The sequence below is a fragment of the Lycorma delicatula genome, chromosome 3 (genome assembly GCF_047948215.1).
Source record: "Lycorma delicatula isolate Av1 chromosome 3, ASM4794821v1, whole genome shotgun sequence".
NCBI classification, from domain to species: Eukaryota; Metazoa; Arthropoda; class Insecta; order Hemiptera; family Fulgoridae; genus Lycorma; species Lycorma delicatula.
This window is the reverse complement of record NC_134457.1, coordinates 204,793,364-205,081,721: the sequence shown is the minus strand read 5'-3', so window position 1 is coordinate 205,081,721 and position 288,358 is coordinate 204,793,364. Positions and strand designations below refer to the sequence as shown.

General features: G+C 30.8%; 1 protein-coding gene across 1 annotated transcript; it reads left to right on the top strand.

The window, feature by feature from the left end:
• The first annotated feature begins 56,613 nt into the window (after nt 1-56,613).
• Nucleotides 56,614-267,775, top strand: LOC142321293 (lachesin-like). The gene is made up of 8 exons (XM_075359290.1): nt 56,614-56,620; nt 57,353-57,486; nt 161,759-161,944; nt 166,875-167,067; nt 187,715-187,843; nt 234,859-234,978; nt 258,837-259,007; nt 267,387-267,775. The coding sequence occupies exons 1-8, from the start codon at nt 56,614-56,616 to the stop codon at nt 267,632-267,634; spliced, it is 1,188 nt and encodes a 395-aa protein (XP_075215405.1). The 3' UTR covers nt 267,635-267,775.
• Nucleotides 267,776-288,358: the final 20,583 nt, after the last annotated feature.

Below are 288,358 nucleotides of genomic sequence, written 5' to 3'. Positions count from 1 at the left end.
TACATTAATTATATAAGCAAGAGGAGCAGCTGCCTTGTGGCAACAAATCGAGAAAGCTGAACTCGATATCTGGAACATCCAAACATCTCATTAATAATTTTATAAAAAAAAATCTACATTATCATTTCAGAAGTTTCAATAATCGTAGTTTCAATAATCAGGAAATCTTTTTATACCAAATTTTTAAATTTTCCTCATTCATTTACAATATTTCGATGAAAATGATTATTAGGACCTATAAATATTCAACAACAGTTTTTTTTTTTTTTTTTATAAAATTTGAACGAAGTTATTTGGGAAATAATGAAATTCCTTTGTCGTAGGAGTTTAATTTTGTTGAAAATATTTTTAAATCATTAAGAAAATACGGTAATACTACTTCACATTCTTATGTATACATTTAATATCATTTATAATTTTCTAAGTACAAGACAATTTGTGAAATAAAATGAATTTTTAAATAACCAGAGCATGTTTCTTTAATGATAAAAACTGAATTCACTCAAACCAAATAAAAAACGAGTCATTTTCCTTAAACGAACAATTATAATACAAACAGTTAGAACTAATTATTTATATTTTTCTTTTGAATTGATATATCGAACAAATAAAATAAGAATGACGGTCAGCACTATTATGCAGTATGGGTAATTATAAACATTATGACCCGTTTTATGGGAAAAAAATCTGTAAAGATAAATGTACAAATAACATGATTTAAGAACTTCGGCAATAGTGTGATGCCATGCGTAAATTTTAACCTATAAAAGATAAGTTACATGTGTACTTATCATTCCACATTTATAGACTAATATAAGATTTAAAGTTTATTGATTTGTTTTTCCGGATAATTTCAAGAACTAGATAGTGAACAGATTTAAAAAATTTTTTCATGACTTTAAAAACTACAGTTACTCCTCCTTCCTTACCTCTTACAACCAGATTCTATTTCCTTGACTTCATTTTTAATCATTTAATAATATATAAATGAATATTGATAGTCTACCTGAAAAAAATTTGAAATAAATAAGGTAACTACGCATAAATTTTCAAAGTTGATACGTATTGTCTAAAAAAAATGTTAACTACTTTGTTTAATCGCAACAAAAAGTATTCTGATAGCCAATTCATACAGTGATAACTTTAAACACTGAAATAACCAAACTGTTTTTTTTTTTTTTTTTTTTTTTAAACGAACTCACCTTTTTAGGAAATTAATACTTTTGAATGTGCCACAGATTTCTATCTACTAAGGCCCTGTTCCTAAGTGTTAAATTAGACGTTCTTTTTTTAAATATATTTATTCTTTTTCCGGTATCGTACATTTCTCAGTAATGTCTAAACGATCAAGTTCACATAGAATCTTCCAGGTTTGTTAAATTAGACCCACCGGGTTGGTCTAGTGGTGAACGCGTCTTCCCAAATCAGCTGATTTGGAAGTCGAGAGTTCCAGCGTTCAAGTCCTAGTAAAGCCAGCTATTTTTACACGGACTTGAATACTAGATCGTGGGTACCGGTGTTCTTTGGTGGTTGGGTTTTTCAATTAACCACACATCTCAGGTATGGTCGAAGTGAGATTGTACAAGACTACACTTCATTTACACTCATACATATCATTCTCATTCATCCTCTGAAGTATTATCTAAACGGTAGTTACCGGAGACTAAACAGGAAAAAAGAAAGAAAGAAAGAAAGAAGGTTTGTTAAATTAATGAAAATTAAATTTGTTACAATTAACGTAACAAAAATACTAAAAATTTACTACAAGATAATAACCAACATTTATTAATATATATAAATAATAAATTACAACTGTACATTTACTATTCAATACCTTGATTATTTATTATTTCATACAAAACTAAAAATATCTTCAGTTGCGTCCGTCTAAAATTGTTTCAATCTCAAGGGAAAATAATTGTGAAACTGATATAAAGACATTTATTTCTCGGGTAGAAAGTGTTGTAAAATTTTCATATAAAACTTCATTTGGTAGTTTGGTTATATACATAAATTTTAAATCATGATAAATAAAAATAATATATATATTTTTTTTATCACATTTATTTTGTTGCGATTAATTATTTTTAAATATTTTTGTCAAAGTCCCTAAAATGCACTAAAATGATGTTTATAACTTCATTTTGAATATACTTTTTCAAATGAACATTTTTTGAAGTAGGAATAATAAGCAACATTTGCATAAGATGAAGGTTACAAAATAACTATATTAATATTCGAAGTATCTTATCCAGAATCCTGTTCTTCAAAGTTAATTGGAGAAAAAGAACAATCACCCAAACATTAACCCAGAAATGCTTTAATCTCATAATACGACTAGCAAAAATATTTCCCTGTTTTTGCTCCACAGTAAAATCATACTATACAAATATTCCGGCGGCAAAACTGCATGTTACTTCAAGTGTAAAATTAAGTAAATCGGTTACAGTATTCCTTTCAATAGTTTACGGGAAAGTAAATTAAAAAAAAAAGAATTGGGTAGAAAATAATTTTTCCAATAAAGAAATAAAAATGTTGTAAAACAATTTAGGCAAATTTCTTCGAAATTCAACTGAAAATAAACAAATATTTAAGAAATTTGACAGACGAAACATAGCAGAAAATCTTAATGATCAAATTTTTTTACATCAACCTTGGTTTTTAACAGATTAAAAATTTCATGATTGATAAACAGCGAAGAAAGTATTACATAAACGCTGACAATACATATTCAACATCAAATAAAAATTTTGTTGCGTAAAATAATAATAATGATAGTTTAGTCATTACATATAAATAAACATTAATAATGAAAGGTTTTGTTTGGTCACATACCAGATGAATGTTATCATTTATGTTATGATTTAATTTAAATCATTAAGTAATAATGATTTTATAATAACCATTTTTGTAAATTTATAATTTTTTATTATCTATTCCTTCCTTCTAACTGGTTTTAAATCTGACAAAATCAGATTTTAATATGGTTGGTAAGCTAAGATTTTAATAGTTTTTCACTTTATTTTTTTAATATGCTTCATTTCTTTTTGGAATTAATTAAGCATATTTTATGAAATTCTGAGTTCAAAGGGTTCAATGGAGTAACAATAAAATTTACAATTTTTTTTTAATTTCTCTGTAAAAAATAAATATATCTGCTTGATTTTTGGCGTGTTAATCTTCATGTAATATCTAAAAATTGATTTCCATATTTTTTGAAATTCCGAGTTTAAAGTGGTAAAATGGATTTTTAATTTTTTTTTTGAAACTCGGCTATTTTTTTAACTTTTCTTAACAAATGAAGATATCAACTTGATTTTTGGTATGTGTCATTTTCATGTAAATATCTAAAAAACAATTTCTAGACTTTTGAAATTCGACCTTGAAAGGGATTAAGAAAGGTAAAACGATTTAAACAATAACTGAAAATTTTCCTCATTACCGATTATACTAAACGAGATATTCAGTAGACTGGGGCTTATAAACACTCTTCAGATAAAATAAAAAAACATTTTCATTTTTTTGAATTTCAATTTTTTAGGGGTGCGACGGTGTACGGCACGCCGTCTCAACCAACACAGTCACTGTCACTGTATATGTGACATGACTGGCTGCACCTACCTCCGGTTGTATGACTAAAAAACATAAAATGAAGTAATTACAATTTTTTTTACAAGTAAGAAACGAAGTACCTTCTAGTGGTGTTTGTCGGGTGACGCTGTGGACCGGGTAAAATTACACTTACAATATTAGTTATAACTGATTACCAGTAAGAACTTAGGGTAATTTTAAGTACATATTTATGATGAAGGGCGACTGTATTGAAACCCACACTCTTAGACCATTTAAAGTTTTGGTTCTTGTACTGACCAAACTGTTACACTGAAGAAATCACATACACTGATACTTATTATAAAATGAACATGTTTTAAGCGTCTCGGCCTTTCATCCACAGGTCTCAGGTACGAATCCCGGTCAGGCATGGTATTTTCACACACGTTACAAATCATTCACCTCAACCCCTGAAACAATACCTAACGGTGGACTCCGAGGTAAAACAAAAAAAAGTAATATTCAAATCTGTTATTTTTAGATGGATTTGAATATTAGATCGTGGATACCGGTGTTCTTTGCCGGTTGGGTTTCAGTTACCTACACATCTCAAAAATGGTCGACCTGAGACTGAACAAGACTATACTTCATTTACACTCATACGTATCATCCTCATTCATCCTCTGAAGTAATACTTGAACGGTAATTCCCGGAGGCTAAACAGGAAAAAAGTAGACAGTTGGAAACCCACCGGGTTAGTCTAGTGGTGAACTCTTCATCGAAAATCAGCTGACTTTAAAGTCGAGAGTTCTAAAGTTTAAATCCTACTAACGGCTAGGGTTTTGAATAGTACATCGTGAATACTGTGTTCTTTGGTAGTTGGATTTCTTTTAACCACACATCTCAGGAATGGTTGACCTAAGAGACTATACTTCATTTACATTCATACATATCATCCTCATTCATCCTCTGAAGTAATAGCTTACGATGGTTCCGGAGGCTAAACAGAAAAAGAAAGTTAAACAGTTGGAGGTTCCAGGTCAACTAATTATATTTTAACGTTAGCCTCGCCACAATAATAGTGTTATATTCAATTCTGGTCTTGAATTTCAATTAAATTCACTACTTGAACAAGGGAAGCAGTTGCCTAAATACCTGAATAAAATGTTTTGCGAAAGAATGTATTTCAAAAATCAAATTTTTAATGAATTCAGGAGGATATTAAAATGTTTTATGAACTACTTTGCCCTCGGCCAAGAAAAGTCCAGAAGTTTCATCATTCCATTTTTTGGGGTTTGCAGTGGTTGTATATTTTAATCACGTTACCTATTTGAATATAATTTAAATTCAGATATGCAATTTCAGGATGATAATCAAAAACCGATTTGAGACCTAACGTATTTATCGATGTTGAAGTCTATTTTGAGCCAAGGTCAACATTTTTATCTCGTTTTAGAAGTGTTGTACTTCAATTCTTCAAAGACGCTCTGGCGTAAAGTCACGTTATATACGATCACAAATACTATTAGCCTTAGAAGTTCTTGCTATCTCTAATCTAAAATATATATAGCAAACTGAAAGTCGAATCTATGCCAATTATGTGCTTGGCTTAATCTGATACAATTTTTTAGTTCAGGTTATAAAAATCTACAGAGTGCTACCTTACTCTCATGAGGATGAGTTCTTGCGGGTTGCTGTCATATTAAAAAATAAAAAAAAATAATAATAACAACGAAACACATAATAACTTTCTGAAGAAATCGATGTCAGTATCGAATTCAATATTCCTCAAACCAACAAAACTTTGTTAGATGGGTAAAATTCCCTTTAAGTTTATTGTCAAAATAACTTTCTTTTACGTACGTTATGATAATGCAAATTGAAATTTTATAGGCAATGACATTAAATTTAATAAATCACATAACAACTGCCTAAATTACACACAAACCGATGTGGACAACGAAAATCAATGTAAATAATATCTATCGATATAGACAACAAATTTAGATAAAGAGGTTCTTGGTTACATTTATATCTATTTTTAATTTATGATTTACGTAGTAGCGAGGTTAGTGAGGTGTGAATTACGGTAAACATTCCAGCGGTATAAGAAATCTACTGTTATAATTTCGTAACGATTGGTTCAGCAGTTTCCACGCTTACTGGAAACAAACGAAAAAGACGTCTACGTAGTAGCGAGATTAAAAGAAAAATCCAAAACGTAATAAAGATTTTTTTAAGCGATTTATTTTTTAAAGTAAAATAAAATTTGTTAGTTATAATCCAAATCTGCGTTATATCCCCATAGATAAAACAAGTTACTGTAGAAAATGCCAAAGATATTTTTAAGAATATCAAAGTTTATATGACAGGTTTATTAAAAAATAAATGTAAAATGAATCTTCATTGTCTTTCTTACTGGTTTTGTAATAACTTTTACATATTATAACATCAACCCAACGATAATAAAATATTTTTCAGCATTACAAGTGACATCTTCAATCTGTTCATCACAAGAAATGGCTGATAGAAAACATCGTTAATTTCAGACGAATTAACTCTAGTAAGAGTTGATTTCTACCTCAAGTGCTTTACACGGGTCACAGCTTTTGAGAAACATAGTGGCAGATAGTGTAAAACAACAAATTCTTTTCTATTTAGAAAGAAACCAGTACTCAGAATAATTATTAAAGTTACAATGTAACTAATGCTAAGTCAAAAGGTAGTTAAAAAGACATGATAAAAAAAAATAATAATAAATATTTCAATTATAGCTGTAAAATTAGAATTTATTTTACTTCAGGCATTATACGTAAATTAAAAAAAAAAAAAAAAAAAAAAAAAAAAAAAACAGTTAGAAATCGAGTAATTAGGCTTGTAGATTATTATTTAAAAGCTTTAACTGATTATGACTATAAATATTTAAAAGGTGACCTTCGGGGAAATAATTTTTTAAAGAACAAAAAAGCGTTAAAAACTAAGCGATTATTTTCTGAATAATTAGCTGTAATTAATTGGGTTTAATTTTATAATAAATGACGTGCATTCTATTCAAATCGTAGTAAATGAAATATAAACTGCGTTCACGCTCATGCTTTATTTGTTGGAACCGTGCCGTATTTATTAAAATGGAGTGTAAGTGGAAGTTTAAACAGCGTTATTGGGTGTAAAACAGAAGCATATGAGACCCTAAGTCAGAGGGGGAGTTTTGAAAGGGAGTTATTCTAGGCATTCGGCTTTCCTGGACTCATTACGTCAGAAGGTCCTTAATTCCAGGCGCGTTACCTCGACTACTAATTTCGTGCCGTCACAATAGCAAGACAGGCTACCTCTTTCTATATCCTAAAGTAATTAAATTTCCTTCCCAACTGATTCATTAACCGTATGAAACTTGCGGCTGATTGGAATTTTGTTGTCGCAACATGTTGAGACATGCTTCGAAGATTCTAACATCCACTGACAAACTTTTTAGAAAGAAACTTCCGGGATAAGACAACGCCTCTTCCCCGTCTTCCTTCTGACTTGTTGTTTTCTTCTGCCTACAATCCCTATAAAGCTCTCGCTCATACTTTACATCTCACTCCCTCTCACTCTCTCTCCCTCTCGGAATTTCTATTCTGCTCATTCAAACATAGCGATGTTTACGTGACCATTGTCATCGGTGCAGTTTCTTACAACGGAAAAGCTTTTCAATAAAATCTGTTCACCTCTAAACACATTTAACAATGCCGATAAAAGGAAAGTTATTTTAACACATCTATTTCTATTTGTACTCTTTCTCTAGTTTAAAAAAAAATATTAACTACTTGAAGATTTTATTCAGAAATAATTCAATAAGAAGACGGCATTAAAATAATAATGAAAAAAGATTCATTCGTAAAATAAAAAATATTAAAATAAGTACATCTATATCTTTTTTTAGTAAATATATGGTTATGTGTTTCATTTACGTCCCCGACTATAAGAGCACGTACAAAATAAAATATCGTAACATCGGATTTAAGACGATACCCAGAATTTTATAATTTCTCGATTGTTGGAGATTTGAACAATATTTTGTAGTCTTTATTAAAATAAATGCTACAAAAGTCTGCTTCCATTTACATGCATGTTTATGTTTACATACGTAATGATCCCTAATTCGTTTTGTATCTCATGAACGCTAAATGTTAGATTAAAATTCTCAAGTTCAGATTAAAATCTGAAATTCTCCCAAACTGATGCATTGCACATTAAGAAGATTAATTTTGTAATTATTATTATTAGTATTATAATTATTATTACGTTAATTGGATTAAAATACGGGACATAGTGAATTTTTAATTTGTAAAATATAATTTTAATTTTTAATTTATACTCACCCTTACAAAAATTTGAATTTCATGAACTTCGCTAGTCTTACATTTTCAATAAATCGATAAGAATTCTCAAAATTATTTTTCTCCAAATAAAATGTTATTAAGCAGAAAAGAGTTTTACAATCCATATAACAGGGTTAGGTTGCAATACCCTCACCCATAAAAACAAAAGTATTGTTAAATTTTCATACTCTAAATGACGATAAAAAATTAGAAGAAAGTATGACATCATATATTATGAAAATGAAAGTAACGAAAATAAAGATAATATGGTACAAAGAAGAGATCAAAAAGAGTAAAAATGATACAAGATCTAAAAGATAACTGAAATTTTCAGGAACTCAAAAAACTAACCACTGGACGAATTATGATAACCTCAGAAAAATCTTCTCCTGTTTCAAGATAAATTAAAATACTGAATTTGTTTTTTCTCTATAAAAACTGTTATTGAATGTTGAAACAATTTTAAAAATTCATTTAGGAGTGATTTACTTAACTCTACCCCTCAAACAAGAGACTTTTTTTAATCTATTGTTTTCTACATAAAGTACTTCTACAGTATTTATCACATGGGTAACTAGTACATTTTTAAAGATTTTAATAACATTTTTCGTTTTGCATGAAACAGGCCTTTCTCTTTTCTATCTTTTTAATTTACTTAGTTGTTTTTTTACTCAACTGGGTTTACAAAATATTGCTTTTGATTAATTTTTTTAATTATATTTCCCTTTTAACTCTAACAAGAAGAAATAATTTTCTAGAAAAATTATAAATACGAATTAGATTTTTTTCTGTAATATACGATAGAATAGCATTTAAAAAGCTTCTATTAGATAAAACGTAAGTACAGCATTATATATTTTATTATGGCTGGTCGGCAGGAAGCTCTATATTTGGCCCGTTGCCACTGAGCTTTACAATGTAGGGTTATATTTGATTGATCATTTCAACAGCCTCTTCATTTAACTTACTATGCACTCAAAGATGTACATAATAGCTTTTAAAGCAAGACGAATTTAACTAGTTGTTATTACAAAGTACTACTTGTTACTTATTGTGAAAATTATATTACATAATATGAATATATTTTATATCAATTAATTTTTTTTTAATTTCAGTTTTTTATTTCTTGTACAATTAGCCTAATTAATTGAAATAATTATTTGTACTAAATTGGAGCTTTCAACGCAGTAATTTTGGTTTAATTAATGATCTTTTTCGCTCAAGCTATCATCAAATTTAGGAAAACTCGTCGGAAACTGAATTTTTACCCAACCTAATATTGGAATTCGTTTTTTTCCCTCTATAAAATGCATGAAGGATAATTGCACTTATTACTCATTTAGGCTAAATTAAACAACTCGGGCAGATGGTTTTAGCATTCAAATTTTTATTTATTTATATTATTCAAATGTGAAGGTAAATCTTGACGTACCTTCATACCAATGCAACATAAGTGTACACGCCTACCTCTCTTCTTGGTGCGGGGCTTATCGGAATACTTTCTCATTCCACACAATTCCAACGATAGATAAGGTTGTATTTTAGGAAATTTTTGTCTGTTATTGAATGTTTGTTAATTTTAGAGTGAAAAAATTTTCATTTGTGCGTGAATTTATAATAATCATTGCAAATTCGTGCTGCTCCCATCTTGATAAAAATGTTTCGTCTCCATTTTCAAAGGGACTATGGATAGTCTAGAAGCCCGATATCCAGAGGGCTTTGTGCTTACTCTGGGATAGGATTTTTTTTCTTCTGCTTCGGCATCTGCATCTGTCTTCTGTGCATCTATTTTTGCCTTCCGCATCAAAGATAAATCATTTCTTTTCCTTATTCTTGATCCCTTCTTTCAAATTATCGGTAATATAGATGTAGGTATGAATTTGAAGCCGGCCTCCCTGGCGCAAGTGGTAGCGTCTCGTCCTTTCATCTGGAGGTCCCGGATTGGAATCCCAGTCAGGCATGGCATTTTCACACACGCTGCAAATCATTCATCTCATTCTCCGAAGTAATACCTAACGGTGGTCCCCGGAGGTTAATCAAAAAAAAAGAAAGAAAAAAGTATGAATTTGAATGATCCTCTACTAAGATACTAGGACGCTGATCCCTGCATATCCTTTTTTTTGCTGTTTTTATTGACTTCTACCTGCTGGCTGCATAAAAGAACACCAGTTGAATTAAACACCAGTCTAATAAAGTTGCTGCTTCTAATCCATTTAAAAAAAAAAATATCTCTATTTTTTCATTTACTTATTTAAAGATAATTCTTGGAACCCTATGGTCCGCCACTCGGTTCAGATATCTGAACCATTTATGCTTGCATATTTTGAACGGTTCTTTTGATACTATTTGTGATTTAATGACGTCATTCCTCAGTCTAACTACAATCATGAGCTTATATGTTTCCAGTAATTACATCATATTTATGCATTATCGTATTGTTTATTATAACCCCATCCTCTGTCCAATAAAGGAAATATTACTGTAGCACTGTAAAACTAAACCAACGTTTAGTTGGTCGTGTAGTTGGGTCATCTTCGTTATACGGAACGCAACATAAGAATAACGGCAGATACATAACCCTTTTTATTCACTGCAGAATCTGGACAACAGGCCCCTGCTCCTGGTTCTTTCTTATTATCGGAAGGGTATTTATTTATTTAATGTTCGTTATACACTTTTTTTATGGATGGAATTGTGGATTGTTTCCGATTTTTACAAACCAATTTGAAATATCATTAGGAAACTAGCGATGTATTTGCGTCATTCTCCGCGGTTCCCCCTTCAGTTTGCCAACTGAAGGTCTGTCGGTGTTTTTGCTGTTTGGTCCAGCAGGAATGCGCTTGATGGAACTCTAGTTATTGAAGGGTGCCCGCCAGGCTGCTCTAGTGGTTTACTCGTCATCGCAAATCATCTCATTTGGAAGTCGAGAGTTCCAAGGTTCAAATCCTAGTAAAGACTGTTACTTTTATACGGATTTGAATACTAGATCTTGGATACCGGTGTTCTTTGGTGTTTGGGTTTCAATTAACCGCATGGTCGATCTGAGTGTAAAAATGGAATGCAAATGGAAGTGTAGTCACACTTCCATTTGCATTCATACATATCATCGTCATTCATCCTCTGAAGTAACACCTTACGGTGGTTCCGGACAGAAAAAGAGAGGGTTATTGGAGGGTGCAATGAAATCCCTTTACTGAAGGCCTAACGACAGGCCAATTTTATGTTGGAGGAAAGAAATAGTTGGTGAATTTGGGTTTTGTAAACTCTTCTTCATTCTGGCCATCTTCTTCGTCGAGAATCGGCCGAGTCAGAGCCGGGTCGGGTTTGATAACGTGGGATCTTTGTAATAACATCATTCCACATGAAATTCCTTAAATATTCTTCCTTTTTTTTATAGTTACTTTTCTGAAAAGTCGGAAAGTAAAAGCCTATCAAAAGTGAAATTCACTCACAACAAACATTCCTCTCCTATCAGAATATGTACAGCAGTATTCATTTTAGCTATCGTACCTACATTACCTACAACCAAGATTTAGGACTTTTTTACGTTCATTTCTAAATCCCATTTTCATATATTTTTAACGGATTGTTAGTCAAGCAGATCGAAAATTACATTAAAATATAAACTACTGCCTAGAGGTAAAATTACAAATACGATTACAATTTATTTAAAAAAATATATTTTATTTGATAATTAGATTCTTAAATCTTTTTTATCCTGTTTAGCCTTCGAGAATTACCGTTGAGGTATTACTTCGGAGGATGAATGAGGATGATATATATATGAGTGTAGTCTTGTACAGTCTCAGTTTGACCATTCCTGAGATGTGTGGTTAGTTGAAACCCAACCACCAAAGAACACCGGTATCCATTATTTAGTATTCAAATCCGTATAAAAGTAACTGCCTTTACTAGGACTTGAACGCTGGAACTCTCGACTTCAAAATCAGCTGATTTGGAAAGAGGCGTTCACGACTAGACCAACCCGGTGGGTTAGATTCTTAAATCTACCTTTACTTAAGCGTAGAAGGATCTACATTCTAGTAATTTTCATTTAAATGATGAAAGATTCGGTCAAATTAACATTCATAATACTTTAATTCTCGTAATTATCATAATTATCATTTTCAAAATACAAAGTGTAAATTTTCTTCAAATTTAAAATTCTTTAATTAACTAACCATTGTTTATTATATAACATTTTTTATGATTCAGTTTAAATATTTAAACTCTGCGTGAAGACATATTATACTCGTAGTATTCGCTAATATGTTCAAATACAGTTTACTAAACGAAAAAATAAAACTCTCGTAAAATTCGTATTAAAGATTATTAGCAGTAATTAAATAATGAATAATTACTCGCTAATAAATATTATCATAAAAATAAATTTAAGGCTTTCAAATTCCGAAAGTAATAAAATTAATTTTAGTATGTTTATTTGATAAATAATTAATATTCCAATTAAAGTAATTGCTGCTCAATATTTTTATGATTTAAATGATTAATTGTGTAAATAAATAGTTTTAATGTACATAAATTAGTTCCTTCATTACTTTCTCTTGAGATTATTGAACCTTACAAAAATATATTTTTATATAAAATTTTTCTACGTAAATGCAATAATAACTTAATTACAAATAAAAAAAGTTGTGGAATAACTTTACGATTATTATTCATTTATTTTAGTTTTATTAATAATTATATTTTATAATAATATGCTTGCCATTGATAAGCGATGTGTACTGATATTTGAAATACTTTATTTTCACATGGATCCAGCAACTTTTTTTTAATATATTGAAAATATATTAAACATTAGAATTACCTCGCTAATCTCATATTTATATTTGGTAAAACAATGCGATGACAAAAATAATACGTTATATTATGTTATTATAATGGTGATAACTTAAAAATAGAAAAGTATCTTCAAACCATCTGTGTAAATATATGTAATGTTGTTATAAAATATTTTTCACATTTTTATATCTGGGGAAAACTTATGAAGGGAAACTTACTTTATAAAATAAAAAAAATATAATTACAAAAATTATTAATGTTATAGATGAGCAAGGCTTAAAAAATATGCTCAAATTGGACATATTCAGATACTGAATATGTACATATTCAGATGCATTAATATACGTATATATACATATTCAGATATTTTGATATCAGATTGAATTGAAAACGTTTTGATGATATCGATTAAAAATAAAAATTAAACGAAAGAACGGTAAAAATTGTTGTTTTTAAAGCAAAGCAACCAGTACATTTTTGAAAAACATAATAAGTTTAAATCATGATAAAGATCAAATGAATACGTGAGTTAAATAAATATATCAGATAAAGTCGTTATTGAGTGATCCCTGAATTTAACTCCCAGTCTGAGAGACTGAAATATATATGTCGCAAGGAAATGATGAAAATGGAGATTTGATAAAATCGCTAACGTACATAATCAATTCACGGAGGATGTTAAAATTACAACTCTGTGGAGTGATTTCCCTAAAGAAAGTAAGTGATTTGATCAAATCCCTTAACTGTTTTAGTAAAATGATGAAATAATATTGTTTAGATATTAAAAGTATTTTAGTAAACTACGCATTATTAAATGTAGAGTAGGTAATACAACAATAGTCACTGAAACACAAATTATTTATTCAAAACTAATTAGCAAAAGAAATAGGTAGTTAAGCTGATACTTTTAAAAAGAAATGGATATTTTTAGTGAATGTAATTAATAAATAATAATGTTCATTCATTTTTATTAAAACACGTTGTAGATTTGTGGCATCTCGAGTTACAAAGTACGTTACTTTTTTTACAGGGAGATCTTTTTGCTTTACCCACCGAGTTGGTCTAGTGGTGAACGCGTCTTCCCAAATCAGTTGATTTGGAAGTCGAGAGATCCAGCGTTCAAGTCCTAGTAAAGCCAGTTATTTTTACACGGATTTGAATACTAGATCGTGGATACCGGTGTTCTTTGGTGGGGTTGGGTTTCAATTAACCACACATCTCAGGAATGGTCGAACTGAGAATGTACAAGACTACACATCATTTACACTCATACATATCATCCTCTGAACTAATATCTGAACGGTAGTTACCGGAGGCTAAACAGTAAAGAAAGAAGAAAAAGATCTTTTTGGTTTACATTGTATTTTGGATTGTTCACAGGAACATTTCCGAAATCCTTGACCTCCAAATAAGGATAATTTTCCTGCAGTCTCATGCAGACTTAGGTTAGTTCGTGGAACTGAAAATGTAAAATCTAATGACTTGACCTTAACTTAATTAACCTAAAACGTAAATCTACCAAAACTTAACTTAAACCTAATAACTTAAATGTAAAATCTAATGTGTTCCTGTTGAGATGAGGGGAGAGGTAAAGGGGAGTGGTAACAAGAGAAACATAGAGCTGTGCGAGTCCTGACTTGTTTATTTCATCTTTTTACTAGAACAGTTAAGAGATTTGATCAAATCACTTACTTTCTTAAGGGAAATCACCCCACAGAGATGTAATTTTAACATCTTCCGTGAATTGATCATCTTTCCTTTCTTTTTCCTGTTTAGCCTCCGGTAACTACCGTTTAGATAATTCTTCGGAGGATGAATGAGGATGATATATATGACTGTAAATGAAGTGTAGTCTTGTACATTATCAGTTCGACCATTCCTGAGATACGTTAATTGAAACCCAACCACCAAAGAACACCCGTTACCACGATCTAGTATTCAGATCCATGTAAAAATAACTGGCTTTACTAGGACTTGAACGCTGTAACTCTCAGCTTCCAAATCAGCGGATTTAGAAAGACGCGTTCACCACTAGACCAACCCGGTGGTTGTGAATTGATCATCTACCTTAGGGATTTGGTCAAATCTCCGTTTTTATCATCACTCTGCGATATATATATATATATATATATATATATATATATATATATAAATATATATATGAATAATAAAATGAAATAAATGTGAGATACCCTAAGCAATAACTAAATATATATTTTGTACAACAAGGCGTTAAGACAATTAAAAAATTGTTTTTCTTCAGTATCGAAACTACTGCATGTAATGAAAAAAAAATCATCATCAAAATAATACAAACGTAAATAAAACTGACCGTACTGAAACTGGCATAAATGTCAAGTTAAAAAAAAAATTGTACATGTGAGCTCAAATAATACACCATTAAATACAAATCGGAAATATAAATGAGAGATAAATTTAAAAAAACTAATCAGCTTATTGAAACTGTTCGTGAGTTTGTTTTTTTCAATATAACAAAGTCCGATTTATCAATATGCGTCAAACAGAAAAATAAATAGTTTTTTTAATGTATTATTAAAGGGTAAAGATACCATTAATAGGTTGTTGATTTTATTATCAATTTTAAAAAGAAAACAATACTAATATAAAAGGTTTATATAGTGATAATACATGATGTGTGTGTGTGTGTGTGTGTGTATGTGTATATATATATATATATATATATATATATATATTTACGTACATGATGTATTGTAAAGGATATGAGATGTGCTGATAGGTCCTTGTCTTTCAATCCAGGTTTCTTCTCCTTCGGGTGCAATATCCCGTGTTTCCTCGTAAAACAAAATGGTTTGAAGTCCTTTGAGGGTCCTAACGTGCATTCACAAAAACAAGAGTGATTGCCACCGACTTATGAGGGATGGTGCGGGGTGTTCCCTATACCTTAGGGAACATCCATGACTGTCCTCAAAACCGATTTATCTAAAAAAATTTATTTCAATGCTTATCTAAAAAGATAAGTAAAATCTTACACACACGTGAATTTATCGATAATCTTTAATAAAATGTTTTAAAATATAAATTACGTTTAAAATGAAATACTAAAAAATTAAAATATAAGTTGAAGAATAACCGACAAAAATATGTATTTAAATATAGTTATTTTATACTTTTCAAGTAAAAAATTTATGATTTATAAAGAAAGAATAATTCTTTTTTTATTTCGTTATCCGGTCTATAAGATTAATTTTTCTCTATGAATTACAATCAATTAAAAAAATTTTTTTTCAGTATTTTAACTATCAGTCATTTTTTTAATATTTGTAAAAGTTTATCAATTATTATTATTAACAAGTGAAAAATTTTTAAATGAAAAATTAATTATTCAGATTTATTTTAGGATTTGTCAGTAATTAATAAATGGGAAATACTAAATGAACAGTTTTTCTTTTATTGAAACGGATTTACGTTTCTTTTACAATTATGGAAATGAGAATATATTATTAATTTAACTATTCAGCTTATAAGCACTTAGGTCTCTAAAATGTGATAAGTTTAAAGGTTGATTTCATCATTATCTATACAATAACGATTCAAACAGAAAGCAAATGTGGAAACTGTAACAGATCTACAGCTATAGGTAGGACAGTCGTCTTCTTCAAAAAAACAAATAATCTTGGATAATATTTGATTTTTTAATCGGACAAGAGTATACGCGACAAAAAAAGTATAATCCATCGATTTTGAACAAAATTAATCAACTTGGTAGGTGTCCGCAGATAGAAAGTCGCAGTGACAGAATGATTATATCTGAATACAAAAGATCTGTAGAATGATTCCACACTCCATTCAGTTACCAGCTACCACAGATCTTGTTGAATTCTAATTAACAATGCATCTTGATTTACTTAGCAAAAACTACCAATTACAACCTAGTAAACCTAGTCGGTTACATCATACCGTAATCAGTTTACCAGCGAAGGATTCAAGTACCGAGTAAGCTAAAATTATTCTATAAATTTTAAGATAATCATATCAGCTACTTATTAATCATTCAGAGGAAGGTTCCATGAAATTTCTCATTATATTGTGGATTAATAAACATTTATACCTAATATATACCTGCATAATCTAATTTATATTAAGAAATTTAGTTAATTGAAAACAAGTTAAAACAAAAAGATTACAACGAATGAAATAACAATATTAATTACTTATTAACTCAAGTAAATAATAAAAAGATATTTATTTTTTTATGTTAATTTTTTTTTGTTTAATTTATTTATTTCATAAATTATTTCGTTACAGAAGAAATTAGATTCTACTAACGTTTTGACGAATGCGATGATTGAAATATCAGCAAAAACGAATCAGAAGTAAAATTTATTGTTTCAAGAATGATATAATTTAATATTTTAAGAATAAAATTCATAGAATTTTAGATGAAAACTAAAAGTTTATCGCTAATAAAAATAAATTATTACTAAGAAATTTAATTTTATTATTAATATTTAAATTACTAAAAGCAAAAATTAAAAATAATAAAATTGAATCTTTAAAAACTACTATTCCATTATAAATAAAAAAAAAGCATTAAGTAAACGATTAAAAAAAAACAAAAAAACAGAAAAACACAGTAATAAAAATAAATTATTTTTCATAATCAGTTGTTTGATTTGATGATGTTTATTTGTTTTCATTTATGTAAGAGGAATATAAAATTAAATTTAGCTAATGAAAATATAAGTGGGAGTATATTCTAAAAATAATTCATTATTAATATTTAGTAACTCAAATAATAAATTAATTCAAATAAATTATTTAGATTGGCACAGTATTCAAATATCAACATCCTGCCATACGTTACATTCTGAATAATTTGTTTTAATATTCTAATATTTTCCTCGTTTTATTGTTTTTACAATCTATAATTATTTTTTTCAGTACTTCATTCGCTGATAATCTAATCTAACTTAATAATCGGCTCAGTAAGCTGGTTCTTTCTTTTCACAACACTGCCTATAATCGCTCGGTTCCGAGATCAGTCTTCAAACCTCTTCAACTTCCACTCTATCATCGCCCTGATTTTCATCATTCTCCAATATAATATTACATTTTAAATGGCTCTATTTTTTCTAATCATTTTCGTTGCCATTCAGCCTAAAAATCAATATTTTTTTTTAATATCTCCCTAATTTCTAAAACTTTTCTTTTCTCCGTAAAATCTCCCTTGTTTCGGATTATTCATATTTTATTATTTTCTTTACACGTACAACGTTTATAATTTTGCTACCTAAATAACAAAATTCTGCAACTTCTAATAAGCTAAATAGTATTTAACTTATCTTTAAAAAGAATTATCGTGGGGACTACTCAAAAAGAATTAATTAAAAATATTTATTTTCTGTCGAAACTGTTAATTTCTATAAAATTTAAGATATATAAGAATCTTCTAATCGTGAATTTATTTGATTTGTCATTAAAAAGTCAGCTTCTTTAATTCACTTGATAAGAATATTTTGTTTAGGATAAGCTTGCATTAACGATATCCGTATTGGGAATGATAGCATCTCTTTATTTCATCTACTAGTTTGTGGGCTTGAATTTACATATTTGCCATTTTTCATACAATAAAATATTCATCCTTCACTTTAAGGAGAAGAAAATTATAATAATAATAATAATTATTATTATTTTAATGAATAAGTAACTAAATTAACATTATGAACAATAATTTGCTTTAAAAAAATGTTCATTATTAATTAATCAGTATTCATTACCAAAGTGTACTATTTATTTAAGAAAGAAAGTAGTCTTGAAAAAATGTTATATATAAAATGTACAAGAAAAAAATAATAAATAGGTACAAGAGTTAAATTTATCAGTTTCTTATTTTATGAATGGATAGAGTTAAATTTCCCACTTCTACTTGGAAATAAACTAAGGAAAGCAATTCAACCTACGGAACTGCAGTTAATTGAAGTTTCTTAGAACAAGTTCTTATCATATGTTCTCTTCTTCTTTTTTACTTAATTTATTCTGAATTTTTATAGAGTTTAACAATTCTAAGAATCAATTTAATTACCTCTAATTTATATTAAACGGTTTTTTTTTGCTTCCTAATTGTTGTACATGTCTATATCAATTTATACTAAATTTTCTTAATCAGTAAACGAATAACTAAAAGTCTATTCATTTTTTTTAAATTGATTTTATTAATATTCTGAATGCCGTTTCATTAAATACAAAACAATAAACTCATTCCATTAAGTAATAATGAGAAATACATTTGGTATTTTGCTGTCTGTGAGTTGAATCAAGTAAATGGAAAAGCAACTGAAAATACATTCGTTGAACTGCATAATATTTTGTATTAACGATTGAGTGGTTCATAAGTACTACATATAGAAATCAATTAGGGTCAGGGCTTGAACCCTTATCTTTTCAAATTAAAATCAAATTCATTAACCCGTATAATATATTTTATATGATTACAAACATTACATTAATCCATCATTTCGTCAATTCCTAGAAAATATTATACAATAAAATTTATAAAATAAATGTATACGATACACTTATATTTCAATAAATGGTTCTAGATGAAAAAATTTAGATTGAAAGATATTTATACTGTAATTTTTTTTTTTGAAGTACTTATAGATAAAAGACTAGGAGAAAAATATTAATAAGTTTATTTAAATATTTATTAGCGGAAAAACTAGTATAACGGATAGTTCGGCCAATTTAGTAATATTCTCTTTCCTTTTACAAAAATGAAGCATAATTTTGAATCTTCAGAGATATAATTGACACATGTAATAACTATTGAGATAACACTTGAACATCTCATTCGTTAAAAATACATACTGGAATAGTTTAGAGGAAAATAAAACGTGTGGTAAAAGTTGTAAAATATGAAGAAATTTTTAGTTACAAAAAAAAACATGGGTACAAAACTTACTAGATTATTATAAGGCCTTTCAGATTAGGCAACATAAGAATAATAAATCTATCGAAATGGCATTAGTAGATCTCTTGTAATGAAAAATGAAAAAAAAATTAAAGAAAATTTCATTAAAATACAAGGAAAGATAACTTGTATTCAGTTTGTATAAGAATCAGGTAGTAGAGTAGATGAAAAATGCAAAGAAAAAGGATTGACAAGAATTTATTCTGTATTTAACTTGAATATAGAAGCAAGACACACAGAAACATAAAGAAAAATTTGAGTCCGGAAGAATTATTCAAGGATAAAAAATAAAAACGTTTCGATTCGCCGATGACATTGTTGTTTCCATAGCTACCAAGCCTGAATTGGAAGAAATACCGAAGAGCGTTGTTGATTTAATGTTAGGAGAGAAATTTTACTTGAAAATAAATGAGACTGAAACAAAGATAATAAAGCATTAAGGCTGAAAGGAAGATAAATATGAATTAACTTCCGGCCATCTTGGTGGAGTAATACAGTTTATTGTTTTCATCCAAAAATTCTGGTTCCAATATCGGGCATAATTGTTCTTTTTCTTACATTTCAAAATTCATCACTTGTTATTATCTACAATAGGAAAATTAGTCTGTTGTAGATGCTAAAATAAACATTAAGTTAAAGAAACAAAATATACTAGAAATGGGACAATTTTGTTATATAAAAAATAAAATAAAAATAAAAAATAAAAAAGCAATGGGCAAATTAAGGTAAAAATCAATTGCAAACTGAAATAACCAAAGAAATTTCATGAATATAAATCTGATAATATCAAGTATAAATAAAAGAATTAGCAATAAATTCTTGAAAATATTTGTATATTAGCTTTATGACTGCGGAACATGGAGAACAGGAAAAATAGAAAGGAAAAGATTAGAAGCCTTAGAAATGTTACAAGATGTTGCTAAAACTTAGGTAAGCAATAAAATTCAAAATTTTTAATTTTAATAAATCAGAAGAAAAATACGGAAGGAGTGTTTTTTGTTACATAATCGTGTAAACGAATTAATAAGTTAATTAGTCATGTACTAAAACATGCAAAGTTGATTAATTTTGTAACAGAGGGCTAAAAAGCAAGTACAAACTAAACACAGACGGATAAAATTTAGAAAATGTAAAACAAATAATTGCGGGTATGATATCTACTAAATAAGTTCGGTTGTTAAATGGTTAGCACAGAGCTGAAAGGAATTATAATACAGTATAAAATATGTATGTAATATAAATGATAACAAACAGAAAGAATACGCAATAACAATCTATATTTATAAATTGGTTTACTATTTAATTTTTTTTTCAAAAAAAAAATTTTAGAAAAAATTTACAAAATATCCATACTCTTTGGAAAAGGGGGTTTGCATACTAGGATCAAATCCCATCAGAGTTAGTATTTTATTTTTTATTTTTTATTTTTTTTTTTAAGAATAAAAAAAGTATAATTTCATTATTACATTATTTTAATTAATTATTATACCATTTATGATTCTGTATTGATTTGAATAAAATGTTTTTCTAAGAGAAGAAATATTAAAAATTTGGTTTTTTTACCCGTTAGTCAAGTTAACCTTTTGCTATGTTAGGCTTTTCATACGAAACAAGGGTCTCTGAATAGGTTGAACCCCCCCCCACCCCTGTAAATTTTTCATTGAAAAATAAATACCAAGAATACAACAATTAAAAATATCTCATTCTCGTTCTTATGCAGATCAACTGTAAAAAGAATTTCATCGAGATCAAAAGACAATTTTTGTAAATCAGAAAAAATTTCTTGTTAGGAATACACACACACCAACACACGCACACACACACACACACACGCACACATACATAACGAATTAAAGTCGAACTATTTAGATTATTTTTTTCTATTAAATGTCAAAAATTAATTTCTTATTTCATTTTTAATTTTAAGTCAGAAATTTTTATTTAAACGTAACTTACTTAATTAAATTTTTATTTAAACGTACTTAATTAATTACTTTTGCAGAATTCTTATTATTTATCATTTTAAATTATATTATTCATTTATTATTATTCTTATTATCACTATATAAAATTTAATTTTTAGTTAATAATGTCCATCAAAAAAATTTTACAAGAACAGTTAATAAATAAAAAATTAGAATTTATAATATTTAATATCACAAGTACATAAACACAAAATTCTGAATTTGATCAGGTACAAACTATAATATTAGTAAAGAAACAAAAAGATACTAAAGAACAAATTCGAGTTTACCTCTTTAGCATTCAATAAAGGTATAGAAGGGAAAAAAATAAGAGGAAGTTTTGTTTGAATCGTGGAAATTTGTCGGTCCACTGGGCATGGCAGAGCGATTGGGTGACTGCCCGTATCGGTCCCTGAAGGGACAAAGGAGGATATCTCTTGGCTTGTAAACCGGCCACTACCTCGTCGGTGATCATTGCCGCCTCAACAAGAAATTTTCTCACCCTTTTCCTTAACATTCTTTTATACTATTATTATACAAATATTCTGTACATTTGACGGTGCTTAGAATAAATAACGATTTAAAGAAAAACAATAAACTTTTACTGTATACATTTAGTTAAAAATTAAATAAATACTATGCCGGTTATCTAACTGTTCGTAAGATAACATATTACCTTATAATTTAATTCTAATCATGAACATAGGGGAAAAAGAACGGCACTGCCTTTTATAAAGTAGATCCTGGGTTCGAATCCCGGTAAACCATAAAACATTTCGTTAACATTTTCGTTACAATTAAATTTGGAAAATTTAATTGTAAAGAAAAGGAGTTTATATATACTTAATTCAGCTTACAATTAAACGATAACATTACAAACAAGCAATCAATTACGAAATTTGTTAATTAATCTGGTTATTAGGTCTGAACAACTTTATTACCTAACCGAACAAAGAAAGAAGAAATTCATTTATATAATTCCATACCTACGAATGAGAGAGCTAAATTGATACTACTGTATCAAAGTAACTAACAATAGGCTACAGTATGACAATGCATCTTTATTTATATTGCGTTCTAATACCTTTTATTTATATTATTATTATTAACATCTCCACATTTAATTCTTTGGTCAAATACGGTCGGGATAGGCATTTTTTAAACACTACTAAAAGTAGCCAGAGAAAGTGAATGAAATGTAAGTTATCTTTAGAGGTACATACTTAATTCAAGTACGTTCATTCTGACTTAAACCTCAGTTAAAAACTATTTCTAATTATTTTAAAAAAATAAAAAATTACCTACCCGCTCTTTGATGGGTAAGGCATGACCTTAGCCGTGCCCGGTTAAGAGCTATTTTAAAATACTTAAATTTTAAATAATCGAAGAATGAAATTGATGTTTCATGAAAATCCATCAAAACAAAAATAAAATATTTAAAAGTTTGAATTTGGGGCTAATTTCACTTTATTGGTTAGGGAAAACGTGTAAAATACCACTTTTGTATGATTAGTTGATGTTAGCTTACTCGTATGTTTTTTTAACGGTCTTTAATTTTTTTTTTATATAAGATTAATATAATATTAAAAGGTAGAGTTGGGCTAATTTAATTTTTTTTCTTGTTACTTAAATATTTTGTAATTCTAATAAGAATTTATATTTTAAGACCCATTAAAAAAAATAAAAATAAACTATTATTCATGTAAAATAATAACTGCTTTGGTCTTTGGCTTTGGTCTTCCACCTTCAATGATCGGGTGGGGACTACTTTGAGATGCCATTGGGGGGAATTTAAGACCGTAGTCCCGGTGGGCCATTCCTTTGGGGTTCCCACTAGAAGCGAGGCGTCAGACCGGAGTCCCGGTGGGGAGTTCACTTTGGGGAACTTCTCATTTGAGGAATGGTATGCTAAAAGACCTAGTCCCGGCTGCCTGGGCAGAGCCTTGTGACCTTCCGAGTCATTTATAATAGTACTGATTATTGATTAATTACTTTTTTATTATTTATTACTTTTTTTATTTATTTTATTATTTTTATTTATCTAATTATTTGTTTGTATATAGATGTAATTTTTCCTCAGCATCCACTTACGCCGATGGTTTAACAAGTGACTTGGTAATCTAGTTTTAAAATCTTTTTCCACGAACAGTTTTTGAGAATTTCCTAGTTTCCCAGTTTACTAAAGTACTGACTGTAAGATACGTGAGAAGTTTTAGCCAACAAACTTCTCAGGACTAGGTTGGATATTTTGTGTAAACAGTGGTTAGGAAATAATCCACTTTCATACACAGAGCTGTTCTCACTAAATCATAGAAATTCATGTAACAGCAGATCCAAACGTCTTTACATCATAGCAAACTATTCAGCGAGTAGGTATTTAAAATTCATATAACACATCTAAAGAGAAAGGGATAAGAATGGATAACTCTCTCTTCTCTCTCTTTTCCCTGTTTAGCCTCCGGTAACTACCGTTCAGATAATACTTCAGAGGATGAATGAGGACGATATGTATGATTGTAAATGAAGTGTAGTCTTGTACATTCTCAGTTCGACCATTGCTGAGATGTATGGTTAATTGAAACCCAACCACCAAAGAACACCGGTATCCACGATCTAGTATTCAAATCCGTGTAAAAATAACTGGCTTTACTAGGACTTGAACGCTGGAACACTCGACTTTCAAAATCAAAGAATGGATAACTGCAACGGGTAATATACCTCCTAGCAGAAGGCAAAACAATACATCAAACTACACCACTAAAAGAGTATTTCAAGCTAGTGGGCAACATTTCCTCCGACATTGTTGTTTTATAATTTTTTTTTTATTTACTTAGAATAAAATTTCATTAACTCTGTTCTAACAGATCGTTTTAACTTCAAATGTTTTAAATTCAAAGGGAAAAGCGTTAATAGGGATAAGAATCAAGGGTAAGGGAAAAGAGTGAGAAATGATGATTAGCCTAAAAAAAGTTAAAGTACCCAACAACCACACCCAGAATATAGCAAAAAAGTTACTTGAGGTAAAGGATCATGGCTAAAATTCCCTTTGAGAATGAGCAGACATCCAACCCTATCATAACTTCTTTGGATGTCGGGGCACGTTTATTGAGGATAAGGCAGCACACTACTGTTCAACAATTTTTAGTTGAACAAAATAAATTTATGTTTCAACAAATTATTTTTTTCCGAAAACAAGAAAATTAAAAAACATCTGCAGCCCTCTATTAGATAATAAATAAGGAAGCCAAGATTTTAATCCAGATTAGTATAAATTACTTTAGACCATTACATTAAAATTACTTCTACCATTTTTGTTTGATGTTTACAAACTTAATAGGAGCTAATGTGATTATTTGTTCTTTTTTTTTCTTTGTATTGAGCTCAAAGGTTTCATGAAATAAAAACGTATTCTGACAAATAAAAAACAAAATAGATATTCATTAGTTAAAATACTTTTTTGTAAATCATAGTATATAAAAAAAAAGTCGGTAAATTCAATTACTATTCGCTAAATATTCCTTTCACATATTTACATCATAGTACCACTCGAAGATATTCCATCACACATTTATCATTTTTTGTGATACTTTATTATATGAGAAGAAATTGTAATATTTTTTTTTTTTATTTGGCTTTTTTTCTGGGCGAAAAACCCTTCGGCGTTATCATCGCCCGAACAGAAAGTATTTGTTTCAAAAAACTAAATTTTAAAAATTAAATAAAAACGCTCGGAAAACAAACATGAAATATAAATACAAAACCTAATAGAATAACAAATATTAAAACAAAATAAAAACTTAAAGTAGAAATTTAAAAACAAACTGAATATTAAAAACAAAAACAAAAGAAAAAACTTAAATTAAAATGTTAAAACACAAAACATACAACTACTGTAAAAAAATCTAAAAACACTATTAAAAAGTATGTAAAATATTAGCAATTCCGGAGAAACAAAACACCTGCTGCAAAACTACTTTATTACTACCCAGGATTTGACGAAAATTCCTGGGTAATTTAAATTTACGACGCGAGGCCGTATAACGTATGCATTCCACCAGTATGTGGCGCAGAGTCAAGCTGCAGTTTTATCGCATGCATACTGGTGCGTTTACTACTATCAGATACCCGTGAGTAGCTCTCGTATATCCGCAATCGGCAGAGGACCACTTCTTCACGACTAATTTTCCTGTATGAGGAATCCCTTGGCAACACAGAACTTTTAATCTGCCGGAGTTTGTTATCTACTGTAGCCGTCCAGTCATGTTGCCACTTGCGCGAAGATTGAGTTATAGGCAGTAAATAAAGTCGGATGTAGTAACACGCGTAGTGAAGAACGGTTGACTATGTAGCAGCGGAATATGTACATTCTTTACCCGGAATCCCCACGTGGCTAGGGATCCAGCAGAAACTCACTTGTTTGTTGCGATGGTACGACTCGCCGAATGCATTGTAGATTTCGGTAACGATAGGATGCTTGGAATAAAACTTTTCTAAGACTTGGAGAGCAATACACGAATCGCTACAAATAAGGATATGTCGGTACTTAGGGTTAATGATATTCAAAGCCTTATTTATAGCGTACAGTTCAGTAGTAAAGACACTCATAATGACCAGATAGACCAAACATATAGGTACGGTCGGTCATTAACAATAAATGCGCAAATAACGCTATAGTTTTTACTTTCTTAAGTATAGTTGGCTTTATTCAATGAAATTATCAAAATTAATAAACATTTAAGTAGTATTTATTATTTTACAAAATATAATTAAGAAATTTATCGGATAAAAAATAAAATAAATAAATTTGAACTTAAAGAGCAATTAATCCATTATAAGAAAAACTAAAAAAAATATTACAAACCTATCAAATGTTAACGAAGATAATATTTCTTATCTGAAATAATTTATTGTGTTATTTATTATCGGTAATTTATTATACAGACAAGTGTAAATAACACGTTTTTCTTTTTATAACCTACTGATAATTTTTATAATAAATTTACCACCATTTCAACATAATTAATAAATTATTATTTAATCGACATCAGAATCTTATAATGCATTAAAGTGATACTTTAACGTAAACGGTTTTGCTGAGAATCGGTACATAAGAATTAATAAAAAATTAATGAATACCTGAGCATCAAAATACTTTCTTTTTAGGTTGTTTATTCTTACACTACATTTGATGTTAATTTTTTTTTAACATAACAAAACAAAAATTAAATGAAGAAAATGTGTCCATAAACACTAGAAATAATTAAGTCCGTATTGCATATGTATTTTAGATCAAATTAGGTATTTTGCACAGACACCGGTAATAATCAGGCACTGGAGAGATCGGTTGGCCTTAAGCAAATTCAGTTATTTTATAATCCACCAGGAACACTCACCAGAGAGGAAGGGATCAAAAGTAAAAGAAAATATTTTGAAAAATGGGCGCTCTACCCGTAAAAAACTTGAAAAAAGAAAATAAACATTTACGTCATCCAGAGGAAGAATACCTTCTTCGCCAATGGCAGCTACTCCGCTCAAATCCCTTACGATACTGGGTATTTTAACCCAAAATTGATACAAAAAAAAAAATGACTGATCAATACTTTTGTGTTTACCAGATTAAAAATATATGTTGAAACAAATTATTATTTCTATAAATGTAAATGAGCTAAGAAAGTAAAGGCTCAGGATTTCTTATCTTACGTCACACACTTACCTTATTAAAACTTTATTTATTTTTCCTATAAATATATTAGGATTGTTGGAAAATTGGAATAGTTATCAGGCAGTGTCATTCCTGATCACACTGTTAAAGCAGTTTACAGGTTTTTTGTCACAAAAACTTATTATAACTTTGTTCTCAAATAAGCTTATCTTTTTTTTTTTGGCGGTTACTCAACAATTAATAACATTATTACCTTACATAATATAATAAATCTCAAGACTGAGTACAAGTGGTAGACAAGTATTTAGTTTTTTCCTAGAGAACTTTCGACGGTGTATGCATGCACAAGCTTCTTCACAAACTTTGTTGATAAGATGTCTAATATAAATGGATAGAAAATCGGAATACTTTTGTAATGACAGCGAGTTTTATGTTTCATTCTGGCGAGGGATGGGTTGACTGACTTCTTTCCAGTATCCTCAGGCCAAGGTCTCTCCATTTTTTTGTCCGATTAATAAATAATTAGTATGACAAATTTTTGTGGAGACTTTAGATTGAGATTTATATAATCGTCTGTTACTTTATGCCTGATTTGTTCTATTCTTCTTTAAACGTAAAACTTTGCAAATTATGATGAAACAGATTGAAAGAGACTGTTAGCAGTAAAAATTACCAGTAGATAAATCAAAATTACTACTGTTAATATGCGAGGCTTTAAAAGCAAAAGATAAATGTAGGATATTGATACGACTGAAGGAGCATAAGTACAACTAATTTTCTTGTCCATTTTAACTCTCGTTTGTCTTTAATTAGTCACTTTAAAGAAAATACTGAAGCAATAACAGTACATATTCATGAAAAAATTTCTTAAAAAAAAGTATCTGGATTTTAAAGAAATATCCTTAATTAAATTTTCTAAGAGCAGAGTTAAGATAGCCTTATCTTCCATCAACCAGCGCAGAAGCGACTGTAATGACTGCGGTGTCAGCCATAATTAGAAACAAGGCATCAGAGGAGAGGGGCAGACAGACTGGAAGACTGCAGTTGACCTGTGACGGAGAGACCGATGCCGGACGGCTATTGGCGGCGGGGGCTCCTCGGAGTTCTCGTTCGCCGATGATCCCCTGGGGACGTCGCTCTGGCTATTCTAATTCGCTGACAAGAGCGCCAGGGTGGTTGCGGAGGGGCTGTGTACATACCATGTGGATTTGGTCTGTCCCCTACGTGACTGGAGTGGGAGAATTTTTTAGCGGGCGAGAGCTTTGCACTTGCCGTCAGAGCGGGCCTGGCAGAGCTTTTTCCTCCTCATATGCAAAACAAAAAGCAGAGCAGAAAACACTCTTATTATATATTAAAATTATTGAATGTACTGTACATCAGACTGCCTAAAATATTGGAAAATTAAGCATTAACATGTCTTGGTCGGTAAAGGATGTGAAACAATTTAGTAGAAGTCTGGAATTAGACGCAAGGTATAATCTAAATAATACTGACGTTTTGAGTTTCTGTAGTAAAGTAAATACTAAAATGAATGAAAGAAATAAAACACTGTGGATTGAAAGAGTTAATCAGGCTCAGTTTCACACTTCCTAGTCTAAATTGAACCTGGATTATATTGTACACAGAACTGGTCTTAGTTGCATTAATACTATTTTAGGATTATATAACGTGATGCCTTTGAATTCCACACCACCCTTTTTAAAGATAAACAAAGGTATGTGTTCTTTATATTAATAGCAGACAAGAAGAAATCATCGTATATTTTTTTGGACAACGTTACTTTTTGGAAATCTTTAGGTGTTTCTGGTATGGGAAACGGCTAAATGGATGAATATAATATTTTAAATGGATAAGTGGGTTAAACTTGTTAATTTTTCTGGAATGCCCTGAATTTCCGGAAGCAATGTACAGATTTAACTATTAATGTACAGGGTTAACTATTAATACATTTATTTTATTTATTCACTTTTTATTTACTTTTTTAGTGATGGAGAATAGTGTGTTTTTTTAATTATTTATTTCATTTTTTGGTTTGTATGAACATGAGCGTGGCAGACGAAATTTCGGTAATGATAATGGTGTAAGGGTTTAATTTAAATTACTTTCCTGTATTTTTTTGTACTGAAAAGTGGTTTTTCATTTTTTTTAATTCACTGCTTTATATATATATATATATATATATATATATATATATTAAATAAAGGCATTTTATTATTATTGTTATTTTTTGGTCAAGGATGCTTTTTACTAAGATAAATAAAAGTAATGTATCAAATTACTCGAGTGAAGAAAGATCTTTATAAATATTAATTTGAGTGCAGATGTAAGTTGTACTAAGAAAATGTTACAAGATCTTTATTGATGCAGAGATGTAAAAATTTAACATGCAAATATATTCACCTCACTTTTTGCCTTATATTAACCAAAACATAAAGTATCATTTCTTGTTTTGTATATTAAGTTGCACAATTTTCTGATTCAAATATATACGTCTAATAAGTGTGGTATTATTATTTGTATTATATGTTATATGTTTTTATTGCGTATTTAAATAATAGAAAATAAAATCTTTTTTTTGCTTCAAAGTTTTATTTTCAGTCGGTTTAATATACAAAAAAACTGTAAGTAAATTGAATGAGAAATCAATATCGTGAAATAGAAGGTTTCTCTGTAACCCCTCAATGGAATGGAATGCAAAGTTGGCAGGAGTCTATTACTCCCTACTTTATCGCAGAACCTGGACAGAGTCCCTTGCTGCTGGATCTTTCTAATCGGGCTTGTTTTTTAAAAGGGTTATTTTTTTAATCTCGGATCTAATTTTTCAAGTTTTGTCTATTATTATTTTAGTGAATTTAAGACGGATTTAATTGCATTCCAATCCGTTGTTAAACCAGCGTTATCGAACCCATTTCATGGGCCGACCGCGGAAGGCTAGGCTTATAAAGCCTGTCCTCCCGACGTAATTCCCCTTCAGACCGTCCACTGAAGTCCTTTCGGTGCTAACTCTTTAATAGGCTAGCAGGAATACGCCACAACGGGGCACTAGCTATAAGGAGGGAGCAATGTGTCCCCTTTTCCGGAGGAGTCGCAATTGCTGGGTTATTTTATCTTACTGTAAGTTTAACTTACAGATGGTGATACCTATTCGCGATCGCGGTTTTGGGGCGGCGATTTTCTGGAAAGAAGTAAACAGTAATTATTCTTTCCACGTAATTATTAACCTTCAGACACGCGTGTGTCTGAGAAGGGGTTGGGGGGACCGCGTGGCCGCAGTGAAGAAACCATTTGTTTTTGTGGTGGCTGTTGGCATCTGCAACAAAAGAAGCAGAACACACACGAGAAAAAAAAAAAATTTTAATTTTTACTTTCCTTTCGACTGGCAGGATGAGACGGCACGACGCGTCGTTCCACATCCACGTTTCTCCCGTTTCTGAAACAAGAGAAACAGAACAAAACACACGCGAGAAAAAGAAAAAAAAAAAAACCGCGTTTTTTCTTTTTTTTTTTTTTTTTTTTAGACCGCGTTTTTGTTTTGTGCGCGACTTACCGTATTTCAAGTCTTCAAACTATATAACTCGCGAAAAAAAACTATTCACTCGCGACCCCGGAAACGCGTCTGACGCACTATTCCGTTTATGGCTCATGCGATATGGAGGCCCCTAAGCCTGGTTTGTCGATTTTCGGCTACCGCACCGCACCATCACGGTGGTTCGTCCAGTACGGCGTGAGGCCGCTTCCTTACAACTGTCGGAGTTGGGTCCTCTCTGCAGATGTCCCGAAGATGACTGTGTTCGGACACAGCCGCTCTCCCGAACAGTCTGCGCGCCTGCGCCACCCCCACCTCGGACACGGATTGAAATCTCGCATCAGATCGGAGAGTGGCGTTCCTGACGAACCACGGAGCTCCAAAGATCGTCCGCAACGCGATGTTTTGGACGGCCTCGATCTTCTTTTGAAGCGAGGAGCTCAACATTGCCCCCCATGCCGGGTAAGCATATGTTAGAATCGGCAGTACGTACAGCCGAAAAATGAGAAGCTTAGTTGCCAGTGGGTATGGGCTGGCACTGTTCAGCACTGGGTATAGTGAGGCTCTGGCGGCCTTAGCCCTCCGGGTCGCATAATTTACATGTTCGCCGAAGGTAAGCCGCCTGTCCAACACCACCCCCAGGTACTTAACTGTTTTCTCAAAAGGGATTTTCTCCCCTGAGATTTCCAGCTCTCTGGTCGGTTTTCGTGTCTTGCATGTGAACATCACGGCCACCGATTTTTCACCGTTGACCCTGATTCTCCACATGTCGAGCCACGGTTCCACTAAGTCCAGCTGCCTTTGGAGCCTCCGGACCGCGTAATCCACATTTGCGGATTCGTAGAAATATGCCGTGTCGTCTGCGTAAAGGGCCGTTTTGACCCCTTCCGACAGCGGCATATCGTTCACGTACAAAGTGTACAAGAACGGGGAAAGTACTGCTCCTTGGGGAACCCCAGCGGCTATTTCTCTGGTGGAGGAAATCGTTTCCCCTACGCGCACGACAAAATGTCGGTCTAGCAGATATGACCGCATCAGTCTGACATAGCGGTAGGGGATCGCCGATCGCGCTAGCTTATAAAGCAGCCCGCTATGCCAAACTTTGTCAAAGGCCTTGGCCACATCCAGAAAAACGGCTGCAGTCACCCGTTTCCTGTTCAGGCCTCCGACAAGGTCGTCTATTATTTTTACCAGTTGGAGGGTGGTTGAGTGACCCTCCCTGAACCCAAATTGCTCGGGCCGCACTTCTCCCTCCATGTATCGCCTCAGTTTTTCAAGAAAAATCCTCTCGAACAACTTAGACAATACCGGTAACAGGGAGATTGGCCTATAATTCCGTGGGAAAAGTAAACTTTTCCCCGGTTTGGGTAAACATACGACTTTGGCCGTTTTCCAACAATTCGGGAAATATCCAACGTACAAAATGGACGTGAATATCACCGAAATTGCTGTAATCACGGAGGCCGGTATGTTCCGGAATGCACGGGCGCTGATCCCGTCGACACCCGGGGCCTTGTCGGGGCTTGTGGCCTTAATGGCTGCGGAAACTTCCGCTTCAGTGACTTGGTCAATCTCTAGAGGTGCATCCTCCACCTGTGAGAAATAATCTACAAGAAAGGATTCCACCTCGGTTGTGTGCTCGTCGTTCGTGGAGGGAGGGGGGTTTGGAGTGAACTGCTCCTCCAAGGTATCGGCGAATACCTCGGCCCTCTCCGCCTCCGAGTATGCAAGAAAACCTCGCTGCCCCACAACCGGATGGCGAGGCTTCTTCCCTTCTCGCAGTCTCCTGTTCAACCTGAACACCGAGGAGATGTCGTCAGAGACCGAGGCGAGGTATTCGTTCCACGAATCCTCTCGATGGCTTGTCAGCAGTTGTTTTACCCTGTCCGTTTGATTATAAAAGGCCCGCTTATCAGCGGGGGACAGGGTGATTCGATATCTCCTCCTCAGTCGTCGTTTCTCCGTTATGGCTTCGGAGATATGAGGAGGGAGGTCGTTTCGAACAACTGCTCGAGTTTTGGCCGATGAGCTGCCTGCCAGGGCCTCGGTCATTGACGACGTGACGCGCCCGACAGTGTCGTCGATTTCCTCCGGGGTGTTCAGGAGCTCAGGATTTACCGGCCTGTACTCCCGCTGGAGGGTCTCGTAGAACCTTTTCCAGTTGACTGACCTTCGGGGTATAGGCGGGGGATCTCGGCCACCCCCTGCCTGACCTAGTTCCAACAGGACAGGGGAATGGTCCGAGCTGAGGTCTTCTATCGTTTCAATCATGAATGGGAGGGTACCCCCCTTCATGACTGCGATATCCAGCACGTCAGGCCTAGATCTGCCTGAGCGATGCACGAACGTGGGCACCTCAGGGCCTACGACGACCAAGCGGCGGGCTCTCACCCTTTCGTACAGCAATCTGCCATTCGGATTTGTCAGAATGCTGTTCCATGACACGTGTTTGGCATTGAGGTCGCCCATGAGTATCATGGGCCCATCCCAATTTTCCAGCACGGCATCCAGATCTGCGCCGGTTACCGCGTCGTTCGGCTTGCTATAAGCCGAAACCAGCCGATACACCGTAACCAGATGCTCCACATGCACACACGTTTGCTCCATCACGTTTGTATGAAGAACAACGCGCGTATGCATGTGGCGTCTGTGGACTAAAACCGCAGTTCCACCAGAGGTGCGAGATCCGGGTCGAACTGGCCTATCCGTCCTATATGTAAAATAGTTCCGAAGGGTCAGTTGCTTGGTTGGGTTCAAGCACGTCTCAGACAACAGTATCACGTCTATCAGTAGATCCTCGGCCAGACGGCATAGTTCCTCCGTCCGGCCTACTACTGAGTTGGCGTTCCACTGCAAGAGTCTGAGGGTGGGCCTAACCATACCTGGACAGTACAGCCATGAGGCACTCTATTAAGGACTGAATACAGTCCTTGAGAGATTTTGCCTGGAGCAGGCGTGGCAAAACCATCATGATATGTGGCAGGATATCCTTCACTGTCATCTGCGACAGGAAGTCCATGCCAGTGGTCTCCAACGGGGTAGCCGGTTTCGGATTGCCGCTGGAGGTGCCTTTTAGCGCGGCCGCCCTTTTGGTGGGGCGCGGGGCCACAGGGGCCGCGGTGTTTTTAACAGCCTGCTTGGCCTTCCCAGCCGGAGCAGGCTTTGCCTTTCCCGTCGAGGAAGGCTTGGCCTTCTTCGTCGGGGCCGGCTTTGTCGCCGCCTTTTGTTTCACCACCTTCTTGGTGGTCGCCGCCGGTTTTGGCTTGGCGGGTGTTGGGGAGGGTACCTCCCCTTTTTTCACTACCGCCTTGGCCACAGGTGCCGGCACCTCCGGTTTGGGGGCTGATTTTCCCCCACCGGCAACACGGGCCCAGCTGCGGCCGTCAACAGTCGCGGGCTTTTTAATGCCCTTGACCTTATTGACTTGCTCCTTATAATAGGGGCAACCCCGGTAATTAGCCGGATGAGGCCCCTTGCAGTTAACGCATGAGGCTGGTTCCTCACGCGGCTTAACGCATGTGGCAGTGTCGTGGTCCCCACCACACTTGACACATTGCTGGGCCCTCTGGCAGTAATTGGACGAGTGTCCAAATTTCTGGCATCTGTGGCACTGGGGTGGCCCCCCTCGTGACACAAACGCAGTCACTGCGACCTTGCAGTAAAAAATACTGCCAAGGTCATAAATGGTCCGGGCCGAAGGGGTCCTCTTAAGGGCCACTAGGCAGGTCGGGGTTTCCCGACCGTCCCTTGTGAGGAGCTTCTTAACCGAAACCACCTCATAGCCAAGGGAGGTCAGTTCCTCCCTTACTTCCTCCGGGGCAGCCCCATAGGGGATTCCCCGTATAACCACCTTCAGCTCCCTGTCCTTCGGGAGCTGAAAGGAGTGAAAGGCGATTCCCTTCGAGTGCAGAAAACTCTGCACCGCCCGGTAATCCGCCTCGCTGCCCAGCTGCAGCCTTATCGAGAGCCCGGTGCTTTTAGCCACCAGGCGCCCCCCGATCCGCGACTTAATGTCGCGCGCTAATGCTGGCCACTCCTTCGGGCAGTCCAGCATTATTGGCGGGATTTTCTCCCGCCTGACGGTAGCAGGCTGTGATGGGGCCCCATCATCAGCCTGCGGGTTGGCGGCTGCTGCAGCCTTGCTGCAGCCCGCTACGGGCTCCGTCTCCATAGGAGGCGCGGAGTCCCGGCGTTTCTGGCGCTTCCTAGCGCCAGACCCGCTTTCCTCTCCACCGACGGACAGTTCCGGGGTGGGAGAACGGGGCGGGGCAGGCCTTACTTTTCCTTCCATTGAGGAAAAATAAAGAATAAAATTAAAAAATTAAAATTAAACTTAATTAAACACTTCTTAATGTACACTTGCTGCAAAATAAAATCACTGACAAGAAAAATCAAAACAAGATATAACCTGTAGACCTAAATAGGTACAGATTATATCAAACAATTTAAAATAAAATTATTTTAAAATCAGCACAATAGTCCTATAATAATAGGCTATTAACTTAATGTGTTCGTAATGACTACAAGAGTTCACTTTACATTATTATAGAAATTTGAATAGAATAGAAATAAAATTAAGAAAAGGATTATCCTTTTCTTAATGTAACTGGCCTGTAATCCAGGTAGCTGGCCGCCCGGCTGATGTCCTAGCAGACCCTTCTCACATTGTCTGGCGACGCAGGTAGAAGAACTGTTGAACACCTGGCTGGACTGGTTACAACTCACAATCACAGAGCACAATAAGACACAACCTTTCACTACAAGAGCCAAGGATGGAATTAACCCCTCAAAAGAACACATATAAGCAATTGTTTACGTTACTTGCATAAAAAACAGCAGACAGTGAAAAAAGTTAAACTATGAATAGCATAACAAAAAATAATAAAATAGAACAGTATGACATAACACAACAAAACATAATCAACGTACTTTACAGTAAAATGATAAGAGCAAAGACATTAATACTTCAGGGTCGAATTTGTACACTAAATATTACACTTTATCTTCCAGATCCATGACGTGGAGTAGTTTCAAACGTCTAATATCCTCGCTAGTGTTCCGTAAGTTCGCAACCAGATAATTTCATACGCGTAATTTATATTTCAAACTGGATCTCCCTGATTCAGATACACTAAATATTCATAGATCTCGCTGTTCCTTACAAACCATAGCGCCTATGTTACGTTCCTAATTGATTTATTCTGGAACGGCTGGATAATTTCAATGTTACTAAATACAAAAAGGGAGAAATAAAACTCTACAATGATCTAAAAAAAATTGTGCTTACAATCATCCTCCTCCCCAACAACGATTTGATGTGGACAAAAAAACTCATGTAGACACCACATGATTTGCTTGTACGCCTATTAAATTACAGATACACATTTTCTGCTGCACTTCACTTAAGCTAATTTCATTTGAAAGTGAGATACGATCCTCCAATTCTTTAATAAAGTGAACAGTTACACATTTGCTGAAATATTAGTTTTTACTTACATTAAATATACAATTATTATTTCAAAAGTCTGACCTGAAATACTAACTAAGGTAGAGTAAAAGTCCCTTTATTACTTAAAATGTAAATCTTATATTTATCTAATAATAAGTTTTTTAAAATTATTATGATGTAACCATCAACAAAATGAAAACAAAAATGACTAATCAGATGTTTCACCAAATCTGATGTGGACACCACATGACGACATACTTATACGCCTATTAAATTACATATACACATTATTTTTAAAATTAAAAGTATATAAAATTTTATTTCATTAATAACTTATGATATTTAATTTTTTTTATTATTATTGAATTATTATTTATTGTAATTTTTTTTTTTACAATCTGAGGTTAATAATTATTAATAAATTAATATATTTAAATTAAAAAAAATAAAAGTTAAAAAAAAGGGAGATGAAGTCTGATTCGAACCGATGTGCCTTACTCTTATAAGATCCATATATTTCATTAATTAAAATTTCATTTGTCTATAACTGGAACCAATGAATGAATATAAGTATAACTTATGATACATCGTTGAAAAGCTCTCAATTATTGCAGTTAAGAAAAAGTCCAAAATCCAAACTGTTTTGGATGTTGGGCTTTTTTGGACACCCTTGGTTCAGTCGATTGCAATCAAAAGGAGAGGAGTACACAACTAGATGTTACAACAGTCCTACATCCAAAATTTCAACATACTACGGCTAATCGTTTGTGAGTTATGCGAGATACATGCATACGTACGTACGTACATACATACATACATAAGTACGTACGTACAGACGTCATGCCGAAACTAGTCAAAATGGATTTACGAATGTTCAAAATGAATATTTCCGTTGAATTCTGAAAACCGACATTTTTCGCGACCACAATACTTTCTTTACTTCGTACAAGGAAGTAAAAAATATAAATAATAATTATTGAACCATATAGATGTTGAAGTAGGTTTAGAAAGTTAAGAACATTTATTCATTTATTTACAAAGAAACAACAGGCTTACGCTCTCTTAGAGTTACTAGAGGATAAATGAATTTTGTAGCGTGTGGAAAATACTATGCCTGACCGGGATTCAAGCTCAAGCCCTCCTGATAAAAGGTTGAGACGCTACCATTCTGCTACGAAGATCGGCATTATTGTTGTAATAATTATTATTAAGCATTCATTTATCATATAATTTGGATTTTGGAGTCTGTTCTCTTAATACATGTGGTTATATATAAATAAAATTATTACATAAGATCTCTTCTGTTATGATGAAGCAGTGAATTTATAACGCATTTCTTTACAGCAGAAAGTGTGGTACATTAATCTATGATCTTACACTACCCATTCTAGATTTTCTTAATTGATGTAGGTACAAAAAGTACTAGCCGAAGTGAAAAGTACTTTCACTTTGAATAATGATGTTCATTATACAGGATTCACCTGCTGTAGTTAACAGTGAACACAATGAACCTGTGGTTTGAAGGACAGAACATTAACCGCAATTTGGTGAACTTAACTTTGTGAAACTATACATTCAAAATAGTAAAGAAAGCAATGGGAAACCGCGTCACTCTTCATTTCTCTAGTGTGGCATGGATGGTTTGTTTTTCTTGAAGTTGGATTTTTTAATTTTTTGGAAAGACTTTTAACTCATATAAGGTCACATACAAGCATTATGGTTATGGCACTTAAAAATTCGTAAAACGTTTACTGGTATAAATGTTAACAAAAACCTTTTTAAGGAATTTATAAATAGAGTCCATTATAGAGCTTTATTAATGTCATTAATACAATTGTGATTCTAATAGAAATTGGTACGTCATTTTTAATTATCAAACAGGAAAACAGGTTTATCAGAACTCATTAAAATTTCTTTGAAACTGTTTAATATTGTATGTTAAATCTAAGATAAAGAATTCTAATAATAATTTCAACCGGTTAAAATTGTAATTATTTCTGAGAAAATCTTACTGGAGTCGATGACCTATAAAGAAATAATATCCTATTCTATTTAAAAATATTTCTTTTGTACACATACGTAATTAAATCTTGCTTAATAATGATTAAATTAGTCATTCCGTAAGCTATAAAGGTAGTTGAATTTCTAAAAATCCTTTTCTAAATGGTCATAAAAAACTGACGGTGATCCAATAAAATTATTAAAATAGACAAATGAAATACCATTAAACTATCATAAAGATGTTTCATGGTTTTATCTTCTCTTTAGTGTATGAAATTAAGAATAAAATGAAAACGTAAACCGTCAACGGTTGTTAATGTTTACGTGCCTACAAGTGCCAATGATGATAAGATAGAGTGTGTATACAAAGAAATTGACGAAGCAATTAAACACATAAAAGGAAACGAAAATTTAATAACAGTTGGAGATTGCAATGCAAGCATCGGAAAAGGCAAGATACTGTGGGTAAATACGGGCTGGGCAAAAGGAATGAAAGAGGTAACCGAGTTATGCACAAAGTATTATTCAGTAAATGCCTACACCCAGTTTAAAAATTGTAATAGAACATGCAGATGAATAAAACCGGGCGATACTGCAAGGTATCCGATAGATTATACCACGGTTAAGCAAAGATTTAGAAATCATACTGATAGACTGCAAATCATACTCAGGAGCAGACATTGATAGCGACTATAATTAAGTGATAATGAAATGTAGATTGGGGTAAAAAAAACCTGAAGAAAAGGTGATAGATGAACCGGTGGAATTTAGAGAAGCTTGAGGAAGAGAAGGTAAAGAAGATTTTTGAGAAGGATATCGGAAGAGGTCTGAGTAAAAACGATAAGGTAGGAAATATAGAACAAGAATGGTAAAATGTTAAAAAGGAAATTCCTAAGTCAGCGGAAGTGAACTTAGGTGGAACAAAGAGAACTGGTAGAAAACCTTGGATATCAGAGGATGATTGCAGCTGATGGATGAACACAGAAAATATAAGAATGCTAGTGATGAAAAAGGTAAAGGGAACTATCGACGATTAAAAAATACTATAAACAGGAAGTGCAAATTAGCGAAAGAAAAGAGTTCAGAAGTGGAAAGAGAAATGATCATTGGTAAAATAAACGGAACATACAGGAAAGTTAAGGAGAATTTTGTGGTGAATAAGTTAAGATCTAATAATGTGTAAAATAATATGGAACACTGGTTTACAATACGAAAGAAAAGGTTGATAGGTGGGTGGAATATATTGAAGCGTTAAACGGAGGAGATGAATTAGAAACTGGTGTTATAGAGGAAGTCGAATAGAATGAAAAGGGAGATATAATACTGAGATCTGAATTTAATAAAACATTAAAGGATTTAAATGGCAGAAAGGCTCCTGGGATAGACGGGATACCTGAAGAATTACTGCGCAGTGCAGGTGAGGAAGCGATAGACAGATTATACAAACTGGTATGTAATATTTTTGAAAAATCGGAAGTTCCGTCAGACTTCAAAGAGAGTGTTTTGTTATGATCTCAAAGAAAGCAGGAGCAGATAAATGTTTAGAATACAGAACAATTAGTTTAACTATTCACGCATCAAAAATCTTAACTAAAATTCTATACAGAAGAACGGAGAGGAGAGAGAAAGAAGTGTTAGGAGAAGACTAATTTGGTTTCAGGAACAATATAGGGTCAACGGAAGCAATTTTAGCGATCAGATTAATAGCAGAAGGAAAATTAAAGAAAAACAAACCAACATACATGAAATTTATAGACGTGGAAAAGGCATGTAACAACGTAGACGTTTATGTAAAATAAATTGTTAGGGATGTAGGATGTAGTGGGTATATCAAAATGAAAGACTGGTACTAGATAGGGATTCTTTCAGAGCTGTATCAAACCAATCAAAAGACTGCAGACAACCAAAAAGTGTATAAACTTTTAACAACGAAGAATTGTAAGATTTTATTAATTACTAGATGACTTATACATAAAAACTACACCGACATATATACATAAATAAAAGAAATTATAAAAATGGAATAGATAAGATAGGATTTTTTTTAAATGAAGTACTTACAATGGATTTTTTATGTTGTATTGGAAGTTCGTAGGTGTTCGGTAATATAAGTTTTCCAGGTAATTTAATTTAATGAATTGAAAATACGTTCTGAATAGATGAGTTTAATTACATTTTATTATTTTTTTTATCAATATTGCTTAGTTTTGAACTGATGTAGCGTATAGGTTTTTTAAATTTTGTAATTTAAAACATTTTTAAACAAAAATTAAAAAAAATCCCGAAAAATTTAAGAGGAACAAGTAATACTACGATCCAGACATCCTTAACTCGTGCAAAGAAGTACTCACTTTATGACCTTCCTATACATTTTTTCTTTCATATTTTTATCAAGACTCGGTTCCTTGATTTGCGTTACTTGTATACGGATTCTTTTCAAACGCGAATTATTTTCTGAACCTAGCTACATGTTAATAAAATTTATAATAAAATAAACATAAAACAATTAAAAAATTAATTCTTTAAATTTCCACTTCGTAAAGTACATTCTCTAAAATTGCGTATTATTTATTTTTGCCCAAGTATCTTTATCACTAGATGGACAAATTTCATCTATTAATTTTTATTTTTTTGAGAAGTTTCTCTGGTGGTCCCGCAAGCGTTTATTCAGTGATGGAAAATTTTTATATTTTTTTTATAAAATCTTAATTTTGGATGTTTAAATGCAATTATATACAATTTTGTATATTTTAATTTTTAAAGTGTTCCTATTTTCAAAAATTTAACTGAATTAGTCGATAATATTAAATAAAACAATAACATGTACTAGAATTCTAGACAGGTAATATTTGAGTTGTCTTTTTGCGGTATTTAAATTTTTTTTTTTTCATTTTTATTGAGATCCAAGTTTTTCACATTTTATGTTACTTGCATGTCTTACAGTATTTAAATAAAAATAAAACTAAAATTAAAATAAAACTTGGTAGATATTTTTTTTTTATTTGATCCCGATTTCTAATAGTTAAACTGAAAGAAGAATTAAAAAGTATACATTTTTACTTTATACGCGGTATTTTTTAAGTTGGTTTTACATTATTTTTTTTTATAAAGAAATAATTAAAATTAAAAACCTAATTTTCAACTTTTATCAAGACTAATAAAAGTTAAGTATTAAATACTGTTCAATTTTTTAAGTTTAACTTATAATAAAGGTAATCTAAGTTTAATGGAAATTCATTAAATAATAATGTTTTGAGTGGGAGTGATATTATAATCTTTTACAATAACACAAGTGGAAAAAAATACTATAACTGTTTAAACGGTTCTTCAGTAGCTATAATATGATTATTACTAAATATTTTTCATATACAGAAGAGGTGCAACGCATATATTCACTGTTACACCAATTAAAGTACATTTCTTAATTCTATTGTATATCCTGTGTCCCAATCTTTATTATGGTTGTGACTCGTGTAATTATTCCGAGGACTAGGATCATTCCTTCTCTGAAAGCAATGATCTTCATTATAGAGCCAGCCTCGATGGTGAACAGAGTGAAGGTATTACTTCTACAGCTGGTTTGAACAGCTGTCATGATCATGTGCAACATCATATTTTATTCGACGAAAAAGATAATGGGCAAACACTTTTATCCTCATTTTCTTTAATAAACGAGGAATTAGATGCTTGTTTTCTTGAAAATAGGTATGCCACTTTCGCAACTAGCGACTAGAATTTCACCTAATATCTTCAGCAATCTTTCTGTAATAAAGTTTATCTCTAAAACATGGTAAAAGATCCCTGTTTTCCTTTGCGTTTTTCTTTTATTATGAAATTTTTGTCTAGTACTCTTGTTCACCCGTAAATAGATCCTCTCTTCATACCAAGTATCCAATTTTCTTTTTATATCACTTCTTTCTCATTTTGGATTCATTCAGTTAGAACTCGGGGACTTTAGTTCTTTTAGTTAATTCCAATGCAAAACTTACAGTTTTCTTGGGACAGGGAAGTAAGTGTTCAGGTTGAATTCAAATTCAAGTGTTTATGGTTAAATTATCCTTCCTAATGCCTTACCACCTCCTAAAATAACAGCATTAATTTCACGGGATGTATTTTCTACAAGTAAGAGAAGTAAAGGGAAGTCGTGTTTTTACCAGTAACCTCCAATGGTAAAAATAAGACTTCCCCTTACATTCTCACATTTACAAATATGTTCAGAGCCCGAGTTGAAAAATTCTGAAACTTGGTCATTAATTTTATTGTATATGCATGTACGTGTGTACGAGTTTCATTTAATTCTAAGAGTGTTTCGCCTATTTTCGGCTTTATATCTCAAGTACGTCCTAGCTTAACATCACCAAATTTAGTTAAGACATTTATGTATTTGGGATTAATCGATTAATTTTTTTTAACCAATCAGATTTGAAGCTGGAAGATATTGGTGGGATTTTAAAGAGATTACACTTCATAAAAACTGTACTGGTGGTTCTTTCTTCTGTATTCTTTTTAAGCTGTTTTTATTATTTTAACATAAATAATATCAATGAAAATAGTTGCATTAATAATATTGATTCAAAGATAAATAATATTTTATCCTACAAGAAAATTTTCTAATTGTTACTCATTTTAATCAATGGATTAAAAATTTATTTATCTATCAGTCGAATTTTGTAAACGTTAAGTCAATTGGTATTATATATCTCACGATTAAAAATACAAGATTATATTTCTTCTTTCTACATTCGTTATATTAATTATTTTTTCAAAGTGAACCGTTATCAGCGTGAAAACAATTTCAGAATTTTACAGAATGATAAGATGATAACCCTTTGTACTCATACTATTTGACATTCTATAAATTTACTAATTTTTATTGCAACAATGTATCAGTTCTTTTTGAGCTGTTTGTTTTTGTCTTCAGTCATTTGACTGGTTTGATGCAGCTCTCCAAGATTCCCTATTTAGTGCTAGCCGTTTCATTTCAGAATACCCTCTACATCCTACATCCCTAACAATTTGTTTTACATATTCCAAACGTGGCCTGCCTACACAATTTTTCCCTTCTACCTGTCCTTCCAAAATTAAAGCGACTATTCCAGGGTGCCTTAGTATGTGGCCTATAAGTCTGTCTCTTCTTTTAACTATATTTTTCCAAATGCTTCTTTCTTCATCTATTTGCCGCAATACCTCCTCATTTGTCACTTTATCCACCCATCTGATTTTTAACATTCTCCTATAGCACCACATTTCAAAAGCTTCTAACCTTTTCTTCTCAGATACTCCGATTGTCCAAGTTTCACTTCCATATAAAGCGACACTCCAAACATACACTTTCAAAAATCTTTTCCTGACATTTAAATTAATTTTTGATGTAAACAACTTATATTTCTTACTGAAGGCTCGTTTAGCTTGTGCTATTCGGCATTTTATATCGCTCGTGCTTCGTCCATCTTTAGTAATTCTACTTCCCAAATAACAAAATTCTTCTACCTCCATAATCTTTTCTCCTCCTATTTTCACATTCAGTGGTCCATCTTTGTTATTTCTACTACATTTCATTACTTTTGTTTTGTTCTTGTTTATTTTCATGCGATAGTTCTTGTGTAGGACTTCATCTATGCCGTTCATTGTTTCTTCTAAATCCTTTTTATTCTCGGCTAGAATTACTATATCATCAGCAAATCGTAGCATCTTTATCTTTTCACCTTGTACTGTTACTCCGAATCTAAATTGTTCTTTAACATCATTAACTGCTAGTTCCATGTAAAGATTAAAAAGTAACGGAGATAGAGAACATCCTTGTCGGACTCCCTTTCTTATTATGGCTTCTTTCTTATGTTCTTCAATTGCTACTGTTGCTGTTTGGTACCTGTACATGTTAGCAATTGTTCTTCTATCTCTGTATTTGAACCCTAATTTTTTTAAAATGCTGAACATTTTATTCCAGTCTACGTTATCGAATGCCTTTTCTAGGTCTATAAACGCCAAGTATGTTGGTTTGTTTTTCTTTAATCTTCCTTCTACTATTAATCTGAGGCCTAAAATTGCTTCCCTTGTCCCTATACTTTTCCTGAAACCAAATTGGTCTTCTCCTAACACTTCCTCCACTCTCCTCTCAATTCTTCTGTATAGAATTCTAGTTAAGATTTTTGATGCATGACTAGTTAAACTAATTGTTCTGTATTCTTCACATTTATCTGCCCCTGATTTCTTTGGTATCATTACTATAACACTTTTTTTGAAGTCTGACGGAAATTCCCCTTTTTCATAAATATTACACACCAGTTTGTATAATCTATCAATCGCCTCCTCCCCTGCACTGCGCAGTAATTCTACAGGTATTCCGTCTATTCCAGGAGCCTTTCTGCCATTTAAATCTTTTAATGCTCTCTTAAATTCAGATCTCAGTATTGTTTCTCCCATTTCATCCTCCTCAACTTCCTCTTCTTCCTCTATAAAACCATTTTCTAATTCATTTCCTCCGTATAACTCTTCAATATATTCCACCCATCTATCGACTTTACCTTTCGTATTATATATAGGTGTACCATCTTTGTTTAACACATTATTAGATTTTAATTTATGTACCCCAAAATTTTCCTTAACTTTCCTGTATGCTCCGTCTATTTTACCAATGTTCATTTCTCTTTCCACTTCTGAACACTTTTCTTTAATCCACTCTTCTTTCGCCAGTTTGCACTTCCTGTTTATAGCATTTCTTAATTGCCGATAGTTCCTTTTACTTTCTTCATCACTAGCATTCTTATATTTTCTACGTTCATCCATCAGCTGCAATATATCGTCTGAAACCCAAGGTTTTCTACCAGTTCTCTTTATTCCGCCTAAGTTTGCTTCTGCTGATTTAAGAATTTCCTTTTTAACATTCTCCCATTCTTCTTCTACATTTTCTATCTTATCTTTTTTACTCAGACCTCTTGCGATGTCCTCCTCAAAAATCTTCTTTACCTCCTCTTCCTCAAGCTTCTCTAAATTCCACCGATTCATCTGACACCTTTTCTTCAGGTTTTTAAACCTCAATCTACATTTCATTATCACCAAATTATGGTCGCTATCAATGTCTGCTCCAGGGTAAGTTTTGCAGTCAATGAGTTGATTTCTAAATCTTTGCTTAACCATGATATAATCTATCTGATACCTTGCAGTATCGCCTGGCTTTTTCCAAGTGTATATTCTTCTATTATGATTTTTAAATTGGGTGTTGGCAATTACTAAATTATACTTCGTGCAAAACTCTATAAGTCGGTCCCCTCTTTCATTCCTTTTGCCCAGCCCGTATTCACCCACTATATTTCCTTCCTTGCCTTTTCCAATGCTTGCATTCCAATCTCCAACTATTATTAAATTTTCATCTCCTTTTACGTGTTTAATTGCTTCATCAATCTCTTCGTATACACATTCTACCTCATCATCATCATGGGCGCTTGTAGGCATATAGACGTTAACAATCGTTGTCGGTTTAGGTTTTGAATTTATCCTTATTACAATGACTCTATCGCTATGCGGCTTGAAATACTCCACTCTCCTCCCTATTTTCTTGTTCATCACGAAACCTACTCCTGCCTGCCCATTATTTGACGCTGAGTTAATTACTCTAAAGTCACCTGACCAAAAGTCGCCTTCTTCTTCCCACCGAACCTCACTAATTCCTACTATATCCACGTTTACCCTATCCATTTCCCTTTTTAAATTCTCTAGCCTACCAACCTTTTTTAAGCTTCTAACATTCCACGCTCCGACTCGTAGAATGTTATTTTTTACTTTTCTGGTGACCCCTTCCTTAGTAGTCCCCACCCGGAGATCCGAACGGGGGACTATTTTACCTCCGGAATATTTTACCAAGGAAGGCGCCTCCATTATTGCTTTTGAAAATGCAGAGCCACATTTTCTTGGAAAAAAAAAAACAGCTGTAGTTTTCCATTGCTTTCAGCTGCGCAGTACTCAGAGGACTGAGTGATGTTGATATGGCCGTTTAAGTCATTGTGACTTACGCCCCTAATTGCTTTTTGAGCAATTTATTTTTACAGTCTGCTGCCAAACGGATTGCGACCATAAGTAAATTTTTTGGTTAAGATTAACGTGTCAAGAGACTATCCAAAAACAGCCCGTCTAAGATACAATATTAATATTACGCATCATATCTCATGACACAAACGAAACAATTGGTTAACGATAACAAAGATAACGGATTATAAAGGCAACAGTTAATAAATAAGTCAGATAAGGACAAATAAATAATAAAACGACAAAATTCCAGTACAGATTTTAAAAATTTAAACTATCTTTAATATAATAACCACTGTATAATCATGAGTCACGCACTCCAATGATTATCCATGCCATCAAAGATCAGCGAGGTTCAGTACATATAGCCTCAATCGTCTTACTTCCTCACCACTGCAAGTATATTCAGCGACACACAATTCACATACTTATCAAGGTTAGATATGTAATACCAACAGGTATTCTGCATCTTCTTACGAACACGTGACATCCCAAGACGGGGAAGCTAAAGTTTATCCAATGCTTTTTGAACTTCTAGGAAGGCTACAGAATAATAGTCCTTTCTTTCTAGTCACCCATTAATGCTGTGGGTCTGCTCAATCTACGAACAAGTTAAACTGCACCTCTTAAATGTACCTCTTACGTTAAACTGGTGACCAGAGATAATGTTATCCTTCTTTAAGACTGACCATAATCTTTGAAGGAGGAGCTTTTCAAAGACCTTTGAAAAGATAGGAAGAAAGCTTATCGGTCTATATGAAGGTACAAGATTTGCGAATTTATTTGGCTTCAAAACCATAATAACCTGCTATACTTTCCATTCCGGGGGGAATTATGTAGTCCGAAGTATCGCATTGAATAGGTATTTCCAATACCTATTCTATTTCCAAGATGGTAACATACACAATATTTTACCACTCATCTACCAACCTCTCGCGATACATCAGCAGCCGTAACATATCTTAACGGTAAGGATAGAGGAAGCAGCCTATCCACGAACTCAAGAATCTCTTCATCAAAATCTTTCAAACCGTTTAGCTTGAAGACGTGGCATAGGTGAGCGGAAAACAGTTTTACCTTTTAGCTGTCGCTGCAGGTCTGACATGAGGCGACCTTGTAGGCCGGACAGCACCAGCGGCCTTTTAAAACTCCTCGTAGCCCTCCTCAACGAATGTTCACCTCCACCCAACGGCAATAACCCTTCGACTCATTCAGTCAATTTGTAAATATCTTTTAAATTACTTGTTATAAATTATAAATAACATTTCATTTTAATCTTTATTACGGAGGTTAAAACTTAAAACGTTTCTAAAGATTCAATATTTTACATTTATAATTATATCGAAATACTGTCATTTGAGGTGTTTTTAATTAAGGTTAATGATATATCGTATGGTTAGGACCTTGGGGCAATATAGTTTTTATGTTTTATATAAATATTTCCTTTTTAAAAATTCAGTCAAGAGATTTTTTACTTTTCAAAAGAATAAATTAAAAATATCATAGTATTAAATCTTAAAAAAAGAGAAAAAAACGAACTCAATAAAGACATAAGGGTATAATATTGATTTTATAATCTATTATTGAGGGAAGGATAATTTCAAGCTCTACAGAAATTCCGGGAGAATTAGAAAAACTGTTAACTTTTATTGTATTTTCTTAAGAGAAAAAATTAATAGTAAAATAAACAATCAAATTCAATCACGTATCATATTAAATTTCATCACAATAACTGTTTTAAGGTAAGTTGAACATACTCGTATTTTGTTAAATTAAATTTTTGTAACCAAAATAATCTTCATTTTTCTTAACTTATTTATTTTATTTGAACTGAATAATATACATGTACACTCTGAGCATATAAATATAATTTTATACTAGATCAACATTTTATACCACGATGACTATACATTTGAATTATAAAAATACTAGGAATAATATATTTGTTATTTGAATTCAATAATCGTGATAAAGCATAAATATGTATAGTGGTATGACGCGAGGTAGTGAGTGCAGAGTAGGGTTTTTTCAGTAGTGAATTGCATTCGCGGTAGTGAGAGCAGAAATTGATAGTATAAAGGTAGGTAGGTGCTAAGGGTTGGAGTGGCCTTCCCCCATTTCCCCATTCCTCACGCGCCGCGCTCTACTCTCTGCTCCCGTTGAGTGGATATGGCAAGGCAGGAGTTTTTATAAGAGGGAGCTGACGAGAAGAGAAGATATTGGTTTTCGGCCATGCCATATCTTGTTCTCCGATCAGATCAACAGTAAATCGAGATGGCTCCTGAGAAAGATTTCCAAGCTCTTTCATGAAATCAATTTTTCAATTTACATTATCTATTGTTGCCGCCTTCCGGGCCATAAAACTCACTAGAAATAACTCTATTCTCTATACAAGGGAAACGACTGACACATGTAATATAAAAACGAATAACACAGTCCTTTAACAAATAAAAATAACTTCAACCTAAACTAATTGTTTTTGTATATTGCATACGCTTACCCAGTAAAGAAGAAAAATTTCAATTAGCTTTTTATTTAACGGTATAAGAAAGGTTTTAATATAAATCTATCTTGCCATTTTATTTTATATAATGAATTATAAAAATATTTAAAATAATCGATTGTACGATTGAAAAAAACAATAAATAAATAAAATACATATAACATTTATTTAAGATAATTCTAAAATGGTACAAATAACGTCGCCCAAATTATAAAATTTATCTTTATCCTTTACCATCTAACTTTTTCATTAATTAATGTTTAGTATTGAGTAATATAAAATATTGCGAATTTATTTGTTAAAGTAATGAATTCTTTAAAACATTTTTAAATAAAAATTTGCAAGATAAGGTTATCTTCACAACACTGGGGTCTAAAAGCTGTCCATGGACCACGATTATTTTTCAAATTTAATCCACTGTACCGGATTGGGCACAGCGATGGACCAGTTAATTAACATGAATTCAAGACTTTTTAGCATAATGCGATTGTATAGTCACTAAATTTGCAACCAAATTCAAATAAGTTATAAAATTTGGAAGTATAACTGATAACTAATATTATAGTGATCAGTAAAACTTTCATATTGAAAATTAGAAGACACATCCAATCATTTAGATTTCTTCAGGATTTAAGTGCGTCTCAAAAACGTAGTCACTGGCTAAACGTTACCAGAAAGAGAGAGGAAAAGTAAAAAAAAAAAAGAATTGATTTAAGAATATGCTAATGATGACATAACTAAACGTAATGAGCATAAACTTACGTCTAAATAAGCAACGAAAAAACTTGATTTTGTAGACGAGAAAAATAACGGATAAACTCCGTTATTTTCCTCGTAAAAAATAAAAAAGATAGAAGAAACTAAAGTATTCAAAGAAATAAACAAATAAAGAATTTTAAATAGACATTACTGTGATTAAGAAATAATTCTTTATCAAGCAGCTGAAGAAGGAAACTAGTTAAAAAGGAGATTAAGCTGTAAGCCTATTTCAATCAAGGATAACCGAATCTTTCTTTATGAATTCAGCATCAAGTCAAGTACTTTTTTTATACTGTTATTTGCAAAAATTCTAGTTAATTTCTAGTTCCACAAGTTATCAAATTGCGTTTTATCGAATCTATTTTTTTTTAATATTTAAACAAAGCTGATATAAGTATAACATTTATTATACCAAATTAAAAGTGATAGCACATATTTTTACTGATGTTACGGATCATTTATGAAACGAAATTTGAAAAGTTTTTTATTATTGTAAAAGTTCTAGGTAATAATTAGTTTTAGTTATTTTATTATCCTTCTTAATGGTACCGGTTGGGTGCATTTATTCATTTCATTTTATTCTGCATTAATTCCTTACCTAATTATTGATTCACATCTTAAATTAACTATTTTATTTATTATAACTTTACCTGTTCCTTACCGTTATTACTCTACATTAAATGACGTTTGTTTTTATTTTATACTATCTTCTAATACCATGAATAAATTCAATAACGATTGGTACTTAAATTTATGACCAAACAATCTTATCCAATAACAATCTTATTGTAAACTTGGCATCTGTCCACGCCTAGGAGGGTGGCCGTCGATGCTGAAACACGGAGACTCTGGTGCCCGGAACCGATAAGACCGAGTGCCGGCAGGTGCGACCTATGGGTCGCGCTTGTTAGAGACAAGCGCGTGAAAGACAGAGTCCTGGAGGAGATGAGCTTCGGGTTGCCTCCGTTTGAGGCAGGCAATACAAGACCGAGTCCCGGCTCCCAGGGTGGGGTTGCTGGGCACGAATTTGTCGGACCTGGTGGCTTCGCACTGGGGGTTAGAGGCTGGGCAAGGAAATTAAGATCCTAGCGGCGGACCTGCCTGTCATGCCGGACTTACAGCCGGTAGGCGGGTAGGCTCGTTAGAGTATTGTACACTCCCCCGGGCTGTTTTTATGCTTTACGTGGATCCGGCTCGGGGAGGAGGTGAAAGAAAAAAAACAAAAAAAAACAATCTTATCCATATTTTTATAGCATTCAATTACATACATATCTAACATGTTAACTCTTCCGCAAGCCATTCTAAAACCTCTTCATTTCGTCTTTTATTAACCCTCACGTTCTAATTTTCCACATTTTCCAATGGCATCACATTCAAATGTTTTCTTTTTTTGAACATTTTTATTTCTTTATTATAAAATGTTAAACTGCAAATAAATATTATTAATTCTTTCTTATACAGATAGTACAAATACTATTAAAATTCATTCTCTTGTCTCAGTATCTAATTTCTCACCAAACCTCTGTTCTATCAACACTAGAATGGTTTTAATATTGTCTACTTTTAAGTAATTTTTCCCTTTAGAAAAATAAAATTTTTGTATCATCAGTTAATAACACAAACTATCTTAATTTATCTCAAATTAGTTTCATTCTTTTCCCTTTATCTCTTTGTTCTCTGCTAATCATTTAACTTCAACATCCTGTCTATACCATTACATAAAGAGGAAGAGTGTTTTTTTTTTGTTCGGGTTAAACAAAAAACTACGAGAACTACTGTTAAAATTTTTACCCTGCTTCTTGGCAAAACTGAGAAGATTTTTGGGATATATTGCATCTCGAAAAATGTCTAATATATATATATATATATATATATATATATATTAATTATATAATGTAGTAATGGTGATTTGCCGGTTGAAGAACAAATTTTAATGAACTGAGTTACTGAATTGTGAACTGTTAGTGTTTATCACTGTGTGATCTCGATTTGAACTGATTGATTATGAACATTAAAAAAATCAATATCTAGATTTTTTGAATTTCATTCCGAGTTTCAAGGGTTAAAATTCATTACTGACTTTTTTTAAACCCTGTTATTTTTTTTAATTTCTAGGTGACAAATGAAGAAATCAATTTGATTTTAGAGTGAAGAGTGTAATCTTCATGTTAGTAAACCAATTTCTAATTTTTTTTAAAATTCAACCTTGAAAGGTGAAAAAAAGGTTAAACAATGATTTTCCCAATCCCGACTACAGTAAACGAGATATTCAGTAGATCTGTGCTTGCAAATTCTCTTCACATAAATATTTAAAAAAACATTTCGAGTTTTATTTATTTCGGTTTTTTTTAAGGGGTGCGAAGGTATGTGGCTCAACCACCACAGCCGCTACCGTTACTGTGTGTACCATTGGTTGCACCTGCCTCCGGTTACTTGACTAATAAAACTATGAAGAGGAGGGAGGTCGAGGTATTTGGGTACGTGGGCCTGCACCGGAGCGGAAAGGTGATTACAATGCACCGGTTCTAAATTTCGAACAGTTGCCCATCTCCCTCCTTTGGAGGAGGCTTCATAGCCTCGCTACGGAAGCATGACAGCAAGAATGGCACGTCATGACTAAGGGAAGGTCCTTGTTTAGATTTATACATCACTTTAGGGTGATGATACGTTTCTTCTTCGTTTTTAAGGGCAACGTGGGCCCAAGTGCTCTCCAACCACATAAATTTGAACCAATAAAATATTGTTCGGTTCCGCCTGGCAGCTGATGAGCTGTGCGTCTGTGGGGAGGTCCAGTCAAACGAACACATGATGTTTGACTGCCCAGCTCTTGGGGGGAACTCAGGAACTTAGATGTCAAGGGGTCACCCTGGAACTTAGAGGTCAAGAAGAAAATCGGGCACTCACAAGCGGCGAGTCAATGTGGTGAGATCCGCATTGTTGTACCGCGTGGGAGTTCCTTGAAGCGGTCGCTTTGTTCAACTGGCACCAGTAGTTTACCTAAGGGAAACGACTCCTACCGCGCCGCTGTAGGAAGCTATCCGAGAAATATGGCTGGCCACCAACCAATTAAGCCCCCAAACGCTTAATGTGGTGAACAGGTACTTGCTGGTATTTAGCGACCTAGGCGTCATATATATTTTTAGTAGTCCACGGGGTGAGCCTACTCATTTTATTAATATATGACAAGTAAGCGGTGGGACATGCAAATGAGTGGTATTCTGTACCACGCTTGTTCCACTCACGCTGTTAGGTTACCTTTAGGAGCTAGTTAGGATACTGGTCGCTAAATGGGACCGAATGGGATGGTGGAGGGAAAAATGCCAGACAAACCAATTGATTAACAAATATAAAATGAAAAGATTGACTTCTAGGGGAAACGCAAGTAACCGAAGGGGAAGTAGTATTATATATTCTATATCGTCAGTTATCTGTTACATTTATTCTAGTTGGTTTTCGTGTTCAGTTTTCATTTTCCAAGGGTCAGTATAACACCAAATTGACTAAATTGAATGTTTTAGTATATGGCTTATCATTCTAATTCGTTTCTTAATAAGAATTTTCCTAGGTGTTTATCTATCATACTCGTCTTAAGTTGTCTTCATTTTCAATTTTATTGACTGAGATTACAATATTTTTTTAACACCAAATTTCAATGCCTTTATTACATTCATAATATTTTTTTTGTAGTTCATGATCATAACCACAAGTATTATGCTCTTAGATAATTTTTTTTAAAAATTATTTCCCAGTTCGTAGATCATTACCTAACACTTGAGACTTTCATTTCATATTCCTTGTGGAGTTTTCTATTGATGTTTCCGTTATTCCGTCTATTTATTACAACCTTTAATTAATATATTTTTCATATCGAATATTTATCGTCCAATTTAATTTTATTCCTTAAAATTCAAAATTCATCCTTTCTGGTGCGTTATGATTACATATAATTGAATATTTAATTCCACATTAGTCTTAGTCTGTCTCAATTCATTACGTTTGTATTACCCTATTTATCTTTAAAAACATATTTCTCTTCTAACCATAAATCTATTAATTCAGAATTTCTTCTACCTAATTTTTAGTTTCTACAATAACTAATCTCAATATTTAAAATTTTTCTCCTTGGATAGGTACTCTATTCCCAATTTGCTTATTTTATATAAAACTGAAAAGAAGTGAGGATAGGCAACAACATCATTGTCTCAATCCTTTCAGAATATAGAACTTTTTTCTCCTCATCTACTACTCTTATTACTGCTATCTGATTCTATTAAAGGTTGTATATAACTTTTTTCACTGTATTTCAGTCTAGTTTGCTTAAACAATTTTAATTAATTGTTATCTTTTATTAGTTCTCTTACACTGTTATTATTCTTCAGATGTTGTTCCCCTGTTCAATCAGAATAGCAATATCATAATCAAATTAGACGTATAAATTTAAATTCCATCTGTACTACCTATATTGTGTCCTCTCTCTCTCTCTCTCTCACTCTATCTTTCTCTCTCTCTTCCTCTTTCTTTGTTATGTTTTTTCTTAAAAGGTTGTTTGTACATTCTTACTGCACGTTATAAGTTTAAAATTTTAAAGTGCAATAAAATTTTAATATAACCTATTCAGTTTTAATGTTTTTTTTAAATTTTGGAAAAGTACTGTTTTTATAAAACAAAAAATCTTATTATTAACTTCTTCAGTTGTTTCTCAAGAGTTATAATACCTTCTTCCAGGAAAAATTGAAAGAAATAAATTAATGTTAAGTATAAGAAATTCCCCAAACGCAATTTATTAAAAAAAAAGTTCTTAAAATTTATTTATCACGTTTATTACGAAAATAAATTTTTAAGCTGATTCCTGATAAATGTAACAAAGAAAATGATTATTATAAAACTGTAAAATTAGTCTATTGCAAATATCATTGTAATCCTATTACAACTAATTAGGACTTACAAAAAATAAATTATTAAAGCCAATATCATTTTCTTCAGTAAATACTATTATTTTTCCTCTTACATTTTCTTTCTCTTTTAATACGGAATATCATACTGTCCAATCAAATAAAATAAAAGGAAAAAATCATCAAAAAGTTCGCATTCAATAATAATATTAGGTTACGAACGAAAAATACATTTTTTTTTTTTTTTTTAAATTAATACAATATTTCCAACAAGTAAAATAATAGAGGAATTAAATTTAAAGATGATCTCCTCAGTAAAATGAAATTGAGCAGAAGGTAAAGACGTGATTTTTCGATAGCATCATTCACTCAGTCACTACTAATATTTCTCAGTACCGTAAAATAAATATCTTCTTTCTCTCCTTACTTGATTTTGCTTTCCAATCCAGTCTAATAATCTTCATTTACTGATTTCAACCATTTTAACGAATTGACAATTTAGAGAGCAATATTCCAAATTAGCGGTTGACATTAGATTCATATTATATTTTTCAGTGTTAATATATCATTATGCAATATAATTTTATTTAAGTAGAAAAAATTATAATTTTGTAAATTTGTATTCTTCTACCTATTACTTCGACTATGAAGGATCCTAGATTTACTCGATAGGCCTTAGTAGGCCTAGCTTTACTCGATAACCTGGAGCCGTACATGGGGCTCAGTCCCAGGCCTTTAGAATAACGGATAGGATTCGGATTTCCCGGAGAAGTCAGTAACAGAGCTTCCTTGTCAAACCATAAATATACCTAAAACCTAATAAATAGAACAAAGATCCACAGTGATCCAATGGATGTATCACAAAGATCTTAAGAAAACCACAATGAAAGACAGGATGAAGAATAAAGGAAAGGGGTAGATAATGAGAGTCTACTCATTGTGACTGTGAAACGAAACAAAATATCCATCCAAAAAATTACTCAGGAAAAGGAAATTAATCTCACTTCTATCCCTTCGGAGTATCTTTATGGGTGGGAAATCACATTATTTCTCAAAGTAGACAGCTTACATATATCCTAAAATAATATGTTTTCTCTCATGATACTAAACATCCAGACTTATGATTTCTTAATCAACACCCGACGTTACCCAGAAGTGTGTGCCATGTGAAAATATTTAACCGAATTATATAAACAGTTTCGCGAAATCCCCATTGAACAAGATCCTTTCTGTTGTTCAATATAATAGGTAAATGTATTATCCAAAAAAAAAAAAAAAAAAAAAATCAATGAAATTATAAACCGTACGGAAAGTCTCGATATCATTTCTTACGCTCAAAAAACCAAAATTTTTGTAATATAAATGAAATTGTTTTTACAGAACGATACTGATATCAAAAAAGGTATGACATTACATTTTTATTATCAAAATCTGTTATTAATTTAAAATTTTCTTTAAAAAAAGATACAAGCTGAATATATGTAATAGACAATAAATATACAATAATAGATAATAAACAATGTTTAAGAGTTCCGTATAATAAGAAAAAAAAAGAAAAATTAGTTACAAAACCCTTACCGGCCCGATTTCATTTATTAAACGAATAATCATAAGAATTGTATTATTTTTGTAAATGTGACATGTATTACATATAAATAAAATCGGGCCGGTAAAACGCTGAATATTTGAAATTGTTCAATCGATTTAATTCTTCCAATAATTTTATGAAGGCATTAGATAAATAATTACTTAAATTTTATATCTGTGAAGTCGATCAGTTATTATTATATCCGAAGTCATTTAAATTTATTTTTTAAAAATTCTGCCAAACCAGGGAATTTTTCATTCCTTTAACAATAAAAAACAAAGGAACAACATAACATGTTAGTTTATTCTTTCAAACAGAAAATAATGATGGTTTTAACAGTATTCACAGTAATTAAAGTTTTATGATTTGTTTTGACGGCGAAGTAAGACGCCAAACTAAATTAACTTAATTTAGAGTAACTAAATTAAGTTTTACTATACATGCTGTAGACCGAGAGATAGTGGTAATACATTATTAAAAAATTATGTATAGTAATTTCCCTCCCGGAAGTACTGAATTAAAGAGTTATTTGTCTGCGTGCCTACGCAATGCATTACCATGGGCCAATGTTTTTAAAATATGTATAGTTTGTTACAGATGTATCTTATTCCCACTCGTATGAAACTTTTCTTGGGAAGACCAACGTTAATCATATGCTGAAATAAATAAGTTTTTGATCACGAAGATACAACGTGTTATAACAGATTTTTTTCTTTTTATTATTAATGACTTACATGAGTTAATTTAATTTAATTTTATTGGAAAAAACAAAAATATTTTTTTTTTAAATTAATAATAAATTTAAAAAGATAAAAGTCTTTAAAAAAAATTGTCTAAAAATGTATAAAAGATAAGTTTTTAAAAAATAAAAAATTAAAACTTATTAACAGGCTATTATATTAGCGGTTTCACTTACGTTTAGAACTGATATAGAGAAAATTATTCCATCATATATTGATTACGCAATACCATTCGTAGCATGATCGTCAGAGTCCTTCTACACGTATCGGTTTTCTCCATATATAAATAGACTTCAGCAGCAAGGAAAAGTAAGGTCAACCAATCTAAAAATGAATTATTATGTTTATGTTATAAACAATGTGTATAATTTATATAAATTTAAATTATAATGGAATGTACAGCTTTAAAAATTATCAAAAACTTCAAGGACATACACCGCCAACATCCAAGTAGAACAATAGTTCACATCAATTCCAAACGTAATTGAAGTTTAGAATTGAATCGTTTCAATTATATAATATTTTTACTCTGCAGCTGCAGCCTTAATTATATAGTTGTATCTATTTTTTTGTTTCAGCGAACGGGTTCGAACCCGATTTCCTTTATCCATTAGAGAACGTAACAATCGCTCAAGGAAGAGACGCTATATTCACCTGTGTGGTCAACAACCTGGGGGGATACCGGGTGAGTGCGGACCTGGCGCCAGCAAGGGTGTGTACCATTCCTATTACACTTCGCTTCCTTTCTTTTACTTTTCTTCTGTCTACTATCACAATCTCTTCTTGCACCTTGCACCTTCTTCTTTCAGCACAGCACGCTAATTTTAATGAGGGTATATAGCACAGCACAACTTTTATTCACACACGCTAATGAATATTATATAATATATTTTGTATTAGATTGTCTATGATCACTTTGCCTTTTGCACATAGTTTTATTTTATTTTTTGTATTTCTATACACACGGCTTTTAGTTTATTTGTAATCTTTTACACACCTTATAAAAATCCTACGAATAATCCTTAAAATAATATATCGTATTTAAAATAGAAAAACAAAACATTAAGGTGAACATCAATGTTTATAGGATATAACGTTTTTGTTGAAAATAGTTTTTTTTAAATATTCGAAGTACATCCGATAAATTTTGTTTTCACAATTAATAAAACTTACGTAACTTACGCAACTAATTTCTTAAGCATTTTTGTCGGCTAACTCGCAAAGAAAATCCAATAATTTGTTACGTCAGGTTAGGGACGGGAAGGGCAGCTCTCCAGCTGAGGGATGGGCTGGCCGTCCAGAAGAGGAAGTCGGCGTGTCCTGATGGGAGACCCCGATGGGATGCCTCTACAGGAGACTAGACAGGGAGGGCAGGCTGCTGCCACGACACCCTGAGGTGACCGAGTTATGCTTGATTGCCGGACTGGTTGCATTAGCGGTGTTTAAATCACAGAAAAAAAAAATCCAATAGTTACGCTATAAAATTAATATTAATTTATTTTTTAATTTAATATTTATATGAAATTGATACATAATTTATAAGAAACAAAGAGCGCTATAAATTTGTGAAGGCCAGTGTTGTTAACTGAAATATTTAATTTGCAACTATCCGATTAATCCATTAAATACTATGTAAATTTGAATTTAAATATAAATAAATATCTCGAGAATAGATTTAAAGATTTTAATAAGTATAAAAAAAAATTTTAAATGTTCTTTTTCATGATTTTCGTTGCCATTAACATTACGGCATGCAGTTTATTTGAGATGATTTTTATTTTTCTAGATATATCCTAAAAATAAAGCTGCCGTTCTGAAGGTCTTACTTTAACTGATACTTTAGCTCGCGATATGTAAAATCAGATTTTTTTTTTCAAATATTGAAGCATTATTCATCATAATTTTTTAAAAGCATCTTTGAGATCTCAATTTATAAACTTTTCAAATTTTTATGAACTTGCATTTTTATTATAATACTTACAAATATTGGGGATACACTATATAACGAATTCTTTGTATAAATTAATTACTCATGTTACATTACGATGAGTAATTATTTTTTAACTATTACGAAAATTTTATTTGTTTAATTTAAATTGAATGGTAAGGAAGGAAGGAACTGAATGTAAGTTACAATATTCCTTCCGGATAAAAGGATAAAAACAACTATATTCCTGGGAGATAAATATGTGACGCTATTTTCAGAAACTATTGGCGCTAAGAAGACAACACACAGAAAATTCAGACTGTAGACTTAAAGAATTAAAACAAAGAAGAATGAAGACGAAAACCATAAGACATGATCCCAACCACTTTTTTTTTTCAAAATTTAAAATTTCAATTCTGACTAATTCAAGCAAATCTGATACACCTTCCAGCGGAGAATGTATGTACTAAAAGAACTCATATCGAAACACGCTGTCATGATTGATTTTAGTCTAAATTAGCATCGAAATAAAATGAAGTACGCCAAGGAAACTGCGCTAATGTACAACAATCTCCACGGGAATCAGCCAGAATTAATTTGGAAAAGATCTACGATTTATAAAGAGCATTAAATAGAAAGATAAACAAAAGACAAACGTCATGGCTCTGCGGTACACAGGAGTCTAATACACTTCCCGAAATTCCTACGTTGCGTTGATCATCACAAGTTCCATGTTTCTGAAAGTTATACAGAAATCCAAAAGTCGCGCACATCAAAATTAAAGTGTTTATAAACAGAAACGTAGTTGAAAAAGTTCTATCGGCTACCGCAAGATAGCACCATATGTATTAACAACAACTTAGACGCCATTATGATGAGTATTGATAACACGACGCTTGCAGTAGTGCTTTGTTTATTGGTTAGTAAACACGTCGTTTTCCCAAGAGCAACGAGTTTTCATCGTTGAACATTATTTTTCTATCTGTTCTTATGTACGTGTTGTAGACGAATTTCGTAGAAATATCCGGATGTGGTAGTGCCTAACAATTCGACCATAACGAGATTAGTCGCTCGTTTTAGAGAATGATCGGTTGTGGACAAGAAGAGAACCAGGAATGTGGTGTGCCGTATCATGTCATCTATTAGTGGGCCCCATTTTCTTTGAAACTACAGTGAACAATGTTGTGTACTAAAACATCATTTCACAGTTTACTGCGCTTCTTGAAGATTATGAATGAGATTGTTGGTTCCAGCAGAACAGTGCCATATGACACACATCTAATGAAACCGTTATATAGCGCATGTTTTTTTTGACAAACGTAACATCTGTAAAGGATTACGGCCTCCACTTTCAACCGATTTGACGTCTCAAGCTTTCTTCCTGTGCAGTTATCTTAAAGGAAAGGTCCATAAATCAGGCCCCACATACACTGGAGGAACTAGAGATGAACATAATAACGGAGATTGAAATCAATTTGCACGTGATCCACAAAACGGTCTCAAGCACGGTAAAGAGAATTCGTACATGAATTACTTGAAAAGCATTAAGTGTGAAAATAAATAAATCTTTAAATATTATTAATTAAGTTTTATTTTTTTTTATTACTTTGATGTGCGCGACTTTTTGGATCTCCACTTTATTACGTCTTCATAACAAGTAGTTCAAAAAATATATATCATTTTTTTTTTTTAATTTAGCGGTTTCATTTAAAACACTATAACAAATAACAGTTGAAATTCGAAAACAATACAGTTATAGACTCAAAGTGATCATAATCACACAAAAAAAAATCTTTAAAATTACACCTTTTTAAAAAAGAACACGAATTTTTCAGATTTACCTAAAACAAAACAAAAAAAATTGTTCCGAATAATTTTTAAACGCAATCAACAAAGCTGAAAATGAAAAGGATAGATTTTTACGTTTACTAACGAAAACTTGACAGTCCATTTCTAAAGTTATTATCCTTAAATTCGATGGTGCGAATCCTTTATCAAATAGCTGTAATATCATCTCTTTCACTGGCAAAACTGCAATATAAGCTTTATTCTATACACTTAATATTTGCTATATTTTTATAAGTTATAAATGTAACTAATATTTATAACTTATATGAATCTTTTTCTTCCTTTCTTTAAATCTGTAATTTGTTAAGCCAAACAAAATAATGTTACTTTAAAGAAAAATGTTACAAAATGAAAGTTTGCATCTATGAATGTTTATTTTTACCGACAAAGAAATACGAAGAATATCTTATTTATTCATATAGTAATTCAATTTTAATACTTTTATCAAATTCTTTTCAGATGAATGAATTTTCAAGGAAGAGTTAATATAACTTTTATTAGAAATTTTTTAACGTGTAACATTAAATATTAATAAGTCACTTTCAATTTTATAGGTAGTTCTAGATTTGAAACTTGGGAAAATATATAAAGGATGATAATTTAAATGGTAGGTATATAAATAAAACATGATTTTATGCCTATAATATACATGTTAGTTAGAACAAAATGGCAGTTACTGAAAATAAATATGCTTCTAATATAATATTAAAATAAGTAAAATATTAATAAATAAATGATAGGCGTAACGAATTTTGGTTTTAAACGTTATCTAATATAACCGATATGTTAATAAAACCATTTAACTTTAACTTAATTTGTTTAAAAACAATTTAAACAATTTGTAACTTGAATAAGATTTTCATAGAATTTTTCTAAGTATTTATAATTAGTATTTAAATATTTAACAGTATTATATAACACGTATATGAATATAATTAGTTAAAAATGAAAACAGCATTTCAGCAATAAATAATTTATCTTTATAGATAATTGTGTAAAACAAAAATTATATTAACTGTGTAGATAAAGAAAAAATCATAATTTAAAAATAAATGAACCATCACAAAATATGTTTAAAAGTTTTTGAAGCGAAATAGATTTTTAAAATGTTGAAATTATTCGTAAACAGAAATGATTTGTAAAAAAAAAGATTCTTTTTTCTATAAACTGTACAAATCATGTTTATTTTTAACTTATTTTTTTAATTCTCTTAAATATTAACTGTACAATTCTTATCAAAATTATTTTTGTTACAGCTAAAAGCACTATTATCCGAATTAGTTTTTCTTTATATACAATATATAAACTCATGTGTGTGTATATATATATATATATATATATATATATATATATATATTAACCTTCAATCAATTTAATATTAATAAAAATCTAGTAAATTTCATACTAGTACCAGAATATAATTAATTATTTATAAAGATTTATGTTTTAACTTACCGTTTTGCTTTTTCTGGCACATTTGGTACTTTTGCAAAGATATATATTTTATCAGAACGATTTATGTGGAATTAAATAAAGAGTAAATCAGTTTAGAACAACTTACACTACTTTTATTTTATTTTTTTTTAACTTTTCTTATAGTTAGTTCATTGTTGAGAAAAGCTGTTATTCAAACATTTAAGTTTGAATAATTTTAATGCCTTAAGTTTTTATACTAATTTGAGTTAAACAAATTATAAAAGCTAACATCTTGTTAACATTTTATATTTTTAATATCTATTAAACATGGTTCCTTAAGGATAAACCGTAAGTGTTGGTTCTTAACTCTTTATCAATTATTACATTGTTTTTAAGAGATAATGTATTCGCAGTTTTACTTACGTTCAGTCTCTATCCTTTGTGAACGTGTCTTATACTAAGTTAAACACTGCTTCACAATGTACCTTAACATAGGAGTAACACTTAAAAAACTCGTTCTTTCTGGAAAATATTCAATAATAAAGGAGAAAAAGAGTAAATAAATTATTTTTTAGTATTGTTTAAGGTATAATTTAGAGAATTTAATTTAAAAATTTGATAATCAGCAGTTTGGATACAATATATATAAGTCTACATATACGGCTTTATATGTATACGAACATATGCTATATATTTTATAGATTTTCTTTCTTTACTTAAAATCAGCTTTTACAATGAAACTATAAGTTGTATGACTGACCATCAGCTGAAAGAGGACCACCCAATGATAATTCTCAAGTAGTACAAAACATTAGTATAACATAAATAACATTTGGGAGTGCCCCAACATTGTTCGAATGTCCTGTCAACATTAACCTTAAAACAACAAAATAAATAACTTTAAATAGAACAGTAATTTTGAAACAGCTAAGAAACAATAAACCAACCCGCTAAGCCGGCAGCTTGTCGGGTTGGCGGTCACCAACAAGTCCAACAATCATAACGGGCCACCAACAAGTTCAAGCACGTGCAGCCTTCTTAGCCTCCTAACGTCCTCGCTGTTGTCTAGCAGAATCAAAGTGAGATGATTAATATTCTTATCCAACCTGGACACATACCTCGAAACAAGACGTCCAACATCCTCTCGAACATATGGAATGCCTACGTAATCGTGGACCTCAGTATTCCTCGCGAACCACGACGCGTGAGTTAAGTTTCGTACAAGTTTGTTCTGAAACCGTTGAATGATCTCCACGTTGCTGTTACTGGCCGTTCCCCAGAGTTCAACCCGTATGTCCATATCGATTTCAAGAAAGCCTTGTAAAGCAGAGCCTTGTTGAACAAAGAAATTTGTGATCTCTTACCCAACACCAGTACATCTTCTTAAGCTTAATGTCAAGCAACTTCCTCTTCTCCCTAACATGATACCTCCATGTCAAACGGCGATCAAAGTATAATTCAAGGTACCGTACCATACTGACTTGAGGATCCTGACACCACTTAACAAAATTGCAGGGCAGTTTACCCTGCTCATCGTGAAAGTCATGTGGGTGGACTTTGCCGGATTGACCTTTATCCTCCATGTACGCAACCAAACGCTGATGGCATCCATTGCAGAATGCAATTTCTCGCCGTGTCATCCGCGTACGACGCAACCGTGATATTGGCTGGAGTAGGCAGGTCCAGAATTGTAGATCAGGAACAGAAGCGGTCCCAGAACTGAACCCTGCGGAACTCCCAAGTTGTTATCGAAAACGTAGACATTTCTTGATTGTAATTAACGCGCAAGACATGACCATCTAGGCAGCTGCGTAGAATTAAGAAGTACGGCTGTGAAAGGCACGATTTCAATTTGAAAAGAAGACCTGGTATCCGATCATTGTCAAATGCTTGATCTATGTCCAAAGAGGCCAACAAAAAATACTGTTTCTCTTCCAGACACCTGATGATAACACAAGTAATTCTATGGGACTGTTCCGCAGTTGAGTGATCAAATCTAAAGCCGAATCGATGGTCCGGTATCACTCCTTCACTTTACAACACTGGCCACTGTCTGTGCAAGAACAGTTTTTCAAAGATCTTGGATAAAACCGCAGGTTTATAGGCCTACACGAAGGCACCTTTTGGGAAGGCATCCCAGGTTTTAAGATCATCGTTATTTGTCATTCCGAAGGGTAGTGAATCATCCTAAGGATAGCAGTAAACAAGTCCTATATGTAAGAAACAGCCCGAGACGGTAGTGAAGATACCATCTTATTCGTAATCCAGTCAAACATTGAAGCCTTCCGTACCCCATCCTCTTCATTTCTTGTGCTAAAAGAAGAGCCTCAAATGGAGACACAAAGAAATCGGATTATATATATATATTGATTAAATATGTGATCTCAACGTTAAGAGTTACAAAACGTGAGCAACAGTATATATGTAACTAATTTTCCTGAAATCTTGAAAATATTTCTCCCTCATGAGAATATAGGTGTAATTTTCCTATTTTTACAAGATTATAATTTCCCGCGAATTTTTATGAAAACTTATCTATCATAACTGTGATAACTTATAAATTATATTTAACTGTATCACAACAAAACGTTTTAAAAATTACTTTGGAAGGTATCAAAAAGTTTATTTTAATGTGAAATCCCAGATTAAATTTAAGCACCATATCAATAAGAAAACTCTTTCAATTTTGGTATTATAATTAATTTATCAAGTTTTTGTCAATGTTTTGCTTATAAACTTATAGACAGGATTAATGTTGATAAAGTTTAGAAGAAAAAATACAAAAAAAATGATTTACGTAGTAAAAAAACACACTAGCAATATATTACTTTAAGAGAAATTGATGCTTAATAAAATAATAGACGGTTCATTTATTATACTGAATACAATATCAACTTTTTAATATCCTTTGGTTATATTAAAAAAAAAAAAATATATATATATATATATATATATATATATATACTTATTTAAAAAACAAAAAATCTCATTTAATTTTTAATTTCGTTTTAATAAAAGTGTTGTTGCTTCCTTGCCCTTTAAAAATACCAATATAATTGTCCAATTTTATATCCTACCTTAAAGCGAAGTAAATTGCACTTATGTAATGCACCACACTCTTACTGCACTTTTCTTTCTTACTCTATCTAGCTATAAAACTTAGTTTGTAGAGCATTATTGAATTTTTTTTTCATTTTAGAGCCTATTGCTTAATTTAATATCTATATAGAGCCTATTTATTTATAATATAAATGTAAATAACGTTATTATTATTATTATTGTTATTGTTATTTTATAGTAATATGCATGAATCATTCTTATACTAAAAAATTATTTATATTAATAATTTAATTTATTTTGTTGTTGTTTTTGTTTTATATCAATACGAATTTTTATATGTTAAGAAATTGTTGTGTTCATAAATCTACGATACTGCATTACGAATATTTTACTTGAAAAATAGAAATTATTTCCTACCTCATACAACTCGAATTACGTTTTTACCGACGAGTATAAATCTAAAAAACAGTTTCATAAATTTCAGTAAAATTTAATATGTTAGATAAATGTTCCCTTTTCGAATACTTTGTAATCTGATAAAAAATTTTGTAACAACTTAAAATGGTAATGCAACTCTTTCATTGAAAGGTTAATGTAATCCTTTCAGTGAACTGAATTAATATAAATTTTTTCACTACGTATATTTTGAATGCAATAAACAATTTTTTCCGTTGAGATCTATTAGTGAATTATGTAAATTGATTGAAATAGATTCACTAAATATTAGAAAGAATGTAAAGTCTCATACTCTTAATGTATCTTTAACAATGAAGTTGTTAAACTGTGACGTCCTGAGGAGTTGGAAGTTTCGTCGTGAATATCGAAAATAAAATAAATCCTAAAACCAACTCTTGAGGAACACCGTACTCGGTATCAAAGAAGATTTTACCTCACTTGTGAGAAACATCCGTCCAGGTAGCTTTGATTGATCAAATAATACGGCTGAGGAAGGCTCCTTTTCAACGTTTATAGTAGACGAGGAAGCTAGACCTTATCAAAGGCCTGCTGACGTTAAGAAAACTAGCCGTAATCTTCTCTTCTAGGCTCTTCCTTATAACGTTTTCAATCCAGTATTTGTTTGATCATCGAAAGACCACCCCTGATATCGAATTGATAATCCGGAATAACACGTCCCACCTCCAGACTCAGTCATATTCTCTCCGAAGTAGTAGTCTTTCGAATTGGTAAAAGGCTTATCGGCTGTACGAGGCTAGATAGTTCTCTGGTTTACCCGGATTCCGGACCAGTACCATTTCTGACACCTTCCATCGAAAAATACGTAGTTCGAAGAATGTCATTATAGAGATGTGTTATATATAGAATAGCCTTGAATGGAAGGTTGAACAGCATTTTGTTAGTTACCACGTCATACCCAGGAGCTTTCTTTGAATTTCATCCTCTCCTGATCACTTAAGAGTACCTCTGCCGATGAAAATTGTTTTACTGGAAGATTCACGAATAGGGCTCCTCAGGAATTCATGTATTTCTTTTTCACTAGCTCCCCATACAACAAAAGTCGGAAAGATCTTGCCAAGATGCAGAGCGAATACTTTAGCTTTTTCATTGTCTCTCCGAATCCACGACTTATCCAGTGTTTATAGAGGAGGTTCCATCGGTTATAAACCGGCAAAAATGCTACAACTTTATTGTGTTTCCTTTTATTAAAGAATGTAAGAATTTAATTTAATTGCTGTTTTTTTTTTCTTTTTGATATTCTTTCTTCAAATCTAGTCTTGAATATATATCAATTGACAACCTTTACAAACATTTCATAAAACGGTTAACTAAAAGTGTTTTAGAAAACGATTTTACGATGTTTTTGAACATTATTTCTATATATTTATTTTTCAATCATTTTGTAAATTAAATATAGATTTCGTTATATTATCGCACATTAGTGAGAACAGCATAATCCTATTTTCTGAGTTGGTTAGAGGATAGATTGATATCTCCGCATTAAAAACATCATTGTTGTTATAAATCCCAACGTTGTTTTGCTTTAACCTTAAGTATTACAATGATGTCTTAGAAAAAAATCAATACTTTCCTCCGGGGGAAACAGTATTAGAAACTGCATTCATTAATTCGTTGACAATTCAACTAACACTATCACAATCGTTAGAAGAGAAAAAAAAATGATTCAGAATACTAGAAAAAATAAAATATTTTTATTTTTACAGAATGGATTTTGTATATCATAATCCTAATTTATATTTTCAGTTTTTTTAAAAATTATTTTTAATAATATTTTTCATTATGAATCGTGTAAATTAATTTTTTACTATGGTTTTCGTATATACCTATTTGGCTCAATGAAAATAAATAGAAAATTTATGTACTGTCTTATGAAGAAGTGAACTCTCTAATTCACCTTAAGCTGCTGAAGTAATCTTTGCGCATAACGTTTGTAATATATGTATAACTGATATCAATAAAACCTAGTTTTGATATATTTAGATCTTCATTCGAGATTTATTACTAGAGATCGGATTATATGCAAGCTTGAAATATGCATGCAAATATGCATGAAAAGTGACAAAATATGCAACTTTAAATAATAAAAAAATTATTTTTAGTTTTTTTATTTCAAAATCAGTATACAATTAGTAAGTAGTTGAATAACATATCGATAAATCCGATAATTAACAATTATTTAACATTTTGTTACTTTTGTAAACTTAAACGATCAGGTACTGTTCCAAATGTTCGGTAGTAAGAGTGTGTCTTCGATCACTCAAAATATTTTTATACGTGGAAAAGGATCGCTCCACATCCGCTGAGGTAACTATGCAATAATTGAATTTGGGTGCTATGTTAACACTTATTGTTTCTGGCAAAAGTTCACCCGTCCCATTAATAAAACTATCAATTTTACACAAAGGTTCAAAGCCTGAGTTATTGTTCAAAATGTTTTCAAATATTTCTTTAAGATTACACGGGAATACCTCTGGCCATGCGGAGTTCATCTGGCGGATTTTATTCATTAACTGAATAGATTCAGTCGACGCCAAACCTTGAGTTTCAAGCTATTTAATACTCGCAGATATGTGGGAAAAATGAGTGCTAATCACAGCTACGTTATTTTTATACTAGAATCATAAAATGCTTCCTTGGACTGACAAACTGCCATAGCCTCTGCACTATCGAAGTAGTTTACTACACCTTTGATTCCTCGAAATGTTTATTGTAAAAAAGCACAGCTTTAATCCACGTTCCCCATCGAGTTACCACTGACTGGTTCGAGAGGTTTGGGAGCCGCCAAAACCTCCGTTTGGCCGGTTACAACGTAATACTTCATTTATTAACTGGGTACCCTACCGAAAAATATTGTAAATATAGCGAAAATATGCAATAGCCGGTGAGAATGGGCTTAATATGCAAATGCATATAATCCGGTCTCACTTTTATTACACTTCAGGTGTTCAAGAAAATAATAAAGCACGGTTTTGTGCAGCTAATAAATAAGTAGGCATTACAAATTTTATTCGCGTTCTTGTGCGTATTTGCCCTATTAATTAAATGTTAGTCTGGTTCTAAATTGTGTTAGAATAATAATTAAATTCCATTATTTGTTCAGCTGAATTTTAAACCCACACACTTGCACGCGCGCTCGTTTATATCTGTTATAATATAATAAAATTTTAATTTCTGATATGTAGAAGTTAAATTAAGAATATCTGAGAAAAAAATAATTTGTGAAATTATAGTTTTAGTTATTTGAAAACTATGCACGTATCAAACATGTAGTTAGGCATTTTTATTTTTTAAATAACAAAACAACAAGGAAGTTGACTAAAAACGTTTAAATAACATGAATTATTCTTAAGTGTTAAATTATATAACTCCCACTGTTTTATTATCGGCAATACAGTAATTCATTCATACATTATTAGATGTCACTCTTTACATTATTATGCCAATATTAAGAATAATTTATCTAGGCTACGAGTGGAATCCTATTACCTTTTTTTATACAACAAAGTTTAATATGAATAATAAATATATTAGTAACAAAAAAAGAACACAATTTTATAAACCAATAAATGTGTAAGAACTAGAAACGATCAAGAACTATTTTAAAATATGTATGTCCATAACCGCTAGCGCATTTCTTCAGTTAACTAGACTAACTCATTCGGGTTAATCTAGTGGTTAAACTCGTCATCTCAAAACAAGTTGGTTTTCGAAGTCAAGAGTTTTAAGGTTTGAGTCCTTTAGAGGCAGCTGGTTTTATATGGATTTGAATACTGGGACGTGGATACCGCCGGTATTCCATGGTGGTTTGATTTCAATTAACCACACGTCTCAGGAGTAAAAAAAACCTGAGTCTGCTCAGGACTGCATGTTTACCGGTACATATACACTTATCATTTATGTAAAGTGTATATCAGCACGCGCGCACACACATACAACACACACACACACACACACACACAGAGAGAGAGAGAGAGAGCGAGCGAGAGAGATCTAACAGCAGTTGGAAAACTAGTTGAAATAAATAATCATTTACACCGCAGATAGTGCAACAAGTATAAGTAACAAAACCATAACGAATGAATAAAATAAAAAATAGTTTGTAAACAAAATGAGTGATATATATATAATTTCCAACGAAATTTTAGGAAAAAACAAGGTTAACCCACAACGTAGTCTAAAATGATTTTTTTTCTACTTCGGGTGGGATTGTGTGTTTTTTACAGTTTTATTCTTTATTATTTTTGTGGTTTCTCTTTTTTTAACTATTTAGACGACGGTTTAATAAAAAACAAAAAAAAAATGTACACTATATGTGTATATTTTTTAATAACATTCTAGAACATTTCTATTAGCTATTGTTTCTGTTAAGCGTTTAATATAATCCTTTAATTTACGAATACGATAAACTTAGATGGTTTTATTTTCACTTTGTATTTATTCTTTAATAATAATTATTCTGAAACCGATTTGAAATTAATTTAAAATAATTAATACTATTAAAAAAATACCCTAAATTATTTTACAATGAAAAATAAACAAAATATTCTCAGATAATAAATATATATTCTAATTATTTTTATTTATTATAAACTTTTTAAAAACGACCGCAAATAGATGATCATTAGAAATATAAAAAGAAACGCACAGGGAATTTTTATGTCATGTCACAGAAAAATATTCTAAAATTATTCTTAATTTTCGAAATTGGAAAAAGTTTGAAATGAACAGATGTGAGATGAATATCAAATATAACATTTTTTATACTATCATACAATACGCAAGGTTGTTTGAGTTAGTTATACATAGTAGGAACATATCGAAAGTTTTTTTAAAGATATTATAATTATAAGAAAAGCAGTCTTTAGAATTTATGAAACTGATTGATTATCCATGGTGTAGAATTCGTAAAATATTTTGCAATTAAAATATTAACAAAGTAAAGGGATCAACATAAAAACTGAATCAAACCAGTTAAATGATTGATGAGATAAAAGATATCGTATAATCGATAAGTACAATTATCGATTATACGATAAGAATTTGATACAATTTGATTTCTGTTAGAAATCAAATTGCTTTTTTTTGCGTTTTACTTGTTGTAGTCTAGTCTAAATTTGCATCATTTATCTGGTAGTTTATTATATACGATATGAATTTAGAAGCCTAAGATAATAATTATACATAACCTTTGTACGCAACTCGACACGATAAAACTTATACGTACAACTTATTGCACATAATTTTTATTTTTAACGTTAATCAGACGAGGTTAGAGAGCGTATTTTATGATTAGATTATGTTGATTCCGTGTAATGAAGAATCGCGCACGTATATCAACATAACCAAACCAAATATAACCTAAGTTCGCTTCGCTCGCTAACCCCGTCTAAAAAACGTTAAATATGAAAATTATATATATTTTATCTATTTAGGTGGCCAGTAGACACGACTTTTGTGTAAAAATGCGTCAGAAGTATCAGTGCCAGTTATATCAGTATGTTGCCTCCATAAAAATTCCACTAGATACGTCTCCAAATGGTGTCTTGCCGTACCCTTATGTATCATATTTCGCCACTTCGCTGAGCCCCACAATCTCTTGATATTTTGAGTAAGGGTTCCGTCCGTGGGATTAACAAAGTTGTGTGGATGATTGACGATTTAGTGGCCGAAACCTACGCTGTTCCGTGTTTTAAGCTCGCGCCAACAATCCGAATAAATTGTAGATCCAGGTTTACTACAGTCTTTGATCGCCTTAATCAGTGTTTCAGTATCTCGATTCTGCACTGAGCTATGAATGCTAAAGGAAGCATTTCTCTATACATTCCCCGGAATACTTTCTTCCCTTTTTTCCTCCGGGAATCACCGTCAGGTATTACTTCAGAGGATGAATGAGGATGATATATATGAGTGTAACTGAAGTGTAATCTTGCACAGTCTCAGATCAACCATTTCTGAGATGTGTGGTTAATTGAAATCCAACCATCAAATAACACCGGTATCCACGATCTAGTATTCAAATTCGTATAAAAGGATAGGATTAGGAAAAAGGTCTAGGATTTGAATGTTGGAACTCTCGACTTCGAAGGAAAGAGCTGGTTGCAAAGACGCGTTCGTTACTAAACCAACCCGGTGGGGTCCCCTGAATACTTTTTTTTTTTATCTCCGGGTCCACCGTTGGATATTGCTTCAGAGGATGAGATAAATGATTTGTAGCGTGTGTGAAAATGCCATGCCTGACCGGGATTCGAACTCGGAACCTCCGGATGAAAGGCCGAAACGCTATCGCTCGTGCCACAGAGGCCTGCTTCCCCCGAATAACTTTCTTTCTTTTTCCTGTTTAGCCTCCGGTAACTACCGTTTAGATGATACTTCAGAGGATGAATGAGGATGATATGTATGAGTGTAAATGAAGTGTAGTCTTGTACATTCTCAGTTCGACCGTTCCTGAAATGTGTGGTTAATTGAAACCCAACCGCCAAAGAACACCGGTATCCACGATCTAGTATTCAAATCCGTGTAAAAATAGCTGGCTTTACTAGGACTTGAACGCTGAAACTCTCGACTTCCAAATCAGCTGATTTGGGAAGACGCGTTCACCACTAGACCAACCCGGTGGGGGTCCCCCGAATAACTGTTGGTGGGAAAGCATACGGCCAACATTGTTCTTATGTTTAGTGAATACTGTCTCTTCTACCTGTACTATTTTACCTCGATCGCCAATTATTTTACATGAAATTCCTTCCATGACTGATATACATATTTCTTGACAACCACTAGTCAACCGTAGTTTCGTAACTCATATCAAGATGTCGTTGGCACCATTTCAAACCGGTCATCTGTTCCGACCAACAATAAAAGAAATGGAATGCTGTTAGGAATGGAATGGGACTACCCTCGAATCATGTTCTGACTCGTACGGATATTTTTTTTACAACAATTTTTAGTAGTGCACCTCCAGTAATCGTACAGTTCAAAATAAAACTTATACTTTTTTTTCTTTCACATAATTTCCCTCCCGGTAATAGACCTTGACTTTGGAAAAATTGCGTTGCTTGCTGCTCAGAATTCGGTAATTAATTTAATTAAATTCCCAAATCTTCATTTTTATCTTTATACAGTACATGTAGAGATAAATAGAATCCGCAGCACGCTACAAAATGTTAAATAAAATCTATTAGTCTAGAAACAAATGTATATTGAGTGATATCGTTATTAGGATAGTTTTATCGTGTAGAGTTGCTGCAAAAGTTATGCATAATTATTATCTTGTACTTCTAGATTTATATCATAAATAATAAACTAATAGATAAATGACGCAAATATACTAGAACAAGTAGAACACACAAAACAACTGGATTTCAATAGGGGTCCCGTATAACCGATAAGTAGCAGTAAAATTGATAATAGTTTGTCTTAATTTTTCGGAACCTTAGGAAAATTTAAATCGAGGTAAATTTAAGTTGAAAATAAAAAAAATAATAAACATACTAAATGAGATTTGGAACAGAGAAAGAAGTGAAGTTAAATATTATGATCGGAAACTAATAGAAATAAGTAGAGGAATTTTATTGTGTAGATAATGAAATGCAAAATGAAGAACACGTAAGGGAAAATGTAAAATAACGGATAGCTGAAAATGACAGTACTCATAAAACAATAAAATTTTACCGGCATCCAAAACAGATCTCGGAATTAAAAACGAAATACTTTTATATTATATCCAGGAAAAGTTTGAAATAATGACAGATAATTATTTGAAATAATTAAGACAGATTGGAAAAACCTACAGAATATTAATACTAGAAGGAAACCGTTAATATTAGTCATATATTAAGATACTAATGGTTGGTTAATTTATTAATGAAAGAAATCGTAAACAGTGAAAACTGTAAAGAAAACGGTTGGAATAAAAATGTAGGATGTAAGGAATATATTGAAATTAAAACAAGATTGTAAAATAGAAAGGAATTGGAATTTCACGAAACCAGTCAAATTATTATGAAGAAGAGAAAATTATAGAAATGTCGTGCAAGTATTAAACTTGTAAGAGTTTTATGTATTCAGTTCTCTTAGGTTAATCAACTTCAATATATATATATAAAAAAATATTTAATATAAGACCTAAACGATGAGCTAGAATTAGGTACATATTCTTCCACACAAATCGACAAAACATACAAACGAGGTGTTACCGAAAATAAATTTAAACCACCCACAATGATAAAAAACAAATGCAAATTTAATGATGAAATGAGTAGAACAAACCATTAATCAAAAAAAAATTAATTCCTCTAATTTTTATGCAAATATTTTTTTCTCATAAACAGATGATAGAATTGAATATTTTATTTTTAACGTTTCATTTCAATTGTCGTAGGATATTTTTATTTCAAGCAAATAACACTTTTAACTATGTCATTAGAGAAAAACAAATATCTAAATCTTAAAAATACCTATACCTTAAGGATAAATAACTATTTTTAAGAGTATTTTGAGTTTTTATATATCAGTTTTTTTTGTAATATCAGATTATTATAAATCTAACAATGTAAGGTTGATAATTATCTCTTCATTCAACTAAAGTAAATTGTAATCGTTTTAAGTCCTCTTCTAATGAGTTGAGGCAGAGTATACAATGTATTGTTTTAGAATGGATGAATTAAAATTATTTTTTATTTTATCTTGTTGCAAATGTTTTTATAGCGGTGACAGATGTACACACTTTCAATTACATCTGTAATGGTGTTCACCAAACAGCCATTTAGTAGTGAACATAAAGAAAATTTTATGTAGTAAATAAACCGACTTGTGGGAATAAATAATATTATAACTACATTTTGGTGGGCGACCAAACGATTTAAGCAATAGCAAATCGAATCTCATTCTACCTGGTATGCCTAGAGAACAATATTTACTACTAGTAACAATGAATTTACCATTTTTGAGAGTGAATTTTATGTATGTAAGGTTATCTACATCTGGAATTAAGTGTATTAGCAAATCAAAAAAACTTCTACAATTTCGTTATTTAGTAAAATGAAAGCCGATTAAAAATTATTTATTTTTTGGTTGATGAAATTTCACAGAAACTTTGAAAGACTGTAAGTAGACGAATATGGAAATAGAATTTTGTAGCGCATGAAAAATTTCATGCTTGACGAGGATCCGAACCCGGGACCTCCAGAAGAAGGGATGAGACACCCCTCCGCTACGGAGATCGGATACTATGAGGCAAAAATATCATGCTACTCATTTTAAATAAACAATATAATAGTTTTGAAGAGAATTTTTGAAATCATTTTGTCATAAATTCAGAAAATCAATTGGCCTTATACACCGATTTCAGTGACAGGAGAAGGCTTTTATTTTCACCCTCATGTTTTTTTTTTTTGTTTTTATGTATTTTCAGGTTTTACTCTTCAATAAATATTTCTAATTTGTAATAGATAGAGTAATAAAAATAGAAATTAATGACTTTTAATTAAGTTCAAGTGATAAAAAGTAATTAAAATAAAACCAAAATCGAATTTTTATTAAAAGAATAAAATAAATATTAAATCAAACTGATTTTCAAACATTATTAATCGGATAAAATTGAAGTAAAATGTATAGACATTTCAATTACTGTAATAGTAACAAACTAAAGCAAATGTATATTAACGCATATTCATCCTACCCCCCAGGCCGAATCCACAACAAACCAAAGCACAGCCCAGGAGGTTGTCTACTCAAAAGGGCCTCCCCATCCGCCAACCATAATTCTAGTCCGACAGGTCAGCCCGCCGGATAGATCTATAGCGGGGTATCCAAGCCCGACTATGTCGTTCCCGGACCCCACCCCAGAAGCCGGGAATCGGTCTTGACGACAATGCCTCTAGTGAGAGCACCCTCTTTAGAGCACTAACACCGGGTCTCGGTCATTTTTCGCGAAGGGATCAGGGAGTCCCAGTGCCTATCACTGCCACCCATCCGTGCAAGCACAGACATACAGCAGCTCCTCAGGGAGCTATCCCTCAACCCCTCGCCTTTCCCATCATCTCTGGCTCTGTGCTGAAGTATCCGTGTCACAGTCGTTACTGCACGAAACTTTTCTACGTCTAATAACATACTGTCTATGAATGTGTCAACAGTAACGGGCCCAGTAACCAACTCACAGCAGCCCACGTTCGGCAGTCGAACACGACGTGTCCCGATGTATCGAGCTCTCCGCAAGAACGTCAAAAGGGGTCGTCATCTCTCCTCCTTGCATGTAAGTATACCCGAAACACGCCGTGGCCAGATAAAAATTCAACTCTATTTAACGCTTTATTAATCAACCCTTAATCAGTTGTTTAACAGACTCTTTTTTGTAATCTAATTGTTACAGGGATTTTCTTTGATTACTTCATGAATTATTTGAAATTTCTCTTTAGTGTTATTTATCATTGCAAAGAATAATTAATGATTAATATTTTTTAATAAATTTTTATTTGCAAAATTTTTAATCATTCTATTATTTATTTTTTTTATTTTTAATATAATTGTTTTAAATATGACAGTTAGTAAACTTGAACATGATTTATATTTTAGTAACGAAAGGCTTTACTGACAACATGATCTTACAATTAAATTTTTGAGTTGTTAAACACTATTTCCTAATCTACTTCTATTTAAGGATTCTTATAATAAGGGTTCGTTGTAGTGAATAAAGTGGCAGCTTTAAGGATAAACAAAAAAATTGTAAAAAACATGGAAACCTGAAATCGCAACTTCTGTTGATAGATCGTTAGAATTACTTCAACAATAATTCCCTTTCTTCAATTTAAAAAACTACGCAAGAAACTAACACCACCCAAAGTTCTGGCGCAAAAAATTGAAATTCTGGCGCATACAAATTCAAACTCATTAAATTATTTATACTGCAATGAGAGCGATTCGATCGAAGAAAAGTTCTGAGAAATTATAAGGACAACTATTGTTACATATTCTAATTTATTAAAAACTTAATTTTAAGCGATCGCTACAACTTCATATTAAATTGTGAAATAAACAGAAAACTGTAGATATTATTGATTCAGTGTCAATCCACTAATACACACTGGCATCATTAAACATATAATTACTATCCAGTCAAAGTTAATGGTTAGGCAAGTATTTTCATCGACGGAACTTTAAATTCAGTATGTAGCTATATTTCACAGACAAAAAATCGTATAAATCAAAATCATTTTGGCTTGGATTTCGATAATGTCTGATTCCATCAATCTGGTCAACGGCTCATTTTTTCTGCCATATGTTAATTAATTTTTTCCAGGTAGGTAAATTGGCCGAAGACAAAAATCAAATGCCTGGTAAGCTCTCACAGACATTTCAAATTTTGATTATCTATTATGAGATGCACAAAAAATATTGTTTACCATTTTTTTTTTTGTCTTCAGTCATTTGACTGGTTTGATGCAGCTCTCCAAGATTCCCTATCTAGTGCTAGTCGTTTCATTTCAGTATACCCTCTACATCCTACATCCCTAACAATTTGTTTTACATATTCCAAACGTGGCCTGCCTACACAATGTTTTCCTTCTACCTGTCCTTCCAATATTAAAGCGACTATTCCAGGCTGCCTTAGTATGTGGCCTATAAGTCTGTCTCTTCTTTTAACTATATTTTTCCAAATGCTTCTTTCTTCATCTATTTGCCGCAATACCTCTTCATTTGTCACTTTATCCACCCATCTGATTTTTAACATTCTCCTATAGTACCACAATTCAAAAGCTTCTAATCTTACTCCGATCGTCCAAGTTTCACTTCTATATAAAGCGACACTCCAAACAAAAAAAAAAAAAAAAAAAAAAAAAAAAAAAAAAAAAAAAATATGTTACAATTTCAAAAAAAATTTATGTTACAATGTTACACTTTCAAAAATCTTTTCCTGACATTTAAATTAATTTTTGATGTAAACAAATTATATTTCTTACTGAAGGCTCGTTTAGCTTGTGCTATTCGGCATTTTATATCGCTCCTGCTTCGTCCATCTTTAGTAATTCTACTTCCCAAATAACAAAATTCTTCTACCTCCATAATCTTTTCTCTTCCTATTTTCACATTCAGTGGTCCATCTTTGTTATTTCTACTACATTTCATTACTTTTGTTTTGTACTTGTTTATTTTCATGCGATAGTTTTTGCGTAGGACTTCATCTATCCCATTCATTGTTTCTTCTATACGATAAAACTCCAAAATATTATTGATTTTTAAAATAAAATACGGGAAAAAAGCACAAAAAATTGATAAAAAAAGCACGGAACATGATAGTGTTCCATGAATAAATTCCTGGGACTACACAGAGTGTTCTCACTAGAGACATGGCGTCAAGACCGACTCCCGGCTTCTGAGGTGGGGTCCAGGAACGAAATAGTCGGGTTTGGATACCCCGCCCTAGGGAATAGAGGAAGGCAATGAAAAGATCTATCCGGCGGGCTTACCTGTCGGATTAGACTTATGGGCGGCGGACGGGGAGGCCCGTTTGAGTAGACAACCTCCTAGACTGTGCTTTGCTTTGTTGTGGATCCGAGGGGATAGGATGAAACAAGAATAGTTAAGTTAATGTACATTGGCTTCAGTTTGGTGCTATTACATGAACACTACAAGCACGCAAAACATAGTTCCATGCTTTTATAAATGACCAATGAATAAACCACTTAAGGAGGCCAGTCAGAATATTAATTACATTCAAGTCTGTATATATTCCTCCAATCAGTTTTCCATCTACTGCCGCGTCTGGATGTGTGTAAATAGCTAAATGAAATTACTCCTACCGGCTTAACAGGTCTGATGTAGCTGCAGATGTAGTGTATTGTAAATGAATATGACCACTCTTCCTGAGACGTATAGTTAATTGAAACCCAACCACCTAAGAACATCGGCATCCAAAGTCTTGCATTCAAATCCATGTAAAAGTAATTCCCTTTACAAGAACTCGAACCCTAGAATTTGACTTCAAAAATCAGGTGATCTTGCGAAGACAACCAACCCGGCGGGTTTGTATTAAAGTCCATAATTATCTTAAATCAAATAACCTTTTTAGATTAATAATACTCTGAAAATTATTTTTAATGTCATTTATTATTCTTTAAATAAATAATTTGATTTTATGTTTATTTTTTTATCACTTGATGTTAATTAAACCAATGTTACTAGATGATTTTTCTTGTCTCGAGGAACGCTTCAAAATGAAGTACCTCCTGATTGGTGTAGATGTTTAAAAATTATGAGTTTAACCCTCGAATTCCTTCCTACAAAACGGGCAGAATTTTATTATTATCGCCGAAAGACAGAATAACTGAACTATAAACTTTTTTTAAACGTTACAGTAAAGCTCCCTTCCTTCTTGCCGATTTAAAAACAGCACCACTATAATACTTTCCTATCTATTATTGGTGTCAATATTATTAATATTTACGTATTATGAAAATAGTAATAAAAATAGCGACATCAACGGCTTGTCCACTTCTTTCATCAAACAATGATTGTACGCTTTCTCTAGGAGAAAAATATATATACATATACAATATATATATATATATATATATATAAGGGGGAAATTTGAATGAATCGTGACTTGTTCAGGACCGGTAGGTAGCTCTCATACTTAGGCTTTTCTGGCTCGCCTGCTTGCAAGTGTAAGCGAGTCCGGGGCGGCGGATGACGGTGTGGAGGACCCTCAGGGTTGGGGGCGGAAGGTGCACCTGGAGCTGATAGGTTAGGGCTGGAGCGAGTAGCCTCCCCGGCGATGAGCTTTACGGCTGTCCTCAACAGGAGGTCGGACGGCATTATTGACGCGGGGGGGACTTCGGGGAATAATGCTAGTGTTGGCATTCTTTAGGGGGCAATCTACTGCTACAGCACCTTGGGGCAACCGATGTTGGGCCTAACGGAGGGTACGGTTGCCCCGAGGGTGGTTAAAAAAGGAAAAAAAGATAAAAGGAGTAGATTACGTTAATACAACATATATATCTTTGTTGAACCATTAAGTATTTTTTAAATTTAGGTTTTTAAATAAATTGTTATGTTCAATGATTTCAGTATTTCTTTACAATTAATTTTAAAATTTATATATTTTGACATTTTTGAATCTTTGTTTTGAAAGTGTTTACAACTAATAAAAAGAATTGCAATTCGGCAACTGGAAATGGACACGACTTTTTTAATAGATTCACTTAAGAAGTATGAACGAACAGAATGATCTAAGTTTTCAATGTAATACATTTTAAGGTTCATATTTATTGATATATACAAGACTTATTTAATAAAAAACAAAAACATTGTACTGCGGTTGTAGAACATGGTAAGAGAATATAAATATATATAAAACTCTAATTTTTATCTTTATATATATATATCTTGTGTGCATGTGTATGAAAGTAAACTCCTCCTAAACGGCTGGACTGATTTTGAACTTTTTTGTGTGTGTTCAAGGGTATTCGAGAATGAATTAGATTCACAATTTGGTCCACTGGAAAATGTTTTTTTAATTAATTTTTTTATTTATAAGTAGTTCTTGATTTTGGAATGTTTTACATTGGATCCGGCAGATGGCGTTACCATCGCAGTATCGAATATTCAATAATATTCTATTTTAATTTTAGTTTGTCCCGACAGTTGGTGCTGCGATTAAATTGAGAAAAATATTTCGTAATTTTGTGTAATTATTGTGTAACAAAAAATCGCGAGAAAACAGTTTTTTAATAAATAAGAGGCTAATAAATCAGATGGAAATGTAAACAAAGGAAAACCAATCAGATAAATGCAAGATGGCCGCTGTCAAACACAACGACCAATCACAAAGAACCCGTATGGCCGTTGCTAATGTAAACAAAATCACAACTGATTAAGTAACAAGTAGGCAGCACTGCGATCGCGTTTAGAATTGTGCGCGTATTGAGAAATATTATATTATTATTTATTGAAATAACGTTTTAAAGTGTAATTAAAAAATATAAATTGTGCAAATTTGTAAGGTACAGTATTGAAGTGAAAATGTTTTTTAAATTTATTTATGTGTTGTTGATCTTGTAGACAGCGTGTGGGTCCGGTAGGCAGAGCTGCGATTGCGTTTTCGAAGTTTTTTTTTAAATTTTGGTTTATCAGTCAAACCCGGTAGTTGGTGCTGCGATCGAATTCTAGGATTTTTTTTTATTTTGTTGCTTTTTCGCATATCAGTTACTTGCTACGTAGCTTAGTGTTGTTCTTACATTAAAATTCGTATTTTTAACGGACTACTGTGTTTAGAGAATAGTTTGAATTAAATCCGATAGGTAGTGCTGTTCTGACAATTGGATTTATTTACATTCTGAATTTTATAAAGTGAAAGGTTAAATTTTGTTTAATTGCTAATGTTCAGTTTTTTAAGGTTTTATGAAACTTTCAATTGTTGTCATTTAATCTGTATGTATACTCAGATCTAGCAATAGCGAAGCATTGCCCAGTCTGCTAGAATTGCGCGCTTATTGAGAATATTATATTATATTATTATTTATTGAAATAACGTTTTAAAGTTTAATTAAAAAATAGTACATTGTGCAAATTTGTAAGGTGCAGTATTGAAGTGAGTATTTTACATGATTTTTAATTATGTATACACGTGCATTCAATAACAATCAACTTAACCTACAAATTTAAATTGTCAGTTCTCATTTGATTCTATGCAACTTATGAAGTATTGAACGGCTCTTTGAAAATAAAAATTTAAGTTTGTAAAATAAATTATAACATTTATAAAATTAAAACATAAGTTACTTATAATATAGTTTAAAGTATATTTAAAAAATTGAATTTATAATGTTTTAGCTGATAAATTTTATAAAAATTTTTCTAAAATTATTTTTAATTTACAATTATCTCAAATTTGGTAAAATAGATGTTAAAATAAAGAATGAGAAAAATGATAAAAATTTCTACTAAAATTTTAACTACGTTGCTTTTTTAGAGTGCTTTAATTTTTTTATTAATTGATTAATTAAGCTGTTACATGGTTGTGAAACATTAACATTATTAAATAAATTTAAAAAATATGTAGGAGGTACTTTTTTGAATGATGTTAAGTGAAAATTAGTAGTAATGTGGATGAAAATTTATTAATTACACTAATTATTAATTTTACGACGTTTCGATTTTTTAATTCAATTTTCATCGGACATCTCAATATTTAGTGAAAATAATATTAACCATCCTACACATAATTAATCAATAAACCCATTACAATAATACAACAATCACAAACTGATAATATCATACTAACAGTCATTTTAATGAAATTTAGAACACATTCCTGCAAATTTTAACTTAATTAAGTTACTTATATTTATGTGTGTGCATTTATTACAGAATAATGCCGCGTCAGGACAACGTCTGTCGGGTCCGCCAGTATATACATAATTTTTTCTTTCTATTTATACCAGTTCTAGCTTAAATTACGTTAAATAGACATTAATATTACAACAGTTGAAAATTCAGGTGCCTCCTTCGTTAATCCGATTTTAATGAAATGTATTAATGATGAGACTATCTTCCAAAGAAATAAACATTTTTTTTATCTTTATATATCGCTTATATTAATTATAATTTTTTTTTAATTTCAAGATTGATATTTTTCTTGTAATATATTCATACTTACGGTTTTGTAAGCAATCTTGACATTAGAAATATATTTGTAAATACATACTTACAAATAAGTAAATACATACTAAGAAAATAAGAATATTAAATTTTGAGTAAGGAAGTAATTTACAACTGTGATTATAAGTTAATAAGTAATGCTGTAATTTAAACGCTAATTAAAATAACCTAATTCATCTTATCAGTTGAGAATAAGTACACACGACATAATAATTTTTACTTCTATAAAATGTTTATGAGGCATTATGATACAGGTCATAAAATATGTTACTTTTTATATTTTTTATGACTTCATAAATTATGAGTCAATCTGTGTTTCCATTGTATATGGGTAATCAAAATGATATGAATCATAATCTACATATAATATTTATATGTTAAAAATAAAAAGTTTTAGTTTAGAATTCTTATGAATATTCTAAACATTTTACTTAGGTTTTACTTTAGCCAAGAATACACTTGTGAAAGTGTATGGAAATAAATATTTATAGAAGCATAGGATTTTAAGTGGATATGGTATATGAGCTGATGGAAGGGGGCTGTTCATACTGTAGATACGTATATAGTATACCAGTAGCTTCTATAAAGGTAGACGGTGAAAGAGTAGCAGGGAAAAACTGTCCCTCCCTGCATACAAATTATTCTATGAACACTTAAAATCAAATTCAAAAGAAACAGTACAAATATAAAGCCTTTTAAAATAATTAAAATTTATATACAACATCTATAAACGTGAAAAAATGATGAAATATATATTTGTAAAACATGTTGTGACTCATTCACAATCAACACCCAGCAAAAACTATTGAAGATAAGTTGATGAAAATTTGTATGCACGTTTTGCTTACGGTATGTAACCCCAAAAATCACTTACACCGTAAAAATCATCGTCAATATACGATGATTCTTACAATTGAAATGCTCATCTTTAAATTTTAAATAAAAACTATTTGAAAACGGTTTTTGAGCGTAATCTTGCTTCCGAATTGGAAAATACTTAATTAATATGTTTAGCTAAAATTTATTGTATTTTTTAAAAATATATTTCTTTCTAAATTATTTTCTTTTATAATAATTAAAAATAATATCAAAAGATAGATGGAATCCTCTTTTAAAGCTTAAAAAAGTAATGTATAAGTTAAGCTGTATTTTATTTAATTTTACTTCCTTAGTATGTTGATTATAATGGATTCTCAATGAGTAAATCACGATAAGTGTTTCCCCCCTAACACATAAATATATCAAGTTAAGACTCAGTAAGATTTTAAGCAGGGTTTACTTAGTAACTGTCGTAAAATTTCGTCTCGTTGCTGTTACGAGATGTTCAGTCGAAAATAAAAATAAACATCTTAACTGACATCTTAGAAAAAGAAAAAGAATTTGATATTCAAAATAAATAAATTACATTTTTTAGCGCATACTTTTTATTATGCTTATTTACCTGAGTGTTGTAAAGTAATTAATCCTTTTCTAAATGCGCAAGTGCATAATAAATTATATATATTGTACAATCTTCAAAATGATAATCAATTTTCGTGAATGACACTCATTTAAAATTCTGTGAGTCCTGCTGAATATTCAATCTCAAACATCTGAAACAATAAAAAACAGTTTACAGTTTAATTCATAAATATTGCTTATCAAAATTGATTAATCTTTTTTTTATAGTTTCAAAGTTTATTTTGAATTTATTATATTTATATTAACCTTAAGTAAATTGTATCACACGCGCAATCATATGATAAGGAGTTCCCAACGAAACCCCTAAAAAATTTCACACTAGTATTATTACAAAGAACTTTTGTGGCAACCAGCATATACACTAATTAATTATGAACATTTAACACCCAACAGTAAAACAAAAAAAAAAAATAAGTAAAAGAAGTCGTAAACAGTAAGAAAAACGATGAGATAATGAGAAAAATATGCAATAAATTTGAAAATAACAATCGAAGAGATAATTCACAGCTCTGAGCTAAAGTTACATTATAGACACTGTAGAGTCACTAAGGTCCAGTAAGTAGCCGTTTTCTTCTAACGTCATCCCCGTTGTCTAGGAGGTTCACGGCTGAGTGATTCACGTTGGTTTAAGTTGCAGTTCGTAATTTGAAGTGAAACGTTGTATTTCCTCCCAGACGTATCTTAAACCTAAATGATTCGTGTATTTCACTGTTTTCTGAAAACCAAGGTGTCTGTTAAACACCTCGCTAATTTATTTTGAAAACACTGTAAGATGGTCAATGGAGATTGGACTTGGTCGCGGTACCGCAAAGTTTGATCCTATATGTTCAGATCTGTTTTAGAATTGTTTAGGATACCAGCAGGTTGTTAGATAAAAATAATTGAGAACCTCCGTTGAACAACCAGAGAGAGCATTTCCTTGTACTTTATCTCAAGTTGCCTTCTCTTCTCTCTTAATGTATTCTTAAATATGTAATATTAGAAATTAAATGAAGAGATTTTCGTCTACTCTACCGTAATAAATATTTAATTACTAGTGTTAACAAATGTTATTTTAGATTTTTCTTTATGTTTTCCTTATGAAAATCTACACCCACGAATTCTTTTCAGTTGAATCACTGTTTTAGAGATACGATACAGTTTTGGAAGCGGAAAAGGATTTAACACCAATATACTGTTACTCTTGATCGATACTATTCTTACAAAATTAATTTTACTAAGTTTTATTTACGGTGATAATTGAAAATTTTTGAGCCACTTTTTTATACTAGCCTACATATATGTACAGTAAATCACATTTTAAGTGAATAGTATGTTCATACTCCTCACATCACAAAACGTAATGAAAATTCAATTTCATTCCCACTTTCACTGTGTGATCGGAAATAATATCGTACTTCTCTTCGAAAAGTCGGAAAAAAAAAATAATAAGTAAATTTCGATTTATTAAAATGAAATTATTTATATTAAAATTTATTACATATTGAAAATAAAATAAATTAATTAAGGCAATTTCTATAAGGCCATAATAAGCGCTAAACTTTTACGTGGATGTCCCAGACGAGTGATAAATGTTGATACGCTTATCTTTCAAAAAATATATGTATTAAAATAAGTAATATAATTATTAATTTTCACGAAATACGTCACTGATTGTACAATTTGTTAGACATCTTGCTCTCACAGAAATTTTACAAATTTTGTTACTTTAGAATATCATAGCTTTTTATTAATAACTTCTGTTTAACATTTGATATGCATACTCCCTTTTAACTCGCTGTGGTGGGAACCGATATTCCAGGGCTTGAAGGACAGAGGTATAAGAGGCTCCCTGAGGCGTCTCGTCCAGGATTATTTGTAGGTGAGCTGAGCGGTTGGTTCACGCAATTCCTGACCGGCCACGGGGCTTTTAAGACATACCTGTTTGGAAGGAAGAGGGCAGACGATAAGGAATGCCCATACTGCGGAGGCAGGGACATCCCTGAGCACGTGGTCTTCGAGTGCGGCAGGTGGAATCATGACCGTCAAGAATATGAACGGCTGGTGGGGCCGCTGAGTGTGAAGAATATCATAGGCAAGATGCTGACGAGCGATCGTTGGCAGACGCTGATCTCGCAATAAGTAGCAGTGGTGATTCACCAGAAAGTTGGGGGTGCGAGGGGGTGAGGGACAGCCCTCTGTGGAGTCGTCGTTCATCTGAGTTTACTCGGAACACCTGAATCCCCAAGCTGAAAAGATCGAGTCCCGGCGGGGGTTCCCCCAACGTTAGAAGCCAGACATCAAAGGACCGAGTCCCGGCTACTGGGTTGGGGCGCCTTGGAACCGCACAGACGGGCCTGGCGCTGTTCCTTCCCTGTAGTTAGAGGCGATGGCACCTCTCAGGGCGTGTTTATACTTAAATGCAGGTCCAGCAGGGGGAATAGTATAAAATATAAATAAGTTCGAGATTAACCGACCTCATACTAATATTAATTCTTTTTTTTTTTTTTTTTGGTTATTGATATATTTTAAGAGAGAAATTATTTTCATTTAACAATAGGTAGAATAGGAGACACCTAAAATATTTTTTTAACTCAAGCCCAAAATTTTAATCAATAAAGATTGTTCCTGTATTTAAATTACAAAAACTTACGATAATTAAATCATCATATGTTTAAAATCAGTAGCAAAGTACAGGTACTTAGCTAATTAGATACGGAGAATGTGGATAATACAGACGATAAGGAGGGGATTAATATCGTAATGAGATTTTGAAAAAGTACGTTTAAGTAGTAAGATTTTATCATTTGTATCTGCTTTAATAAGAAAAAAATATGATTATTTTTGATAAAATAAAATTTAATACTATAAGTGAAATATAAATATTTATTCATGAATATATAAATGCTGCAGACAAGTGGAAGCACGAGATGGTGTACCCCAATTACCCATTCCGTAACCAGCCTACTAACAGAAAAATTGAACATCTTCCTTCCTTAAAACATCTTTCATTATGTCTAAATTGTAATGTTGTCACTTATTTCAAAGCATACACATTCCAATTTACTGCTACTCTAATGTGTGGTTAGAGAATTTCTATTATTCATACAACATTAAACATAAATATAGATATATTTTTACAAGGATGACTGTTATTTTGAAAACAAGTAGTTTATAAAAAAAAAAAAAAACTAAAGAAAGTTAGGAGAGCTAAAGAAAAAGGCCTTTTGTCGGATGAAACAAACAAAAATACAGTTTTACACGGCTTGTTTTTCTTCCTCAAAGATTAATCACATCTTCATTTGATTTTTCCGTAACTTTCTTATAAGATTTATTTCATTAGATGCACTATCAAACTTCTTAAACACATCAGTAAGATTTTATAAAGGGCTTCCCGTAATAATATTTGAAAAAAGTTAGTGATTTAACCAAACACCGCTAATATTTAAACATTTGGTTCTCTAAAATACTTTTCTCTAAGGTTTAATTTAAAAAACATATGACTACACTTGAACTGCATTACATATTATATCCTTTATAACGGAGTAGCGCAGATATTTATCGCTTGACATTCTATGTGGGAGATAGTTATGGCCCAATCAAAACGGTTAAATTTTATCCCTAACAACTTTTAAATGTTATCTCCCTGTCACTATTCTGTTGTTGAATTCTAATTAATTTGGAGTCTAAGTGATAATCTCTAGATATAACAAACTACAACTACACAAAGAAGAGACGAAGCTGCCTACAGGGTACGTATCAACAAACCTAAATTCATTGTATGTACTCGTACTTTTCCGTAAGATTTAATTACATTGTGCTGTACTAGATAACCGTACATTAATAATTCGTTATTCTTAAAAATGATATAGCTTTTCTAAATAATAAAAAACACTCTATATCAGGCTTACTGAGTGAGGAGAGATACAGTTTTCCGTGTATTTCTTCTTGTTCTTTCAATGATTTATACGCTTTTAAAACATTAAAAAAAAAAGTGACAGATGTATAAAGCAATAGTCTAATTTATCCTTTTTGGTTATAAAAAGAATGCTTTTATATATTTCTTCAGTTTACTAGAGAAAGCCGTCCTTTTAGTTTAAATGCCGAAGGTTGCACTTAATATCAAGAGATTTCCAAAACAGCATAAGAAAGACACAAACAAACGTTTTCTATCTTACAGCTACACAGGTCCGTGATACAATGATAAGTTCAACAATTCAAACAAAATTATTAGGTTTTATATTACTATAAGAGTTTGAATTCTGGTTAGGCTAGGAATTTTCTCACAGACTACAAAATTTATTTCTTGTTATATAAAAGAGTTGGATAACTGTAATTAGATGTTAACCTGTAGTTGTTAGAAAGAGAATAATTAAATAGATAACTTTAACTATAAAAACTACCACATGAAAATAAACATGGAAAAAATGAAAGTAATGAAATGTAGTAGAAATAATGTAGATGAATCACTGAATATAAAAATAGGAGGAGAAAAGATTATGGAGGTAGAAGAATTTTGTTATTTGGGAAGTAAAATTACTAAAGATGGACGAAGCAGGAGCGATATAAAATGCCGAATAGCACAAGCGAAACGAGCCTTCAGTAAGAAATATAATTTGTTTACGTCAAAAATTAATTTAAATGTCAGGAAAAGATTTTTGAAAGTGTATGTTTGGAGTATCGCTTTATATGGAAGTGAAACTTGGACAATCGGAGTATCTGAGAAGAAAAGATTAGAAGTTTTTGAAATGCGGTGCTATAGGAGAATGTTAAAAATCAGATGGGTGGATAAAGTGAGAAATGAAGAGGTGTTGCGGCAAATCGATGAAGAAAAAGGCATTTGGAAAAATATAGCTAAAAGAAGAGACAGCCTTATAGGCCACATATTAAGGCATCCTGGTATAGTCGCTTTAATATTGGATGGACAGGTAAAAGGGAAAAATTGTGTAGGCAGGCAACGTTTTGAATATGTAAAATAAATTGTTAGGAATTAAGGTGTAGGAGGTATACCGAAATCAAACGACTGGCATTGGGTAGGGAATTTTGGAGAGCTGCATCAAACCAGTCATATGACTGACAAAAAATTCTGTTCTAAATAATATTAAATCTTTATCAGTATTTCTTATATTAATTATCAATACTGAAATATTCACTAACGGTACATAAGTTCTACGTGAATTTAAATCTAATATAGTGCTCACTCACTGGAAGCTTATGACACACGTACACACCCAACATTCAAATTATATTTATATTATAATAAAATTATATATTCTTAATAAAAAGGACATATATGTATAAATATTTAGGTCTTTGAAACGTTGTATTCTTGTTTATTTTTTAATTTTGTTAAAATCTTTGAAGTTGTAATTTAATATTTGCATATAGATTGTTAGTTAAATCACCATCACACTCTATGTGATACGATATTACGTAAAAGATAAAAGAAAATGGGTATGAGCTGAATAAAAGGGATGGCTGTTTGATACGAAGGGGGGCTATGGGTGTGTGTAGGGGATATATGAAAATACTTGGGATACATGTTGTTTATTGGGAACTTCAAAGCGGGATTCCAAAAGCACGCGGCTATCGTTCATCGTTAAATGAACTACTGAAATTAAAATATCTGCTTTCATAATATAAAATATTTTTAGGTTAACAACATATGATGTCAAGTTATCTAAGTTAGTTTCATAATATATATTTCTAACTTTTTGTATTATTAATCAACAATTTAATAAATTAAAGTAGCGAATTTTTGCACATAGAAGAATTTCTAAAATCTAAAAAAATTCTTTCACAGAATTTGGTCAACATCAATGAAATTCTGTAGTAATAAGTTTTCTTGCGTAAATATTTCAGGAATGCAAAAATAACGTATGAAAAACTTTTATTAGTTTTAAAATTGCTTGGTTTTCATTCTCGGTGAATTTAAATTTTTTTGTTAATGAAAACTTGATTATGACATCAATGTTAGATCCTATTGTTACGTAAAGAAAACAAAGAAATAAAAATATTATTCTACAAGAACTACCCAAACCATCAATGATGTTTTAAACTTTTCCCCGTCCATTTTCCATCACTAAAATTTCTAATTTATTTTATTTGTTTTATATAATTACAATTTGAACAATTAATTATTAAGTAATTTGTGAGTTTAATATTTTTATTCATAATAAACTTCTTCAACTTTTTTTGCAATTAGTAGCAATTTTCTTTTCAGTAAGTGTAGGATAAATAATCACACTCTGACAAATAATACTGTAGCAAAAGGATGCAAAAAAAAGTCAATATAACTCCTATAAATCACTCTAAATAATAACACATTTAACACGTTTACATAAATTCATAACGGGAATAACAACAATATTGAATTTATTTGGTCATCAGTTCTGTTGAAAGTTAAATTTATGTTTTTTTTTTAACCTCCGGATCCACCGTTAAGTATTCTTCAGAGGATGAGATGAATAATTCGTAGTGCGTGTAAAAATGCCATACCTGACCGGGATTCGAACCCGGGACCTCCGGATGAAAGACCGAGACGCTACCACTCGTGCCACGGAGACCGGCGTTGAAAGTTGAATTAATATGTAATTTCAACACTCCAGTAACTAACTAAGGAACTAAGTAACCATAGCACATCGTAATATTACCAAATAAAATAAACTGGGAATTTGGCTTACGAATGTAATATTACGTTAGGAGTATTAATTGACAACCCGGTATTACATGAGAGGCCTACATTTAAAAAATAAACTGTTAAATATATTCAATATATATATAGTAGTTACTACATATAAAAGCTGGACAAGCATGTGAATCATCTGATGCTGAATTTAATTGACAATGAAGAGAGACGATTCAGAAGGTTGCATGTAGTGGACCTCGCTGATCTTTGACGGCATGAATGAACATTTTAGTGTATGAACCATGGATGATTCAGTGATTATTATGTTGAAAATAATTTAAACTTTATCAAACTATACTGGAATTTGATATATTATGAAGCTGGTGATTGACTCTGAGTCGGCGGTCTGATTCTCGGCTGAGGTTCGTTGACTTTATTGTTTTGTGACTATTGATTTTGTCTGACTTTAATAATTGTCGCTTTACTTTGATGAATTTTTTTATGACTTTATTATTTATCTGCCATTATGTGATTTTTTATTTTTTTATCTTCATCATTGTTTTTATAAATTAAATACTTCGTTTGTGTCATGAGAGGTGATGCATGTTATTAATATTGTATTTGCAGTGGAGAATCTTTCAATGGTCTCCTGACACGTTATTCTTAACCAAAAATTTTACTTATGATCGCAATCTTTTTGACGACTAATTGTGAAAATAAACTGCTCGAAAAAAAATTCTATTTCTATTAATTTTTTTTAAAATTATGACTCTCCGTGAATAAATTACTATTATTCAACAGATCTTAACACAGATCCTCAGTTTATTATAGACAAATAAAATATTGCAATAAACCCAGTTGTGGTTCAATAACAGTTATAAAACAGTTAATTTTTGCACAAGTTAGAACTTGATAACAATATTCTAATTGTAACAATTTTCTGCTTAGTTTGTGAATTTGTTATCTTAACATCAGATTACATAATATATTTAAAACTATTAAACTACGTAACTTTTTTTTTAATTCAATTTTAGTTTATGGATTATTTTCAAGAATACTTAATTTTAACTTATCTTCAATGTGGATTCGTCAGATAACCTAAGTTAAAATTTCATCGTTTTGTATTTAGATATGTATTTTGACTGCTTAAAAATGTAATCTCTTATCCCTACTTGAACAACGGGATATACTTCCTACTTCCCCTTAAGTAACTTATACTTTTTTTTTTGACTCTGCTCCCCTGGGCCGGTCCGACTGGTTGGTATTACGCCACCCAGGGGAGTGCCTATTATCCTCTAATGGGCCTCCCCACCTACCGGCTGTATGTCCGGCAAGGCAGGTCGGCCCACCGGTCAGGTCTTTTGAGTCTCATTTGCCCTTCTTATTGCTACGCCATACCTTGGAAAGTCGTGACGCATCGATGGGTCTTTTACACTTGTATAGACCTATTCTCCCTCGGAGTCCCCAGTGGATCCTTGGAACTGACACACCTAAGCATGCCAGCCCTCACCACTAGGGCTATCCACCCTACCCTAATCTATTCACTCAGAAGCCCAGTTTCCTCTCGTCTTCGTTTTTTACTGTTAAGATATTCCTGATAGTTCCTTCAATTCTTTTCCAATTGTCCTCACTATGTAGCATGTTACTCGTAATCTCCTCAGGTCTCATCGTTGATAAATTTGTGTCCCGTCTATTTTGTATCCATCTGATGCATTCCTTGAAGGTATGGTCTGCATCGTCCTCAATGCCGCAGTACATACAGGCCGGCGTTTGTCTTCTCCCAACTCTGTGAAGGTAATAATTAAAATTACCGTGGCCCGTAAAGTACTGCGACAAAAAGAAGTCCACCTCCCCGTGTTTCCTATTGATCCAACTCTCAAGGTCAGGGATTAGCTGTTTTGTCCTGCTAGCAGGTCCTACCTCTCTCCACCTTTCTTTCCACCTAGTTATCAGCCTACGCTTAGCCTCCTGAGTTTCCAGTCCTTGCGATATCTCTACCCTGTAATGGGCCATTTAGTCGATTGGAGGTACTGCTACCAAAACGCAAAGTGCCTCATGGGAGACTGTTCTGTAAGCGGAAACCACTCCCAGCAAGAGCCTCCTATGCGTTCTCACAAGTCTATTTTTGTTTTTCTTGATTCGTAATGAAGTCCACCATACAGGCACTGCATACAATAAAGATGATACAACTGCCGATGCTGTCACCTTTCTTTTGGACGCTCTAGGAGCCTTCTTTGTTGACATGATCATATTTAACTTATACTTAAGATATATTTAAATATACTATAATTTATAAAGTTCTCACATTTAAAAATTGTTTTTTCTATATTAATAAGTTACTGACTGAATCGATACGGGTACTTTCCCATTAAACGCCACTCACCCAATTCTAGTTACTTTTTTAACCATAAACAAAATTTTTACTGTAAAATTTTCCATTTATTCAATTGTTATTGCTACAGTGATTAGAAGAAATTAACATGACGCAGGATTTTTTTGAAGATAGTATTTCTTCTGTACTTCTCCCAGAACATGAACTTTGCCAAAAAAAATTCCCCTCTAAGAGGTGCCGTATCGTTTTCCGATGTTTTTTGTTTTTACATTCGACCAAACTCCACATCCTCTAGAGGTGTGAGTACTGATATGTATGTGAATGAAGATCTAAGGGAGGTTGACCGTCATATGTGTTCATCTGGAAGCTTAAATTGCTACACTCGGCAACAATCGCTGACAATTATGTGATCCCAGGAAGAATTCTATCTTGAATACTGTTTAAGTACAAGACACTACTGAAAATATTTTGTTTCATTGTTTACAAAGGCATCCGAAAATCCATTATTACAGAAGAAATCTCTTAGTGTTTATCCCCGGCGAGTGAACGAATTTACTCTCATCCATTTCCACCGCAATGCCATCCCCTATGTTACATGACAATTGTTCATCAATCGCACACACGCATCGTATACACACGTTTCAATCATTCAATCAAAGCGATGTTTTTTTTTCTATTTAACTATCATTATTTGTTAATCTTTCACAAAAGCAATCAATAAAATGCACTACGGTTACAATTGTAAGGTTACCCTCAAGCCTTACCTTATAAGTTAACTCGTAAATATGCGACACTAAAAGTTGATTTCCACACATTAACGATGCATTTTATCGTACATAATTATCTTTAAAAATAAATGTAATCGAAATCCTCAACAAATAACTATTGAACTATACCCATCAGAGACATTTATCGACCACGTGCAAAATTAATAAAACGACACTAGATGTATTTTGAATAATAATACTATAAGAAAGTGTTGTAAATAGACTATTACTTATCATCACTTTCGTTAGAGTATTGGTGTTGAGTAGCAGTATCGTTAACGCATTTTTAAACTAATTTTAATTGCTTGTCAGTTATACTCAACACCAATACTATAACGTAAATTAGTGATAAGAAAGAGTCTATTTACAGCACTTTCTTAAAGTACTTTTTTTTTAATTTTCTACATTAAAATTGTAAATGAAGTTTAATAGTTTTAAAAAAAACTAACGCCTTTAAAATATTTTTTTAATAATCTGTAACGGTGTTATCTTCACTTTAAAAAAAGAGAAAGCATTAGAAGAGAGAAATTTTTCGAAAATTACTAAAGCAAACAACAACGTATTCCAGTTCACTTAATTAGGTAATAAAAATTTGTAAGTTTGGTTACATAAGGAAATATAAAGAAATTTTTTTTTTTTTTGTTTATGCTGGGTCAAAGAGATTAGAACAGACAAAGAGGAACGACGAAATGCATCAAATTTAAATGACAGAAAATAGATTCTTTTCACATATTTCATAATATATATATATAATATCTAAATTAACAATTAATATAATCCACCTTAGCAGCACGTTGATACGTTCTCTACATCTTTCGGCTTACTTGGAAGCCATTATCAGGAGTTAAAATTAATGCATTAAAGTCAAAGTTTAAAAAAGTTTTAAAAATGATAAAAAAGAAAAAAGAATACATAAAAAATGAATATATGCCTTTTATTCCAAAAGTTGAAAAAATATATATATAAAAAATGACTTAACACCTGCACATGCACTTAAAAACAAATTAATTAAATATATTATTAATAATTTTAATAAAAAGTCGTATAGTAGTGATTCCAAATTTGATAAAGAGTATACAGTTTGCGAGTTACACGTGGGTATGACCAATCGCAAATTTTCCACAGTATACGTGGGTATGACTAATAGCATATTTTCCAAACGTGCTAAAGAGCACATAAATAGGATTAAAAATAATAAACCAGAAAACTCTAACTTTGCCAAACATATAATAGAATACGGTCATACATGAAAATCTTAGATATTTCTTATCAATATTATAATACTTCTAGTTTGGGAAAACATCATATATACTATAATAATAAAAATTTAATTAACGAAAAAAAATTTATTTAAGAGGATATATTATTAAAAAACATACTAAATATAAATATAAAGAAGTAATAGTTTAATCTAATAATTATCTCTGATAACATGGTTCCGTTTGATTTCATTTTAATCCATCAGAGGAAATGTATATTCCTTCAGTATACTAGTAAGATCGGACAGTCATGATTCTTTTTAAATTTTAACTGAGATCTTTTAAACTTTGACTTTAATGCATTAATTTTAACTCTTGATGATGGCTTCCAAGTAAGCTGAAAAATCTAGAGAACATATCAACGTGCTGGTAAGGTGGATTATATTAATTGCTAATTTATTTATTTAACACATCAACGGTGCCATGTTTGAGAAATTAACATATAATATAATTTTAATTTTAATTATTTATTATGTTCATTATTAAATTAATTGTAATTATTCGTTATTAAAATTTTTAAATTCAACTGTTAATTGAAAAGTTTAATATTAATGTAGTAGGCGATCTACCTCTACCCAGCCGGTTTGTCTAGCAGTAAACTCGTCATCGCAAATCAGCTGATTTCGATCTCGGAAGTTCTAAAGTCAAATCCTAGTACAGACAGGTACTTTTATACGGATTTGAATACTAGATCGTGGAAACCGGTGTTCTTTTGTAGTTAAGTTTCAATTACTCACACATCTAAGAAATGGTCGACCTGAGACTGTACAACACTACACTTCATTTACGTTCATACATATCATCCTCTGAAGTAATACCTTACGATGATACCGAAGGCTAAACAGAAAATGAGGTAGGCGATATATCTCTGTAGTTACTTAGTTCTTAGATAGCGCCACTGAAATACTATTTTGAAATAAGAAAATAAATATCAATATAATCTAACCAAACTTAACCTTTCTTTCTTTTTCCTGTTTAGCCTCCGTTAACTACCGTTCAGATATTACTTCGGAGGATGATATGTATGAGTGTGAATGAAGTGTAGTCTTGTACATTCTCAGTTCGACCATACCTGAGATGTGTGGTTAATTGAAACCCAACCACCAAAGAACACCGGTATCCACGATCTAGTATTCAAGTCCGTGTAAAAATAGCTGGCTTTACTAGGACTTGAACGCTGGAACTCTCGACTTACAAATCAACTGATTTGGGAAGACGCGTTCACCACTAGACCAACCCGGTGGGTCAAACCAAACTTAACCTTTTTTTTCCCACTCTACTCCCCTGGGCCGGTCCGACTGGTTGGTATTGCGCCACCCAGGGGAGTATCTGGTAAACTCTAACGAGCCACCCCGCCTACCGGCTGAACGTCCGGCATGGCAGGTCGGCTCGCCGGTGTCAGCTCTTTTGAGTGATTCTCTGTTTGCCCATTTGGTAACCACGCCATAACTCGAATAGCCGTAACGTGGCACCGGGTCTTTTCTTACTCTTCTTTTTCATCAGAACCTATCTAAACCCTTGGAGTCCTCAGTGGATCATTGAGAACGACACACCTCAGCGTGCCGTCTCTCACCACTGAGGCTGTCCACCCTACCCTATTCTACACTAGTAACCTAGTCGCCTTTCATCTATATCCTTCTCTGTTAATACTGCTACTATAAATTCCGTAACCTTCTTCCAGTTTATTTCGCTCCTCAAAATGTGCTCTAGAACCTCTGCTGGGCTCATACCTATTATGCCACAGTTCCTCCTTTTAATTGTCCACCTCTCGCAGCAGAAAAATGTGTGTTCTGCATTGTCAATTCTCTCACAGTACATACATTCTGGACCTGGCCTTCTTCCAACACGATGGAGATACTCATTGAAATTGCCATGACCTGTAAAAAACTGCGTGATATGATAATTTAACTCACCATGTTTCCTGTCTAACCATAGTGTCAGATCTGGAATAAGCTCCTTCGTGCGTCTGGCTGGTCCATCCTCCTGCCATCTATTTTGCCATCTATGTCTAAGTCTATCTTTTGCTTCATTTGCTTCGAGGCCTTGCGCCCTCTCGACTCTATTTAGGGCCATTAAGTCTATTGGTGGCATCCCAGACAACACGCACAACGCCTCATAGGAGACCGTCCTGTAAGCTGAAACAACCCCCAGCAACAGCCTCCTATGAGTACTAACCAGTCTGTTCAAATTTCTTTTAACCCTGACTGAGTGCCACCACACTGGTACTGCATATAACATCATGGATGTCACTGTGGACGCTATCGCCCTTCGCTTAGAGGGTCTAGGAGCTCTCTGCGAAGACATTATTATATTCAAATTCTTAGTCATCTGTTCACCTTTGGCACATATGTCTATTATATGCTGGGTGAACCGGCAATTCCTCTCATAAGTCACACCCAGGTATTTAATCTTTTCGACCTGTTATTTGTTGGTTTCCAATTTGGATGGCCGGACGGTCTAAAATTCTCTTCCCTGTGAACATAATATATTTACATTTCTCTATTGCCAGCTGGAGTCCCCTCTCTTTCAACCAATTATCTATCGTCCGTAACGTGTTGTTAGCACTCTCTTGTACATCGACAGTTGTTTTACCGTTGATGAGTATCGCCAGGTCATCGGCATAGGCAATTACTTGTACCCCATCCTGATAGTCTAGTCTTAATATCCCATCGAAGGCCAGTAACCAGAGTAAGGGTCACAGTACAGAGCCCTGTGGGACACCGCCATAAATATTGAAACGTAGGCACTCACTCTGCGTGTCCACCAAGCATTCTTATTTGAGAGGTATTCCCCTATCTGCCTTCTTAAATAAGGACTGCTACTTTTTTCCACTAATGCCCTATTTATTGATTCCCAGTTGATAGAACCGAATGCATTTTTTACATCTAAAGCTATGAATAGGGGAATACGCCTCGTTCTCCATGTGCCGCTCCTAGTATCCTTAGCCCAGTCGATCACCTTTGTCGCCGCCTGTATTGTCGAACGACCCTTCATGAATCCAAACTGATTTACACTAATGCGTAAATCAGTGCGTACCAAACTTAACCTACGCTCGCTAACCTTTACTAGCGAGTGAAGGTTAGCGAGCGAAGCGATCGTAGGTTAGGTTTGGTTAGATTGTATGGTTTGGCTCTTAAATTAGTCCGTTTATTGATTCTTTTTAGTATTTATTTTATTATTTTAGTATAGAGTTTTAGTGGCGCCATCTAAGAACTAAGTAACTACAGAGATTACTACTACTACTCACTACATTAATACCAAAGGTTTGTTTACAAATTACTTTTTCCTGTTTCTTAAAAGAATTAAACATTTTTTTACCGACTTTTCGAAGAAAAGTACGGTATTACTTTCGGCCGCATTGTGGAAGTATGTGTGAAAATGAATTTTCTTTAGGCTTTGAAATTTGAGGAGTACGAAAATACTATTTAACTAACCACTTAAAATAAAAATAACTATTTAATTAAAATCAATAAAAATAACTATTTAATTAAAATCGCGTTTCTTTATATATAGAGCCTCTATGTATAAAAGTTTGTGGCTCGAAAATCTCCAAAACCGCTGGATCGATTTCATTAAAATTTAGACATACTGTAATAGTGTATCTGAAGTTGTGCATGTGAAAATTTGATGAACATCGAATTATATTTGAGTTACACTTAATTTAAGTTCGAAAAAAATTTGAGGGTATGTTGACGGTGTAATGGAATATTTTTCATGCACGCATATGGAGCGAGTCAAACGTGGTTAGTGAGTTGAAACTTCTATTATAATGTTTTTTTTTATGTGTAACTACTTTTATGGATCAAAGATTTTTTTTTGTAAATTTTTTTTTAGAATAACTAATTATTTTTTAAAAGGAAACAAAATAAAGAAAGCCTTCTTGCACAGAATATTTTTTTTAAAGAAGTACAATAACAAAATATTTAAACAATATTCATAACAAATATCCACTATAAATAAAATGATAACCTTAAACTACTAAAGTAATAATAATAACGATAAACATAATTATGTTATGATAACGTAATGCGTACACATCATCCAAAATACAATAATGAAATGCATCATAAATTCCTTAATTATACTGTACGTATTTTCCTAATCCTACCTATTGTAGTCGACACAGAAAACATATAACTAATAAAATCAGATTTATAGGAAGAGGATGACTGCCCCGAATCAAACAAAAGGTCCCGGATTAGAGACTCCTTTTGTTTTCAAATTCTACAAGTTCTGAAAAGACTAACATCGTGTCACCGGTAATAATTAGAAACTCTTGCGGGCTGTTCTTCACTCATCTTTCTACACTAATCCTGACTACATTATAAATGTACCAGAGGGATGAACAATAACGCTTTACTTTATATATATATGTATAGGCCTTACATATAGCGAGCGCATTTGAATATTCGTGCAGTTAAATTATGAGATATTCTACAGAAACATGTTGGACTTTGATATATTGCAATATATCTTTCTGCGTTGTTTCTAAAGATTATTATAAAACACAAAGATATATCTGTTACATTTCTTTAAGAAATGTAAATCAAGATTTAATAAATTACATAAAAAAGAAATAACTTATGTAAGAATAAATAAATAAATATTCTAATCTGATTTAAATTCTTTTTTTACGTTATTCAACGATGATTTAAAATAATTATTAGTTTATTAAAATAATAATTAGGAACAACTCCGTATGAAAAAAAAGGAACGGTTCAACAATTTATATATAACTGTCTGAACATATTTTTACACAAAATTAAAGTAGAGCTAGCAGTAACGAATAATAAAAAATAAATTCACTCAAGAAATGTTGAATTTTCTTTAATAAATTATATGAAAAATTAAAAAAAAATAAAAATTATATACAAATTTCTGACACATGACTGACAACGGGATCATTTCCATTTTTATAATTATAGATAAAACATTTATTCCACAATACTTTTAGAAAATCAGATAATATAATAACGTTCAATCGTACGTTAGAATATAAAGAAATTGTCATCCCTGGTTGTGCCGAAGTATGAGATTACAAAGCAATTTAACAGGAGTTTGGTATTGAGAGAATTGGAATTTATTCGGAAGTCAGATCGACGTAAAAAGATTAATTTGAGAAGGAAAAATAATAATGCAAGAAAAAAAGAAAGTTTTTTATCATTAAATGGAAAATATAAATTAAATATTTTACGATTTAAAAAATTGTGATCGATCTATTTTTTATACTGTTGTTTTTCAAAAAGTTTGCAAAAAATAAAAATATTTATTTCACAAAATAAAAACGATAATAAAATTTAACAGGCCACCGGTTTAAAAAAGAAATTTTCGATCACAAATATTATATAGTATGAGAAACAGTAATTAACTAAATACACATTCGGAAGGGATAGGATTACACATTATTTTCGATTTATTACTTTTTCTATTTAAATATTTATTCCTTATGAAATCATATTTCTAATGAGGATGGTAAAAGAATGCAACAAATTAAAAGAGTTTTGTAATTTTTTTCTGTAACTTAGGAAAAATACAAAAAAAGAAACGATACCATATATTCCATACATATATTGGATACCATATATGGTATTAATACCATATATTCCGCATGAGTTGTATCTCTTAATTCTGTTGCAAAAACCTTTTTACTGTTTTTCCTGGTATCATAGCTCTAGAACTATGCTGCAAGAAAGGCCAGGTGGTAGAAAAGAGGAAACAGTTTAACATCATTCATAGGGAACTAAACTGGTTGTAGGGTAGAAAACTTACAGTTATCGTCGTCTAATGAAATATTGATCTATAGATTTATTCTTAAAATTATCTGAACGTGAGATCTACTTATCGGGTATGACGAGTAACAGCAATATTGAGATAATTCAAAGATTCCAAAATATATTGGACGACTATCATAAAAGAGGCGCCGTAATTTATTACCGAAACAGAAATTCATGACTAGTAAATGTTCACTATCTATAACCTGCTTACGAAGAAATCAGAAAAAAAATCTCGCGGTACAACAGAGGTTAGACAAATATGTAAATTATCTGGAAATAAATAATCTATTAGATAACAGCGATGACATCAAGTGTATCCACGTTTCCATGTGCTGGACCTGGGGGATGTAACCAGAGTATACGGGAGAAGAAACCTAGGAATGAGAACACAGGATGACTCTATCATTCTGTTTATTGTGTTTAGTGAACATCACTTTGGTAGTCCACGAATTACACCTATTTCTATTTACCGACGAATATTTGTTTTACCTATAATGCTGTTTTCATATATTGGTATTGATGTCATTATTCTTATCTTTTTCTTCCTGTGATTCATTTCTACTGTTATGTTAAGTAATGAAATTTACTCGGACCACTTATTCAAGTATTTTTTCGTATATTTGAGATGTAGAACCTTTGTATGCTTTAATGAGTGGTTTCGTCGGGAACCTCTCTTCACGTAGTTATCATAATCAAATTTACTTACGGTGGGCCTATGAGGTACCAATTGTAAATATTAACAGCTACACAAAAAATAAATTCTCAACATTTTACGACCCAGAAACCCCAAAAACATTTTTAAAAAATGGGGGTAATGTTCGTATGTACTCGTATGTTGGCGTCTGAAGATTAATAACTTTTTACTGGATAAACCGATTTTGATGAAATTTTGTACCTAGAGTCATATGTATGGGACAATTTGTTGTTAACATTTTGGGGTTAATATCTCTAGGGAGTGGAGTGGGCTTTTGGGAATAATTTTTCTCAAAATTTTGCAAATGTAACATCACCTGTTATTAAGTTTAGTACACGCATGCAAACTATTGCTATCACTTTTAAGAGAAACTACCCAAGATTCCCCCTACCCCTAAAATCGAAAAAAGGTATCTTTTATTTATTGCATGTATTTTTTAACCCATATTTTTTTTAATTCACCCCTCACTCCCAAAATCGAACGTTGAAAAACCAAAAAAATTCTTGAGGGGTAATTTTGAAGGTGTGGGAACATAAAGAAATACCGATTCTTTGAATTATTTAAATTAATTTTGGTTTATTTAAACATATAATAATAATTTTACGATAAAACTTCATCATAAATTACACAGTACTCCAAAAAAAAAAATCTTTGTTAACTTTTTCCATGTACAATTATTCCACTATATTAGAATGAGTAGTCAATGCCAGGAAATTATTAAAACGTTGTCAGCTTTTTTACTTGTGTAATGTACAAGTAAGTAAAAATTTAACCATATATGATAGGCAAATGTAAAACGCTTCTTGACTACAATATTGAAATAGTGAATCAATTTCAGATAGGTCATCAATTTTAAAGAAATAATTATTTTTTTTATACGTAAAAATGATTCGTAAATAAATAATACTTTTCTTATTCTCGCGTTCAAAATAATAAATTTTATTTTTTTATATTGATATTTGAGATAAGTTATTACTACAGTATTTTTATGCAGTAAGAACAACTGAGTCAACAGGCATCATTTTATTCCAACATGAAATTTTCTACGCCTTCTTTACATACTTAATTACATTGTATTTATTTATTGATTCCATCAAATAAAATATTAATTGGATAAAGGATTAATGTTAAAAGAGGTACAATTAAACATACTTGCGCGAACAAATACGTATAATCAAACGATGTTCGATTGCTTTTATGAATGCTTTTCTGTTGGGCGCTTATCTTTTAATTTAAATATATTTGTTACATGTTTATCATTTTCTACTACTATTTTCTAGCTTCTAAAATTAAATTAACACCTTGGATCGCTTAATTTATGACTTATTAAACTGGTTCTTCTAATAATTCATTATTTCGGCGTCATTTTTAACGATTTTTATTCTAACCTAATTAGAATTTACTGTTTTAATGAGTCCTCAATCAGTATTTGGTATGTAAGTAGATTTTAGTTTTAACATAATGACTTCATTTCTTTTCATTAAGCTGTTTTTTTATATTTCCTCTCTATACACTCCATTTTTGGTTACGTTACCGTTTAATTAAACAAAAATCTTCTACTTTTGATATATTTTTCACAATTAACTTAAGAAATCACATTTCATTACCTTCATTTGGCGTTTTTTTTTGTTTTTTTTTTTTTTTTTTTAAATTAAATTTGCCTCCTCTTTATTTACCAGTAGCTCGTTTTAAATGCGTAGGTACATAAGAACGCGAGGATCAGACAAGAAAGAAAAAATTAGAAGACTGAGAAAAAAACCGAAATAAACATAACTAGATTAACGATTAGAGAAAGCGTGTACTAGACGCTTTAAATGAATTTGACATTTTAAATTTGTATATGCCTTCAGATATTATCAGTATGTGCGTATAAAAGATAGCGTATCTTATTTTGAAATAATTTATAACAAAAATAACAGTAATAGTAGTAGCAATAATAATAATAATAATAATAATAATAATAATAATAGTAATAATAATAATTAGAGAAAGATTTTCAGAAAATATTCTGATGGGCGTGAGTTTGTGCTAGGAAAAATTCAATTGGAAAACAAGTAAAAATAAAATAGTATTAATAAAGTGTGACAATTAAGAATTAAACGTTAAGGTATTAGAACACAATATATTAGAAGTTATAGAATTTAGAAATTTAGGAAGTTAAATTACAAAAGATGGATAAAATATGATAGAGATGAAAATCTGATGGATGCAAATAAATAAAATTTCATGCAGAAAAGAAATGAGGGCATCAAAGTTTTTCAAATGTGGTGAAAAATATGAAATAAAGAAGTCTTAATTAGAAGATGGAGAAATTTGTAAAAAAAATCTTGTAATGAGAAAAAACTAGGTTGATAACACGTACGGTTACAATCCAGATTTAATTATTTTAGTAAAAGAGGAATGCGTATAAATTGTAGATAAAAATATAGGCCGAATTTACAAAATAGATAATGAAGAATATTACAATTAAAAGATTAGTACAGAACAAAGAAGGATGGTGAATAATAACAAATCAATTAAATGATTGACTACTATAAAAACAGTATAAGCTACGAATGAATTTATTTGAAGCCTGTTTGTGAATATCTGATTAGAAGAAAAAATCTAATAATGTATTATAAAAAATACGTAAATTATGTTTAAAGTTATAACTTATAAATTGTTATTATATTACGGATTACAAAACGTAATTCAAAAGTTAAATATAGTTGGTAACTAGATCTGCAGTGTAAAGGTATAATAAGAGGAAGTACTTCATACGATTATTAATAACTATAAAGTAGTCATTAGCAGGTTGGTTTAATCATAAAGGGGTTGAGGGTTTAGAAGTCCGGAAGATGTGTACTTGGCGCGAAGTGGATAGAGCTCTAGACAGTAGTGGTGTCTTTCATATGCAAATATAGTAGGCGTACGGACCACGAGTAACCGTCGGTCCGATACAAAGGAAGTAAGAAACGACCGAACTGCAAAGTGATAAGAACAAATAATAAAAAGTCTGAAAGAAATAAAAAGAAAAGTAAAAATTTTCACGAGTTACTTTGTTTGATAACGAATAAAACGGATTACAATATTTGAATTGTTAGATTTCTTTTGAGAAATCTACTACTTGTAAACCTCTTTCCCCTGACATCTCAAACCAACGTTTTCCTTCTTTGAAATTTTTACACTTCACCAACTTCTTTTATATTACGCTACTTCATTAAATAATCTTAAATTAAACTTGAATAGTTGGTAAAATTTTAATTACAATTATATCGCATAAGTCTGTTAAATTTATATTTTTAGTTCTTTTACAAAAACTAAATCCAATCGTTTTTTGTAAGGAATTACACATACACATATTTCTGTTATACAAACAAAAACAAATTAAATTCCACGTTAATTAATAAAACTGCAATTCAAGTGAAAACAGAGATTATATTAAATGCAATCGGTTTTTAGTTTGTAAATTACGCTTTAAACAGCAATCAAATAACTATTCTACACATGTTGACTATATTTCTCGATGTAAGAAGTATCAAAATTCTTTTCTTTGCATCTATAATGCGCAAAAGGTGTACACACATTTTTTCTAAATAGTAGGATGATTTAGAAAATGTTAATGCTATGAATGAAAAACGTTATTCTTTATCGGTGACGTGTAAAATTTATTACTATTATAAAACGCTTGTAAAAAAAAAGTTAAATTTTAGTATTCTAAAAGATTTGAAGTGTATTTATCTATTCTAGTGAGGGCTGATGTCCACTTACAATTACATCTGTTTTTTTAACATTAAAAAAATTTTTTTCACATATTACCCGCTTATTTAATAAAACTATTATAAAAATCCTGCTTGCTTAGGTTAAATATTTTTTTATTTATCATATATATATATATTTCACACACACACACGCGCGCGAGCACACATACACACACACAAAGTATATATTTTTAGTTTAAAATATCTAGAGCAAAAAAGTTATATATATATATATATATATATATATATATTTATACTTAAACTTGTATATGATAAACTAATCGAAGATTTTGAATTAATCATTTTATATGTTATACAAGTATACAGTGATGACTGGCCATGCGTGGCTAGTGAAATTTAGTGTTGGCTTTCATTAACGTATACTCACATATATTTACACTCATGAAATTCATTTTGATGAATATATTATACTCGTCTATGTTTATTCTTGATTTCGAAACTACAACCCTGCATCCAATTACAGATAGATTATTTTACAGTTATTTATTTTTTTTATGGATAAGAAATGAATTTTCTGGATAAAACGCAACCACTTCCCCACGGTCACCGTGGATCTATATGAATTTATATATAAATACTATTTTCCACAACATAAGCTGAATTTACTGCCAATATTGATAGTAATTTAAGGAGTTAACTCTGATATAAGGGAATCTGAATTAATCGAAATATCTTAAACGAAATATCTTAGACCACGGAAAAACAAAGAAGGAGAGTGGCGACGTCGGAGCAACAAAGAACTCTATAAAAAAACCGAAACTTTCTCAACGACGGCAAGAAATCGATAGCTAGATTTTATGGACACCTAAAGAGGATGGACAGAAGCAGGCTAACGAAACTGAATTTTGATCATCCTACGAAACTCAGAAACACAAAAAATTGGGTTAAGGAAATCAGAAGTGATATTGTGGAAATCGGCATTCTAGAAGAAGAGATAGCTGACAGGGATGTTTTCAGGAAAAATATAGAGAACTGAAAGAAATTTAAAGAACTAAACAGGTATGCGGGACGGGTTTAAAGTAGACTGACGAACAGAAAAAGGTTAGTAATAAGGGAATGAAGAAAATCTGGGAAGCAGAAGATGACTCATCATCAATCAAAGGTTCATCGCGGTCAAAAAAAAAAAAAATATATATATATATAATTGTGCGCACGCGTGTTTGTAGTGTGTAAATTTACCAGTATTATCTCTGAATTCCAGTTGTATTATTTGTCAATAATAGTTGAGTATTATTAAACGGAAAATTAATTTGACCAGAATTAAATTTTCTAAATATTTTGACTTCATCTTTGACATTTTTTAACGATTATTGTTGTTCAGAATTACACCTTACAGAAAATGACCCTTAAGAAACCTAACATATATAGAATTTTCTTAAAAGAAAAAGTTCTTGTAAACCTAGGTAATATTGAATTCATATTTCACTTTCAACTTAAGCGAATAAATGAACCAATTATTTCGATAATATCTCTCTCTAATATTTCAGTCAATATGTTTGTAATAGTGGAATTCTTGAAAATAATTTAATGAAAATAAACGACAGCAGTTGTTACAGTTTCTAATGTTGTCACAACATTCCTGGATAATAATCTATAATAGTGATGGGTAAATATATTGGTGGATGAGAGGGGAAATCAGAAACATCTCACCAAAATCTAACATTAGTGGAAAATATAGAAAATGTTATTAAATTTATTTTAAAAAGGAATTATCCCCACAGATGCGCTTAATGACGAACAGCTAAATATTATGACTAAAATATTTGTGAACCTTTTCCAGAGCGCAAGCTTGATATTGACTTACATCTCAAATCTGAACTGATAATGATTAGTTTGAACTGCTTACAGTTCAAACAGCACAGAGGTACAGATCTTAATCTGTACCGGATGGTGAGAAAAATACTAAATTTATCATCGGTGAACAAATTACCAATGTAGCGGGCTATAATAATACCTTTTTTGGGCTTATTATATTTAACTTTGGGATCAGGGAGGGAATAAAAGAAATGTTATCCAATTATCTCAATCAAATCTTTATGAATCCTTAAGAATGTTTATGATCACCCAATACTACGTTACGAAAGGAATATTTTTAAAAAACTTGCATGTAAGTAGGTCAAAAAAATTTCAATTTTGAAGCGTTAAATAAAATGAAATACTGCTTTAATTTTTAACACGCATTCTTCTAGATAATAGTAAAAACAGGTTGAAAAGAATAACATAACTTGACCCCGTTCTGATTCAACGAATAATCCATATGCTTGACTTTATTTTATTTCAAATACCACTTCCTGCATTCTTTATATTCCATTGTATTTATATATTACAATTTTATTTCATACTGTTATCAGTATGTTTTATTTTTGTTATCATGTTTTTATTTCTTAATTCGTTAAGTTATTCATAAATAGGATTTTTATTCATTCACTCGTTTAATATCAATTCGTAATTGGTTTAACTTCAGTTAATTTTTAATTTACTGTTTATTTAAAATAATATCTTATTCATTGTCTTAGTATATTTTGTTCTTTTCCCACATTAAATATAAATAATTTTTAGATAAAATTAGTTGTTAAATATCTTTGAAAGATTTCGAATTCCCCTTTTTTTGGAAGATAAGACGTGACCAAATTAGTGAAGGACGGAATAGTGCTTCCTTTAATTGTTTTTTTTTAATTTTAATAATAAATAAATAAGGCAAATAATTTTTTTAAATTTACTATTAATAAACTTATAAGTTTTAATTAAAATTTTTTTACTGCAGGCCTATGGTTTATCTAGGCAAATTTTTAGAATTTATAAGTTTTCACCTCATGCTAAAAAAATTGAACTTACATTGATTTCTTTTTTCAAAAGACATTGCATTGAGATTGGATAAATATCAACACAGGAACATGGATAAATCTCGTTGCAAACCACAATAAGTTTGCCTTTGATACGTTTCCATAGATACAACACATTTTCAACGATGGGGTATCCAATCGTTCAGTTGCTTCTCGGCTGTCGTAGTGTGTTTATTATTACGTGTATATGAGTGTGTGTCTATGTGACTCTATTATATTAATTTTGCGAATTTATCGTGTTGTGTTTTGTTTACGTAGTTACAAATTTATTAATTTTTACATTTTCTATTGTTAACGGTTTCTATTTCTTTACAATGTAATAAGTTTAACGCAGGATAGAATTATAATTCAATTTTTTTTATCATGGAAGGTGGAAGTGGTGGGGTATACAAGAAAAAAATTTGGGGGCATAAACTTATGCTTGCGAGGCGAGGGTTATACACAAGACTACACTTAATTTACATTCATACATACCATCCTCATTCATCTGAAACAATACCTTACGGTGGTTCCGGAAGCTATACACACACACACACACACACACAAACACACACACACACACACACAGAGAGAGAGAGAGAGAGAGAGAGAGAGAGAGAGAGAGTGATTGAGGTAGAGAGTGAGGGAGAGAGAGAGGGAGAGAGAGAGGGAGAGAGAGAGACAGTGAGTGAGTGAGAGGGGGGGTGAGAGAGAGAGAGAGTGTGAGAGAGAGAAGAAATTTTATAATAATTTATGTGATGAACTATTAAACAATAGCAGAAGAATCCGGTTATATCAGAGAATTAAAATTATTATAGACAAGACAATGAAAAATTTTATTTGACAGTACTTTTTAATTTGATAATTATCTTTATGGTGCAATAAAAATCATCTGACTCTGCCTAATTTAATTTTTAAAAATGGTTAAGGATGCATTTTTGTTTCTTCAAACAATTTTAAAACTGATTGACAAGTTTAAAGTCAATAACAATAAAAGGAGTATAAGGTAACTTAACTAGTATTTTAACTCCGATTAAAGCGCATGAATAATTAATATTAATTTATTATATGTTTAATATAATTTATTATATTCTCTATGTTGTTAAAAAAATATCACTTTTATGGCAATTTTAGAATGTTTTATTTTTTTTAAATTCTATTGCTAGTTTTAAATAAATTTTCTTTAAAATTACAACTTATATTTACAATGTTTTTTTTTTTTAAATTCCTTACAGTAATTTTTTTTTTTTGTAAAAGATCGATTCATCGAATATTTCAGGCAAAAGAATAAAATATAAAAGTATAAGCTATTCGGATACTATAATAATATATAATATATATGTAGTAATATATTCGGATACTATAATATTAGGTAAACGATTGAATTAACTAATGGCATAAACAAATGGATTTTACTCTTATTTTCTCCATTTAAATGTGCTGTTGTATCCTAAATAAGCTTAATGAATATTTACTATCTTAAATAATTTTCTAAATGTGGGTTTAGAGAAAAGAGTCAGGAAAAATTTATTTCCACAGCTATCATTTTAGAATAAGTATCGAATGACTATATATAATTACGCTCAAATTGATAGCAATTCACCAGCAGTTGGAGAAATTTGTGAAATTCTGTAAAACTTACAGCGCGGACTAAAGAAAATGAATACTATCAAAAAGGAATCAAGGAAGTGATCAAGTCTTTGTAAAGTGATAAGGTGTTTTTCGACGGTCAATAAAATCTAAATTTTAGAAATTATTATATGCTTCGGAATTAATTAAACAACTTCATTGTTCAAAAAACAAAAATACTGAACTTTTATAAAGAAGATAACTTATTATTATTAAATACGTATCCATAAAGTAATTTAGTAAAACTTTAATAATAAAAAAACGTGATAGTAAATTTTCAATTAAATTTAATTTCTATCAGTTTTTTATTTTAATTTTTCATGAAATGTCTAGAAAACAATTAAAGCGAACATTCAGAAAATGTTAACAATGTTTATTACCACGGCTTATTTATATTTATTGCATTATCTAAGTTTTAAAAAGATAAACTGTGTAATCAAGCTAAGAATTTTTTTTACGGTAACTCTTTTTTATACTGCACAAGGGATTTACATCGTAGCAACTTTAAAAATAAACTTTTGGGCAATTACATGCACACATGTTAGAATAAAACTTAAGTTCACAACTAATGTGTTACAATCAAATCTATTATAATAATTTTGTTACTATTTAATTCAGTGTAACTTATTTAGCGTGATGCTAATGAATTGTAATTTGCCCTGACTCGCCATCGTTTAAGACTAATGTAGAAAGACGCGTCCAGTTATTGAAATATTTCTCTTAATAGAATAATTTTCTTATCTAAGAATACTATTATATTAAACAGGTTTTATTGAAGATAAAAAAAATTCTTTCCTTTTGGAAAAGTATCTAAAATTTATTAAAAATAAAAAAAATAGTTTCAACACACTCATCACCGTGTCTTACTGCACAAGCGCGTATGAAAAATACAGCACTACACAGTCAACACAACCTCATCTTTTTTCGATCTTAAATTAATCCTAATTCAAAATCAACTTAACCAAACTTGCATAAATTTTCATACGCGCAACTTTAAATACACTATTATAGCATATCTAAATTTCAAGGAAATTAATCAAGTACTTTTGGAAATTTTCAACCATAAAATTTTATACATAGACATATATATATATATATATATATATATATATATATATGTATTAAACAAATTATATTATTATCCGTTTTAAATAGTATTTTCATACTCCTCATACATCAAAACGTAAAGGAAATTCATTTTCATCCCCCATCCGACCATGTGTCCCAAAGTAATACCATACTTTTCTTCGAAAAGTCGGTAAAATATCAGTGAACATCGTCTAAATGATGTTTAAACAGTTTTACTTTTGATATTCTAATAAATTAATTTTAATTTTTTAAGGGTAAAAGTTATTTTTAAATATTAAGAATTTCAGCAACATTTTTGCCGACGTATTTATTTGCTTAACTAAGTAATGTATTACTTAACTAAGTAATACTGAGTAATTTTTCCACAACAATAAATAACAGTTATAAAACACTTGGTCCTCATTCTACAAAATGGATATCATCGGATTTTTTTTTTAGTATAAGCATAAAAAAACGTATAATATAAAACAATCTATGATAATATTTATCTTTAAAAAATAATCAAGATTATAAATTAAAAACTAATTTGTATTCATCATTTAGTAAACGAAAAAGTTACTTTTAACAAGTTTTTACTTGATTGGTCATTTAATACTTAAGTTACGTCGGATGATAACCTTGAAGTTAAACAAAGGAAAAGTTTTGATCGTGAAACGAGGAGAAGATGAGAATAGATGGCAGCAGGTAGCTAGTAAATAAACTGGCTGTGTCAGCCAAAGCTCTCGTCTTTCATCACAAGTTGTTAATATTTTATCAGTAAGGAGCGCCTTAAAGGCATGAGGTTAGCTAGTATTCATGCAGTACTGTTTGAAAGGTTGCAGATTCACCACTGTCCTAAACACGACAAAACGCATATAAAGTAAATAAAAATTTAACAAGTAAAAAGGTTAAAATTTTTAATTACTTTCGGCCGTCGACAAAAATACTCCGTAATTTATTTTTTTTAATTTCAATGGGACAACTAAAAAATTATCTTCTGAACAACAAACAGACAAATCTATATATACTATATAAGCAGAATAAAACAAACTTAGATTTTATAATAATAATATATCCCAAATTTAATTCTTAAAAAGGTATTAGAAAATATAAAACCGATTCATTTTTCTTAATAAGTACAACTTATAACTTTTTATTTTTTATTTATTTTTTCTCTACAATTTTAATAATGATTTAGTAACATATATTTGAAATAAAATATTTTTTCCATTTATTATTATAACTATCAAAAAATTTCAAAACAATTATTTAATTCTTAAATATTAAAAAATTATTTCAGAATCGGTTCAAGCATTATTTATTACTATTGTAATACTTTTTTTTATTAATTTCCTACTGAGCAGAGAAATGAATTGTTTTCTTACAGAAAATACATATAAATTAAAAATAAATAAATATATTGAAAATAGTCGTAAAACTAATTAAGAAAGATTACGAATTAACATTGTTCAACTATATTAAGTTTAATAAGAAGGATTTCAAGAATACAAGTATTTAATTTATTAAATTAACTTTAATATACACGTTATCAATATATTCCAAACTATCTGTAAGCAAGAGAGAGAAAATTTAAATTTATTTTGTTACAATTACGTTCGTTGTTACTGAATAATTTCAAAGTTTATCACTGCACGCATATTCAGTAATAAAGTCGTTGTAATCTCATTAACACTGATTAATAAGTAATTGTTTAATTCTATAATTAACTTATGTCAGTAATGTAGCAAAAACGATGAATTTATTCGTTGAATATTGTTTAAAATTTACAAATTTTACTAGTATCCTTAAATCTCTATTTATAAATTATATATCTGACACTCGCTTCAAAATAAAGGTATATAATAATGTGCTGTTTTATTTTGTCTTCTGTACGTTTTTCTTTTAACGTATGCAGCTTTTATTTAATTATTTTTTAAACTTTGATTTAAAATAAATAACTACTGAATAAAAACTAAACAAAAGTGGATTTCAATATTTTCTTTTTAATTTTAAATTTAACTCGAATCCTAACCCAAAAAAAATCGCAACTAATTTTTTTTTTCTGCAGCATTTAATTTATAATAGGTTCCAATTTATATGAACCATAAGTAAATTTGTATACAAAAAAAATGGCATGCAGAGAAGAATTTCCATTGAATTATACATATTTTATACAATATACATAAATATGTAATAAATATAAATAAGTTCAAACAAAATTATGAGTAATAGAAACACTGATAAAGTCCAGAACATAAAAAGCAACGAAAAAACGAGAATAGTTTTGTCAATCGCACAAAGAAAAACCAGTAAAACAAAGAAAGAGTGAAACAAATCAAAGAATCAACAAAGAGAGTGATGAAACGATACACAACACCCAAGGGTAGCTGATTCTTCTCAAATCAAGTAGAACGTAAGATCTAATATACGCAGACTCTCTTTAGGAGCCTTACGTTCTCGCTGTTATTCAGGAGGTTATTCGCGCTTGTTTAGTTTCATTTTGTATCTTGTACCAAATCGCCGTTCTCCTCTAGAACGGCTGGAAACTCGAGATAATTGTGTATTTTAGTGTATTTTTACAAACCACGGTGCTTCAATTATATTTCTCAATAGTTTGTTATGAAATCGCTGTACGACTTCAATGTTACTCTTACTTTTCGTGCCCTTTAGAGTTAGATTCCGAAGGTCCAAATCGGGTTTAGGATCGAGTACAGCAACTGCTTGATAAGTGATGATAGTTACGAACCCCGGCCTAATAACCAGTACATGTCGCTGAACTTAATATTAAACTGCGTTTTTTTGTCCCTAACATGAATCCTTCACGTCAGACGGCAATCCAGATGCAGTCCTAGGTGTCGCGCGCTGTTAGAATATGGGATAAAGACGTTATTAAGTTAAACTCGAGGACAGTTACCTTCTCATCGCAAACGTAACATCTGTAGACATAGCCGGATTAATCTTCTATTTAGATAGCTATTCATTATTAGATCCAATACAGTTTGCAATTTAGCAGAAGCTACTATAGGGTCAGTATCCACAGCCAGGACGCTGTGTCATCCACAAACGATGCATTTGTGATGTCCTCTGGAGTTGGGAGGTCTGCAGTGAAGACCGACTTAGAACTGGCCCCAGAACTGAGGCCTGAGGAACATATGACCCAGTATCAAAGAATTCAGACAAGTCTTGATTGTCTTTCATCAGGGAAAAACGTCCTTCCAGGTAGCTGTGCAGTAGGATCACGAAATATCTTGATTCCCCCTTCCCCCTAGAGGGGAGAAATCCCGCCTCGTAGCGTGTCTGGTCGCTACATCATCCCCTCCGTTCCTAATGATCAAGTAATGTGGCTGATGAAGGCTTTTTTTCAATTTATACAGTAGACCTGGAAGCCAGAGCTTATAAAAGGTCTGCTGGATATAAAAAAAAACAGCCGAGTAATACATCTTCTCTGCTGGGCATTAACTGATAACGTTGACAATCATGTGTGACGTTCACAATCACGTTCGATTGTTTAATGACCACGTCTGAAGCCGAAATGATGATCTCAGAATAATACGCCCTTCCCCAAAAATTCGTCATAGCGTCAGAAGGAGTACTCTTTTAAATATTTACGGAAACAGGCTTATCGGACTGTATGAAGCTACGTCGTGGTTCGACTATCCCGGTATCGGGACCATTTCAGGCTTATCTACTTGTATAAAGCTACATCACGTGTTGTTTTTCCCGGTTTCGGGACTATTACCAACTTTGACACCTTCCATTCCGTCGGGTAGGTCATTGTAGCATAAAAAAATAATTTTATAAGTCATCAAATTTTACCTAAGGGCCTTTGTTGAATTTCCTCCTCTTCTGATTACTCCTCACCTGCCCCTCATATGTTAAAAGACTGAAAGGTCTTCTCAAACTGCCTTGAGACTCAAATGCCTTGAGCTGTTTTACTGTCGATTCGAGCCCACTATCCGTCCAACATTTTCAAAGATGGGAACGATAGTAGTAGTTTATTGAAGACTTTTGTAGGCTTCTGTAGTGAGAAATCATCCTTTTTCAAAGAGGAGAGTTTCTCAAGTAAGTTTCTATAAATCTGACTTTTTAATAGACCTCAGTAGCTGTTTCTTCCTCAAGTAGGTTATGCTTTCCTCTCCTACATGTTTATCCTGATGTGTCAACTGCCAAGCTGCCTCCTGCAGGATTTCATCAAATAATTCATCGCATTATCGATATAACCCCTACTTTTCAACCAACAAGGCACACTTGACTAGTGCTCAATTTAATGCTGATAAGAGCCCCAATATGTTCTGTTACTGTGTAGGATAAGCAGTTTGTTTTTTTTTTATCACTGCTAATGGTAAGAAGTACGGCTGAATGATCAGATGTCGAATCAAAGATATTCCTAACATCAGTGTACATCGGCAAAATACCTGAGGTAACAAAACGTCTGGTCACTTCATCGGATCTGATGGCCAATACCGAGTTGCAACCCAGAGATGATTTCAAGCCCATGTTGGTAATGCAATTTCATTAAGCTCTCCCGAGTAGTGATAAGCCGGGAGCCCCCGAAAGGCTGCTTTACATTCCAATAATTTCCTGATATAAAACGGATATCCAGCGTCGAAAGGAATTCAGATAACAAATCATTTTAATTCGTTATATTTATTCAGATAACAAATCATATTCTCTTGTCAGCAAATATCGTTGCTAGGCGTGTAGAAATTATTTCTGATAACTTAAAGAAACAATTATTAAAAAAAATTACTCAGTATGGAAAATTTGCTTTACAACTAAGTGAAAGCATAGATATCGCCAACTTTGCACAGGTAATGGTATTTATTAGATATTTTTTTAATAATTAATTGCGTGAAGAACTACTTTTTTGTAAGCCGCTTAAAAAAAAGTAGGTACATGGGAAAATATGTACATATCTTTTCAACAGTAAATAATTTCTTTGATACAAATAACATTTTATGAGAAAACTATGAAAGTGTAACGAGTCAAGTAGCAGCTGCTTTGTTTGGAAGAAAAAAAGGATTCAAGGCAAAGGTAAATGCAATACCACCTCCCCGCATGAAATTCCTATACTGAATTATCCATCGGCAAGCTATTGCACCAATGAAACTGGATGAAGAAATAGGAGGTATGCGCCAGGATGTTATCGTCATAGTTAATTTTATAAAAACAAGACGCTTTAATAGTAGAATATCTTCAATAATATGCCACGAAATGGGCAGTAGCCACGAAAATCTCTGTACCACACAGAAGTTCGTTGTTCATCTTGTGGAAAAGTGCTAAAAGGAGTTGTTGAACTAAAAGATGAATTACGCGTTTTTCTTTTCTAAGTTTGCCTACTATTTTTAGCGACGATAAGTGTCTGTTGATATTATGTTACTCGATATTCTTGAAAAAGTGAACATGCTCAATTTGTCTCTTCGAGGAAAAGTTGACATTTTAACAATGACTGAGAAAGTAAACTGTATTTCAAAAAAAATCTCGATTTGGAGGAAGAATTTAGAAAAGGAATCTTTAGAAATGTTTCCATCATTGTGTGATTTTGCTTCTGAAAATAAATTAAATGTGGAACAAATTAAAAGTTTTATATCTTCAGATTTAAAAAATTTGGAGTCATAATTCAGTAACCTATTTACAGATCTTCTTAGTATTAAAAACAGAGTTTCAGTGGTTATGAACCCTTTTGATGAAAATGTAAAAATAGGTCATCGTTCGATTCCAGCTCAAGAACAGTTAATTAATATAAGAGAAAGAACAACGTTACAGTCCGAATTTAAAGGGAAATTTCTTCATAATCGGTAGATGGAATTGAAAATCGAATATACAGATTTAGTAAGCGCAGCAACGAATACAATCTTGTCATTTGGTTCTACATACCTGTGTGAAGTAGCGTTTCCTGCAATAACAACAATTACAATCAAATACAGAATTAAAATAGGATTAGATCTTTGAAGTGCATTAACAGAGGGCATCAAAACAGATTTTTCCGATATTACTAAACAAATACAACCACTTTGCTCACATTACATACTAATTCAAAATGTAAACTTGTAATTTAATTTAAATGTATGTGTATATTGTTTAAAATAAATAAATAATATATGATTTTATTTTTGTCTACACACACGCACATAATTTATTTATATATATATTATATGACGTACAACTTATAATTATGTTCGTTATAGTGGTACACGATCAAAAGGTTTGGAAATCGCTTATGACGTTCCCGGTGACTAAGGATTCCAACGCGGGGTCATACATTTAAATCGGTTCAATCGTTAAGCTGCTACGGCGGAACAAATAAACATACTCCCTATATATATAAAAAAAACTCCTTTTTGTGTAATAAAAAAAAATAAATTATTTATTTAGTGTGGGATTCCAGTATAACTTTAATTCGTTTTTACTTTTTTATATGGATATATCAAGTAATTTTTAAAAGTAGTAAAAAAACAGTTTTATATTCTAACCATTTTTTAAGAAAAATGTCCCTAATAAAATGAAATTGCTTAATAGAGATTGTAATTATTTAGAAAATAACAACACTCTCAAATTTTAATTTTATTATGAAGCAAGTTATTAAGATTCAAGATCATAACAAAAATATAATGTATTCTGATAGCAATTTTTTGTTATAATTACTTCATTATGTTGTATCTTATATGTAATTTTAGTAATGATAGAAAATCGGTAGACTATAAACCGGAGTGTAAGGAGTTAAGGAGTTCTATTTAATAAGACATATTTTTAGAATTATTATTGCTCCTTTCACAAGTTATAAAGTCGAGTTAGGTTGATAAGTTCCCAGTAGATTTTTTTTTTTGTTTGTGTAAATATTTATAAACTTTTCTGAAAGTGAAAACAAAAAAAAGTGAATAATAATTTAGTTTCAAAACGATTGACAAAAATATAGTACAAGTAGAAATACTTATACTTAATACTTATTTAATTGCAAACAAATGCGATTAAATCCTGTTAAAAATTATAATTATTTCTACCTATCAATGCAACAGAAAAAAGATAAATAGAGGAAAATTATGCTTTAGGTCGTTTTTATTATTTAAATGTAAATTAAAGAATATTACACATGAAATGAGAAAAAAACAATTATAGCAAAGGGAAACTACGTCATAAATAGATATAGATATAATTAAAAGGAAAAAAATATCCTTTTATACTAACGAATAGATTAAAAATTAATTTATAAATTACAAACACGTGCTCATACATACACACACCCAATATATATATATATATATATCTTATTAAATTAATTAAATAAAGATGCCGTCTTCCAATTTTCCTTTAGTCTTTAAAATAATAAAATTGTAAGGATAACCGAGAATTTAATGGAAGCATTCATTTTGCCTGAAAAAATGAATATAAAAGTGTGTATATATCTATATCACTGAAATTTAAAGTCAACTTATCCCTGGGTTTTTATTAATATTTTTAAATATTCTACAACTTCAACAAATATACAACGAGCATTTAGAATTGTATTAGGACAAGTTTATTTATACAAATTCATTTTATACAGTTTTCATTAAGAGATGTAGTAATAGTAACTGATAATCGCATTGATTATCTCTGATATCCGATTGTACGGGATAATATATAACTATATATGAGATGAAAAAATAAGTTTTATTTTTTCACATCTGAAAATTTTTTCAATTACAATTTAACTCATCTAATCTTGAAATTTTTTGTGTTAACAAAACCTTTTAAAATCCTTTATAATTTTCTTTCCTAGTTTTCCATGAAATTTATTCAACGAATTACGTAAAAAAAAAAAAAAAAAACATTTCACTCCTGCATTTAAGTTTAATACTTGTAGACTCTTATAAATCTGTTTACGCTGACCTATATTTTATATCTTTACGTAATCAATTTTCTACTTTGCTTAAATAGCATTTACAGATGTACTACGGCAGAATATTATTTTATTTTACCTTAAAATATTTATTACTTTCTATATGATTTAATATTACTAACTTTTATTAATTTAACTAAATGTGCAGGTGATTTCGTTTATACGAATTTTTAAAGAGGAGATTTTCCAGAAACAGCCAGATTTTATTCACAAAAGTTAACATTCCAAAGTCAGATGATACTGTGTTCCCAGATAATTTTAAAAATAAAATTCTAACCACAAAAATACAACAAGCATTAAAATAAATATATAATATTAGATGTAAGTTATCTATAATGTTATATAATTTAAATGTACAAAAAAAACATTATTTTTTTATAATAGTACAGAAATAAGATACGGTCTCGTTATAAATCAAATTTGTTTACAATCATTTTAAACTAATCTTTTTGTAAATTTAAAAAAATCTCTTTCGGAACGCCGGAAGGCGGAGGCAGATTTCACCGGTGCTAAGTAGGTCATAGAAAGACTTCCGTCTTAAAGTTAAGAAAAATTTCAATTTTATTCAATACGACAATGGTTGCATGTGAAAAAAATTTTAAATGTTTAGCATACAAGCAGCATCTTCTTAATCCCAGCAACATTATGGTCATCCCTTGCCGTAAGGGTTTGCCATATCAAAAATTGTTACAGACAAAGGTTTTAGGTAATTTTAGAGGACTAACCAGCACTTTAAACCGATTTGATATTGTGCCTATTAAGGAAGTTATGATATTTTTTTTGTCTTCAAAACCTCATTTTTTGCACCCCCTGGGCCGATGGTTGGTGATATCAAAAATCTTTATTTAGATACTTTTTAGGCCCTTATCCAAAGAATAGAACTTTAAATGAATTCGATATTTTACTTAATAATAAAGTTATAACAACATTCTTTTTTTTCCGAAAAAAACCCTCCATTTCCACTCCCCGTGGTCCGATTTTGACCGTTAACGAACTCGACCGAGACTTTGTACGAGCTATTTTTAAGGAACAATTTGAAAGTGATTGGCGCAAAATTATATATATATATATATATATATATATATATATATAATTTTGCATATTTTATATATAATATATATATATAAATAATATAAACATTATATATATATATATATATATATTATATTTTATATATAATATATATATATAAATAATATAAATATTATATATATATATATATATAAACTTTTGAACTGACGGTAGTTTTGGGATCTGGGGGAAAGTGAAAAGCGAAGATATGTTGAAATTTTTCGGAATTCGAACATGGTACCCATTACATTAGGTAGCTTTCTTATGAAATCTACCTAATATACGGAACCCTAACATATTGTTAAATTGAATTATTCTTATATAATGAAATATATTTATATTTCACAATATAAAATTTTATTTTTTCTGACAAAAAGTAAGTAAATATTTTACATGTAAAACAGTAACGAGTTTGAAAAATTCAAGTCATGTAACAATTTTTTCTGTGCGCTATTTCTCACTTAAAAAACGAGAAATTATTAGACCAGAAGGAGGATTATATGTAGCTGGAAAAATACTCTGATCAAATCAGAACTAAAAATTAAGAAATTAATGAGTACAAATAAATTGGGTATAGTCAAAATTAATACATAATAATATGAATTAGTAATGATGTAACTTCTTGAAAATATAAAATAAAATCTGTACGAAGTAAAATAATGATTTTGAAGACTTTTTTTAAAGAATAAATATTTGAATACGTATTTAATTTCTATTTTAGGAATGTGGAGAAAATTCGTGTTTATCTAAATATCATTTAAAAACTCATTAATACAGTAACAATTTTACTATAAAATGAGGCATTTTTAATTTAATTTCAAATAAATTGGACGATCTGAAGTATAATTAGAAAATTAATTACCTGGTACTAATGAAAACAGGAATATTATTAACATTCATGAAAATACTATTCACGTAATTAGCAATGATACGTCAAGTTGAGAAATAAAATTCAATGGTTTTACTCAATTTAAATTTAAATAGTTTCAGTGTATCAATTGAATTATTTTTTAACTGCTAACACAAAATGAATTCTTTTCACTATAATAAAAAATAGATTATTTCATTAAAAGAAAGAGAGAAACTGTCGAAGATTGAATGTTAAAGCCATAATTTGGAAAAATAACAACTGTCTAGAAAATGTGAAATCTTAAAAATAAAATCGGTTTAAAAATTGCCTTTATGTGTATATTTTAGAAAAAAAACCGCATAAATATGTAAATGTCAACGAATAATTTCCAATTACTAAAGGAAGAAAGCTCTCTCTCTCTCCCCCGAAATTAAAAAAGTATTTATATTTCAGATGGATAAACCGATCCATATGATATTCCAGATCTCTCGGAGTACCTTGATTTGGGACTCATAGATAGCTTTGTTCCTCGTTTTTATTTTTCATCGCTGTAGACCATGACGCAAGAATGTGTTTTTAATTAGAAGCCACTAACAGTATACAATACAAAGAAAAGCTATTCAATAGTTAGTTTCTAATTAGTAAGACACTCTAATCTCGCGATTAAGTAGTGTAACATCAGGTATATTTCCACACGAACAAGAAATAACTAGTCAATAAAGTTGCAGTATATAACTAGGGGCTTCTGTAATAATATATGAATCAATAAATCATTGTTTTAGATGATAAGTACAAAGAGAAGAAGGAACTAGAGTATCTTTTACCTTTTTTTTTTTTTTTTTTTAGTTCTTAAAAGAAAACAATTGGAAAATTATGCCGGTTTTTATACGTATATTTTTTGACAGAAAAGAGAGATCCTTTTATTTTACTAATAGGATTGAAAACCTTGCCCCGAAATAAAAAATAAAAAAATGTTAAAATATGTTGCTTTAGGTCTAAAAATTAATTAAAGAAATTAAAGGGAATCAAATGTAGCAAATGAGCTTAAAATATATATCATACAGTTCTACTTAATCTTAAATAGAAATAATATTAATGTACGGAACAAAACAAAAATGACAAAAAAATCTTACACTGATTATGACTGTATAAAACAATAATATTAGTCAAAGTTTTTTAGTGCAATTTATTCCCTCTTTTACTGTTCAGCCTCCAGAACCACCGTAAAGTATTACTTCAGAGGAAGAATGAGGATGATATGTATGAAGTGTATGTAGTCTTGTACAGTTTCAGGTCCTGAAACTGAGTAGTGTGGTTAATTGACCACCAAAGAACAGCGGTATCCACGATCTAGTATTCAAATCCGTACAAAAGTAACTAACTGCCTTTATTAGGATTTTAACCTCAGAACTCTTGACTAAAAAATCAACTAATTTGCGATAACGAGTTAACCACTAGACCAGCCCGGTGAGCTAGTAGAATATTACTGTTATTTATTAAGTTTCCAGTTTTATTTCCTTTAGCTTTTAGAAATTCTTTTCTTTATTTTGGTAGTTTTTGTGTACAAAACAACTTTGACAATTATTAATTTAAAATTAATAAAAAAAATAATTTTAAATTATAATATATACAAATACTAAAAGTAATTTTAATAATTTATTTTAATTATATTATTAATAAATTAATTATTAAAATTCATTAACTAATTTTAAATTCATTTTAATATGTAATATTACTATTCAAAAACTCATTTTTGTAGGTTTATTCCATTAAAACATTTTTTGAACCATCAAAATAAACAGTAAAAAATAAAATTATTTTTTTTTTTATACAAGAAACATTATTCATTAAATTCCAGCGGTTAATTAGATTTTATTTTTTACGGTCCATACGTTATTTATCGTTGCAACGTACATAATTTAAATTATTAACCTATTTTGTGTTACTAGGCTAATGAATTCATTTTAGCTTAAAATTAATAATTTTATGAAGTAAGCTATGTTTTAATAATAACTTTAATAGTTATTAATAAACATTATAAAATCTAATTTTCTTCGTTAAATTTTGAATAAGAAAACCTTTATAGCTAAGAAGAGTAGCAAAGCAAGAATGTGTAAATAATCAGAACTTTCAGCAGAAAATAATTTTAACGTGAAATTCATAGCGGTTTCTTAGGGGGATTCTGTATTGCACCGATATTACTATGTAATATGCACAGTTTTGGAAGCGCATTATTAATATCATTGGAGCGTGCTTACAAAGAGGATCATGCCAGTAATTCCATATGGAACTCTAACCGAGCTCGTTACTAGGGAAAGACATTAACGGTAGAAATTATGCGCCAGTTTTACGAACCAGAAACCAGAATTAAGTCCTGATGGAACCTTATGCAAGGAATAAGAATAAGTATAAGACTCAAGTTGACGGTAAGATAATTATGCTGAATTGTGGGCATTAATGTTCATTTAGTATTATTACACCTATACTTTACCTTTCTGTATACTTAGCAATTAGTTATTTACAACGTAAATATTTTTAATCGTGTTAAAAACTTTGCACTTAAATCTTGTAGTTATATTTTCACTAATTAAGTATCTATAAATAAACAGTATAAATATTATTAAGCTGTTAAATTAGGAAAATATTTAAATTATCAATTTAATCTGCGTCGTACTTATTCGTTAAATTGTTTGGTTAACATAAAAAGTTTATTCATATTCTCGTATTTATTAAGAAACGAAATTCCTTTCTAGTACAATATCTCTAGTACAGAATTTCTAGTAAATATCTCTAGTACAATTTTCCTAAGTCTTTTTTAAAAATAAATTAAGTGTAAGATCTTTTAAACCAAATATTTCAATGTCTACGTAATCAGTTTGAAGTTTTTTTTTATGCCTTATTATATAGTATTGGGTTATTAAACGAGTATAATAATAACGATAAACATCGCACGCCGTCATTTTGATATTTAAAATATTTTTGAATATTTAGTACGTTAAGATTCAAGAATGCTAGTTGAAAAACTAGAGTAAAAACGTAATATATATTCTCACATTCCATGTAGCCGTTGCCCAGACTCAGTTCGTTCTCTTTATGTAATTTCTCTTTATTCCATATTTTAAAATTTTTTATCAAAATAAAATTGTTAATATCAACATTTTTTAGAAATCTTTAATTCACCTTCAAAGAATGTATTTTTACGTATTATCTTTCTATTCCTTTATATTTTGTTCCGTATGAACCATGGCGCCACCATAATACTTAACGAGTAAGTAAACTGTTAACGTCAACTGTCAACATAAGCTGTCAATCTCTTAGACAATATGGAAAAAAGGCAATTAAAGTGGGTTCATGTACTGGTCATAGGAAAAAATAGTGATACTTATGATCTTTTTTCTTAAGTTGTGCATCATCGAAGTATTTATGATTATGATATTTATATTTCTAGCGTTATTTATTCTTACTTTACAATTTTTCTCTTTGGATCGTGGTTTTGTTCGTAGTATTGGACATTATTACGATTTCTAGTTCACTACTGGCTGGACTTTATTAGTGCTACCATTGATTTACTACTGACATTTTAATTAAGGTTATTCGAGGTATTTTAAATAACTTTCAAAACTAAGGAATTTTAATTAAGGTGATACCTTAATTAAATAAGTAGAAATTTAACTTAAGTTAATAAAAAGCTACTTGATTATTTTGATGAAATTACTTATGTTCTAAGCTACTAAACAAATTGCGAATTTAATCTGAGATATAAAAAAAAAAAAAAATAAAATTAATTGCTTACATGCACTTAACAAATTATGATCAAAATAAAATAATTATTAATTATAAATGCATATTTTCCGTTTTTTAATCTGTTTTTACCGTGGAATTATACTTTTTTACCACAACTCTCTTTTATGCCAAAAGCACTGACATTTGGTATCTGATCATGGAAGTTAGTAAATGGAATCCAAAAATTTTAAATAATTAAATTTGCTACATAATGTCTAAATAAAAAAAAATTAATAGCTACTTTAAATAAATAAAAAAATTAAATTAGAGCAATTTAAATAAAAAAAAGTCTTTTATTTGAAAATCATTAAAATGCTAAAATAATGGCATAATGATAGCCTAATGAAACTAAAATATTTACAGAAAATAATAATAATACTAATATTAATACAGAAGGAGGTTCTCATGACAACTAGTCTTGATTATTTACCAAAAATCATTCTAAATAAACATTTAAATATGCTTATATATTGACTAAAGTTTCAATTGGTAGGACCTTAAGCTTTAAACCAAAAAATTTTGGGTTTGAATCCCAGTCAAATTTCACATTTTTCATACCCTAGCGGGAGAAATAAATTTCTCCCGTTTTATTGATTTTAAATAAATAAATAATTAATTAAATATATATATTTAAAAATTAATTAAATTAATTATTTCATTATAAAGTTGTCATATACGAGTTTAAGTATTTAGATCTATATCAAACCATAAAAAAATATTTAAGAATATTGAGTTGAACTACCAAATCTGATTGTTTTTTTTAAAAAATGTTAATCTATGAAAGAAAATTAAAATTTACCCCAACTACGAATGGAATGAAAGTGTTAACTGGATTTAAACAAACGTCTACCGTAATGTAGGTTAAAAATTTAATACAAAAGTACAAATTTCAGTGATATCACCCGATCAATATATTACGCAAATGGAAGGATATGTTATTGAAATGTTCGAAATATTATGTACCGATCAACTTGTATATTTCAAGCCGAACTATTTGACATTCCTGAAGGTCTCATGAAGTAAAAAAAAAAGTCTGTTACAAAAATTATATGAAACATTATTCCGTTTAATTTCTATCTTACATCTGATATTTGTTTTAAAAGTTTTCCGAAAATAAATCACAAAAAAAAATTTCATCTAAAAGAGGAAATTCCATTCAAAATTTTTAAAAATTATTTTAAAAATAGTAAGATATTTTTAACAAAAAAATCTTTTTATTAAAATGCTTTCTCAGATTCAAATTGCCAAAAATATATTTTTTTGTTAAGGATCTTCTATAAATATTAAATTGAAAATTAAAATAAATTCATTCAGAAAAATGAAACCGGTTTAAAAGAATCCTAAAAAATAAAAATTATCAATTTTTTGAAATATACAAGTTAATGGAGGACTTTTAAATTATAAAATAAAAATTTTCACTTTTTTTCTTACTCTATAAATTCTCAATTTTTTTGTTAATCTTTATAAATTCTCACTTTTTTCCATTAAATACAAAGAGAATGAATCTGAGCATCTTGGTAAAATATAAAATGATGAGAAAAAACATCGTCAAAACATCATCAAAATTTTTAAACGGTAAAATTTTGTATTAAACTGCTACCCCTGAAATGAATCGGCTGATTCTGATAAAATAATGAATAAAAAATTTCTGACAATTAATAATTTTCTTCCGGAAACTACGCAAATTATGGCAAAAAACTCATATATCACGTAAAAGAAAATAAACTTGTAAATACGTGGTCTTGAGTACAAGCACAATATGCAATATGACAATGGAGATTTCTTGAAAAATTATTACCAATATTTTTTCTAAAAATTTAAAAATTTGCTTTATTTAACAAAAAAAAAAAAAAATTGAAAATAGTTTTGCAAATAGTGCAACTGCACAAAAAGTGTGCAAACAGTTTGATGTTATAGGTTATAATAAATTTGTTACGAAAAATGATATCCTTAAATAGGCTCAAATCAGCGTCATCCAAGAAGAATTTATCAATAACAGTTATTTAAGTAATAACAGATAGAGTGATAATCCATCTATTTATGGACAGATCAGAATACAATGATTTGGGATCTACAATTAAAAGCATTCCTTTCAGTGAACAATGAAGTTTATCACGTGCAACGAGCGCTCTGCTGATCCAAAGTTATTCATTTCCCGGCTATAGCGATATATGTTGCTCAATAGTTATAACGACAAAGTATATAGATCGGTAAAAAAATTAGCCTTTTTTTTTAAAAGTTTTGTGCCTTAATATACATTTAAAAAAAAAAAACAGAGTTAAATAAATTACAAATAATCTGCGAAAAATTTATTCCAATGCTCCCAAATTAAAAATATCTATTTTTATTAGACCGAAGTTTGTACGTATGTATGTTGGCCTGCATTTGATCTTATAATTCTTGATCCCGTTCACAGATTTTATTCAAAATTAGTCGACAGGTATTACCTTCGGGAGAAAAAAACATATTAAATTTTTGCAAAAGCTGGAAGAAGAAATTGAGTTTTTTTTATCAAGATCAGAAATTACCAAAAAAAAAAAATGATTTTATATTCATCAATCTCTTCAAACAAATGGCTATATACTTTTCTTTTTTTAACTACAATATACTTTACTTCAAAAAAGGAGTTAATGGAAGCTATTCATAATTTTTTTTTTTATCAATATGCTTTCAAACCAAAGTAAATTTTTTTGCCCATCCGATCTAATCGTCTGTAGTAACAAAAAGTATTATTTTTAATTTACAAAATATGTATTTTTAACTTAAATACATCTCGCAAAGTTACCCAATGCAATTAAAATATAAAAATGTTAATTTTTTTATAGTTGATACTTTTTAAAATTTCTTAAAAAAATTACAACTTTCTTTAGAATTACAGCGGTATCATTGCATTTTTTAAATTTATTAAACAATTTTTCCAAAAATGAATTGCATAACTTGACCGACCGTAGCCGGGAAAGTTATTAATTCATTTCCGGTTTTTTTTTGTTTTTTTTTTTTTTTAAAGAGCAAAGATGATAAAAGAAAGGATTGGAGAAGTAAATCAAGTGAAAAATGAAGGGATACCGTAGGGAATACAATATGTATTGATCAAATACATCTATATTGTATGCTGATCTAATACTCATCTTTTTACGATGATTTAGAGCGTAGGCAACATGGTTGCCTATCTATCTAACAAGAAAATGCTTCTTATAGATATTCAAGAAATGTATAATGTAGATAAACAGATGATAAAATATTTTAATACTTTAGTTGTAATTATTATCGGTGTAAATCAATTTACTGCTCTAGTTTTCTTCCTTACAAAATTTGAAACGAAAACGTTTTTAAAGTAATCGAATCTAATTTAAACTAATCAAATAAAAAGGATTTTCTAATTTCGACAATTAGAATTTTGTTTATATCTTCATACTTTATTATTCACCAATTAGACAGATTTTCAATGATGACTTTTAAAGAGGAAATTCCTCTACTGGCGTTATTATAAGGTTTTTACAACTCTTAAATGAAATATTTTTCCAAAACCACATTATCTACATAAAAGGATTAATCATTTTTATAATTGATTCTATTAATTGAATATTTAATAAAATAGTTATTAATAGATTTATACCATTTTAATATTTAAAAGTAGTTTTATGCAAAAATTAAAAACGTTTTACAAAACAAGGTTAAAAAAATAATCAATTCAATGAGCCTTAGCTAACGCTTGGTAGTCTTTATTCTTTGCATTTTTTACTTATTTTTATAAAGAAGCAGGTTTTTTTACATTCTGTGGGGCTTTCAAACAGCATCTCACTCATAAGGACGAAATTCTATTGTATTCATATCCATAAATAAAAAGTAAAAAAAACAAAAATTTTAAAAAGCTTTTCAAAAAACTTGGACTAGAGATTTAAAAGATTATTTTCAATACTTTTTAAATTAAAATTGTTTTAAGTTCACATCAAGTAATTAAGATTCGGGTAGTTGTTTTAATTTTCTAGGGATTTCAAGAAATCGAAATTTAGAGTTGAAAAACATTTATTTAAATTTAATTTTACGTGTAAGTTTTAAAAAGTTTTTATTATTTTATTTTGATTTCATTTTAATTCAGATATGTTTTATATCGACCTCCATGGCCAATAAGTAGCATTTCGGCATTTCGTACGAAAGTCCCGGATTCGAAACCCGGTCAGGCATGGAATCTTTTCATACGCTACCAATTTCCATCGAGCTAATGACCGTAGCTGCTGATTCTCGCTCTTTCATAGAAACAAAAGCTCATTGTGTTATATTAAATTTATTATTTAAAATATACTACGTTGTTATTTTTTTTTTAAGAATACATTTAAGAATAAATGAATAAAAATCATCTATTATTTTTAATAACATTTTCTATTTAAATTTAATATTCTTGAGAAGGGCTGTTAAATAAAATATAAAGAAATAGCTACCCAGTTTTGGAAAAATATTGAGATTCTATTCATAAGCAATAACTATAAATACAGTAGAATGCAATAAGCCATAAAATTTGACGGAAAGTGTTTTTGGTTAAGAAGATAAAGCACGGTGTATTATATGATGTAGCCTAAGTTAGACCCGATGCACTACACAGCAAACACACACATATATCGACACTGTACTAGCAAGAAGCCCAGAATTCACACACAGCAGATGCAAAAGCGTTATATTATTCCTTGTTAATCAATTCTTAATGGAACCAAACAAATGGAATTTCATTTTATCATATACTCTATACATGACAAAGACGAATTGTGCACCTTAGGTGACTTTAGATTCATTAACTGTGCATTATATCCGATTCGAATTTAATTTAAAGCGTATTCTATAGAAATTTACATTAAATAATTATTTATAACCTTTTAAAGTTTTATTTTTGTTTATTATTTTTATGATTAATTCATAACCAATTTTTTTAACAATTACGTAAAAGGTTTCATGTTATTATCTATTTCCTCTTATTTCACCCTAATTCTTAATCCCAGATTAACTTACACATTCTTATTTATTCAATTCTTTTTATTAGGTTGATCTAGTTTCGGATACTATCCTTACCACATTTTCTTCATCTTTTTATCAAAATATTTCGTCGTAAATAATTTTTTCTTCATTTGGTCTTAAAAATGTTTTATTCTGAATTGTATCAACTTATCTAATTTTAAATTCATTGTAATTCTGCATCTTTTCTCCAAGGCGTTTATTCTTTATTTTCCTAATTCAATTACTGCTTACATTTAGTTGTTATAAGTGAGAATAAAACTCGATTTAGTTATTTTAACTGATTTAAATGTAAGGAGGAGATTTTCAAGCTTACCTATATATATATATTTTTTTCATATATTTAAATCTTATTGTTCAATGAAATAGAACGATAATTTTTTTTTATAGACGTTACCTTGGTGAACCCATTCAATTTTTTTCAAAATATTTAAGGAAAAGATTTGTTAAACGAAAGAATAGATTGTCTAAATAAACGATATGAACAAAATAATTTTTATTCCTGTTGGTTGTAATCATGGCTGAGTACTGGACTGCTGTGAAATAATGTTATATCACCTGATGTTAATCTAATATTCGAATTTTTATATCAAATACTAGGTAATTAATAGGTAAACCTAGGTTAATTAGTAAAAAAAAAAAAATAAGTATAAAAATTCCCGAATTAAAGTCAGCCATTTTTACGTAAGATTCTAAAACTTTTTATCAAGATGTATGTTCCTTCGGAACGGTTTTATTTATTATATGAGCAGGTGATTTTTTAATACGGTAATCCTATCCGTATTTTTAAATAAGACTAGAACTAATTTATTTCAAATAATCTTTCTGCTGTTATATTTTAAAATAAAAAACATTTTAAAAAGCCGCCCTTAAAAGTGAAAAGTAGTTTGTTTAGTTTCTACTCGTTTCAAAATTTCAATTATTTAAGTCAAAGCTTTATTAATTAGTTTGTAGTGGTTTTAATTTAGTACTAACTTCGAAAAGTCTAACTATAAAGAAATATTGAAAAGTTTTCTATTTTTTAGAGAAATTTCTGTTTAAAGGCGATATCTTTTTAATTCATTTTATAAAATTTCTTGCTAATTCCTGACTGTATATTTTACACCAGTAGATTCATTTTATGTATAAAACCTTTTTTTTCCTCTGCTCTCCTGGGCTGGATCTTCAATCAAGTTTAACTCAACCCAGGAGAGTGTCCTTCAACTCAAACGAGCCTTCCCCCCTGCCGGCACGGCAAGTCGGCTCGCCGGTCTGGATCTTTTGATTCTTCGATTCGCCTGCCTCAAACCACCGGATCGGGCTCGACTCTGTCGTTCCCGGGTCCCTTCCCAGCGGCCGGGACTCGGTCTGTACACTTTATGTTATTTACCTCTATGCCTGCCTCAAACCGCCTGCCGGGGCGGGGGGGGGGTACCGTGCCCGACTATGTCGTTTCCGGACGGGTCTCAGCCTATTTATCTCTCTCCTTCTTTTATTTATTTATTCTATCTCGACATTAAAGACATTCCTTACAATCTGTATCTTTAGTTTTTAGAATCTCGGTGACTAGTTTCTCAACTATGCTCCATTCTTGTTGACCTATAAGCATAATTGCTACTAGTCTTGGATGTCGCTCCAGATACGAGTTTCATCCAAGACTCGAGCTCTCTTTATCACTCTCTCTCTCTCTCTCTCTCTCTCTCTCTCTCTCTCTCTCTCTCTCTCTGTGTGTGTGTGTGTGTGTGTGTTCTTCCTATTTGGTACATTCAAATATCGTGTGTTGTGGGGAGCCTCCACTTCCGCAATAGACACAGTTAGCGAATTCTCTCTTTCTAAACCTATTCAGGTAGTCACCGAATTCCCCATGACCGGAGTGGAACTGAGAGATGTAATATCTCAACTTCCCATGTTTCCTCACCAGCCATGGTCTCAATCTGAGGATTAACCTTCGCGTCCAGGAACTTGTACGGGTCGTGTTCCACTCTTCCTGCCATTCTTGATATAACAATCCGGTAGCGTCTTCCTTGTTCACGCCTTCGTAGACTCGCTTTCTTCTCCGGGCTTGGAGGTGATGTGTGGTATCCTCGTCAGTACCCCTGCAGTGGCTGTAGAAACCTATCCTTACTTAAATTTACCTTTGATACCTTCTTTACCCGAGCAATCTTTATATTTATATAACGTAAATGTGTAACAAAATTTCTGTAATTTCAGATAAATATGTTCTTATATCTAATTTCATAATTATCCTTCTTTCTGTCAATTTCATTATTTAACCATATTAACTTTCAAATTCAATTACCTTACAACAATGAAACTAAGCCAACCACTAATTCTTTATTCTCACTGTTAATTTTCTACCTAAAGTAGTTCACTGATTCCTCACAATAATAATTACATAAAGGATTTTCAGTTTTACTTGATTGTCATAGTGCAGTAAAAACAACTTAGAGTGCAACCCTTTTAACCTAATGATATCCCGTTAGAATACTAAGCATTCCGTATAGTATATAAAGCATTCATATATAATAAATGTAAAAATAATTATATATATAATATACTATTATATTAAAGATGTACTAAAATAGTATATAACATATATTTTACACTGTAGGTGACTCTTCTTCTTGCATTTAATATAAGTTAAATTTAAAAAAATTATAATACTTTAGGTTCAGCCTCTTTTAACAAAAAAATCATCTCCACTTTCATAAAAACAGAAGAAATCCGGAATGACACTTAATAATAGGGCGGTAAATAAATATAAAAATCATTGATTTTAATATTAAAACATCGTGCTGTATAATAGTGTAAAATTTATTATATTATCGTAATAAATAATCTATTTACACACATATATTACTAAAATAATAATAAAAAATATATACATATATATATATATATATAAGGGATAGTAGATAAAAATAAAATTCTAATGACATATGTTATGTTTAATAAACCTTTTCCCATAGATTAAAAAAACTATTGCTGGCTTCTTTGAATATATAAAATTATTATAATCAACAACTTTACAAAACTTCGGCCAGGATAAAGTATAGGTAATTAAATTTAATTTATATCACAAATCTAGATTTACAGTAATGAAGCTGTGTTTTTAAGCAACGAATAATAAAATAAATCCATTTTTATTTTTAATTCGATATTTTTGTATTTTAAATTATGTCATAAAACTTCTTAAAAAATGAAATAAAAATAAAAATTCCTTTTTTAACTGAAATTAATTTCTAGAGAAACAATAAAACGCATCTCAGTAATTTCTAGATATAACTTCCATTATTTTATCATTTATAGTAGTTAAGAAAAATTACTCCACTCGCTTACGAATTAAAATTTTTAATTAACAAAATCTTCTAATACAAATGAATGGTAATTATTTTGAACAATAAAATCTATTGCATTTTTCTAATTTAATTCTGGGAGCATTTATATTTTTACAAAACATGATTTAATCAGTAATAGTAAATATTACTAAAAAATAAAAATGATTAGTGTTTATGAGATTTCTCAGTTAAAGCCTTAATTCTGGAATAAAATGAATGATATTATCTACATGTACCTACGCCTAGTTTTATTTACATTAGTAAATATATTCTTATATCTATAATGTAAATTAAAAATATTGATTATAATTAACGGTTAATTAATTTATTTACACAGATGTATAATTTAATCAACAAAAAAAATTGAAAAACACATTAATTTTATTTTTGAGCATGAAATTTAGTGTCAGATGGGAATAAAAAAATGAGTACAGCGTTAAACGCTTTTAATGGAAGTGGTGACTCGTCTTCTTGCACTTAATATTGCTTAAATTTAGAAAATGGTTATATTTTATCTTTTAGCCTCTTCTAACAAAAAATCTTCTCCACATCCTTGTAAAAAATAAAATAATTCGAATTTGAACTTGAAGAGTAGGGTGGTAAATAAATACTAATACCACTTAAAAACCTAACAGCAATACCAAATTATATTAATAAAATATTACCGCTTTAATCTCTTGATTTTTTAATCTGTTTTAAAGTGTGTAGAAACACTTTTAAATAGATTATATTACAGTGTTAAAGTAATGATGTGTATATATATATATATATATACACACACACACAAAGTGAAATAAGGCATATTAAAATGCAAGCGAGCTATTTATTATAAAGAAAATATAAAATTTGATTGCTATATTCACAATGATTCAGTACACAACGCTGACTTTGATTTTCCCTATGAAACCTGAAGTGTAATCTTTCAAATTGATGTAATATTTTAGATTCAAACAGAGAAGCTTGTTGTATATTCTCTACTCACAATTTTATTAAAAGCCCAGTTATAAAAAAAAAAAAAAAAAAGTAGTAGGCCTAGTATGCAATGAGACGGAAAAGTATAAAAGTGTACTGCACAAGTAAGAAGGATATGAGGTCCCTTTGTAACCAAACCCATTATACTGATGAGTTGATAATCTCTCTAACATTCTAAGAGTAAACCTGCTCACTCATTCTCCCACCTACCTTCTTTACCAACCAACCTTCCTACAAGGTGTCAGTATTTTAACCAATCTCGGCAAAAGCCTTCGTTCAGGTTCTTCGAAACGGATAATCAGTTTTAATATTAATGCGACATCTTTTATTCATGTTTGTGGAATAACTTATATCAAACGTATTTCATTATATAATGATAATAATAATAATAACAGTCTAATAATGATAATAATAATATAATAATAATTTCAATACATTTAACTTTTTTCATATTATATTTATATTTGATTTGATACGAGTATTCTATTTTCACGAAGAAAAAACGCAAATATTTGTTGGTATTCATGGGTGAACTATATAATACCAAAGTTCAATACAATTTATTCGGAAAGTAATCATGAAATTAATAAAAATAATCATGTTTTATTCTTACATCATATAATTTTTGTTATTCAGTTTTTTTTAATAATCTTTTACATTGTTGTTTGAATTACAAACATTTGATAAAATTATATTTCTTTTCTTTTTAATATTTTATTGAATTTTTGAAGCCGAAACAATGTTTAGTAATTTAGAACGAAGTAAAAAACTTTAAAGCTTTTAAAGAAAATAGAATTGAAATATAGAGAAAAAAGTTCTAAAGCGATAAGATTTATTAGTTATTTAATAAATGATAATTTTCATTTCAAATTTTATTGTTTTTATGTTTGAATGTATTGGGTTCAATGCACTTATGAACAATTTTGTTTAAAAGCGTTTATGAAAAAATTACCTTGAATATAAAACATTTAATTCGTTAAAAATGTATTTACTCGTAATATATTTATAATAAATATTACGAGGATAAGTCAATTATTATCCGCAATGTAGTTATAAATTTTATTGCAATACAATTAGGAAACTTACATGTACATCATTTTACAACATACTTCCCTTGCATTTCAACGCACTTGGTCCATCGTTTCACAAGCTTCCTGATGCCCTCATAAAAGAAGGTTTTCGGTTGAGCTGCGAGCCAGGAATGCGCTTCTTTCACTGTTTCATGCGAGGTAGATGGACGGCCCCTTAATGCCTCTTTGAGTGGATCAAACAAGTGATAGTCAGAAGGGGCAAAATCAGGACTATACGGAGGATGAGCCAGTACTTCAAAGTTGAGTTTCTGGAGCGTTTCAGCAGTGTGGGCAGCAGTATGTGGACGGGCATTGTCGTGCAACAACACAACACCCTTCGACAGCAGTCCTCGGCCTCTGCTTAGAATTGCAGGCTTCAGCTTGGCAGTAAGCATCTCACCGTAATATGCACTGTTTATTGTCGTGCCCCTTTCCTCATAATGTTCTAGTATTGGGTCTTATGAGTCCCAAAAAACCGTAAGCATCAGTTTTGCTGCGGATGTTTGGGTCTTGAACTTTTTTTTGCGGGGCGAACTTTGATGTTTCAATTCCACACTCTGCCGTTTACTCTTCAGCTCGTAATGATGGACCCGTGTTTCGTCACCAGCGATGATTCTGTCTAAGAAGATGTCCCGTTCGTTACCATAGCGATCCAAATGTTTTTGGCAGATGTCCAAGCGTGTTTGTTTATGCAACTGTGCGAGTTGTTTTGAGGCCAATATTGTACAGACTTTATGAAATCCAAGTCTGTTGTAGATGAATTCTTAGACAGAACCGTGATTAATTTGCAGACGATGTGCCACTTTATCGATAGTTACTCGTCTGTCTAATAAACCATGTCACGTGCACGCTCAATGTTTCCTCATTTGTGGCGATAAACAGTCATCCGGCTCCTTCGTTGTGAGTAACACTTGTGCGACCATTTTTGAATTTTTCAATCCATTGGTAGACACTCCGTTGCGGTAACACACTGTTCCCGTACTGTACCGAAAGTCTTCGATGAATTTCGGACTCCTGATACACCTTCCGACCACAAAAAAAGGATCACTGAACGTCGCTCATCTTTGGTGCAAACAGAAAGCGGAGCAGCCATGTTTAACGGCAGGGCAGCGATAATGGAACTAACCTAGCAGTATCAAAACTGCACAGATATAACAACAATTAAACCACGCATGCGTCATCTACGCAACACGACAGTACTACCAACATAAATAAAAATATAACTAAATTGTGGATAATAATTGACTTACCCTCGTATAACTGCTTGTACCTTATACTAGAATAAATTAATTTTTTTTTTTTTTTTGTATTAGGAAAATCACACAGGAATACCACTGTGTGATTTTCCTTTAAGATGACACTGATCACATTAAATTTTCGAATTAAGTATCACATAATATATTTTCTGTAATGATTTACCTCAACTTAGTTGAAGACAGAAATTACCGGACCAGTCTAAAAAGAATAAACACTACTTCTTTCTTTTTTTTTACCTCCAGGATCACCGTTAGGTATTTGCTTCAGAGGATGAGATGAATGATTTGTAGTTTGTGAAAATGCCATGCCAGACCGGGATTCGAAACCGGGACCTCCGGATGAAAGGCCGAGACCCTACCGGCAAAAAAACAGAATTTAAAAAAATAATAAACAGCAATGTTTAAAAATCAATGGTGAAAGTGTGAAACAGCAGGGATTACATAAATTCACGAGTAGTATAACGGAAATTCATGATTTTATAGTAGATGGGTTCTTAAATGCAAAGTACAATAATTTATAAAATAATAATCTAAACAAATGCAGGGTAAACGCCAAGAAACCCACCGGGTTGGTCTAGTGGTGAACGCGTTTTCCCAAATCAGCTGATTTGGAAGTCCAGAGTTCCAGCGTTCAAGTCCTAGTAAAGACAGTTATTTTATACAGATTTGAATACTAGATCCTAGATACCGGTGTTTTTTGATGATTAGGTTTTTCAATTAACCACACATCTCAGGAATGGTCGAACTGAGACTATACAAGGCTCCACTTCATTTACACTCATACATATCATCCTCTGAAGTAATACCTGAACGGTAATTCCCGAAGGCTAAACAGAAAAAGAAAAGGGTAAACGCCAAGAAAATGTAAAAATGGACTCAAATAAAAGTATACAGTGGGCCTAGCATGAATGCTCCTGTATTTTGCAACTATGCAACTAGGAGAAAGCTATAAATATTTAGGTTCATCTCAATATATGGAAATTAACTACAAAGATGTAAAAGTGACTTGAAATCTAGCTTCCAAGAATGTCCAAATTGTCATGAACTTAAAAACGTTCGGATACATAAAATTAATACCTTTGCTGTTCCATTCGTAAGGTACAAATTTGAAATTACAATCATATAATTTTTTGGAATCAATTTTTTTTAAAAATCTTTTACATTGTTGTCTGAATTACAAACATTTGATAAAATGAATTTTTTTTTTAATTATAAATATTATTTATTATAATTAATATTACAATAATAGGAAATCCAGACCAACTTTTACTAGTCATCGTGCTCATCACCATCGGGATGCAAAGAGTACTTCCATTTACTAAGAATCAAAGGTACACGTGTGGTTGGGGACGTTTTACAGGTTCATGTAAAACAGTTGGTAAACATCAGAGCCTATTTTCTAGGCTAAAACGGAAACCAATGAGTTTCACAGGGAGGTGGTGAAAGTCAATGCTAGGCAAGGTACACCTTTCCTTACTGACAGAACTCCACCCTCTAGATAATGTTCCTTCTAATGGAAACAGATTAATAAGTAGCACGAATAGGCACTCCATGATAGATACATTCATTCAATTATGGACGATAATAAATAGAAGCTGATGTTTCTTTTGCATGATTAAGATATGCCAAGTTAAATATAAAACAAAAATATCCTCATCAAAGCAAGAAATAAGTCAATCGCTATCTTTTGTTTTGTTATTTTCAAGTAAGAAAATTTTATTCTGTTTTTGCTAAACCCAACTCAAATCTGAGTTTTATAGGTGCTGCTATTTTCTGTTTTATTTAAATACTAGTCTATATATATAATTGACAATAAATAATCTGTAACATAATTATTATTTATTTTTTACAACTCAAATACTTGCAAAAGACCCTAACCATTGAAGGCATGAAAACTGGACTCTTGTTTTTTTTATTGGGAGCTATTGATGCTATAAACACAGTATACTGGATCAAATTTGCTGTTTCAGCAAATGCCTGGAGCTTCTACTCTTTAGTTCTTTCAGTGGCTCAGTTCAGAAATGATGTATTTTCTTCTCAATGTGCACGTATTAAAAATTACTGGCTTCTGCATGGTGAGGTAGATATTAGTAGGAATATCCAGAATTTTCAGTGATCCTTGCAGATTGTTTGGTATTTCCCCTAGTGTACTCGGTAGTAATGGGCACTACTTTAAATTTACTTTGACCCCAGATCACCCCGATCTCATTTCCCAAGTCCTGGTACTTAGAAATATTTTCAGTATACGAGTATTTCCTCCTCATGTTGGAGACAATTGATATGGAAACGTCTACAGTAAAAGTGAGCTTAATTTCTCAAACATGGTTATCGCTGATATGTAAATAAACCATGTGATATTAAAAAATGTAAATCCACCTTACCAGCAAACTAAATATGTTTTCCCTAGATCTTTCAGTCCTTAGACTATAGTCAGGAGAATAAAGTAATACATAAAATAAAGTTAAAAAATTGAAATGATTAAGCAGTATAATGAATTGAATTTTTTAGTGTAATCTGGTGAAATAAAATGAAATTAACGGGAACCAAATTGTAAGAATGATATTTTATTTATTTAAATTACTATCTCTTTATATCTATATTCAGAGAATGTTTAAACAATTTATTATCTTTAAAAACATTTTTCTCATTAATTAGCTTTTTATGATTATTGCAAATGTGATATTTTTCTATATTAGATATACTATAAAATTATAAGAAATTTATAAAATTTTCATAAATGTATTTGGATTGAATGTAAGACCATTATCTAATATATGTTTAGCAAAGTTAGAATTTTCTATTGTTTTAAATACTGTCTATGTGTCCTTTTGCACGCAATCAGAATTTACAATTGGTCACACCGACCAATCAACCAATTGTTTGGGGTGTGAAGATTGTGACATGATAAATCGTATGTGACGGAGCATATCGTATTATCGATATGCTCTGATATTATAGATATACATCATGTAACAATATTCACACCCCAATCGATAATATCGGAGCATATCGATAATACGTAACAGTTTTGTCAAAGAGCCCTAGGTTCAGCGCGATCTTTTAATGGAAAATTGTCTGCTACATTGTTGTTGCGGGACGTGTACTCTTTGGAGCTGATACGTAACAACCAAGTCTTAAAGTCTGCGATCTTTGAACATCAGTTGCAAATTCCTTCAACTGATATCTCAAAGCCATTCTTCTAATAATGGAATCAAGAAGTTTCACAGTGAATGGGCTGATAACCCATACATCGGTTTGGATCGGGACACCCTGGAGTCGCCACGCTCTTAATAATTCAGAGAATTTCCCCCAGATAATTGCCTGTGGGTTATTATTATTATAATAATTATAAGTAATGATTTTTCATATCCCTAACCTGTTGACAATATCTTTATTTTATATAATAATAAGATCCTTTCATAATGCTTAACACAATACAATACTATTATCACTTCTTTTACGAAAACTTAGTTTTGAACAACTGTGCAGAATAATCCTTTAAATGTTTCCAGTTAATTAATCATTTAATAGGATTTTACAAGTTTACAGTTTACTTATTATAAATCAATTGAACACAGATACTAGGTAGTATAAACAATTATATATAATATTTTGGTTTCCTTTCACCCTTTAAAAACTCTAATTTTTAATAAATGTATTACTGATTTTAAAATAACCCCATTTTTTTTTATCTATTCTTTTCAGAAAAATTTTTATTTTCAAAAAATTTTGAAGCCTTATATATTTAAAATATATTGAAAATTAATTGGTTTTTGATCCAAAATTAACCGTTAAATCCATATATTTCTTAATTGTCTGAAATTAATGTTATTATTCTCTAAAAGCCGGCATGGACTCTTCGACAAGGCTTCTGGTACTTCTATTACTGTAATTTTTTGTAGATAAATTATTAAATAAATAAATATTTACATAATTGAATATATATATATATATATATTTCGTATAGACAAATGACAGAACAAAAGTGTTATCATATCACATTTCTTCCAACAGAGAGAATTGCCTTCTCACTGTGTGGCAATTGTCCAAGCAGTACAGCTTTCTGCATTTGGTGATCGTATTGTTTCCAGCGATTTCAGAATCGTACATGTAATCTCTCCTGTGTCATCCAGAGTCACCTGGACTATCCTCATCATTTTCTGTCACCAGATCCTCCTGATTCGGTCCATTAACTCCCTGTATTTTTCCATCTTTATCTAATTTTAATATTTATTTTTATGTTGGTGACTAATGGAATGTCTACATCGATGATGAACATCATCTTCTCCTGTTTGTTCAGCAGGATTGTCTGCAGATTATTATCCGAAACAATATCTGACCTATTTTGTACCACTGGTCAATCTGTCTGGATAGATCAATAATACAAGACCCTGACATCGAATGATCGATCATTTTCTACAACGAAATATGGAGTATAACGATAGTAGGAGATGGAAGCATCAAAGAGATCCCCGATTCAGCACAGTCTTCCGATGGAGAAACCTTCTGTTTGAATTATAATATTATTCTTCTATTCTATTGTTATTATTATAGTTATTACTGATAATATTCTCTTCAGCGTTCTGATAATAATAAATATCTTCCCAGTCCTTAATGTTTGTGAATTACAAAAGAAACAATAATTAGGTAGTTATAATGGAAGCAAAAAAATTAAAAAAAACATAGTTGTAGGTTGGAAAAAATTAAACAATGTTGTCTAGACGTTGAAAGATATATATATATATATATATATATATATATATTAGGTCTACTAGGATCTATTCTACTGATTTTTTTCGTATAAATAAAAAATAATAATAAATAAACTAAAAAAACATTTTAGTTAAGAGACAATAAATAAAAGACGAAGAAATTACTGATATTTCAACTGAAAATGGAATAGCTTGAGAAATTGATGAATAATAGGTAGAATATAAGTTTAGACAACCTGACATGTTACTTGTGTCATTCAGAAATTGCACAAACTTTCTTGACATTTATAACAAATCTGCCATGTATACAAGAATAAAAGTACACCATTTCCATCTTCATTGAGTCGAATATACTGTTGTAGATTAAGATATACTAAACGTTGCCTTCACCATAAGAAATGGCTGTATCCTGCAGATCATAACTTGCAATTCAAAGGAAAAACTCTAAATAGTACTACAAGAAAGGTAGAAATAGATTATGTAAAATAACGTGACAATTTTCACTTTTTTTTAACAGAATAATACTTACATTGCCTCTCAAATTTAATTTTAATGTAAACAAACTTAAAAAAAAAAAAAATAATAAGATCGGCGATAAGAGGATACAAATAAACCACAAATTTCACATATTGTTATATATAGAAAAAGTGAGAAGGATAAATTGAAGTTACAAGATATCGAAAGCAAATGAAGATGAAAAAAAATAGATATACTAATGTCAAACATAAATTAAGGTAGAATTCAGTAGAATTGTATTAGCAAAGCAAAGGGAAATATTGATAAACCATATAGCCTATTAGGCACTGAAAGGTTACAAAACTTTTACTGAAATGTAAATGTAATAAATAACAAAAAACAACAAAGATTACAACAAAAGGAACAAATAAATACTATCGTAGGATGTATGCTGAGACGCTGAGAAACTGGAACTGAGTAGCAGACAATGAACAACGAGTTCATTTTGAAATAAAAGAATGACTTCAAGAGATTCTTGGAATAAAAAGTCTGTAGATAACACAATAATGGAGGACCTACCATTAAAATTACCCGGGATACTATTGCTATTAATAAGTAAGTTTCTGGTGAAATAAGACACTTAATTGTCCCAAAGCTTAATCTATAATCTTTATTTTTCAGTTTAGCTTCCGGAATCACCGTAAGGTATTACTTCAAAGGATGAATGAAAATATTATGTATGAATGTAAATGAAGTGTAGTTTTGTAGTAGTCTCAAGTTGACCGTTCCTGTAATCTGTGGTTAACTGAAACTTAATCACCAAAGAACACTAGTTTTCACAATGTAGTATTAAAATCCGTATAAAAGTAACTGCCTTTACCAGGATTTCAACCTTAGAAATCTCCACTTCGAAACCAGCTGATTTGTAATCTATAATCACAAAACATATCTTTCGCTTCAAAAATTTAAAAATCATGTAAAAAGTTTGTCGTATTAAATAAAATAACAAGTGTTGCAAGTCGAATTTAGTGATTCGAAGAAATGATGAAAGATTGGTTTAGACAAAGTAGATAAAAATATAATTAAAGAATTGAGATCAAATAACTTTTAAGTAAAACTGGAAACGTTATAAAAAAAATTCAGGAACTTATCGAAAATCTATGTATTACATTGTCTAAATTCTATATATTCTGTACAACTGATAAATTCTGATATGTTAATGTTCTAATACGAGCACAGCTATATATTTTTTAACCGTTATGGAAGGTTTTATATAAAAGAACTGGTTAAAAAAATATCTGAATAAAAATGGAATAGATATGGAAAGATAGTTATAAATTATCTTTTATCCATATAAATAATCTAACTGCACACAGATATATTAAAAACGTTAAACAATTACTTACCATCCGACATCCCTTAAGGACATTAATAGGAAAAAAAGATATAGGGCATTAATGCCTTATACCTATATTATATTACCTATATACATATATATATATATATATAGGACATTAAAGGGATTAATGTCCAACATTAAATCCCTTGATGTAGTACATTAATAGGTTATTATTAATTTATACTTTAATGCAACTGAGAAAAAACGTTTTTAAAATTAATGTTTATTAAATTATGAAAAACGTTACTATCTTCATAAAACAGAATTAATAGCCAAATGCTATTAATTACCTTAATGAAGTTAACTGCAGCAGTAACCACGGGAGATACATAACAAAACATAATATATTAAAATGTTAATGGGTGGCTAGTGTAACAATTAGTGGGTGATGGATGTGTATATACAGCAAATACGTGTGGCATATTTATGTGCTCATGCCGGGGTCCAGTGCGTTTCCCTGATATACGTCTCTCATCTAGTGCGCTCTTTCACCGTGTTCAAATGTATCTTTGAATATTTAATATACTGTATGTACCTAACTATTTGATGTCATAACTGTTTTGTAAAATTTATTTCATTATATTACTGTAGTTCAAGATAAATTATTTAAACAAAGATTTACTTATATAATTTAATGTAAGCCTCTGTAGCTGTAAAAAATAAAATAAAGCAATAAATCTTAATAGAAAAAAAAACATTCTTACGTTAATAATAAAATAAAACCTTTTAGTAATTTGTTAAAATGGACAGCGTTATAAAAATTTGTGTATACTCATTACTAATGTCGAAAATTAATGTATGAATATTACAAGATACTATAAACACGTACACATAAATTAAAATATTGGGCAAAAAATTACTTAATACTTTTTAAAATTAATTCCATACTCCTGGAATAATATTCTAATCTTATTAGGTAAATTAGATATCCAATTTTTGAGCAAATAAACTGGAATTTTAATGCAGTCCTTATAGCAATCAGACCACTTTCCAGATAGGTTGATAGAGAGAGCTGCTCCCACAAAATCCACTGATTTGGTGGATCCACTGAGTATCTTGCCAATATCTACTAAATACCAACGAAGAAGGAGATAAGTGAACGATAAAATGGACAAATAATGATGCGAAAGGAGAACGATTTACTCAAATAAAGATATGCAAACAAAATAAGAGAACCTTATTAAAGGAGTATTTTAAGCCTATTTTAGCCAGTCTGCATAATCCTCACAAGATAGTGGAAATTTATGCAGGATGGATAAGTAGAAACATGTTACTAAACAATTTTAAATTGGCTTTACTCAAATTTACGTTATAATAAATTTCTTTTCTTTTAGATATCAATGATTCATTTGAGAAGATATTCAGATTTTCTTAAAGAAAACCCGTTTTCAGGTCGATGGGCATACATCAAATTCCTTTAAGAAATACAAACCGTTCACCCAAACCTCCTTATCGCTTTTCATTTATTAAATAAATCCCTTTTCTCATACGGTTGTGTGATATGTCACTCCTGAAAACGGCGTTAACCATTAACCCAAGAATAATCACCACTTTATGTCAAACTTACAACTGACAATGAAAGTGAACTGGATTGATTTACCGTCACCTTTTTAGTTAAGTAAAATATAGTATTCCTAAATAAAATACCAAATCCTCTTCTCTCTAGTAACAGCTGATATTTAGTCCTTGACGCTATCCATCTCTGTAATTGTGAAAATAGGTAAAACTTCTGCAACAAAGTTTACAGCTACTATTTTGACAATCTTTTCTTACAAAAAAAAAATCATTTAAAATCTTACGATCTACAACTAGGGGAAAAAGTTGTGTCACTAATATTAAGGTGATCTATCGATTATAAAATAAAGTACTGAGGACTGTAACAAAGGAACCATGTTTAACAATAAACAACGATATTCGAGACTATCTACACATCTCTCACGTATAGGAGGAAATATGGAGATTAAGCAGTTGTATGTATGTGTATATATATATGTGTATATTATATATATATATATATATATATCACTGCTAAATACACATGGTAACCATTAGCTATAAATCTGTAAAAAAAATAATGAAACAATTCTCAAATGAAATAAGCACAATAAAGAACAAAATTATAATAAATAAACTGAAATAACCAAAATATAAAAAATTATAAATCTTACTTTGTAAAAATTAGGATGATATCAGTTATTTCTTTTTTTTTCAATGTAGTGTTGGCTGTGGCGAAGATAAAATAAAGAAAAACAATGACAACATATCTTGAAATTACTTCCTTTCTTAATTTTTTCTCATTTTCCTTCTTATGCCTATCCGTTATTGGAAATAAGAACTTCACAAGGCGACCTTAATCTAATTCTTGAAACAGATCTTCAGCTGCTGCCAGAGGCGTAAATTTTTAAACCGTTCATAAAGATTACTTATAGATGATAAATACGATGGTACAAATGTATATTTTATTATCAATGTTTGGCTACATAATTATTTTTCATCCAAACAAAAATTAACCCACATATGACCATTTTAATATTGAGTTTACCATCCTCAAAATATAATTTTTTTAGCAGAAAATATACCTTTTTTCTAAGTTTTATTTACAATCAGTTTCAATATGAGGAAATGAGGAATATAAAGAGTTCAATAATCGGTTTTATTTACTATAAGGAGATATGACAACAATTAAGCCCATCCAATGACAGCTTTCATTGAGTACAGACACACCACAGGATGTATCAAACCTCATAGACTGCATTACATAAAATTATAACAATAGAACATTCGATAGCAGTTACAATAAAATTAATTACAAACGATAAAAAAGAATAAGAAACAACTAAAATTTAGGAGATATTAAGGGAATAAAACGGTAATAATAAATGATTCAACAAATAAGATAATAGTAACAGTAATAAGTCCTAACAACCAATAATAGAATTTATAATGTCAGAATTGTACTTGTAGCATTGAGTTATAGATAATAAGATTCTTAGAATCTATAATAGTAACGATTTCAATAGATACATGGCTGAACACTGCATAAGTAACGAGTTATTATGATGCATAAATTGTATTGGCAAAGATAATTTATGTCGTGAGTCTCGTCAATTATCACTCAGGTCCAGCACAAGAAGCCTCTTTGCCGGCTAACATCTCCATTGTTATCCAACAATAAATGGTTACCATGTGTATTTAGCAGTAATATATATACAACTCCTGCTTAATCTCCGTATTTCCTCCTACACGTGAGAGATGTGTAGATAGTCGCGAATATTTATTGTAAAATCCGGTTCCTTTGTTACAATCCTCAGTATCTTGTTTTGAAATCGATACATCACCTTAATATTAGTGATACAACGTTTTCCCCTAGTTGCATACCGTTAAGACCCAGTTGGTTTTAGGAATATCTTGTACATCAATAATTTATTTAACAGAAAGATAGAATTCCTAACCAACAGCCAGTGCAACCGCATAAACCTTACGTTTAGTTGTTTCTTTTTCTCTTTTATATGATCTTTCCCGGTTAAACGACGATCAAATTGTACGGCTAGCTACTGCACCGTTTTCAAGGCGGGGATATTGGCATTGTCTAGATGGACTCGAGGGCAATCGTCTCTCTTCATGATGAATGTCACGCGATTCGACTTAGCAGGGTTCACCCTTTTCTTTCACCTGCTCAGCCATTCGTCGATAAGGTACACAGGAAATTGTAGCTCCCGAAGGCCAAGGCTTCTTCGTTTTCAACCAACCTGATTGCTCTATTTTCTGCAAAGGTCGCAACTCTTACGTAGTTTAGGCTGGGAAAGTCCGCAATAAAATTCAAATACAATATTGGACTCACGTCTGAACCTTGAGAGACTCCTGACTAATGTCGAAAAAAGAGGGTAGTTCCTGCTTACTTTTCCTCGATTGAGCAAAACGATCATCTAGATAGTTTTGCGGTAAAGATAAGATGTTTGAAGTAGGTTCAACTTTAATTTGGTGAGGAGGCCAGGTTGACAAATTTTTCCAAAGACTTCCCTAACTTGTTGAACGTCTAAGATAGCCGGTGAACAGTATTTCTTTCTATCCAAACAATCATAGATGATATTAACAGCTTTATGGGTTTGCTCAAAGCCTGAATGGGCGCGTCTAAAGCCAGGTGGGTGATTCGGGATAATGCTGTTCCCTAATAAGATTGGCAATAGCCTCTGAACGAAGTCTCGCAAAAATTTCGGATACCGAGTTGTCTGAAGAATTGCACTGAAGAGACTAGTCATGTAGACTAGCGCTGAAGGTTTTAGTATGAATATAATCCTTCCAGTGATAGAATCAAACACTGGAGCCTTATTTTTATCCTTTTATCCTTTTAAATTCATAAACTTCAACACATATTATCGGTTTCACTGGGAAACATAGTGGAAACTGACTATAAAGGAATTAAAAAATTTCTAGTTCCCCAGCCTCTCTTTGTGAGATTTGAATGTTGTGCTTAAATTAGATGCAAGTAAATCAACATCTGACTGTCGCCGTAACCTCGGCAGCTCGAAACTCTCAAGGAGGAGATGATTGTGGAGGTCTCTTGAACTCCCTCGTTGCTTTTCATAAGAAATAGTTATCCCTACCAAGGAGGAAAGACGTTCAGTGTCGTTTTTGATTGATTTTAGTAATTTCCAAAGTCAGCAGACATCTCTGTCGAGAGCCGTTTTTCACTCTGGGATCCTGTAGTACTGCCACCTTCTTCGGATTCTCCTTTTAGTCACAATAAGTTGCATTATTTCCCGTTGATAATCTTTGCCTTCAAGAAAATATATAATTAAAATATTTTTTATTTGTCAAGTCTCAAATCTATTTTTCTGATGATTTAGAAAAACAAACAAAAACAAAAAGATATTTGAAACACAACAGGAACATGTTCATTGCGCATGTCATATCTGCTCTCATATGCTTTAAAAACTGGAAGCAAAGGAAATTTAAGGAAGCATACACTGGATAAGAGAAAAGAAAATAGAAATAAATGGTAATGAAAACTTAAATAGAAAAACGTAGGAATTGAAGGTATCGCATCGACTCATAACTAAGAAATAATGTTAAAATATTAATAAACGGGAAATTTAAATTCCAATAACTAATTAACAATATAAACGATGGTTAAGCAACCACTGCGCACGTAACAGGTTTAAGCATATGTACATAAAACGCAAATTTGCCGTTTCTTTAAAATAAAAATGTACTTTAATAGAATAAAAAAATATTTAATTATTTTATAAATAATGTAAAGATATTTAGACAAAAAAGTTTGTAAAATTAAAAAAAAATATTTACTCTGTAAATACTACATCACTTGGTGGACATACTCGTATTGGTGGACTGTTTATGTATGGTACGCAAAATTATCACGATACTATTAATATTGCATCCGTAGACATAATTGTTATAATTGAGTTACATTTGTAACTTATAAATGTTTGATAAACATGGACGATTCCATTATCTAGTTTGTGATTTCGTTGATCTATAATAAATGTACATTAAAAAATCAGTTACGTACCAGTAGTCAACGGCAAAGCATGATCCAATTTTTTAGTATTTATATTAATTTTGTAAACATCTATTTACTGTACCTTAAATTTGTTTACTCCAATTGCAAATCTGACACTTTTTTCTGTTAGGATTTGTAACTCGTAGAACTAAATATTCTAATAAAAATATTTTAATTATTTTGCATTATCTAATTTAATTTATTTTTGACTAAAATCTATTAGTATTTAATTTTCATTAAGTTTCACCTGCTCAGCCAATCGTCGATAAGGTACACAGCAGATTGTAGCTCCCGAAGTCCAAGGCTTCATCGTTTTCAACCAACCTGACTGCTCTATTTTCTGCAAAGGACGCAACTCTTACGTAGTTTGGGCTGGGAAAATCCGCAATAAAAATAAAAAATCCTGTTAAAAAAAACAAATGGGATCGAGTTAATTATAAATTAAATGAATACGAAAAAGAACTGAAATCAAAAAAAATACAAAACAAATAAATAAACCCGAGGTTATCAATCTAAACAGTTTATTTGTATTTTCCATAATTAATTTATAAAAACTCTGAACTGAATGATAAAAATATTTGTGATATTAGCATGCTTCTTCAGAAATGGTCATGGCGCAATTATATTTCGTGATTTTGTTTTTAAATAACCGATTTAACTACACGCATAATTTTTTAAATAAACAAAATATTAAATATTAATATTCCCACCATTATTACCGTAAAATAAGCAATTGAAAATTTGAACAACGTGTCAGATTATTTACTAGTACAGTAATTAGATGTGTTCTATCTTCAGATAATAAATTTAAAAAAATTAAATATCTTATCCATAAATACGATTAAAAAATTTATAAATAAAAAGAAATTTTAAAAAAATGGAAAAATACGAAATCAAATTGAACAAGTGTGTGAAGTAAAGTTTGACGATTAGGCCGAGATAAAAATGTTTAAGTATTCACATAAGTATTATATTTTTGTAAGATTTTTAAAAAAAATTATTATTAATCTATTCTTGTAAAAAATAAAAATCAATAATAAATTTTTTATAAATGAAATAAATATATATATTTGAAAACAATTTTAAACAACGTATTTTTGTCCCTAGATAAAAACGGAAATGAAAGAAAGAAAAATAATAGAATTGACCGGAAAAAAACCAGTATCTCTTTAGATTTCAATTTTCTGAAGTTGGAGCTAATTTTAAAACAATTACGAACAATTTACTAACACAATTTTAAGCGGAAATCAAGAAGAGAAAAAAGTTAAATGATTAAAAAGTAATATACGAGGTCTGTAAATAAAGTAATGAGACTGATTCAGAAAAACTTTTTTTTACAATAAAATTATATATGGACTCTATCACCAACAAAATATGGGAATCTACGCAACGCTTCAAACGGTTTTCCCACTTCATAAGAGTTTTTGAACTCAGAAACCGAAATATCCTTCAGATGATCGGTTACACTTTTTTTTAATTTTTTCTACTGTTCCAAAACGGTATCCTTTGAGGTGTTTTTTGAAAGTCTGGAACAGGAAAATGTCGCAGGGACTCAAGTTAGGTGAATAAGGTGATTGAGGAAATACAGGAATTTTTTTTTTCCAAAAACTCATTAATTGAGTGCAGTGTGACAAGGTGCATTGTCATGATGCAGCATCCAGTTGTCTTTGATGGCTGGGGACTCACGTGGGCAACTCTTTTCCGCAGTCTTTCAAGAATATCTCAATAAAAATATTGATTTACAGTCTGTACTGTAGGAAAAACTCCTTATGAACAATGTCATTACTATTGAAGAAACAAATTAGCATGGTTTTGATTTACTCATTTTTACTTTTTTGAGACGTAGTGAGTTTGAAGTGTGTTATTCCTTGTTCTGCCATTTTGTTTCTGGGTCGTACTCAAAAATCCAAGATTCATCACCAGTAACAACATTTTTTTTTAGAAAATAACAATCAATTTCAATTCGCCCTAGAAGATCGCGGCACACTTCCACCCTTTGTTTTTCTGTTCAACATTGAGGTTTTTTGGGACCAATTTTGCACAAACCTTTTTCATGTCCAATTCATTTGTCAAAATTTGATGGACTATTGTACGGTTCAAATTCAATTATTCTGCAGTCATTCTGACAGTTAATCGCAGGTCGTACTGTATCAAGTCTCTGATTCACTAAATATTGTTGTCACTTTTTGACATTAACGGTGTTCCAGAGCGTGGATCGTCCGCAACTGATTCCTGGCCTTTTGAAAAATGCTTTAAACCACCTAAAAACTTGGACTCGTGACAAAGCGTCATCTCCATACGCCCTTTTCAATTCTGAAAAAGTTTCAGTTGCATTCTCACCGAGTTTAACACAAAAGTTGATTGCACAACGCTGTTCATAATTAGTTTCACTCATTTTTGTAACACACAACAAAAACTCATTTCAGGAAAAGTTTGTTTAAGTCTCAGGTGGCAAAAATGTACTAAAAATATTAATACCAAATATAAATCAACCGCTCACATAACCATATGTTCACTAGTAACTTTACAGTGTTGCCACTTTCGCTTCCAAAAAATCTATCTCATTAATTTAATTACAGACCTCGTATAGTTAAAAGAAGTGAGAGACGTATAGGGCACATATTAAGGCATCCTGGAATAGTCGCTTTGATATTGGAGGGACAGGTAGATGGGGAAAATTTTGCACGCTGGCAACTTTTGGAATATATAAAACTAACTGTTAAGGACGTAGGATGTAGGAGGTATACCGAAATGAAACGATTGGCACTAGAGAGGAAATCTTGGAGCTGCACAACCAGTCAAATAATTGAAGGCAAAAAAAAAAAATATACTTTTTTCTATTTATAAAACTTTGTTCTAAATAATCTTAAAGCTGTACGAGTATTTCTTAAATTAATGAAACATTCACTAACAGTACATAAGTCCTATATGAATTTAAATCATGTATAGTGCTCACTCATTGGAAGCTTATGCACGCATTTACACACCCAACATTCAAATTATATTTTTATAATAATAAAATTATATATTCTAACTAAAAAAGAACAAATGTATACATATTTAAGTTTCTGAAACGTTTTATTCTTTTTTATTTTTTTTAAATTTTGTTAAAGTTTTTGCAGTTGTAATTTAATATTTAATTATTTAATTAGTATCACTCATTTTTGTAACGCACAAAAAAACTCGTTTCACGAAAAGTTTGTTTACGTCTCACGTGGCACAATAGACCAAAAATATTAATACCTAATATAAATCAGCTGTTCATACAGAGTCCGGTATATAAATCTTACGATTTTGTAGTAATTGTTATGTTGGCACCACTGTCAATGAGAAGGCGGGAGTGTTGTACATCGATAGGTCTATTCATGCTATTTCAGTAGCCATTATGTCGTGGTCGGGTGAACAACGAGCGTTTATGATTGAAGCTATTTTAAAAATAATGACTCGGTTATTGTAACACAGCGTTTATTTCGCAGACATTTCAATTTAAATCGACACGCGTCTGTTCCTAGCAGGAATACGATATTGTTGCGGGTGAAGAATTTTAGGAACACATCGTCTGCTTTAAAAATGAAACCAACAGGGTGAAAACGGACTGTGAGAACGCCTGAAAACATTAACGCTGTAAGGTTAGCTGTTACGCGGTCTCCACGACGTTTACCAGCGAGACATCCTACGCTAGCCATTTCTGATCGAAGTGTACGACGAATTCTTCATGCCGACATGAAATTCCATCCGTATAAGATGATGTTAGTGCAGCAACTTAATGCAAATGATTGGGCGTCTCGTAAAGCAGCTTGCGAGGTCATCCTCGAAAATGTCTACCAGGATGCCATTATTCGTCTGGCAGGATTTGTGAAAAACAAAATTACCGTTATTGGGCTTTGCATAATCAACGGAAAATTCTTGAAAAACCACTTCACAGTCAATATGTTACAGTGTGGTGTGCGGTTTCAAAGTTCGGCATAATTGGCCCATATTTTTTTGAGGAGTTAAATCGCAGAGTAAGAGTAACATCTCATCGATACGTAAACATGTTGAATGAATTTCTGCGACCAAAACCGAATGACTTTCAAGGACATGAAATTTGGTTTCAACAGGATGGTGCCACCGCCCATACGGCGAGAATCTCAATGGATGTTCTGCGAGAAACCTTTCCTGGACGTTTGATTTCCCGATTTGGCGACATTCCTTGGCCAGCGCGTTCATCTGATCTGGCTGTTTGTGATTTTTTTCTGTGGCGGTATCTCAAACATAAAGCCTTCAACAGTCGACCACAGTCAATTGCAGAACTCAAGGAGGCCATTCAACGAGAAATTGAAGCAATTCTACAAGTGATGATTGAGCGAGCAATGTCAAATTTTAGAATGAGGTTAAGTGAGTGTGTGAGGAGTAATGGAAAATATTTCTACGACATAATATTCAAATAAAAACAAAATCTATGTAATTCACTATAAATTGCCAAAATTGATCTTTAATTTGATATATTAAATGTTTTAATAGTACGAAACACAGTTTATTATCCCTCAAAAATCGTCAGGTTTATATGCTGGACTCTGTATAACCATACGATTACTAGTAACTTTTCAGTGTTGCCACTTTGGTTGCCAAAAAAAAAACTAGTCTGATTACTTTATAGACCTATATATATATATATATAAATATTTTTAGCTCGGATTACTTTTTTCATCAGTTTTATTAATTTTTTTAGGATTATTTCCTTTTTACCGTTTTAGTTTTATTTTTATTTAAAATATGGATATGATTATATAATATAGCGCTCGTATTAAAGCGTATAGTATAGTAAGCGTCAGTATCTCCGATAAAAATTAAGTCTTTGTAAAAATAAGAATAATTGTAAAAGGAAACAATGTGCGTTCTCATTTTATTACTTAAGTTTTCTATTAATTTACTTATAAAGTTTTTCATGATAACTTTTTGAATATCAGAAAGTCATTGAATTTATTTATTATTATAAAAATCTTAACACGAAATAACAATGGCGACAAAGAAATGTAAAATATCTTCAAATTGTTTACATACATATTCATCTAAAAAATTTTCATTTAAGCTATCTTGTAAATCCCTAAGGATACCTGAGAACATTTCTCTCGGAAAATAAAAAACAGAATCATCGAAATAATTCTATTGGTGAAGAGTAAAATTTGATTTTTGAAACAAATACAAAAAAAAACTCATTCCATTGAAATTGGAAATCTTCTCCATCTATTGGCTCGGTTGAAAAATAAGATCTTGTTTTATCAAAACAACAGTTTCACTTAAGTTTAAAACCAATTTTTTTTTCATTTACCATAAAATCTTTCTTGAATTGAATAATCTCACTATATTTTTCTTCTTGTACTCATTTAGACAGTAGTTGATTTTTATTTGCCAGATTTTTTTCTTTTATATGAATCTATATAAGAAAATCTCTTACTTGAGTGAACATAGCCAAGAAACAGAAATAAGAATGTAAAGGTCGGAGAAACCGGGAAATATATCAAGATTAAAAACAAATTCAATTAGTAAAAAACACTCAAAAACTGTAATAAAAAAACAGTGCGCGCATCTACACTTGACTAAATAAATTATTTGTTCATATTAATGAAGTAACATAAATATGAAATATGATACACAAATATTTAAATATTTATGTAACATAAATATACATGATACACAAAGTTACGATTACAAGACTATAAATTTTCACAAAAAAATCTTACGTATGTCTTTAGCGATATTTTTTAATAATATCTACCTAAGCAATAAAATATACAGTAAATAAAGGAGTGTATTAAAATGCATTTAAACATAAAAATTAAAAAATCATTATTCATAATTATGAGCTAGCATTACAAAATACCTTCTAGCAATCCGACGGACAGGACGTAAAAAACTGAATTTGAATTTATTCCTCAGCTAAATATACGTTAAAATACTACTTTACACAGAAAACGATACAACCTAACCAATTACAAACTCATTTATAATTTTTTTTTTTTTTTTTTGTATTTTCTGCATCATTAGAAACGTTTCCTTGATCTAATGTGAATTGAATGATAATGTTCTAACATTATATCTGATATTTTATAAACTGTAATAGTTATGAAATAAGATGTACAGAAAATGACAAACCCTAACAAATTAAGGCAAATATTTTTTAATATTATTTATCATGAAGAAAAAATTAGATAATCTATTTAGTAAATCGGTAGGCGAGATCAAATGATCAAATTCTTTAATCTAGCCTTCTCTCCTTTATTAATGCAAAACTTTTTCAAAAATCAACCCCCACCTCTTAAAATTGAAATGCATGTTTTTTGTCCTTTTGTTCTACCTGTCCTCAATTAAAATATTTTTCAAAATGTTTGAATCATTATTTTATATTCATTTCTTTATTATAGCCTACACTGAAGGGGTGTAAGATCTATAGAAAATCTTATTTGAGAAAATTTGTTAAGTTTAACCCATATATGAATATTTTTAGAAAAGTTTTCTTAAAGTTTATTCCCCACCTCTAAAAGATATATTCTGTTGTTTGGTTTTTGGCTCTAATTCTTTTAATTTTTATTAAAAAGGTTTTTTTTGCATTTTTCTCCATCACTTAAAGAGCTATTAAAATTAAAGTATGTTTGGAATCTATATTATATACCAGACCCAAAATGAGAAGCAATCTTTTTCATTACTTTCAAAATAATCATACTTTATTTTTTCTTATATATGTAACTCTTTTAAATTTTTTTTTTTTTATTAGGGATCACTTCTTTATATTTTTTTTTCGATCTAGATGTAAATAAAACTAATTCTGGTGAATATTAACCTTATTACAGTTGTTATTTAATACAGCTAAAGAGTGAAAAGAACATCAACGACATTTTAAAATTCTAATTTACTGTAAAATGTTTTAATTGTTAAAAAAATGCCTAGTAACATTTAGTTAAAAAATATATGAAAAACAACTCATTTATCTTTTATTGTTAATGCAGTACCTTGGTAACGTATATTTTGTTTAAAAATTCAGTCTGCGATGGAGCGGGATTGTGTGAGGTAGGGAAGGCGGGAGGGCCCTACCTCAAAAAAATAAAAGGATATATGAATATTCTTTTAAGCTTTACAAAGTTTCTTGCAAAGAAGCCCTTTAAAACTTATTTGGATTTGTATATATGGAATTTTTTCAAGGGTACGGTGTTATTCATGATACGTTGTAGAAATTAACAGTGAAGGTTTGCTACATTACTGTCGCCATCAAAGCGAATTTTTTTGACACCGATATAATATTGATAATTGTATTCTATTATATGTTTAATTCTTAGCCAAAGAAAATAGTCATTGTTAATTCCTAGCAAGTCTTGATTAATTTGCCACGGTCCATAAAAATCTTCATTGCCATCCACATTTATTACGGTTTATCAATAAAACTGTGTTCACTATTTATCTCTATTAGTGAGAAATATTTTCCCATCATTTTAACTAGTTCACATATCAATTTCCAATTTTAAAGGAATCATGCTTTCAAACTTCTCTCAAAAGTTACACTCTACCATGGTATTTCATTAGTCACCAGATCCTCAATCAGATTCAGTACGACATGGTAGGTGGTAGTCTTAAAACTGAATGACTCTTAAGGTGCAATAAATCGTGAGTTCTTTTTGTCTTCAGTCATTTAACTGGTTTGATGCAGCTCTGCAAGATTCCCTATCTAGTGATAGTCGTTTCATTTCGGTATACCCCGTACATCCTACATACCTAACAATTTGTTTTACATATTCCAAAAGTGTAACAATTTTTTCTTTCTATCTGTCCCTCCAATATTAAAGCGACTATTCCAGGATGCCTCAATATGTGGCCTATAAGTCTGTCTCTTCTTTTAGCTATATTTTTCCAAATGCTTCTTTCTTCATCGATTTGCCGCAACACCTCTTCATTTGTCACTTTATCCACCCATATTTTAACATTTTTAACATTCTCCTATAGCACCGCATTTCAAAAGCTTCTAATCTTTTCTTCTCAGATACTCCGATTGTCCAAGTTTCACTTCCATATAAAGCGACACTCCAAACATACATTATCAAAAATCTTTTCCTGACATTTAAATTAATTTTTGATGTAAACAAATTATATTTCTTACTGAAGACTCGTTTCGCCTGTGCTATTCGGCATTTTATATCGCTCCTGCTTCGTCCATCTTTAGTAATTCTACTTCCCAAATAAAAATATTCTTCTACCTCCATAATCTTTTTTCGAGAGACATAGTCGTTCAAAATTAAAGAGATAAGGGATAGAAAAAATATTATTTATTCAATGACAATGTAACTAACTCTACTGTTCAACATAATCCAAGGCTTCATTTACTTGTCCAGTCTTTCTTTTAGCGTTGTTATTCTAGGATTAAAGAAGTGTTCACCTAGATGTTTGAGTCATCCTTCACTCGCTCATTGATATCGCGTAAAAACAAATTAAAAAAAAATATTACGAGATCCGGAGTGTAAAGTGGATTGGGGTATCACCTTCCGACCAGACTTCTGAATAGCTTCCCTTGTCTTTTGAACGAAAATTTTATGCGGGTGGCCGTTATACAGAAGAATTACATTTGAAAGGTAATCAGGACATTTCTCCTTACTGCATGTTTTATCTTTATTTCCTAGCAATAGTTACAACGTACGTTATTCTTCCAAACAGCAAAAAATTGGGCTCTTATACTCCCAAAATATCGTTAGGATCGTCTTACCGGTTGACGAGTAGGTTTTGAATTTTTTCCAGCAAGCAAACTGAATGATTTCATTCCATACTCTGACATTTGGATTACGGCTCAAAATTATTATTAGATATGCAAACAAAAAAGTATGAGTATTACATTCCATTAAATACCGTTGTTTAAGTTCCGTAAAAATGTGAATTCGGATTTCTATGATTTTGAGTCGACTCTCTCGAAATCCCCTTGAATATGATTTGCAGTAATTAGCTTATCATGGATAATTAAATGTTAAGTTCCGATACTCGCACTATAGATTTCATAAATTTGAAGAACGTCAGCCGAAACTTGCAATTTTCGTAATACACTTTTACCATACTATTTTAACAAAAAAGATTAAATTTAGGTGGGTTTTACATCTTCAGAAAATAGAAATCTTATCATAGCATGCTGTTCTTCCGCGGTAAATGCCACAAGCGGAGACGAATTTTAAAAAACTGAGGTTATAATAATGAAAATTTTTTTCGAAATGCTGATACTTTCAGGGATGCCAACTTGAAAATCAGTCACTACAATTTATTCTATTAAATAGTTTTTCCGCTACGACCCTCGTAGAGTAACATATTGCTGTAGGTTATGCTACGATTAACAATGCATGTTATAATAACTAAAATCAACTCATGTTATTAGAAAATGTTAGTATATTTGTCTTGTTTATAGCAAATATCTTGTTATTCACAAGTTGACGGTTAAGATCAAAAATTTTGCTAACATTTGCTAATAGCAAAGTTTGAGTATATCTCAAAACATTTCTATTTTCACTATCATCGCTCGTCACACTTATTTATCCTCTAGCTGTTATTACATACCGTCGTTTTCGTGAAAAATATTTACCCGTATTCTTTATACAGATACAGTTTTTAGTTACATTTTGATGAAATCTGTGAATGTTAAAAATAATGAATCTAATGAAAGAAAATGACATGGTAAAATTAATACAATTGTTTAGAAAAAAAGCCTGTATCTGTTCGGAAAGAAGAGGAATAAAAAATCTGGAATAAAAACTAAAAATCTGTTCGGAAAGTAAGGAATAAAAAAATAAAACGCATGGAGAGAAATGGGAGCAAATAACGGTAAAGTTGAAAACGGTACGGAATTTCAAAATTTCTCCCTACAGATCGTAGAGCCTGGACAATGTCCCTTGCTGCTGTATCTTTCTATTACCGGGCGAGTTTAACGGGTTATTTACTGGCGGTTATAAATTTTAAGTTTTATTTACGGACGGATTTGGTGATTTGGGTTCCTATCCGTATGGACCAGCGTGAAAATTATTTACTGGGTCTGACCGTGGGAGACTAAGTTTTTGAGCCTCGTGTTCCCGGCGTTATTTCCCTTCAGTCCGTCCGCTGAAGTCGGTACTACCACCTTATAGGCCAGTAGCAATACGCTTACCGGAGCCATGGTTATTTGGAGGAAGCAATACGCCTCCTTCTCCGGAGGGACTCGCATGTGCTGACTGAAATACTAAATATAAGTTGAAAAGAAGACGCGATATCTTACACTCAAATTTCAAAGAAAGGTTAACAAACTTATGAATGGACCGGGTATAGAAAATTTTAAATAAAAATGGTTTGATATAAAATGCTATTCATCAAAGATAAAAATATTCAATGTTATTCTTCGTTAACTAGTGTGAACGGATGAAAATTAACAAGAAATTAATCAAATAAGAAATTAGAAAATAAATTCCCACTGCACTAATTACTTGTAGTTTTTTTATATTATTTCGTTATTTTTATTAACAATTCAAAATCAGAACTACCGATTCTTAAAAAGTTTTTAGAACTACCTACACAGCGAATTTCCATTGTTAACGATTCAATATCATATTTTTTCAAGTCAACCATCAAATCTTGTAGCGAAGGCCGCGCTCAGTATTTTCGTTTTGTCTCCGTAGAGCCAGAATAGACTATTACATGACAATAGACATTATTACATGCAATAGATAGCAAATTTTAAAAAGGAAAAATTTAATTTATATTATGTCACTCTTTTCAGCTGTTGAATTTAATTGTTTCACAAAGCTACGATCTCAATATGGATTTAATGAATGATAATTACTGTTTTGATAACTAATTGTGCGTTTAAATTTTTATTGAACTGGAATTTCGAACTGGAATACGAAATGAATTAATAACTAAATGGAGCGTTTTCAGGGCTCTCAATAAAACTGTGAAATATATGGTAATTACTTATAAAGAATAAAGAACATTTGTTTATAATCAAGAACGAACATACAGAAATGATAGAATTTTTAATGAGTCGTACAAGATAATTACAAAAAATACGATAAATAATAATAATAATTCTTGAGCAAAATTATTTATCAAATATTATTCAAATAAAACTGCAGCTGAGCAAATTACCTGAATCAGATTGTTTATATTATGAAAGTTAATAATTTTCATTATAACAATAAACACAGGGCGTTTCATAATGTTCTTAGGAGTTACAAAAATTCAGTACAAAAAAGTATTTCACTACCTAAATGAAAGTTGTACGAGGTGATGCAGCGACTCAAACAGTTTTTGTTAAAATCTATAAATGTTCAATATGTGCTCCTATGGTGACTCGGCACACATCAACACGAAAGTCTAGCTCTTGCCAAACTTGTTCTAACATGTCATTTTCGATAGAGTTGATCGCATTAATTATGCGATCCTTTAGCTCAGCGATATCATGCGGCATTGGTGGAATAAACACCTTATCTTTCACGTAACCCCAGAGAAAGAAATCACATGGCGTGAGGTCTGGTGATCTTGATGGCCACAGCATAATGTGTTGGTCTTCTTCAGACGCATGTCCTATCCGGCGCTGACGAGGTAATGTTGTGTTAAGGTATTGTCGAACAAAAGAAGCAGGATAACCAATCTTGCTGGAAAATGAAGTCGTTGAGTAGCTGAGGCATAAACCATAATTGTAACATATCCAGGTATATGATGCCGGTTACTGTCGTTTCCACAATAAAGAACGGCCCATACACTGCCTCACGAGAGATCGCACAAAAAACGTTTACTTTCGGAGAATCCCGAATGTGTACCACATAAGCGTGTGGGTTTTCAGTTCCTTAAACACACTTTATGACGGTTTACTTTGCCGCTAATATGGAAAGTAGCTTCACCGCTGAAAATTATCTTGTTTAGAAAACCATCATCTAACAACATCTTTTCCTGTAACTGTAAACAAAAACCGAGCCTATGTGTTTTATCTCCATCAGAAAGACGCTGGATTAATCGAAGACGGTACGGTTTGAATAATAAACGTTTACGGAGAACTCTCTACACTGTTGTTTTCGGAATTCCTAATTCTCTGCCTGCAGCCGCAGTCGATTCTGACGGGCTGCGAATGAAACTTGCACGCACACGTTCGACATTGACTTCTGAGGTCGATGGACGACCAATTGATTTTCGTTTGCACAAGCAACCGGTTTCACTGAATTGTTTATACCGTGCACGAATTGAATTGTCACTTGGTGGCTCATTATGAAATTTCAACCGAAACGCACATTGCACAGACTTTGACTTTGACAAGTGAAATTCTAACACACAAAACGACTTCTCGCTTCCCGTGGCAGCCATTCTCTTTACTGTCGACGCCTAGCGAGCAAATAGTTTACTAACTGCCTAGTATATGTAGAAAAAAACTATTTGAAGTACTCTTTCGTACAGTACTTGTTTTATTCTAATGAGTGAAATAGTTTTTTGTTAATGAATTTTCGAAAGTCTGAAGAACATTATGAAACGCCCTGTACTATAGATAAAAATAAAGTCATATCAAAATAAAAGGAGCTGCTGGATTAATCACAAAACCTAACTTATTGAACACACAAATTTTATTATTCTAATTTTCGCATTGCATTAAAAAAATGTTATATATATAATATTTTTTTAAACAATTCATTGTAAATCTTAATAAATTTTTCTTTACTGAGATTTTATTGATTTTATTCAGAACTGAAAAAATGTAAATAATAAAAATAAAATAATATCCTATTATTAATAGGTAATTACCTATTACTAATAAGAAATATGCTGAAGCAAAGAGAATCATTACATGATAACCAACTCTTTGTCTAATGTATCTGTATTTTTATTTACACTTCAATTAAATTTGATCTGATGATGACAATCTAGCAAAAATAAAAATGTAAATTTTCTCTCTCTCTCTCTTGCGCTCTCTCTCTCAGCCCCCCCCTCTCTCTCTCTCTCTGTGTGTGTGTATGTGTGTGTGTGTGTGTGTGTGTATACGAAATTTTTATCTGACAATCTAAATATATACCTAATGGTAGCTTTTCACTTTTCTATCCTGGTATTATAGTTCTAGAATTGTGCTGCAACAAGAAAGTATGGTATCAGCCAAAAAATGGTGAGTTATTTCTCAACGTTTCACGATCTAGGGACACCAAAAAACAATTTGAGGGTAATATACGTACTTATGGATGTGTTTCGGCTTGTTTGAAACTTAATAACATTCAACTGGCTAAACCGATTTTGATGAAACTTTGTACAGAGACTCGTGTATATGGGGCAATTTTTTGTTAAAGTTTTGGGGTCAATTTTTCTCAAACTTTTGCTAACATAACCTCTCTTTATATTAAACTCAGTTCATGCGCGCATGCTACTTACCATTTAAAAAAAAAACGTTTGCCCAAATCCCCCGTTCACCAAAAATCAAAAAAAGCTATCTTTTTATTTACCGCATACTTTTAAACCTAATTTTGTTTATCTCCGTAGGTACAAAAGTGGTGCAAGTGACCAAAAAAAGATACTTTTGGGGCATTATTGAGGGTCGAGAAATTAGTAAAAATTTAAAAATATAGATTTTTGGTTTAGTTTCAAGGATCATTATTTTTCCACAATATAAGAATAAATAACTAATCCAGGAAACTATTACAACTTTGTTGTCAGCCTTTTTAACGGTTCTTTAGGGACCGTTCGCTTGTTTTACATTAATAACTGTTTAGAATTCTTTTATGGCATTTCATGCATAGTTTGCGGTAATAAAACACAGTTTTATGAAGTAAATTATTATTTTATTTTATACCTTTAATAAAAACTAAATTACTTCATTTTAACTGAAAGCAATAACTTATTTTCAAAAAAAATATAGTAATGCAGTATCATTTGACAGTGAACATGAAACATTTGATATAAAACTTGATTTACTTTTTTTATTTAGTTTTAAATTAATAAGGAGTTAATGGTATGGTTAATAATGTATGATCGCTGTATTGGTGTAGTATATATCATGCTATATTGGATAATATTAATCTTGTGTAAGATAATAATATCAATAATAAATATATATATATATACACAATTTTATAATATTATACTATTGTAAATCTAATTTATTACTACTAACAATCTTTATGGATTATGGAGCAGGTAGCTTGGATAAAAGCCGATACAAAGGCTATACTCGCAATTCATGAACATGTCATCACAAACAACGCTCGGCTGTCGGTGACGCACAATGATTTCAATACGTGGACTCTGAATATTAGAGGTGTAAGAAGAGAAGACAGAGGCACTTATATGTGCCAAGTCAATACAGATCCTATGAAAAGCCAGGTAAGTTTCATTCACAGCAAATACAATTCTATTTTTAAATAAGATAAGTAATTTTAAATTTAAATTAAAATAGTTGTAAATAAATCTTGTTTTATTCTGTTCAGTATGGATTGAACTGGTTTACTGCTTTGTCCCATTAATTTCTATTCTTTCCTAATTATTTAACCTTATAATATTTATTACATCTTATACACTTAATATACGTTGCCATTTTTATACGTAACTTTTAATATCCCAAAAATAGATAATAAAATTTATAAAAAGCACGAAACTCTTACGAAATAATTACATTTATTTACCAAAGAAAAGGGTAAGTATTTCTACTGCATTACACTACCTTTCCTAGCACTTCTTAAGGGTATGGCACAAATGTTTAAGAACACAAGAAGCCACTGAGGATTTTTCTGAAATACAGCCAGTCTGAATGACATACAGACTAAAAACGTCATTTGTAGGACTAATAGATTTGTTATGGTGATTTGCAAGAGTATATATTTTGCTCGGTGTAAAAGATGGAAAACTACTTTACTGCTTACTTTTTCAAGTATCTTGGATGCTTGATATTCTTGAATATAACTATGTAAAAAGCAACTTTTAACGTATTTATGTAAGGAATATGTTACATATTCCATAAAAACGTTAGGTTATGACATTTAATAGCCAAGAATGAATGTATACCACAAATTCAAATATAAGTAAATTAAAAATTATTTGAATCGATTCATTAAGTAAGTAACAGCAATTAAGTACTAAAATTACGTGTAAAATATTCAAAAAATAAAAACCTCGGACGTCAGAGTTGTAATACTTTCCTGATATTGATTTTTGATTCATATGTAGTGGAAAAATCATATATGAAAAAGTTATCTAAAATTTCTTTTTTGGAGTGGGGGATAATTTATGATAAGTTTTTATTGTGAAATAATCATTATATGTTTAAATAAACTAAAAAAAAGTTTTAAAAATTAAAAAGATCGGTATTTTTTATGCCCTCTCACCTCCAAAATTACTTTCCAAGAGAATTTCTTGATTTTTCTACGTTTACTATGCTAAATGGAAGAATTAAAAAATTCCACTAAATACTCGTATGTACAACCAATTAAATATTACCTAAAATTTCTTTTTTACGGGTTTAGGTGAATTACGATGAATATTTATTGTAAAATGATTACTAAAAGTTTATTATTTAAATCTTTTAACGTACTAAAAGATAAAATAAACCCAAAAACGTTTGAAAAACTCGAAATAATCGATATCATTAAACTTTGATCTGCTCCCCATCACCAATATTGCCAACAAAGTATTTCTTTTTTGGGGTCGCTTACACTACTACTATGCCTACAAAGATATTTTTAAAAAATCGGTTAAAATAAATGCAATAAATAAAAAGACATTTTTTTAATTTTTGGGAAAGGAGAATATAGGGAAAAATTAAAAAATTTAAATTTATTTAAATTTACAAAATTTATGATGTTTGCAAAATTTTCATAAAATTGACCCCACAAAACCCTCACCAACCTCCAGGCGTGTTGTCCCCACGTCTATGGATCAATATACCTAAAATTTTATTAAACAATTGTCTCTTATACATGTACCAGATTTCTTCAGAATCGATTTTGCTTTCTCTGAGAGTGATATTTATCAGCTTATTGTGATACGGTGAATCGAATGAAGGTGTCACTCGTACAGTTGAATATTTTCCGGAATCCAAAGGGCTAGAATTATTGACGTAGCGTATTCGGATCAATGAAACGGTCAACTGGAAACTACTTCATTTTTCAATATCATTAGTAAGCCTAATAAGGGAAGTATTGTTGGGAGTAGCTTTTGTCTTTTATCACGTCAGATACAACCATTAGGTTGTGAATTCAATGAAATATAATTTAACTTATAAATAATTTTTTTATTTTAATTTACTTAGGCATAAATTTCTGCCAATTTTAAATAAAATAGTTTAAAATACACGTAATTAAGAAAGGAAAGAATTACGGTTTTTGTTAACGAAGAAAGTAAGATAACAAATTTAGAAAAATGTGATAAAAAGGTACTTTCGAGCGTAAGTAAGATCTTGTGGAATAATGAAATATGCATTCATCCCTCAATTCCCAGTGAAAGGTTTTTTGAATGTTTTTAAATCACCTTTTTTACTTTTAAGTCGCATTAAAGAAAATTCTCCGACCAAATTTCTTAAACTTTTTCGTGAAAATAGTTTGAATATCAAAATCACTTCATAACTATCATAGAGATGTAAAAATCAAAAATAATTATTTAAAAATATTTTCAAATTTTCTATCTTGTTTCTTTTTCCTCTTTAGCCTCCGGTAATTACCTTTCAGATAATACTTCAGAGGATGACCATTCCTGAAATGTACGGTTAATACCGTACCCAACCACCAAAGACACTGATATCCATCCACGATCTAGTATTCAAATCCGTGTAAAAATAACTTACTTTGCTAGTAAGTGGGAAGACGCATTCACCACTAGACCAACCCGGGTCTCAGATTTTCTATCTGGAGACCACACTTACTTTACAAAATAATAAATGATAGAAATGAATGCATTTGTTAAAATGTACACTTACAACGCGCGCGCATAAACATCAAATTTGTTCTCGGCTAAGAACGTTCTCATTTTTTTTTTTTGAAATCTGTTAAAAAGTCATTTATTATTTATCGTTAGGTTTATATGTGTCAATAAAAAAAAGAAGAAAAAAAGTAATTATTTTTCTTTGGGTCAAATATTTAATGTTACACGATGAGTTATTTTATTTATACTCAGTCAGATAAATGAAGTGATTACTATAAACAAATGACAACGATACTAATTTTAATCTATTGCGTTTTTAACGTACATCATATTTTATAAAGATTTTACAATCCCTACACATTGTGTGATTTCAACAAATCTATTCATGAAATAAGTGAAAAGAAAAATTTATATCTGCTAAAAACAGAAACAGCAACATTAATTAACGCTTTTAACTTATTACGTCCAATATTTTACAGTATTAATTTTTCTTTTTTTTTCTTTTTTGAATGCCTATCAATTATCTACGCTATTAGAGATTAACAAAAGAATGAAAACGAAGTATTCATTTATAAAAATTTATCTTCGTCAAATAATTCCAGTATGACTGTTAAGTACAGTTATTTATTTGGTTATTTACAAATCCGTATTGCCATGTTTACCTGAATCTCCCTTAAACAACCGATGTATTACATCGGATTTTAATAATTTTTATTTTCGTCTGTTAATGCGGTCGTGTCGAACTAGTTTGATTATAGAATAAATTTTTTAACAGCAGAAACAGGCAGCATGCGTTAAATTTTTTTCTTATGGCTATGACACCCAAAAACAGAAATTCAAAGGATACTACTCAGAATTACTTTCTCTGTAATTACTGATGTTAACAGTACCTACAACGTGTTGTGTAGGGTTGAGTATCAATTTACTGTAAAAATGAGTGTACTGATAAAAAATATATATCAGCTAAAAAGACAGGCTATTAAAAATTAGAAGCATTTTCGAGAAAATTCAAGTAAATATACAGTTCAGTTGTACGACTATTATAATCATATTTTTCGTTGTTAATGAATCAAAAATTTCTAAAAATAAATAAATTTAGTTAGTCGTTTATAATTTTAAAATGGCAACTATTTCATATATATATATATATTTTAATTATATGAATATCTTATCTTTTAAACAAATTGATTTAGTTTATGAATAATTTAAAAGTAATTTTAAATTGGTGAGAACACGCATTATATTTTGCTAAAAACATATCCAATAAAATTACACATTTTTTTTTTTAAGTATTTCTTTACCATTATACCAAAATATTATTTTATACACATTCTTTTAGTCCGGTTTGTACAAATAAATAATTTGCTTGGTGTGGAGTTACACACCTAGAAAACTCCTTTTTTGTGCCCGCATATAGAAAAAAGGAGTGTGGGCATAAAACAATGTTTATGTTTGAAAAAGTAGTAACTTTTTCAAAAGAAAAATAAATTAGAAAAGATATAGTAATATCTTTTAAGAATGAAAATGGCAGTTTTTTAAAAGCAGATGCTAGGAATTGCAAAAAAAGAAAAGGAAAACAGTAAAAAAAACTTATGATAATATGCAATACTACTTAAAAAATATAACTAATAACTAATCAACCAAATTATCTAATAGTAACCTAACAAGAAAAAAAAAACGCTATCTATGAATCTCAATAACTTTATTTTTTCTCCTACGATAGTTATTGCATTTTACAAAAATCGTCAATTCCTACATTGCTTCTTCTCCATGAAAAACTATAGTGGAAAGACTTTACATTCGTAAATAAATTTTACAACAGTATTTAATATATATCCAATGTAAAGTTGTTACCAAGTAATTGAAAAGCCTGTAGAAATGATTATATTTTGTCATTTTTAGCACAATCGGCTAATGACAATTCTTTAGAGTTAAAAGATTTGTGTTTTTGTAATTAGATTAACCATATGAACGATTAATTATAGAATTAAGGTGAAAAAAGTTGTTGTTGTTGTTGTAGAAAATCATTGAATAATTTTTAAATACGATTAAAATTTTCTGTGCTTTTACGAATTATTCTTTTTCAGAACAAATATTAGGAGCAATAGATATTAATTTTAGTCTCTGTATTGCGGTTAAATATAAACTTGGAAGATAAATTTAAAAAAAAAAAATTATAATTTAATTTAAATGTTCAAATTTATTTTCAAACTTATTAATTTTTGTTTTAATGAAAACAACATAACTAGAAATTTACGGGTCGTCACTAAATTTAAATTCAGAGCACTAAACATTTACAGACCTCTCTATATATAGATAGCAAATTGTCTACTTATTATAATAATTTAAATAAAAGTACGATCTTTCTCGTAATTACATAATTATTTTTATTTTTATACAGATGGCATTCCTTGAAGTAGTCATTCCTCCTGATATTATTTATGAAGAGACATCAGGAGATATGATGGTACCAGAAGGAGGTTCTGCAAAATTAGTTTGCAAAGCACGTGGGTACCCTAAGCCAAAAGTAGTTTGGCGCCGGGAAGATGGAGGCGATATCATGGTTCGATCTGGAGGTATCACGAAAGCGAAATGTAAATATATTAACAGAAATATTTTAACTTTATATGTAAAATAGGTATTATTAAAAATAACAGTTACTGGTTTTATTAAAACAATGTATCTTATTACAAAATACTATATAAATTTTATAAAGAAATGGTTTTACGAGATTTAAATACCTGTATTACTGGGATACATTATTCATTATACTTTCAATAACAGCTAGATCTCTTAACTTGTCTCAAGAATATGTGGTTGGTTGTTTTAGATGTTACAAAAAAAAAGGGGAAAAAAGCAGTAAATTAAGAAGTATTTTTTTAATTTAAATAATAAATTTATCAGTATAAATATTTCATAATTTGCCTTGTAAAAAATAGTACACGACAGTGTTGTATTCTGTTTTAATAAAAAAAGTAGCGAAAAATCAATTTTAAAATCTACAACTGAAATTACAGTTATGTCGGGAATAAAATTTACTTTACACAAATTTTACATCAATAGTTTTTATTAACCACAATCATATTTAAAAGTAAATAAAAAAATGAAAGCATAATAATAATCATCCCAACTTTTGAACATACCATCTACGTTCCAAATCCAGGTCGGTAACAGTTGTAAATTGGTACAATACATACAGCTGGGTAAAGGGCTCCGTCCGAGTGTATCCTTCGAAAAAATGTAAACTTTCTTTCCATCCACAGGTCACTATAAGGATAGAGCTTTTCGGCCACCTTCAGATCATCCAGGATTGGAAAGTATTTTGGAAATGGACTTACACCACCTTTAGAGCTGACGATGTGGCGGACAGAGTCGATATGATAGTAAGTGTAACAGTGAACCTTCCGTTGTCGCCTCAGTAACCTTGGTTTGATTACTATTATTGACAGAATAATGGAAAATAAAATTGAAATTGATCCTGGGCCATCAAACCAACTAGTTGTTTCAAGAGCGATACGAAAAGAGAGCTTGCCTTCATGAAATAAGAATCTCCTCTCGTAATTACCAGGTAGGTCTTGGGTCTGTTATTGACAAGAGTTCTCTGCAGACTCTTCCTTATGTCAAATTCTTCCTGATTCAAGACTCTTCTTCCGTTTCGCTTTCGACGATACGGCTGATTCTAAATAGGGTGTTTACTTGCTGTTTGTGTCATTATAGATTATTGAAACTGCATGATGAGTTAATGTACACTTGGATCGACGTCCAATATACAACAAATGACTAAAAACAAAAGCGCATCCGAGAAGAACAAAGAAGACAAACTTAATGTTCAGGATCAGCTACGTAATCTGTCAGATGAAGCTGCTAAGAAGGTGATTGCTTAGGAATCCCCCAAAGGAGGCTTTGTAACCATGTTCCTCTCAGTCGGTCACACAACCTAAACCACAGAGATCACCTAAAATCACACAAGGGGTGACTGTTTCACTTCTTTCCGAGGCTGGTGCAAACCCTTCGTAGATGTTGGTCCTGTTCCCGCCCCTGAATCGGCGCCAACACAGAGCTGCCGATGGTCGAACTAAATCCAATTAAAATTACTACATATGAATAGAAGAGCGACGCAAAAATGACTAGCCGACAACAAATGGCGGTGACCAAAGACTCAGAATTGGTCACACTCGAATAACAAATTCATATTTGTTAACCGGTTAAGAACGGTCAATGTGCAGTGTACGTGACAAGTCTCTAACTGTTAACCATATACTGGAAGAGTTTATAATATATGAAAACCTCAGAAAGAGGTAAGGACTAAGAAATATTAGTGCTGATTTCGAAATTGGCAAAGAAGAAAAAACAGTTACCTTTCTACATGCTAATGAATTACTAACGCGTTAACAGTAAGCCTAGTAAGCCTTTGTCAAAGTCAGTATGTTTTCGTGCATTTAACTGAAAATCCTTTATGTTAAGGCACTTTACATGTAAATTTGAGTTCTCAAATTTACATGGTATTTGTCCAACATTTTTGTGCATTCTATTTTACTGTATGTAATGTGTATTAGTTTTTTTTTTTTTTTTTGTTTAATATAAATGTCAGGGCGCTTTCATATTGTATGTGTTACGTGTCTGTCATTTAAATATATCAATAGTAAGTATATTATTTCGCGTTTTTTTATTAAAATGTTCCTATGCACCCTTATATCTGACGACCCTACAGGTGATTTTATTCTATTTTTAAAGAAGGTGAGAGGACTAATGACCTTAGTCGTCGATGCCTATTTACCTAAATTAAAAAAAAAAAAAAAAAATACAATAAAAGTAAAAATAATAATAGTAAAACAGCTCAAACAACAATAGGAGTAATAATAATAAAAACATTCTAATAACAAAAGATATAAATTGGTATGTGTTTATGCGGGTGAATATAACTTAGGGGCTTATATATAAATTGCAAAGGAGAATCAGTGACGAGATCAAAGAATAGGCTTGGTAAAAAAGAAATCTTTAACTTTTGTCTAAAACATCAATGCCTGAAATTAGTAGTGCAGAATTCAGTCAAACCAGAGTACTCATCCCCTAACACTTGGTATTCAATGCTGCTTTTAAAGTAATTGTCTTTTCTAAAGTTCACGTTCAACGTTACAGTTTCGTCCAACAACCGTATTATTATTATGAAAAAGGATGTTAAAACATACGTATTGTAAAAATTTTAATAACAAATAGAGAGAGGAGAGAAACTGTGTGCGCGCGCGTGCGCGTGTGTGTGTGTGAGAGAGAGTTGCAATATAATAATTACTATGGCATATATAAATAAATATCTATTATTCCCTAAAAGATTTATATGAAAAATTTCATCCCTATCTAAAATATAAAAAAAACCACTGTGCTGTATAAATATTATATAACCTAAGTAATCTAATTAATTAATCGATATGAAACTAAGTGAATAAAATTAGAATTTTAATCAAAAAGTTGAAAATAGAATTATTCATTTATAAATGGCTTTATAAAAAAAAAAAAAATACAAAACTAATTCAGTTTTAAATAGATTTGATTAAATTAATGCAATTACTAGAATATAACATTTTCATAGACATAACAACTACAGAACATATACTTTGCGAGTAGCACACCGATTTTTTTAAAAATAAACATTTTGTAGCTGACCCCATATAATTAAACTAGAAACCAACAAAATTGGGAAATTATACAAAAATCCATCTTCTTGTTAAGTAAGCATTTTTTTTAAAAAGATAATTAAATAAACGAAAAATAAAATATGTACATGTATAAAAGAGCATGTTCTGACTGACTCATCAACGCTTAGGAAAACCTACTTAATATAAACTGATGAAAGTTTGTATACGTATTCTACTTACGGTGTAAGTACATTTACATCAGAAGAAACGATTTTTGAAATTCCGAGTTTGTAGGATTAAACAAACAAAATGGAGTAATAATGAAATTTACTATTTTTTTAATTTTTTGGTAAGAAATGAAGATATCAACTTGATTATTATTGTGTGTAATCTTCATGTGAATATCTAAAAACTACCTATTTTTGAAATTTCGAGTTTAGAGTAAAATGAATTTTGAATTTTTTGAAACCCGGATATTTCTTCTTTTATTTTTCAGAAAGCAATGAAGATGTCAATTGGATTTTCGGTGTGCGTAATCTTCATGTGATTATCTAAAATCTAATAGTCTAGAATTTTCGAAATTCAACCTTGAAAGAGGTGAAGAAAGGTTATAAAAGATTTAAACAATGATTGAACATTTTCAAATTTCCGACTATTTTTTTTTTTTGTCTTCAGTCATTTGACTGGTTTGAAGCAGCTCTTCAAGATTCCCTATCTAGTGCTAGTCGTTTCATTTCAGTATACCCTCTACATCCTACATCCCCAACAATTTGTTTTACATATTCCAAACGTGGCCTGCCTACACAATTTTTTCCTTCTACCTGTCCTTCCAATATTAAAGCCGACTATTCCAGGATGCCTTAATATGTGGCCTATAAGTCTGTCACTTCTTTTAACTATATTTTTCCAAATGCTTCTTTCTTCGTCTATTTGCCGCAACACCTCTTCATTTGTCACTTTATCCACCCGTCTGATTTTTAACATTCTCCTATAGCACCGCATTTCTAAAGCTTCTAATCTTTTCTTCTCAGATACTCCGATCGTCCAAGTTTCACTTCCATATAAAGCGACACTCCAAACATACACTTTCAAAAATCTTTTCCTGACATTTAAATTAATTTTTGATGTAAACAAATTATATTTCTTACTGAAGGCTCGTTTAGTTTGTGCTATTCGGCATTTTATATCGCTCCTGCTTCGTCCATCTTTACTAATTCTACTTCCCAAATAACAAAATTCTTCTACCTCCATAATCTTTTCTCTTCCTATTTTCACATTCAGTGGTCCATCTTTGTTATTTCTACTACGTTTCATTACTTTTGTTTTGTTCTTGTTTATTTTCATGCGATAGTTCTTGCGTAGGACTTCATCTACGCCGTTAATTGTTTCTTCAAAATCCTTTTTACTCTCGGCTAGAATTACTATATCATCAGCAAATCGTAGCATCTTTATCTTTTCACCTTGTACTGTTACTCCGAATCTAAATTGTTCTTTAACATCATTAACTGCTAATTCCATGTAAAGATTAAAAATTAATGGAGATAGAGAACATCCTTGTCGGACTCCCTTTCTTATTATGGCTTCTTTCTTATGTTCTTCAATTGCTACTGTTGCTGTTTGGTTCCTGTACATGTTAGCAATTGTTCTTCTATCTCTGTATTTGAACCCTAATTTTTTTAAAATGCTGAACATTTTATTCCAGTCTACGTATAGTCTTCCGACTATAATAAACTGATATTCACTAAGTTGGGGCAAATACTCTTCAATTAAATATTTAGAAACCATTTTCATTTTTTTTAATTTCATTATTTTAAAGGGTGTGATAGTGTTTAGCACGGCGACTCAACCAACCTACCACTGTTACTGTATGTGTGACGCGACTGGCTGCACCTGTCCCCGATTACTTAACTATAAAATATACAAATAATAAAAAAATAAAAAAAAACAAAATGAGAAACGAAATAAAACGCCTCTTAGTGGTATTTGTAGGGTAATTCTAAGAACCGGAAAAAATACATTTTTATTCGTACGAAATACGGGCAACCAGTTATAACTAATATTTTTTTAAAATGGAGGCGGACTCTTTTGAAAGCCACATTCTAAGATCACTCAAGGTTTCAGTCCTTTACTGCCCAAACTACTGCTCTGAAGTAATTTCAATACATTGTTTTTATAAATTGAACAGGCTTTAAATTTTATTAATCATAATTATTCTCGTAAGCATGAGTTTAATGAACGCAGTGGGTCAAGGGGCAGAGCATTTGGCTAGACGAGAAGGACGAGCGAAGCGAACTCTGACAAACCAAATATCCTCGACCGCAACGGGAAATGCAAGTAACTACATATCGCGGGTGAAGCCGTGACGAGGATGAATAAACATTTATTAAAGAAATTCAAGGTCGTTCTTTTCTTCTTACAATAAAAATGCCCACTAAGAAAAGATTTTTTGAAATTCCGAGATTAAAGGGTTAAAATGGAGGAACAATGAATTTACTTTTGTTTAATTTCTCGGTAATAAATTTAGATATAAACTTGATGAGTTTAATTTTCCTGTTATTATCTAAAATTCACGTAGAAAGAAATTTTATTTACCGTTTTATCGGGAATTAATAAAAATCTGAAAATAATATTTTCAATTATAATTATTTCTTATTTCTAAATAAGATGGCTATTAAAAAAATATAGCGGGTGAAGCCGGGATGGTGGAATGCTATTTTATATATATTGGAATATTAATATTATCAACAAATGGTACAGTAAATATGAAATAAATTTACAAAAGTATTGACGTGTGTGAACATATTTTTCCTGTATTTAGAAGAAAATATAATTTTTTAAAGAAGAAGGAGGCAGAAGGTGGACTTTATACGCATGATCTCTTCCAGACGTTGTTGGTTTCCGGGCGTCCCTTGGGTTCAACATAACAATCGTGTGACAATTTCTTATTGAATATGGCGTCTTTCGAGACAGACTCCAGCGATTAGCCTGGTGGATTCAGGTGTGTGTCAGATTGTGGTCAATTAGATGAGGCCAACAAGGCAATTTATGAAAGCACAAAATAGAAAGATATGCGCACAGACTATTTGTTGGCTCGTCGTTATCGGGTGAACATTAGATCTCCGTGAGAATTAGAAAAACTGGGCCGAATGGGTAACGTTAAAAATTTAATCGGATACCTGGCAAGAGAACGGATTGACGAGGGAATTTACGGTTCCGCCTGGTCTTTTCTGTGTTTTGGTTTTGTTGTTCTTGTGTTATAAGATTTGATGTTTTTGTAGTGTCTTGTTTAGTTTTATTTTTATTTCTTGTTTTGTGTTATGTTATGGTTGCGTGTTGAACCCAATTCTAACTTATCGGGTAGGTAGTTGCGTTTTTAATTTCAGTTCCTTCATGTCACTCAAGTCTTGTTAAAAACTCGACATAGATGTTTTTATTTTTAGAGTTCCATTTCCTAGTAGTACACCGATGGGAATATCACATGTGGTATTCGCATCGATGGCATCCTGACTGTAGCAAGAACAAGGCTGAGAGATCCCTTTTGTCGAGGTTCTGAAGATGATCTCCGGTAAAGTCCATAAGGGCTAGGTACGGATGGTGCGGCGAGGTGAGCGAAACTGCCGCATGGAAGGTGTCTTCCCCTACGTTGTCAGTTTATACACACATATGCTCACAGGCGATTTAAAACAGTAAGCAATGTTTTGCTCACTGTGTAATTTCTGTACAGTTCATTGCGTACGCGTACAGTGCACAGTGAAAGCACGACACTTTTGCGGTTAACTTGTACACGGGCACGCGGAGTAGGACAGTTGGGTCATATTGGGGTGACAAGGCAAGCAGATGCTACCGACAGGTGGTGAGGAAAACCGCCAAAATAAATGGTAATAATACCTTTATTTACTGATATTTATAATCTATTGGTATTTAATTTTTTTTTGGTTTTGTTATAATTGTCATAAGTTATACGCATGAACCATAATATTTTTTCTAATTGAAGTACTTTTTTTTTGTGTTTATCATAATTAATTTAATCAAAATCAATAAAAAATTCATTATTAAATCAAAACTAAAAATAAATGGTTCAGAATACAAAAATAATTGAAAATATTCATGTTAGATAACATAACTAAAAAGATTGTAAGCAATCTGTCATAAGAGATTAATTCTAAAAATAGTCAGCGATCCTCATGAATAAAAAGTAAGGTGAGATTACTAGCTGCATAAAAAGTGAAATATTTTCCCTTAGCCTCCTTTACCGAGCCAAATAAACTGATGAATAGAAGCTTCCTACCTCACCAAAATGCAGTTCACAAATGACACTTCTATCTGTTCACCAACATGGTAGATGCATAATAAATATTATTTCACTCAGAGAAAATAACTTTGACTAGTCTCTGTTATATGTCAGATCATTTAAATGCCGTTACAGCCATAAGAAAGACTGGGCAAATTAATATACTAAATAATATAAAATATAAAATTGTTTTGCATTTCAAAAGGATACATACGATCAGGAAAATTAAAGAATACAAATTTTTTATTTAATTAGTAGATTTTATCAATACTTTCTCATATTTATAAATACGAGTAGTATCTATAAAAGAAAAGGTATTACCTAAAAGCCTATGATTACAAAAATACCTTTTCCACATTTCGACGGATACTGACATTTGCGGTTATTTTCTCTTTAATTATTATTAGAATTCTTTGCGGTGAAACACCTTCTGCCAAAAGGTTAATCGGTCGTTTTAAGTAAAGAAGCCTCCTTTATGTCCAACATCCGGCTTCAGGTTACTAAATTTACAGGGCGAATCACTTTCCCGATGAGCAACTAATGAGATAACCTTATTTAGTATTTATCTACCCGATATTCGTCTTGGAATTTCGTTTCTGGCCTTCAGAATTTTAAACAAAAGGGGCAATTAAAATTTATTATAGTTTTCGACCGATTCTAAATACTTCATTTCCAAACATAATATAAATAAGCGACAATAATATAAGATAATGTCAAGGTGAAAATCATCAGCAATATTTGCTGAAGATGATCAGATAAGTGACTGAAAGCGTTTATGATAAAAGTTAAAAAATAAATAATTTAACTTCAGTTCAACTTTTCAATAACAACCAATAATTTTTTTTTCTAAATCCCACATTTTATGAATTCCCAGGTAAGGATATATATAAGGTAACCCCATTAAATTTTTGGATTATTTATTTGAATTTTTAAGTTGTAAAATATGTACTGAAATTAATTTCTATTTCACGTAAAAGTTTGAGTTAAGGTCAACATTTTCTGGTATCAGCTTTAGTAGCACATATAAGTGTTTCTTTTTTTTTAGAACAATAAATAAATATTTTTTGTACACCCTGAAAAAGTCTATTAGAAAAATATAATAAAATTTGTACCTTTCATTTTAAAAGAATTATATTTATAAAAATATTTGTGTTTAATAAACCATTGTTATTCTTTTAAATTTGTCTGCGTTATTTATTTTTTTGTGCTTTTTTAAGTAAATTTCTCTATGATATGGAAATTAATCTGAAAAACGAGTTTAATCATTGAAATTCTGAAAGATTTATCCCTCGACCAAATTGAAAAGTTATTAAATTCATTATTAAAGTTATTACTGAGTTTGAAATAATATTATTCATTTGTAAGTACAACATGAAAATTTTATGAACATTAAAACAGATCCTGCCGCGAGAATTTCAAAACTTAAACTCTACTAAGTTTTAGATTATATATATTTATTTTTTTCTTATACTGTTTTATTTCTATTTACAATCAAGGCTTTTTAGAGCAGTTTATTTGAAATTCCCAATGATATCGATGATGCGACCCGGCGACTGACCTTGATTATGGAAGCAGCTATGAAGGCACAGACTATCCAAGAGAGGTAATGAATCGTATTTTCACTAAAAGAAAATTTCAGAGAAGATGACAACTATAAATGAGGCCTGAAGATAGAACAGCTATGAACAGGTGTTCTGGTAAGTTAAAAAGCTGATTTAGACTATCAATGTGAAAAGTCTTTCCCCTTCGAGTAGAAATGACCATTCGTTGTGAAAGGTCACGAGGAGACTTCTTTTGCCTCCACTCTCATTTCCACCTTTAAGGACACAGACTGGATGGGCTCGTCGTGACATCAGAAGGCAAAATATTTGCTGAACATCTAACCAAGATCTTTTGCCCGAATGATATGGATATAACAGATGTTGGAGAGATTTATGACTTCTTGGATAACTCGATTCTTTTATATCTACCTATATGATGTTTCATGTTGCTGATGATTTTCATCTTGACATTATCTTATATTATTATCGCTTATTCACATTATGTTTGGAAGTGAAGTATTTAGAATTGATCGAAAACTGTAATAAATTTAAATTGTTCCTTTTGTTTAAAATTCTAGTTCAACCAGAGCTCAGACCCATAAAGATGCCTGAATTTGAAGAGTACATGGCTTAGCTATAGAAAAAGTTGATGTATGTGTAAAAATTGACCAGTGTTTGGTCATTTTTCAATCAGATTTTGTGATTGGTAGCCTCTGAAGCTCAGAACAGAAATTCCAAGACGCATATTGGGTGGATAAACACTAAATAAGGTGTCCCAATAGTTGCTCATCTGGAAAGTGGTTCGCCTTGTAAATTTAGTAAGCTGAAGCCGGATGAAGACCACATCATAGTAGAGTTGACCGGATCCGAAGATTATAGTTCCGTTACCGATAAATGTAGACTGCTGTAATTGCAACAAAGGGAGACAGGAAAAGTTGATTGAAGAAGCGGGCATGCTAAGAACATCCTCAACTTTCACTGTCAGTTGGTAATACTGGGAATGGGTGAACAGCATTAAATTTTGTTCAGCGATTCCTGTAGCGATATTTAGGTAACAAGAGATATGGGCTGTGAAGGGAGTATCTGACTCTTCATTTTCCAGATATTTTGCTATCAGGGTTTGCAGGTAATTGGACTCAACGGTTGGTAGGTGATGCGTTGATGCAAACATAGTTAAGCAGAAGCTGTTACTAGGGATGTAGGGTATTCTACATTCTTTAGAGCATGAAATCCTTATATGACATTTATTTGGTAATTATACTTTGTGTCAATGCTTGCTTCAATTTCTTCTGAAAACTACACTGTAACCTAACCACCTTTCATATCTGTGTGTGCTGTTCCATCTGAGTTTTCATTTATGGGGGCTTGTGTGATGTATTGGCATTGATTAAGGAAGATCTGAATTTATGAGAATGAAATAATCGTTGCTGATAGGATTTAGAATAGTTTTTGATTTTCCATATGATCTTTAGTAGACATAGTTGCAAGAATATTTGTGAGTTGGGTTGGGATGAAAACTATGTGTGCAGGTCACTAAGATGACGTGAAATGCTAGTTGTTCGTATGTATATTAATAGTACTAGCCTTCATCACAGCTTCGCCCGCGCTATATTACTTGCGTTTCCCATCGCGGCCAATATTTTTATTTTACGTTTTTTCGTGAATCAACCGGAGGCAGGTGCAGCAATTAATATATAAAATAACGGTGTCATTGGCTGTGTTGGTTCCAAATATCCCGTTTGAATTTTGAAAATCAGAAGAGTGGTTGCGAAGGTATAACATCATTTTCGAATAACCGTGATCTGTAACATTGAGAGTGTACCTGATTCATTCAAAAGTTAGGCTTCAATCTACTAACAAATACCCCGTTTGAATTTTGAAAATTGGACGACTGTTTGCAGAGAGATCACCCCGTGGCACCTCCCAGGGACACGCCGTTTGTTACCAGTTGCCGTCTAGCCTCACACGGGGTGCTCGCATACCTCGCTACTCTAGCTTCACGCGCAGTCCTGACGGAAAGCCCATTATTCTAAAACAAAAATCTTTTAAATTTATTTAATGTTACTTTATTTAGCACAAACTTACTTCTATTATTTTTGTAATATTACTCATTCGCTTGATTTGAATCATTCAGTTCAAACCCAGCTCACACAGTGATAGAGACTCACAGTTCACAGTCATCAATTAAATTCATTACAGTTAGCGCTTCAACCTGCAAATCTGCGCTACTACATATATGTATACAAATATATTATTTTTTAGAGATTTTGTGAGATGAAATACATCTAAAAACCTTCCCAGTAATGCCAAGAACATGGGTAAAAATTTGGTTGCGAACGATCGAGTACTTTTTTGTTTATCCCGACCACACAAAACTCCCCTTCCTCTTTATATTATAGTATAGATATAAGTTTTGTGTTAAATGTAAAAAAGGTTTATCATTTTCATATAAAGATAACCTTTACATTCTTTAATATTTTTTTGTATGATTTAAAATTAAAATTTTACAAGTACATCCTAGATTCACCGGACCAGGATGACGTGTAAATTTTTTTTTTGCCTTCAGTCATTTGACTGGTTTGATGCAGCTCTCCAAGATTCCCTATCTAGTGCCAGTCGTTTCATTTCGGTATACCCCCTAAATCCTACATTGTTTTACATATTCCAAACATTGCCTGCCTGCACAATTTTTTCCTTGACCTGTCCCTCGAAAATTAGAACAACGTGTAAATTAGAACATTGCAAAAAAAAATGTTTGACAAAAAGTATTTTTTTTTTTTTTTTTGAGTAATTTTGATGTATATGTTTATATTATCTTATTCATGAAAATAATTCCGGTAAATATATGGAATTTAATTCATAAACACGAATTAGAAAAAAATTTGGGCAAATAAAGAAGTTAATTGCCAACTGTCTGTTTTTTATTAATAAATGTCTAACTGTCTATTTACTAATGCAAATACAACATACAGTTATTCGTATTTTCTTGAAAATTTGGACTCGAGATAATTTTTAAAAATTGAATAAAACAAAACCGAACTGCTTGTTTATGTAATTTCAAATTACAGATATTTAAATTTACCGTAAAATTATTATAAATTATCATAAAATTATTACGTTTTACATTCTGGCAAATTTAAGAAAAGTATATATAAATTTTTAACTCACAAAAATTTAATTTTGTATCTTTCTTCATAACTGATGAATATAAAAAGTAAATAAAAAGTTTAGAGAAAGGAAGTTTATGACTCTTTAACTTATATTTATTACTAACAAAGAAAGAACACTTTACTTTGAAGTCAAACTTAAATTTTGTCTCTAGAGTTACAAGTTGTATTACGTCACCGATAGTTTTCACAAAAGTTTATTTCAAACAACAATAAATAAATGCACAGTGAAAGAAGATTTAAACTTCGACTTATTATTATAAATTATTCCGATAAAATACATAACATAAGTTTTCAGATATCAACGTTTTCATGAAAAATAAAGAATTTAGAGATTATTTAAAAATTAATTTGTAATTAAGTGAACTTTAAAATTTGAAAGCTTACTAAATTTTTTATTAAAGTATTATTATTATTACTTCAATGCAGCATTACAGGCTATAAATTTAACTGACCTATAATATGTCTTTTCAAAACGATATTTACTTTCTGTATTCCACAGAAACTGACCTATTCTGTGCATTTCCATTAGTTGGGCTATTATGGCGAAAATAACAAATTGCATTGGTAAAATGAGTGTTCATACATATACGAAATAACTTCGTCTTTATGTGACAATTAGTTCCAACAATATTCAGTACTATCAAAGAACATCTGTTATGACAGCTGATTTGAATACTATTATGACTGTATATTATTGTTATTACTTATCTTTTTACGTAAAAAATCCTTTTAATACAATGTATATATACATGTATACATGTAATTCAATGTATAATACAATGTATATAATTAATACAGAATATATAATACATTGTTTCCATAAAATGTATTCAAAATTAATTTCATTCATTGTAATTCATTTCAGTGCAGAATAAATTTAATGAATATGATTCCCACACACCACAAAAAAAAAATAGCAAGGTATATTTATGTGAATGTTAACAAAATAAATCTTAAGAAAAACAGTACCGAAATTTTGTTTGTAATTTTAGAAACAAAACGTTTAATGTTTATTTTGGGTGATCTATCCTTTTCTCTTTACTTTATTTTTAATACAATGCAACTCAAAATACATAAAATAATGTTTTAAATTCTTTTTTCATTTTGTTGTTTTTAAAATTTGTAAATATAAGTATTATACCTAAAACCTTAGCAATTTACAACATTAATTAAAATTTAGTTACAATAACTGATTCCTGAAAGTAATTTTTTAGTTACTTAATGTAAGCTCGTGGTTTTCCTTCTATAAACCAAAAGAGATTAATAAAGTAATTACTCGTAGAAATAAAAAAAGACTTTCTAATCTTTTTGTTAGATTCTAGTCATTCAGAAAAAATACAAATTAAGATAGATTGATTTTTTTTATGAAAAGAAAATTATATATAGGTATATAACATAAAAAATTAGTTTTTCTAGTTACGTTTTCAAATCAAAGACATCTATTGTTGACTTTAAACAAATTACCACAGAAAATAAATAATTATTCCATTCTAGGTCCAATGATATAGTTAGTATTTCTGCATTAATTGTGACTGTCATTATTCTACGAGATTTCATTTATAATTTTTCAATTCGGTTCTAAATTTTTATAAAATTTTAATCCCCTTAAGTATATTTTAATATAGAATAGTTGTCAATGCCGATATTTATATTACCTAACAAATAATCTTTTTCTTGATTATTGAAAAACTACTTAAAATATCCAAGTATATAACTAAAGTATAAATATTCAATATAACTATTTTAAATATTCATTTGTATATTTATTTTTTACTTTAAAAAATTACAGACTTTAATGTATCTTCTTTACTCATATGCATTTGAAAAATCAAAATATTTTATACATATAAAGTTATACGCAACTTGCATACTGAAGTAAATTTTAAATTTCATCTAAAACAGGAAATATAAATAGTTTAATAACGTTAAAATTTCACCCATCACATGATAGTTTGATTAAATGAAATACAAAACAATAGAAATATAGAAAAATGTAATATAGAAATACATTAATAGAATATAGAAATACAGAACTCCTTTATTAAAATTCGTCCTGCTTGATTAAAAGGAAACTTCGAAACATGTTTTTACAGTTTCTTAATTTAATATCCGTACCAAATATCTGATATTATTTCAGTATAATAGAAATAATATAAATATCCACAAGACTCAGGGAATCTTTCTTTTTCCTGTTTAGCCTCCGGTAACTACCGTTTAGATAATACTTCAGAGGATGAATGAGGATGATATGTATGAGTGTGAATGAAGTGTAGTCTTGTATCAGTTCGACCATACCTGAGATGTGTGGTTAAATTGAAACCCAACCACCAAAAAACACCGGCATCCACGATCTAGTATTCAAGTCCGTGTAAAAATAGCTGGCTTTACTAGGACTTGAACGCTGGAACTCTCGACTTCCAAAACTTCAGCTGATTTGGGAAGACGCGTTTACCACTAGACCAACCCGGTGGGTAAGACTCAGGGAATCTATTTCTAAATTGTTTCACCCTATTTAAAAAGAGTAACCCCAATTTTTTTTCAAATGTTATTAGCGTTAATATTTGGGCCAAATTGTAGTTTCTATCACAACTGGATCAAATATATATAATCAACTTTTTTTTAGAGGTAAAAGAAAAAACCAAGTTGTATTTTCATAGAACATTGAAATTATAGTCCATGCTGTATATTATTAAGCTTCAATCAAAATAGGTTCTGTATGTTAGTTTAGGTAAGAAAATAGCACTATTACATATTCATTTACTTTTTATGGGATGAGTTTAAGGAAATAACTATAGAAAGAGAAGATTTTATTATTGTTATGAGTAGAGTAAAATTCCTGATAAAGAAATATTAAAAAATTATTACAAAAATTTAGTACTTCACTTTTAGTGAAGCAAGGAATACCAGTTTAAAAAAAAACTATATGCATTTTTTTTTTTACCATTTTAGAGCTGATTAAGGAAAAAACCCTTCTTATTAGAACCTTATTATCTAAAGCAAAGTTCATCACTGATAAGTTTTAGGTTTGCAGGCCTTCTTGCCTCAAAAATGCATTTTCGTTTCCTCCTTTAATCTGTCACGCGTGAAGTAGTAAATCAGTATATATTTTTTGTTACTTTTCCTAAAAGAAATTTTACAAATAACTGTCAAATAATCTTTCCTTCCATTTGGGAATTAAAATAATTAGTGATCAGAGAGAACTTTCCATAACTTTTTACATAAATAAATTCTTTCTAATTAAAAAAATAACGTTTTAAGATTAGATTCTTACAAATTTATTCATATGATCTTCATTAAATAATATTATTATTAAACGAATTAAATAATCTTTGCAGATATTCTTACACATCCATTAGTATCTTTTCATGAAATTAAATATATATATACACACACAGTACAGATTAAAGCGTTTAATAATATTAACTGTTTTTCCCGTATTACTGTGGTGTAAGGTTGAGAAGTTTACTAAAGTAAAATTGTTCAGGAAACAACTAACTATAAAAAAAAGAAAGAAAACGACAGCTATGCCACGACATAAACATACCCAAGGTACCATGCATAAACGATACCTAAGGGAGAAATCCTTACTGCATTTTATTATTTTTTTTTTACGAAAGTTCTTTAAAAATCTGTCATGGTCGTGTATAAAATATATATTATCGTACTTGTATCAATTATTTTTTCAAAAATGTTTTTTAAATATTAACGATGTCATTCCCTCCGCCAGATTTGAAATTATTTTTTTAAGTTATCAAATGGTTAATTGGATCCAAATTCAGTCAAAATATGTCAAAATTTAATTCAAAATGGAATTCTTTGAAGTAAATTAATAAAAAATCAAATATAGTTTAGCAGTTCAGTATTTAAGCTACATAAAATTATTGTTCTAATAATTTAAATTTAAAAAAAATTGAATTAGAAAAGAATAAAACAGAATTAATGAGTTCTTTAATTTTACTTGTACTTTAAATTTAAAAAAAAACGTATTAAAAAATATAATATGCATGCAGTGTTTCGCTGTTTAAAACAAATTCTTTGGGAAAACTGAGCAAAGAGAGTCTTCCTGACACAGCGTTTTTTAACAAGAACATATTTGTTAATTAAAAAAGAAAAGAACAAAAAGGCCCATCAGAGTAACTGTAGCTTTTTCTGCCAAAACTTTAGTTATCGATAAAAAAAAGCATTTTGCAAAAGCAAAGAACTTTAACGAAAAAAAATTAACGACTTGTAATTAATAAAGCAGGTTCAACAATTTGCTAATTATTTAAACTTTTTGATTATTAAAAACGTATTTCTTAAAAACAACCGTAAATTGATTTCATTACTTTAAAATATACGAGAATTTAATACTTTTTCTTTGAATTACCCCATAAGAGCAGTTAAGAAGTATTTAAAATTCCAACTCACATCATTTTGTTTTTTAATTTTTGAAACGAATTTAGAAAAATTAATTTAAAAAAATTTGACAAAATTTTCTTCAGTTAAAACTGATCAAAGATTTGCTTCTAAGTTACCTGTATACAACTCTCTTTTTTTCTCTTTCTGATTGCTTGTGTTTACATTCAATAAATATTATAATAATGATTTATTTGAATGAAATGCATTTATAACCTCTGACCCTTTTTATTTATTTATTGAAAACTGAAATTTTTCCTACAGCTAACTTTTATTTAATACATAAAATATAATTTTTGCTATCAGACCCGATTTTTGTGTTTAATGTACACGTCACTTTTAATTACTTAATTAAAGGAATGTGTTTAAAATTTTAATTTTATACAAATTATTAAACTATAATGAAAAGCTACTTTTTCTTGAAAAAAGTTTTGTTTTTCTGATGAAAGAAAAACATAGTATTTATTATAGCGTACTAGAATTTGAATCTGCTTGAAGAAAAGTTCTAGGAATGAAATTACAAAGGATCGACCAAACAAATGCAAACATCTAAAGCAAAATGACACAAGCAAATAGAGCTTTCAGGCAAAAAAAGTCTCCTTGAATCAGATACAGATCTTGAATTAAAAATAAATTCTTTGAAATATTTGTGCGGAGTATAACCTTTGATAATAGCGAATCCTAGACAATAGGAAAAGCAGAAAGAAAAAGAAAAGTTTTTTTTAAATATAGTGTTATAAAAGAAAGTATAAATTAGGAGGGTTGAACAAATTCGTAATGAAGAGATCTAAAATCGACTATGAGAAATTAAATTTTTTGAAGTGGAATCTTGTAAAGACGAAGTATTAAGAAATTAATGATTAGTTAATCTGATAATTAATGAAGTGTCAAAGGTTAAAATCTAAAATAAAACAAACATTGGAATATATAAAATAGATAATTAAGGTTTTGTAGTGTAATATGTTGAGGCTAAAAGATCAGCGCGGAACAGAAAGAAGAATAGCATAAAACCAGTCAACAAATTAATGACTGCAAAACATCATAATTTCTGTTCGGTACGAACATATTGATTAATTTCCTTTCTTCTGAAATCAAAACGTTTACAATTTAATACCAAAAACTTAAAAATTATCCAATTCGCAAGAATTTTACGATAAATGCCATTAACATAATTCTAGTAGGTGCTTGATACGACTCACTCTGGTAAGTGGGCAGAGGATTTTTAAGAATAACATGCTCCAATGCCAAGCTTATTGATGAGAGGCAAGGTTTAACCTTATCTCTTCAAAGAGCCAAATAAAAGGTTGCTGGTTACCTCCACTCCAAGGGCATCGAAATGCAGGTTATATTCAGCTCTACTATCAATACTGTTCATCACTGCTAACAAAGAAAGCAAATCTATTTTATCTCCATCTGAATTTCTGGTGGTTGATATGTCAAAACCACAAGAAAAACTAGGATATTCAGACATCAATAACACAAAAATTAATGAATTTTCTTTCTCTTCTGAAGTAATGCGTAATGTATACTGTTTGTACTCTTAAGAAACAGAAGAATAAAAAATAATGGCGAATTTAATATTAAAACAAGAGATAAAAATGAATCCTATCAAAACTTTAATTTTCTTTATAACACAATAAAATTATAAAGAATAAACGATGTAAAGAGGATGTCATAAAGTTGGTAGCATAAAAAAGATGAACTTTCCCTGCAATACTACTAAAATAAAATATAGATTTAGGTATGGTAGCAATTTATTACATTAATGAATGATTGAAGAACATAAGAAAGAAGCCGTAATAAGAAAGGGAGTCCGACAAGGATGTTCCCTATCCCCGTTACTTTTTAATCTTTACACAGAACTAGCAGTTATTGATGTTAAAGAACAATTTAGATTCGGAGTAACAGTACAAGGTGAAAAGATAAAGAGCTGATGATATAGTAATTCTAGCTGAGAGTAAAAAGGATTTAGAAGAAACAATGAATGGCATGGATGAAGTCCTACGCAAAAACTACCGCATGAAAATAAACAAGAACAAAACAAAAGTAATGAAATGTAGTATAAATAACGAAGATGGACCACTGAATGTGAAAATAGGAGGAGAAAAGATTATGGAGGTAGGAGATTTTGTTATTTGGGAAGTAGAATTAATAAAGATGGACGAAGCAGGAGCGATATAAAATGCCGAATAGCACAGGCAAAACGAGCCTTCAGTCAGAAATATAATTTGTTTACATCAAAAAATAATTTAAATGTCAGGAAAAGATTTTTGAAAGTACATGTTTGGAGTGTCGCTTTATATGGAACTGAAACTTTGACGTATCTGAGAAGAAACAAATAGAAGCTTTTGAAATGTGGTGCTATAGGAGAATGTTAAAAATCATATAGGTGAATAAAGTGACAAATGAGGAGGTGTTGCGGCAAATAGATGAAGAAAGAAGCATTTGGAAAAATATAGCTAAAATAAGAGACAGACTTATAGGCCACATATTAAGGCATCCTAGAATAGCCGCTTTAATACTGGAGGGACAGGTAAAAGGAAAAAATTGTGTAAGCAGGCAACGTTTGGAATATGTAAAACAAATTGTTAGGGATGTAAGATGTAGGGGGTATACCGAAATGAAACGACTAGCACTAGATAGGGAATCTTGGAGAGCTGCATCAAACCAGTCAAATGACTGAAGACAAAAAAAATAATGAATGATATCCCGCCTTCTTCCTAATCATCACTGACGTAAAAAGAAATATCATAATTAACAGATTCCTCAAAATAGTAAATTTGTAACAAAATGTCTTGGATAATGCATCGAACTGAGTGAGATTTTGTTACAAATATCGTGAATAAAGATGTAAAAAAATATTTAAAAACTTTCCTTTATTAAATAATTTTTTTTTCTTTTAAATTAACTTTCTGTTAAAAAAGTATGGATACTGGTTTATAATATGTTTATTTTCGTGATTGAAAAATAAAATTATACAGAGAACATAAGTAGTAGTTTGATTTTATTTAAATTTTTTTTAAATTATTTTTTTGTTAATTATAATCCTTAAATTGTTATAATTATATTTATTTATTTGTACATTACAACATGCTTACGACCACTTAACTGTTACCGATGGATGATAATGAACTTTGAAGCGTTTGAAAAATGCCATACCTGACCGGGATTCGAACCCGCAATCTCCGGATGTAAGGCCGTGACGTTACAACTACGTCACGGATAATTTTTATATTTGTGAGTTATTTCTGCACTATTTGTCAATTATTCCAACGTTCTGTGATTAACGTACCGATCTTCTGGTTAAATTTTCATTGTCATTCAACGCCAAATCAATAATTATTTATTAAAAATTTTTAATAGAGAGTATTTTTAAGAGAGTTGTCCAACGTAGGGGACAGGTCCATAATTTTAGACTATTTTCTTTCTTCGAAAAATCTTTTTCCTGGCTATTTTAAGCAACATAGATTGACATAAATAAATTTGTAAGCTTGTAACCAGAAACACCAAAATACATTGCAATAAATCAGGAAGAAAAGTGTAGATCCAATACGAAAGTTAAATGAATTTCAAATTTGTTGCAATAATTGACCTGTTATTATTTCTTGTTTATGTTACAAGTCTAGTATAACTATTCATATCTAAATGAATTTAAAATCGTCAAAATTTATCGTGCTATAGGTTTTTCTCAGTAAAATACAAATACTAAGCACCACAAACGTATATTTTTTTCACGGATAACGTTAAATAAAAAAGATGTTGGGTAATCCATACTCTACCAATACAAATTAAACTTTAATTACTTACACAAAAATAATTAAATTATTTTGGAATTTTTTTTATGAAGAGGAGGCATTAGCATCTATGGTCGGTCATTAGCCCAATGGAAATTGTTAGCGTATGAAAAGATGACCAAATTCAGAGACTCGGATTCGAACCCGGGACCTCATCATGCTAAGACGGAAGCTCAACCACGGAAGCTGGAAATTTGTAATTTAATAATAGCTACCAAATAACAAATTATTTTCTCTCACTATTCCTATCAGAAAATAAATGAAAATCCGAATAGTGGCTAACAATTATAATCTATTATATAAATTTGATTGACCGTTACATTAAAGAAATTGATTTTTTTTTAATATTATAAAAAAATGTACAAATTTCGAATAAATTATTATTTGACTTTATTTTTATTTATTTATTTTTTTTAGTGCCGCAAGTGGAAGGAGAAATGTTAACGTTAAGTAAAGTTACAAGATCAGAGATGGGTGCTTATCTCTGCATTGCAGCAAATGGCGTGCCGCCTTCTGTTAGTAAGAGAATGATGCTTCATGTGCATTGTAAGTATAAACAAAATAAAGAAATAAGAAAGAGAATTATTAATTTATTTCTATCTAGAAAATTTTTTTTTTTTAATTGATTCTTTAAATATAACTAGCTAAATATATTTATGTTAGGATTACTTTTAAACATTATAACTTTAAAAACTGTTTCGGAATTATAAAAAGAATTTTTAAGTTTATTAAAATAAATTAACATACATTATGATTATACTTATTTTTAGTAATAAAAGAGGAATTTTACAGGCATTAAGTTGAAAAATCATCTAAACTTTCACAATTCATGTAATAAAATATTTTAATAAATATTAACGAAGTTAATTTCAGATTTAATTTATTTATGGTTATACAAAATGGCTAAAAAATATAATCTAATCCAATTAAGAGTTCAAAATTATGAAAATTGGTTAGTATACGCTATTATGTGGCTCTCTCCCGAACAAAATGGTGAGAAAGTAAAATTTGGATGACCATTTACACCAAGAAAATATAAAGACTAATTGTTGCTAATAATGTAGAGCACATCCAATGTAGGATTACCAAGTACCTGTAACTAAGTACTCGGTAACTAGCTTGATTCTCACATTTGCTATGTTACAATGGACATCATGAATTTCGGTCCTCGTGAGACCGATTCGTTGAAGTAGGATGTGAGGTAAAACTTTTCTTTTTCCTATTTAGCCCCGCGAATTACCGTTCAGATATTACTTTAGGTGAAGAATGAGGATGACATGTATAAGTGTAAATGAAGTGTAGTGTTGTACAGTCACAGTTCAACCATTCCTGAGATACTGAGATATATGGTTAATTGAAACCCAACCGCTAAAGAACACTGGTATCCAGGATCTAGTATTGAAATCCGTATAAAAGTAACTGTCTTTACTAGGACTTGAACGCTGGAATCTCGATTTCAAAATCACTGATTTGGGAAGACGCGTTCACCACTCGACCAACCCCGTGGGTTTAGGTAAACGTTTCTGCCTTGGTAATATCAAATCAAACATGCTTTTTAAGCTGTTTAAATTTTTTAGTGTATTTTATTAAAAAGACATGTTACTGAAGTTTGTTGGTTTATTTATTAGAAACAACTTTTTGTTATTACCAACGGTATTATTCACAATATAATGACTATTAATGCAAATTAAATAAAATAACCATTAAATAGATTAATTATTAATCTAACCATTAATAATTAATCTAACCATTAATAATCTATACCATTATTAATAACCATTAAATATTTATTTAATATTTAAAATACTGCATTAATATTACAGTTTGTTTGTTTAGTTATAATATAATTAATTAGCTTGATTAATATTAAATATTATTCTAGAAAAAAGTGTAGAGCAGAACAGTGAAATACGATAGACTAATGGATAGCTTCTGTGTTAAAAAAAAATGGGTTCTTATTGTATATATTTATTTAGTCTCGGTCCTTATTGTAGATTATCAATTTAACATTTTTCGTTACGAAAATTATTTGTTTTACTGAATAATGTCTTTAAAGTTATTAACTGAACTTACATAGTATATCGATTTAAACTTCCTTCGACTTAGTAATTCAACAGCCCTTTGTTGTTTTATTACAATTTTTAAGGTCTTAAGATTATTTTCTTCATTAAAGAATCATTTTAAATCAAAACTTGAAGGATAATGTAAATATAATACAGTATTAAGTAAGGCTGTAAAGATATAGGTTGTTCAAAAAAGGAAGACAAAACAATTGTAATAAAGCTCAAAAAGGTGAGAATGTTTTTTACATGAGGAGTGCCGCTAAGAGCTTGAACGAGTGCCAGGTTCTTCACCGGTTACGGTTCCTGATATAATGTACTCTTAACTTGCCATTAGACGAGGCATTAGATCTGAAGGGTTTAAACAGGAAAAAAAATTTTCTAAGCATGAAACAAAGTGGAAAGATTGTCTAAAGGTGTCTGGATTAACTTATAAAGTTCGTATTAAAAATATGTTGTTACTAATTTTTTTAATAAATTATTGAAAAAATAAATAAATAGTTTTTTTCAGTTTTCTTTCTGTTTTTCTTTAATATGTCAGTTATTTATTAAAATACCGAAACGCTGCTTGCACCGTCGGAAATCTGAGAAAATTATACACAGTTTTGCTAGTGAGCACTTTTTCAACGATTAATAGATTCGGCAGTATTTATTAAAAGGTGTTCTCTAAGAAGGCGCGTGAGCGCGCTACCGCTGCAGCAGTATATACTTACGAGTCACGCGCTCCATAAATAAATGCTCATAATTTTTTATCCATTGAAGATATTTGAGAAATTCAAAATGGCGCACATATAACTAATACTTAATACAATTAATAAACAATATTTTGAAAGTATTTCGAATGTTTGAATTCCCATTTCTTTTGATTAACAGTGAAATTTTCCAATTTGTTGATTTAAGACCATTTGTTACTTATAAATAAATGGAAAACAAAAAGGCAATATTGTAAGCTTATACATCAACAGATGTCATATTTGTGTACAACTTTACATATATTTAGATGAAGATATAGTTTCATTATATTTTCATAAAAATTTGTTTATAGCGATATTTTTTTTCAAGATAGTCATCATTTTTTCTAACAAAACTCACTGAAAAATAAAAGTTTTAGTAAAACCAGTTTTTCTATCTGAAACTACATATTTCACCTCGCTGCAATAATTATTAAATTACAAAAATTACAATAAACAGGGATTGGCTTTTCTAATTGGAGAAGGCGCAAAAATGTTTTTTTCGTCTAAGAGACAACTATAAAATCAGTTATAAAAAAAGAAAAATAAATAGCCAGTTATAAATATATATATATATATATATATATATATATATATATATATATATATATATATTTATATATATATTTTGTCATAAAAAAAAAATAATGGAATTTACAAATTTTAAATTGTGGGTTAAGGACTTCACATGCATTAAATTTTATGAAGAGAAATTAGAGTTAAATGACAAAGAAGGCAGTTCCAAATACATGAATGTTAGTTTAGATACACCTTATTGTATACAAGCAGACGTTTACAAACAGTTGAAATTGATGACATTTTGTTTTCTTGTAAAAACGTAATATTGGCCGATTGTTATTATAGTGAAGGATTTTCAGTGGGAATTACAGAGAAAATTATCAAATTGTGACAGCAAATAAAAGAATAGAAATTTTTCCTAGAAGTAATATTAGAATAAGGTATAATTACAGGTAAATGGTGAACCTACGGGGCATCCGCGAAAAAAAATCCAGAAATTACGCGCACAGATTGTTAATCATATATAACATTTTGTCGATCCGCAAAAGACAGTACTTACCGTAACATATGTGCTGCTATACATATGGATATGGATACATGTATTACATATGTACATATGTACTTTATGGTATGGATAGAAAAAATGATATAATAAGATATAAAATACATGTAGATGTTAGCTAAACGCGTTAAAAATTGCCAGAAGAACCGTATTTAGCCTATTCCTTTGATGATTTACATCAATAAAAAGTTGCAGAGGTAGCCAACTCTACTGGCTTCTGCAATAAGCGACAACCCACGTGACAGAGTGGTAGCGTCTTCGTCTTTCATCCGGAAGATTTGGGATTTGAATTCCAATCAGGCTTGACGCTTTTCATCCAGTACCTACTCTTAATACCATATTTCTATCCACCGAAGTCTTAAGTTTATATTACGCATTAAGTCTTAATTTAATAAATAAAAAAATGATTTGAGTGTTATTTTCAGCCCTTCCTAGCATATTAGAGTAATGTGCTTGGAAGGGTAGAAAATACCACTCAAATCAATTATGATAATCCTCGCAAAAATATTAAATATTATGAAAATTTAAAAAAGAAAATGTTTTATAAAACATAGAATACAAAATGAAAATGGAACTAGTAATTTTCACAAATTAAAATTTTTGGTATTACGATTAATATTCTATTGCAGTATATTAGCATATAGCAAACCCATTGAAATGCAGATTGTACTAAACCCCTAAAAATTACACATTTACTCTGTTCACCAGTGGGACTAGATGCACACTAAATATCATTACTAGTAGAAAAAGCAAAATGGATTAGCGCTTCTTATACCTGGTGCTTTCTTACGTTATTCCATTCTTATATCAGGTGCTATACAATCATCTTAGCTTAAACGAAAAAAACGGGAAAATAAAGTAACGAAACAAATTAACATGTCCGTTCCGTTATTAACTTGCACCACACGCAGATTAAAATGCAAGAGTAAAAACGAAATCAAATTGTTTATTGCGGCGTTATTGTGTATTGAACCATTGCGGTAACGAACGGGGTGATGAGTGTGCCAAGAGAGCGGCAACAAATGGTCTCCGATTAGAATTAGCATGTGAGAGCGACTTCATAAAAACGGTCCGTGTTTTACTACGTTCTAAGTGGAATAAGTTCTGGTTGCAAAGAAGTCCTCCCACGGCTTTACATGGCATACGGGAGAACGTGTTCGAGAAACCTTTTATCCTAAACAATAGAAGAGATCATCAAGTCATCCTAATTCGGCTGATGAATGGACACATAAAGCTTACCCACGCCCATCTATTTGCCTCTCCTCATCCCAACCCCGTAGGCGAAGACACCCGCCTTATGACGATTCCCGTCGCCACACCCTCCCCCCGCGTACTTAGCCCTGATGGGCTTAAACAGGAGTTACCTTTCCTCAGCAGAACTGTGAGCCGTGTATTGTAAATGGTCCGTAAACCACATACATTGCCCAATGCTCGGGTCTTTCTTTTTCCTGTTTAGCCTCCGGAAATTCTTGTAAGTCTTGTACAATCTCAACCACCAAAGAACACCGGTATCCACGATCTAGTATTCGAATACATAAAAAAATTGCTGCGGTTTCTTTGTGATAGGGGGATGAAGAATTTTAATTTAGCAATTTTTTTTACGTGAGATCCCTTAGAAGTACTGTATGCGCAGTGTAAATAGACTAGTGGTGATGTTTCCAATATTTACTACCCAATTATTACTCTTGTTTTAGATTGTATTTATTATTTGTTGTTTATTGTTTCATGTGTTTGGTGTTTAATTATTTATGATCATGTATACGCGTTTTACGTCGCTAATGACTATAATCGTTTATGCGACTATAAATAAGAATGGGGGAAAAAATTGTTTATTAAAAAGTAAAGAAACATTTTTTTTTAAATTATAACATTTTAAATCGACTGATTTATATTTTATGTATTTCTTTTCTCCTGTTTAAAGATTTCATTTTATTATAAATTGAAAACAGTTGTATAGTGTGAGCTATAATCGAAATAATAATAATAATAATAATTTTATATAAAAATAACTATCTACGGGCTAAAAATGTAATACTGTTATGTTATTTGTTTCATTAAAGATATATTCTAAAACGTTACGTATGAAAAACACTTTATTAGTGCTATTTTTATAGCTAAAAATAAGCTTGTATTTTTTTTAGAAATAAAGACAACATTGATAAACTATATCGTTTATATTGATAGAATTTTTTAAACAAACCGTATTTGTTTAAATGTATAACAGGAAAAAACAAACAAAAATTGTTAACTATTTAGTTTCATAAAATGAAAATTTTACACTGTATAATAATTATTTATAAAGAGTGTTTCAAAATTAATGTACGAATTTTTTTTTTTTTTTTAATTTTTATTTACAATCTGTTACATTTTTGTACAAACCTGAAGTAAATTACATCACAGATATACACGTTATAAAGGAATCCCCAATTGGAATTCCTCAATAATTATATACTAGTACTACATAGAACTTCTGAGGGTAAGAATATAGAACAAACAGAAGGTAGTTTTAAAGAACGTTCTAAAAGTAGTATAGTAGAAAATAATACCAATAACCAGAAACATTCAAATAGCAGACTGATGAAACACTTCGAAAAGAAAAAAAGTAATACCAAAAAAGAAAAATGAAAGTGAAAACAAAAAGAGCAAAAGGGAATAAAGGATTTATTAATGCACATCACTCAGCATCTGTAATTATACAATAGAGTTATTAAGGTCTAGAACTTCTAGCCGCATAGTCTTCAACATCCTCACCGTTGTTTAGGAGGTTTTCAACTAAGTGGTTAATGTGGTCAGTTAGCAGAATTTCATATTTCAAACTGAAACGTAGTATTTCTTCTTTGACGAACCGCAGACCCAAATATTTCTGGATTTCACTGTTTTTAGCAAACCACGGCGCCTCATCTACACATCTCGCTAGTTGGTTCTAAAACTTCTTTCTTCTGAACTACGCTGTTTGATTTCATCATTTGTGTTGCTTGCCATACCCCGTATTTTGATGCCGTATGTCCATATTGGTTTAATTCGCGCCATTTTTTCCCGTTGGATCGGCAACATTTGTAATTGTAAAGCACATGTTATAGTAATCGAATTCTGGTTAGTAGTTATGGAGAATTACATGTATACAGGAGCGAAAAACTATCTAAAAAACGTATTACAAGTACAGAGAGTTTTGTGCTGAAATTGTAAATGCTGTACACGTTATTGCAAGATAACAGAATTCTTGCGGACTCGGTTGGAAGCCATGGCATTTGGCTTTGATGTTGATGAGATATTCTTCCAGCAGAGTGGCGCCACGTATCGTGCGACGCGCAAAACCGTCGAGTAGTTACAGCAGAAACTTCATGGGCGGCTGATTTCAGCCGACACAATTACAATCTGGCCATCACAATTGGCCACCTAGGCCATGCGATCTTACACTGTACGAATCTTATCACCGAGGATTTGTAAAGTCCAAGGTTTACAGCAAACGCATACCAACCATTCCTATACTTAAAGAAGTCCGACGTGCAAATTTTGTCAAAATATGGCGCGAGTGTCACATGAAACGTGGAGAACATTTGCCGGATATTATTTTCCATATTTAATCGGAGTTTGTATCGTTTCAACGTATATCAAAATTTTCCAATTCATACATAAATAGAGATTCATTTTATATATTTAATTACTGCGTTACTTTTGGGACATTCTACAAATGTAGATGATTTATAAATAAGTAATCAAATAAATAAACTCAATAATTTCTATTATGTTGTGTTGTGAATATGTAAATTTACAATCGAAATGTTACTAACACAGCAACAATTTTCAAGTTTAAACATTATTTATAAAATTAAAAAGTAATCTAAAATCTGAAACGTAATTAATTCCAATCGACAACTTTATATATATATATTATAGATGTCGATATAAATATATAAGGTGAAGCAGAGCAAACGCATGTTTTTCACTACGAATAAGGGTTGTTTCAATTACAGGAAAAAGAGTTTTACATTAAATATTTTTTTTTTGCATTTTTTAAATCAACATACCTTAATTAGGTTCGGAAAATAATGACAGTAAGATGACGTCCTTCTTATCGGACGCAAATTTGGAGTTCCTCCACAAAGCTGTACACGGCTTCCTCCAAAATTTCATTCGACATAGCTTCAATTTCTTAACGAATGGACATTTTCAGGTCTTGTATTGTGTGTGGTTTGTTGACGTACACCCTTGATTTAAAGTAGCCTCACAAAACTAAATTCGGGAGGGCATTGGGGCCACGAAACATTGCCGAATCGTGAATGCCATGTCCAGGAAACATTTGTCGAACCACTTCAATCGATGCTCTCGCCGTGAGAGTACTGGTACCTGTTGTTGTGGAACCAGTTGGAACCACATTTCTCTCATTTTCACCCGATGCCTTTCCAGTTCCGGACACAGGAAGTTGTTTAACATGTCGCTGTAGCGCGCTAATATCACTGTAACTGCGGTTCCCCCTTTTCAAAAAAATAAGGACCAAAATCCCTATTTTGGAGACACCGCACCACACTGTTAACTTTTGAGCAAGGTTTATGGCGTAGTTCACGTGGGTTCTCCGACGCCCAGTACTGACAGTTCTGTAGCCCATTTCCAGATGGAAATAGGCTTCGTCATTCATCATTATTAGGGCAATTGCATCTTCTATAAGAATGGCGTTCAATATGCCACAAAATTCTTTGTGTTGCGCAAAATCTTTTTCAGTTACCTGTTGAACGATCATTATTTTGTACGGGTGAAATTTGAGATCACCGTCTAAGATGCGATGAAGCGAACGACGTGACATACTCAGCTCTACAACCTGTCGCTTGGCAGATCGTTTCGGGCTAGCAAGAACTACCCTTCTCACTCTGTCTACGTTTTCCCGAGGTCGGACTGAACGGGGAAGGCCAGGAAGTTTTTTCTTCATCGCAGATCTAGAACTTCTAAACGCCTCAACCAATCTGGATATGATGTTTCGATCTGGAAATGCACATTGACATTAAAATTTCGACGGAAAAGACATTGAACCGTGTGACCACAGAATCATTATTTCTAAAAAAAACTGCTCGACAGCAAACATGCGATGTTCTACGACGCTCCAATGCTCAACGACTGAAACTGCGTAGTCTGAGCTGTCCGCCAGAGATCGCCGAAGGTCAATAACCATTTCGATGAGCTGGTCATGAATCTCAACTGGTAATTTGGTAGCTGTAACAACAACGTTTTCACTAAATGGATTCAGTACCCATCTCTTCCAGAAATCATTTTTAACTTCCGGGAAATACTCCGCCAACTCAAGAAAATGCACTTTCATGTTATCCAACCTGTGTTGAGCAGTAGTGTCTTTTTTATCCAAATTTTGTTCAATATAATCGGAAGTGAGTGGAAACTTGTCAAAATTCATGCTTTGAAGGTGAATAATCCAGACAGATATCAAGCTTAGTTCATGAAAGCATGAAATTTATCTATCATTAATAAAATATTTTTATCACGTCCTTGTAAATTCATATTCAAATAGTTAAAATACGAAAATACATCAGCTAAATAAGCCAACAGCATTATATAGACATTATTCTGTAAAAAAATTAAAAATGGCTTTTGTTTATCCTGAAAAAATATTATTAATTCATCTCGTAATTTCAGTAACCGGGTTAATACATTCCCCCGTGATAACCATTTGACTTCTGTATGGAAAAGAAGAGATTCTTTCTTTTTGCAATGGTCGACTTTTAAGAAAATTAACCATTTTTCAGCTTTTTTGAAAGTTTGTCTGTGAAGGAAGTGCGCTCATTCCTACTTTGGTATTAGATCTTTTAATTTTTTTCAGAAATGCACAGTTCTTTCCTGCTATCGCCTTTGCACCATCACTACATACTGCAATACATTTTGTCCAATCTATGTAATAGTTTTTTAGTAGCTTCGTAAAAAACACCAAAAAGACATTGTCCTGCTGCACGACCAGGTATTGATTTAGAAAAGTTCATATTTCCTTTAACCGATCTGTTCCTATCGCATTCATACCTCCCAAATCATAATAAATATTTGTCACAACTGTTGATTCATCAAACTGAACACTAAAAAATTCACTTGAACATTCTTGCTGAATTATCCGATTGCGAACATCGGCAGCTATGTCATGATTCACCTTGATACTGGTTCGTTAGAAAAAAGAAATTTTTGTTCAATTTTTTTTTCTTCAACAATTATTAGAATACTGACCATATCAATTGCAGTACGCAGTATGAGACTTTTTGCGACTGTATGGGGTTTGGACATCTCAGTTACTCTTAATGCTACGAGATGAATACTTCAAGTGTAATTTTATCAGTATGGCTTGATTTACAAACAGAAGCTTGTTGCTTTCTCAAGGTATGTAATTTTCATTAGAAAAATTCTAAGGTTTGCTTTTATGATCCGGATATTTAGTTTCCAAGTGTCAAATTAATTTTGATGGCTTAATGCTTTCATCGGAGAGGACTTGGAAGCGAACAACGCACGTTGCTTTTCCATCCAACGTGGTAAAACTATAATTTAAATAACTGTCATTGTTCAATCTTGTCTTTTTATCAATCGATTCACTGAATATAAAAAGCTTCGTTTTTTCACAAATTTATCAATTTTCCATAAGAATCTAATAGAAAAAAAAACCAGTTTGACCGCAAATTAAAAAATCGAAACCTCTATTATTATTTTCAATAAAATAAGCTTTTAAAAACTGAAATAAAAGCACCAGACACACGCTTTTCATTCGAAAATAAACTGAAAATAAAATAAAATTCATGTGTTCTGTGATCCTTTACGCTTCTCTTATACTGCTGATAGCACAACGTGTTCAAACGAGACAACAAAGACGAGTTCAATATAAACAGTTTATTGCAGTGATATAAAATTATAGCATAACTCTAGGTGTATGGTTGTGAAGCACAGGTATTGTTAACAGAAAGCAAACACAATAGATAAAGCTTACTGAAACGCAGTTTTTTTCGCTGTTACAAGTGCTGATCATGGAAGAATTGAGAATATTAATCAGATACTAAAAAAAAAAATACCTACCGAGATTTATCCCAATAAAAATAAACAACGAGAACAACCTGCAACGAGATACGCGACGAAAGGATTCCGAAACTTCTACTTAATTAAAAGGAAAAAAAAATTAGATACTGGTCGATCTTAGCAAAATTATCGTAGAAACACTTAATACAGTCATCTTTGCAGATAATGACGACAAAATAATGTTTTTAATGAAATTTTTGGTGGTTTTTGTGATAAAACCAGCTTGCATATTGATTCTTTTAAAAAATTCATAGCTATCACTGATTTAGTTTAAGATTAGAAATCTTTTGTTATAAATAGACATTCGGGAAAAACATTAAAAAAGACGGGATTTGGAGAATTATTCCAAACGAAGAGATTTATAAAACTATCATCCCGATAACTAATAAATTTAGAAAGAAGAGAATTTCCTTTCTAGGACATATTTTCAGAACGGAAGAGACCAGACTTATCAGATGGATAATCGAACTTTTCTGGAACAAGAAAAGCAGACCGAACTGGTTATACAAAGTGCAGAAAGACATGGAGGAATTAGACATAACCCGTGAAAACCTAAAAACGAAAACCGGAAACTATGAGAAATTATAAAATAAAGAAACAAGATTCCTATCAAAACCCAAGAAAACAATAAGCCGGGTGTACTCTGAACAAGAAAGGGCAAGAAGATCTGAAACCCTTAGAAATTACTGGCAAAAAAGAAAAGCTGAAAAACAACAAATCAGCAAGAAAAGAAAGAACTTGCCAAAAAAAAAAAAAATGAACTAAAGTGATCCATTATGGTCTTAAAAGTAATAAAAAAAATTAAAAAAAATAGACATTTAACAGAATTTTAATTAATAAACAGAACTGTTCGAGTAGTGGTATGATATTACAAATTATTAGAAGGTAAATAACATGAGCTACGAGAAAAAAAAAATTTTACAATAAAATTTTACACCGTGGTGTAAAGTTGTCTACATATTTGTTAGGAAAGAGTGTATATATAAACTTGTGTTGCACACAGCAACGTCGGCTAAAACTAATTTTGGAAAGAGAGGATGACGCTACTAGGGTGCTGGCTGAATAGTTTGTACTAGGCAGGAATTCCAATAAGAGATTGCGGTGTGGTGGTTTTATAGAGAAGTTATATATACCCGAGGTATGTGTTGCCCTTAGATTGGCATTTGACGAGATTCGAACACTTGATGCTCCACAAGGGAAATATTGAGAATACGCGGATTGACTTTATAAAGAATTTCTCTTCAAGCGGTCTCTTATGTATATATGTATATAACCTTTGAAAGGAGGATGAGAAAAGCGCTGTAATATCATACAAATATTAAGTTTTTTCTTTTTTTTTCAGAGCATCTTTTCTTGTAGCAATAAAATATTAAATGCCGTACAGGATACTTTTTTCATTACATAAAGGAAGTAATGCAGAAAGTTTTCGCCACAAAAAAAAATTCAGTTTATAGAAAAGCTTTAATAAAATTAAAAAAATAAATAAAATATCCGTTACCAATAATCAGATATATCTTATTATATTCCAAGAGTAGATTACGGTAAAAATTCTGAAATTAATTTTTTAACAGATAAAAATTTAATTTTTATATATATTTATTTAAATTAAAAATATAAAACTTTTTTATATTAATTGAATTAGGATTACATCTTTAAAATATATATATATATATATATATATATATATATGAAATCTTCCTTCCTACAATAATTTTATTTTACAATCCGCTTACCTACACCATTCAATTTCAATCCTGAGATTTTTTTTAAAGAAAACTAGAGAAAACCATACAAAACTGCTTCTACTTATTATCTACTTTTTAAGCTAACTTGAATATACTAGTAAAACAACATGCCAAAAAAAATGTTACGTATATCCGTCCTTTAAAATACTTATTGCTTTAATAATAACTAATTTCTTGTTGTACACGTTCAATTTCGTTGTTAATAGAACAAAACTTTCTCGATTAACCATTTTTCATTATATTTCCATCAGGAACGTCTATTTTTTTATAATGGAAAAGGTTTTAATTAGAAATCTTGTAAAAATTAGAAAAATAAAAAACTAGTTACATTTAATTTGATTAATTAATTTAATTCGATTAGCTTAATTAAAAAACATGAACAATAATAAAAACTCTTGCACAGTTCTGCGCAAAAAGGGTTAATTTTCGTTTCTGACGCCCCACAACTTTGCAGTCAGAAACACCAGTATTTTCGGTTACAATCTGCAATATACGTTCGATTAACGAGGATTAATGAATAGACCCTACATAAAAGCATCAAGTTTAAATTCATTCACCACTGTGACACACTGGATAAGCGCGTATACTCAGGAACGACTCAAGCAATATTCATCAAATTTTCACATCCACAAGTTCAGATATTATACTAGAGCAAATCTAAATTTCAATAAAAATCAAATGTTTCTGAAGATTTTCGATCTACAAATTTTATATGTAGGCATATATACGAGATCTGCAAATAAAGCAATGAGACTAGTTTCTTTTGGCAGCCAAAGTGGCAACACTGTAAATTTACTAGTAAACATACGGTTATATGAACAGCTGATTTATATTAGGTATTAATATTTTTAGTCTATTGTCGCCATGTGAGACATAACAAACTTTTCTTAAAACGAGTTTTTGTTGTGCGTTACAAAAATGAGTGATACTAATTATGAGAACGTTGTGCAATCAAGTTTTATATTAAACTCCGTGAGAATGCTACTGATTTTTTTCAAAATTGAAAAGGGCGTATGGAGATGATGCTCTGTCATCAGCCCATGTTTTAGGTGGTTTAAAGCATTTTAAGATTGTCTGAAATTTTTATCAATTTATTTTAACAGTGTTTGCTGGGCGTTGATTATGAATCACTCACGGAATGTGTACTATTATTGATAGATATCAAAAAGCATGAAAATAAATAGATAATTTATTTGTATAAATATCTTCATTGTGATCCTTATCTATCAGAATTTTGTTAGAATATCATATGAGTTAATTCTTCTAGCGTAGTAAATATGAATTTTATTTGCATATTATATACTCCAAATTAAAATTTATCTTATTATTTCACTAATTACCAGTAGTTAACGAAGTCAATAATGACTGATTATCATATTGTCACTGATAATGAACCTGCATGAAAAATTGTGCCTACAAGTCAAAATGAACTGTAAGAAATGGATAAAAAATTAATTTAATATATGAACCAGAACAAACAGAAACAGTTGAATGAAAGCATTTATTAAAATCATCGTAATAAATATTTATTACGAAAGAGAAAAAATTACTAGGGAAAGGTTTTAAAAATAGGACTTTAAATTCCTAAACTGTTGCAATCCCTTCTTCACTCGTCATCTAATTTGTCCATCTTCAACTGCAACTAACTCATTCATATTTCATATAATGTATTATGAACGGTGATCCATGTTAACTTTACTTATAAATTGTTAGTAAAAAAAAAATATATATATAACTCTATTAATAATAATTAAAATTACTCCAGTTAAATATATTGTATTTTTTTTAAGATTAATTAAAAATATAAACGTTTACAACAAACAAATTTATAATTAAATTTTTAATAACTTTATTATCATAAAAAACATGTTCGCAAAGTTACTGAAAACGTTTAAGTTATTAAACACTTTTCATAACGAAATTTTGTAGGTTTTATTGTTAACAGACACAATATTTTTTAAAATATGTAATAATAAGTTATTTTAAATATAAGCAGTGTTTTTGATATAAAAGTAGTTTATGACATTTGTTTCTTAATATACTTTCTCTCCTTCTTTTTTTTACTGTTTAGCCTCCGGTAATTACCGTTCAGATAATACTTCAGAAGATAAATGAGGATGATATGTATGAATGTAAATGAAGTGTAGTCTATTCCCGAGATGTATGGTTCATTCAAACCAAAGAACACCGGTATCCACGATCTAGTATTCAAATCTGTAAAAAAGTGATTGCCTGCCTTTACTAGGACACGAAAGCTAATCCACCGGGTTGGTCTAGTGGTAAACGCGTCTTCCCAAATCAACTAATTTGGAAGTCGAGAGTTCCAGCGTTCAAGGCCTAGTAAAGTCAGTTATTTTTACACGGATTTGAATAATAGAGATCGTGGATACCGGTGTTTTTTGGTGGTTGGGTTTCAATTAACCACACACCTCAGGAATGATCGAAATGAGACTATACAAGACTACACTTCATTTACACTCATACATATCATCCTCATTCATCCTCTGAAGTATTATCTAAACGATAATTACCGGAGGCTAAACAGGAAAAAGAAAAAGGACACGAACGCCGGAACTCTCGACTTCCAAATCAGCTGATTTGGGAAGACGTGTTCACCAGTAGACCAACCCGATGGTTCTTAATACACCACCTACATTTTATTAACATGTATTTTTTTAAATTCCCGTATTTAAAGATATAGTTCAATATATTATTTGTTTAATTTTATAAAATATTCTTTAAAAACGCTGGTTCTTCAGCTATTTTTTTGTAAATTGTAAATTTCTCTTACTTTATGCGTCATTCATTTTTTGCGCTATTATAAATAAAAGATGTATAAATAAAAGATGTTTTAAACTTCTAGTTATAAACTAACTTCTACGCGATTTGAAAGCTGCTCTGTGTTATGAAGTTCCGTAATTTATATTAAAAAAAAATTTCGTTGAATCCTAACCACGTTCCAAAGAAAGTTATTTATCATGATGTAACATAATTTTGTAAATTAAAGGAGAAATTCCGGAAAGGAATTAAAACATATTTATCAATTTAAAAATTCCTGAACGATGCATAATACAAAACCGAAGAAATTATTAATATTAAAAATATAATTATTTTAAATAAATATTATAATAAATTAAAATTAAAAACCGAAAAAATAAAAATATATTTAAACTATAACAATCCAGGAACATTTTAGCGATTTGCTTTCACTATAATTAACTATTTAAAAAAGAAATAAACTGAAAATAATCTTTGCAGATCATCGTGGAGTGGTAGTTGGCTTGCCTTTCTTTTGAAGATTACATGTTTGAATCCTAGTCAAGTGCACAGTAATTTTCATTTGCTACCTATTCATTACCTAACAGTAACTTAACTGTTACTAGGCGTTGGCCTGTTGTTCCTAACAAAGAAGTAGCTAAGAAATCTAGATAACTGGATTCAATTTCCAAACCGATTGATATGTAATGATAAAATGTTTCATTTATAACAAGATCGTCATCCAATCCGAATTCCTGTACGCAGCAGAATGCCTAGGATCTTTAACAAAATTCGACACTGAAGTAGTTGAATACAAAGTAAGAAAGAAAGAATAATCATTAGGAAAAATCCTAACCCCAAGTAAAATCGATGATAACTAAAAACTCCGAACCAAGTAACTCTACAGACACTGTGATAAACTCATCGATATGATCAGAAAAAGCATGATTCAATTTTATGACCATATTTCTCGCATGAATGTCATAATACATTCATTTAAACATAAAAGAGATTGATCACGTAGAACAGATGGATCAACATCTGTAGTTAGGCAAGAAATAAACATTTTTGAAAAAAAAAGAAACACAAGATGAGAACAAATTTTATTTCGAAATAAAATAAAACATTTCAGTGGATTTCAAGAACTAACAAAATAAGTCCATAACAATATGAAGGGAACGATGAGAGAAAACACATCCCATCACAAAAAAATGAAAAATTACTGGAACAAAAAAAATCTATAGATAAAATTGTTCATGTGGTACATACATGGCCCAAATCAAGAAAAAAAAAAGATTTCCCGGTAAATAAAAATTTTATTTACAAAACTGTTTCGTAATATTCATAGTATTTAATTTAAAATTCTATTTGTCATTTATGATTAATTACCTTATGATATGAAATCAAATACTTTTAGTGTGGATAAATATATAAATAATTTATGTAATTTGATTTTATCTTTGTGTGATCCTATATGACAAAATATATAGTATAAAGATACTATCTCGATTCATTTTATCTGGGTAATACACAAATATATAAATCTATAGATTCCTCCTATCACTGCCAAAGATGCTAAAAAAAATGGTGGAAGGTTTTCTGATTGATGGATTTTATTTTTAAAAGAATTATTAAGTAACTTATAGTTTTTTTTTTGCCGTAGTGTTTACAATATACCAATGTACCAATGTACCGGAAACATAAGTAAATTTCAATTATAAAAAAAGGACATGAAGAGAGGGGTTTCCATAGAAATCTCTCAGTAAACATATACATATGCTAAACAGTATACAAAAATAAACAGAAATAAGTACGTACAAAGATGAGTCCAAAGAACAGTGAACAAACTCCATATTACAGAACATAAAAAGTAAAGAAAATACCAAAATATAGTCTTGTCAATCACACAAAGAATAACTAATGAAACAAAAAAACAAATCAAAGAACCAACTTAAGTAAGTGGTGAAACCAAACGAAGAATTCTGACAATATACAATACTGTAGGATAGCAGATACATAGTAATAAGCCTGGCCTCGTTGGGATGCCACCGATGTAAATGCCTCGGTAGACATTTATATCGGTTATTTGTTAACTCAGCTTTTGCCTTCGTTGTAGGTCTCGTCCGGACATCTTGAATGTCCTACATCGTATCCCTCTTAACTAGCTAACCGAGTTCGCGGAAGCACGAACCCCGCGCCTAGTTCTACTTTTATTTATGAGCCGATTCTGTGAATGTCTCGATATTCGAGGCAAATTAAACATAACATACCAACAAAAATGTTGCTCGCAACAACAAAATTTAGTCCTAATACCCTTACTGAACTCAACTTTGGTTCATACCCCAGACTTAGGTTAAATTATGGACTCCGGTCTGGTCTACAAGGGAGAGACGGACGACCTCCTACTCCCACTCATCTCCATTGCAGAGTCCCGCGTGACATTCTCCTGTTAAACCATCGTCGAGATGCCACTACACCTCACGGCTTCATGGGATCTATGCCCTCGGCAGTGCAGTCGCCATTCCGCCGACAGCGTCGTGTGCTCAAGGATAGCAGATACACTTAAGATCTCGGAGTACTTACAGATTTAATACATGCAGTCGCTTTAGGCAGCTAACGTCCTCGCTGTTATCCAGTAGGTTAACCGGAAGCCAGTTCACATTTATGTTTAGTCTTATTTTGTGCCTTGTAACGAATCGCCACATCTAATTTCGAACGGTTGACACACCCAAATAATCGTGTCTTTCAATGTTTTGCAAACCAAGGCGCTTATGTTGTATTTCTCAGTAATTTGTTCTGGAATCGCTATATCACTTCAATGTTACTTTCGCTTGTCGTACCCCATAGTTGTGTTCAGGAGCGCTGAGTACAGCAACTGTTTGTTACATATCATAGTTGAGACTCCCCCCCCCCCTGCCAAGCAGCCAGTACAACTCCTTGGGAATTTATTGTTAACCTGAGCCCTTTTCTCCCTGACTTGAATCCTCATCTCAGACGGCGATCCAGTTGAAGTCCTAGGTATCACAAGAACCCCCATTATACTGAACACAAGGGCAATAACCCTTGTCATGAACTTTCTGGAACATGTGTAGATTTAGCCGGATTAACCTTCATCTTTCATCTAGCTAATTCGTTAATTAGATCCAATACAGTTTGTAGTTTAGCAGAAAATACGATAAGATTGCCATTTCATTCGCAGACGATTCGACTCTGGAATCTGAAGGTCCGCAGTGATAACCGAGTATAGAACCGAACCGAGAACTGAGCCCTGAGGAATACTCGACCCAACATCACAGAATATTGGCACGAATTGATTGTACGTCGGTTGTTCTTGATTGAATTAAGGTTTCAACGAATTACTCGTAGTATCATTTAATAGATATTCTTTTTTTACAGAGATTATATAAATAATTAAAATTACACTTCAATCTCACTTCGATTAGAAAAAAGACATTATTTAATGCACTTCTTATATGAAGACAGAATAAAAGATTAATTATATTAATTAATAACATTAACAACCGTTACTCTTTTTGAAAATTTGAATACGTTTATTATTAATTATTCTATACAAATTATTTGAACTGGAAAATTATTTTAACTTCATTAATGATGGTTAAATGATAACGGTTAAATTAATGTAATTAAAACAACATAAACAATTATATTTGTTTTGTCAGTTTTGTGTATAATGAACCAAGAGTATTCAGCATGCTATCCCAATGGTCAGTCCTTAGGGGCACGAGAAATTAGCAGATAGAAGGGATAAATTGACAGGTAACATTCTCTATTATCGAATAGGTCATTCGTAAACGTATAACTCTACTATAATATAAAAAAAAAACGTGAACAGTTTTTAAACATGGCTTTGCTTCTTTTTTTTAATAAATCAGATAAAATCATAAGTATCTATGTATTATTACATAATTTTACGGTTAATCAATAAAATTAGATGTTACTTATATTATTAATATACAACTTCTTTTAATCTGCACGTATTAACTAAAATCAATATTTAAACTGAATAATCATGGGCAGCGAGAGAAAATTTAAAAAAATTTTAAACATATATCTTTCCTAATTTTTATAATTTCTTGCTTTTCATTTCTACCGAACGGCGTTTTTTCATACTGACATGGTTTATTACCCTTATCTAAATTCTAAATTTAGATAATAAAATAAAATAAAAAACTTAATAAAATTAAAAACGAAGATAAATTACTGTTAAGAAAATGATAAAACTGAAATAAAAATATATCATCCTAAAATTTAAAGATTAGATTTTTTAATTCTTTTTTAAGATTCGATCTTTTGAATTCGATAACAAATTAGGGATTAACTATTAAATTTTATTTTGGAATTGATTATTAAACTCGAAATTCGAAGTAGAATAAAATTATTTCTTATTACTGAACGGATGTATAGTGATAAAATTTGAAAACTATAATTATTATTAATTATACAGGGCGTTTCATAATTTTTTAGGAGTTAAAATCATTCAGTACAAAAAAAAATATTTTACTTACGTAAATGAAAATTGTACGAGGTGATGCAGAGACTCAAACAGTTTTTTGTTAAAATCTATAAATGTTCAACATGTGCTCCTATGGTGACTCGGCACACATCAACACGAAAGTCTAGCTCTTGCCAAACTTGTTCTAACATGTCATTTTCGATAGAGTTGATCGCATTAATTATGCGATCCTTTAGCTCAGCGATATCATGCGGCATTGGTGGGATAAACACCTTATCTTTCACGTAACCCCAGAGAAAGAAATCGCATGGCGTGAGGTCTGGTGATCTTGGTGGCCACAGCATAATGTGTTGGTCTTCTTCACACGCACGTCCTATCCAGCGCCGAGGTAATGTTGTGTTAAGGTACTGTCGAACCTCGTTATGAAAAGAAGCAGGATAACCATCTTGCTGGAAAATGAAGTCGTTGAGTAGCTGAGGCATAAGGCATAATTATCAAGCCGTATATCCAGGTATATCATGCCGGTTAGTATCGTTTCCATAAAAAAAGAACGGCCCATACACTGCCTCACGAGAGATCGCACAAAAAACTTTCGGAGAATCCCGAATGTGTTCCACATAAGCGTGTGGGTTTTCAGTTCCACAAACTCGCACTTTATGACGGTTTACTTTGCCGCTAATATGGAAATTAGCTTCACCGCTGAAAATTATCTTGTTTACAAAACCATCATCTAACAACATCTTTTCCTGTAACTGTAAACAATAATCGAGCCTATGTGTTTTCTCCATCAGAAAGACGCTGGATTAATCGAAGACGGTACGGTTTGCATAATAAAAGTTTACGGAGAACTCTCCACACTGTTTTTTTCGGAATTCCTAATTCTCTGCCTGCAGCCGCAGTCGATTCTGACGGGCTGCGAATGAAACTTGCACGCACACGTTCGACATTTACTTCTGAGGTTGATGGACGACCGGTTGATTTTCGCTTGCACAAGCAACCGGTTTCACTGAATTGTTTATACCGTGCACGAATTGAATTGTCACTTGGTGGCTCCTTATGAAATTTCAACCGAAACGCACGTTGCACAGACTTTGACTTTGACAAGTGAAATTCTAACACACAAAACGACTTCTCGCTTCCCGTGGCAGCCATTTTCTCTACTGTCGACGCCTAGCGAGCAAATGGTTTACTAACTGCCTAGTATTTGTGGAAAAAACTATTTGAAGTACTCTTTTGTACAGTACTTGTTTTATTCTTGAAAACTTGTTTTATTTTATAGTGAAATAGTTTTTTGTTGATGAATTTTCGAAACTCCGAAGAACATTATGAAACGCCCTTGTATTAACTTTCATAATTATAATAAACATTTTAAAATTTAACCAAATTTTTCTCTTATTTATGCTTCAGTAATAAAGACTGAAGCGTAAGAAAAAAAAATCAGTAATTAAAATCGTATATAGGAACTCTAGAAATAGTAGGTTAAACAAACATTTTAAAGTACCAAAAATTATATAATTCCTAACTTTAGAGATATGGATTTCTTAATCATTAGAAGAACAATTTAGTAAAAATAAATTCTAGCATCCACAAATCGTAACTGAAAACCCCATCAGCTAAAATTTAACTGTAATGGTTAAATACCGAGAAGTAGATATTTTGCCACATATCTACTTCCACCTAAACTTTTAAGTTCCTGATAGCACTCTTATCCATTTTTCTTTAGGTTGTCTACAATTTTCGTTCTTTTTTTGTACTTTTTAATAATCCTTCCAGCACTGTTATAATCTACTCTTCTCCCTTTATGATGTATCCCAGCCAAATTAATTGTGAATAGTTTTGATTAATCTTCTACTCTCACTTGCTTTACTCATTCCTTTAATACTTTTCACTCTGTCCATTTAATTTTTACTTTCTTGTCATCATAGCTCCAGAGTTATGCTGCAAGAGGAAAAGTATGTTAATCAATAAAAAAAGGGTATGGGTTTTTTGCATTTCTGACGTTTCATAACTCAGGGACACGTGGGGAACAAGTGGGAAGTACGTGCTTTGGCATGTTTAAAGCTTAATAGCTTTTGACTGGATAACCCTATTTGATGAAATTTTGTACAGACTCAAACGAATAGGTCACTTTGTTGGTAAAATCTTGGGGTCAGTATTTCCTGAGTGGGGGGGGGGGGGTTTGAGTAGTAAATTTTCTTAAAATTTTGCAAATATAATCCCACATTATATAAAGCTCAGAATATGCGTGCATTCTTATCTTACCATTTAAAAAAAATGCTCCAAAATTCCTCTCCTTTCCCAAAAATCGCAAAACATTATATTTTTATTTATTACATATTTTTTTAACCGATTTTTTAACGTCTTTCTAGAAATATTAGTATTGCAAGCGAGTCAAGAAAAATACTTTCGGGACAATATTAGTGGTGGAGAAGCCTATCAAATTTTTGCAGATTTTTAAATTTTTTATTTATTAAAAATTTCTATCTTTTAGTTACAATATTAGTAAAATATTAACGGAATATATTTTTGTGTTTGAGAAAATGAAGTAGGAAAAATATATAACAATTATCTCGCCTTTGATGCAAAAAAAATCCATTGTTTTAACTGTGTTGACACATTGGCCCGTACTCGATTCCATTTTAACTGCTACTGAAAACAAACCGGTAAACAGATTTCAATACATTATCGCAAGTTTGTAGAGGGGGTTTTTAGCTATTATCGCTGCCACGCCCAACTCAATAGTAGCTTTTGTCTCCGTGTAACACGCTAATGTGCAAAATTTATCAGCCGAGCCTCGTATTTTCATATTGTACTCTGTCAAAAGAAAATAAAATTTAAGTAAAGAATATTTTTAACCTTTTGATACTATTTACACCTGGAAAAATTTCGAAAATGAAAAAATCGAAATGAATATAGTTTCAATCGTTAAAAATAATTTTTTTTTAAATTATGTCCATTCGCACAAATATATTGAGTCAGCTAGTTACAATATGACTAAAGAAAATTTTCTATGAACGTAAAAGTTTTTTAAGACGAGAAAATGTTCTTTTTTTATTTTTGTTTCAAGTTGAATGGCTTTTTAAATGGAAAATTGTTCAATAAATATATCTTTAATAAAATATTTTCCCATTAAAATCTGCAGTTATATTTAATATATCATTTGTATTTTTCTTTTATCAAAATTTCTCATCAAAATTTTGGCTTAGAATTTTAAATATATAAATTTTATGACTTTATAATTCAAGAAAAAAATCAATTTTATTTATTTAATTTCAATTGAATTTGGAACTTTTAACAGAAACTTATCTAATATAAGAAGAATTTTTTATTATTAAAAGAAACATTCCTCATGAAGAACTATGTTGTTACAAAACGAAAAACGTTTTCAGTCTGCAAAAACAGTTTCTTTAGAGAAAATCGTTTTAGATTAAAAGCATTTGAAATTTTTCTCCAAATCAGTTGGTTTTAATACCCGTATAAGTCATGACTAGTGCACGATGCTAGCTGTTAGAACGAGTTGTTTTAAGTAGAAGAACGCCGCGGAGGAATTGTGCTATTAGCATAACTCAAGACGCGCAGCGTTCTTTGTTCGTTTCTCTCTGTGTTGTTCGGTAATTATGTAAAGCATCTAATGTTCCTGACGTAGTCCCTTACTCGGTGTTACTTATTTAAACCGTCAGAGTGTTGCCATTGCTACTGGTGTTAATAACAAAGTGCATGTCAAGCGCTAAATTGAAAACTCTCCGCTTTGCTAGATACTACTTTAAACATCTCTTAGCTTCGTTGCTAAAACTACTTCTTATATCATGTAAAGATTTTAAAACATACAAATATGGACTGTACTAGTATGAAAATCAATTTTTTTAAGCAATATTTAACAATTTTACATCAGTCTCTCAATTTTTTTTTATCTTACAATTTTATCAATAATTTCTTTTAAGATCGTACTTATCTTTGGAAATATGATTTACGAACAGAAAAATAGTCACCTAGCTAGAATAAATACTAGTTACGGAAAAAATAAATGGAATTAAAAAAGCACAACCTAGTAACATAGAATAAATATGAAGTACACGGTATAGAAGGAACGATTTAACTTATTATAATGGAACCACATAATAAATCAATTCATAAAACAATTTTTAACATTCTTAATAAAATATTATAGCAACGAATAAAACATTTTGGGAAATAGATTTAATAGGCTTAAATTAGGAAAGGAACTGGAAAAACAATGAAATTTTTAAGTAAATAATGAAAAAGAAGACTAACAAATCAAATTTTCTTCAGTAATAGATAAGATTTTGTTAAGCTCTCTTTTGAGCTAAGCGTTTACCAAAGAAGTAATACAAAACACAGAATTAACAAACAATGTAAAAGCGTAGTTAAAATCCATATAATATTGTAATAAGACCGGTAAAACGGACCTGAAAACAGATTCCTGCCAGTTAAGAAGAAAATAAAATAAAATATAATAGGAGGAATCCAGAAAGGGGCTAAAAGGAACCCTTTTAGAAAAACTAACAGGTCAGTTTAACAATCGCCCTTTGTGATAGTGCTTGATGACACACTTGAACAGATATTGTTCAATGAAAAGGGGTTACCGGACCAGAGTAGGAATCTGATGGGAAAATGTCAAGGTGGGCGATCATTGTCACGCTTTGAGTTGAGTACGGTGCTGCAGGTAAAGAAGATAGGAGTATAAATACTCCGGGGAAGACCAGCTTATATTCAGTCTGCGACAGAGTTCTAAGCGAGCAGTTATTATGCGAGTTTAAAGCGAGAGTATTCTGCGAGGTCAGTGAAGGAGGGAATTTCTAGTGCGTACAAGTTCAACGCGATTAAGGTGACGTCGCAAGTAATTCCAGTATATAAAAACAAAAAGTGGTTCGGTGGGTTACTGTTAGATTATAAGTGAAAGAGATAATGAAATAAATTTCATTCATAAATTGTTAGAGTAGTTTTATTTATGAACAGAAAAGGTATTTGCAGCAAAAGAACATTATACTTGTCTCATATGTTGTAATGTTGTTGTTAATACAAGACTAGTGGTTAAAAGTGTTAAGATTAGCGGTCATGCTGTCTTTTGTCAGTGGGACTGAATTCTGGTTTACAATATTTAACCACCTGTAAATAAATCTTGACGATTACTTTAAATTCTGATATATATGTAATCACTGTTCTTATTTGTTGTTGTGGTTGTGACTACTATTATTACTATTTATTATTATTATTATTATTACTGTTGTCATTATTATTTTGATTATTATTGTGAGTTATTATTATAGTTTATTATTCTTATTGTCATTGTTATTATTGATTTGTTCTATTTTACTTATGTTTTTAAACTAATAAATTGTAATTATATAAACATTTTAAAATTGTTAATCTCTCAATACTCAGATCGAGCCGCAAACACGCGACAATATCACATAATATTTATAAAATCATACAATAATATCTAAATAAAATAATAATGAAAAAATAATATGATGAAATAAATAGATTGCAGTAATATAAACAGATTAAAGAAAAATTAAGTACATGTTGAAGAAGCGAACGGAAAATTCAACTTTATTTAAAAACTGCGGTTAAAAATTTATCAGCACAGAAATATTTTTCTTATAATATGCCTGGCTAAATGTAACTCTTTTTGCACCATAATAAGTTATTATTTTTAAAATTCTGTTTTAAATTTTTGGGATTGTTGGCCAAAATAATTTTTGCTTGTATTTAGTAAAGAAACATTTAGGAATAAATCCACAAAAATTAAATTTTCTACATATTAAGGAAATTATATTTTTGAGGTATGATAGTTACTTAAGGCTACCTTAAATATATAAAATACATCAGCAGCATCGATAAATTAAATGTTTCCAGCAACATCGGAATATAAACTGGAAACACTCGTATAAAGCCTCTTTATCTAGTTTCACCCTCTTAGGCAGTGTTAGTAAAGTTTTAAGACTCGTGACTTCCCTACCTACATACGAAACCACAACACACAACACGCGCACGCGCAGGTGAAGATTGGAGCAACGACCTAAACTTTCTCCTAAAATAATTTAGACTTTTGTGTTCCCATTTTTTTTCCAATTTGAATTCTCTTAAAATAACCTCAATGGAACGCATCTTCAATTTTAGTATCCCTAAGGTAAGGTATCAATTATTCCATCTTTCTCTTCTAGTATCATCCTTTTTATGAAAATCAAACTGAAACTTTTTTATCATCTTTTCATTTACGAGATCTTCAGTCTTTACTTGTCTTGTTATTGATTACAAGTTACACCAACAGATTCAGATAGGTAATATTTCCACCTCAACGCTTTGACTACCAAGATTTCAACTGCCTGATTTGTGTAAATTACACTGAAAACAGAATATCTGAACAATTATAGAAACCCTCTTAAAATTATAAAAGTAGTTTAAAAAAAAATTTCAGAGAACCATGGTAAAGAAATAAAAGTTTTGCAAGAATGGTAGACGGTAAAATAATTACAATTTTAACTGTTTTTCTACTAGAATGTAAGATTTTAAATGTAAATTGGCATTATGGTAGTTAATATTATGTGTATTTGCACAGCGCTTGCATGTTAACATAGAAAAGGAAAGTTATCACATGTCAATGAATTATTACCAGATCTATTTAAAAATAAACCAAGCAAGATTTTCACTGTCAAATTAAAATCAAATATGCAATTCTTTAATAATCCATTCCCAAAAGGCAGATATATATTCTGGCTGAAGGCAGAGAATAATGTTTTGTCGTACATCTTTTTCTAGTTGCAGATGAAGAAATATTACAATACGAAAACATTAATTGTTTTGTTGCAGTATTTTTACATCTTTATAAATAACAGCACTAAAATTAAACATTAGATAATTTTGATCATAAGATGGATTGTAATTATCACTTAGATCTGTAGCTTAAATTTTACTGAAATAAGAGTGCTCATAATTAAAATATTATAGCTATAACGTATTTAAGGAAAAAAAAATTATTTGACGATGATATATAAAATAATTATACTAATATATATATTTTTTTAATAATAAACCTTTTAATTTTTCATCAGTAACAAAAATTTGTGTTTTCTCGACGCAAATTATAAATTCTCAGTTCTAAATGCACATTTTTTCTTAATGGTAGAATCTGAAAATACGAAACAACTTCTACATTGAAAAATTTTAAATATACTATTTAAATTTTCATCGTGATTATTTTACTATACGTGTGCTTGTTAGTATTATGTACAAGGAAACCAAGGCGCAGATTTTCTGTGTCACCTTCCGTTTGATAGCTTGTACATTTTACATTGCACAGTAACAGTACGCAGTTTGTAATAGAAAGTCTGGCTGTTTCTCATACGGTTTGAGTAAAAGAAATCAAAATAAAATTTACTATAAAGACCGCTTAAATTTCTTAATGTGATTAAGAATGAAGATGGGAAAACAGCGAGAGAAAAATTCAAAACTATAATATTTTTCTTTCCAACGATCCAAAATCTAGTTTCTCTAAGCTGATACCAAATTAAACGAGAAAAAATAAGTAAACATATTCCAAAAAAATTAAATCAAATTTAAATAGTTTTCCGATAGCCGTCATTAAGGTAGAAGAACCAACTTACCCTGATAAAAAAAAAAAATACGAGTAGTATATTTTCATTTTTACTCCATCGGGAAAAATTAAAATTAAAAGCTATTTTATAAACGTCGCTTTTGGCTACTGCCTGAGAATAGTAACGGGAAGAATCGTGAACAAGTCGTTGCTTCGATTCGATTCTTTATACTGAACGAAAGAATCGAGAATCGGTTTGCGGGAGAAACCGATTCTATTTACGATTGTCAACAATAAATTGGATAGGCGATAAAAAACAAAATCTTTCTCAGTTACGATTCGATTCGATTCCTAGCTTTTTTAAGGAGTCGAATAAGAGTTGAATGAGAGAAGAATCGAAGACATTTAGTAGGTATGCATCAGTTGAGTCGACTCAGGAGTATGATGAGAGATGAACTGCTAAACATTGATGAAGAAGAGAAAGAGAGCATGCTCATTAGAGTTTACATTACTGGTAGTGGCGGCAAGGAAAAGAATCTGTGAATCGGACGAACGATTATTTTTTACGAATCTTTTTTGAGAATCGAATCGAAAAAATCGATTTCTCAAAAACAATCGTTTATCTCACCACTACCTGTTAATACATTCAGATATTATCAGACGCTAGATATAATGAATCTCGGGAAACTTGTATAAAAAATAATTTTGGCATTATTTAAGGATACGCAGTTGAGGAGAGTTGATACATTTTTCAACGAGTTTCCAAAACTCAAATTTTGTCTGTTAACTTTCAATAACTCTTTAAAGATACGCATTGTTAAAACGGTAAATAATGGCGAACAATATAAACTGTTTGGGGATGATAAATAGAAACGATTTCGAAGCGTAGATTTTGTTCACGCTCTTATCGGGTTGTAGGGGAGGTATAAAATTGAACACGCTTTTTAATAGACATATATCCTATCATTTTTCCTTTAAAAATGTAATAACAAACTCCTTTTTATGATGAACCATTTCCATTTTTAAATTTAAAATACTGTTAATAAAAAACCGACTATATGTAATTCTATTTCAACAAGTTTCCTTAGACATAAACAGGCAGAAAGTTAATCATTCATTACCTTTCCATTTGAAACTGTAGAGCTGTAGATTTTAGTCCACGCTACAAGTACACAGAATGCTTAACGTTAATTAAACAGTTGTTATTAATGCTGAATGTGAATTAAAAGTTAGTTAATCTTTTAAAAGTAACGTTAAAAGCTAGTTACAAAATAACTGTTAGGTAAGCTATTAGTAATAACGTTTGACGTTGATCGATCGTTTAGAAATAACGTTGAACGTTTATCCCCATTTATTAAACGTTAATGTTAACATTTAACGTTATAAGATCGTTAACAGTAATAACGTATTTAAAATTAATAATTATTTATAAAACACATTGTGTACACAGTAATAACTGAAAGTTAAATTTATTTTTTCTGTAATTTTCATTCGGTTAGATAGGTAAGAGAAAACCCATCGGGTTGGTCTAGTGGTTAACGCGTCTTCCCAAATCAGCTGATTTGGAAGCCGAGAGTTACAGCGTTCAAGTCCTAGTAAAGCCAGTTATTTTTACACGGATTTGAATACTAGATCGTGGATACCGGTGTTCTTTGGTGGTTGGGTTTCAGTTAACCAACCACACATCTCAGAAATGGTCGAACTCAGAATGTACAAGACTTGCACTTCATTTACACATATCATCCTCATTCATCCTCTGAAGAATTATCTAAACGGTAGTTACCGGAGGCTAAACAGGAAAAAAAGATAAAAAAAAAAAGATAGGTAAGAGAAACGTTTTTATTGCAGGAATCGGACAATATAAAACAACCGTTCGGTTTAGTAGATTTCAAAGAGACTGTAGAAAGTGGAACCTTTTTCTTTTTCCTGTTTAGCCTCCGATAATTACCGTTCAGATAATACTTCAGAGAATGAAATGTATGAGTGTAAATGAAGTGTAGTTTTGCACAGTCTCAGTTCAACCATTCCTCAGATGTGTGGTTAATTGAAATCCAACCACCGGTATCAGGATACCGGTATACACCGGTATTCTCGATCTAGTATTCAAATCCGAATAAAAGTAACTGCCTTTAATAGGACTTGAACGTTGGAACTCTCGATTTCCAAATCAGCTGATTTGGGAGGACGCGTTCACCAATAGAACAACCCGGTGGGTTAGAAAGTGGAACCTACATTGACAAAACCTTTCTGGTAAAAACATTTTTTGATGACAATACGAAAGTTGCGTTTACCACACCTCTTCGTAATTTCGGGAAAATTCTAAATGTACTGATAATGAAACATTACTTTGAGATTGACATCGATGAAAAAAATAATGAAATATTAGGCAAAACAAACACTACGAATTACGGTGTATTTACAAAATTAATGATTAATCAATACAGAAGATTTTTAAACAAAATTTCCTACAATATCCAATCGTCAACGTAAATTACAGGAAACTCAACAATATAAATAACTACCAAACTATGCTAGAAGGAATAATGGTTGTTCTTTTACATACTTTTAGAGAACACAGATACATGTTAGATGACACACCGGGTTGGTCTAGTGGTGAACGCGTCTTCGCAAATCACCTGGTTTCGAAGTCGAGAATTCCAACTTTCAAATCTTAGTAAAGGCAGTTACTTTTATACGGATTTGAATACTAGGATCGTGGATACCGGCGTTCTTTGGTGGTTGGGTTTCAATCAACCACATATCTCAGAAATGGTCGAACTGAGACTGTACAAGACTACACTTCATTTACATATCATCTAAACAGGCTAAACAGGAAAAAAAAAGAAAAAAGATACTTGTTAGATATTAGATCTTGCAGTGGGTGCTGGCTTTGCGGATCGCACGTGCCTATAGGACGGTTTCCAGCAAGGCCGTGTTTGTCATCGTCGGGGTGCCGCCTTTGAATCTCATGGCGATAAAGGCAGTTACTTTTATACGGATTTGAATACTAGGATCGTGGATACCGGCGTTCTTTGGTGGTTGGGTTTCAATCAACCACATATCTCAGAAATGGTCGAACTGAGACTGTACAAGACTACACTTCATTTACATATCATCTAAACAGGCTAAACAGGAAAAAAAAAGAAAAAAGATACTTGTTAGATATTAGATCTTGCAGTGGGTGCTGGCTTTGCGGATCGCACGTGCCTATAGGACGGTTTCCAGCAAGGCCGTGTTTGTCATCGTCGGGGTGCCGCCTTTGAATCTCATGGCGATAAAGGCAGTTACTTTTATACGGATTTGAATACTAGGATCGTGGATACCGGCGTTCTTTGGTGGTTGGGTTTCAATCAACCACATATCTCAGAAATGGTCGAACTGAGACTGTACAAGACTACACTTCATTTACATATCATCCTCATACATCACCTGAAGTAATACCTGACGATAATTCCCGGGGGCTAAACAGGAAAAAAAAAGAAAAAAGATACTTGTTAGATATTAGATCTTGCAGTGGGTGCTGGCTTTGCGGATCGCACGTACCTATAGGACGGTTTCCAGCAAGGCCGTGTTTGTCATCGTCGGGGTGCCGCCACTGAATCTCATGGCGATGGAGAGGGGATAAGACAACAGGGTGCTTTGCCAAGTGTCGCTCGCGATTGGCTTATCGAGCAGTGGCAAGAAAGGTGGTAGGCGTCGCAGACAGGTGGATAGACAAGATCCCTCATCCCAGAAATCAAGGCCTGGATAGGGAGGAAGTCCGGAAACCTATCGTACGAACTCACTCAGTTTCTGAGTAGACACGGTTGCTTTGCCGCTTACCTGCATAGGATTGGGAAAAGCGTTTCCGCCCTATGTAGGTATTGTGCAGTCGTCGACTCCCCGGAACATATGGTGTTCTGGTGTAGGCGCTGGTATGATGTACGGCGCCGAGTGTCGAGGAGTTCGGGGAGTTGGTGGCTAAAAGCGTGTTCACCAAGATGCTCGAGTCGGAAGCTGCGTGGAAAGCCATAGCGGCCGTGGTGGAGGCCATTGTTTGCGGTAGGGAGGCGGACGAGGGTGAATAGAGGTTGTGTGATCCCTGTGCGTCCCCCTGCATGTTTGTTTGTGGACCTTAGGGGCTCCTCTATATAAAATGATGGAATCGACTTAAGCGTGTTGCCATTTGATTTCTGCTTCTCGTTCTTCATTATTTCATGAAAAGGGGGAAACATTGTTCAGTATATGAAAATTATACTGAACAACTATCTGCCAGTGTGTAGCCGAAAATTATTCGGGGTGGCTGTTTGTTGCTGAGGTGGTAACCTCTTGCAGGGTGGGGACTGAGTTAAACTTAAAATGCGGGCCCGGTCTCTAACTGGTACAAAAAAAAAGAATCTAGCAACGACTTTAAAAAATATGTTATTCGAAAATTTAATAAACGTCTTGATGAATCAGGCATAAACAATGGTTTAAAAAGTTTCTTCAATGAAGTCTTGTACAGACACTTTACGAAAAGTCATTGTATTACTCGACGAATACTTTGCTTTCGTCAACAACATTCTTTTTTTTCAAATTACACAGTGACCGACGTAGACGAAATTAAAGATATTTTCCAAGAAATAAACAGTGACATTCTGAAGTACAGATCCAACTACATGCCTAAAGTTTTCGTGACAGGCATATTGTATATCATAGGAGTTGAATTATCCCCTACTGACCGACACATTAGTAACTACTCGTTTCTACGCGATCACAAGTGCAAGAATTATTATGGCCTTGACGAACAGGAACTTCTAAACCTACTCAAAAGATATAAGACCGACAAAAGGGAAGCTAAAAATTTCAAACTGAATTGAACGCCTACAACGATGGATATGTAGAGCTTGAACTACATGTTAAAACCATTACAATTAAAACCATTAAAATTCTAAACCATTACAGAAACCATTAGAAATACATGAAAAGGTTTCAGCGTCCGGGACATAATTTTCACGGTAATGTTATAATTACGTAATGTAAGAATGTTACATTATGTTCACAAATATATATATTTTTTGGGACTAAAATCAAATAGTTTATTAGAGTATATTTACTTCTACTTGGTTTATGACTATTCTAAATACATTTTATTTTCACCACAGATTTTTTTTATTGACCTAAATCCACATAAAAGCAATTTATTCAAATTGTGAAAACTTAAAATGAACGTTTTAATGTAGAAAGCATATAATCGAACGTAAACAAATCATCGAGATTGTAAACATTTTAACTGTATTACTGATAAAATAATAGTATATACAATTAATGATTATGATTTCAATATGGAAAATTTCCATTACAAATACATATTGAATAAAAAAATAAAAAAAACATGCAGTAAAATAATCTTCAATAAACATTTGATGCGCAGTGGGAAAAGAAATTTGATCTAGTGTCGAGTGTTTCCACAAAGAAACCAATCGCTCTTTTTCCATTCAACAGTAATCAACTTTATTCCGTTGATAGTATCGAATGAAACACTTTCTGAAGCCTGTCATTTCCTGAACATTTACTTTCGAAAAAAATTCATTCATATTGCATAAAAATCCTTTTTTATTTTGCTACTATAATTGCATTTACATGAAAAACAAATTCTCCCTCTTTTTATTTATATTAATATAAAAATATTGTTCAGAAACCACTTTTCTTTCAACGTATTAGAATTTGATAGAATAATTACAATTTCTCAATATAATTTAAACTTAAAATAAATATTACATAAACTTAATACAATTTTAATATGAACTAAACATTTTTGTACACTCGGTGATCATATTTTTCATTAATGATAACTTATCGATGAAAAGTAAATTAATTTAATAAAACTGAAAATTTATACAGCGATTCAGATTTTTCTATCCGAATAATCTATAAAAATTTTAAATTGTTGTGATACAATTTCAGAAAAAAAATTTCGAGCAAAATTCTTAAACAAAATTTTATTTTTTTCAATGTAGTTTTTAATCGCATCAACGATTAGAGATATTAGCAAATTAAATAAAACTAAGTTTTCATAAATAATTAGATAATAAATATCAAAACTGGAAATGACAATTAGACTATTTTAATTGTGCACAAATACTCCCCGTAAGGGATCTCACATAAATAAAACCGCTAAATTAAGTTCATCCCAATATCACAGAGAAACCGCAACAGGCTTTTGATGTATTTCTTACGGTCGAGTACACCTTCATATCTGAACAGTATTTAATTGTCGACAAATAGTCTCAAACATCGGGCAATTTAGATATAAGTAGTTAACGGATCATTTTACAGTGCACGCTTCATAGTTCTGCTAAGGAGAGAAAAGTAGGTGAGCGTGGGTTAGCTTTATGTGCCAAATCCTCAGCCAGAAAGACGTTCTCCCGGATGCCGTGTAAGACCGTGGAAGGACATCCCAACCCCCTAAGGGAAGACACCCGCCTTGTGTGTGACGATTCCGGTCGCCACAAGACCCTCCCCCCCGTTCTTAGCCTTGATCTTGATGGGCTTTAACGGGAGCCATTGAGTACGTAGTACTTTGAACGGACTGCCTTCGTGAAACCGCTCTTACACGTTGATTCTAAGCAGAGGCCATTTGTTGCCACTCTCTTTGACAGCCCTATCAGTGCGTTCGTTCCCGAGGATGCGGCAAAGGTCCAAGAGCCGGACAAATACAACTTCTTGTTTACTCTTGAGAGAGTGTTTGCACGATGGGATTTCCACGATGGGATCAGATCGTGTTCACTTCAAGCTCTCAGATTCAGTCCTAGAGTCAGTTATTATTAGGAAGCTGTCGTCGCTGTGGGCCTCAATAACTCTCAAGCAGATTAAATTGTGTAGGCCACGCAAAAGAACATAGAGGAATAGGTATTAAAAAATAAATTTATTTTTGGTTTTATGGATTATTTTGTTTTTGCAAAATTTTACCAACTATTGGCAACAAAAAAAAAAAAAAAAATTCGATCAAAGCGCTCTGCAATTATCAAATTCCTAGAAATACAAGGAATAAATATAATACGAAGGTATTTCATGTATGGTAATGATTTTTATTATGAAGTAACTGATGTATTATCAAGTTTTTACAACAATTCGCAAAAATAAAGAATAATAACAAAATAGTACATAAATGCGAAACCGTTTGGGGTTAACAACGTTAGCTGTAATACATTGGATTTTGTCCAACAGTCAAAAACATTAATACCATTGGTTATAGCTTCTTACGAAATTAACTACCCTGAATACAAAGACGAGCTATCAGAATCCAGAGTGCCTGGTAGTATGAAGCTAAAAGTGAATCGGATCGCCGCAGGAACCTTTCCTAATGCGTTAAACAGATGAATGAAGAGCTAAAAAAGTTCAACATCACAGAAAATGAACGTCTAGATCGAAAAGAATACACATTTTTTTAAATTAAAGGTTCCTATATGTGGAAATAAAAACCCAATAGAGGAGAATGAACTGAAGAAAGTATAGATAAACAGTCCGAATGAATGAAGAACTTCTGGAAGAAAAAGAAAGAAACTACAAGAAAGGATATTTGCGTGGTCCTTGAAGACCTATCCGCGGTGAGAAAAAAATTCTATTAAGTTAGGTTTAAACAATTCGAAAAAGTTAAAAACGTATGGACACACGATAACTATCCGAAGAATACCCGAGGTAAATTTCTGGGATCATAACAAATTAATTTCTTTTTTCTTTTTTTTGTTTCTCTTAGAACTGAATATTTTTCAAAATGAAAATTATACATTGATATCTCAATGTTATAACCATTTCTTTTATCCATACACAATTTCCAGTGTTAGTTTGGCTGAAAATTTTATTATTTAATTGGATACAACCCCTCTTATAAGACAATTCCGTGAAGTCGGTTTACCCTTTAAAACCCTTAATCTTGGGGGTTAACTCTTTAATTCCTTTTCTTTTCTGTTTAGCCTCCGGAAATTACCGTTTAGGTTCGAGGATGAATGAAAATGATATGTATGAGTGTAAATGAAGTGTAGTCTTGTACAGTCTCAGTTCGACCATTCCTGAGATGTGTGATTAATTTAAACCCAACCACTAAAGAACACCGATATCCACGATCTAGTATTCAAATCCGTATAAAAGTAACTGCCTTTACTAGAACTTGAACGCTGGAACTCTCGACTTCCACATCAGCTGATTGGGAAGACGCATTCACCACTACACCAATCCGGCGGGTTAACTCTTTAATTTCTGAAGAACAGTAATTCTTTTCGTACATGTATTTATGGCTGGTCAACATAAATTATTGAGCAGTAATGTGCTTCACCTATTTTAGTGTGATTATCCCTTTTGGCCAAACGGAGATTTCAGTATGCGGGTAGGATGCTGCCTGCTGCATGGAGGCGCCTTGAAATATCCTCCGAGTGGGATTGATAATCTCGTAATGCGGCTCCTCTGAGAATAGGTCATCCTTTCTCCTACCCCATATTTTTCTAATTCTTGGTTTCTTCCTTATAAAATACGTTCTGGGTATAGGTCTGACTCTGTTAAGTTGAACAAATTAAGAACCCAGAGACCTGTACAGTCAGTTTATTCTAGTGGAGATGCTACCTGTGGGCCTCATGTTTTTTCTCCTAGTAAGGACTTTGTAAGAATTTTTTATATGTTTAATACAATACCAATCAGGTGTAAGTATCATAAACTTTCTTTGTGCCTCACCCTTATAGAAAACTTCCACTAAGATGCCACCGGGTCTTGCTTCAAAATACTGCACGAAGTTCGTAAAATGATTTTATTAAATGTCATCCGGTTTTTATAAAATCAATACACTTTTTCAGAAATTATTTCAAAGAGTATCTGAATTTAAATCCTGAAATTATTTTTTTACGCATTAAAACCTTTTCCATATAGGCTAATAATTCTTGTCTATTGCATATATATTGAGGTAAAAATAGTTGCGTACGTAACGATTTAATATTTGGTATAATATTAAATATGTATATTAATATTAATTCGGTATTTTATTGAATTATTGTAATAATTAAACTCAAGATGATTGGTTAAACGAAACTGGAATTGCAAGATGGAAGTAATTTTAATAAAAAATGTAAATGTAAAGTTTTTTTTTTATTTGAAATAGAATATGTAACATTCGTCATATTTGACTTATTGATATACAGTGTATTGTATTCTTATATAAGAAATAAGAACACTCGTATTTTTTTCTCAAATGCTATGAACAGCAGCACACAGCAAAGTAATAACTTGCAGAAAGCGATCTTTATGAATTATTTGAAAAATGGGAAAACCGGCCAAGTAGAACAAATTATATATTGGACTCACTTCCACATCTGCAGAAAATAATTTATATTGCGCAAAAATAAATCAGATACAAAACTGAAGACCGTAGTTAATATCGTATATCAATTACTTTATTAAAACTACGAAAAAGTGTATAATTTTGCATAAGTTATAATTTCTTATTTATCCTTTACATAACTTGTCTTTCAATAAAAATAATCTCTATGCGCATTAATTTTCTTTGACAGTATTTATGATTTATTTAAAATATTATTTACTCTTATACACAATAAATGTAGTTTACTTGTGAATATGACTTATAAAGCATAAAAAATAGATGAAAACCACCTACTACAGTAACTGTGCATTAAATTAGTAAATACAAACTGTAACGTACTTCTGTAACTACCCTACCACTACCATAACCATAACAATACTCATTATATAAGGAAATTAAATGCGAAAAAAGAAAACATTCCGATAATAGTAATGGTAAATTCAATGTATTTACGAATTGGTACTCTAGAAAGTAAAAGAAAACTATCAGAGTGAAAACTGGTCAAATGTTAGAATAAAAGAAGATATGCCAGATAGAGTCAAGCAAATTTTGAAGGATCTTAACCCTTACTTTCCCCGTTAAAAAGAAAATGGGGAGAAGGTCATTTTCAAGTACGATAAACCGGTAGTTAATGGACAGCTATATTCTATAGAGGAGTTAAGATCAAACGAGAGTAAAATTAAGTTGAAGAAACAACAAAGAAGCGACAAAAATTCCACAACTAAATCTAAGATTGAAGGGAAAAACGTAAGACAACGAACCAGGAGTAAAACAGGCAATGCGAGAAAGAGATCGAAGAGTAAATATTTAGGAAAAAATGCCACTGTACCGAAATACAGGCATTGTAAAAACTTTTTTATAACTTTGTACGGTTTAAATCTTTTGGCTTGGCTGGAATTTGATTTTTTAATGTTGTTTTATTTTTTATTTTTTCAATTATTATCGTGTTAGATGTAATTTTCTATTTTTCATAAACAAAGTAAGGAAGTAAAAGTGCTGGAGTCATTACCCACCGCATAGCATCAAGTTATTAAGACAGAATAACATTTAGTTGAACTAGAAAGTAGTAGGAGTAGGCGTTCGGGTAATAGATTAAATAAGGGTACGAAAGACAAACGTAAGAGGGGTAAACAATTTAAACAAGGACAGAGAAAAGCAGAAGATAAAATGTACTGGTGGGGTGTGAGCGGATGGAATGTAAACTAGTGTGAACTTTAAAATAAAGGTACGGCTGGTCACCATAAAGGACTAAAACTGTCAGGAGAAGACCTACATTTTTTTACATTACGTTTTGTTTTTATTACTATATGGATAGGACAGAACTTTTATATTAATTATGATATTGTTTTGTAAGAAATGATGTATTAGTATTCTTTGGTAATTTTTATTGTAAAAAAGTGTAAATAAAGACTTATTATTTCAATTTCTTTCAGATTTCTTATCTAAATTATATCATTCTTGAAAGTGTTACGTGTTCCAAGAAAAACTGATGTGATGAATTATGAGTTAAGAACATATATATATATATATATATATAATTTGTTTAATAGAATTTAATAGACAACCAGAGAGATAAAAAATATATTAACTTAAAGAAAAACTGAATATACTCATTAATAATTTAGTCTTACAAGAATATATCTCCTAATATAAAATCTAAAAGTAATCACTCATATAGAGTGAAATTCATTTATTTATAACTTTACTTTCCAAAACAGTGTAAACTTCTCTATACTAAAGAAATCAGTAAATACTTGATTGTATGGATCATAATATTTTAATAAATAAGTTGTGAATAACATTGTTTTAATATAAATAAGAACAGGATATAAAATGTAATACCCACCGGGTTGGTCTACTGGTGAACGCGTCTTTCTAAATAAGCTGATTTGGAAGTCAAGAATTCCAGCGTTTAAATCCTAGTAAAGTCAGTTATTTTTACACGGATCTGAATAATATCGTGGATACTGGTGTTCTTTGGTGGTTGGGTTTCAATTAACCACACATCTCAGGAATGGTCGAACTGAGACTGTACAAGATTACCCTTCATTCAGAACGAAATATTAGCGAAAGAAGGATGGGATAAATATAAAATTAAAGAACATAGGCTTTGAAATGTGTACGGTAACGGTTAAGTAAAAGTGCGGCCTTAAGGCCTTAAGAAGTGTAAAAGTGTACAAGATGATAAAAATGTGTGATAAAATTATGTACAAATATAACTTAATAGGATACACATAATTCAATAATGAAGAAATATAATAAAGCATAAAAATCTTAAAAAGAGAGAGAGAGACAGAGAAGAATAAGAAAATTTAAAAGAGAAACGGAGGTTTTAATAAACGTATCGGTTCAACGATTAGCATAATACAAAACGTAATGGAGAATTTCATCAAATCAAATAAATTAATATTTTACTGGTTGAAATATTGTTATAATTTTTTGAAAACGTGAAATTTTGGGGGAAAATAACTTATTTCTACATAAATTATGAATAGAATACTCTATTGTTCCTAATAACTAAAATTGGAAAGGAGCATTTTCAGGAAAAAAAAAGAACATTATTATGATATTTTATTTGATGATGTCCACAATTTATGAAATTTTTCCTTTATGTCTACTTTTCATCAGATTTTTCTTAATTTAAACTTGATATTTAACATTATTTTATTATTTTGACAAAAAAAGTAGAAATCTATCATCTATTTTGCTGGCAATATTTTAAAATAAATTTTCTCAAAAAATTGCTATGGGAAGACCTCTTAAATTTACAACTATAACAGATTCTTATTAATACTCGTTAAAGTAATTTCCTAATTACTTATTAAAATATTAAAAGTTTTTAACGTAATGTTTTACTATACCACAATTTTATTCCCCAAGCCTTGTAATAACGTTAATAATTACTCAAAATAATTAACTTAATATTCGAAAATATTCTTCACTTATAAGATTTTAAGACATTTATGTAACATTTGCAACTTTTCAACAGTTCAACTGTTACATACCTTGGGTGATTTTACTGTTGGGAAATTAAATTTTTTAAAAACTTTCGATGAAACATTTACGACCTAAATAAAGCCTTCCAAAATTTGGAATTACAGTTTTATAAAAAAAAAGGATTTGGAAATTTTATTTTATACCATACACTTAGATGGCTGTGCATTTTTAAATCATTACGGCTCATTAACAAATATCTTTGCTTTGTAACTTGGTCCTCTACTCATTTTATCTTTCGAGTAAGTAGAGTTCAGTTCCTTCGTTCTTAGAAAGTCATTCAGTCTTGTTTCAGACTTGGCTAGATGTGATTTGATTAGAGTTTGTTACTTAGTAGTTTATCGATAGGTATGTCGCTTGTGGCATTGGTATCGGTGGCCTGAGGTTTGACTGAAAAATGTCACTGCTGAGGTACTGAAGATGACCTCCGGTAAAGCCCATAAGAGCTAGATACGGAACGGGTGGCGTAGCGACCAAAACCGTCACATTCAGAGTGTCTTCCCATATAGGGTCAGGATGTCCTACATTTAATGAGGATGTTGATTTTGATAATTACAATTACTCGTATTATTGATAATATATCAATTTTTATTTTATTTTACTAAAGTTAAAAATATAATTCTCTTCTTAATTTACGCTTGAAATAAAGTGTTAATTAACAATAAGGTAGCAGAATAAGTATTACCTTGGATATGACATATTAATATTCAATCAAGAGACGTTAAAATTGGATTATAACAATTTTTTATGCTTTTTTATACATTAAAAAAACTTCTGAGCGAACTATAAAGGAATATAGTCTTTTAATTTTATACAACCTCAGACCAGTTCTCTCATTTAGGTTGTAATGTTAAATCTAGAAACCAAAATCAATATTGTAGGATGCTGAGATGATTCTTAGGCTACTAGCAGAATATAGTTAATAGAGTACGTTATAGAAGTACCACATCCATAAAAAAAAATTAGTACGTCATTCGTATTAAGAATCAGTTAGGATTACAGAGAGAGAAAAGGTCAATCATATAACGCGGATAATGATTTTTAAACTTCCAGATTAAAAAGTTTCTTCTTTGGTTCGGTTTATAATTACAAAATTCTGATTCCAAACTACTTAATGCGGAGATAATATTATGATTGTGTGAATATTAATTCGGGTTTATAAATGTAAGACTATTAATCTGTGAACAAATTCCTTTTAAACATTAAATGGTTTACCAAAAGTTATGGATTTGTAAATTTTCTAAATAGTAACAGAGTAACAACTATGCAGAATTTTGGCATTCAACAAATTTAAATATTTAGAAATGTGTAAACTTATTTTCAAAAGATTTATTCTCTGGTCATACAATTCATCATTAGAGAAAAAAATAAAAAATAAGCTATTAAAAGCCGATTCATTTTATTTGTTTATATTTTTTAATTTAAACATTTATTAATAACCGACTATTAGTGAAATAAGTCTAAATCCGCATAGAACTTCTGTTTACTAACAATTTAGCTAATTAAAAATTAAAATATTAATTAACAATATTCATATACGTAATATAGGAAAAAGCTTATTAAAATATATTTTGGTAAAAATATTAGCAACTGACACTAGAAATGTAATTTTTTACAGAATAAATAGAAAATATATATCAAATTACTTCGTAGATTTTAATACTACAGTAAAAACATGAAACGAATTTTTTATTTTAAATTCCATCTACATCTCATTGCAGTTATTTAATACTCTCTCTTTTTGTTATGGGGAAATGCTTCTTTGAAGTCGATCATACTTAATTATGAAAAAAAATATTGTATTTTGGATAAATGGATTTTTTATGACTTCTATAAAATTTTAGAGTTAAAAGTTAAACTAAAATTAAATTTAAGAAAAAAAATTAAATTTAAATCTCGTGCAATTTTTCATTCTTAGATAATCTACTTCTGCCTGTAATGCGTTATAAAAATGTAAAATTAAGAACAGCTTATAACAGGCGAAACAAACAAACCACCTTCATCTATTAAAGGGGCTTTATTCAAGAGGCTCGTGTTATAAAGGGGGCATCATCTCCTAACTGCAAGCTGTACGAGTCCAAGCCCTCATGCGAGGGCTTAGACAAGCACAGATACGTCTCTGTTTGAAAAATATACATTTTTAGTAAGTACAATGCTTAATAAATTAGTTACAAAAGATAAATGACATAAAAGAGACTGTTACGCAGACTGTATTCATTCTTATACACAAAAAAACTACTCATATTTTACCCGTGCATGGGAAAAGATATTATATTAAACTCGATATGAGTAAACCAAATGTTTAAATTAAAATCTCCTGAGAGCAATGTTTCTCCATCGAGGGTTGAAGGAAAGATAAATCGTTGACGATGCATATTGAGAAAGATATAAGCAGTTTTACATGAGAAAGATGAAGGGAGATATATGTCAATCAATCTTTGTGATTTGTGTTAATTACAGACCTGCATCTTTACAATACTATAATAAAGGGTCGTGATTATTATACGTGAAGTTGCAATTTGGGGCAGGCAAGGGTGCAGATGACGCGCGTGACGGATGCTGCGTGCCACGGCCAAGACAACGAACACATCTTCCTGCCCACAAATCATAACGCTATCTCAACTATTATACACTTTCCATCGAACCGTATAACCGTATAGAATAGCGCACAAAGAGCTTTTGTTCCCAGCCGAACTTTATTTATCGCCTCCTTTATATTGCAAGCTGCCTTCATGTTTCCCACTAACTTATACGTACATATATAGACCAACCCGACCACTTTTTCTTATTTCCTATTTAACTGTCTCAGCTTCTGTTATAATTTGATACCAAGACATACGTACGCTTGCCGTAGCGACCCGCACTATACAACGATATCAGAGCTATTTATAAACATTCCCATCTCTATGTAAGATAACTTTCTATATTTTATCGCTGTATTTTATTTAACAAAATTTAAGTAGATTATACTTCAATGTTGTCTAAAACATATTTTCGCTGACTGAACTATCTTAATAAAAAAAGTAAATAAATAAATATATATATATATATATGGATTTTAATCTGTAAATAAATATAACTATATTTTGTTTACGTCATACATTACTTATTCATTTCTTAACTGGTGTTCGATAAATTGCTGAAAATATAAAACAAATGTATTTTGATAGAATAAGCTATATGTGTTCATATATATTGATAAATATAATTTATATTTATCATTATTAGAGGTTATACTTAAATGTTAAGAAGTTTTCTTAGTGATGTTTTTATCTCGGTGAAAATAAACACATTTTTATTTTCGGTGAAAATAAGTTATTCTACATAACTTATATACAATAATTTTTACTTACTACATTACACGATTTTGACAGTTAATCTTTTTTTGATGAATCTCTTTTATTTAAGTGCAATCAGCTATTACAATGTAGATATAAGTAAGTCGTATGACTGACCATCACTTGAAAGAGGACCACCCGATGATAATCCTCAAGTAATACAAAAACAATAGCATAACATAACGTAACCAAACCTTGTCAAATTCTTGTTCTATGTCCAAAAACGCCGCCGAACAATGCTGTTTCTCTTCCAATCACCTGATGATAACACTAATAATTGTATGGGCTTGTTCCACAGTCGAATGACCACCCCTAAAGCCGAATTGTTGGTCGGGTATCACTCCTTCACTGTCCAACACTGGTCACAATCTGCGCAGGAACAGCTTCTCAAAGATCTTGGACAATACAGACAGCAGGCTTATTGGCCTATACAAAGACACCTTCTGCAAAGGCTTCCCAGGTTTCAAGACCATCGTTATTTGCAAACCTTTCATTCAAAAGGGTAGTGGATTGTCCTAAGGATCGCATTAGGGTTCCGTACGTAAGAAACAGCCCGAGGTGGTAGATCAGATAACATTTTACGCGTAATGCAGTCAAACCCTGAAGCCTTCCGTATGTTTCTCATCCTATTCACTGTTGTGCTATCACCACCTTCGAGAAGAGCCTCAAAATGAGACACAACGGAATCGGGCTAGTTAAAAACTCACTAACCTCCTCCTCCTCCATACCACTGTGCACCTCATGCGGCTGAAACGCCTATCCTAAGTCCTCAGTGAACAACTCCGCCTTTTCGTTGTTGTCACAGACCCACTCATCAGATTCGAACCCAGAAGGTTCCGAATGAAAGTTACAGACCCTGCCATCCGCCAAGGATGTAGGTATTATATTAATAATTACCATTATATTAAATATTATTACGAGAATTAACTTCTCAGTTCTAAGTGTTTTGTGATCTGTTCCAACAAAAAAAAGAACTTTTCGATTTTATTTTTTCGAAAACTGTTAAAATTTACAGTCAAATTAAAATACGGCTACCTCCTGATTTAAAAATGTAATTATTCCTCAGAGATTTTTTTAACATAAGAATTCGTAAATTACAAGAAATTTCATTATTAATTTAACGGATAACTTAATTTTTCCCCATCCCAAATCTTTTCTTTACCTTTTAAATAAACAATGCGTGAAGTTGATTTATCTGAAGGTAGCATCTCAGCCTTTCATCCGGAGGACCCGGGTTCGAATCCCGGTCAGGCTGGCATTTCAACACACACTACAAATCATTCATCTCATCCTCTGAAGAAATCCCTAAGGGTAGATCAAGTCTAAAAACCTTAAAATCAATAATTTTGTATAATTTAAAAGAAGGTGACAATAAATAAGATTTAAGCAGAATAAAATATTATTATTGAGTAATTGAATGTATTTATATCGCCGTACTCTATATTTCAAACGAATAAAATATTTACAAAATATTCTAACACTGATCTGATCAAGAAAGACATTTGTTTCTTTAATTTTTCTTTTAGAAGTTTTTAGGTATACTAAAAAGAAAATTTTTAATAAATTTTCAATCGAAAATACCCACGAATTTACGATCTAAGTTTTATACATTAAACCTTTAGTTTCATATACAATATTGTAAAATAATAATAATATGGTTATAATTAACACAACCTGCGCTAAAAATCAAATAAAATAATGAAAGATAGATTCTACGTCTAGTTATTAAGATGAACTACAATACTTCATGTTACCATATTTCTGTATTTTCTTCCTCTATGTAATGTTATTTATTCACGTATTGGGTTCGATCTATAACATAAAACTTTTTATAATGTATAACTCAATCTGTTTGTCGGAAATCATACAGAAGTAGTTATGATTTAAGGGCAGAGATTTTCACGTGATCTATCACCACATGAATTAGCCGATATCTATATTCAACGTATCTTCGTAGAGGGGAAGATGATGACTAAATATTTTGCAAAAATTGTCGTATTAAAATAAGCTATTGCGATCTGGTAAAATGAGCCGGCTAAATTTTACAGGTGGTTTTTGCTTTCCTGTAAAATATGCAGAATAAAAGTAAAAAACCCTGAATGTTCCATTTTTTTTTTAAGGAAAACAACTGTTTTCTTCTCTAAAACAGCTTCTTCCAATTTCCATATTTACAAAAAAAAGGAAAAATCAGGGTTTTTTCTACAGTCTTTTTAGGGCTACCTTAAAAACCTCCTGAATTCTTTTTTCGATGTTATAGGAATCTTTTAAGCATAATAAAAATAGTGCTAAGAGTCAGAAACCTGTTCAATTAAGATAAGTTGATACGTTTGAATCATTGTTATATTACTACTTTCTCATCTAAATAGCAGCTATAGCTATATAGAAGGGATATTATGGTGATCGATCAAAATTGAGCTTATCCGGTTTTCACCGAATCTTGACGAATTGACTCCTAAGAACCCCAGAAACCGAAAAATTGTATCGAAATTTCCGCGATAAAATCTGCGTAAGTATGTTAGCGCGTAAATCGCCCTATATCTCCAGAACTAATAGACCGATTATCATCAAACTTGGCTATAATATTTCTATAGTAGGGGCATTGATGGTATTACATTTTTAATTCAAAATGTCATTGGTGGGGATGCAGAGAGGGGGGGACGAAATAGTAATCAGATTTTGCATAATTACGGTTATATAGTTTTTAATCATTTTGAGAATATTAATTAAAGTAAACAACTTTTGTAAAAAAAAAAAATCTTTTGCTAAATTTCACCTCCACCCCTAAAAATGGTTCACGGTGTTGACCTATAAATCACCAGTACTATTCGACCGATTTTGGTCGAACTTGGTCAGATTACTTCTATATATGGTGCATTGATACTACTGAATTTTAAAATCAAAAAGTCACGTTGGTAGGAGATACAGGGGCAAAAACGAAATCGTCTCCAGATTTTGAATAATTAAGGTTATATATTTTTTTTTTGATAATTTTGTGAATATTAATAAATAAACAACTTTTGTAAAAAAAAACTTTTTTGCTACATTTTAGTGCCCCCCCCCCCCCCGAAAAAATGTTTTTAATTTTTAAGAATTATAGAAGGCAGTACAAGGGGTGATTTAGTTTAATTTTTTAAAAAACATCTTTTGTGTAAAAATTTTTTTGCTAAATTCCACCTCTACTCCAAAAAGTTGTTGTAATTTTGAAACGTTGTAGAAGACAGTACAGTGGATCTTTTTCGTTTCAGTGTTTTCTATTAGCATCTCGTTGGATCCACAAATTTGTCCGATTTTGCCCATCAACGAACTCGACCGAGATTTTGGGTCGTTATATTTTACGTATCAATTTGAGAGTTATTGGCGCACAATTACGGCAGTTATCGTGTCCACGAGTCATGGTACCCATTACTACAGGTAGCTTTCTAATGAAACCTACCTAAAACATTAGATTGTCCAAAAATATAATGAAATAAACTGATTTGTAAATTGGGGGAGGTTTTACCCGTTTACAACCCCTTAACATTTGATAAATATTCGGTTTGAAAAATATATTTTACGTAAAAATAAAAACAATAATTTATTTTTAATTATTAAAGATCTTTTACTGATTTTTATTTAAGTCCATTTAAAATCATTAGCTCGTTTATATTAAACATAGGACCTTTGGTTATTAAATATCACGTCGTTACTTTCAAGTCATTTAAATATTAAGTATACGTTGATATTAAAGTGTAAGCTGCTCCAATTCGTATTGTATTATAATATAATATTAAATTTAACTAGTTTTCGTATTATAATTTATTATAAGCGTGTATTTTTATTATAACACGTATATTATTTGTATTTTTTTATAAAATAAAATTTACATTTAATGTAAATGGAGAACCTTTCAACGAACTTCAGAGGTACAATCATTTGATCTTAAACCAAAATTATTTTTATTTTGTGTAGCAAATTTTTATTTTTTTCGGGGTTCTATTTTACTTATTCTTCCTTTTTTCTAGCTTTTAAAATAATAAACAATAAAAATCAATGAAAATCATATTTTAAGAAATTACGTAACCTCAAATTCATTTCAAAAATTTACATAAGTAACGAACTGTATAATTAATTTCGAATTCGTAGCGGAGTATCATCATTATAATTTATATTATAAACAAGAAGAGTAATAGCAACAACTAACACTTTAGTTGTTTATTATTAAAGCCGAGTCAAGCTAGCGGGGTTAGAATTCTTGTTAACATCATTAAATGTGAAATGCGGCGAGTGGTTACATTAGTCATGTTATTGTGAGACATTCATAACTGCTTACCTCAAGTGCACAGCACAAACATCAATTAAGGGTAAGTGAAGTGGGTAGAAGTGTTGAACGGGTGGGGAAGGTCACAAGTTGAGGGGTGTCTGTGAAGTGTAAAGATAATAAGGGGTTGTTGTTGATGTCGTTGTTACAGTCCACCCTCTGATCCAAGTGCCAAACCAACTAGTGGGAGCTCCGACTGGTACGGATGTAACGTTGCACTGTCATGTCGAGGCATCTCCTAAAGCTATAAATTATTGGACTCGTGAAACAGGTAATGCAAAATTTACCTATTTTTATATTTAATTTTTAAATTTACTTTAATATTAAAAATATATATATTGTTTAAAAAAATACATTTGGCTTCGATAAACTAACAGTAAAACGGAAAAGTAAAAAAAAAATATATATATAATTGTCTGTTACATAGTGGTAGCGTCTCTTAAATTTTATGTTAAAAGTTCCAGATTTGAGGTCCAATCAGGTTTGGAACTTTTCACATATTAAAATGCCTATTCCATATTTCTAGCTAAAAGTCGTACGATCAATTTGTCATCTAATTAAAATAAAGTAAATATATGATTAAACATTATTCGATTTACGTAGAAGGATGTAATATCAAAATATTATTGAGTTAAGTATCGAAATAAATATAATTTTTGCAATTAAGAATTATTTGTAAGAACTAGCTATATAGAATCAGATAATTAATTAACTATCTTTCCAAAAACTCAAGCGGGGAAAATTATATTCAATGTTAAAGAAATTATTGCATTGTCAGTACTTTTATTTAGTTTATTTGAAGCCAGTTCTACTTCAGTATAATAAAATTTGTGCTTTATTTATAAATCCTAAGTATGAATTTTTATAAATGTAATTTTTTAATTTTATTTTATATGTTGATAAATAATTAAACTATATTGTCAAAAATTAACTACTTTTACTTAACAAATCAGTACACATATATATATATATATAAATAAAGTTTTTTATATAAAAAGCATTATTTTTAAGGATAAAAATTTGTTTTCCCCTTTATTTGTGTATTTATTCATTAATTAATACAGAATTTTGTCTGCATGAGAAGTCATTAAATAACAGTGGTATTTAGTTAATTTTTTTTTTTTTTTTAAATTGCTTACAGACCAAATGATACATGACAAAAAACCATACACTCCTCTATATATCGTTATTCAGTTCTTGTAGTTTCAGAAAATATTTAAGTATCACAGAATGTGCACTACTTTTCAGAATACAGTCATTCATTTAAACACACATACGCACGCGCGCATATATAGTCATTCATTTAAACACACATACGCACGCGCGCATATATATATAAATATATAAAACCCAGTGCCGCAGAGTTCGCTTCAATAACAATTTCCGTCTAGCCTGATCCTCCGCATTGTTTGTTACCCTAAGCATAATACTGATAAATAACAATTTAAGTATTGAAACTTATAGAAACCTGAAAAAGAAACTAAATTACAAAAGACAGAATAGTATTAAATTTTTTTTGTCTTGTTTAAACTCCAGTACCACCGTTAGGTATTGCTGGACCTCCATATGAAAGGCCGAGAATAGTATCAACTATGGTAATTAAAGTACACGACCTTTGAGGGAAAAAAATTCACAACTTACTTCAGTTGCCATGGTTACAAGTTATATAATAATGAATTAATTATTTTTTTCTTTAATACCTTCAATTCACAACTTCACCCTCAAGGGGGTTAAGACCTCGATCTACGGCTGAAAACCTTACGTGGAATAACACGAATGTATCCTGCAAATGTTTTCCGTTGATTCTCGCGTAATGCGAGAACAAACAGACAAATTTTCGGTTTTGTATATAACAGAATAAAAGGTTTCCTCATAATTACGTTCCCATTTTATCTTCTTAAAATGAAATTCTTCTGAATAAGTACGTTTCAATAAAAGCTCGAAATAAGAAAAAAAAATGTTTTTTGTCTTCAACAAAGATTTTTTATTTTTTAACAAATAGATTCTTATTTTTAAATAGCTGCCCTTTTTAAAACCAGAATGTGGTAGAAAAAAAACAACTGAAAAAAACAATATCAGCACGAACAGATTATCACAAGGGCCAGTAACCGATTCTGAATAAATGAAAGAAGTTTTCAAGCTATTATTATTACTGAGAGGGTCAAAATAAAATTTAGAAGTTATCATGTCCGGTAAAATATTAAAATATTTATCTACAATGATTCAGAGTTAAAAGGTAAAATGAAATACTTTAAATTAAAAATAAAATAAAACTTATAATTTTGAACGAATGAAAAATAACACTTTGGGTTTTGTATTCAATTTATTGAAGAAATTTTATATCGTCTATATTGATTTAAATTGTATATATTAAAAAAATTCGGCTGAATACCTATTTTCAGTCCGTGTGAGTGTTCTACTAGACGTATCGGACTAATTTTTTTTTATTCTGCTCGAAGCGCCACCGGACCCCAAATCACGAGTCTCCTCTGAGAATTCCTCAAAAGATCCTTCATAAATACTTGAGGAAATCTCCGAGGATATTACGGGAGAATCACTTTATAGGTGTCGATGCTTGATAACATACCTGCAGGCTATTTCGTGCACGATAAAAAAAAATCAGCCACATCCGTCCAGTAGAACGTTTGGATGAACTGGAAATATGTTTTGAGCAAGCATTTTACCGGTGATAGAAAAGCAAAGAGAAAAATAAGGGAATTGGGATGAGACATGTTGTAAATAGAGTAGATTTTCAGCTGATTTTTTTTTAATATATAAAATTACTTTGTAATATGGAGCAGCAAGGGGCCACTAGTTTAAAAACTAAATTTAGCTTGTTAAATAATATTGTTTGCACCATTGTAACGTAAAATATCGTGTAGTCGAACATTCTTCGACTCAAAGATTCATCATGAATTTGTCCAAACTGGTCAAACCATGAATTATAATTCTATCTGTTAGTAATGAAACGTGTCGCATTAGTCGAATCCGGCTCGAGTATCGGGATCCGGGTAGTTGGAATCTCTTGCACGACAGTCGCCCGGCACACATGTCAACAGTTTTAACATGTTATTACGCCGCAAATCAAATAACCGTCTTATTTCACCCGCCCTATTCACCCGACTTGGCTTCAGCAGACTATTTTCTGTTCCTGAAACTCAAGTTGAAGATGAAAGCCCGCTTTTTCAACAACATTCCGGCCATTCAAAGAGCTTGTACCGAGCAGTTGAAGGCGATCCCACCAAGTGATTCTCCAAAGCGTTTGACGGATACTACCGGTGCTGCAACGATTGCGTAACTAGAGAAGGGTTCTATTTAGAGGGCTGATGTGACTAAATTCATTTATCTTTACATCTGTATTTTTATTTAATTTAGTTCGGGAACTTATCAGACATACTGATTACTTTGCCTGTTTTGGTCAGAAAATTCACTTCAATAGCCCAAGTTTTACCGTGGCGCGAGTGGTAGCGTCTCGGCCTTTCATCCGGAGGTCCCGGGTTCGAATCCCGGTCAGGCATGAATTTTTAGACGCTACAAAGATTGTCAATTATATCATCCCCTGAAGTAATAATACCTAACTGTAGGTCCCGGAGGTTAAAAAAAAGTCTTAACATATAAAGTACTCTTGTTAAAAAGAAGAAGAAAAGCGACTTAAAGTTCTTGGACTAATTTACTAATTATTATATATTTTTCGCCTACCATTAATCATCTGGTTGTGTTCGCTTTGAAGAGCGAAGGGAAGTACAAATCTACCTTTATTTTTGTTACCAAGAACGTATTAATCAGTTGTCCCTGTGCTTTGTATAACAAATAACAGTAACATTGATGTCGTTCAAACCAAACACTAAATGGATAATTGTTAGTCATAAATTTTTATTTAATAAAAAACGGTAACACGTACCAACTTTTTACTAGTTTTAACGAAACAAACTCAAATTTATTATAAAATATATCTTTTAATACGCAAAAGATGAATCTGGCTAATCAATAATCATTGTACATTTAAAACAAAATGGGACACGAAATAAACGAGACAAAAAAGAGGTTATGATGTTGGAATGAATATGTGAACCGAATATTTACCACGGAAAAAGCTATAATTCTAAAATAAAACACATTACTAGATATTATAAAGTTAAATGGGAAGCTGTCAAAGCAGTGAAGATGGAATACATCTGGGGCTATTGCTGCTTGAATGGGGTACAAATGGGACCAACGGGAGCCAGTGTCAATGGTATTCATTTGTACTCCCGTAAAAATAATGTGAACCACTGGCCTCAGAAATTTTCTACACGACAATTCATTCACTAAATATACGCATGTAAACGATTATCACTGCAAGGAAATGAACATTTTTACTCTTTTTTTGAAAAAATAAAAAAATAACCCGTCCAAAAAAATAGGTTTTTCAAATAATTTCCAAAAATTAATATTAATTTACAACATATAAGAGGTATTTAATAAATTAACGAGAATGGATTAAATTACCGAATTTTTTTATACTTTCGTCAAATATTATCTGCTAATAAATTTATAATATGAATTTTAGGATAATCATTTTATAAAGTACTACATTAAAATCTAATCGTAATGAATGATATCAAATTTAAGGAGCTATTACTGGTTATAAATCGCAACTATCCCTATCTAACAAGCTATTTCTCCCTAAAGTGATTCTAAAACCGGTTAGGACATACGGAATCTAAACTCTGTGATACGGCGATTACCAGCAATATAAAAATTATTCAGCGATTCCAGAATAAATTTGTGAGACATATTACATAGGCGACATGATTCTTGTACGAAATAACGAAATTCATGAGTACTTTGGGATACTGTGCGTTCGCGAGGAAGTCGATCGATTCGCAACTAATTACAAGATAGGACTTAACAACCACGTAAACAATCTACTTGATAGTAGACTCGTAAGCTCTAGTAGACCACGTAAACTCTACTGATAGTATTGATCATCTCTTAGACAACGGGGAAGATGTAAGGCGGTTAAAGTGGGTTCACGTATTGGTTGTTGCAACCTAACAGTGATACTCAGGATGAGGCCACTCTCGTTGTGCGTTATACTTATTGTGTTGTGCGTTGTATGTTATGTTTATTATCATTTACGTTTCTAACTTTTATTTATATTTTCTATTATTCTTTTTATGTTGTAGTTTTATTCATAGTATTGGACATCATTACTGTTTCTAGTTCATTATTGATACGAATTTATCAATGCTTATGCTACCGTTGATTTACTGTTGCTGTCTAGAATGCATGTGTTGATGTCTAGTGCTTCGAAGGAAACTCCTTTATAATTTGATTATTGTTACGAAATTGATTTATGGTTTCTAATCTACGAAACCGATTATAAGTATAATTTGACATACAAAAAAAAAGGATTGAAAGAATAATATCACTGACAAATCTTAAAATAAATGCCTCATTAAAATGTTATTTTTTCTCAATTTTTTTTAAATTTCTTTATTGCTTCTACTACATTCAAAAGTAGTAATGCAGTTCTACTTTATTGCTTTTCCAAGGTATATAATTGAAGTGAAATTTTTTAATATATATATTTATTTATTTTCACTCTCCTACTGAAATTTAGATATTGAAACTCATAAAAAAACGTTTAACCATTCATAAATTTGTTAAAAAATAAATACGTGCGTAATAAAACGATTTTTGCTTATTCATTCGTTTACATCATTATAAAAAGCTGCATAATTAAAATTTAAAAGATAAATAGGTTAATATATGAAAAGAGAGTGTTTAGTGAACACTGATAAAATATTATCTGCAAACCTGCAAGTTTCTTGCAGGTGATGATCGGATTACATGAAACTTTGTAAACCCCAAGAGAGTAAAACTGAAATTCATGCAAGTTGTATTAAGCTACAAGACGATAGATGGATAGTACTGGTCAACCTATAATCTGTTATTAAGCTCTTCTTCTCTTCATTCACGTATGAAGAGCCTCTCTAGTTTAGTTGACTGAAGTAGACTCCATTCATCCTCTGTATACTTCAACTGATATAATAATGTTTTGTTAAGCATTACAATACTTAATTTTACGGATGATAGGGATGAAAGAACCTTTTTTACGAGATATCAATGGTAAATTTCAAAATTAGTTCAGTTTTAATAAACATGATTAGACCAATAAAAATTATTAATACTTTAAATTGGACGGAAAGTTTTCTTCAGAAGATTTTTTCAGAAATAATCATTCAGTTTCTTTGTCAGGGGTGTTGTTATGGCGCTATTAGCGATGGTGCTCGAATAATTTATACATAATTTCATACTATTCAACTGTTTTGTGATCTGAGTTCCAATAACGGTCAGTCCTTCAAAAACCTGTGAAATACAATTTGCTAAGTGTATGCCCACGTTGTTTAGATTCCAGATTCCGTGACGTGTTTACAAAAATTTCGTTTTCAATGGTTTTCTTATATTCAAAATTGTGTATAGATCAAATTTAGTAATAGAAATTAAACACACTTCCCATTATCCAATCAAGCTAAAATTTTGCACAAAGCTTTGGTTCTGACGACAATATATATAACATATAAAAACAATATCGTTCTAAATCAAATATCGCTGACATTGTGAAAACACATTTCTTCGTTTAGATACGAGTAACAAATCATATGTTTCGGTAACTAAGGGTTTGTTGTGGCCGCGAAACGATTTTGTTACGATAAGAAAATGGATTTGTTATATAACCTATCGTTACTGATTTGTTACTGTAAGATATTTGATTTTGTTACGACAACAAACCGATCGATTTGTTATCGCAAGTAAATGACTTTTGTGATTTTGATTTTTGATTTTTTTTTTTAATTTTGTAATTTTAGTGTGGGAGGGAGAGTAAAAAGTAAAAAAATAAATAAAAAATTTAAAAAAAATATTTAAACAATGGTTTTCTTTTAAAATGAAATTATTCTAAAAAGTAAATAAAATAATTTTTTCAGTGATTATAAGATAATCAAAATAATTTTCAACATTTGTAAAATGAAAATCATTGTGCACTCATAAGATATTACTGAAGAATTTGAATAGGCGTTCTGTGAGAATCTATAAGATAAAAATATGAACATAAATTAAAATAATTAGATAAAGTAACAGAATCTGAAGAATTCGAATTAATAAAGATAAAAATGTGAACATAAATTAAAGTCATTAGACAAATTAATATTTTATGAGCGTACAATGGTTTTCTTTTTACAAATATTGAAAATTATTTTTTTATAAACGGTTCTTTTGTGTGTGTGTGTGTGTCTGCCTGCGCGAGCGCGTGTGTGGGTTTAGGAATTATAAATGTTCTACACAGCTACCTGTGGGTAAACGTCTAATTCATTTGTTCAGTATTACTATTTAATGCAAACAATTCAAAAGTATTAAAACTAAAATTTTTGAAAGTATTAAAACTATTTTTAAATTTTCCTTCTAAAGGAAGTTTTTTAAATGAATGGTTGATTTATTTTATATATAGAATTTATCACCTACATCTGCTGAAGAAAATTAAAATTAGAATATTTTTAATAAAACTGGTTTTTTTTAAAAAAATAATATCTCAAGAAAAGAGAATCTTGCATATTTTCCATTACATTTTTTAATTTATTTCACTAATAAGCTTTTCATAGAATTGTATAAATTAAATTTTCACTTACCAACAATTTTTTTTTTTGTCTTCAGTCATTTGACTGGTTTGATGCAGCTCTCCAAGATTCCCTAACAAGTGTTAGTCGTTTTATTTCAGTATACCCTCTACATCCTACATCCCACACCAACAGTTTAAAAAGTGTAAATCCTAGTACTTTCGGAGCTGTTATTCCATCTTCAGGGATGTTAATTTAAATTCCAATCAATAATCGTTTTTAAATTAAACTTTTATATTCATAATAGTCGGTCGTCAATAATAAAATTAATTCGTTCATCAATAAGACAGTAACGTCATGTTTGTAAGATGTTTGCGACTATTATTTTCTATTTTCATTCTATTTTTTCTATATTTTTATCTATTTTCATAGAATTCTCACATGAAATTTGGAAGTCATCTACACAATGATTCTAGCTTCAAATTCTTAACAAAATAAAGAGAAATAATTACGGTTTTAGAAGTTTGTTTTCATTTAAGAACCATTTTCCTAGATAACTAATAATTTACAAGCAGTAAAAAATTTTAACGAAATTTGCATAGATTTATAAATATAAAAATCTACAAAAAAAATATGAATTGCTTCTCAAAGCCCTTATGCAAAAGATTTAAATTTCAAGTTATGAATTAATTTGGATTAGAGGTTGGGCTAACATAGACTACAGTTACACGGAAGAGGAGGAGTTCCACGAATGATGCACGTATCATGCAAATGCGTTCATGCTTGTCCGGAACTCACTTCCAACATTTATTTCAACAAAAATCAATGAAACCCTTCTTGTGTAAATGTTAATTGTTGTTAAGCTATAAAAAAAAGTCTCATTTAAAATGTTAATTATACGCAATATACTTCACTTATATGTAACTGAAATAAATCAAACTTTTTATCTGAATTAATTACTAATGTTTTATTTATTTTGCACGCTTTTAATTAAAATGTTTATTTTTATAAAGGATTTAAGATTTATCTGTTTATGAATTTTACTGGCCAATTATGTACGGTATAGATGCCACGTGTGCGTTTACTGTTGGCTAAATTAAAAATATATCGAGATACGGTAATCTCTCTAACCCAATTTTATTGTTTAAAATTGAAACCCGATTCAATAGAAACGATTAAAAATATAGAAAAATAATTTTTAAATCCAGTTTAACAAAAACATATCTGAAAGTTTAATTTAAAAATTGAATCTGCTGAAAGTTTTTACAGACAGCAGTTATGATATTAAATTATTTAGCATCTTTATTTAACAACATTGCTCCAGAGTTAAACATCAGAATGATTAAAACAAAAATTCCCGTTATTTTTTATTTTTTTAATTCTTACTAACTAGTTTTTTGTTTACTTCTTTTACAGTTTTATTACAATTTGTTAATAAGGGCTTAAAATTACGGTAATATCATTTGTATATGTTATTATAACATCTGTTTTGATTAGACTGTGACGATTCGTATTTTAACATTTATTACTACTTTCTATTGTTTTATATTAAAACAGTAGGACTGTTTTATATCAGTTTTTCAGTATAAATAATTAAATAATAGAAATTATACACATATTTTCAACATAAAGACATTTTCAACCTAACTTCCAGAAGTAAAACTGTAAACTAAAATTAAAACATTAATTATTTTATTACTTTTCTTAAAAACCAGATTAATAAATAAAATACATACCCATCCGTCAGTCAATTTCATAGAAGTTATGCGATTGTAAATTTAACCCAAAATTGCCAGGTAGAAGTCTTGGAGCTGTACATAGTAAAAGAACTTTATCGAACACCGGCGTCAACATTTATTCCCTTTAAATCGGTGTATTTTTCGAACGAATTATTCATTGTTAATTTACGGGCCACTGCATTATTTCAACTTAAAGATCACGTAAAATTTACTTACTGACTTGCTACATGAGACTTCCGGTGGCAAAGTGTCTCCTATTGTATCGAGTATTTTCCGGAACGTGTTCTATTTCCCGATCATGCGAGCCCACATGAATTCGGATATTCTAAAGTTAAGGTTTCCAGATGGTGTCAATTCCCCTGTGCCTTTTTTCCATCATTACAACAACCCTCCACAAGCGTTCAATGGTTTGAGTATGAGGACTGCTGTAAGAATCAAGGAAATGGTACCGATGATTCACAGTTTAATCGCGAAACCCTTTCATTTCCAGTGCATAGATTTGGTAGACACTCCAGGAATCTTAGTGCAATATGTACCCGTCATTAACGTTGTCTTTGATAGGATTCAGAAGGATTTGAATCGATAATTAAGCAACTTTCACAACAAAAGACGCCTTTGATGGCAAATTCCGCCGAAAACCCATTGCCGCGAGTAGATACGACGAGCATGATTTTTACTCCTGAAAAACAGCTTCTCGTCGATTTCGACTATACTGTTTCCAAAATTTTACCTTGTCTATGTTATTTAATATAGTCGACACACACTTCTCTAATGGAATTATTTTAGTCGACTATTGTAATCGGACCCATACCCAAGTCAGCAATAACAACAATTGACAGTTCGAACGACCAACTATATAAAAAACGAATGACAGTCACGAAGCTAATGTTCGAATTATTTCAGCCACTTACCGACCTATATGCTGATTATTTCAGCATATTGACTTTTAACCGGCCACACAACACCATCAGTTTCATAAAGTCTCATGGCGTGTCCATTAAGACATATCCTGGTTTCCAGTAGAATGCCATGCAGTTGCATGAACTAAATGGAATCGTGTTCGTTAGTCGACAAATTCTAAATATTCATGATAGTCAGAAGCGAAATTATACTACTTTCACGACAAACGAACTCTTGGTAACTAGCTGCAATGCATTAAATATAGATACCCGGTTGAATTTGGTGCGATAAGGATTCTTATTCTTATCTTATCCTTTCCATTGAAGAAATTTAATTAAATAGAATTACTATATTGTCAAAAAGAAATAAATTGGGTATTTAAACAAATACCCAATTTGGTACCCAGTGCTACCGGTATTGAATAAAAATAAAACAAAATTTTAAGTTCTGGAATACTGAGTTCTCCTACCTTAATATTTAATTCCTAAATATCCCCCTTTCTTTCATCATTTATTACCATAATTTTCAGTTTTATTTATTTTCAAATTAAACTGCTCCCCTTTTAACATATTCATGCTATTAAAATTTCTTCCTACTCATTTTTGGTTTCTGCCAAATGAAGGACTATATTGGTGGATTTAAAACTTATTAATTTATTTTTGTTTTTTAGTTATTTCGCTTTGAGTTTTTTCTCCTCAATTCCTGTACTGCTCTTTTTATATATACGTAAAAGTATCGGACAGATTAATGAACTAAACAGAAATAAAAAAACCGAATTCATTTCTTAAAAACAAACCAAAAAAAAAAACATGTTATTTTTGTGAAAAACTAAAAAATTAATTCATTAGAATAATATATTAACTAATAATTAAAAAAAAGAGCAGTACAACACATATCTAAGTCGGAATTTTAAATATAAGGTCGTCTAATTAATTTAGTTTACTGATAGAAATTCAAAGTTTTCTTAAATCTAAGATGCATCTGTCCGAATTTTAACTGATTTAACTGATTATCTCAGAACGACATTTTGTATCACACGACATTTTGTAACATCTATTTTTGTGTATTTGCTCAACCAAAGTAATTTCTATTTACTTTTTATTTTAGAAAATAGGTCATTAAAATGAAACCTATCCTAAAATTGATAATTAGGTTGATAGGCTAATTTTATCGGAAATTTATGAATCTTCTTTATAACAACAGATTTCATTAAAACTATCAGCAATTCAACCGAATTTGTTGATCTTATATACATCTTCAATGGTTGTTTTATTACGTTTACAGCAGTAGCTTTGGATTTTATTCGATTTTTTAAATCTCTTAACGTGGTGAACAGAGTATATAATACGTGAAGTACAAAGAAAATTACAACAATAATTTATGTTTTACATTTACAACATCATGTTAAAGTTATCAAATGATTGGCGGTTTTAAAGTGTTTTAGATGTTAACAAGAATTAAATTATGTACGTGTATAAGTGTGTATATAAGATCGAAGGTATGTGGGTATTCATCAGATGAATAATGTAAGTAATGCAGGACAATACTGAAGTAAAACAAGTGTATGTCGCTTTCATTAAAATTTACGTTTAAAATAAAGCTTTCTGTCGTAATAGTTAATCAGGGTTTGCCGTTGTAATCGCATAAATTTTACTACCAATAAATTCCTACGTAATTTATTCGAGGTATCAATAAAAGGTATAATCCCATATAAACGAATATTTGAGAATATTTTAATAGTAAACGCAAAAATAGTTGCTGTTACACATCAGATGGCCAATTCTAGATATTGAATAATTATAATGAATAGATATTGAGAATATGGTACAAGAAAAGAAAAATAATAAAACATTGATAAATAATTAATAAATAATACTTACAAAACTTTACAAAACAAACAGTCGAGGTTCAAATCCTTGTAAAGGCAGTTTTTTAAGGATTTGAATACTAAATCGTGGATACCGCCGTTTGGTGGTTGGATTCAATTAACCAAATACCTTAGGAATGGTCGACCTGAGACTGTACAAGACTACACACTTACATTTCATCCTCATTATCCTTACAGTGGTTCCGGAAACTAAACAGAAAAATCGAGAAAACAAACATTTATACTGGTTTAAATTTAAAGATAAAGATGACTGTAAAACATAAAATATTGCTTGAAATATATACGTATATAAAAAAAAGAAATTATGTAAGCCAATCGAAAACATAAAGTTAGTCTAAAAAGAGTCTAAACTATTGAAATTTCCAGTTCAGATTTCCCAGCATCACTTAATGCATGCACTCTCTTTAAATAATATCTGAAAAAATAAAATTTATTTCACAGATAGATATAGGCATTAGTAAACAATCAATCTACCACTTCCTGCGAAAAAAATTTTAAGTGATAAAACTTTAAGGTTCTTTGATAAAAAAATCATCCTTAAAAAGGGTTTTAATAAATTTTAAATTTTATTAGATATTGCACTCTCACCATTTTTATGAAATAATGAAGATTCTGCATAATTAATTAAATTTTCCTGCTATGATTCTTATTTACTTCCTGATTATTTTTTATAGTATTACAGAAAGGGATCGATTAAAACGTATAGAGGGATTAATGATGGATAATTGAGTTGGAGATTTCAGTGACCTTGGAATTGTTTTAGACTAAGGTTTAACCGTAGGATTTTTGGTCAACAACTGTTTTCGTTATGGTTTTTTTTTATACATTGATTGAAATACTAGTTCGTAAATTTTCGAAAGTATTGTTTATTGGTTATTACTGTTATTTTGTTTGCAATATTAATACTGTCACTAAATAAATATACAGTTATGTATTGTTTTGTTATTATTATTAAATAGAGAATTTTTTTTTTACCTGTTTTATTCTTTCAACATATACCGTTTGTATTTGTTTAAAATTCGAAATTTCCAATTAATTTTAGGTTTAATTAATTTTTATGTAAATTTTTTGAGAGCTTTGTGGTTTGCCAATACATTTAACCGATTATTTAACTAAGTTCTTTCTTTATAAATATTACTGTGTTTATTTTTTTAATCACTAGACTTCTGAAGCATGTACTTTAAAAAAGTATATGTATTCCTTTAACAAAGACAAACCTATGTTTTAAATCAAATTTAATTTTCAGAATTTGTTGGAGTAAGTTCATTCAAAAACCTTCAATTTAAATTTTCCATCACTAATTCCTAATGATCCCTTTTTGTAATACGATCAAACATTTCTGAAATAAACATGAATTAGAGAGCTAGAAGACTTATTTTATTAATTATGCAGAATCCTCATTATTTTATAAAAGACGGACGTTATAAATTTATTAGTTACCTATCATATATCTATATATATAAAAATGTTAAGTTCGTTTGTGTACGGCTTCAAAAACTCAAAATTTTCTGCACCGATTGAGCTCAAATTTTAGCACGATGTATAACTCGCATCAAAGATTGTTTTTATATATTTTTCGCATCAGTCACATACCCGCGAACGCGAGAAAACAGTTTTTTAACGGTCAGCTGTGTACCAGTGACCGCGCCATCTGCCGGAAGCGAGGGGAACACTCGTCATACTAGCTAACGACAACCGCAGTCACATGTGAAACAATACCTTTTCCCAATTACATTGTTTATTAACAAAGAAAAAAAAAACGTATCCACTTGCATCTGTGATTCAGATTATTATACAATCTGAATTAAATATTCACTTTAATCGAGGTACTTTTGTGTGATCGTGTCGTGATTGAGCTGCGCCTTTCACCAAGCTCTGAATTTATTAGAAAACGACCAACAATGGGATATATGTATTAATGACGCGTGCAACACTGCACATCCAAACCAAATTCGCCCATTATTCGCAATTATATTGACCGCTTGCTTCCCTTCATCTCTCACAGAGTTATGGGAAAGATATCGATCGCATATGGCTGAGGATATTTTGCATAGAGTAAGCCTAGAAAATACCAATATGACCGTGGAATTTACAGAAGGCATTTACAACGAAGCATTGATAAATATTGAAGACAAGTGCTTAGCTATTACAAATAAAGATCTTAGTCGATTGGGAATGCCAGCACCCACCCGAGCTGCGATTGCTTCATTTGATGTGGATTTACGCCGTCAACAGAGTTACAAAATTGGTGATCTTCAGTCATATGTCCAATCAAACATTCCCAAATTAACGCGTGAACAGAAAGGCATTTATGATAGCATAATGCAAATGATAAATGACGGAGTTGGGGGGACCTTCTTCTTGAATGCGCCAGGAGGAACTGGGAAAACATTCCTCATTAGATTGATTCTAGCAACGGTTCGATCAAAAAATGAAAATTATCCTGTTGCGGAATATTAATCAGCCAAAACTCTGCAACGGCACGCGACTTGCAGTTAAGAAATTGATGAATAACGTAGTGGAAGCAACGATTTTAACGGGGCCTTTCAAAGGTGAAGATGTCCTCATTCCTCGAATACCCATAATCCCGACCGATACACCATTTTAATTTAAAATATTGTAATTCCCAATTCGATTGGCATTTGCAATCACAATCGATAAAGCTCAAGGTCAATCTTTAGAATTGTGTGGTTTAGATTTAGATGCGGATTGCTTCTCACATGGGCAACTGTATGTTGCGTGTTCCCGAGTCGGCAAACCAGATAGCCTTTATATCTACGCAGACAGTGGAAAAACAAAAAATATTGTATATCCACAAGTATTGCAAAATTAAACTTCTATGAAACGTATGCTTTGTTTTGTTTCTCATTTCTCATCCATGCAACCACAATGTGCCACAGCGAAGCGTGGCGGGTAGAACTAGTTATCTATGTTTTATTTTTATATCTAATAAAAATATTTTTATCCCTAAATACGGCTTACAACGAAAAATTGGGTAAAATAAATTGAAAGGATTTCAAAGGATTCCTTTTATCTCCTTATTGAGAATAAGGGATACAAAGGAATCCTTTCCTGGTAAATGGACAGCCGACATCTTATAGAAATGATTACATTTTTTTTTTTTCATTTATATAATTAACAAATACAGCATATTTGTTTAATTTATTCTTTTCTATCACGTTTTAAACAAAAGTATAGTTTAATCCATATTTTCTTTCGAAATATGAAAAAATGGTGAAAAATAAAATTTAATAGTTATCTAACATTTTAGTCTCGATCTCTGGTCGTTTAGAAAAAGGTTTCTACATTTTCCTTAAATTCTTACTGGCTTTCTTGATATAATTACAGCCTATTATTTTCTAAAAAATCTTCTTTATTATTCTGCTTTTTTATACAATTGGATTAAGAAATCAAAATCTGTTAGAGATCACCATGTTGTAATTTACTGAAATTGCAGTTGAATCTTTCACAAAATTTACTGAAATTATTTGAGTAATCTTTTTTTCAGTAAGGCTATATTCATAACTTATCATAAAAAACTGTTCTGATGCGATTATATATATATTGGAATAAAGAAAACAATTGTAAAACTCAAAATCCATAATATCTAATCACAACCGGTATTTGGCTGGATTCGTAGTTATTTACTGTGTCAGATTACTTTTATTTTATTTTCCCTGTTTAGCCTCCTGAAAAGAAGTGTAGTCTTGTACAGTCTCAGGTCGACCGTTCCTGAGATGTATATTTAATTGACACCCAACCACCAAAGAACACCGGTATCCACTATCTAGTATTCAAATCCGTATAAAAGTAACTAACTGACTTTACCAGGATTTAAACCTTAGAACTCTCTACTTCGAAATCAACTGATTTGCGATGACGAGTTAACCACTAGACAAGCCCGGCTGGCTGTGTCAGAATACTTCTTTTTTTCCCCTACGCCGGACCCGCAATTAAGCATAGAACAGCGTAAGGGGTGTCCTTTCTACTCTAATAACCCTTCCCACTTACCGGCAGTATGACCGGCATGACAAGTCGGGCTGCCTGTCGGATCTTTATTTTATATTATATTAGTAAGCCATTACTATTAGCAACCCATCAGAGTACCCCACTTCCTGTACAGTATTTTAGCAGTGTTCCTATATGAAGCTATTCAGTTGTCATTATACAAAAAAAACTACCACAAGGGGTTCCCGATCCCTCATCAAGAACGGCCCACTTCAGAATACTGCAAAATGTATTAATCCATACTAAATTGCTGAATTTTATTGTAGCCTATCATTTTATTTATGTTTACTGTTATTTACTACTACATTAAAATATGTAACAAACTATAAATAAATGTAAGGGAGAAATGTTCGGGGGGTTAAAGCCGTTCAGGTTATTGATTATGAAGCTTTCTAAATAAATATTCAATACCTTTTTCATTCTTTAATAATTTTAGTGTTATAAAACTTTTTCCTAAGCTTTAGTTAAGCATTGATATTTGTATAAAAAAACGTAAAACAGACATTCTGGGATGAATGTAAAATTTTTATCGCTTAATATTATTTTATGAATAATATTTTGTTCGTTAGCTTAATGCATGTCTAGTACACAAGTTATAATTTAGTTCAAAATCAAAAGGTAAACCTAATCAATAACGTTCTAAATTAACTGGACACTAAACCTGTTTCAATTCAAACACATTAATAACGAATATAGGTACCTACAAACTGCAACGTAAATTACAAACTATAAGCTATTTAATTTTTCGAAATAATAAAATGTTTTACCTAACTTATTTGAAGAATTACTAAACTGAATAATAAAAATAAGTCGAACATTTCAGTTTAAAATAACATTTTATTAAGGGTTAAATTTTTTAATAAAGTAATCAGGATCTTTTTGTAAGTTGTAACTGTTGCATCCATCGATCGCAGATCAACAAGTGTTGTAATGAACAAAATAACTACATTATCACCAGCGATAGTAAAAACGAGTCATTAGACTCGTTTTTACAATTAAAAACGAGGCTAAAGACTCGTTTTTACAATTTAATGATTAAAAAAAAAAATAATGATTTTCTCGAGCCACAACTAACAATCTCCCTAATGAGGAAACCCTTAATCATTTGCGCCACTTCGAAAAATTTCGTAATAATTAAATAATGTAATATTTATAACATTTTTCAATCACCTCAATAAAAATGAACACTTTGTTTTACCTGTGTAAGCATCTTACAAAAAATTATGAATTTATTAGTTTTATGAAATTTTCCATTCTTCTCAAGCTATGATATTAAGTCTTCATTACACATTTTTTTCCTTCTCCCCCAGGCCGAATCCTGCAGTTAAGTATTACACAGCCCAGGGGAGTGTCGTTTACTCTTAACGGGCCTCCACGTCTCGGCCCACCTGTCGGATCTCCCTTTGCGCCCGACTCAAACCCTCTAGAGTAGGATCCACCAGGCCCGGCTATGTCATCCCTGGGTCCCCACTTCAGGAGCCGGGACTCGGTCTTTATGCCAATGCCTCTAACGAGGACACCGCGAGAGTGGGGCATCCCCGCCGGGACTCGGTCTTTTTCGGTAGGGAGTGCCAGAGTCCCCGTGCCTCATCGCTACCGCCCACTCGTGCAAGCACGTGCAAACGGCAGCTCCGCGACTAAAACTTATGGGACTGAAATCGATACAAATCCTCTGAAATGCACAAAAATAAGTCCGCAAAGCCTTGATGTTCTGTTAATAATCTTATTTAAGGACAAAAATGTATTTATTGCCAAAAAAACAAAATCAAAGTCTAGCCTAGGTTACCCTGACAACGATAGACCGTATGAAACAGTTAAGTTTAACATTAAATGCAAAGAAACAAGAAAAAGCAAAACTAAAACACAACAAAGTTAACAAAGGAACGCAAAATACAAAAACGAGAACAAAATAAATAACAAAACTTAACCCAGGTATAGAGCTGAGGTTAGGCTGAGGTAGTCACTTCTAGACCTCAGAACGTACTTAAATCTTCGTTACATATTAAGTTCTAACATCCTAACTATGTGCTTAATACATTACTGTGATTCTTTTCTCTTAAAATCTTCACCCCTTATACTTTATTTTAGCAATAAATATATTAATAACCGGGAATTCTTGAAGGTATGATTCACCAAACACATATCCTTCTTCCAAAAATCTATTTCTTGCTAATTCTGTAATTTGTATTTTAAATAAATTTCTATTCATTAAAGTTTAATATATATATTTATATATTTGTTTATTATTATTATTATTCTGCAAAGATTTCTTTGTTCTTAAATCAACAAGTATTTTTTTGTTAACTTGCCGTTCTTGTATATTCTAGTAAGAAATACATTCTAGTAATAATATTTAAAAGCTACGAGCAATATATTAAAAGAATATTAACTCATCGATTAAGTACTCCTAAACTTTGTAATAAATAAATCCATCCAAAACTCTTTTTAAGTGCAGGAATTGTTTTTAATAAAAAAGCTATAAAATAATTACGTAAATTATCGATAATAAATTTAATCAATAGATTAATATTTAAGTTTCGTTTAAAAAATAATTTAGATGTAACACAAACATTAAACTGGCATAACCGAAAATTCCATAATCCTATTAATCAGAATCTCAACATTTGAACTAAAAACAAAAAAACTCCAATCCTACAATTTTAAGTAACATTTAAAAATATAACGCTTTAGTAAAAACATAATTAAATAAAAATAAAATCAAAAAGTATTTTACTTTAAAATCTTAAAACTAGAAGTTACAAAATAAAAATAAATTTTAGAGTTCAAATTGTAGCACAGCTGGGAATAGTTGCTTTTCACTAAAGAAACAATTTTATGTGTATATATATATATATATATATATCGTAAACTTACATAAATCGGCTGGTTCGTTTTAATTGCTACAGGCGATTTTCTCGTAAACAGCGTACAATACAAAAAATGAGCTAAACAAAAGTTACTCAGATTGAAGGGGACACCTCTAACAGTGATCTTGGATTTGACCTTGAACTTATTTGAAGGTTAACACGTCTTTTTAAATAGATGACCCTTTTTTGGATCCACCAATGAAAAGAGAGAAAAAACTTTACATTAAAATATGTGGTCACACACGACTTTTTTTTTGTTATAGCGGTGGGAATCCCATTGACGGACGCCTGGGTAATGTCGGATTCGCTAACAGGTGCCGCAAGATGTTATTAATATGCGTATGTAAACCTTGTGGTAGCCACCCCTAGCTACCACCCTTCCTGGAACCGCTAACGAAGCATTCCTTCTGGAAGGGGGGTTACCCGCCCACTCATACGTCACAGTGAAATCGCATCATAATAGGATATCAACAAAAACACATCAGTCACAGCAAACAAGATACACTTCCATACATCATGATACACAAAACAGATTATGAAACTACATACAAATAAAAAATCACACAATATATACAAATACAAGAGAAGAAAAACTCAACAAAACAAGTCTCACAACAATATAAATATCGTATAAAAAATCATCAAAACCAATACAGCAAGAACATAAAAATTCGCTTGTAAAGCGACATTCATTAATATTACACGATCAGTGCAACACGACACTAAAAATGCATACATCGGACAGCAGTAAAAATTTGCAGCCAAACAGCTAATCCTCACGGAATGGAGTACATACAGAATACTACAAATTACAATAAGGCACCAAAAAATAAAGAATTAGCCCAAGATTAGATAGACATCATATACATCAAAAGCAAAATACTCAAATATATACGTAAAAAAAAAAAAAATTATAATAAATAAATCAAAAACATTACAATATCAGTACAGCAAACTTACATCATAAACTAACCAGGGACATATACATATCCCTTATACTTACTACCTGCGAACAACATCAGACACGGGGGCGGAAAGTCCTCGGCCTTTTCACGTCAAGGCGACCCCCACATGCACGGGGGACCCCCTAGTCACTCACTCACGAACCTGTCCGCCCCGCACTCTCCGACACCGGCTATTGTTTCGTGACTCCTCCCATGCTCGGAGGTATCTCATCATGATTTTCACATACGTAGTGATCGTCTTCCAGTTTTCTTTCTTTTCTATCATTATGTCCATCAGCTACTCAGGCTGGACCTCCTCCCTCACACACATGACCTTGGAACATTTTGAAGGTCACAGGCTAATCATTAGAGATACTTTTAAACAGGTGCTGGATCTTTTCGCAGATATTTACAGTTACTGGTTTTTAAGTTGTGAGAAGAGGATTGTTATGCGGTTCTGTCTTGGATCAGCGCATTGTGTTAATAGGATACTGTATGTGATTAACTCCTAAATCAAGAACCTTTCAAAACACTGGTAAATATGAAACATAATCATATATAGTAAATTCAAGTATGTCAACGTGTCATTTTTCGCTCTTTCCATTGGTGCTATCAAAAAAGGTAATTTTTAAAACCGTTTGAGAAACCTCAATGACCTTTGGATGACCTCCAAAGTGGACCTGAAGCTGGTCTAGGTCAACGTCGGATATCATCCTATCCGCATAACTTTTGTAAAGTCATTTTTATGCTCTTTCTCATAGTTTGCGATATAAATGGCCTGGAACATAAATATTCCACGAATAGTGTATAACCTACAAAAACGTGTAAATCGTATAACACTATCTCTGATGGTTAGCTGTACGATATTCAAAAAAGGCCCAAGGTCATATTATGTGGTCACACATATGACCAATGTAAAATTTTCTAATTTTTTCATTGGTGGGATAAAAAATAGGTCATTCTGTTTAAAAAAAATCGTTTTAACCTTGAAATAAGGCCCAGGTCAAATCAAAGGTCACCATGAAATGTCCTGCTCCAATCTGATTAACTTATTTTTAGGTAATTTTTTATATTTCGCCTGGGGCGATTAAAATGAAACAATCTGTATACATACATAATTATATATATATATATATACAGAGAGAGAGAAAGAGTGAAAATATGAAAAAGAGCATTCATTACCTTTAAATACCACTTTGACTAATTAATCTTTTTCTCCCGGAAAATTGCTAATTTTCCTGTAAATAGATTTAGAATTTTTTAAGTATTTTTTAGCGTCCGGAGCACAGTTAGGTACTGCTTCAGAGGATGAGATTTAATGACAATTTTTTAGCGTATAAAAATTCCATGCATGACCAGGATTCGAACCCGGGACCTCCGAATTAAATGTCGAGACGCTACCACTCACGCTAAGGAGGCCGGTAAAAAAATTTAGAAGTTATCCGAATAGAATAACACCAGTAAATATAAAGAAGAAAAAGCTTGTTGGAGAAAGATATAAAAATGGAATAAAATGTGGAATCTATTCATATTAGTAGGTGAAACTTCATTCCCGCCGGGTTTGTAAATTTAAAACAAGACACTGTTAGAACACAAATATAATGTACTAGCAGACCCGGCAATGCTTCGCTATTGCTATATATATATATATATATATATATATATATATATATAGAGAGAGAGAGAGAGAGAGAGAGAGAGAGAGAGAGAGAGAGAGTTTAAAACACAATTGAAAATTTGATTAAAAAATTAAAAAACTGAACTTCACAAATTTTACCTTTCACTTATTCTCCTTCCCCTTTTCCCTTTCTAACTTCTCCCTCACCCTCTCCCAGTTTCCTTTTTACCCTTTCCCGTTTTCCATTTTCCCCTTTGTTCCTTTTGACCACGCGTAAATCGGTCCATTACTTTTTTGGTCTTTAGCGGACACACATACGAACATGCCTATATATACATATAGAATAAAAAAGTCTGTATATTTGTTTGTTTGTTTCGTAAATATCTCGACACCTAGCGAGTATAGTTTCTGTAAAAATATTTCTTTTCATGTAACTAATATTCATATTCTGAATATGAACCAAATCGGTCCATAAATATAATTTGTCTAAATATCTCAACCCCAGCGCCATCTAGCGGGTCTATTTTTTGCAGAGATAATTCTTTCCATGTAAGTAACAAGTATCCCGAATATGAGGCAAATCGGACCATAAATCTAATTTTTCGAAATATTTCGACGCCAGCGCCACCTAGCGGGTGCAAACAAATTCAGACACCTTCCCTGGCATGCGTCCAACCATTCCCCAAAGTTTCATCGCTATCAGATGAACAGTTTAGAAAGGCATAAGAGACATACAGACAGACAAACATTCATTTTTATATATATATAGATTAACAATTAATATACAAACAAGAAAACAATTACATCACGATGAGGCTAGCAACCACGAATAACAAGAATTAACATAAAACCAGATGTTTCTATTTACTTATTATTTAGTTTCTAGACAACTTATTTGTTTTATGGATTTGATAGTGGCGCTATCTCCAATAAAGCTATTGACGGAAAGGTTTCTTTTAGTAGTTTTTCTTTTTTATTTAGAGACTACATTAACGAGAAACTTCATTCCACAATTTCGTAGTAAGCAATACATGGAATATTCATTATTTTTCAGGATATCTAAATCTTTTATTTTAAACAAATAGCGTCTCATAGCGTCATAGAACCTATCGGTTATGCCACTTAACATGCAAACGTATTGATTACTACTTTTTTAGTTAAAAACCAGTTATTGATTTGCAGCAATAAATATATTGCGCCGTGGATAAAATTTAATGCACTCGTTAAATTAAAAAATTATGAATATCGTGACCCGATTTAAAAATATCTTGAATAATGATTTTTTTTCTTGGAATAAAATTTTCAAGATATTTTCGCGAGTCAATCAACAAGTATGTAAGTTTAGTACATATTGTTATATGCTTTGCGATGTGGAGAACCATAAAACCTTTGTGGTAGGTTTTAGAGCGAGTATGAACTGTAGATGCATAGGTGATGAATGGAAACAAAGTCATGTCGCTTATTGAATAGTTATTTAATTTCTTGTCGTCTTGACATTTCGATAACATATAATTGAACATCTAATATATAACGTAACACATATAACTGACCTAATAACATATAAGTATACAAATAAAATAAGCGTTCATCCGAACATTAACATGCGTATCCATCCAGACTGAATGTACTACAAGACCGCTCTGAGTTAGATTCTGGTCATAATGACCACTCCTTGCGGTATTATGACGTAGGACATCGTATTACAGCTTGCAAGGGAGCTCTAACCCTCGCTAGGTAGCAGCACGCGACGGCAAAAGTGGAACGTAACAAATATGTAATTACATTTGAATATGTAAAAAAAGTTTATACATATCTGAAAATAAAATAGATAATTAATGACTCTTTACATTTTCATTGGTGCTGAATATTATATATATATATATTTTTTTTTTGTAATTTACCCTAATATTTTCAGCGAATTAATTACTTCTTCAAGAACATTTTGCGCTTTTTAACAATGTAAATACATAAAGAGCATGATGACAAATAAAAAAAATTATTTAGATAATATCAGTAGTCAATTCAAATTATATCTTGTTCATTTTTTAAATTATCCATCGATATATAATACTGACAAAAGATAATAATCCTGCTCTTTTAAATAATATATTTGCATTATCTTAACTTAAAACACGCAACATAACTCAGAAGAGAGTAATTAATTCGCCCAAAAAGTTAAGTTTTGTTTTAAAAAATTATCTGATAATCAAAAAAAAAAAAAATCTGAAAAATAATCTGGGGTATCATGCCCGGCCATACTGTATCAGTATTATGCCCGGCCTCCGTGGCGCGAGTGGTAGTGTCTCGGCCTTTCATCGGGAGGTCCTGTGTTCGAATCCCGGTCAGGCATGGCATTTTCACAGACGCTACAAATCATTCATCTCATCCTCTGAAGCAATACCTGACGGTGGTCCCGGAAGTTGAAAAAAACATCTGATACATAAAAAGATAAACCATTTACATTACTTATTGTTGCAATTTAAAGATCTAATAGTTTTTTTTTCTCTCTTTTTAATAAAAAAACGATGTATACATTGAAATTATTGTTATGTAATTTTTTTTTACAGGAGAAATGATAATAAGCAATGATAAATACGAGATGAGTGAATCATCTAATTCATATTACAGTGTACAAATGAGTCTCGCAATTCACAATTTGCATAAATCCGACTTGGGAGGATATAAATGTATTTCTAAGAATTCCATCGGTGATGCTGAAGGCAACATTCGTTTATATGGTAAGAGATACTTCAAACTTTATTATAAAAAATCTAATACATCTTTGTTTATACATTAATTTTTAGTGATGCTTTTTCTATGCAGTAGAATAAATTTGTTTATCTATGTTTTATTGTGACGAATATTGTCGTTAGTTCAATAATCTTTATTACAACGTGAATAATTTTTGAGAATGTATCTTTTATGCTGTTTTAAATAAAATAACAAGGTTTCTTTTAACAAGGTTAAAATAAAAATGAAATAAAAGATGATAATCTTTGTAGATTCGTGCATAGTGTTCACACTATAATGAAGAGGACAGTAGTAGACAAAGACATGAAGAGTATCATGAAAAACTCTGTAAGGGGCCGAAAAAAGATTATGCAACAACTGCGTTCGGGTGAAATAATTACGCACACATCGAATGTACACAGATCCTATCTGGGTGGTCTTCTCCATCATTTGCATTCGTACATACAGTACATAACGAATCATATTAAATTATTTTTAGTACATTATCTTTCTTCTATATATTACAGCCATTTACATTTCCACTTTTCTTCATATCTCTTCATAGTTTCTGGAGATGCGTATTGAAGTTAGGATTATCATAGCCCAATTGTTATTCAATGATCTTGCAACATGACACAACACCATCTCAGTTTGTTTTGTGTAGATATACAATTTATTTATTAGGCTTAAACCCTTTTGTTTTAAATCCTATCGGTTATAATAAGCTTGCAATTGAAAACCTTCTAATTGAAGGTCATAACATAAAGGTCTAAGTTGACCGTATAGATACTGGTAAAAAAAAATCAGTGGATGCGTGAACTACAGTTATATTTAATTACAAATAACAATATGCTATTAATATGCATTATAAAGAATGCTAATGAAAATTTAAAAAACTAATTAATTATAAGTATGCATTACGACAATTTTCATATAACCCGTGAAGGGAAAGGCGCTAAGTCGACTTTCTCTGTCCACACTACACAAACTACTGGTCTAGTATATTAACACTAGTTACCAGACAGAGCGCGCCTACTGACAGCGGCAATAACCAAACATTTTCTTCATTTTTTTTGTAAAATATATATTTTTTTTTAACTAATAAAAGTCTTAAAAGTAAAACAGAATATAATGAAACAAAAACAATATTATTATAATTCAATCAATTCTTGCAAAAAAATATAAAAAAGGTAAGACCAAGAAATTGCAAATTGCAGACATGTAAGCTTTTTACGTTAAAATTGTACATCTAGTAACATTAAAGTGTTAATTTTCCATGAAGTACTTGTTTAAATCAACCATATCGAACCACTGTCTTGGTAGAAATGAAATATAATTTATTTTTACGAAATTACTGAATGTACGTGTATGGAACTGAAAAAAATTAAGTTGTAGCTCATTTATAATAGGCCTACTTATCAACAATAAGCCCTGTGAAAAGAGATAATTACGATTAGTTGAATCTTGTGAGAGAAGGAAATTTATCGACGGTTGAAGTCGATAAATTTCATAACGATTGTTCCGTTGATGGAGAGCGGAATGAAGAGGTTTTAAAATAAATTAGCAAAAGATTAAATTAGCTAATTTTTAATGGTTACAAAACAAAATAATTGTACAAAAATTTTAGAAATAAAAAAGCAGGTAGGCTACATATTATATCATACAGGGTCAGGAAATTTGGTTATAGAAGGAAATTAAAGATAAAAATATAAAACAAGACAAAGATTAGAAAACGTATAATAGATAATTGAGGTAAAGATTTCTGATATAGCATCATTAGTAAATTAGTAAAATAAAGTTCACGTCAAATACTGATTAAAAAAAATGTAAAGTTTAAAAAATTAGGTTTTAAAATGGTAAAAAAAATAATTTCAATAAATTTAATTACGCTAATGTCCATTTTCAGAAATTAATTCATAAAGTTTTTTAAAATCAAAATAAATCTTAGGAGTTTATTTCCATTACTCTGGAAGTTATTTCTACAAAATAAACGTACGCAAGCTAGGTAAAATTATATTGAAAGAGAGGAATATATTAGTATATTATTAAATTTACAATTATAATTAAATCTTTTAATAATAATAATAATAATAAAAATATTTCTCATTAAAATTACCATTTAAACTTTACTAATAATATAAAAGAATACATTAGTTAAAAAAAGTATTTGTAAGACCTAAATAAATAAAATGATGCTAAATAGAGGAAGAAAAGTGTAAAGAGAACAGTGAGATTTTTTAAGGTCTAATAAACTCTTCTATATTATACTTTTACAACCTGTGTGATTGCTTCCCGAATATAAAATTAAATGGGTCGATCAAAATAAGCTGTAAATACTGAGCGAGGAAACCGGTAGAGTACAGAACAGAATGCAAAGCATTACAGCGACAGGACTCAATTTCAGTTTATTGCAGGCTGGAGCTACTTTCCAGACCCAGACGACTGAGCACGTACTAATATTTGCTCTGCTATTGACTTTCTAGCCCTAGATCAACTTAATTCAGATGTAGAACAATAATAAAGTAGGATGTTGTTCATATCCGGTAACTCTGTTACATATTATTATTAATTCAAGAATTTTGCACAATCCCATCTACAAAATGAATCTCGAAATAGCATTAACAAAATTATTTCGTTTTTCACCTCCATAATTCTATAAAATAATGTATTATTTTAATTAAATAATCGAACAAAGAATTTAATAATTAGTTATTGCCTCTGTAAAGTATTTAATATAAACATTTCATTGTTTATCAAAATATTTATTTATATATTTCACTATATAATTTTTACAACCACATATTTTTAAATTACGGGTAATATTTTAAAACATTTCCGATGCTCCTTTTCTAAATTAAGTAATTAACTAAGAGAAAAACATTTTAAGTGTATTTTACTACATTTGTTATTGCTTATATAATAATTATTAAAATATATTATAGTAATACATAAATAAAAAATACGAGGATATAATCAAAGCCTAATATTTTTTTTTTTTGAAGCGCATAACTTCTTATCCGCCCGCCGTCCCGCCCATCGGAGAAGAGCACACAACTAAGCCGTAACTCAGCTCCAGGGGGTGTCTTCGCCTCAAACTAGGCCGGCGAGAACTGTAAAGCCAGTTATTTTTACACGGACTTGAATACTAGATCGTGGATACCGGTGTTCTTTGGTGGTTGGGTTTCAATTAACCACACATCTCAGAAATGGTCGAACTGTGACTGTACAAGACTACACTTCATTTACACTCATACATATCATCCTCACTCATCCTCTGAAGTATTATCTGAACGGTAGTTACCGGAGGCTAAACAGGAAAAGAAAAGGCCGGCGAGAACTAATGTTCTCCCCAGGCAGCCGAGACTCGGCCTTTTGGAGTTGTGCCATACCTCTAATAAGGGGACCCCAAGGGAGTCCCTATCAGGACTGCGGTCTTTACGCCTTGCCTCTAGTGAGGAAATCTCGAAGGGATCCCCCACCGGGACTACGGTCTTACTTTACCCCAAAATCTGAAGTCATGTGGAAGTCCCCGCCCAATCATCGAGGCACTTAAGCGGTCCACCCCTCCTGGGCGGGGCTGTCCTAACCCTAAATTCATCGCAAAAGTAAAGACGATAGAATTCATTTCCGGCTGCCGGCCCTGCAGCCACAGTCCCAAGAGCGTATCCACAGGCATTGCAGTGCGAACACTTAGCCCCCGTTGGACAATCACTGCGGAGATGCCCCTCAGCCCAATTGAAACATCGCCCCTTTCTGTCAGCACCGCCGCAGGTTCCCGCCCGGTACCCTATACCCCAACATCGATTGCAACGTTCTTCGTCGAACCTCCTGGACACCCGACAAGACAACCATCCAACTCTTAATTCGGCCACCTTCAACAATTCTGTCGCTAGCAGAGGAGGGACCGCCACCGTTGCCACTTTTGTTTCGCCTAATATTTAGATTTATATAAGGCTGCATTTAACTAGACTCATTGAAATATTATTTTTCTCAATAATAAAATATATCGACGAAGTTCCTTAAAATCACTTAAAAGATAATTTTAGAAAATCGTACAAATTAAAAATCTTAAATTATTTTACATTTTTAAAAGGATTTCTATAAACAGATGATTTTTGTTGGTAAATACTTAAAACTATTCATTTCTTACTCGATAAAAAGACCACCAGTAAAGTAAAAATTCATTAAATAAATGAAATTAATAATATCCTTTAACAGTAGATGATTGAAGTTCACGGGAAGATAAAATAAACTTTAATAAATTTATAAAACCTTTACTATTTATAAAAAAATATATATATATATATATATATATATATATATATATATATATATATAGAGAGAGAGAGAATGATGTGTGTATATATATATATATATATATATATATATATATATATATACAGGCACATTTGCACATCGATTCTCTTTAGCATGTAGTTTTTTCGTTTTACAGAGGGTCTACTATTGCAAGAGATTAGGAATTTTACAGCTGGCATTATTTGTTTTGTGTTTTGCGCTCCCATTACGTCTCTTTGATTACAACTTAGCCCCTTCACTTAACAACTCTATGTGTCCCCTTTCACATTGATTTGAAAATTGTTTAATAGGAACTCTATATAATATCCCTAAAAATTATAACAGCCCGAGCCAGCAGGAGATTTAATTTATTTTATACGTGCTGTGAGAATTTTATGAAAATTCTCAAAATAATGAAGAAATATCAAATTATCAAACTTAAATGAAATGAAAATTTCTCCAAATTTCCTCTGAAGTAGGTACCTTTATCATTTAAACGTTATAATTATATCGATATTATTCAATTATAACCTATATTTCCCTTCAGGTAGTCCTCCACAGAAGATATGAGGGATATCTCTAAAGTAAAGACCGCTGGGAAATTTCTCTCCTAAAGGTTGGTGGACCTGTGTCGTTCATAGCCACGCTAGTAATGTACACACTGCATTGTTGTCTGTAACTTGTCGCGTTGTAGAATCTTTGATTACGTGTGAGTTATTACGTTATAAAATTAATAGGAAAATCGATGTTGCCGCCTTTATACGTTTTTTAAACCATCAAAATGTTAAGGGGGCTGAAATTTATAGGCAGTTGGTTGCTGTGTACAGTGATAATGTACTGAATGAAAGAAACGTCTAAAAATTGTGTGAAATGTTTACAAATAATGTGCATGATGAAGAAAGTTCGGGGAGGCCGTCGGTAATCATCGAAGATTTGCTGAAACGGGTCGATCATGAAATTAGAAAAGATCGTCGTTCAACGAGTTCCGAACTGGGCCCTTCTTTTTCCTGATGTTTCATGAGATGTTATTGTTTGCATTTTCATGAGCATTTAAACTTCAGAAAGGTTTATGCAAGTTGGGTGCCGCACATCTTAACGGAACGTCACAAAAAAATCCGAATGGGATTTGAGTTTGAATTTTTGATGCGCTGCACAGAAAAAGGTGATGAGTTCCTTAATTCGATTGTTACCGGCGACGAAACATGGATTTCGTATTACACACCAGAGAGAAAATGGCAGTCAGATGAATAGCGTCATCCTCAATCACTAATCAGACCGATAAACGTCAAGCCACAGCAATTTGGACGCAAACTGATGGCCACAGTCTTTTGGAATCGGTTTGGCAGAATTCTGATTGATTTCTTGCCATTTGGAACGACTATAAATGCAGAACCCTGTTGCGAAACTCTATGTAAGTAACGACGCGCTATTCAAAATCGGCGATGTGGACGGTTGGCCGACGTCCACTGCTGTATATTATCGTCCTGCTGTACGATAATATGCACGTTCACATGTTGCGGGGCCAACAGGTGATTTACTGAGAACATTTGGATGGGAAATTTACGATCACCCACCATATAGTCCGGACTTAGCACCTTCCGATTACCATTTGTTACAGAAATTGAAAGAATTTTTGAGTAGTAAACAATTCACGGTTGACGATAAACTTAAAAATGCTGTTAATCAGTGGCTAAATGAACTGGCAGCAAAAGAATACGACGAGGGTATATTGAAACTGATATATAGCAACGATAAATGTCTTAATTCATGTGGCGATTATAGACAAAATTAGTATAAGGTATTCACAGTAAACTTTTTTATAATGAAAGTGTTTTTACTTTAGAGATAACCTCTCGTAAGAGGAGAAACGAACAATCAAAAAAAAAAAAAACAGAATAGTACGACTGACAGCCCAAGTCTATGATCTTTGGAGACAATCTACATCCATCACCTTACGTTACCTTGATTTCAGATATTAATAACAACAGAGCTACAAATTCCATACCTTAGCTCTATTTAGTAAAATATAGAACATATGGGTACAATTTCATCGTACAAACACCTTTATACCGTATAAAAAATGTCGTTAAATAATTTTATCAGGACTGATCTAGATTATAGTTAAAAAGAACGTATCGATTAATTTTTTTACTAATGTATACGTTGTAACCTGTTCAACTAGTGAACAATAAGTAATCCTCCTTCCCATAACCCAATGAGTGAGAATGATATATATGATGACATGTAAATTAGGCGTAGCTTAATTCAGATTTAGGCCGACCATTCCTGAGATGTGCGGTTAATTCAATACAAACAACCAAAGTACACCGGTATTCACTGTCTAGTATTCAAATCCGTATAAAATTAACTAACTTTTGCTAGGATTTGATCCTGGAAACTTTGACTTCGAAAATAAGCTATTAAAAAAGTTATTTCCGATGATGAGTTTACACCTAGACTAGCCAGGTGGAGCACCTATTATTTATGAATATAAAAATTAAAAATAATGAAAAAGAAAAAGGATTTTAATTCCTTACATTAGGGAATAAAGTTATTTTCTTAATCTTTTAAAACAATAGTGCAATCGTGTTTACGATAAAAAAAGCAACACAACAGTACAAAAATAGCAATGGCAGCGAAAGCAGTAAGTGTTGGATAGTGATGGAAACATCTTCAATGTATTTGCTTTTATAAATTATGGAACCAGACAAACGGTTTCTTTACCTCTGATGAAAACTTGATTTAAATTAATTTTTTAATAGCTGTACACTGCTTCCCGGTTTTTTATCATTGAAAATAAGATTAGAAAGAACAATAAACTCTGTATCAAGAACGAAAACATTCCAGAAGTGTCTTTTATAGAGTATTACCTAACAGTCGAATATGAAACCGTATAAGTTGCCCTTATTTATTTTTTTGTCAGTTTTTCAAAAAATGTATTAAGCGAAAAAGAAAACGGGTAATTTGATGTTTTTAAATAAATATTTTTTTTTAATTTTTCTTACTTTTTAATTCATAAAATAAATTACATATTTCGTATTTTTTTACATAAAAAATATTCATGTCTGCCACAATCAATGTTTAGTTTATGCAAAAGTAAAAAAAAAGTTTTTTTTAAAGACGAAAAAAATTCAAAAGTTACATTTTAATCAGAAAATGTTGAAAACTCTTTTATAGCATAAAACAAATTACCTTTATCTTTCTATTTTAGTTTTCTTAATACGACGCCTATTTGATGAGATTATTTAATTACTCCCTGAAAATTTATTAATATTTCACATTAGTTTGCTTTTTCAAAGCGGTCAATTTTGACTCGAGTTCTATCTTTGTAAATTTTTTATGCACTATGACAAAAAAAAAACAATATAGTTTTTTAAACTTTACAAATGGCCGCTTTATTTTTTGATGAACTAATACTACTGTGTGTTTAAAAAATACTGGATTAACCTTCATTCTTATATGGAAAAAAGTATGGGCAGCGTTGACTTATCAGTTCCTCGAATAACAAGTATTTTATATAATTCTTCTAAGAACCCCTATTTTGTTTCTTTATTTTCTTATTAGATAGATTTTATGGAAATTATTCTACAGCTGTTAAAATTTTCAAAAATGAATGACTAAATAATTAAAAAACTTCTTAAGAAAATAATTTAACAGAAAAAGATACATATTTAGCTAATGAATGTTTATTTCTGATTATAATATTTGGAGTTGCACAATTTCACACTTTAAGTTCATTCCACTTTCGTTTGGAAATGATGTAAATAATTGTTATTCTCCATTATTCGTGGCTGTAGTCTTATCGTTATAAAAACCGGTTACTGCTGTACAACCTATAATTATTAAATTCAAAAAGAGTATTTATAAGCTCATTACCCTAATTTTTTTATTATTTTTAGTGGTCTATCTTATTGCTAAACAGACGATACACATACAAGCAATGATCAAAGTATACGGAGATCTATTAAAAACATTACATTCTGAAACAGTTTATTTACATCAATTCCAAATATAAGTGAAATGAATTATTTATATTATTATGTAAATTAATATCGTATTTATTAATTAAATAATTTCAATTTAATTGACAGAAATGGAGTTGCCAAAGCATCCAAATAAACCAGATTTAGGTGAAGAAGAAAACATGCTTGATCCAGGACACAATTTGAACACAGGTCACCAAGGTTCATTGCGTGAAGCGGACGCTTCGGATAAAGAAAGAACTTCACCAGAAAATGGAATGGAAGGCGAATACTCTTCTTCTTGTAAATTAGCTGACCCTCCGATAAAATTCTTCACTTCATATAGCCTGTTATTACTAATCCTAACAATCCACTGATTTGCTTCATCACCTTTTGTAAATAAACATTTGATATATTCTTTATATTAAATGCCTAATATAACAATATAATAATAATAAGAATAAATAATAAATTATTTGTACTGATATGGACCTGTAAATGAAATAAAAATAACTATATTTGCTACATTAAAAAAATGTCAAAACTCGAACATTCTTTGATTTTTATTCAAATTAGGGATGAAATTTATAATGTAAATAAAATTTTTCAGATTTCAAATAAAATAAAAAAAAACTTCTGATTTTAAAAGAAGAAAAAATAATAAATTATTAATAATCTGTCTATCCCGTAGAATATCAAACATTTTTATGAATAACCTATGTTAATACGAAATTCTTTATCGTATTAAGAATTTGTATGATTTAAAATATATAACATACAATCATGTTTATAAACATAAATTATAGAAACTGTAATTTATAAGTTCGTACTGGATATTATGTAGAAGAATTTTTACAATGATAAAACAAATAATTATTAACACCATTTTTTTAACTTGAATCGATTCAAAATTAAGATTTTTTGTTAAGCCAGAAAAAGTTAATCGCAAAATAAAAATCTTTTGTAAAGAATAATCGGCGTTTTATAATAAGTAAGAAAAAAATTTTCAGGGACTAGTCAATTATTCAAAACGTCAATTTTTATTAATCTATAGGAATTAATTAAATGCAAATGTAATATATAATTCTGATATTATTCATAATAATAAAGCAATATTATTTTTACATATTTAGTGATTCATTTTAAATGTTATCAAAATATTATACATAACGTTTGGTTTTAAATATTTTAACTTAATGTAAAAAAAAGTAAAACCCTTTTTTATAAACTTAATAAATTGATCCTAAAAACCAATTTTTTAAAAATAAACGAACATTAAAATGTTTACACGTCTTCTATTATTATTCCAGTTTTGTTTATTCTAAAACTAATTAAAATTAATTTTAAAAGAATCAGTTGAAAATAAAATCAGCACGTTAAAAAACCTGTCATTATTACTAACTGTTTAACACCAAGATTAAAAAAAAACGTAATCTTGATGTTGACCAATAAGATCACCCTGTTGTTTTGCCTTATTAGAAAGTAACTCCTGGAGTTTATATATTCGAAAGGGAAATTTTAAATAGAAAAATAAAGAAACATACAGCTCTGTTATAATAAATAGTTTTTTTTTACCGGTTATATTTAATACAACATTCAAAACTATGGTATTTTTGAAAACAACCCTATTATGTGTTATATAAATAAAACCCGAGGCAAGTTAACAACACAAAAACAGATGAACATATGATAATAATTTTACCATAATTAATTACCTATTTAGATTACAAACAAATAACACAGTAATTTTATAGTAAAATGAAAACATATATATATATATATATATATATATATACATATACACTCATTCATTTACAGTATATATGAACATGTGTGCACACACCCACGCTCACCACAAAAACACACACATGCAGAGAAGAAACATAAAATATTCATTTTTTCAGAGAAAAACACGTTAAAAACTGTTTAAAAATTTCTATATTAGAAACGCATTTTAAATGTTTAAAATGCGTTTAGCATCATCAATTGACTAAGAAAATTCATCGAAATAGTTATAAATACACCACCATACCTTATAATAAATTCTGTGATCCAGAGAATATTGGATAAAAATAAATACGAATACAAAAATATTGTGCATAAAAGTATTTCTACCGGTATAAAATATATAAATTAATTAAAGAAAACAATATATCAGTTTTGACAATCCAAGTCGAAGGCGAATTTTACCACCGAGATGCAAAATTTTGTAATAGAGACTACGTCATTTGCATACATATATTACAATTTTTTAACCTAGATTATAGTAATTTGGTTCACGGATCGTCAAAAAGAGAGAAATATAGATAATCCGTAGTTGAGGGTGTACATTTCTTATTGTTACCAATAATTTCTATGTATATATACTTTAACGGGTGGGAAAGTGAAAAATCCTATTTTTAAATTATCTTTTTTTTTGTATACTGGTTTATATAAAACCAGTTTCTGAATAATGAAACTATAAGTAAATTGTACAGAGTAATAATGACATGAAAGGGATACCTCCAACGACAATATAATAGTTTAAACAAAGTACAATACATTAAAAAGTATAAGGAATAAAAATATAACTAATAATTATGTTATTTAATTCTTAAACTAAGCAAAACAAAGAACAAACAATTTGATAATTACCTACAAAGAACAACAAAATCAAATGGAAACATAACATAATATAGCTACGGAGAAAAATAAAGTTAAATGGTTAAAAAAAAAGTGAGTAAACAAGTGAGTATAACAAATCTTCACGTCATATAAGAGGAATAAAAAAGACGTGTAACAAATTAACACTTTTTAATAAGAAACTAAGTCAAAAACAAGAAACAAAAGAATTCACATTACAAAACTAAAATAATTCATAGATAGTATCAGCAAAATTTCAGTAACAAAAGGATGACATTCAATGCAGCCTCTACATTCAACACATGTAACTTTTTCAATCGTCTCACATCTTCACTATTATCCAAAAGGTTAACAGGCAGACGGCTTTCGTGCGCGTGAATTTAGTTGAAGAATTTCTTCACGAATAATAATAGCAATCCCTAGGCATCCCTAGGTAAAAATGCATCTCTTTGTTCTTCGCAAACCATGGTGCCACCGATACATTCCTCAGAACTTTTTTCTTGAACCTTTGAATAATGTCGAAATTGCTATTGCTTGCCGTACACCAAACTTGTATCCCGCGGTCCATACGGGTTTTCAAAACGTCTTATATAACAACAGTTTATCGTTTAACGACAACACGGTCTTCGTTGCTAGTAACCAGTTCAACCGCCTAAACTCGATATTTAATTTCTTTTTTTTCTCTCCTGATTTTTCCATGTTAGGCAGAGATTCAAATGAAGTCTTAGATATCGTACGTTATCCAAATGAGCGATGTGAACACCATCAGGGTAGACTCGTAAGCAGACACCCTTCCTCATCGCAAATGTGACTCGACTTTGGAGTATTAATATATAACTTCCATTTAGCTAGCCATTCACTGAGAAAGTTTAATTCCGATTTCAGTTTCTCTGACGCTACTGTTGGTTTAACATCAACCGCCATAAACACCATGATAACACAAAGAATGAAAGAGTGGCATTTTCTCTGTTAGGAAGATCAGCAGAATAGATTAAATACAAAACCGGGCTCAAGAATGAACTCTGCGGAACCCCCATTTCTTATCAATAAAGCCTGATAAATCTTGGATGTATTTAACCTGTGAGAACAGTCCATAAAAGTAGTGAGATGCCACTACTTTTTAACACAACAAAGATGGCATCTCTATTGTGTAAAAAAAAAAAATATATATTTACAAAGGAAGAAATCACGTAGCTGCAGTGCAGAGATATAGAATTATAATAATTTTATATTTATAAAATTAAAATAAAATAGTGGTCGACCACTGAGCCGATAGAAATGTTTTTAGGAGAGTTAATACGTTCTAAAAAATGCTCTTACGAATTGAACTTGTAAGTTGGAGTCCCAATGGAACTATAATTATATTATATTCTTAAAAGGTTTTAAATTTAATTTCTGCTCCAATGTTGAATCATATGGTTCAAAAAGCTACATAAATAAACATTTTTTATTATATTTTATTACATAACACCAAAATGAAAAAAATTAATAAACCATTTACGCTCAACGTAATATATATATTACTGGTACAAGCATTTCTTTCTGGTGTACGATTGATTGAGTTTTATTGAACTTGTGATAATGCTGAATTATTAAAACATATTTTGGCTAAATATTTGGCAAAAATTATCATTAAATTTTCAAGCATTTATAAAACTAAAGTAAAAAAAAAAATGAATATATATAAATTGTAAAACAAAATATGTTTTAGCGCTTAGAGAAGGAATTATTAATTAAATGTATATTAAGCTAATTTAATATATTTGTATTTTTTATGATTTATAATTTTACATCGTAATATTTACAATAAATTAATTTACATAATCAGCTTAAATAAATAATTTATTTATATAAGAAACAATGACATTATAAAAAAAAATTAATGAGTTTTATTAATTAATAAAAGTATAAAAAGAAAAATAATTGAACAAATATTACTTTGCAGCATTAGCTAATTAAAATCTGGAAAAAAGTAATTAGAATTCATCTCTCATACCTCATCAATTTAATAATAATTCTATTACTATAATATCCACATTCAATATTAATACATTATATATGTGTGGTGTGTGTGTGTGTGTACGTGCGCGCGCCTATAAAAAGTAAAATTTAATGTATTGGCCAATGATTCTTTTATAATAATAAATAAATATTTTATATAACAGGTTATTGTATAATTCAAATTCTCAACATAAAATAATATTACTAACATAATTAAACGGTTAAATTGCTTTGGATTTAATATATTTCGAAGAATTATATTAAAATCAATTATATATATTGCAGGCTACATTATATATCCACTTAAAATTTAATTTATGTATTTCATTTAACACAATAATTTAGCGATTTATTTTTGTATAATTGTACTTTTATTATTGCACAAAACAGAGAATAAAATGTATTAAAATATGCAAGCGTTACATAAAATTAAAATTAGTTCGGCCTAAAATTCACAAAATAATGTTTGTTTTTTATACATCTTGAGAAAAAAAAAATAAATATAAACAATTAACTGTTTATTAGAAAAAAATACAATTCTCAATAAGAGAAGTTAATTAATGTTCACATCTCCTAAATTTAATATTTTGAGTTTGATTCCCCGGCTAAATACTAAAAAATTTATAAATCAATCGCTAATCGAGTTATAACTCAATGCAAACTCATAGCAGTAGCTAATAGCTTTCGTAGTTGAGGCGATTTCAAAAACATTTTTTACTAGATATTAAATTTCAATAAAACAATAAAATGCCCAGAAAAATGTAATTATCACTACTTATAAAGCCTGGATTTTAATTTTATCTCGACTTAATCAAGTTTATACGGATATTGTTCAATTGTGTTAAAACATCTCTAGTGTAACAAAAGTATCTTACTTTAAGAAAAAAAATTTTGTACAAAAGTTGCTTAATGTTTATAATAATATTTTTTTTTTAATTCGCCTCACATATATTTGTGGTTAAACGGTCGTACACTCTTTACTACGCTGTGTGAATGTAATTGTTGACACATTGATGCTAATACAAAATAAGAAAAATCAAGATTGATCAATAAACATTAAGCCACCCACACTAATAACCCTCTCAAATTTTTAATATTACTGTATCTTTTTTAAAGGCAAATAATTTTTTTTTTTTTAATTGGATTATTTAATAGATAGAGTTACAAAAATCAAGCAAATTTATTTGTATAATACGATACCTAGTTAATAAAATGTTTATAAAAGATCTCAAATACAATGTTCCTATTGAATAAAGTAAATTAAAACAATGATAAACTTATAATAAAACTTACTTTTAATAGAAACTGCTCTCAAAAACAAAAATAATACTTGTGTCTATTCTGCTTTATATATTGACTTCTAAAAATCAAGCGTGCGAGCTCCTAAACATTACTTTCTCATTAAAAAAAAAAAGAGTTCAACTTTTGGCATTTCATCTTTTTGTTTGTTTGTTACCCAGTAATAATCTATATAGTAAATCGATTTTTATGAATTTAGCACCAAAGTTTATTGGTATTAATTAGGAGAAGTGAGATATGTATAACTTTCCTTAAAATTTTTTATTTAACAAACGCAGCGCTACTAAATGCGGTTAATTGAGACATAGGGAAGATCTCAGACTACAAGCCCCTTACTCACCCAGTAACAACCTGACTGGTGCTCGTTATACACATCTATTAACTTTGTTGTATATTTATTTTAATATATATATTTAGTTTACAAAAATTGAAACAAAAAAGTGAAAACATATAACATTATACAAGTAGCAGTTGTCAGTCAATATATGATGTCTCTTCAAAAATTATTTGGGATACTACTTATGTAGTAAAACAGATTTTGGCAGAGGTTAAACCAATTACGACTGACAATTTGGATGTTAATACTTTTTTTAATTTTCACTTAATTAAAATATGATTTCAAAACTATCCTTAATGTATTAGAATAAATTTATTTAATGATCTTCCAGAAAAAATAAGGAGTTAAGTAAAATTTAAAAATATAAAGAAAAATAATAATTTTTTTGTTTATCTGTTAGTATTTACAATCAGGGTACCCTAAGTAAATCTGATTAATGATAATAACATTAAGAGTGGTCCCCGATGAAACCCCTCATTTAAGTATACAAAGAATCAGTAACTCATATATAGAAAAATCACTTCTATAAGTGGTCCAAGTGAAGTAAAAATATTTTGAACATACAATATTAAAATTAATAACGATAACAGGTTAAACTGAGAATTTCTTCCTCTAATTGAAGTCCATTAAAAATGAAAATATAATTATTTTAAGACAACATTACTCTACTTTTACCTTTTTTCAACTTCATTAATAAGGATTTCCGCATATAAATACATGAGGAATCATTAATAAATATAAATTCATTTTTTTTTCAATCATAAAATCATTTTTTCTAAGAAGATACAATAATATAATACTACACATAATTTAGGATGAATCCAAAACCCAAAAATTGTAAATAAAAGGGTTTTAATAATCAAAATCTTTTTTTTAAGTGACAAGTATAATCTTTAAACAAAATCTATCCAAATAATATTATTTTTTGATAAAAAACTTATTAAAATAAAATTTTCATTAAATCTATTTTTCTTCTTCGATTAATATTATTCTCTACATAATATTTATTTACTCCCTTACCATTTTTAAATAATCACTTGTTTAGAATCCAACTATTGCAAGAAATATCATTAAAGTACGTCCAACCATTCCTCAATTATAAATCAAACATTATGCCAATCAAACCACACATAAGAACTCATATAACATTTTTAATCTGACTTTTTTTGTTTTTTTTCAAATAGGTTCAAAAATCTGATCGGGCCATTTTTGTACCGATAGAAATAATACATTCCGTCTGTTAAATGTTAGAAAAATCAGGAAAGTAAAGTTACATGTTCTCATATACAATAATAATGTATTTAAAAATCTGTCACCTTATATTTAGTTGGTTGCACTTTAATATGGTTCTGGCTTACATTAGTTAAAAATGTAGCAAATATAATTTACTTATATACAAAAATAAGATATACATGTATCTAATGATTATACTATCGATAAATAACGTCGTTAATGGTGATTAAAAATAAAATTTAAAAAATTACAGAAGATAAGTAACTATAAAAAGTGATGTTATACAATTATAACCGGTTTGAAAATATTTGTTGATATATGCAACGTACATATCGAACGCTTATAAGTTGTGTGCAGCATAATACTTTCGAATTACTAGAGACATTAGTTTTAGTCAATTTTGTGATGTGTGCTTGATGATTTGTGTGATATAATATATAAAAACACCCTAAAATCCTTCTTTCCTTATTTAATAATAAATGAATAAATCTGTTAATACGTTGAATTTCTGAAGTGAACTGTTAACTGTGGAGGCTTAGCGTCTATCAAAACCAAATAAGTAAGTATTAATTGTATGTATATAAAATATAATAAAAATGAATTGTTCTACATTTCTTATGAAAAAAAAAAAAACTATTAATTGTGTACGCATTGATATTGAACAATCACTGACAAAGAACAATTTGCTAAAGAAGTTATTATGTACAGCATTTTATATATTTTAGAATTGTTTTTGACATATCTACATAAGTTTATTGTTTGTTTTAGTTTAGCGTATTATCGATTAATACATTTTGTTAAGTGAAATATAAATCTAGGCCATTTTCAGATGCTTAATCCTTTTTCCAGTGCCCTTTTTTTACGAACTGACTTTTTAAAAATATAAAATTTGCCCAAACTCTTTAAATAAGGTTCCTGCAAACAATAGAATATTTTTATGAACGGTAAAAAATAAGGATGCATTCTTTAAATAACACAACGTTTTCCCTGTTTTATGGATTTATTTAAATACTGATAAATCCATAGTATTTTAGTAATTATTATCTAATTTCAGTATTTTATGGAAACTACTGTTCTTATCGTAATTTCATTTTTTTCACAAATAACCGTAAATCATCCTTCTTTCACCAAAACGATATTATCCCACGGTAATTATTAGAATTTAAGTTTAGTACACCCACGCTATATATTCTGGGTAGGTCTCTCTTAAAAAATCTCTAGCCTTTTCCCATGCTGCAATTTACTATGCGGAGGAGCCACATATTTCACATTTCATACTCCCGTTAAAACCCAACAGGGCTTGGATCACGGAGGGGGGTGGCGACCGGAACGTCATTAATCGGGTGTCTTCCCCTACGGGATTGGGATTTTACATTTCAGCTCATCAAAGCAAAATTATTGGTATATCATGAGATTCTATTATTTCGGATTAGGGTTTCCTGAGAACTTATAGAAAAGATTGGCATAAACCGAAAATAAACACTACTTTTAATACATTCATGATTTTTATCTTTTAGAGGCCCCCACCCGAAATAGAAAATACTTTTTTAAATCTGTTCCTTATTGTTGATCCTTTATTCTGCGGGATGTTCTGAGCTTCTGGCTAGAGGACTATTAGTGCTAAGGATATGAAGATCTTTTAATATATTGCATTCTTAATATTTGTATGTTTTAAGAGGAACGGCTTTGCCTATGGAATTTTACATATCCTATAAGGTATGTACTATCATATAGCTGTATACAAAGACTATTCGGGGCTGAGATGCTAATTTGCCACAGCCAGGCCTTCTAGTCCTTTCTAATTCAAACACAAATATGTAAGACCATTCGCCAGTTTGTTCTTTTATTTTCGTAATTGAAGATCTGAATGAAAGGTTAATATTGCAGTTACATATTTTCATACGTTTAAAATCTGAAGGAAATATTCCACAGGATATTCTTCTTTTTTTAAGCCTTCTGTACCACCGTTAGGTATTGCTTCACAGGATGAGATTAAATTGCAATTTTTTAGCACGTGAAAATGGCATGCTTGACCAGGGGATTCGAACCCGGGACCTTCACATGAAAGGCTTAGACGCTACCACTCGCGCCACTGAGGCCGGCTAAAGGCTGGCCAACAGGCTAAATGTTAAAGAAACGTTTTTCTAAGTACTCTTTATTTTCTGGAGGAAAAATAAATAAATTTTGTTTTAAGGGTATTTTTTAACAATTCACCCAAAATAAATTATCAATATCGTACCGTTCAATTTTGGGTGAAAATATTATAGTATCCTTAGATACGTTAAGCAAAATTGACATCCACTACCTGAAGGAATGGTAGGACCTAACGATATGATAATTTGTCTCGTTCCAGGTTTTTCCATGATCAGGTGGTCCTTATTTACCGTCCATTATACATCATCATTATTGTTTCAGCAGTTCGGGTTTCAGGTACTCTTCAAATAGGTCCACGAATAAAAATGTGGCAATCTATGAAACAGGCATGCTCTGGGTATAAACTGGTGATGGAATTTTTTGTGTTATCCAATTGCTTCACACTAGAGCTTACCGAATAAAGCTACGGTGTCTAATACACCTTAAATAAAAATTACCATAGATGTATAGATAGAGATTTCTTTAACGTGGAAACAAATTAAAAACCTATATAACTAATATAATTTGTATTAATACGACGGTACCCGTATGACCACCACATTTAAATGATGTCAGGAGTAAATCGATTAATGACAGTTAATTTATGAGTTGTTGAGATCGTCGTCTGGTACATTGTCGTCACTAATAGATTGTGGACGTATACACCTACATCCTCTGCCTGACAAAAACGGGCACAGAACTTATACAGTGCACATATATTTCTAAAAATGTTATAAATATATATTATATACTGTATAATTCCTTTTGACATCAAGCTATGTAATTTCACTTATATGTTTGTCTATTATATTATTATAATGCTATTATATTATTGTTTATGATGTTTGCTATATTATTATATATTTGTTTATTTCAGTTTTAAACAGATTATTAATAAAACAATGTACCAGACTGATGTTTGCATTGCACGTAATAACCATGTTAGATATTTACTTAAATTGGTTTTATTTATTTGTATTAATTTATTGCTAATTAGTAATAAATTAAATTTACGTATGAATTAAATGGATTTTACTGACAGGAACCTTACATTTTTTTTTATTTAAAAATAATTTTTTTTCACAAATGTAAGAAAAATATATAATTTAATTTTTATTTTATTTAATATATAATTTAAAAATATATGAAGAAACCTTTACGTTTACAATTATAAGAAAATTTCAATATGAAAACTTACAGTCTGAATATCTTAGTACCACAATTCATAATTATCCCATATTTTTTGTATAGCTGTAATCCATTTCACTTTTTATTTTTTATAAAGAATCCTTCCCAACGTAAAAAATTGTGTTTGCAAAACTATGCCAACAACTTCCATGTTTATTATTTGTCTTCTGATACAAAAGCGTGTCAGTAGTAATAAGAAAAGTTCACTAAATGAAGATAACCAATATTTAAAAGTAAACAGTTTAGTTATAGTATAATTTAATGTTATGGGGGTGTTCTGAGCTAATAATTTTCAGTAAACTCAAGAACACAGCCTACCAAAACAAGAGTAAAAGATTTTTTTACGTATTTACTAAACATACATGGAATAGACTTTATATAGCACAGATATGAACAAAGTACTGGCGAAAAGATGAAGCATCTGAAACCGGCCTGTATGTTATATATTAGTTATTAAATAATATAGTTTATTGTTAACTCTTTGTTTTAGTTTGTAAAAATTATAATATATTTAAAGTTAGATTATTAATTATACCAATTAATTGTAATAAATATGATTATTAGAGAGAAAAAAAAGAATTAGTTGTTATATTCAAGTTATAAAGATTGATTTTCACGTTTATTTATTCTTAATTAATGGTATAAATTTAAGGCAAAAAGAAGAAAACTATTACAATCGCCACTAACGAAACCACTGTTAACTTTTTAAATGTGTAATTATTTGCATAAACTCTTTGTAATGTGTTGAACTGGTTGGTTCTTAAAAAAATAAAATAAAATAAAATAATAATTTTCGTACTTCTATTAAGATATAACCACTTAATATTTACCGTGTAATTATTAAGTGTAATCACTTAATAATAATGTGTGTAATGTGTGTAATAAAAAAAGATAATTAAAGATTTATTCACGAGATAAATTAATAATTTTGAGACGTTGCCATATTTAGTAAATCATAATACTCGTTTTATTACCATTTTGTTTTAATTTTGCAAGTAAATACACGCAGAATTAAAGCTAACTTAAAAAAATGTTTAGTAATTATAATAATAATTTAACAAAAACATCAAAACAGATGCTCTTCTGTAAAAAAGTGATGTATTTAACATGAAATAAAACAATTGTCTTTTTTATTATGTAATTTAAAATTAAAATTATAACTTATTGTTATCTAAATTATATTTTTAACCAAAAATAAAATTACATTTGAGAAATAAGATCATTCGTTTTTTTAAAGTAAGAAAGAAATTTATTTTGCAATTAATGTATTATTAAGATTCTTTTAAAAAAAATTGCGAAAAATGATTTTTTACGTAAGCAGAATAATTTTTTCTTTAACGAAACTTTCGTTTAAAAAATGTGTAAATGGATTTTTCTAATTAATAAAACTAATTATATAATTAGTTGAAGTTTATTATACGTTATAAAAATGTAATTAAATAAATATGTTTTGAAAATTAGAAAGAATTGTAGCCTTTTTATCATTATTGGACTAAAGGAATTGGACAAAAAATATTTTTTGTCCAATATAAACTCACAAATAATTTTTCTAAGTTTCTACTGTAATCTGTAATACAATAATATGAGAAGTTAAAAAAGAAAGAAATTTCCAAAATTCAATGGGAAAAGAGAAGTAAATAACAGTATCGAACAACATAATTAAACTAATACAACTGAATAATTTAATTATATGCTGTTTGATTGAAACAAAGTTACTATAATCGAATTCTGTGAAACAATATTCAATTCCCATAAATCTTTTTATTATGTTTTATTTCCAATAAATCAGTAATAAAATAGAATAATTCTTAATTAAACAATTAATTTTTTTTTTATAAAACGATCAATACTATATAAATTTTTTGTTATATAAAAAAATTTATTTTTTAATAGAAGAGCATTTTATTTAATACACAGAAAAATTTATTGTATTTTATAAATAAAAATTGTTTTATTATGAATTTTGGATTTATTCTATCCTATTATTAGTTAATAGATATTGTGAAAAAATTAAGATGTAAAATATCTTACAAATAATTAAATAAAAGATAAAAATATAAATAAATAAATAATGTATATTAATTGATAAATAAAACAAATGTCAAATGTTTAATTTATACCGATGCGATTCTTTATATAATTTTTGTTTTATTCAATTTTCGATCATTTTAATCTATTAATAAACTTTTTATTTATTTCAGCTCATTCAGATGACATGTTTTTAATGTTTAGTATTAAACAAATCTCTTGTATATTTTAGAATACACACTGCCTCAAGATAAGATAGCATTTTGAGAAATTTAATTACTAATTAACATTTTTGTCGACAAATTAAACTAGAATCAACAAAAAAAAATTTAATTATTAAAGCTTGATGACATGTTTTTAATGTTAAGTATTAAACAAATCTCTTGTATATTTTAGAATACACACTGCCTCAAGATAAGAAAGCATTTTGAGAAATTTAATTACTAATTAACATTTTTGTCGACAAATTAAACTAGAATCAACAAAAAAAAAATTTAATTGTTAAAGCTCTTCGTTACATTTGTAAATGGTATTTAATTCCTTTTTATTAAATTATTTATATATTTTTCTTTAAAAGAATTAGAATCTATTATTTCTTTAAAAGAAACAGATATACATAATAATATTTAACAGATTATACGATATTAAATTTATCTTTTAAATACTTATTGAAGTGGTTATTATAAAAGTTATTATTTTCTTATACCTTTTTAATTTACTACTATTAAAATCATTTCAAATGATTTTATCTCTAATACTGTTGAAACTATGTAAAGAGAGAAATACATTAATATTTCTGGCTGTGTGTAAAATAATGTTGTAAATTAATTAATCTATTCTATTACCAGAAAGAGGCTAATAAAAATATTACGCCTGTATATACAATTATTTAATTATTCTGAGTTTTAATATTTATCTGCATAGCAAGTGCAATATATGTGCCAAAAATTGTAAAAAATTAATGAAAAAATAAATTTGTTATGAAAACAGTTTGAAGACTTTAATTTATTCAGCCTATAATTTATTAGATATTGTATTTTATATTTGAAATCGCAATTATTAGAACTTACAAATGGTATAATATAAAAGAACAAAATAAAAAAAAATACAAGATAAGTGAGAAAGAATGCAGATACAAATAAAGGAATTACCAGTAAAGACTGCAAAGTGTTATTTAAAAAAGAAGATATACTTAAAAAGTCGGCCTCCGTGGCGCGAGTGGTAGCGTCTCGGCCTTTCACCCGGAGGTCCCGGGTTCAAATCCCGGTCACGCATGGCATTTTTCACACACGTTACAAATCATTCATTTCATCCTCCGAAGTAATACTTAACTGTGGACCCGGATGTTAAAAAAAAGTAAAAATACTTAAAAACAGGAAGAATGACCATATTGTCCTAAAATATCCTTCCATAATAGATCAGGATAAAATAGATAATAATCAGGATAAGAAGATGAACGAGGAATATCAATCCCCCCCCCCCCAAAAAAAAATGGCGGTTTTAAAAGAAACAAAACATATGAGAAGTGAAATTGCTAAAGGAGTAAATAAACTACAAAATCTAACCAAATTTCTTAATGAAAAGAATAAAAAATGGTGAAGTTTTATAATGTAATCTATAACGCTGGGATGTGGTCAGAAGATTTAAAAAAACAGTAATTTTAAGAATATTAAAAAAACGTGATGCAGTCTAGTGTGTCAAAATAATTATTTTAATCCCCTATTCTTCTGATAAAGAAATAAATATTCTTCTGAAAATTCTGAACGAAGACTAAAAAGAAAAATTTAACCAAATCAATATACAAAATTAATATGAATTCAGAAAGTGAAACGATTTAGGAAATGCGGTTGAGCTATTAAAAAAACTATTTGTACAAATATGTGTACAAAAAGCGATTAAAAAAAATAGCTACAGATTTTTATTTTTAAAAAACGGACGTGTAAAATGGGATAAAAATTTGCCGACGATATGATAGTTTCAGTAGATGAAACACACGATTTTGATTAATGGTAATAAATGATTTCAAAATAACAAGATTTTATAACAGAATATGGAATGAAGTGTTAAGAAATTGAAAATAATTGTTAAGAAAATTGAAGCAATAATAAGTAGTAAATAATAAACCAGTGAATGTCTACACAAAAGAAGACAGAGAAAAGAGGGAAAGGGGGAAAAGGGATAAAGTGAAAGGTTAAATTTTGTGAAGTTCCGTAATGTTCATTTCTCAATGTTTTATCAAACTTTCAATTGTGCTCATTTAATCTGTATATACACTCAAATCTAGCGATAGCGAAGCACGGCCGGGTCTGCTAGTTACTAAATAAAAATTTTGAAAATTACAACCTTAGTATACAGTGCAAAAATATTTTTTTTCCAGGAAATATACTCACGATTCCTTCAGGAATGAATTCTCAAATCAATGAACTAGAATTGATTGAAGTGTATCTTTTCAGCTATCAATCGGGGCGTAAGGTAATGGAAATAATGTTAAACAAGCTGAAGTTAAAATCTCTTTAAATTCCTTCACAGAAATATTGTAAATTATTAGAGATTTTTCATACGTGTACATTTTTATATCAATGTTAATCAAATATCTTAATTAATATTACGTAATGAGAAAATAATGCAGTTAAGATGCCATTAAAATGGAACTGTAAACGAATTTTATGATGTATAATTCAATTCCCAAAATTCCAGAGCTCAAGAACAGCAAAATTAAGTTTTACATGCAAGGAAATGTAAGCAATAACATGTTACCTTTAGCCTTAATTAACGAACATAATGTACAGTTGCACATGAGCATGCTAATCCCACCAAACAACTGAATTTTAACAGTCCCCTGGTGTTAGAATTCATCCTTAACGGTAAAACTTACTCTTTATACTATAAGGGCTGCTTGAATAATAAATATCAACACACCTAATTTATTTATTTTTGATTTTTTGAGTACATCATTGTTTTATCTCCCTCCGGAGCCAGATCCGCAATTAAGCATCTACTCAGTTCCAGGAGGTCCCATTGCCTCAAACTACCACGTTGGGAACTTAAGTACCTTCAGATAGCCGGGACCCGGTCTTTTAATTGTACACCATGCCTCTAATGAGGGGACCCCAAGGAATCCTACCACCAGGATTCCGGTCTTGACGCCACGCCTCAAATGGGGAACCCCAAAGGGAGCCGCCACCGGGACTACAGTCTAACTTTGCCCGCCCCCCCAAGTTGAAGAAACAAGGGAGTTCCCGTCCAATCAACGAGAGTAGGACACCTAACCAGCCCACCCCTCCTGGACGAGACTGTCCAACCTTAGGCCCTCCACAAGCAAAGGCGACGGGCTGCTGGTCCTGCAGTTCCGACACCCCAGTGAATCCCCCGCGAGTGCTGCATAGCGAACATTTAGCATCTGTTTGGCAGTCTTTGCAGAAGTGGCCCTCAGCTCCACAATTAAATCCACGCCCCCTTTTGTCGGGGCCGCTAAAGGCCCTGCCCGGTGCCCTATGCCCCAGGCACCTCCTCGAAGCCAGACAAGATACCCTTCCTACACGAAGTCGGTCGACCTCGACCGACTTCTGGCCAGAATTAGAATTATTATAATAAATTATTATCACTATTAATTTGACCGGTGCTTCTAGTACCACAGTACTTATCTGCGTTACAACTACATACTCTGGCAATTAATACAAAGAAACAAACCAATGTATGCTTTCCTGTTGTAAAATAATTCCATGTATACAATTCATTAAAACAAAGATATAGAATAATAGGCTTTATTTTTCTAGAAGACTATAATTTTATATAATGTTCATACGCACACAGAACTGTGCATTCTATAACTTCATCATTTTAAAGGATAGAAATTACATATAAACTAAAAGTTTATATCGTTATTGTACACATTATTAATTTCTGCACCACAGCTACACTTTAAAGTACGGAATGTGGCGTACGAAATGATCTAACATTTGGCTTTATTAAAAAATATTTATTTGAACCGCAATACAGAAAAGTAAAATACAACATGTTTAATATATACTTGAAAATTACGTTCTGCTTATCACGTGTTCAATGTGGCCGAGCAATTTCTTCAACACGTACTCCTATGTTGTTAATAACTCGACGACACATATCCTCGGTTATCTCGTTGCACACCTAAATTATCAGCTCTCGCAGTTCAATTACTGTAAGAGGATGTTTAGGAAAAATGTTTCCTTTAGAAAACCTCAAAGAGAATAATCATACGGATTCAAATTAGGAATGTTCGGACAGCAGTTCAGTTCACGCGCAAAACGATTAGGAAATTGTTTGAAATGTCACTTACGTTAAATGTTTCATGCAGAAAGTCTAAAACAACATTGTCTATGTAAGATCTGGCTCCATCCTGCATGAACCACTAGTTTTCTAATCGAAACCCTTTTGTAAGAAGCTGAGGAACAAAATGATTACGCAGCGTGTTTAGATAAGTTTCACTGTTCACTGTCCAAAAAATAATGGCCCAATTACCCCATGACTTGAAATAGCAACACGTACCGTAATTCTTGGAGCGTGATGCACCTTTTCATGAAGCACGTGTGGATTTTTGGAAGCCCAAAAACGCATATTTTGTTTATTAACAACCTTCTCTAGGTGAAAAAGCGCCTTAACTGAAAACTAAAAATTATTTAACAATAGTCTTGGTGAAATTTAAATTAAGTTTTTCTACCATGAAAAACTTGGTAAAATACAATTATTATATATAATATAAACTGTTTATCAATATATTATTTGTTTCCTTCGAGCGCTTTCGACTATTCTACCACCTTCAGGGGGAATTATAATTTATGATTAAAATATATAAAATTATAAAACTTACATAATTAAATTATGTTCGTAACAATTGATCGTCATTATGTTAAAGTTCGTCAAAAGATAAATTTTCAAGTCAAAGTGATAACTCTGTATTTTAACAGTATCACAATTGTTATGTAATACGGAAGTAGTCACTTTCATTTAAAACTTTAACTTTTGACGAACTTTAACAAAATGACGATCAATTACTATGTATATATAACTATGTAAGTTTTATAATTTTATATATTTTAATCATAAATTATAATTCCTTCTGAAGATGTCGGAATAGTCGAAAGCGCTCGAAGGAAACAAATAATGTATTGGTAAGCAGTTTATATTATATAGAATAATAGGCTTGGTACACAGCTCGTTCAGCGAATAGCATTCTTTGATGTTTGTTGTCAATCATTAAATTTGGCAAAATTTTTATTTTTTACGGATAGAAATGGAAATCAGTTTTTAAAATTCGCTGCACAGATCGCTTTTCTAAGCGATCTGTGCAGCGCTCAGCAAATGCTGCTCTGACAGCTTCGACGTTCTGTGGAGAACGAACATCGACAGGCGGTGAGCCGTTACTCTCAAATACTGAACCATCACAATTAAATTTTTCGTAGTCTACGTATTGTTTTAAATGAGGGCGACCACCAAGTTGGAAGAGAGGGGAACGAAACCGTCTTTATATAAGCACCATACTTTTTGTTTCATTTGAAAACAACACAGTCTTTATGTGCTGTTCAACAGTCACTCTTCCATTGTTAACCATCTTGGAATGGAATACACAAACCGCGTACTCGGAAAGAAAAGAAACTAATATTCATGAACTGCTGTCACTACTGCCAACATAAAACACATTAATAATTTATTAACCTAAACAATTATTGCAATAACAAATGTTGGATCATTTGTTGAAACTACGCCACGCTGTAGTTTCATAGGGAGTTTCAAAGGCAGTTGGAAGTTGACATACCGACATAAAACCATAATCTAAAACAAAATTTTCACGAGTAACAGTATGAAAAGATTTGTTTTTATCAATTTTTATTTAAATATATACTTTTTAAACCTGGTAATAGCGCGTTAACCTTGAAATATATGGTTATCAAACGAAATTATACGACAGATCCGTAGGAGTTCGTGATTTTTTCTCATTTAAATAAAATTAAAACTACGGTATTTTACGCCACAGTGTATTCAACTATGCACTATTAAACTTCATGCCGTATAATATAGTCACTGATATACCTTTTAAATGTACTAGAAATATAAATTAGTGGTATTACAACAAAACTGACAGGAGATCAATTAAACTAATCGTAAACCGTATAAGGTACACTTTAAAGCATAAGCGGATCCATAAATTCTGCTAAATTTTTTACATGAAAGTTTAAATAATTTATAACATAGAATTACAAAACCTTCAACTTTACTGTTCTTATAAACCTATAAAATATGGAAGAGTTCTATGATACTCTTAAAATACTTTTATTTCACATAACCGAGAGAATGTTAAAAGTTAATTTTATACCTAAGAGAATTAAACATAAATTACATCTGATTACATAATATAATTACCTCATTTAACAATGTTTTTTATACACGCTTATGTAAGTAGTGAAAGACAAATACATGCACTAAAAATAAAAATACTTCACGTTATCGCCAAAGGGGCTTTAATAAAACGCTTTATCCATTTCAGTTACACATACTTCTTTCGTTCTCATATAATAACGTTTCATTGCTCCCTTAGGATATACTGCCTGTATGTGTAAAAACTACACGTACTGGTAATTCAAAATAAGAAATACATTTTAAATTTATGTTTAATCTATATTATGTCACAAGAGTACGGTACGAAAAAAAGGTTACATTTTTGCAATAGCTTTTTTAAAGAGTTAATTAAAACAAATTTAGACCTGAACTTTTCAAAATTTCAATAATTTGCGTTACCAAATAAAAATAATATAAATTTTAAAAAATTAACCGACTATATTTGTTGAATAAAATTGGCTTATCAAACAACTTCTATTAAAAAATTACTTGAAATTTCAGTGAAAGTCTAAAAAAATTAAATCATTAAAATTATAAACGTTTCCGGTTATAATAAATTTATTAAAATCGTTTAATTTATATTTATTTCATTTTTAATTATTATTTTGAAATTTAAATGATTGAATTTAACTTTTAAAAAGTTTTATAAAACATTAAAAAAAAATTGTAAATATTATGTAAAAGGATTAATTGCACAATGTATTATTTAACATTTTTATTTTTTCTACACTAGCAGGAGGATACGTTTTTAAGCACCTAAAAATATATATATATTTACTATGAAGATTATTACAGTTACCAGCTAGATAAAATATATTATTTTTATTTTTTGGGGTTTTTTATCGTGTAATATCCTTAGTCATCCTTACTTTTTTTAAACGTTAAAAAAATAACTGCTTAGTTTAAATATTTCTTTGTAAAAATTAATTTAAATAAAGCAAATGGAGGTTTTTATTATTTGAAGCATTCCTAATAAATTTCCACTCCTAAAAAAATATGAACATTACATAATTTTCTTACTTTGGACTTTCAACTTTTTTTCTTTTTTCTATGAAGGATTATCATTTACGTACCAAAATAACAGTTGAAAAAACCTGTACCTATGTAAGGAGAACATTCATACGTATGTGTTTGGTAACAATTTTAATTTTTAACTCGACAAAGGTATAAATGCAATCATGAAATTTTATGAAATAGCCAACATAACATAGAAGTTAATTCTATATTATATACAGAATTAAACGACAGGATTTTTTTTTTTAATGAGATTACGGGCTCAACTTCTACGGTCATTAGCCCAAATCGAAATTAATAACGTATGAAAAATGCCATGTTTAACCGAGGGATTTGAACCCGGGACCTCCGGATAAAAGTGAGAAGATTGGAAGAGCTAAAGGATGCAGTTTAACTTAATAAAAAGTATGATAAATAAACCTTCAAAAAACGTTTATGTAAAAATTTGGACGTTTAATGTTTAAGAATCAATATGTAAAAAAAAAACCGTTTAGTGTAAATTTGTCTTTCTAAAAATGAATTTAAATAAACCAAATGAGGGTTTTATTACTTGAAAAATTTCTAACAAATCTCCACACCCCAAAAAAAAAAATAAGATTTCAAATTATAGATTTGACTTTTCCTTGATGGAATATTGTATAGGGAACCCAAATAAAATAAAGTTACACTACTTCTACAGGTTCTGTTTACTATTTTAAATATTGAAAAACTGTTTTTGTTTCTTTATTTTAATAATAATAATAATAATGAGAAAAACTTTATTGTTTTGTTTGAATAGTTGAAACAAAAATATTGTACATTATCTGTAATTATACAAAAATTGTAAATATAATTGACAGTTGAACCATGAGATCACATGTGATTATCGTGTCAT

Bases quoted from the DNA above. Each gene is read 5' to 3' on its own strand.
- LOC142321293 (XM_075359290.1), top strand. The intron at 57,487-161,758 runs GTGTGTACCATT...ATTATGGAGCAG, and splicing joins CGGACCTGGCGCCAGCAAGG to GTAGCTTGGATAAAAGCCGA. The intron at 234,979-258,836 runs GTAATGCAAAAT...TTTTTTTTACAG, and splicing joins TTATTGGACTCGTGAAACAG to GAGAAATGATAATAAGCAAT.